The sequence below is a fragment of the Zootermopsis nevadensis genome, unplaced genomic scaffold (genome assembly GCF_977971745.1).
Source record: "Zootermopsis nevadensis isolate Lab colony 2312 unplaced genomic scaffold, Znev_1.0 Znev_ptg000010l, whole genome shotgun sequence".
NCBI lineage: Eukaryota > Metazoa > Arthropoda > Insecta > Blattodea > Termopsidae > Zootermopsis > Zootermopsis nevadensis.
In genome coordinates this window covers 15,450,772-15,739,129 of record NW_028259142.1, presented here as the reverse complement: position 1 = coordinate 15,739,129, position 288,358 = coordinate 15,450,772, and the positions used below count along the sequence as shown (strand labels likewise).

The 288,358-nt window shown below is 38.2% G+C and overlaps 9 protein-coding genes and 3 long non-coding RNA genes across 24 annotated transcripts; 6 read left to right on the top strand and 6 right to left on the bottom strand.

Annotated features, from left to right (window-relative positions):
- The first annotated feature begins 19,941 nt into the window (after positions 1-19,941).
- LOC110828988 (kelch domain-containing protein 4) lies at positions 19,942-32,961 on the top strand. Its single transcript, XM_087346077.1, has 11 exons — positions 19,942-19,991; positions 24,626-24,645; positions 24,924-25,048; positions 25,748-25,918; positions 26,816-27,051; positions 27,704-27,870; positions 28,200-28,349; positions 29,689-29,907; positions 30,611-30,775; positions 31,644-31,892; positions 32,582-32,961. The coding sequence occupies exons 1-11, from the start codon at positions 19,942-19,944 to the stop codon at positions 32,752-32,754; spliced, it is 1,725 nt and encodes a 574-aa protein (XP_087202203.1). The 3' UTR covers positions 32,755-32,961.
- On the bottom strand, positions 32,580-37,172 carry LOC110828987 (uncharacterized). Its single transcript, XM_022062247.2, has 3 exons — positions 37,027-37,172; positions 35,048-36,669; positions 32,580-34,523 (listed from the first exon to the last, which is right to left on the bottom strand). The coding sequence occupies exons 2-3, from the start codon at positions 36,539-36,541 to the stop codon at positions 32,886-32,888; spliced, it is 3,132 nt and encodes a 1,043-aa protein (XP_021917939.2). The 5' UTR covers positions 36,542-36,669; positions 37,027-37,172; the 3' UTR covers positions 32,580-32,885.
- A 78-nt stretch (positions 37,173-37,250) lies between these two features.
- On the top strand, positions 37,251-39,726 carry LOC110828989 (selenoprotein K). Its single transcript, XM_022062254.2, has 4 exons — positions 37,251-37,419; positions 37,724-37,808; positions 38,511-38,585; positions 38,767-39,726. The coding sequence occupies exons 1-4, from the start codon at positions 37,401-37,403 to the stop codon at positions 38,846-38,848; spliced, it is 261 nt and encodes an 86-aa protein (XP_021917946.1). The 5' UTR covers positions 37,251-37,400; the 3' UTR covers positions 38,849-39,726.
- Positions 39,727-40,489: 763 nt separating this feature from the next.
- Positions 40,490-58,449, bottom strand: t (C45 family peptidase tan). Of its 3 annotated transcripts, XM_087346622.1 has the most exons (9): positions 57,885-58,449; positions 54,362-54,433; positions 47,563-47,662; positions 46,761-46,958; positions 46,003-46,110; positions 45,161-45,395; positions 44,112-44,352; positions 43,618-43,814; positions 40,490-41,885 (listed from the first exon to the last, which is right to left on the bottom strand). In XM_087346622.1, exons 3-9 carry the CDS (start codon positions 47,647-47,649, stop codon positions 41,779-41,781), a joined length of 1,173 nt encoding a protein of 390 aa, XP_087202748.1. In that variant the 5' UTR covers positions 47,650-47,662; positions 54,362-54,433; positions 57,885-58,449; the 3' UTR covers positions 40,490-41,778. The 3 variants fall into 3 exon arrangements, with proteins under 3 accessions (XP_087202748.1, XP_087202746.1, XP_087202747.1); XM_087346620.1 differs by lacking the exons at positions 54,362-54,433; positions 57,885-58,449 and adding an exon at positions 50,699-50,786; XM_087346621.1 differs by lacking the exons at positions 54,362-54,433; positions 57,885-58,449 and adding an exon at positions 48,871-50,658.
- Positions 50,755-54,573, top strand: LOC147874266 (uncharacterized). 2 transcript variants are annotated; one of them, XR_015534576.1, is made up of 2 exons: positions 50,755-50,834; positions 51,503-54,573. It is a non-coding gene; the product is annotated as an uncharacterized LOC147874266 (long non-coding RNA). The 2 variants fall into 2 exon arrangements; XR_015534577.1 differs by having other exon boundaries at positions 50,760-50,823.
- Positions 58,450-62,789: 4,340 nt separating the features above from the next.
- LOC110828995 (DDB1- and CUL4-associated factor 11) lies at positions 62,790-79,270 on the bottom strand. Of its 4 annotated transcripts, none has more exons than XM_087346615.1 (11): positions 79,014-79,270; positions 75,214-75,325; positions 74,626-74,727; positions 73,208-73,367; positions 72,148-72,294; positions 71,437-71,618; positions 71,101-71,193; positions 69,997-70,243; positions 67,201-67,332; positions 66,379-66,485; positions 62,790-66,041 (listed from the first exon to the last, which is right to left on the bottom strand). In XM_087346615.1, the coding sequence occupies exons 1-11, from the start codon at positions 79,124-79,126 to the stop codon at positions 65,847-65,849; spliced, it is 1,590 nt and encodes a 529-aa protein (XP_087202741.1). In that variant the 5' UTR covers positions 79,127-79,270; the 3' UTR covers positions 62,790-65,846. The 4 variants fall into 4 exon arrangements, with proteins under 4 accessions (XP_087202741.1, XP_021917949.2, XP_087202743.1 ...); XM_022062257.2 differs by having other exon boundaries at positions 67,177-67,332; positions 79,014-79,269; XM_087346617.1 differs by lacking the exon at positions 79,014-79,270 and adding an exon at positions 78,876-79,003 and having other exon boundaries at positions 67,177-67,332.
- Positions 79,271-79,901: 631 nt separating this feature from the next.
- Positions 79,902-100,498, bottom strand: LOC110828996 (F-box/LRR-repeat protein 18). 2 transcript variants are annotated; one of them, XM_022062259.2, is made up of 11 exons: positions 100,195-100,498; positions 97,693-97,927; positions 97,088-97,282; positions 95,373-95,580; positions 93,357-93,571; positions 91,598-91,733; positions 90,003-90,114; positions 89,021-89,153; positions 87,240-87,364; positions 86,391-86,618; positions 79,902-80,274 (listed from the first exon to the last, which is right to left on the bottom strand). In XM_022062259.2, the coding sequence occupies exons 2-11, from the start codon at positions 97,879-97,881 to the stop codon at positions 80,097-80,099; spliced, it is 1,719 nt and encodes a 572-aa protein (XP_021917951.1). In that variant the 5' UTR covers positions 97,882-97,927; positions 100,195-100,498; the 3' UTR covers positions 79,902-80,096. The 2 variants fall into 2 exon arrangements, with proteins under 2 accessions (XP_021917951.1, XP_021917950.1); XM_022062258.2 differs by having other exon boundaries at positions 100,233-100,498.
- A 1,140-nt stretch (positions 100,499-101,638) lies between these two features.
- On the top strand, positions 101,639-117,386 carry LOC110828992 (protein GPR107). The gene is made up of 13 exons (XM_087346607.1): positions 101,639-101,818; positions 101,981-102,091; positions 102,901-103,046; positions 103,436-103,605; positions 104,091-104,209; positions 104,391-104,495; positions 104,793-104,926; positions 106,230-106,379; positions 106,982-107,099; positions 107,869-107,999; positions 109,059-109,200; positions 110,091-110,248; positions 110,424-117,386. The coding sequence occupies exons 1-13, from the start codon at positions 101,738-101,740 to the stop codon at positions 110,554-110,556; spliced, it is 1,698 nt and encodes a 565-aa protein (XP_087202733.1). The 5' UTR covers positions 101,639-101,737; the 3' UTR covers positions 110,557-117,386.
- Positions 107,076-118,344, bottom strand: LOC110828993 (uncharacterized). 2 transcript variants are annotated; one of them, XR_015534571.1, is made up of 4 exons: positions 118,145-118,330; positions 114,531-114,580; positions 110,045-113,039; positions 107,076-107,499 (listed from the first exon to the last, which is right to left on the bottom strand). It is a non-coding gene; the product is annotated as an uncharacterized LOC110828993 (long non-coding RNA). The 2 variants fall into 2 exon arrangements; XR_002542821.2 differs by lacking the exon at positions 107,076-107,499 and having other exon boundaries at positions 109,058-113,039; positions 118,145-118,344.
- A 5,406-nt stretch (positions 118,345-123,750) lies between these two features.
- On the top strand, positions 123,751-132,057 carry LOC110828997 (U-scoloptoxin(19)-Sm1a). The gene is made up of 3 exons (XM_022062260.2): positions 123,751-123,881; positions 130,962-131,120; positions 131,506-132,057. The coding sequence occupies exons 1-3, from the start codon at positions 123,815-123,817 to the stop codon at positions 131,637-131,639; spliced, it is 360 nt and encodes a 119-aa protein (XP_021917952.1). The 5' UTR covers positions 123,751-123,814; the 3' UTR covers positions 131,640-132,057.
- A 3,639-nt stretch (positions 132,058-135,696) lies between these two features.
- Positions 135,697-277,196, top strand: twz (BTB/POZ domain-containing protein twz). 5 transcript variants are annotated; one of them, XM_087346605.1, is made up of 5 exons: positions 135,697-135,905; positions 260,026-260,121; positions 261,535-261,711; positions 273,243-273,448; positions 274,451-277,196. In XM_087346605.1, the coding sequence occupies exons 2-5, from the start codon at positions 260,093-260,095 to the stop codon at positions 274,921-274,923; spliced, it is 885 nt and encodes a 294-aa protein (XP_087202731.1). In that variant the 5' UTR covers positions 135,697-135,905; positions 260,026-260,092; the 3' UTR covers positions 274,924-277,196. The 5 variants fall into 5 exon arrangements, with proteins under 5 accessions (XP_087202731.1, XP_087202729.1, XP_087202732.1 ...); XM_087346603.1 differs by having other exon boundaries at positions 261,517-261,711; XM_087346606.1 differs by lacking the exon at positions 135,697-135,905 and adding an exon at positions 166,047-166,179.
- On the bottom strand, positions 203,909-208,532 carry LOC110828999 (uncharacterized). Its single transcript, XR_002542825.2, has 4 exons — positions 208,488-208,532; positions 205,776-205,916; positions 205,018-205,144; positions 203,909-204,131 (listed from the first exon to the last, which is right to left on the bottom strand). It is a non-coding gene; the product is annotated as an uncharacterized LOC110828999 (long non-coding RNA).
- Positions 277,197-288,358: the final 11,162 nt, after the last annotated feature.

Genomic DNA, 288,358 nt, shown 5'->3' with positions numbered 1-288,358 from the left:
CTTCTACGTAATAAGCAATGTTGATTGGTTGGTCGGTCATAATTTGTTAATGTTAAGGGATTTAGTTCATGAATGTGTGTGTTGGTTTTTCAATTGAGTGGCAAGAGTTCTTTCGAAAAGCTGCACAACGCCAGGCAGTTTTGTGACCCCTGTACGTTTTATTAAATTGTCTTGTTCAAAGCAAGAGTTTTTTTTTAAAATACACTGTGGCACAGAAAACCTAATTCCGGTTCACGTTGCTGATATAAAACAGCAGCGGACATAAATCAGTGCGATGTAAAGTCCGAAAATTCTGTAACAAGAACAACGTACATTTTCAAAGCAATGGCCCTCTGAAGCGTGAAAGTGTATCAGAAATATCTTGTGCAATCTGAATTTTAAAAACCCATTACTTGAAATTTAGCGTATGAATAGCCCTTACTTTATAACGACAGACAAGTACAAGCAACCGAATTTCTCGTTATTAATCGTGCTTTGTATTCAGGAGGAGCCGGATGCGAATCTCGCATCACAGACAGGGTATCCTCGCTGGCTAAAGTGATGATGTCCTTCTGGGATTTGGCGCCGTGCAGACTCGTCGGCTTCAGCCCAGAAAATAATAGAGGCAGTGTTTTTCTCCAAAACGTTGACATCTATCGACAAATCTACACGGTGCCAAAACTCATGAAAGGGCATCATCAACATCCTCACCGCCGTGATAACCTCAAATCTCACATAAAGGAGGTCACGAGTACCTCCTTCCACATCTCTCCCAACTTATCACTCATAATTATCCCGGCTTCTTACACTGATATCCTGTACCTTCTATTAAATATATTTTTAAAGATAAAATGTTCTTAAAACATTCTGTGGCACATAAAGACTTATTTATATAGCTGCATAAAGGCATCATTGTAAATAACATAACAATCGATTAATCCTACGGCAAAACGTCTATTTATGTGAGACTCAGTTTGTCCCAGCCTAATAAGTTTTGTACATATCTATGGATTTTCCTTAAACTTGGTATGAAATTCCCCAAGCTTCAGGCCCACTATTAGTCTAAATTCCTTCTTCCTTTAATTCGTATGTGACATCAATACGATTTTCTAACGTGGTGGCAACAGCAGAAATGCTCAGTGTTGGACTCTTAGGCTACAAACATAATTTATTCGTAAGATAGTATAATTTCGTCATATTGTGAATCAAATATTAAATTAATTATTCGGTTTTGTCCGTCTAATCACAATTATATTTAAAATTTAAAATTTACAAATAAGATAATTAAATTATCATTTTATGTTCCACATCGAATAATCGATTTACATTTGGAACATTTTTTACAATATGTTTCGGTTTCATCGAACCATCTTCAGGTGTAAAATTATATCAATAAACTTAAAACTCAACTACAATTTCTGTTGTGTAGTTTTTTGGTGATGCTCATATCCATATTATTTTCACATATTGGAGCGAATGTATTGTTTGGAGTGAATGCTTTTGATGTTCTACATCGGTCTGCAAAGCAAATGATTCAAAGAAACACTTATGAATATGAATGGATATAGAAAACAAAATGAAATAATAATAATTAAAAAATTGGAAAGTAAAATTAAACATACCAAAGATGGGAGAGTAGACACGTTGATGTGTCTGGAGTTGTCTAGAAGTACTAACGTATCCGAACAGTCATGGTTCAATACTGATTGTGGTTGCTTGTAGGGAGAGTAAGTGAAAGGTGGTTGTCGGGGTTGGGGTCAAGGATCTGAAGGGCATTAAAGATGGGGTTATTAAGGTAAATATTATTATCGTTTAGGCAAATGTTTTGTTTAAATGTTTGCTGTATATGATATTTTTCTATTGTATCTCTATGTCTCTTATTTTGTACTATTTTTAGAACGTCCATTGTTTTTGTTATTGTATTGTATGCGTGTCCGGTATTCAGAATATGTTTGGCGTATGCAGAATTATCTTTGTTGTGTTTTAAAGCTGCAATATGTTCTTTATATCTGTGTGTGAATGTGCGGCCGGTTTTACCTATATATGTTAACGGGCAATCTTTACATTTTAATTTGTATATACCTGGTAAGTTGTATTGATTATATATATCTATTGGTGGTTTTTGTTTGAGGATGTTTTTTATTGTGTTTTTTGTTTTGAAAGCTACTTTTATTTTGTTTTCTTTAAATAGTTTTGTTTAATTTAATAATTTATTCGATTTTAATACAGTTATTCACTGCCTATCTAAAAATAAATTATCATGGACTTCTGAGTTATTGATTTAAAGTAAAGGTTTGGATGGTATGGTGTTCCTTTCTACGATAAAAAATAAAACATAATACAAAGTATTAAAAAAGTGGTCTGTATAATGAAGTCATATTTAACGGCAGTGCGTCTAATGCTAGATGATGTAGCATAATGACCATGAATATTATCTATATAATGTTGGTTATTACTGAAACCAAAACTTTCTTGTTTCCTGACAACGCAAACCAGACAATAGTATGTCCGGAATCGCCTTACCTGCATGGCTGCTAGGCAAGGCATTCCTCATTCCTTTGTCGCAGTTTTAAGAAAACCTTAATCAAAGGAGTTATCTGAAACAGGGGCTGACCGTCGTCATGAAACAACTCTGCTTAGTTCAAATTGTGTGCAAAATTACGAAGCTTCCGTCCGGTTTTTTTTAAAAAAAGTTTAAAGCCCATGCAGGCAGTGCGCAGACATTCCTACCATTCTAATGCACGTGATAAATAGGTTACACTTAGGGACTGCCACTGTGCAACGCGAAACAAAATGTACTGCATGTTCACAGTTGCATAGTTTGTAGCGGGAAACATCAACACTTCGGCTGTAAGGAAGAGCCATTAGGCCGTGTGTCCTCAGACAGAAACAGCGAAACAAAGAAGGAAAGAAAGATGGATAGACAAAATGAAAGAATAAAAGAAGGAAATAAATAAATTATGAAATGTAAGCATATTCACAATTCTGGCGGGTCAGAGTTGTCTGAGGTAAATGAGTGGATTGCGTGACGCCTCTCCGTCTGTGTTATGGTGTCACTACGGAGGATTCCCCAAGTGATAGCGCGGCTAGCTGGGGATTTCGCACCCAGCCACAAATTTTAGTGCAACTACCCAGTATCAAATGTTACGAAAATCCATGCAACCATTTTCTCGTTGTCACATGTGGACAGGCGGACAAACAGGCAGACAGACATGGCGAAGTTAATAAGCGCTCTTTTGCAACTTTTAAATGCGAATTCTAAATAGAATAATAATTTGCATAACTGCTGTTGAAACTAGAGCTTTTAGCTTGAAAAGGACTTATGAAATTAAACTATCTTACTTTAAAAGAAACTAAAATATGCCATATTTACAAATGATCAAATCAGCAATAGAGATTTAATAACTTACCTAAGTCTTTACGGTAAATGTATATTCTTCCATCTAATGCCGAGATATAGGATGCGTGTAGCTTAACATCTGAGACCTTCATTTATCCACATGTTTTATCTTCAATTAATAAAATTCTATGTTCAGATCTTTGGTATATCTTAACGAGCACATTCCTACAGCTACAAGCTCTTCACTAGGTCTGAATCTTAGGAGGTACCAGCTATCCTGATAGAATTATTTTGTTTGTTCAGTCTCTTCAGGTGAATGCCGGGACAGCGACTTAAAATAAGCCACAGCCGCCTTTTCATGATCACATTCCAACTTCTTTCTTTGGTGTTCGGTAGGAGGGGCTTGAATCAAACGTAATTTGTACTGACTCCAGTCCTTCTCCCTAACATCAAAGATATGAGTCTGAAACTGAAGAATTTTCATTAAATAAGATAACTGATCGATCAACCATTTTTCTAGGAGTTAAGGCTACTTTTCATACGGTCTATAGTAGACTTATACCGGACCGTCAATAATCCAAATTGCATTTGTCCGATATTGTTTTATGTAGATCCTCAATACCAAATTTAACGTAAATCTTTACAATACTTTCGGAGATGAAATATATGAAGGGACAGACACAACTTCCCCACTAGCTTTTAGTTTATGCGCTTCATGCAAACAACACATAAAAATCCAGATGGTTCTGAACTGTACTAGAATTCCAAATAAAAGGGTTAAACGATCAGAATTTCTCTAAAGAATTCTGATTTGCAAAATATGCCCGTTTCTGAGAAAATACCGAGTCTTGGTACAAACAGCCTTCATAAAATCTATTACAAAACACAATTCAATCATCATTAAAAAGACAAATAAACTTTTCAGAGCCTTCCGCTCGCTACACACAGCATTTTATGAAAACGTCAATCACAATAAAAAATAATAATAAAAGCTCCTATGTTATTACGATATGTCATGTAACTCAATACCAAAATTACTTCTATCTTAATATCTGGTTATGTAAACTTCTATGTTGTGTCACATTATTGTTTAAAGTAGATAATCACTTTCACATTAAATTTTCAATTCAATGTTCCTTGTCATAATTCATTAGCTTATAATAACTGCAGGTGATAGATTCGGCCAGGATCTAGTGTCTGTCACACGATTCGATTAAAGACGAGATGACATTTCAGCTATTGACGTAGGAAAGCATATTTCTGGCACACGAAACAAATAAAATAAACTTTATTTTGCAATATTTAACTACATCTACAAAGTCCTTCTTGACAAGCTAACGGTATGCTCACATATTCAATATATTTCCAGTCTTTCCCTGAACCTGAAGTTTCATTGCCGTGTTCACAAGGCATGTAGTCGGTACAGCAAACACTTGATCTGATACCATACTTCATCCATCACAACATAACTCAACACAACTTAAGGCAACCAAACAATGTTACGTAACATAACCTACCCTAACAACCCACTCTAACCTAACCTAAAATAACCCACATAAATTAACCTAAATTTACATTACTAGCCCTTTGGTCTATATAGGTTCTTTAGCTATTTTAGGACCTATGAGACATTTTGATCTCTGACGCGATGGGAGAAGTGTGCTGGAGCTCCGTCGTGCATAAACCAAATTTGTCTTCTTGTATTCAGTGGTACATCTTCATGGAGACGTGGCAAGTATCTTCTTAAGAATCCCTGATATGAAAGTCCTCTTAGACGTGATGGAAGCATGTGTGGACCAGTAAGCATGTCGCCAACAGTTCCTGCCCAAACGTTCATTGAAAATCTTTGCTGGAAGCTGGATTCACTTTGACATAAAGTCATTCACTGAAAATTATTTTTGGCTATTATTTTGAAAATGAATGATTTGCGACCCCATGTTCAAATGAACTTTTTTTTTCTAATTTTTGATCCTGGAACACGCACACAAAGTTTGTAAACATACTTTTGACTCATCCTGTATATGTTCAGTACTCCATAACCAAACTTCTCGAAAAAAGAAACACTACGAAAACTGTTATCTAATTCACAAGAATGTGTAATCAGAAAAGGTTTCGAAATTTCTGGTCATATGTTAGAAGGCGGTTTGACCTGTTAAGCCGTAACTTCTGTTTGAAAAGTATATTTTATGAGACGCCTACTCCAAACCACTTCACCTTTCCGGATCTTAAAGGCTTTGTATCTCCGATTCCCCACACCTACATTACTGGGCCCGTACTAAACAACAAAAAACATCATGCAGACCGAAATTCCATTAGAATTTCATTTATTATTTATAAGTTTTTTTTCTTTTTTGTTGTTGCTGCCGAGTGGTTAGCGATTTTACTTCGTATTCGGGAGGTCCTAGTTTCAAGTAGGCCAGGGTTTTCGTGGATTTTCTCGATACCACCAGGCAAATGTTGGATAGTACCTCAAATCAGGCCACAGCCACTTCCCTTCAATTTCCTTTCCAATTTATTAATCATTATCACCCAATCATTTGACGCGTTTTAGTCCCATTCGGTATTTTTCTACATCCTTGGCATAGCGGACCCCTTCCCAAAAATATCTAGTATATTTTGATCAAATACAGATAAACAAAATTCACTAAAAGAAATAAACTAAATCAACTAAAACAGGGATATAAATATTAGAAGGTAAAGTTTTTTCGCCTTGTATTTTACTCCAATTCAAAGTAAAAATGTGATGTAAAATGCTTAAACTTAGAGCAATACAGCATAAAAATGAAAGAGTGTATAATCTATTCAACATGCGGACCCTTTGGCATATCTTGCAGACCTCCGGTTGAGAAATACTGGTCTAAGCTATTGACAGCATCGTTAAGTAAACCACAAATAAAATTAAATCTGTCGTTTCCCCACCCTTTGGTTCAAACATTCTCAAACACCCTCAATTCTGTGTTCTTCCTTTTGAATGCCAGACCAAGATTCACAAGCACACTTAGCAATTGCCAAAACTAATTTGCAGGAACAAATTCTCATATCAGTCTGAAGAAACACTGCTGCTTTCAACATAACAAATCAATGCCATCTACTACTGTGTTGTTTGGACACATGTTTAGGAGAAACCCCTGTTCAGCTACACCAGCGATCACGTCACTGGACGTAATGAGTGTTGGTAGCTAATAAGGCGTATATCTGCTGGCTTAGGTTAGGTTAGGTGAGTGGCACAGTACTTGCAGATAATTAAGGTACATCGAGGAGAGAGTGTTGTAATAGTATACGGGGAGAGAATAATGGCCCATAGTTCAGTTCAAAGCAGTTTCCTAGAACATTCTTTGTGATTACGAAGCAGTATTTTAAAATATGTAAATAAAGGATATGGACTCGGAAACGTTACTTAAAACTCTCTTTGTAATCTACGACCTGGACGATCACGGTTCGATTTTTGGACGAGGCGGAAATTTTTCTCAACGACTTCACGTCTAGAACAGCTTTGGGCTAATGAAGCCTGGTATCAAATAGGTATCCGGGCCTTTTTCCCGGGGGGTAAAGCGACCAAAAAATGAACTTGGCCACATACCTCACTCTAGCGCCAAAGTTGAGAATGCAAGGAGTTATACCTCCAATCATCCTAAATCCTTACATGGTGCGTTGTTCAGATACACACATAAATTTACGCTTTCTTCGCCTTATAGATTGCATACACCTTTCATACGTGAGAAAGAAAAATTAAAGATAGGCAGAAAGAAAAAGAAACAACAATTCACAAATGAACAAAAAAAACCGAAGCATCACTTGTGATAATATGGAGACTAAAAACAAGTTTGAGCATAGAAACAACGGCTGGGCACTAAGCACACAACGAAATCCCATTCTTGTGCACCCTTTGATTGCTTCACCATAAATGAGAGAGTTTTGCATACAAGGGGTTGGTATAAGTCTAAGCTTAAAAATTATTGCGTTGTATATACGAGCTGAAAGAGCCTGGTATTGCCAGTAAAGTAAGCTTGGTTAACCAACCTGACAATCTTGCAGTGCAGAGTGACGTACTGCATCTGCGGAGTGCTTTCCGCGTAATTTGTCAGCTAAAGAGCGCTCTGGCCGATTCAATCCGACCGTGAAATTATTGGGAGATTAGAAAAGACATGGCCGTCCATGGTAAACAACTTCGAGATGAGAAACTTGTGGTTCTTAACACGTACAGCTGATATGCGGTGTCCAAATAATTATCTCGTTCATTTTATTCTCTTTTTGTGCAAGCGAGACGGTGTAAGATACACCTTCCATTATTTTATTTCTACATACAAAATGGTAATAAATACACTCGCCTTTAGAGTTGCGAATTTTAAAGTTCCAAAACATCACAAGTTATAGGCTGAAATAAGGTCTCTCTTAATTAATCCTTTGAAGCCGAAGAAACAAAACAACACTCCTCCATTACATAGATACACTGGTAATTCTGTTTAAGTAAATAATCGCTGTTTATTCTGAGAATCATACGAAACCAAAAAAATAGAAGTTATAGTTAGCACTGGCCTTTAAATGGTTAAGCCCTTTATCTAGCCACCACGCCATGAAGGCGAAAATTACGTATTAAGATAAAGCTCTGGCCGCTTTAGCCTCCACACTAATTGGATAAAAGGACGAACGGACCCCAGAGACGGATAACATTAAAATGGATCTAAATTAAGTAAGGTGTGGATTGCATTTATGTTGCTCAGTGTACGAGCAGTTTCGGACTCTTCTGAACACGGTAATGAAGATTTGGGCTCCATACAAAGTGGAGAATTTGTTGACTATTCGAGTGCTTATTAATTTCTAAAGAAGGATCTTTCTACATGAAGTTACTTAATATGTACTCAACAAAGAAGAAAATACCTATATGTACGTGACCGAACGCAGCAGTAGGATATTAATACCGGTTAACTGTCGTTTCAGTCTACGCTGCGCAACAGCATCAGTTGTACAAGGTATTAAGTACATGCGATACAGGCTAACATATAGCCTATATAAAAATGTCAACTGCATTATTTGAAATCGAAAAACCATCTTATTCGGAGGCGCACCTAATTCGGGAAAAGGGAGCCTGGATAGTTCGGTCAATACGGTGACTAAGCCTTATGCTGGATGACCGGTATTCGATTCCCGAAAAAGCAAGACATATTTCTTCGCCACAACGTCCAGACCCAGTGTGAACCAGTAATCTTTCCTCGGAGTTAAAGTAGTAAGGACGTTGAAGCTGATCACTCACCTCTATCTAGCGCAGAAGTTAAGAATACGTGGAACTATACGTCCATTCTCCCACACGTCCCCATGGCAAGGTGTTGACAATTTACCTTTACCTTACAACAAATTACTAGCCTGCCGCTACAACCGTTCCTTAGTCTCAGATCACAGCTGACATTCTTCGTTTCAGGGACAAAAACATCGTACCATATGGCCATAATAGTCCAATTCATTAATACCGTATTAGCAAGTCAGTTTCAAAAATTACAAAAAGAGGAAAGTGTGACATCTGGTGCATTCCATCATCACCCGAAACAGAATCAAGTATTGAGGGTAACATAACGTATGGGGAGGAAACAAATCCCCTCTGTCCGTGCGCATGCCTGTCCAGTGACAGACATCGTATTGAAGTAATGGTAATAAGGAACAAGAGACAGAAAAAATCCTCAGCGCATATATCTGCATATATAAAAACCAACTGAAACTTTCTAACTAGATCAAGATGAACCAAAACAGATTATAACCGTTACAAAAATTAAAATTATCCAGATGAAAATAATGAAATCTAATTAATCACTATCGGATATTAAACTTTCTGTCGTTTGTGTAATATTATCATTATTTTATTTTCTATATTCCCGTCTATCGCACGTATTCGCTAACCAAATTCTTATTCTAACTCGGGACGTCGCCATTTATGCTGTTCGCCATCAGATTCTTCGTAAGCGAAGGAAGGGGTTCACTCATCTGCTGCTGCCAATGCGTAAACATCACTTCAAGGTTCCTCCTTGAGCATAATGTCTGCTTGCTTATTAAGTTAATTAATGTCCTATTTTGCTGTCATTCTGTAACACTAATTTTGAAATCTGAGGTTTCCACGTCTATCCTGAAGACAGGGCTCCTCCGAAACGTTGATAACCACCAACAAAGAAACTATTACGGGTGTGAATCATGTATCAGGCCTACCTAATAACAGACTGTGTTCTTAAATATAAAAAGCTGGTTCCTAAAAAGAAAAGATTATATTTTAAAACAGTGAAAGTAATTGTTACCATAATTGCACTTTCTGGACAAAGTGCAGAGTTACTGATAATTAGATAAGGTGGTATATATAGTTACCACTGTGCTTTAAAATGTTAAGCTAAAAATTATTTAAGTCAAGTTGTAAGTGGAAAGACGTATTGACTGAGTACTTTTTACCGAACACGAGTCAACAACATGGCTTCCGGTTTTCACCACAGTAAATTTGCTGTTCGTGTTGGAAGGCGACGGGCTTCTTGTCGCCTGGCAAACGTAAAGCGGCGTAGGTTGCGAGAAAAGTTAAAAGATGTAATTTAAAAGTCGCTCGAGTCGTTCTAGTATTGAAGTAGTAGTAGTTAAGATCTAAGAGGATCTGAAAACGGGTACATCTATATAATATTCCCTTCGAATTAAACCAAAATGTGATTCCGTGCTTCTTACAAAGTATGCACATGTGTTACTCATGCACATAATGTGTGTAGTAAAATGCTTTCATACTGAATCCCGCTGAGTCCCTTGTTCTCATGGATTTCCTGTTGTTTCCCCACTCACTTCTCCTCTTCAAAAATATTTTTTATTATTGCTTTACACTATTACAGAGCGTTCAGCTATACACAACACGAAGTAACGCCCCCTGCTGATCCTACACTCAAGTTAACTACAGACATAAACCACCATCATTGTCAAAAATGTGCTATTATATTGACTCCATTTTGTGCCTCAGCTCAGTAATGTTCTATTTTATGGGTATCTGCAGTTAGTGCGGTATATGCGCCAGTTCGACTTTCACGAAGTACATTAAGTGTAAGACTATGCAGCAAAGCCACCATCAGCTAGGTGGTTGATTACTGCCACTGAACACAGAACTCTTCACCAGTTCCCTGGTATTAAAACCGAACTTTAACATCACTAACGACAAACCTCGCCACTGCAAAATATTCTGATCAGGTTCGATCTAATCAACATTATAAAAATCAGAAACTTCACTGTACACTAACAACGAAGAGGAGAAACAGAGTAAAGTAGAGACTACAGGGAAGTCTAGTCCGGGAGTAAGCAAGGCGTTAAGGCGAAATCTGAAGTTGTGGATGCCAGTGTTAAAAGAACACAACTTGTTATTCACTCTATGATTATTAGGCTATTTAACGACGCTATTTCATCGGCATACGTTATACAACGTTCAATCATAGCGCTACCTAATAAATATTAAATGTTAGGAAACCACAACGGAAACGTAAAACGAATAGTGATTTAAAGTTTAAATGTGTTCCTCACTGAGACATCAATGTCAAGGTAGTCTGTAAATGAGATTCCATAGGCTGAATACAGAGGTGTAAACGCAAAAAGTTTGGAGAAAAAGGGGGATATCTCACTTTCGAATTTATATCGCCTTAATTATGGTCTAAATGGGAAAACTTCGATTAACAGCTCACCTTGAGTCAATGTTTGGAAGGTCCCAAATTCAGTTCTTGAACATAAGAACGGGAGTCCTGACTGAGGTCTCTTGTGATTTTCTTGAATACCTCCAGGCAAGTGCTGTGACGCTGTTTTAACCCTTCAAAGGGCCAATGGTAAATACATACAATGGCTACTTTAACAATCAGTAACTCTGCAATTTGTCTACATAGTGTATTTATGGGTTTCGTATAATTCTCAGAGTAGTGATTATTTCTCTAAACTGGTTTAACCAGATGATCTTTGTTGTAGAGAAGTGTTGCGTTTCCTTTGAAGTAAGAAGTATTATTTCGATGAATTTTTGGCTTCAAAGTATTAACACAGCTAACGAGGTCTCCCTTCTACGTCATTCCCAATTTACCATTCCTAACCATTTTCCCACTTTACCTTATATGCAACTGAGATAGCGTAGTTAAATAAACTAAGGAACTGCATGCAGCTTTCTGTGTTCAATAAATATCAACTTCATTTATAATGCCAATAACATATATCGTTGCCTTTAGTGCAAGAAATTTTCTTCGTTGCATGTTGCCTCTTTCGAAATTTAGAGTGTCAAGTACAAAACGGCTGACTGTGTGTGTAAAATGTAGACCTAATATTTTTGGCGACTACTTCTTTGATTAATAACTATTGTAAGTAACAACGTGATACAGTATATTACATATCCTACACGTACTGTGCACAAAAATGTTGTCTGAAACAAGGTTTGTGCGGTAATAATCACGAACACAACAACAACAAAAATCTTTGAGGATATTTATATTTGTACTGAGGTACAGTATGAGCCGGGATAGCTCAGTCAGTATAGTGACTAGCTACGGGCTGGACGGCCGGGGTTCGATCCCCGACGGGGGCAGAGGATTTTTCCTCTAGCCTCTGCGTCCAGACCGGCTCTGGGGCCCACCCAGCCTCCTCTACAATGGGTACCGGGGTCCTTTCCCGGGGGTAAAGCCGGCCGGGGCGTGATGCTGACCACTCACCCCCATCTAGTGCCGAGGTCAAGGAAGAGAGGAGCTATACCTCCTCTCACCCCAAACGCCTACATGGCGTATAGTGGGACAAACTTTACTTTACTTTACTGAGGTACAGTAGGTAGACATACTAACAGAAATTATGCACAAAGGTAGGTTAACAAATGTTACAAGTATGTCTACAGCTTCTGACAGTGGTGTGTCAAAATTCTTATGATATTTTTTAGCCATTATCTATTTAATGCCTATTATTTGAAAATTAAATTTTTAAAATTTACAGCGTTTCGGAGACTAGCTCTGTTTCCATCTAAAGGCAAGATGGTACCTGCTCTGAGGATTCCGTCAAATGTAGCTTTCTTGCCTGGAGACGGAAATACAGACAGCCTTCGAAATGTAATAAATGTTACTGTTGTAATTCTTTGATTTCAAAGAAGAAAACAAAAATGTAATAAATGTCGTAAATATTGATGTGGAACGCTCTTTAGCCTAATACCTAAGGCGAAGCAGGTTCCACAGTTATCTTCTCGAAACGTCTTGTTCGACAAGAGTAACAAAACAGTTGGTTTTATTTATACCAGACGAAATGTCGACATAAAGAAACAACACGTGAGGATGGAATGTCGCTTGGACCTATCTTCTCCACAGACCCAGACATCGGCTATTGGTTGTACATCTTTGCATTACGGCGCAAACTCCTTGCATTTGTACGTAGTCGCGCGCAACCACCGCCTCAATTCCCGAGCAGAACAGGGATGAAGAAGATACTGAAACAGCGAATTTCCAAATACGAACTCACATGGTGCCTTGCACCGAACAGTCCTGGCTTCGATATCCACGGAATGTCTTACAGCCTGAAACCTTCTCGTACATTGTAGGATAAATTTGAATAATGAGTTCCGGAAGGAACCTATATAAATCACAGAGTTCCCTGTAATTTTTTGTAAGGTTTCATATCCCGGACTGCTCCATTTCATTCTCTTACGTCCAAATAGTTTCCAAAACAATGTGATTCTTATACTTACAGTTAATACCCATCCCATATTTAATTCGTCCAATGCCTCAATTCCTTTTATAGTCTATTACAACTCACAATGTAACTCACAGGCACTACGTAAAAACTATATAAACTAATTTAAAATGCTAAATTTTTATACAATAGTTACAATTTTATTTCATAGTACAGGACGCCAATTTACGTCATCGGCGTATAAATTTCAACGCCTCCTGGTCTGAAAAACCTACTTAGTGATTACGGAAATCATGAAGGCAAGTGGATGTTTCGTCTATTAACGAAGCAAATCTTCGCATAATGATTAACAATGTCAAGATGTAGACTCACAAATGTAACAGGCCACAGAATAATTGTTTGAACAAAAGGCAAACCAACGTCACTTCTCGTGCTCGCTATTGGCTGCGCGATGACGCAGACTCCATGTAACAATACACATTGGTTGAGGCGCTGTGGATCGATAGACGTGCCATCTGACAACACATCATGACATCATCTCTCTATGAACTGACGCATTATGACGTACGTACAAATGTCTGAATATTGTTGTAAAGTATGGGTTATGATCCAACAGCACAACAGGTGTTAAGAGTAATTGAGTACTGTTTTCTGGTTGTTTAACCACTGACTGACACATACAGGCAATTCCTGTCATTGTGGTAGCAAATCTGCTAAATGTTCCTTCCTTCGCTTCACATTTCATTATCAAAGTTATGCTCGAGGGTTCTTTTTTAAGTAGCAGAAATTAGAATCCCTAAAATATTTACATTATATGGCAAGTATCTTCAGTTCTCTATTGTAAATACGTCTATTGTAGTCGATAATGAATCATTTTCATGCCTTCTTTAATTTAAATAAACGTTCCGTTAGTATGTGAGGTGATCGCCCTGATGATGGAGGCAGCAAGCACCTCTGAATCGCCGGTAAACTTGTACCAGACTACACGGAGCTACAACCAGACTACTGCCATCTTCAAACTACCAACCGTAATAATCTAAAAGCTCACTTGATATTAGTACGAACTTCACACCTCCAGCTGAAGCTTCTATCCTGGCATTCGCCCGGAGATGCTGAAGAAGATATCGTGCCATGTATTCCTATTTTTGTTTCCTGTAACATTTGTTTCCCATTTATTTCGTTATGAGATTGTAATTTTATTTTGATGTCCTTTCTGTTTTCGAAGCGAAGGTATCCTAAATAGGATTCTGATACTTTCTCTTTAAATATTATTGGTGCACGTTTCATAAATTTAGTTTCGTACAAACAGAAACAAAGAGTTCAAGAGTTCGTGCGCTAGATCGAAGGCAAACTGACAAACTGTAGCAGTTGCAGAGAACTACAGTAAGTATTATATCAGGTCGCGAACAATATGGTAGACTTCTCATCTTTTCCATAATTCTCCCTCGACACAGCTTTTAAAAGAAGACCGGGAGGAAAAGTTCTGATGTGCATCAGCCCCACAGATTAGCCCCAAGTCCAGAACCATAAATCAAAGGCTACAGAATAAGGATTTTTGTCGTTCTGCCATAAAGTTCAGATGCCTATATGTTCTCAGCCCCTACTTTAACATTATCACCCTCCCACAAACACACACACACACTCACATATTCGATTGCACCACTGGTGGTCAACGACCAGTGTTAACACGATGTTTACAGAGCGCGTTATTTTCCTTCTTTTACATAACAGCGCCTTCTCGATTGCTAGGTGAACCTAGACGTAGACGATAGGATAAAAATTAAAACGGATCCAAAATTAATAGGGTGTAATGGCGTGGATTCCATTTAATTGATTCTGGATGGAGTCCAAGGTGGGCTCTTGGAATCACGACAATAAGACCTTCAGGTTCCCATACAAGATTATATTTATTGGAAAAATAAAGTTCAAATTTGATATCTTTATATTCTCAAATATTATGATTGCAATGTACATGCTCTAATAAAGAAAAGCTTGCTGTTACACTATCCAGAAAGCTGCTTTAATCGAAAACGTATGTATTACGACATTGTTAAAACCAGACTTTCAAACGTTTAAAATTACGAAAACTGTTTTACCGTAACCCTCGATCCATAAACTTCATGTCTGACGTGCATAGTTCATTATCAGCAAGAAACGTGTAACTCCGCAGACTGAGTACGATGTGATGAGGATGAATGATTGGGTGAGGGATCCATCTCGGCCATTACGTAGTTTGGGAACAATGCAGCCATCTAACATCAGGGACCGGAACCCGGAAGAACAGGCAGCCGCCAGGGAAATTGTTGGACACAATTTAACGAGCTGCGGCTGCTGTTTCGAGGGAGAGGCTGGCACACACAATAATAGCACTTTCTCCCTCACATTCCCTTTAGCTCGAGGCCACATAGTTGAAAGTAATGCAAATCGAAACATATCGTATTCGTTGTGCCCTCTCATACCTCTAGACACAGAGGAACATGGTTCAATAGAATAACGTACGTACAAATTCACAAGAAACACGTCCCGTCTTAGTTGACATACTGTTACATCGTAACAAATTCAGAATAATTCTGAGCAGTTTATATAACTTCTCTTGTTCAATGTAAGCTCGTCATCTTCTTGCTGTTGATACAGTTAAGAGGAATCGCAAATTAAAGCTTAACGCAATAATATTATTCACGTAGGCCTAATTAATTTAAAACAAAGTGGTAAATAGATAATTCATGTTTCTAAAATTAATTTCCCGACATGTGTTTATGATATGAGGTGATTAGACAAACAGCAAAACGGACACACAAGAAAGAAACCATTTTTGAATTGAAGAGACTAAACTAATCACGCTGGAAGAAAGAGATACGAAAAATTAGTAAAACAGATAACTCATTAGAATACAGGCCACAATGAATCATCATCATTTCCAAAAAAATCTGCAACTGGAACACGTCAAGAAACACAATCCTGAATAAGAAAAAAAACTGATGAAAATCAGCTAACAAAGTTTCAAATCTTGTTATTTAACGAAGCTGTCAGTACCTCAGTTAAACAGCACGAACTGGTGAACGATGAACTAGAAAGGATGTCGAAGGAAGCAACTGTGGGTTTTTAACTGGCAACTCTATGGAAGGACTGAGGAAAACCACGAAAACCTGAGTCAGGATAGTCGGTCTCCAAACCGAAATCTTAACCCAGGTACTTTCTAACTCAAAGCAAAGATCCTAATTATTCGACTGCGACCCTACATTATGAACTAATCCGGTAAATGACATATAAATGTTCGTGTCATAATATTTCCTCCAACAACCACACCTGAAAATTATTTTTCTATCAGACTTCGTTCTGTGTAGCCCCACGTTACGCAGGACTCCAGTGAAGTTGCTTCATGTGGAACGAAGTCGCTTTCGATGTTGGTTCGATTCAACAGAACTAACAGTTAAACGGTTTCGTGCCGAGTTTAACTGATAAAACAAATGCCATTTCTTTTTCTGTAATTTCATGGTACCGGTAACTTACAATTTCTATTGATTAAAACTGACACATTATATGCTTCAAGGCTATAAGGAACGGGAAAATATATCATTTTCACATAAACATCACATTCTGAAGTTGCTCAGAACGAAAATGGACGATGTTTCTTAATAAAACATTTCCGTCGAAGTACGGAAAACACAAAAAGAATAAAATTCTTACGGCCAAAAAAAATATATCTTTTATTTAGTGTTCTGTCTGACGACAGGTCCATACGAACAGGATCCTTCCATCCTTTTCTCGGACTGGGACCTGTTCATATACGTTCTTGGCAGATGATCCAGAAGTGGTTTGCCATTGCCTTCTTCTGTGTGTGAATGGAGTAATTGTTGGGATGCCACGGAGGAAAACTCCGTGTTGCCTAGACCACGGCCCTACCCAACACAAGTTATACATTCATGCACCGCCCGAGACCCCGGGATTACAAGACCAGAGTTCTAACCGCTAGACCACCGTGGCGGAAAAAACACACAAAAAAATATTTAAACAATCACGTCATATAACGAAATGTTATAATTTTGATAACACACTACCGATATTATATTATATTATATTATATATACAAACAGGGAACCGGGGGTTAACCTAGTACATTGTAAACCATCTTGTTAACACAACACACACACCCTAAGGTCGTTACCAGGGCACTTTTCGCTTAGCAAGAGTCACAGCCATTCATTCTCTGCGGTTGTTCGCTAATAAACCAAATTGCAGACATTTCCTGCCACTTCCAACCCTCGTCATTGACGAAAAACAGACGGGAAATGGAGATTGCTCATCCGGCAAACAGCAGCCACTAATTCAATCAAGAAGTGATTCGGATTTCTCCCTTGGATCCCTTTTCAGTCTAGCAGGTCATGGTTCTTATTCACTCTTGTCTCTGGCAAAAGTTACGCTAATGCATTAGCAAGTTTCTCTACCCATAAGATACTTCTGTGCTTTGTCCACGTCAATTTGACCTCAAATTCAGGTAAAAAAAATTCCGTTATTAGAAAAGTAAAGTGCGGCACTGCAAAATGTTCATGGTTCTTTAATTTATTTTCAGCAATAATGATACCATTATAGTTTCCATTTCCTTACTTAATCTCAATATAAAAGGAAGGTATGTTTACGATTTGCCTTCACATTAATTCCCTCGTAGCAGCGCCTTGCATAACACAAAACTAAGACAATTCTAACTATGTATCTCCCATTCTCATAATCTTTTCAAGTCCATCGTAATTTTATGCTCCATACCCATACTTGTCCTCTAAATGAACGGTTTCCAAGAAGTTTACCTTGTCTCCAACATAATATTAATAGATTTCCGTCTTCTGGGTTGTTGCGCTGTGTAGTCTGGTCGATGTTAACCAACGTTTCAGAGGTCATACTCCCTCCGTCATCAGGGCGATGAATGTTGGTAAACATCGACCAGACTACACAGCGCAACAACCCAGAAGACAGAAATCTTCATACTCATCGCCCTGATGACAGAAGCAGTATAACCTCTGAAACGTTGGTAAACATCGACCAGACTACACAGCGCAACAACCCAGAAGACAGAAATCTTCATACTCATCGCCCTGATGACGGAGGCAGTATGACCTCTTAAACGTTGGTTAACATCGATCGACCAGACTACACAGCGCAACAACCCAGAAGACGGAAATCTTCATACTCACCGCTGTGAGAACCTCAAGTCTTACATAATATTAATAACTTAATTTCTTCATTTGTTAATTATATGAATCCAAGGTTTCGCTCTACCAACATCTTGCTACTTCACAGTCTACTAAGAGTACCTAAACAAAAATTTCAAATTGTTAAGACAGCTACACAAAATGTCTGAGTCACCTCCACGCAAAACGTTCGTACATCCGCCATTCCGGTATCATCAATAGTAGGGAATTAAATGTTATGAACAGTGTCTGACTTCAAATCAAATAATGTTCATAGGACACTTAATAAAAATTGGTGCGTTTAAAAGTTATCTGATACAGGCCAATGTCCGTCTTTCGTTGCAGAATACCGTTGTATTACAACATAGGTCTGCTACTTGATTGAACTGAATGTTTCTGTTGCAAAAGCATCTTCTTTCTTTGAGACTCTTTTATGTCTTTATCCACTCCACTGCTCTGTAATGGTAATCTCATTTGTGCAAAAACAAGTCATAAACTAAACTTTATATATTCAAATGGTAAACTCCCGTTTCCAACAGTTTTGGTTGGCGTAATGTTCAGGCCAGAAGTAGCTCCATTACAGCTAAATCTCTGGATAGGGGAAAACCCCGGCTACATGGGTTATATGCTAGTGAACAACTAGGTTTACAACCGGGAACAAATTTTCCGCTCGGCTTCCAATTAAGTTGGTTATCCTGTCGCAGTGCATTGAAACAAGGTCTCCATCACTGGACAGCCACGGAGGATCCCTCAGGATGGGAAGCCTCGTGTTTCAGAGTGAAGCTCTTGCAAGCACAAATTTATTGAAAAATGCATATGGTACAGAGAAGCTGACAGTCACTCGGACGACCAATAAATTCCCCGCTTATATGAAAATAAATTTCATTACCCTATTCACAAAAGCATGCCACTGCACCGTACTAGAGTCAGGAATTATGACATCAACTGCAGGCTTACATCACTTCCGGTATGGAGATTAGAAAATTTGTGAGGAGTGCACAAAGCTGCACACGTATTTTGTTAAATAATCACCACATCAAAAAGTTTGCTAGTTTTTGAGATGTAAATATTGAGATCATACATTGAGATAAATATTTTATATTATGGACTAATTTGTTTGTACGATCCTCAGATTTTAAAAAAAATTATAAACTTACACTTCCGTGGCGGCAAAAGGTCAACTAGACAGACACAAATCAAAATTAAATTTCCTCGACAACATTTGCTGTAAATACTCACTACCGAACTTAATCGAAAATATAATTTCGGAGACGCCCCTTCATTTCATACACGTAGCAAAAACTACGAATGCTGACAGTCAAAATTTTGAAGCTGAACAGTCATTAATTATTTCCACGCAGATTTCATTTAAGCTTGCACCTTCTTCTGTTAGTATATTTCCCATTTAAACATAAAGCTATAAGGGCAGGATTGGTAAGTTCGCTTCAACCGTTGACAGATGGCGGGACATTTTCCTTTCACTGCTTTCAAAACACCAAAAAGACGGACTAGAAGTAGTGCTTCTAAGCAAGGTATATCGTGAATAGCATGGAAAGGGTTAACCGCTACGCCTCTCTGCAGTGTCACTCCAAATCCTTCAGGAATATAACATACAAGAGCAGGATATCGAACAGATAAACGGCTCTCCTCCCTCTGGTACTGAAGACCCCCTGAACTGGAAAACTCGGGGATCAGTCCCTCGGATACAGTCCCAGGAATCTGACTTCAGCAAAATGTTCTCAAATCTCACGAGAAATCGATGGAACTTGGAAAGACAAGCCATCCAGTACGGTTTAGAACATGGCTTACTCGATGTTTTATGTGCAGCCATATACAGAGATACAGAAAACGTAAGATAATCAAGTTATGCAACATAAAGATTGTCCCCAACCATCACTCAAATACCTGAATATAGCAGAGTTTCTCAACCGGTGTACCGCGACATCTGAATTTGAACGCGTTTCTAAACACTGAGCTATTGTTACTGTGAGATCTTCGCTACTGTTTTCTTATCTCATCGGGCTGTATTGCTGTTTCTTTCTTAAATTGTTGTTGTTATTTATCAGGTTATGAAATTTGGTGATAATTATGTATCGGGCATTTTTGTCATTGGTGATGAGAAATAGCTTCATCAACTTCATCTATACTTGTACCCCTCTTCCGTGTTTTAACTAAACAACGCGACAAAGTCAACATTACGTCTTGGATAGAAAGAGCAGAGGAAATTTGAAAGAGAGGATTAATGTCCCAAGAAAACACTTTAATAATATCAACACACCTGATACAAATGACACGGTGGTGTTTACTTTTATGTAAGCTGAACCTGACTCCCGGAATTACTTAGTAGTGGCTTTAGAAGCGCTTGGCTCTTTCCTCCCGTCCCGGAAGTAGTTCAGCCCCTAAAATTGGCGTAAAGATTCGAACCCCAGACACTTGAAAACAATGTACCTAAGCTTTGAGCAACAAAACTGCTTTGCATTTCACGTGCACAAGTTTTCATTTCCATTTCGAATTCTGCCCTGTAGTCAAACCCTGCATTTCTCTTTCCTGTACCTTCACGAGAAAAAAAAATCACGTCGATCTAGTAAACCCATACAAAAGACGTGCCCCTTTGAACGTGCGAGTGTGATGTCTGTCTTCCACCAAAATGTAAACAGCAGACTCACACGCACGCACACACACACACTTGTTTGTAAAAGCAAATTTGTGTTTTCGATTACTAGACGTCGCTCGGGAAAACAAAGCCGATTGAAGTGGTGGAGACGAAAGAACTGATGAACATCGGGAGAAAGGGAATTACAGATCAGGAAGCAGGGGCTTCCTAACGAAACGACGCCAGTAGCGACACGTACTCTACTCTTTGTGCCTCCCCACCCTCTGCGCGGGTCTTAAAAAACAGTAATATTGAAGTCACTCTAAATTGCAGATAGCGACACGGCGTCCATTTGATTTGATTTGTTTTTTCGCTACTTTCTGACTGCACTGTGTCGCTGTGGATCCAATAACGCCTTTTTTCCCTATTCATGACCGTGGTATTGTCAAAGTTTCTTAAACGAGCGTAGTTTTCCTAAAATGCCATACAATAGGCAACTGTTAGTTTATGGCTTGGTTGGCAATCACAAGCTGTTAAGGGATGTTGGACCTTACGGGTTAATATTTATGAATTCGTGTTCTTATAACCATAGCCATGATAATGCTGTTAAGGGATTTTGGGCCTTACGGGTTAATATTTATGAATTCGTGTTGTTATAACCATAGCCATAATAATGCTGTTAAGGGATGTTGGACCTTACGGGTTAATATTTATGAATTCGTGTTGTTATAACCATAGCCATGATAATGCTGTTAAGGGATTTTGGGCCTTACGGGTTAATATTTATGAATTCGTGTTGTTATAACCATAGCCATGATAATGCTGTTAAGGGATGTTAGACCTTACGGGTTAATATTTATGAATTCGTGTTGTTATAACCATAGCCATGATAATGCTGTTAAGGGATTTTGGGCCTTACGGGTTAATATTTATGAATTCGTGTTGTTATAACCATAGCTATGATAATGCTGTAAAGGGATTTTGGGCCTTATAAGACAACATTTGTCACTACGTTAAATACCTTGGATTTCCCCATCATTATTGACGAAAAATTTACTAGCATTATTTATAAAACACAATGTCTTTATTCGTAGCTTTACAGTAAAATAAGTAACAGACAGTAAAAGTACCAATGCATTTATTGTGAATTATATTTTAAATTATTGTTGTGTTTTGCTTATAATTTTGTAACGTTATAACCAGACATGAGATATACTGCGCATTTGTTGACAGAATTGATTAATTGCCGAATTCTTATTGGTTTGGTCGTAATAATGTGACCACAAACGTCGGACGAACTACTTTGACCATATTCGGATTTCGTCTGCAGTAGCCTAAACTAATCACCCGTGACAGGAATCCAACCGTTACGTTAACATGTCCATAGCTCTGCCTTAAACGTCGTAATGCTGTTTTATTCCTAAAGAACCCTTCTCCTGCTTCAGCCGAATAAAACAAAACAATTTGATTTTCTCCGTTCAAATCCGTGTTTGGTAGAATGAGACGGATTCGATGTGACCACTGCAACTCTATAATTTGTTTACATTCCGGGTAGAGACGTGTACTGCAGAACGCTAATTTAACCGTTTACAGAGCAGCCTGCCCAAACAGAACAAACACATTAAATAGCACCGACAAGAAATCAGGCAAATATGTCCTTGACATGCATTTCTTTTAATTAAGACGTCTGCATTGACACCCACTAATGGTACTATATGCGATTTTCTTCGAAATAAAAGTTTTATGCAAATATTACAAGTTGTGCTGTGTAGTCTAGAAGTACTGACCGACGTTTCAGAGGTGCCTACTGCCTTCATCAATGTGAAGCCATGATGATGGAGGCAGCAAGCACCTCCGAAATATCTACCAAACATCTTCAAATTGTTGTAACTTACACGTTTGGCAAAATTATCTATAAAGGTGATTTCTATATACTAAAACGTAACAGTTTAAGGTTATAATTATCTCTGAAGGTCGCCTGTAAAACATTGCTTAAGCTTAATAAAATCTTCTCGGGCAATTGCTCTGAGATTTTATTGAGTTTAATAACCGCAAAAGCTCCAAATCATATATTCATTAAGCTGATCAAACGATGGATAATTCCCAAGTTAAATTTCACTGCTTTAGGTCAGACTAAAGACTTAACGTAATATACCACTTATACCATTTTTGGGTAGAAGGCCACTGTTTAACAGCATTCTACTACATGTCGCAGCGTTATAACTACGTTTATGCCGCACTCTGAAATTGTTTCCTAACTTCCCCAAAAGTCGCAATCCTTTCTGCAATTACCTCCCAACTTGTCAACATCATTAGCTTGCGTGCATGAAATAAACTAACGAGGAAAATATGCATACTTACCACAGGAAAACCGTCCGTGGGCATTCAGCAAGTTCTAAGGAAATGCACAACTGGGGACACTATTAATTGTTTTCCACACACGAAATCGATAACTTCATCACTCGCACTTCTTTCAAATTCACTCAACAAATTAACATTATAATAAAACCGTAAAAATGCCACATAACCGTGCATGCACACATCAAATTTCCAGCCTGAGTAGATGGCAGCAAGGGTCACATACATCGCCATCACCATCTACTGTTAAATTAGTCAAACTACTACAGACGTGTTATAGAAGTCATTTTTCTTTCAGGAACTACCAACATTAATTCAACATTATGGAATATTTCGAAACCTTAATATTCCTTAAACATATATTCCGAGCAATACTGCGATGAATAGTAAACGTACCAAATCACTGACCTGTGCAAGAGAACTAATGCCAACTGCACGCTTATTATTACATGTCGAAACAGCTGATAATCCACACACACTGAAACTAGAGTAAACGTAATATTACGATTCATTACTTCCAAGTGTGTTTCATGCATTACACGAATATACCGTACATTTACATTTTTCACGCAGAGGGGTTGATTGTAAAATGGGAAAAAAGACAGAAGCAAAAAGATACGAAAAGGAGCTGAGAAAACGGCATCAAGAAGAACCTGCTGCTATAGGAGAGGCACTCTCATAATTTAGAACGAATATTTTAAACATTCTAAGTGGCAGGTTGAGCAGTTTAGTCAGAATACGATGTGGGTGTTCTTTTTGCAATTATCTCCCTACCTGTCAACATCATTAGCTTGCGTGCATAAAATAAACTAAACAGGAAATAATAATTACTATAGGAGAAGCGTTCGCGGGCATTTAGCAGGTTCTAAGGAAATGTACAACTGGGGCACTATCAATTGTTTTCAACACACGAAATCAATTTATTCATCACTAGTAGTTCTTTCAAATTCACTCAACAAATTAAGAACATAAAAAACCCATAAATATGTCACATAACCATGCACGCACACATCAAATTTCCAGCCTGGAGTAGATGGCACCAAGGGTCACATACATCGCCATCGCCATCACCATCTACTGTTACATTAGTCAAACTACTACAGACGTGATATAGACGTCATTTTTCTTTCCCGAAATACCAACATTAATTCAACATTATGGAATACTTCGAAACCTTAATGTTACTTAACTCCATATTTCGAACAATACTGCGATGTATAGCAAACGTACCAAATCACTGACTTTTGCAACAGAACTAATGCACACTGAACGATTATTATTACAATTCGAAACAGATCTGAGGACCCACACACACATACACACACACACACCAACTAGAGTCAACGTAATGTTGGTATTCATGATTTCGAAGTACGCGTTTCATGTTACACTAATATACCGTGTATTTACATTTTACACGCATAGGAGTTGATTGTAAAATGGGAAAAAAGGACAGATGCAAAAAGAAAGGGAAAGGAGCTGAGAAAACGGCATCGAAAACTGACAAGAAACTTAAACAAAAAAATAAAAAAGAACTTGCTGCTATAGGAGAGGTACTGTCATTTAGAACGAATATTTCAAACATTCTAAGTGGCAGGTTGAGTATTTTAGTCTCTCAGGATGAGATGTTGGTGTTCTTTAAAATATTATGACCAAAAGTCTTTTTCACGTTGATTTGCGTGTGTTTGGGTTAGTAACTTGAAATCCAGATTTAAAGATAATTTAGGTTAGCACAGATTTGGTTAGTTAACTTTGAATCAAACTGATTCACGTGTTGTAAGTGGCCACTATTGCAAAGCTGTTCTAATTCTTATTTTTTTAAAAAACCTAGATTTTGCGGGTTCAAATGAAGGTGATGAATTGGAAAGTATTGGAAAGTACACTTGCAGAACATCAACAGTAAATAACTATGATGGACAGCCATTCCAACATACCAACCAGTATAAGAAACCAAAGGTGGTAAATCTTTATAAAACATGATGACAATACAAGATTTAAAAGTCACATAACCATAATCTACAAGTCCTATGAACCCCACAGAGAGAAGGAACAATACCAGTTTTTGTCATACTTTGATTGTGTTTAAGTGTAGCCTATTGTTACCACCTGTAAAACTTTTAATGGATTATACATACGAATTCTACTGAGGATGATGAGAGATCTTAAATGAAACATGGTGGACAATTTAATTTGTAAAATGTAGCATTAGATGGTGTCTGAATTAAATTAATTGTAACTCATCGATACAATGTTAAAAATGATTACTTTGAAATTGAGTTGTTGTACAACCTGTTTTAAGATAACATCCTACATTTGCCTCAAAGGATGAGAAAAACCATGAAAAAACCTCAGGATAGTTTGTCTCTGAGTTTGGAATCAAAACTAGAAGCTCCCAAACATTAGTAAACCATGACATTTGGTTTAATGCTAGTTAAGCTTATGATCTGTGTATTATGATTCTATACTTTTATATATTCATATTTAAATTTCTCCCGCAACCACATTTATATTTGTTGTTCATGAAAGACTTTGGTTCACACTCATAAAATGTATTCTAAATCTACAATGAAGGAAAATTCAGCAACACTATTTTATGCTTTATTCTTTATAGAACTTTGGAGACAACAGAGTTCTAGTGTATGCTTTTGTTTTCAGGATGATATTGAAAATATTGTAGCACAAATAGAACTTGAAGAGAAGAAACAACAAGAAGTGGTAGAAATTATTGTTTCCCCTCCTTCAAGTAGAGCAAACTTTTCGTTAACAGCACATCCAGATAAAGAAGAACTAATCCTTCTTGGAGGGGAATATTTCAATGGACAAAAGGTGCAATACCTGTAACAGTTTTACAAAACTGCTCTACCAAAATAACCTTGCCAGACCAGTCACTTTACTGAACTCCCATAGTATATACATTTATCAAAAAGGGGATGTGATGGATTTTTTTTTATTTTAACTTGACAGTGCATTTTATTGCCAGCATTTCAAACATTTATTATATCTTTACTAAATGTAGGACAAAGATGTGCCAGTACATTACCTGCCTCTACGGAGACCAAAGGTTCACCATATGCTTATAAAAGCTTGCCACTGACAATGTTCTGAGCCATTTTGAATTCAGTCCACATCTTCATACCCTACCTCCTTCAGTTCCATTTTAATATTATCATCCCAGCTATGTCTAAGTCTCCCAACTTTCATTCCTTGAAGTATTCATAATTCTCTGTATGCACTGAGATATTTTATGCATGCTACATGTCCTGCCCACAGCATCATCCAGTCACTCCAAAATTATTGGGCAAAGAACACAAATTATCAAGCTCTCATTATGGAATTTTCTCCAGTGTGATAAAAAAAATATCACTAGAGCAGGTTTTCCCCAATTTCTTCAGTTTTCCACTGTCACCACCCCATGAGGTGTGCAGTAGTCACAAGTTAGAGCCTTCGTTTCTGATGTGGCACTTGGCTAGTGACAGAATAAAGGTAGTTCAGTTTCTTTCTTTAGTCTAAATATTCTCCTCAGCACTTCTGTTCTCAATCACCCCTCAGTCTGTGTTCTTTCCTTAAAATGAAAGACAAAAGTTACACACTCATATCAAATAAAAGGTGGAATTATACGTTTTTGGTCCCTTGCATGAGCATCTGAGTTTTATAATTTTTATGGAACATTAAATGGTCATAGCACTGCATACTTTAATAATCATCATTTTGAAATGGTTACAGACCTTTTTATATAGTGACTTATACTTCTACAACATCCCTCGGAATGAGTGGATACGAATGAAGGCTCCTGGCGGGCCCCCTCCAAGATGTAGTCATCAAACAGTTGCATTATCTGCAGGCAAAGGCCAGTTATGGGTGTTTGGAGGAGAGTATGCAAGTCCAACACAGTCACAGTTCTACCATTATAATGATCTCTGGGTATATCATGTGTCAATGAAAAAATGGGAAAAAATAAGGTAATTCAATGTCATGGCCATATTTATGTTCAAGACATAAATTTCTTATGTCTGTTTTACTTGATTCTCTACAGCAGGTCTTTTCAAGTATTACAGGAAGATTAGTCAGTCTTCAGTAATTCAATAAATTAGACTCAATGTTGTTTTCTGTATGAAGCACTTGAAACGGATGCATAGTGCAGAGATTGTCTGTCCACATTTCATCTCTGAACTACTGAATGAACTTCAACGTAAATTTGACATCTGGATTGTACGTCAAAACTGTTAGGCTGGTTTAATATTGTATGATTTGAAGTTTTCACAGCGGTGAGTATGAAGATTTCTGTCTTCTGGGTTGTTGCGCTGTGTAGTCCGGTTGATGTTTACCAACGTTTCAGAGGTCATACTGCCTCCGTCATCAGGGCGATCAATATGCCAATAGGGTGTGTGGGGCTAGATTTATAGGTGCCGGAATGTGAATGGAGTAGCCTGCCCCGAGCCAATGGGAGCATGGTTTAATATTGGTATTTTGGTTCATGCTGGACCAAAGTATTACTCGATGTTAATTTCATCCAATTTCTCGGAAAAAAAACAGTATGAAAGCTTGACATCATCTGCATCCTTCCTCATCATTAATCACTTCCTTAATTCACATATGTAAATATCTGCGCAGTGCTTCTGGAGGACCGTCGTCAAGAAGTGGGCATAGAATGGTGTATATTAAGAAGCAGCTGATTGTGTTTGGAGGCTTCCATGATAATTTGCGTGACTATAAGTACTTCAATGACGTGTATGCCTTTAATCTGGAGAACTACACGTGGAAACGAATAGAACCTACAGGTACTGAACTAGGGATGTTTATGTTTATTTAAATGTGGTTTAAACTTAAAGTGAATGAATTATGGTCAAATGCATGTGAAAGGTTGAACCACAATTTAATCTACTTCAGGAGAGGTAAATTTCCAATGTGAAATCAATTAAACACACAAATGTTGTTCCACCCCACTCATGATCAGTAGGGACCAAAAATGTAGACAGGCTAAAGTCATGTAGATGACTAGTTGAGAAATATTGTAGCACTTACCATGAAAAAACTGATGAGAGTTCTTTCATGAAACTGGTAAGACGCACTTAGAAAACTGTAGCTGATGCATTGGCTTCTTTCACAGGAACCCCACCTGCTCCTCGATCAGGTTGTGTAATGGTGGCTTTACCCAATGGAAAAGTGCTCATCTATGGGGGATACAGTAAAGAAAAAATCAAACGTGATGTTGATAAAGGTGTAATACATACAGATATGTTCCTATTAACACCAGAAAGTAAGTACTTGTGCCCCAGCTGATACCATCCTTCCAGTTATAATACACTGGTCCATGAAGGAAACAACCGTGTTCCTTTCCTACCCACTGATGGCGCCGTAGGGGTCCGCGCAGTATGAGGCGTGGGCCTTGTGCCGCTTGGACCGTGGGTTCAAGTCCCACTCAAGCCATGGATGTTTGTCCGCGTTTTTCTGTGTTGTGCTGTCCTGTGTACAGGTAGAGGCCTTGCGACGGGCCGATCCCTCTTCCAAGGAGTCCTACCGAATGTCTATAGATCAAGCCAACGAAAAGTTGGGACCAGCAGTGCTCAGGCACTTGAAGAATGGGTCGTTCCCAGTATTCCAGATAGTGCCATATACATAATGATATTAGCAAGTTATAAAGTAAAGCTGTCCCACTATATGCCATGCAGGCACTTGGGGGAGAGGAGGTATAGCTCCAACTCATTCTTAACCTCAGTACTAGATGGAGGTGAGTTGTCAGCGTCACACAGCAGGATTAACAAGTCACATGTGTATCAACTTCCCTTCAGCAATCAATAAGTGTGTCATTGTGTTTTTCGTATTCCATAATATGTACAAAGATATTCTATACAAAACTTCAAAAGAACTGATTAAAGTTTATATAGCAAAGAACATTTATCATACTAAATTTAGTTTTTGTACAAAATATTGTTTGATTTGTGAATATTTAGCAGCTATATTATTGACTGAAAATGTATGATTTTAAATAAAATTAAAAATTATACACAATCAAAAACAAATACTACAGGAAAACAAAATAAAACAAAGTATAATCATTTTATAGCATCATAAATATAGAAAATATTAACTAATAAGGGCAAAGAAGCCAAAATTGGGAATATACATAAGTGATCAATATGACTAATTATTCTATTGCTAACTACAGCAACAAATTTTGATTTTTAAACTATGCCATAGTCTATATTCTACTTTTACCAAGACTTGGAAACATTTTCCATACCATTCATGGAAGCCTACATATTAAATGGTGTTCCTGGTATGTTGAAAGTGTTGGCTCATTTGTTTTTATTTCAACAGAATTTTTGATATGAAATTTTTAGATATTACTGAAAAAACCAGGTGTTAAATGATGTTTTCTCTCACAATAACTTGTAAAGACTCAAATAGGTTGAATTGATATGAAATTTTATCAAAACTTGTTCATGGTGTGTACCACTGATACAAAATTACAGGCAGACTTATGTATACACAAAAAGGAAGGAGAAATTAATTTTAATTACATAGTTTTGTCTGTATTTATTAAAAAGTTCTTCAGGGTGAGTACATGTTTGATTCTTGTTTCTCTCATTATGCAGAGAATGACATATCAGGACTGAAATGGAAATGGGTGGCAGTGAAACAATCTGGAGCTCGTATCTCAGCACGCTGTGGCATGTCTGTAGCCGTTGCACCTGGCAACAAAGCCTATGCATTTGGTGGAGTATGGGACATTGAAGACAGTGAAAATGATCTAGCAGGGACATTCTACAATGACCTTCTTACTTTGGATTTTGATAAAACACTTTGGAGGACAGGTATTTCTGTCCAGTAATTAACACATGCAGTGTTGCCTAGAATGGAGAACTTAATGATTTATGTAATTTTTCTTGAGAAGGCACACAGGCAATGTATCACTTTTTATGGAAACCAAAGGTCCATTACTGTATTTACAAGAGCCTATAAATGAACCACATCATGAGCCAGTTAAATCCAGTCCACATTCTCATGCCACATTTGTTTAGTATTAATTTTAATATCCTCCCAGCAACATATAGGTATCCCAAGTGGCCTGTTCCTCTGAGGTGTTACAAGTAGGTATTTCTCATCTCTCCTAAGCAAGGAGGTTAATAGGGTATTACATAATCAGTCCCCAATAGATGTCAGAAGCTTACAGTCCTCTGTGAAGCAAAGATTTGCCAAACATGCACCCTCTACAGGACAAAAGCGGTGGAAAATATATGGGTATTCACACTCCAAGCAGCACCCTAATGTTGAACATACTGTTATATTCATACTTCAGGGTTGAGTCCCAGTATTTACCTTCAGGAACTGAGGAAAACATGTAAACATCAGTCAAGATAACCAGTCTCCATGTTTAAAATAGTACCCAGGATTTCCAAACTATAAAGCTGAGGTGTTACCCAACACACATCATGATGTCAGATGTTTTAGGACCACAGAAAACATTGAGTAATCATGAGAGTGAAGTAATCTGGATACCACTGTATCTATTTCCAGTCACACTGTCAGGTAAGAAGGATTCTGGGAAGCAGAGAAGACGGCGCAAGGAGAAAAATGAATTACCCAATGATGTTGAAAATGATGATTCTGATAACATATTAAATGAAATGGATACACTTGAATTGCAAGATGCTGTGAGTGATAATGGAACAGAAGAGGTAGGTGGTCATTTTCATATTCTAACATGAAGGTTCCTTTGACCTCTAAACTCTACTTAATTTTGCATACATTATGTTTTATTAAACATTTGGGCTGATACATTCTGAGCTCAGAGACTCTGCCCTCCATAAAACTCTGTAATGATGTAACTGACTGTGAGACTTATGAACAAATGTTTTCATATTAGATAATATACAATTAGATATTGTAACCATTTTGGTTTACAAGGTGAATATTTTGAAGAGAAGAAAGTACATTTTATAACAGCAAGTTGTTTATCTTACCTCAGTTCTATTTCATCCCATGAGCCAAGATAGCCTTCATTGATAGAGACTGAATATGAATTTTTGTTTCCCAGCACCATATCCACCCACGAACCACCTCTTAGTGAGTGTTAGAAACTGGTATGCACAGGCTTAGAATGCATGGAACTTCACCTGTGCACTACCTATATGCATATATGGTGTGCACTTAGACAAAGGATTAACTTTACCTATTTATTTTCAGTCATTCACAGTGTGGTAGAATTACACCAGAGAATGTCAATTTTTTGGTTGGGTAGGTTCACAGTGATCTAAAACAGTGGTATTCAACCGGGGGTACGCGAAGACATCTTAGGGAGTACGTGAAATTTAAAAAAATATATATATTATTTTATGATAATCACTGAATAATCAGTAATGTAATTTATTTAATTTATTTTAGATGTAATTATATACTATGTATAACTTGAATTATACACCAACAACTTTGGGGGTACAAAGTTGAAGAGAAATTATATCTGGGGGTACGCGAACAAAAAAGGTTGAATACCACTGATCTAAAATACTATTTATTCTCTCACGGAATATTTTATTTAACTTACAGGTAGCAGCTGTACCTTCTGCATCTAATGCTGTGGTATCAGATGATGGTATTTTCAAAGTAACAGTGAGTTCTGTTACATCAGTGTCAACATCTCAACAAAATGTGGAAGGTAGCTCAGAAGCAAGGCAGGCATTCTCTCCGTCACCTAGAATGAACTGTGGCCTGGTTGTGAAGCATAGTATCCTTTACTTGTATGGAGGACTGATTGAGGAAGGGGATAAGCAGTTTACCCTATCAGACTTTTATTCTTTAGGTAAAAAACAGTGCTTGCATTACTTGATCAACTTAGACCATGCCTTAGTTCAATCAGTTTGTTGCAGGCTTCTCGTTTGCTCCGAGGTCAGTCCACGTGATAAATTTAAAATATTTTCAACAGCAGAAGCAAATCAAATTTATATTCACAAAGTTCTTAAGCAGCAGCAGAATAAATCTACTTATACTTCTATCTAAACTACTCTCTTGTTTTATATGGGTGTGAAACAAGGTCTGTCACCCTAAGCGAAGGACACAGATGGAGGTGTTCAGTCTTAAGACAGCGAAAGTAACAGGAGGATTCAAAAATTACATAAGGAGGAGCTTCATAATTTGTACTCTTCAACAAAAATATTATTATGAGTAGACGAGATAGATAGGACATGTAACATGGGGAAGATGTCAAATTTTACTTGAAAATTTGTAATGAAATGTTAAGAGATCAAGGAATAGATGGGTGGAAATATTAAAATGGACACTAAAGAGAGAGGATGTGGGTGTGCGTACTAGATTCAGCTACCTCACAGTATTGTTCATTGGGCTGTTTTGAACACAGTAATGAGCCTGCAGATTCATAATATGTGGGGAACTTTTTAACCAGCTGAGGGACTGTATCCCAAGAAGGAATCTGCCCCACAGAGTTAGTAATCAATAGCTTTGATGCATTAAACAAAATGCTTTCTATTCCAGATCTACACAAACTGGATGAATGGAAGACACTTATCCCAAATGATCTAACAAGCCAAGAATGGTTAGAATCAGACAGTAGCTCAGATGCCAATGAAGAAGACTCAGGATCAGATGGTGACAGTGAAAGTGATGAAGAACAAACTCAGATGGTAGTTGATGAAATTCAGCAATAAATTAAGTGTATAACTGTCATTAATCATGTTATTGATATGTCAAAATATATAAATACATATTATCATCATGTACTTTTCAGTAAAAAAGGAGTGGTATATAAAATGTAAAGACTCTTTTTCAAACTGTAAACCTATGTTTTTCTGTGCTTACTTTTTACATGTTTGTTCAAGGTACTTTTGACAGTAAAGGCCATACCACATTCTGAACACGTGTAAGGTTTGTGACCTGAATGGGTCCTCATGTGGACCTGTAAGCCATGGTTAAATGATTTTCCACATATGGTACAAGTGTAGCGCTTGATTGTACCTGCATGCCATTTACGGTGGGCATATAAGTTTCGTTTTGTCATAAATGTTTTGTCGCACTGATCACAACTAAATGGACGAGCACCAGTGTGCTGATTCATGTGGCTGGCAAGAGTACTGCGACGCAAGAAACCTTGGCCACATATCAAACACTTGAAAGGCCGCTCTCCATCATGCTGCTTTGCATGCTGATTCAGATTTCCAGTACTACTGTAGCATTTACCACAGGTAACACATTTAAAAGGCCTTTCTCCTGAATGGGACCGCTCGTGAATTTTTCGATCTGAATCCTTTGTGAAACCTTTGCCACATACTGCACACTTAAATCGGTACTGCCCCTCATGCCGTGACAAAACATGAGCCCTGAGTTGTGTCATAAGAGCAAACTTCTTTTCGCATTGGTTGCAGTGGAATGGTAGATCCCCGGAACACAGGCGGATGTGAGCCACGAGGTTTGAACTGGAACTGAATCGTTTACCGCAGTGCTGACACACAAAGGGGCGTTCTCCTGTGTGAATTCGTGTATGGATATGCAGGGAGTTACGGCACATAAAACCTTTCCCACACTGTTGGCAAGCAAGACGAAATTGACCCTCGTGCTTACGCAGGTGATCATTCAAAGAATAATGCTGAATGAAAAGTTTCCCACAAACTTCACACTGGTAACGGAACTCCCCAGTATGCAGCAACAGGTGGTTTTCCAGTGCACGCTTAAGAGTGAATCCCTTACCACACTGATCACAATAGAAACTGAACTGTTTGGTATGTTGCTGCTGATGGTGATTGTTTAAATACTCCTTGCTTGAAAAAGACTTATTACAGACATCACACTGATACTTTGTATCATAAGACACTTCTACTTCACATACTCTTTGTTTATTAAACACATCACTACTCCCATATTCTGTTAATACATTTTTATCAGATTCTTGGGACATTATTTTATTTTCACCATCCTTATTTTTCATTTCTTCATTTTCACAAGGTTTTTCAGTACAACAAGCTATCTGATCTGTATGCATGTTTTCTTTAGTATTCTCTGGAGCTTCTTTACACAAAGATACATCCCCACTGTTCTTTGATTCCTCTGCAATGCTTTCTGCATTATCATCACTTACTTTCCAGTTTTCAAGAGCTTTTAAGGACATTAGCCGGGTTTCAAATAGTTGGATTAGATCTTGTTTTACAGCAGCTAATTTTGTCTCTAAACAGTCGACTGTGTCAATCAAATTGAGACATCGCCTGCATATAAACTCATTATGGAGTTTACGAATCTGCGTGTGTATATCTAGCACTACTTGTGCTAATTTAGTTACTACAGGAATATGAGATGTTGATGTCACAGGTGAGTCACACCGCATGTGGATGAACTGATTGTTGGCATTTGCTGATAAGCTGCATACCAGACACTTGGCAGGTTTATCCTCTCTGAATACAGTGTCCTTCATTTCTTCTATAGAAATCTGTAAATAAATCAACAACGCAATACTGTGTAAGATATAATGCACCAGATAGTAATTATATTATTATTTTTTTAAAGCATGTATCAATTGCACTGATAAATGGCAGTTCATAATCCATGCTGCTCAACATATGTACATCATTGACTTAAAATGGTTTAAAATCAAACTACTTGTGATATCTGACTGATGAAAAAAATGTTTTTCTTCCTGACAACTTTTAGTAAGAGATCACCAATACCACACTGGATCAAAATCCATTTAGTATTTTCAGAAATAATACATGTAAATAGTTAAATTTCCTCATTATGGTTTAATTTTTATCACACTGAGATAAAAATAAAATCAAAAGAGAAATAATTCAACCTCACAGCAATAAATTACTCATGAGTATCTTCGTATCAAATCTAAAACAATATAGCATCAAATGTCATATAAAACAACATTATCTCCAAGTAAAAATAGCACCATTATGTAACTTGCAATAACTAACATCATAGATCAATGTTAACCAATCCAAAATGTACCTCGCTCTCTGTCATCTCTTCTTCAGTCTCTTCTACAATGATGTCACTTTCACAAGTGACACTGGAAGACTCCTGGTTGCTGTTTTCCTTGCCATCCACCTCATTGCATTCTATCTGCAACTGCTGAGTGTTTAAACATGACTGCATTCTGTCACTGACAGCAGCATTACAGTTTAGCAGGCAGTGGACAGCTGACTTCTGCATACCAAACACAGGCCGGCTGCTGACTGGCTCCATCGATAGTTCACAACAGCTGTTATTGGATGACACATTCACAGAACTGTCATTCACAGTTTTTATGTCTGTCTGAAGACAGCTATCCATCATCTCACAGGTTATTCCAGCATCCAGGCCACATCGGGTATGCTCCTGAAAGGTCTGCAGAACTGGTGACATCGTGTAAGACTTACTGTTATCTGCCATATTGTTCTCATGTTTTGAAGAAACAAAGTGGGTCTGGAAATGACCAGTGTTATGAGAACCATCATTACCCATGTGCAGGATAAGGGATGCCTGAGAATACAGTGTATCCTCATGTAGCTCGACTGATGAACCATACAGTGAAGAGTGACCCACATAACAATTTTGCTCTTGCTGTTTTTGCTGTAGAGGCTGTTGAAAATGTTCAACTGATTGTCCATTTTGTTGAACTTTCTGAAGATTACAGTATTTGACTCTTTGTTCTTTATTTGGTTCTACACAAACAGACTTTACTGATCCACTGTCAGAACACTGATTAGTTTGTTTATTTGAACTATGATTTTGCGAATGATCAAAACAAGAATCAGATGAATGCTTGAGATCAGGCTGCTCTTGAAGTAACATGTTTATCTGGGAAACAGAACATGATGGAAATTGTTCATTGCACTTGTAATTGCCTTGCTGGGTGTTTTGATTCTGTTGGTTTCCATACCCTATCATCCCTTGGTTGCAGAGCCAGCCTTGAGAGTCTAGACTGTTATTATTCTTAGACTGCATGCTTACTAATTCCTTGCTTACTGCTCTGTAAGCTTCTGCAGACATTGGAGAACACATGCCAATATTCTCTGCAATTCCTATTCTATTACCACAACATGTATGAGATAAACCATGGCTATTACATGATACAGTTTTGTCGCTATGCTGAGCTCGACTACCCCTGTCTCTTTCTATCTGCTGCGAAGTATTGTTCACTGCAGCTGTAACTCGGGTTTCTGATATCCAAGGGGGAGGTTCTACATGACCGTAACTGTTGACATTTGTTGTGGAGAAAGAATTTTGTGATGTATATCCCGTCTGTGTACTGAATACTCCATTATACAAGGACTGTCCTTGGTTAGAAAGCAAAGGATTGAATACTGGTGACTGTTGCAGCCCTCTGTGGAAAAAGTGTCCTCCAGAACTTGCACTGTTATTAGGCAGCGAGACTGAAGTCTGTCCAACACTTGAGGACATTGCTGCTGCTGAATCTGACCCCACACCATATGGTGAAGAATACATTTGAGGTATTTCCATTACTTCAGTCTGTCAAAATCCCGCACGTTTGACAACTGAGTTCAGGTAGACTGTATAAAAGATCTTCCATAATTACCAGCCACAACACAGCTTGAACAAGAATCCTTATGTGACATAACATTTGGTACCTGAAAAATTATGTAAATACAAAATTACTAGGCACTGTAAAACTGGGGAAACCTGTTACCTATAAGATTTAATTTCTGCGTGATTTGCTTTCCAATTTTGCTTTCACATTTACAAACTTGGCGAAATGATATACCGTACCTCACTTACCCACTGCCACAGGACTGACAATTATTGTGTGCTGTAGCACATACACAAGTACTATAGCCAAAAAGTCTCTCTCGGTAAAAGCAGAAACCTTTTATTTTGGCTGAATGTTGCTGAAATTTTGTAAATTTGTTTGGAGATTATCTAAATTTGGCATTTTAAACCCCGCTCAAATCTGAAGCCAAGAAACTTATTAAATACAGTATTCGTACCTTACATATCGTCAAGTTCTGAGTAATAATTCAATAAAACTACATTTCAGACAATCATAAGGAATACAAAACGTACAGCAGTGTAAGACAGCAATTTGTAGTAAAGGCACAACAAATAAACCTGACGGCTTCGTCAAGGCGTTTGTTATTTAACAAGTGACTGTAGAATTTCGAAGACGTCATATGCGTGGTCGCGTTAATGGTGTCATTGGTAGAACAGATGATGATTGTTAGTGTGTCGGGCTGTGAGAAGGAAGACGTGGTGTTCTTGGATTGGGGTGTTCGAATAAAATTAGAAATGGTTGTATGAAATGTTCCTGTTAGTATACTTATCTTTTACAGGGAACTAGTAGCTGTAAAGTGTTCTACACACAATGGTATACGTATCTTCAAGTAAGTATTGCTTGCGTGTAAGGTTAATGGGAGAAAATGTTATAGTGTTATAAAATAGACAGTGCTTCATTTATTCTTTGTTCTCATCTGATACACAACACAACAATTAATATCATCATGCAATTATATCCCAAGCATCATGTTGCAACTTTCATCGTAACAAATGGTGAAAGTCAGTTTTAGTTTCTAGAGATAACTTCTACCTCTCTGAACCCTTACTTGTAGCATTTAAGATTGATAATAAAAATCACACACGCATATATATCTGCAAACTTCATAACATTGTGATTATACACATTTTCAGGTGGAACAATTCAAGACAAATCTCCATGGAGTATCTCAAGGTTAATTGCATTATTATGGGGTTTCCTGAATTTCATAGTTATGTTGTAAGTATTAAGTTGTCTTCATAAAAATAGGAATTTTAGTCCAGTTATTTAGGTGTATCTTATGAATTAAAATTCAATGCCATGATGATCTGATATTATTTTAGATTAGAGTAGTTTTTGTGCATTCCATGAATCCTAGATCAGGATAAGTAACAAGTCAGTGTACAAAAAAAACACCACAATACAATAAACTAATGATTCACTAGAGGTTTGTGACTGGTTGATTAATTATAGGAACACTGTGTTGGACATTTGCATAACAATATTAGTTTTACATAATATAAATTCTGTATATTTATTGAGCAAGTCTGCTATTAATGTGAGATTTATAAATTCACTGTCAGGATCCTATCTTGTATTACTGTATCAATAATAATGAATGGTCCATTCTGTATATATATTAGAGACCCCTTTCAAATGTCTTCTCACCAGTTTAAATATTTACAGCACTACAAATCTCAATACATCTAGAAAAATTTCCTAGTGTGTGACCTGTTCCATCCTGCAAACAGCATTATAAGTTGGCATCACATGTCTGCTTAGTATTATGCCATTAGTTTTAATTTATAATGAAGTTTTACATAGTCCCAGAATTCTATAATGCCTCCACATTAATGATACATCATCTTTCCTCACATTGTCAGTAATTTATATATATTATCCATTTAAAATAGAGTTGTACTAATTAGCACTTTTTTGCAGCTTCAAGACTTTGATCAACCCTGATATGAACAGACATGGAGACAGATACACAAGAGATTACAGACCTGGACCTGGGTAAGAAGCAGTTCACATCAGATTTTGCGTGTGTCACTTTCTTCTAGTAAGTTTTGAACTGTGATAATGGGTTTGTATCTGCAATATGAAAATCAAGGACAGAGAAGTATTCAGAGTAGCAAAGAACACATTTTTGTAATGATGTTGATTTTCAAACCGATTATTCTGTGTTGTTCCTCAGGCCTCCACGACCACCCCAGAGGAGAATGGGTGGATTTGGGAGTGGCAGCATCAACAGTTGTGCCTCATGTTCCTCAGGATGAGGCTAAGAACTGTTCTCACAGACAGTGTGCCTTTTGTGTTTAGTAGCTTCTTTGTCAACATCTTGAAGGACATAATATAGTGACATTGATGCTCATAATACAGATACTAGAAACAGGCACCTTGCTGAGAGGACAAAACCCATTCCATGTATATGAATCCACTAGGAACCTTTTAGTGACAGTTGGAAGAAGCCACACAGCACTGTTTTTGCCTTAAAATACTGCCATAAGAATTAACATAAAGTGGGATAAGTGACTTGGTATTTGATGTTACGTATTTCAGTGTGTACCACTTGCAACCAGAAACATATTATATGTAGTCAAAATTAAGTTTAAATTCAGCAGTCAGTAAAGATCATTTCTCTTCAATGTTGAACTTGATTTGTGTTTAGAATTTGTTTTCTTGGCAGGGTACCCAGCACTGCTTTATTAATCTCAATCTTTCAATAAAAATTCACAGTATTTAAAACAGTCGCAGTTCATTATGCAGTAATGCTGGTTGGCTGCTTGCAGCTCTTGACATTCTGGTGACCTACATATGATGTCAAAACTAATAAACCTGAATGAGCAGGAGTAGTATTGACAGATGATGGACATATACTGGATACTGCAATGTGTTTACATTCATTGCTTGAATGCTTTTATTTAACATTGTGCACATAAGCATATGACCACCTCCTATGTATTTCTTTGCATTTTCCATTTCATGTTTATATACTTATATTCAAGGTATGAGTAAACTGTAGAAAAATATTACTTTCTTGGTCAGTATTTTTCTTTCCTTTTCTTATATGTGTGTGTGTAAGATATGATTGAACACCCCTGTGGTGAAATATATGTAAATTGTAAAACAATTAAAGCTTTGTCTTTGTACAGTTTGACATATTTCATTTGGATGCACTGGATTTCACTGTGAAGCTGATCCTAGAGTCCTTACTTAACATTACCAGTCATATTTGTATGTTAATTCATAATCTCAAACAGGACAAGGTCAATCGAAGAGCTAGTTTTCAAGTGGCATGCTTCACAAAAAAATTATTCGTTCTACATTTAAACCTGTCATTTTGTTTGTATTTGGCTATGGGATACTTAGTCAACACATCTGGATAGAATTCAGTTTACAAAATAATGTTTTAAATCTCAGCCCCTGATTATAAATGACCAACAATAGGGTTACAAGATTGGGTAATGGCAAACCCTGACTGGAAAAGTCTTGGCATTCTGTTCTTTAGATGACACCACAAGCAACTTTGGAAAATAAATACTTTTACTTTTATAAAGCCACACCGTAGTGCCACCTGTAACAGGTATCAAAGTAGAATAACAGAACTGAGTGCACAAGCTGCCACTACTGTCTGGAGGACAGTATATCTCCGAAGTACTGGCCTTTGTGATCTAGATTTATTTGGTAGAGAAGATAAGTAAAATAAATATATCCTGCCACCACTCAACTATTAAAGCTAACAATTATGGCTTTTCAACAATATAAAATAAATTTAATATGTTTTCATTAATTTAGTGGACTAAAAATATTAAAATGTCATAAAAATACAAATTGTTTACTACACAACCACCTAGGGATGGTGCCAGGTTCACATTAACAAAGAGGAAAGATACTGACTGGATTAGCAATACAGTGAATTAACAAATTACTATTTTTATACTTTAATCAGATTTAACAATTAATCCTATTAATTTACATATAATATTCATTTTACTGTATCTTAATCAGTTACATACAAACCAATAAAAATAAAAAATTATCCAACAAAATAGTTCTTAGAAACAATTTATCATCCAATATACTATCATATTGGCTGCAATTCAGTAACAAGACCATACATGGTATCTTCAAAACTTCCACCCCACCCCCTCTACAAATATACATTCACATAGTTTTAGAAGTGTCTGACACAGGCTGTAATCACAAACAAGGCAAACATTGTATGTTATTCATTTAATGTATTTTCAAAATTAGGTCATAAAATTAGCTTAAACACATACCTATTTCTAAGGAGCTGTCTCCCTTGTAAACAATAATACGTACCTTCACTGTATAATCAAAACAGATTTTACCCCACATTAAATGAGAACCTTGCTACCATAACATAACCTGAGGTACCTATGGAGGTGGTCTACAGAAATGAGAGTAGCAGCTGAATAAGCAGTAGTTATGCAGAACCAAAAATGGGTGATCTTCCATTTGGATGTGGGATAACAATTCATCATCATAAAAAATGTGTTATAAACTGTGAAGAAAGGTCACAGACAGCTCAGGATAATGTCTCCTGGTAGCCTTTTGTAAGGATGTGTCAATGAAGTTTCAGTTCCAATAAAAACAGAAATTATGTACTAGGTAAGTAACAACCAACTCCATAAGGAGTATCATGTTCCATAAAATTAGTTAATATTAATAAATGATACTTTTTATATCACCTATCTCATGAAAATACAATTTCATGTTGGTGACATAATGTTTGTATGCCACAGTACAGTGTAAGAAATCTCCTATTTAAGTATTTCCAATTTGCATTGTTTTACAGTGATGTCTTACCTAAAAAATTTAATTCATTTACCAATTAATTGACTGATTGAGTATGTTTGTTTAAGTATGATTCTGTGAATGAAAATCTGTTAAAGTTGTGGAAAGAAGCAGCCACAACCCCCCCCCCCCCCCCCCCAAATAAGATTAGCTGCCTCCAGTGTGATCTGAACCTCAGACCTGAATATGAAGCAGGAGTACTAACCACTGAACAGTGCTATCTTGTCACTTGAGGACTGATGATTTCCTATTATGTCAGATACTATCTATGGTGTTGATATAGTTTTGTGATGCCCTCAACTGTGACCTAATTTCAATTCCCGCTTCTGGTTCTGAAAACAGCTTATAGGATAGGTTCTATATTATATTGCACATGTCACAAATGTCTTTACTTGACTGATGGCTTAAACTGAAGAGGCAGAACTACAACTGGTTCATTTGTCTTTGGATTATCTGTATAGATACTCCATGTTCGTCCAACACAGTCAAATATTCCTGTAATTGAGATGCAGATTAAGTTACAAAATGCACACAACTTACGTTAAGTTCTACTTACTACACCGCATGTGACCTGTGTCTGACTTGGATGCAGACCCCAGCACAACAGTTTTACTATCAATCTGCAGTGCAAATAAAGTGCTTTAAACTGTAGGTAGAATTGTTTTCAGCGTGGAGATGAAAACTTAGTTGCCAGATGCATGTTACAAAGTTTTTATTCACTTTTAAATTACTGGCCTTTCAGTGTATCAAAACTATTTTAGTTGCAAGCTGTACAACCAGCCTTCATCCAGTATTAAATATCTGTCCACTGATAAAGGACAATTTAATGTAGCATTAAAAGAATTCCTTTCCTTCTGTTATACTGGAGAACATGAGGTGTGTAAATTTGGTTTTGTTTCTTTTTAAGCTTTACTTTACTCCCCCTTTTTAGGTGTTGAAGCAGGTACACAACAATAACCTCAGTTCATACTGGTGCAATCATGACCTGAGGCACAACAATGACCTTGGGTCACCATGCAATAATTGCCTAAAGTACAGTAGTGATCTCAGATCACAATGCAACAATAGCCTAAGTGGTATGGTGTGAAGAATGTCGGTGTACTCCACAGAGAGCACACTTTTCCAGTCTTGTTTAAGTGTAGTATTGTTTATTGTAATTTAATTGTTCCTAACTTCTGTTTCATGTTGGCTGTGTTGATCGTACCTTGACTTCCTAGTGAATTGGATCTGTGGAATGCATATAATCCAACAATGCATAATATTTACATTAATATTGGCAGGAACAGGATTTTTTCCATTAATCACCAATGTGTCCATACTGAGTCTGGGACCCATTTAGCCACCTATATAAAGGATACCAGGGGATATTTCCCAATGGATAAAGTACCCAGAGAATGAAACCAATTATTTGCCTTCATCTAGTGATATGTACCACAGTGGAGCATATATCCACAATACCCACATGCCTACATGCTGTGCTGGTTAACTGCATGTACCTTATCATCTTTCCATCTGTTATAAAGTCCTTCTGTCTTTCCACTTTTTTCCATTTCTCCACCCCTGATTTGGTTGCTACATGATCATAACCATTTTCTTTTTATAGACAATATAGTGATCTATAACTAGCACTATTTCATAGCTTAGCAATCATTTAATGTATAAAGAATCACCCTAGTGCACCACACCAGTAACTAATAGAAAAGAGATGATGTTTCACACTTTTGTTTTCGAAATATGAATTAATGGTAAGTATAAAACCAATATGGAAAAGAAACAAAGGACGCCCTTTAAAAAAGATTCCTGGATGACTGAGGCTGGAATGGGTCACAAGGCTCAAAATCCTTGACAGCTAGATGATGAAGATGATGATGATGATGATTAATTCGTGTTTACTGCAGCTTACTAGCTTTCATGTGACATTGACTGGCTAAAGCATGAACACCTGTTATCTAAAGATGAAGATATAGTTATAGAAGTAAATAAGTAGAAAACAGTGATGACAATGATTATATAGGTCAACTAGATGTGTTTTGAGTTGTCAAATGATGATGCATTTTCACAAAATTAATTGTGACCAGGCTAATAAAATTTACAAGAAATGGATTGGAAACAGTTAAGGAAATGTGGATAAAGAACAGGTTCTTTCACTAATATATAAATTATTATAAAAATGTTTAACACATGAAGATATGAAATACAAGACCTGAAGATTTGATAGCCATCTTACCTACAGCCACAGTCTTAACATAATCATCATCCCCAGATTCACGGAAGATGGAGTACTCTTTATCAGACTGATCACCCAATATATTGATAACATCTCCTCTGGAATAAGGGCAAGGTAAACTGCTCATGGTGGCATGACGATGGTCGCTACTCGTCGTTATTTCATCACCTGCTTCATGACTCTGCAGTCTCAAATACCTGCAAAAATACAATAAATCAAATATAAATTTTATACCATCAATCCTCCCTACCCATCCCTGAGATGTGTGATATTAGCAACAAACCAGCATATTACCTCAGCCTTCAGTTATGGCTACAAAATAGTGAAGATTTTGTCCATGGTGGTCTTCTAGTATGTGATACCATGTGGATTTCTTGGTATGTATCAATGTACAAGTCCACAAGGTGTCAACCCAGAAGACCACCATGGACATCTTCACCATCATGGGAACCTCAAATCTCAAATAATGAAGCTTTTATAAGTGTCTTACTTACTTGTTACAATGAAAGATGTGTTCTCCAGGACTAGCAGTAAAAATATTAAGAGCTGATTCATTAGCTCCACCCACTGCTGGTCCTACCTCTGCATTATGGAACAGTCGGTCCCCCTCTTGGTTTAGGAATGTCATATTGATACTGACTGCATCTCCAGCTCCACAACCAGAGTCCCGCAGAATCTCTTGTGCCTGGCTAAAGTTCTCAGCTGCTAGCAGAGCTCTTGTCAAAAAGTGTCGAGCTGTAAGTAAAATGCCAGGACTGTTCAGATTGCAAACACTTTGCTTTCAAACGTGTTTTCAGATTCGGGTCAGGTCTTACCTTCAATTTCAAAGGCTTGTGTCTCTTGTCTGCATCCCTTTCTACACATAAAAACAATTTCTTAATGTATAGACTTTCACTAACTGTAGGACTGGTGGCCTTACTAAGCTTTCTTCTTCTTCTTGTATGGCTCTCCAGTCTGTATTCGGTCCATGGCCTCCTCAATTTTCCTCTTCCATTCGGTCCTCTGTTAGGTCTGTGTCCGAGGCTTTGATTAAGGTTTCGAAACATCTTCCTTTTTATCGTGCAAGGTTGTTAGCCAACCTGGAGGACCAGGGTATCGCCAGCATAGCTCTTCGGTTCACTGAGGTACTCAAGCCCCACCAAGGTGCAGGTACCATTAAGTGGGGCCTTACTAAGCTTTACTGATGCAAAATAATGTGGATTCATACTGTATAATTTGAACTACTGTCTTCCAGTAAATTATTGAGTCTTGGGTTATTAAACTATTTCTTAATTGAAACAGGACATACAGGATTAAATGGTACAATTATAAATGAAGACTTGAAGAAAATATGAAAGGAAACCTTCATGCTGTCTTTTGTCTTTTTTTTCTTTCAATTTTATATCCATATTTTCCTGGAGAGCCTGAGGAAAACCATAAAACACCTCAGTCAGGTAACCAGCCACCAGACTGAAATTAAAATCCAGGAACTCCAAAATATAAAGCAGGAGTGCTAACAAAACCACGTTTGGTCTAGTTAAGCAAATATGCTAGGTATACTTACGAGTCTTTCCAGATACCAGAGTCTTGGAACTGATAACATTGACAGAATAAACAAACCCATGATGATTATAGCTCATGGTGTATCCTGGCAGATGGCCTGCATAGCACAGGGATGTGAACCGCTCCTCAGTTACTTTCCAACGACCTTGTGGCAAGTCAGAGATGATATGAGCTGACACAAAGTAGATATGATTCAACACTTCAGACAAAGCATCTTCAGTATGACCCAGAATCTCCTGGAATCAGAACAAAGATACTTCTTTCAGTTTATGGAAATTTGGGCTGAGGAACAACTTTTCTATATCTCCCTAGCATTTATAAAAGTTCTGGGAACACATTATGACATCTACTTTCCTTCAATTGCTATATGCTGTGAGTTCAACATTCCAATGTGTTTTATAAAGAAAATATTCAATTACCTATTCTCTTCTACCTTTAGAAATCCATGTTAAAATGACAACTATTTTGAAGAATTTCTATGCAAACACATCCAATGAAATCATACACATGTTCCTGATCAAGTAATAATAGCCATACATAATCACAATAGCCACCTTGGGCTCTCACTGACTTCCTATTGACAAATGGGACTGGATTCACAAATGAATCTAAACATGAATAGGTCAATTACATTAAATTATGCAGAACAATATGTTTACAAAATGTAATGGAAATGTACAAAATCACAATCAATTAAGATAATTTTTTCTTATTTTGCAGGTTCTAATTTGGGAAATGGTTTTTTTTCAAATTTGATGTTACATATTTAGATGGTATTTGGCGAACAGGTAAAATGGATGGACACACAAGTACAAAGACACTAACATCTGGTTCAAACTTTACCTCTCCAGGATTGTTGCAGCAAACAGTGGAACATCCTGTACCATGGGTTTTGGTTGGCTGCTCCCGCAAGACATTGGGCAGAATTTCATCCATATGAAGCAGAAACAACTGTAGCAAGAAACAACAGCAAATCAATCTGTATTCAATTTAGAATTATGTCTTGTGAGATATAACACTATAAGTTTAGAAAGCAACAAATTTAAGAGGAATGTTCTGCCAAAAATTAATGCAATTCTCCATATACATGCTAATACAATCCAAAATTCCCAATTATTCCCAATCACAATACAAGTCTCACACCTGTTAAACCAGTCTGGACACAATGGTGATGAGAAAAATCCTCGTCAGTGACCAGCCCATATCTCATTAAGTGGTACAAGGATAACAAAGGTGAGCAAAGAAATGGTTACTTCTCTTTATTAGCCACAGTAACACTAGAAAATTGTCAGAAACACATTCAAAACTGAACACATTATGGACCTTATAATACAGTTCATATGCTCAGAGTCAAATTCTGGTATTTTGTTCTGGATAAACAAAGTCAGGATACAAAATTTGGTAAAACCTAATGAACCAAACAGGTTGTGTAAAAACTCAAGTGTAGTTTTAAATTCTTTAAATACAGTTTTTGTATACATTTTTCAAGTGCCTTAGTTAAAAGCAAATAACAATGGAGGTTCTCCACCTCCTATAAACTGCCACTGCAACACAAAACACAAGGTTTATTATGAAGTTCAGAAAAATGACAAAAACATCACCTTATAGAAGGGCACTTGAGCTCCATCAGCTGTTCCTTCCATCTCCTTCAAATACTGTGGGAAGTTCTGGCGGACAGATGATAGAGTCTCATGGTACACCTTCTGCCCAGCCTCTGTCTCAAACAGTGGCAGAAACACCTTGTTCAGTTGTTGTGAAGCAGCCAATAAACTATGAATGAAGCCTCTGAAAGTGCATCCCTAGTGAAATAACACACCAATATTAGCATCAGACATTAGTGCAGCTGTCCTGCTACATGCTATGGAGGCACATGGGGAAGGAGGTACAGCTCCTACCCATTCATGATTTCTGGCACCAGATGGGGGTCAGTGGTCGGCATCAAACCCCAGCCATGCTTTTATCCCGTGACTGAAACCCTGGTGCCCACTGTTTAGGAGACTGGCAATGAACTTTCAAATTTCAAAAAAGGTATGTAATATTCTGACTAGCTCAGCAAGTACAGTCTTCTAAGTAAGGATTCTGTAATATGGAGTTAGTAGGTTAAATTATTTTATTTATGCATTCACTTTCACCATTTCAGTATTTTAAACTTAAACATAACTTTTTAAATTAAACATATTTCCATTAAAGATGTATGTATTAAACAATATTGCTATAATTCTGTATCTCCTGTGGAGACCACAGATGCATATGAGCTGCATGGCTGATGTTAAAGTTTTGTATTTATTCAAGACTTTTTTCAAACCCTTCTCCACAACACCAAAACAAAATCCTAAACTTCTGCCTCTTAACTGTACTCCTTATTACCCCCAAAATTTAACATAAGTCAACACTGTGACTTACCACGTCAAATCCAACTTCATAGTGAGTCCCACGTGTGTATAAAATGGGGATGCTGTTGCGGCGACCAATCTTCTCCACTACTGGCATTCTGTAACAGTGCCTGAAAGCAAGTACACAGATTGTATACTGAACAGCAAGTATGCAGAGTGAGTGACCTTGGTTATGAAACCAACACCTGATACTACTATGGCTTTATAGCCACATGTTATCTTATTAGCTGGTCTCACAGTCAGCTACTGATATAATAAAGGGATTCTCAACTTACTTCTTCCCCCCCACCAACTCCACACTGGCACTGAGACAATAAACAGCTTTGTACTTCAAATATATATTTATTATTCAAGTCTATACACAAACTGACATTCACCTGATCAGACGGAGACACACTGCACATCAAACTCTTGAATAATGAACAACTAACATAATATGCAACATAATATGCAAAATAATAAGAAGATCAAAGGAACACCCACAACAGTAATCTACATCTACAATCAATGAAAAGCTTGCATTAATAAATATAGAATAGTTTTAAAGATAAAAAACCTGAAGATGATGCTATGACATTGAAACATGTAGTAGTATAAAGCGCAATATTGTAACATCGAGATAACGATGAATGGCGCAGAATATTAATATTAATTTTAAATTTTAACATCAACAATTTAAAAGTTTGTGTATAGACTTGAATAATAAATATATATTTGAATTTTAAACACAAACATGACACATCTAAACTATAAAGCTTTGTACTGTTTACTGGTGCTAGATCCACACTTATTCAAATAGGACAGAGGAACATACTGACAGTCTGCCTAATTATGAGAATATGTAATCACTTTTAGATGTTATCATTATTTAATATTTGAAAGAATCTCAATCTTGAAGACTAGCAATATCAAATTCTGTTTTCAGACTTATTTGTGGTTAACATGATTTACACTGCTCTGGTAATATGGCATCACTACAGTTCCATTTTGTCTAAATCATGTCATGATAGAATTAATATCCCATTTGATGTAACTTGTTCTTAACAGGATAATGTCTCTTGAGGACATCCACATTTGTGTTCTTTGTTTCACTCTGTATCAAAAGTACTGCAGTATTGGGTTTCCATCATGAAGCTAATTTATTTTAATAGTGGAGTAAAATGTTGTACAACACACTTCTTACAGAAACTGTAATGACATAATCAAAAAGGTTGAAACTAGGTCTATGCAAACAATAAAATATGTTAAATACACGTAAAATTTGGCAATTAAATAACAGAAATGATTCAATAAAAGATAAATATATAGTGACACTAACCTTTAGTAAGTATGGCCACATTCAAAGCACTTGCCTTCTGACTTCATACAGGACTGGAAACATTGATGGAAGTAACTTCCTTAAAGTGATATGAATATTGTCAACACATTCTTATAAATGTCTTCAACTGCTTCAAAATGAGGCCATTTCAATGAGATTTTCATTTTCAGTTCTATGATAAAGTCACATAGGGCTAAGTCAGGAAATATAGTAGATATTCCAACACTGGCAGGTGCCTTTTTGCTAAAACTGCTGAACTAAAGTGCTGTAAAAATGCAAAATCCACCTATCTAACCAATAACTTTGTCTTTCCTGATGAACATACTGCAATAAGTCCCCAACCTTAACAGAGAATGTCTGACAGACCACAATCTAATGTTTCATTCTGTTATGTTTGTTCCTTCATATCTAACTACTGTGTGTGGTTCACTGATAATCAGTGTCCTAGATTTGTGAATCTACTATCCAGTGTTCACTACCAGAAAGTGATAACTGAGAAAGTATGTCGCTTGTTTTGTATGAGAGATGTCTCTCATATTCAAGGAGGGTCATAAACAGCAAGTGCCTATAAACTAAATGCTCATGCAAATATTTGAATCTAAAGATAAAGTTGACAATTTACAATATTACACAACAATTTCACAGGTCACCTACTTTGTTAGAGGAGTTAAATAATCAACCTTATATTCCTTACCCATTCTAATTACCCTCAGCTTTTAATACAGTATTTCTAAATAACCTAAAACATTAACAAATTAACTTGCACCTCCTGCTGCAGTCTTATGGTCCTTGAGAGTAATTTAATAGGATACTCCCAATATATAATATAAACTGTGACATTGCAGAAAATATCATTGGGCTTATTTCCGTGTTAGATAGTAAGATTTTCACACTTTAGGTGGAACAGGCATTCACCTATTGTTATGGACCAATCTGATTTCTAGATAATAATTTAACCTTCTGACACATTCAAGAGCCAGTTTGATATTGACCTTGATTATACTATTCCATTCTATAACATAATTAGACAAAAGAAATGGACCCTACCCATTAACCTTCTGTGGTTCCACTTCCTTTACCTACACCCACAACACAGAAAACAGGTGTGTATGAAATACTGATAAATCTATATGCTATGGTGAAACTAATACTGTAAACTGAAAGTAAAATTCTGTTGGGCCTTCTCAGTTGAAAGTACAGAATTCACCTTACCAAGGTGACTGATTGCCAGATACAATGTGAGAAGAAACATGAGATCATATGTTTTCAATACAGGGTGAACAAAGTTATTTTGTTACCCTAAGCTGAATCCAATATTCACAATGAATTTCAAACGTAGTTTTAGCACATTATTTTCGAGGAAGAATACACAAGTTAAAAAATTGTCAGTGGAACCTCAGTTCCAGAGAATTTGACATAAATACGGCACACCTGCTTTACAATTGAGTAAAGTTTGATTAAGACATTGCTTATTTAACTTGAATTAGTTACGCTTAAGATGGGTCTGTGGTTGATGAATGTAATGTAAAGTAATGTAAAGTAATGTAAGGTAAGGTAAGGTAATGTACGGTAAGGCAAGGTAATGTAAGTTAAGGTAACTATGTAGGTAACCATTGTTGTTTATTTGTTGATAAACAGATGACGTTTCCTAGGCAACATAACAATGAAGTTACACTTTTTCGTTTCCCAGGTAACATAACAATGAAGTTTGACGTTTCCTAGGTAACATAACAATGAAGTTACACTTTTTCATAACACATTTTTGCCGAATGACACTGACACTAAAATATAGACGTATTTACGTCAAAAAAAGAGTTTGATATTTTACTGCAATTGGTGAACCATGCCTCCCCTCTCGACGTTCTTTGGAGTCGCTGGCTTCGAGGCCCTGATGAGACGGCAGGGCAGACGGTCTGTGTGTGTCCGTCGGGAGTGAAAGTCTCCAGGAGAAAGGTTAAAGGCAGGTCTGTTTTGGGGGTCTAGTCTGACGTGTCTAGTCGTATAACCAACCGGAGACTGAGCCCTGGAAGGGTTGACCGATTTGTGTCTCTTTGTTCTCTTTATTTCAATGTTTATATAAATTTTATTAAATATACTTTTCGATTAATCGGGGGGTTCTTTTATTTTGTTTTTTGGCTTAACCGCTTTTCTTATCCTATGACCTCCCGGCCTCTGGGATTGTTTTAATCTTTTCGGCCGCCAGTAGGGCGCAAATTGGTAGAAGAGCGTGGTTGCGGAAGTTTTGTTTTTTGGGGGGGCTTGTGACCGCTCCTGATTTGTCTTTTGGTATTCCAATCTTTTTGACGATTGTTAAGAGTGTTGTGGTGGGCGTGCTGTTGGGGCACCGTGTGGCACAGACAGGTCCTCTTGTGGCCTGCCGACCTTGCCTGCGTTAGCTCTTGTTTATTCTTGACCGAACTAGGGGAGAAGTTGGTTAGGTGGGACGTTGGATGCGTCCCGACAGTAGGACCCCGGGGGTTTGGTTTGGGAGGATTGTTTTGTATTTTTAAGCAGGTGATTTGTTTAATTGTGTATTTTATTTTATTTTGGTTTTCACTTGGTGTTCCTTTATTTAATTACTTGGTCTTCTTTTCTTTGGTGTTCCCTTTCCTTCTCTCATGGCTCCCGACAGTTGGTTGGGTCTCCGACCTGTGCAAGGACATTGTGAAGCTGTGCGAGAAGTATCGGGTACATGCTACGAGTCCGCTGGCCGAGCTTCGTCCCCGCTTCGTGGCCTTTTTGAGAACGCAGGAGGAACAGGAAATTTCGGCGATTCATGTGGAGGTAATGGGACGTGGATTTCCGGTTGACGTTAAATTGGCTGAGGTTCAAACCGGTGATCTCCCTTCGGCTAATGAGCTAATACCCATAGATAATCCGACTCGTCCTGACAACATGGGTAAGGGGGTTCCCATGAATCCTCCTGGAACGTCCTCCATTCACAGTCCGCATATGCACGTGGTGTTAGGATTGGTTAAGTCCATGGATGCGGTGGGCGGCAGATCTCCGAAATCATTATTGACCTTTTTGATGAAGGCCAATTCGTTGGTTAAATTGGGCCTGGTCAGGGAGGACGAAATCCTTTCGGCTCTCCTTCCTAAAACAGTAGGGCGGGTAATGCAAACGATGGGCGACTGTTTGAGGTTTAATCTCGCGTGGGGTCAAACCCGACAGAGGCTCGTGGAGGAGTTTCTGCCATCTCGTTTGCTAGATGCCTTAAGGTAGAATTCGTCAGTCGTCGATTTCAGTCCGTGGTTAATGCCGCTGAGGTTTTGCCAGGTTTTTCTCAGGAGGTTGAGATTGTGGATCTTATTCTACAGAATATGGATCCGGGGCAGAGAACCCACTTTGTTTTTCCTAAAAGGCCGAGGGTAGTGTTGGATCTATATGCGTTGGGTCGTGAATTATCTGTCTGGTTGCCGGTAGGCAAAGGTTGGACGCCCTTGGCGCCGCGTCTTCCTAAGCAAGGGATAACAAGCGAGCTGCATAAGCAGCATGGGGTGTCATATGAAGCTGGGAATCGCTTGTTGTGACCTACGTGTGAGACCGCAATAGAAGCACACGGTCTTCCTGCGCATGCACATTCCGTGTACTGCATGGTCCGAGCTTTCTTGCGCATGCGCATTACTGGCCAGCACAGCGACTCATGCGAAAATATCAAAATATTTGATCTCCGACTTTGACCGCTGACCGCTTCGCTGTAACCTAGGACAGCGCCACACAAACAGCCAGTTTGATATTTCCGCTTCACCCACGCAATTCGCACCGCTCAGATTTAATCGCTCACGTAGGACACCGGGTAAGAGGGGGACTCGTGGTCGTGGGCAGGGAAACGACCCAGCCGCCCACCCGTAAGTAGGAGTGGCCCGAGCGCGAGATTTAGAGCAAGACCATTCCGATCGTTGTGCCCATGGGTTACTGTCTCTTGTAAAAGTCTCCACCAGCCATCTTTGGTAGATACGGGCTCTGTGTTTTCTCTGGTCGCTATGGATTTTGTTGAGGATTTGCGGAAGTCTGGCGTGCCATTTAAGGAAATGCCGTCTGGCGTCAGTTTGGTTACTGCTGCTTCACAAGAGATTCGAGTATCCTGGAGAATCAGACTGCATTTTAAAATCCACGACTTCTCGTGGCGAGACGCTTACCGGTGGGAGTAATTCTGGGAGCGGATTTTGTCTGCCATAGTGGTATGGTTCTGAATCCTTTTCGGGGGATATGCCACTTCCAGTTCAGACCTCAACAGAAGTGTGAATTTCTCTCTACTCCCACAGGCGCGCCCAGAAAAAAAGCGATGCCCGTAAGTGAGAAGTCGGTTTGTAGTATTTCCACTTTCATCAAAGAGTTTCCCGCGCTGTTCTCCGATAGACCGGGCACTGTGAGGGGACGCACTTGCGGCATCGAACTATCTGACGATGTGCCAGTGAGATCGCCACCAAGACTGATCGCCCTCCGGTAGCATGTGAACGACTTGCTGAAAAATGGTGTCATTAAGCCTAGCACTTCTAATTACGCGAGTCCGGCCTTCCTCGTCGCCAAAAAGGAAGGAAAATTTCGATTGGTGATCGATTATCGGAAGTTTAATCAGAAAGTGATATACGACTCCTTTCCGTTACCCACTATTGAAAGCGCATTTCAACATTTCCCCGGAGCTAAGTATTTCAGTGTTTTATACAAGAAATAGTGCCTATTACCAGATACCTCTCGATCAGAAGAGTCGGAAATATACCGCTTTTATCACTCCGTGGAGATTTGTGTAGGCGGGTAGATTTTAAGCCGCGAGGTTGATCGAATATTTGGAGACATCAAATTTAAATTTCTGTTTAATTATCTCGACGATCTGTTGGTTTATTCCAGCACTTGGGATGAACATATCAGACACCTAAGGGAGGTCGTTTCTAGACTACAAAATGCCGGTTTCACTCTAAACCCAGCCAAGGTCGTGTTAGGGGTTCAAGAGATCAGCTTCCTTGGTCATTTATTGTCGGCTGCAGGCGTCCGCGTTAACCCCGAAAGGATAAGCGTGATAAAAGAGTTTCCGCCACCGAGAAACTTGAAACAAGTTCGGCTTTTCTTATCCTACGACCTTACCACCTCCCAGCCTCTGGGATTGTTTTAATCTTTTCGGCCGCCAGTAGGGCGCATTGGTTACTGGTCCCATGCTCACCCCCTCTAGTACCACTTTTGTTGGTAATCGGTGACCACAAAGGCAAAATATTCACAGCCATTCTCCATACCTGGAGGCTCTCTCCTCCATCCACAACTGGAGGGTATGCCATGGCATGGATAAATTGGTAAAAAACAATGAATTGATGTCATATATTGTTAGAAAAATACTTCACTATCATTCTGTTTGTCTTGTCTATGTTCTACAATGTCACTTATCCCATTCAGAGCTGAGCAATTCTGTTCCATTATGTACACTGCACGTTATGTTGGTGAACATGATGCATGTTAATAAAAGGATGAGCCCAAAAGTGGCATATAGTTCATGTACCTGTAACTGATTTGAAATTAGTACCAGCCTGGCTCTCTAGCCTCTGACAACTTGTTTCCTACACTTCTTATCCTGGAAAAAGAAAGAAATTGAAAATTAATATTCTCCTGTTGTGATAAAATAAATATAAGATTACATTATTCATGCTACTTTATTATTATTGCATTCGATATTATGTATGGAACCAGATAAATACAACTTCTCAAAATTTACATTTTGTGTTATTTTTTATTATATCCTACATGTTCAAAATGAATGTTTAGTCATCTTCATGGGTAAACACAACATAGTCTGACCTAAGGCACATTAATGGTTAATTAGGAGACAGGCATGAAGCAGAGAATAACAATTAGAGCAACATAACATCAAAAGGACACAATGCACCAACAGAAAACAGTCTGACAATAAATCTCAAAATATATATGACAGCAATGCAAAATACAATGGTCTCCTGACAAGGAAAAAACAAAAGTAATTTAAAGTACATAAAATAAGCTATCAGCACCACAAGAACACACAATGTCAACAAACACAAATCAGAATAAGACTACACATAACATGACAGAAGCTGGAACTACAACTTCACTAAATTCTTAAAATTTGTGCATACTGCTATTTTAATCAATAATGCAGTATGAAAAATGACACTTTTGAGGAAGGTAGGAGGAGATTAAATTCTGGAAATGCTTGCTACTTCTCAGTTCAAAATATTTTGTCTTTTGTCTGATATCTAAGAACCCGAAAATTAAAGTATACAAAACAATAATCTTGCCTGTTGTTTTGTATGGGTGTGAAACATCGTCTCTCACTCAGAGGGAGGAACACAGATTGCAGGTGTTTGAGAATAGGGTGTTGAGGAGGATATTTGGGCCTAAGAGGGAAGACGATGGGGCGTGGAGAAAACTGCATAATGATGAGCTTAAAAATCTGTACTCCTCCCCAAATATTGTCAAGGTGATTAAGTCGGGAAGAATGAGATGGGCGGGGCTTGTTGCGCGCATGGATGGGACAAGAAGTGTGCACCGGGTACTGGTTGGGAAACCTGAAGGGAAGAGACCGCTGGGGAGACCTAGACATAGATGGGAGGATAATCTCAGGCGGGATCTATCGGAGATAGGAGTTGAAGGAAACTGGATTTTGTTGGCCCAGGACAGGGTCCGGTGGAGGGCTTTGGTTAATTCGGTGATGAACCTTCAGGTTCGGTAAGCCATCTAGTTAGTTAGTTAGTTAATGCAGTATGAAAAAATATGGAATTTACAAATATCTTCATGTAATTTTAGGTTGTGGTCATATAAGTTGTGACATGCATTCATGTAGGTGGTTACAAACATTTTTGAGGAATGTGCTGCCTCCATCTTCAAGATACATTTTCAATGCAGTGAAAATCTCATATTTACATGTGATGTTTCAAGACAATAAACAATTAAGTACATCTGACCAAAAGCTTTTATATACCCTTGAAAATTACTGTAAAAACTCAGTCCCAGTATGTGAGATATAAAGATTGCTGTCTTTTGAGTGGTAGCAAAAAAGTCTGGTAGAAGTTTACCAACATTTCAAAGGTACCTGCTGTCTCCATCATCAGCGGAACGATGACTGCTATCTTCATACTTTGTGTCCTGTATTCTTGTGATGAGACATGAACATGTACTTAGATTCTCTGCACATACATCTAGACTAACTTCCTTACTTACATCTAATATTTTTATGTGATTTGCTTCACAGCACTTACCGATTTCTCATAACAAGATAGTGTAGTTGCGTCATATTGTGACTTATGAAATTAAAATTAAATTATTTGGTTATTCCGTCAAATCACAATGTATTTAAAATAAGATAATTAAAATAATTAACAACTGTGTTGTCTACTATTTCATCTCTGGTATGTTTATTTTACTTTCCTTATAATATTATTTATTTATTTAATTGTTTTCTATATTCATCCATATTCATTAATGTTTCTTTGAATCATTTACTTCACAGACCGATGTAAACATCAAAAGCATCACTTCAAACAATAAAGTTGATCCATTATATGAAAATATCTGGACACGACCTCCAAAAAACTACACTACGAAAAATTGTAAAAAATTGTAATTAAAATTGTAATGGAGTTTTAAATTTAATAAAATTTTACACCTGATGATGGTTTAATAAAACCGAAACATGTTGTAACTGTTCCAATTGTAAATCGATTATTCGATATGGAACACAGAATGATATTTTAATTATCTTATTTTAAATACATTGTGATTTGAAGGAATAACCAAATAATTTAATTTTAATTCTCATAACAAACCAATATAATCACCATAAATGAGAAACTAATGCATCCATTCAATTCCAGTCCCTTCTGATTTTGTTACCTTCCTTATGGCACATTAAAAAATGTTGAGAAACAATAACAATAAAGCATCTCCTTGTTTCAAACCACTGTTAGTAGGAAATCCCATCAAAAGTTTACCTATACAAACTTTACTACAGATTTCATTCAAACACATTTTAATTAACCCAACTAGTGTCACTCCCACGCCGTAGCCACGCGGTCTGAGGCATCATGCTTCGGACCAGCGATACGGAATGCGTGCTGGTTCGAGTCTCGGGGAAAGAAATTTTCTCATGAGCTTTCGACCAGTGTATGGGACCGGTGCCAACCCAGCATCATGAGGAAATTGGGGAGCTACAATGAGTAGCGTAATCCGGTCAGGAAAGCTAGCAATGGCTAGGGGTTCGTCGTGCTGACCACACGCCACCCTGTATCTGGTTGGATGATCGTTCACCTCTGCTTAGGCATGTGAACGTGAGGCCAGCAGTCAAGCTAGTCGGCGTAGGCTCTCTGGAGCTGTTAAGCCACGGATTTAACTTTATTTTTAACTAGTGTCACTGGTACACCACATTCAATGGTAGCTTTACAAGACTTCTCCCTAAGTCATAGAAATTTTGAAGCTGGTGTACTGTCTTACTGTACTCCATTTTTATTCCAGCATTTGATGAATGCAGAATATTTGATATGTCACCCTCGGTGGACTAGTGGTTAGCGTGCTTGCCACTGGACCCAAGGTTCACGGGTTCAAACCCGGCCAAGGTCAATGGATTTTTAAGGTTGACAAAAATCCATAGCACAACTTCCTTCAGAGGGGAAGTAAAGCCGGCGGTACCATGTCATAGTTTTACAGTATGTAAAAGAACCTTACAAGCATGAATAAGATGTTTCATAAGCAAAATTCAGTGGCCATTTCTCACCCAAGTCTCTCCTGATTCACTACTAGATGGCTGTAGTTGACAAATCAGTATTGAGTAGAAATTGTGGACAGGCAGTGGGCTTGCCACTCACTACTCATAAATGCACACTTAAAAAGACAAAGAAGCCTCCCACATGGGAGGAGGTCAAGTCTCGACTTCAGGCTGTGCCATAGGAGAAGAAGAAAGAATATTTGACAGACTGACAAAATGTAAAGCATATTTGTATTATTTCATATACAATATTAAATAAATAAATAAAAAGTCATCAAAGAAAAGATACCTGATTAGTCCATTTGGAATTTGTTGGAGAGACAGCAACACAAGTATGTTTTCTCAGGGCTCTCCCACTTCCATCAATATTCACTACTCCATTCCTTCCAGAGCTGAGCCATCATCCAGTGCCACTTCACAGTTGATGAAATAACAAACTGGCCATGGAAGACATCTTGAGCTACAGAACTTATTTACAACAAACTGTTAATGTAGTGCAAGAGAAACAGTAGCCCTGATATTGAAGACTTAGACTGTTCATCATATTACTTTACCAATGGGGTCAAAACAAGCACACTAGATAGAGATTTTACTGTCTTACCTGATAAAAACAATGGGAGGTCAGAGAACTGAGAGAACATAATGTGATAAACTAGCAGCATAAAATATACAAATGTAAACACAGTATAAGCATTACATGTCACTGGAGCCAAAATATAAAGGCCTACTTACATTGTTTTCTAATGAGCAAATGTTATGCAACCTGTACATGTGTGTTTAAACACATTACACATTTTTAAAGTTGTTTATGGTAAAGCAAAGGATGCATCAAACAAACTATATTCTGTATAAGACTTGAGGTTCTCACAGCGGTGAGTATGAAGATTTCCGTCTTCTGGGTTGTTGCGCTGTGTAGTCTGGTCGATGTTAACCAACGTTTCAGAGGTCATACTGCCTCCGTCATCAGGGACCTCTGAAACGTTGGTTAACATCGACCAGACTACACAGCGCAACAACCCAGAAGACGGAAATCTTCAAACTATATTCTAATTTTACTAGAACAAAATACTGTGTAAACACATGCAGGCCTAAAATAACACAGGTATCTAAAGGATACAAATACTGACAATACAAAGGAACTCGCACTTCACAGACTTCCTCATAAAGTAGAAGAGTACAGTATTTGTAAAAAATATGTGAATAGTATGCCTATTCATGTTTTCAGAAAATACAGAAAATAATAATACTTACATATTTCATTATCCCAATTTTCATTTACCAACATTTATGTGAATTGTGTTAAATTTCAAGTGGTTAATACCATTAAGAAACACCAATGTTTCTTTTATGTTTTATCAAATTCCTCCTGAAATTCTGCCACTTCTTGGCTAGTTACTGAAACTTAAGAAACTGTTTACTTCTGCTTCAGAATCTGAATGCCACTCCTCTGAACACTTTGCCTGACAGCTGCAGACCTCTCACAGTTTCTGAAGGGTCATTATCAAACCTAAATGGCTCTTTAAAAAAATAAATAAATAAAAATATATATACGCACGCACACACAAACACATTAATATCTCCACAACTATTGAAACATTTCGTAAAAACAGAACGATTCAAGAGAAGTACGCCAAAACTTTGAGTGTCCAGTAATCTAATGATTTTGGATAAAAAAAGGTCATATTAACTCCTTATTTATGAACATGTATGTAAAATAAGCAGAAGAATGCAATACACATAACTAGTGGTAGTGATACAAACTTTTAGTTGCCTCGAAACAGTCTCTAACAGCTGACTTCTGTAATACAGCAACAAATTCCCAACATTTTGTACCACGAACTTCCTCCTATTGTCAAAGAAAGCTACACAGATAAAGGTGTGGACTGCTGGAGAAGAAATACAATACAGAAAGGCAAAAATACACAGTTAGTTGGAATGATCTGAATGCCACAGTTAAGGAAATGATTTAATATTAAATACTTGCAAATCTTTGATCTAAGATTGTAACAGGAGGAATGAAAAAAATTGCATAATGAGGAATTTACTTTGTAATCTTCAGCAAATATTTTTATGGTGCTCAAATTAAGGAGGATGACATGGGCAGGCATGTAGCAAACGAGACATAAGAAATGCATGCAAAATATAGTCAGCAAACCTGATGGAAGAAATCACTTGGAAGACCTAGGCATGGGCAAGGGAATAATACTAGATTGCATCTCTAAGAAACACGGTGTCAGCTTACCATCTGGAATCATCTGGTTCAGGGCTAAAACCAGTGGCAGGCTCTTGTGAACCCAGTAATGAACATTCCATAAAGATGGGGAATTTCTTGACCCACTGAACAACTTTTAGCTTCCAAAGGTCTTTGCCCCATATAATTAGTTAGTAACAGACCTCTGAAGAATAAAAACAGTCCTACTAAGACATTATTTTTATTAAGCAGTACAAATATAATTGTTTAACGTTTAAATTTTTAAGACATTTTCTTCTTTGACACATGCAAAGTAGTACTATAAACATCGATTATAATAAAAGAGTGCTCTGGTATGGGTGATGACATAAGGTAATAAAACAGGTTTCCCTAATAACTACAGTATGTTAAAAAATACATGCAATAATTATACAGCAAGGTCTCCAGATACAGAGATAAAACTAGTCATAAAAATCATCCTTTTAAACCTAATTTCCTTGACAGCCTTGTTATATCAAATCGGTGCCTCCCCCCCACCAATAAGTTCCGAAGAAACTGAAACTCAGTATAAATATCATGTCACTGCAGGCTACCCAATATTAACATACAATTTTGAAATTTTGTGACATAAAAGATATTAAAAATGTGTGTATGAGAATGCAAAAAAGCATGGCTGTTATGCAAAACCTACATAAAACTTGTTTAATGGTGATAAATAATAGACCACTAGAATTAAGTGTGTCAAAGTTTGTATGTGGGTAGATTATAAAGACACCAACTAATTTTGTATTAAAAATTTGTTCACATGTTGACAGTTATAAATATAGTGGGGTGTGAATTTCTGAGAATATATTCAACAAATTTAACCAACAAAATCTGAAGCAGTGAAGATTATACAGAGGAATGAAAAATAAATCATGCAATTAATAATTTATAGCTTCATTATATAGACTGAAGCATTTGAAGGAACACAGATGTAAGTTCTACCCAGAAAATAAAAGACATGCATATTAAAGCCAAATGTGCAAGTTTAAAAAAGGAAGTAACAAAAATCAAGTTTTCAAGACAAAAATCTTTACACACTTACTATTAAGAATTTACACAGTCCTGTCAGTGCAGAGGGTAAGAAATTGCAAGACCATTAAGAACAGAGAGCACATTAGAATTTAGGAGGCAGTCGTAGCCTACTTAAAGGTACTATCCCAGTATTAACCTCAGAAGACTGAAGAAAACCATGAACCTCAGGCAGAGCAGCCAAATAATTCCTGGGCTCAAGTCCACAGTGACTGCTACACAAAACTGGTTAACTGAAAGAAATTACACAAATCATAAAAACAGCCTTCTGAGGTGAGAGCACAGATCTAATCCATATTTCAAGGCATTGTTTTATTATCCTGCCATGCCAGGCAACCTCCTATGAATAAATAAATAGAAATATAAACAACAAAGCCTGTATTTGAATTATTCAGTCTCTAGCTCATGTCTTATTCAGGTGTTTCACAACACTCTAATGAGACGACTTTCAATCTTCAGACAAGGTCAGACTGAAAGTTATCTGGGTCAGAACATCAACAGAATCAATTAAATGTCTGTCCCATCCAGTATCACAGACATGCAACAGATAGCATCTGTCTAAGACTATACCATAATTACATAACACTGTGTCCAACTTCTAACATGAAAATAACATTCTGAAGGCAAACCAAACCTGAAATACACATAACCATTGCCACTAACAAAATGACAGAAAAACAACGTTCAAACAGTGCACTCACATTTGTATTACCATGTAGAAAAAATCTGCATTATTTGTAAATAAAGTACATACACAAAAAAGGCAGTCCAAATTATACAGCAGGGGTTCTCAACCATTTCCAAAGACAGGGCACAGACTCTTGGGCTGCTGCAATGTTACAAATGAGGGCAAATTACTGAAACCTCATGGAAATTTATAAAAAAATGGTACTAACATAGGCTACTATTTCAAACAGGCTCACACATTACTCAATAACTATCTGAAGAAATCAGTTACTATTTGGCAATTTAATTCAATGTTCTTGCTTGAGCAGCCTTTCAATATGAGGTTTAATTTTTGTTGCAAGCATCCCTCCAAGTGTTCATCAGTGAGACATGTCCTAGATCTTCACTGACATTCTGAACAGATGCTCACAGTGACAGGCACTGCTAAATAAATATATCAGAAACAAATTATGCAGTTTCATCACACAGTGTCGCAGTCTGACAATAAATATAATAGCCTAAAGGCAGAATGCACAAAACTCATCAGTGGACCACAAGTTGAGAAACCCCATTACAGAGGATATGAATTAGTAAGGTTTTATGGTACTTTCAGATAGAAGTCAGCTGTATTACTGCTTAAGCTAACCTGATTTATAACTTAATCATGCTTTTATGACATGAAACACAATTCACAAATTAAATAACAAACATGAGAAAGTGAGTAGGATTTGAGGTTCTCATGGCAGTGAGTACAGAGATGGCTGTCATTTGGTATGTAGCACCACAAAGTCTTGAGTAGAGTACCAGACTACATCATGCTACCACCTAGTAGACAGCCATCTATGAATAAGTGAAATCCATGCAACAAAGTTTGCAATAGATGTTTTTTTATTGTGTCAAGCAGAGGATAATAGGAATAAAAATGAGGAAAAGCATAACCTGAAATTCTAACCAGCAGCAGACTATGGCATAAACAATGTCTCTTTTTGGTCCTTTGAAATCATGCCACTGAAACAATACACTAAATTTCAACCGATATCAGAATGTCCTGCTCTGAATTCAAACAGCAGTGGAACATCAAATACAAAATTATACTGAGATGTCAGAAGATGAATGGAATATCAAGTGTCTTATGTATTAAAATATTACAACTACTTGGAACCAGTTATTCTATATTTCAGTTTTCCTCTGTGTTATCATGTTTGTAGTGCTTATAGCTAAAATATTTTAAATGTGGTCAAAGTTCAAGAAATATTATGTCGGTAATATTCATTACAATTTTATTCCATGTAATATCCAAAACAATTATTACAAATTCTGCCCTCTGTAAGTCCCTTGTATTTCACAGCAACAAGTCATTCTCCAATTATATCAAAACAAAGAATGCTGATTCATATGTACAGAAAGAAACAGGAGAGAAGAGAGAGAGAGGACATTTTAAAGAACTCTGACCTCTTTCACATAAAATAACAGAAAATGACTTTAATGGATGTGATGCAATTCCTTCCAAGAAATCATGAAGTATTTTCCTATGACACCTGATAAATCACACAATTTTCCAGCTTTAGTGATATTTGGATACAGCTAACTTTTTAACAAATTATTTCAACAAAGAGTATTAACAAGCATGTTGAGATGCTAACTCCAGTCAAATTAAACTTTAACATAACATTATATGTCACCTTGGGTATAAAGCTGCAGAGGTGCTGAAACCAAACAATTACACAAAGGCCTTTCCTTTGCCAAGTCATGTAATCATTGTGCAATTTAAACCTAACATTTTTGTACCAATAATTCTTTACTGAACATACACTATCCAAGAATTCAAAGCAACTAACTCCTCAGCACAGTAATCAAAAGATGGTCTGATTTTGACCTTACACTTAAGTAACTCTTACCCAGGAGGAAAAGCACAATATTCTAAATTCATAGCATATAAAAATAAACACACTTCTGAAGGTCATGAGACAAAAAAAAATTGACAGCCATGGCAGTCAGTTTTTTCTCATCCCCTCCAATGTTTCCAAGATTTTTTAGGTATGTCTTTGGGCCCTTTTACCAGTACATTAAGTTTCAGTTTCCTGTAAAAGGATCACTGTATTCCAAACACCTGAATGTAAGGCAAAATTTTAAAATCATAGTTTTAGTCAAAAAACATGAGGGTGCAACCTACATTCAGCAAATACTGTTCTCATTCATGACACATTAAATGTAACATTCAAAAGCATATTTTACATGATATTATGATCATAAAAAATAGTAAATAACTGGGAGGTCTTGTGAAAATAAAACAAAAAATTCTTCTTTTCAAGTCATATTTCACCTTAAAACAAAATTTATTTTACAAAATGACATGTAACTTTTATGCAAACTGGATCATTCCACAATATTTTAGGGTGCCATGACAAATACAACCTACAAGCAAGTATATATGGCATTTCATAGTTTTTCCAACTTCTGCATACCTGGTAGGAAGGAATCCATTTGTAAAGGAAAAGCACCCAAAAGGATGCATTCAATTTACTCCTGAAATAAGGGTGATGATCAGGGCTCAACAAATCCATCCATGACGTATGAAAAATGAAGGTCAACAAATGCATAAGTTTTGATTTTCACATTAATAGTTTCTCCCACTCTTTTTTGATTTCTCCATATATATCGAAGTCAGTTTGAAACTGGCATGGAATAAAGGTCTCTGTCAACATGACAATGACATGTTCAAAAATCGGGATGTAGAAAACAAATTACAGCACCACACACTGTCTGAATGATCCGTACCTGTATCTGGAAGATACGTCTTACGATTATAACTTTTGTCTCACTGGTAAAATGAGACATTTGTTGACCACTGGTAATGATGAATGTGATGGCTGCCAGACAACTTACAGCTTAATAAGGACTGTAAACTGTGGTACATCTCATTCTGTCAAAGGTAAGAAATGGGGAAACCATGCAAAAACTTTGACACCAATCCCAAGATGAGGCTAGCATGTTTCCCTGAACCACAGAACTAAACAAATTCAAAGTGTTTTTATTTCATCCTAACACCTCCATTTACAGTATTTATGGTCTTTCTGACCTTTGTCCGCATGGTGAGAGTGAAGGAATCCAATTCTGAAGTGGGAGTGCCTAAAGAATAGGATTCATTATGACTGTAACAAAGATCATGGTCAACAAAGAGAACCAGCAGCTTGGATTCCTTACTATGGAGGTAAACTGGTATTCCACACCTTTACTATATTTACAAAGGATAGAAAAGGCATGAGTAAAATCTGCAACAGATGCACAGTCGCAAAATGGCACTCTAGACCAGCATGCCCTCCACATTTCGGTAACAAATCAATGTATTAATCTGAAATTCTTTTCATATTAAAATAAATTATGTAATGTGTTAATCTAGAGAGTATAAACAATTCTCCCCTGAAATGTCAATTTTTTGCAACAACCTGAAGGAAATCACATAAATATTCTTTGCAAGAAATAACATAAACCATTTCTTTTAAACATTTGAAGGAGAAATGTATTCTGCAATCCAATAATGGAGAATATAACTTGTCACAGCACAACACTAATTAAAAAGTAGTAGTAATATACGCCTAAATTAGGGGAAATGAGTGGTCAGGATGACTTTTCTCTGAAAATAACTGAACACGACAACTATGTTGTCAACCAAATCCTGTAAAGAAAATTATATCTGTATTAACAGAATTATTATGGATGATGCTTTCATGAACAAACTGTGGCTTCCCTTTCAAACATGATGCTACCTCATAGTCAGCTGAAGTCAAAAGTACAAAACAAAAACTGTGTCCATGTCAGCAAGTCAGTGCAGACAATTTATTGAACTAGTAGCCACATACTATACTTTACTGAAGTCAATTTATGCCTTTATAATTTTTTGTTGATTTAATATGCCTTCCACAAAAAAACAAATCACAAATAAATAAATACAGCACTTATGAGTGGTGACTGGAGTTAGTCATCACTACACACTCCCAACATATTCTGTAATCTCATACAAATTATTATCACAAATATATTTCCAACAACCTGTAACTTGAACACAAACAAGCTTTTGCATTGTTACAAAAATTAACTTGTGCAGTTTTTATGATAGGTAACTATTTGGAGTTACACAGTACAGACTAGTAAATGGGTAAGTCACTCTCGACAAGCAGCAGTAGCTATACAGCCACTCTTACATCCATGGAAACACCATCTGTTCAATACTGCATCATCCTGCTTATGAGCAAATGTTTGGATGTTTCACAGATACCAGATTGCTTCAGTCATTCTAACCTGGTTCACTGGTCACATGAGTCAAAAGCTTGTCGTATGTTTCTGTTCAGGGGCATCTTGTAGCTTTTGCTGTCTTTCCCGCTGTTGGGCAATACGACGGCTACGGCGCAGACCTCTTGAACCTTGGTCTGATGGGTATAAGGTATCTACATCTTCATCCTCCAAGTCCAATTTTGTCTTCCCTGAGTAGGTCCATTTCCCCAGTGTTCCATCCCACTGTCAAACAAAAAATGATGTTTTTTAACAGTATTCTACATGCATACATTCTCTATACCAGTGTTTCTCAACTGGCAAATTGTTGCTGGCTCTTAAATTGTTGGTCTGCCTCCTTATCCAAAGAAATGTCTGTTATGCCCTGCTTTAATTGCTCGGCCTGGTACCTACAGAAGCAAAGGTTATCTTCTCACATTGATAATACATACCCACCTCAGTATGGAAACAGCAAGGAACTCTATAAAAAGTGAATGGAAATTACCTTCAAAAGTGAATTAGTATTTGCATAATACAAGATCAATTTTCTGATATTACTTTTATACAACAGAGCAAAACTTACCGATGTACTTATGAGTTCCTGTCTGTGCGGATGCCACGATACATCTCGAACACAAGCCCTATGTCCAGACAACACACTGTGCACTTTACCCGTAAGGACATCATAAACTGAAAGAAGAAAAAAGTAGTCACTGTTACATATATAAAACAACATGGTAACACCAACATACAAATGATACATAAATTGAGAGGCATCTGGAATAAGAACAGCTATGATATGGTCAAATTTAAATCAGGCAAAGCCAGATATGATAAGAACTATGAGGTTGGCATGTGTATCGTGAGTGTTATATTGCAGACAAATATTATTATTCATTAATTTGGTAACAAATTTCAATTAAAACCTTGAATACACATTACATCCCCATATCAGCTGATGTCTTAGTTATCCAATCACCAGTGAAAACACAGCCCACCTCCTTCATAGCTGAACCATCACTAAAATGGACTGTTTTACTATTACCAAGGTGGGCTGAGGGCTGGGAGGTCAAATATGGTATAAGTTGTGTCATTAACCACAATAAAATCATTTCAGCTCTACAGTGCATTTGGAAAGTCACTGTGCAGTTGTGGTTACATAGTAATGCACAACCTGGCAACACTGGCACTGGCAATATTGGCAGATCATGGTTAACTGCAAACAATAACTTTCAAACACTCTATATCACTGAAAAAAGTCAAGATTCTGTTAATTCACCTTTACTATCATTGAGGCCTTAATTTAAATGTCATAATATTATATTATGTCAGTTTTTTTAATCATAATCAAGTAAAGTGATACAACCAGTAACATACTTACTGACTACTCTCCCAGCTGCACAACCTGTATAAATGTAACGCTGTCCTGTGGTGAACTCTGGTGAGAAGTGACATCTCACAAGAGTCTGAAGTACACAGTGACCTCGGTATGTCATCACAGATGTGTCTCCCTCCAGGTTTTTCTTTGGGTTGCTCACTGCCAAAATATTTATTACACAAATCAACATTAACAAATTTTTTTACAACTTACCTAACAAACAAGTCTTCAATTAAAGGAGACAATCATTTTCAACTCTTTGCCACAATGATAAAATGATGAAGTTCCAAATCTAATTTACTTGACAACATTTATTGCAGGTTAAACAGACAAAATTTCCTCAGAACAAAACAAGATTAGTTCAACAACTAAAAGAGAGCTCGGGTATTTAAATTCCGCAGTGCTTGGCGAGCAGCGGTAATTGCGTCTGAATGGCCATTTAAATTTTGCTCTAAAACACTTTATTTATCATAACGTTTGAACTATATAACATATAATTATCAATTGTTCACTGAAACCCTGTTAAAAGATGGTTTTATAATCTCACATTATAATATGAACATCCTGTGTGTGAGCAATGGAAGCAGTCGATTAGACGTTGAGTTTCGTATGACAGTTCTTGAAACGTCATCAAAACACAACACTACACCAATAAATAGATTCTATCGTTTTCTAGCGTTTCCAGCACACTACGCAATGTATTTGAGGCTCTAGCATTCTTCCCTGTGTCATAAGTACGAGTCAGAAAATGTCGGCACTGCAGATTATCATCTGACATTGAACTGAAGGCCACATATATGCATCATACTTAGCAGTTATAACCGTCTCTTTCTAAGAACTCTTCTGAGTATAGGGATGCTAAAATTTTGTTATTTGGGACACACCGATACATGACCACGGCATATGTATAGATATACGAGGTGCGATCTGAAAGTTTCAAGACTGTGTCAATAGCGGGCGAACCGGATGTAGTATGAGCTTCTTCCGCTAGGGGGTGCGGCCTACATTCATAGTGAATCAGTGTGCCAGCCGGCATCATCAAATTAGCATTTGTTTCTTAGTTACGGGCGTTTTGGTAGTGCATTACACCGACCCTCCTGCGATTTCGGAATGGCGTGTGCATCAAATTTTGCCAAAGACTCGCCAAAACGGCTACGGAAACCTATGAAATGCTAAAGCAAGCATTTGGGGAGTCCGCAATGGGTCGTGCACAAACTTTTGTGTGGCATTCACGTTTTAAAAATGGCTGAACCTCTGTCGATGATGACGAGCGTTCTGGACGACCATCATCGAGCACAACGCCCGAAAATGTTACGAAGATTCGGCAGGCCATTCACGAAGATCGACGTCGTACCATCAACGACTTGTGCGACATTGTTGGGATAGGCTATGGGACCTGTCAGCTGATTCTAAAGGAAGAACTCCACATGCGACGCATCGCAGCCAAGTTTGTGCCAAGGCTCCTGTCTGAGGACCAGAAGCAGATTCGACTTCTCGTTTGTCAGGAGCTCAAAGATCTTGCAAGAACCGACCCCAACTTCCTTTCTAAGGTTATCACAGGTGATGAAAGCTGGGTTTACGGGTACGATCCGGAAACGAAGCAGCAATCTTCACAATGGAAGAGCCCATCGTCACCATGACCGAAGAAGGCAAGACAGGTCAAGAGCAATGTGAAGTCAATGCTGATCTGTTTTTTCGACCAGGAGGGGATCGTACATAGGGAGTTTCTTCCTGCAGGTCAGACGGTCAATGCTGAATTTTACTGTGGGGTCCTGAGGCGGTTGCGTGAAGATGTGAGACGGAAGCGGCCGGCAAAATGGCGCAACCACAACTGGCTGCTGCATCATGACAACGCGCCAGCGCACACCGCCCTCAAAGTTCGGCAGTTTTTGGCCTCAAACACCATGGCCGTCATCCCGCACCCTCCTTATTCGCCGGATTTAGCTCCGTGTGACTTCTTCCACTTCCCAAAGATGAAAATTCAGCTAAAGGGAAGGAGATTTGAGACGATAGAAGAGATTCAGGCAGAATCGCAGATGGTGCTTGACAGGCTGACAAAGAAAGATTTCCAGGGATGCTTCCAGGCTTGGCAGCGGCGCTGGGATCGTTGTGTTCACTCCCAGGGGAACTACTTCAAAGGGTGATGGATGAATTTAATACCTGAGATAATTGTACTTTTTTTTATTATTATTATAGGCGCAGTCCGGAAACTTTGCGATCGCACCTCGTATTATGGAGCCCCTTGACCGTTTCAGATAATTTTTTTTTCCTCTCTCCTTCGCTGCAGTAGTTATCGCTGTCATTTGAGACTTGCCAGCATGATTATCTTCCCTCCACAAACAAACACCACAGTGTTGAGTGGAAGATTGTGTAACCTCTTAGGTCACGCATTCATACACAGACTAGCCATCACAGATCCAAGAATGCGACATTGCCACTACATGATCAGAAAGAGCATTTTTTCCACACCAGATCAACTACATACATCATATATCAGTCATTATTCTTTCCATACTTATGGGCTTTTGAAATTAGGCTTACAGCCGAACATCAATGAATGCCGATCAGTAGACCTCGATTTAAATGCCAGAACGTCCCGAGACGTCGACCCAATACGTAGAGTTAACAAAGAACAATTTCATCAAAAAATTAAAATAATTTAGAAGTTGGACTAATTGAATTTTCATCTCCTCTGCACAAAAATAGAAATGATGCAAACATTTTAAAAAATATTATATGGATTCCAAAATTCATTGAAGTTCCTGTTTTTGTTTCTAAGGAGAACACCAATTTATTACAATATCTTAAAATAATTCAACTCACACTTCTTAGGTACTTTTTGCCACCGATAATCCCACGTCTGATCAGCAACAGCCTTGCGGGTGTTTTTTTGACCACTTGTCCCAGAAAACACTCGCACATCCCACAGTTTTATACTCTGGTCTTTACAATTGGAAATTAGGTGACGGCCATCTCCACGAGGATCAATATATGTTACACCATCCATGTGGCCAGCAAGGACACCCACAGGCTTTGGGTTTAACTCACTCAGAGTCCGCCTGTCCCACACCTGAAATTATTCAATAGAAATAACAATATTATGACAGTTCATGTTACAGAGTATTGTTTACAGTATTTATAGTAATTGTGATGGAGAAAATCTAATCTGCAGTCTTGGTTTCTGACACTGAACAGTCTTGTATGTGGATACCAACATTTCAGACTACAAGACTGCACAGTGTGAAAACAAAGAAGACAACATCTAAAATGAGTATGCATAATTTGTTTATTGTGCTACCTGATACCATTTTAGTACAGTATATACATTTTTAATAATAATTATTTTACATGGACCAAGAAATTAGGTAAAACTCTGCTTACACCCTTCACTTAAACACTGTACAGTATCATGATTCACATTACAATCATTTGTCAAACACTATGGAAGCTTTTACACAGAAGAAGGAATGTATCTACTTCTTCAAAAATGAAATATCTTACACAGTGACTTGCACTTTCTTCAATGACATGGCAGTTTCTATCCATCACATTCACATACAACACTGATACCTAAATAACAAGTTTCACAGATGCAAGGATAATATCAAAATGTACTCATAACAAAATGCTGTGTGAAGGTGGAGGCTAGACTGAACAGGACAGGGATCAATGACTGTCTTCTATGAACACAGTAACAGAACTTCAGGTTCCTTAAATGCAGAAAATTAATTTCTTCTCACCAGCTGAGTAACTATCTACTTTTCTAACAAGACAACGCATCATGACACTAGCACAAACTATTCTGTAAAATGTATTGATTCCATATGTTATGTCAAATAAAACCATCTGCCCTCATACTTGGTGAGGATTTTTTTTGGGGTGGGGGGAAAGGAGGAGGAAAAATTGAAACACAACAATCACATGTACCTTGCATAAGCCATCATCTCCACCGCTGTACAAAATCTGTGACGTGCTGTCAGCAAATGCAACTGTGTTTACATCATCATCATGTCCCTCTATCTGTGAGAGAACAAAACAACAATATAGGTCTACTGGTAAGAAATATTTGCATTTCAATTCAAGAGTGCCCTCAAAAATGTTACTAGATGGCCACCTTCTAGGTTGTGGTGCCATATAGTATGAGATGCTTCCATCATCAGGCTGATGACAGACAGACCTCTGAAACATTAGTCGACCTCTACCAGACAACATGGTGCTACAACCCAGAAGATCAAACATGATATTATATCAATGCGCACTTACTCTTAAAGCTCTTTGGTTGCATTCTCTATCATACACATAGAGAAAACCATCATTGGCTCCCCCCAAAATTTCTCGCCCATCTGATGAAAACACTAATGAAAAGATACAAAAGCGTCGTTCCTCAGGACATAGTGGAAGAGCATCCTGATTTTCTGAGTCTCCATACAGTCGACAGAGGTGAACTGCAAAATACATAAGGCAAAATACAGGCTATCCTTAATCTTCACACAGATTTTATGAAATATATGTATCTGGTTTGGCACTAATATGTCTCAGTCACAATCTGGAGTACCCAACTTGTATTCATATCTCAACCACTGCATCAGCTATTTCAGCCGAAAGTTTCACAGTTATCCTCATTCAATCCAGGTGGTTGCTGGGAAGGTACCTTCAAAAAGACTTTGGCCAGGTCCCAATTGAGTCTAGTTTATTTCATATGATCATATATGGTAAGTAGATAAAGAATTGTAAGAAGATAGTTGTGGATTATTTGAAGATGCTATCCTCAAATTTTCATGGGGAGGCTGAGGGAAAATATGATAAACTATGGTAGGTTGTTAGCTAGTACCTGAGATTGAGATGGGACACCTTTTGAATATACCAATACACTGACCTACTTGGTCAAATCACTTCCTGCTTCATTCTTTCTCTGTAACAATGAAAACAGCAAAACTCACTGGAAGTTAATCATTCAAGATAGACAAAACTTACGGCATTCGGACCAGCTGGAGTAAACAATGTAGTTTCCATCTGGACTAAACGCTGTATCCAGGACACTCCAACCCACATCTTGAGCTTGAATTGTTCTGAACAGTTCAAACTTGCCTTCAGTAGTATGATACAATCTCAGGTTACGATCTACAGAAAAACAGCATACAGTATGTTAGATTTAAAACTGGTAGTATTATAATTATGGCTCAACCATAATGTCATCAGAGAATAAAGTTTAATACTCAGTAACAGAAGCTCATTTTTCTTTCAACTTGTTTTAGGTTCCTAAGAGTAGAGCACAAGATAAAAATCTTAAGCAACTGATGCTGACATAATTCTGAAAATTAATTAATTAATAAATTTACATGTACATATCAGTGTGAAGAAATGTCTGATTACTTCATCATGTAACCAAGTAACCAACATACTGAACACAGCACTCAACTATACTCAAAGTGTGGATGTGAGACCCATGGTTAACTTGTTTGAAGAATGAGGACAGTATAGTTAAGGTTTCTAAAATATGTCAATAATTAGTAGGAGACACACACACACACACAATGTATTTCTCAGCATCTTCCAATTAGGGGCTTGGTCAGTTACAATTTTAATCCTGGTACTTCACAAGTATGGGTAAACTTCGATTTGCGCCGATTCAGAATAACGCCACTCTTGAAACCAGTAAGTCAAAAAGTTTAAAAAACTATTATTTATAACGTTTTACAATGTTTCTCATACTGATTTTTATACTAAATCGTAATTCTTACATCACTGATTTTGAATAAAAATTATAAATTTACCTCTGTACTCATTGCTAAGTAGTTGCGAGATAATTTCCTAAAAGCCCACTAACATTGCGCGACAGTCACGTGAGCATTGGTCACTCTTCACAGTGAGTCATTAGCACGTAATGGCAGTGAAGAAAATAATTCCCTAAAAACTGTTGACAAAGCACAATAAGATACTGAGTTTGTTAACAGAACTAAACAGAGCAATGCAACCCATCCATAATCAAAACTGGTTATTGAAGTTGATGGCTTTACAAAATTACTTTATTCACCTTGACAAGCGCTCAGAAAGTAGTTGCCATCTTTTGAATATGTCCCACAAAAAGCTTTACTGTGATATGTAGCTACAGTCTTCATCTTGTTAGGGATGTAATTGTTGGTGATCTTACAGCAATCTCCTCGGGTGAAGGAACTTCGGCCAAACATCCCTATCTAAAACACGGAACACAGGCCTTTCTCTACAACCTCCTTATATTTATGCTTGCCCACTTTCACATTTTATGACTGGCATACGAACAAGGTACTGTACTTTGTTCATTATGAGTATCTAGTGAACGTAAACACGTCAGGCAAACACAGCAGACAGTTAGCAAGGAAGTCACCCTAGGCAGAGACACTAACATACATTGTAGGCTACACATTCCATTTATTAATTAATTATAATATGTGTAGAGACAAAATCAAGGCCCAGTATTTGGAACTATATTTTTCTGTCAACAATCAGTTTCTGATCAACAAACAAATCAGAAAATAAGAAAGAAAATGTTTAAAACATATGATCATGCATCTGAGTTATAATAATATTTATAATTGTGGAAAGTAACCTTCTTAAAATGGACTGCAATTTGCTCCATTTTCATATAAGAATTAAGATAAGTAAGTTCTACATCATCCATGATTGATTGCTATACTTGTGAGGATGATACTTATCATAATGCCTGCACAGTATGTGTGATAGGGTGCATTTCTGTATGCTGGCAAAGAGCATTCAGAATCAAAAGGAGCAAAGAAAGCATGTGGAAACTTTGTGCATTCTGGTACAGATAACACATTACTAGTACTGTTTGGAAGCTTAAGAAATGAGGACTGAAAAGATGCTCTTTACATTTGCTGGGCCTAGCAGGAGATCACAAAACACAGGTGCAATCAAGTGTTTACAGACATACACATTCATTTCTGAAACTGTACAGCAAAATGGTTATCATAATGAACAATATTCCACTACAGACAAATATCCATGTCTTGGTGCCTTTATATGCACACAGAGTTGTACCATTAAGTGATTACAACAGTATTTGTGCAGAATTTAAATAGGGACTCATTTCATGCACCGCTCTGTTTGATAGTCAAGGCAGAAATACACATTATTTATTTCTTCAGGAATATTAAAAACCTAGGGCTAATATTATAATCATCATTAAGAATAGGGATGTCCATAGCCTAATCCAGTACACAAAATACAAGGTTTGTGTCAAGAAAATCTGAAAAGCCTTTGAATCCAAACACACACTGATAACGAGAAACTATCCCACTGTACTGCTCCTTGATTTCAATTATTTTCACTGTCTTTACTCACAGACTCTTGGAGGACATATTGACCCAATGGCCATTCCTTGACCCTCTTAGTTTAAACTGTCAAATTACATGTTTTTTTTTATCTTCCTGAAATTTCTTTTATGCTAAGTCATACCTCCCTGGCATTAATCATTGCTGCAATGGAGTTTGGACGTTCATGTCCACTGGAATGTACAAGGCCACATGCTTGCTGAGTGACCAAGCTAACCTCACTTTTCTGTAAGAAAAAAAAATTATTACAACAAAAAAGCACAATCTCTGTAAATCTTCATTAGTTGTTGCAAATCTTCAAAGCCCATTGTCAAATCTCACTTACTACAATGAACTTTCATATTAATAGAATCTTTTGCTGGAAGACTAGTGAAGATGCTGAGATAAAACTGTAATTTTTAAGTCTGATAAACTGTCACTCATACCCTGTAAAGAATTACAGAAAGGTAGGCAGAAAGACATATTATATGCATTACATACACCTTATCACTATGATGTGGTATATAATGTTTAGTACACAAGACTACTAGAGAAAATTGTTAACCGACCATAAGTCAGTGAGCAATAAGACTCCAAAAAACTTTCTTTTTAAGAAACTTGATGCTTATTTACTCATCACTTTTTATACACAGCTATTTAGTCGTGGGCAGAACATCATAACAATAGCAGAAGTATGTAAGTAATGATATCACATAAAAATATGTATACTTACATCAAGTTCTTTTGTATTAGGCCGCAAATCCATCATCCTGGGTGGACTTGCAGCAGCCACAAATTCATCTTCACTGTCATCTCGATCAGATGAAATAATGTGGACTTGACCACTGAAAATATTGAGATAAAAAATTCTCACCATTCATTAACCCTTTGTAATATTTAAAAATGTTGCCCATACTACAAAGAAAATACAGCACTACTCCATTACAAAGATCAGTTGGTTATTGCTGTTTAAGAAAATAATCACTATTATATGAAACCCACAAATACTCTCTGTGGGCAAAATGCAGTTATAAAGCATGTAGCTACCATTGGTCCTTAATGAGTTAATTTACTCATTCAAAATATAATTACATGACACACAAATTTATTATACTTTTACATGCCACAATAATAAAATTCACCACAAGATTTGTAAAACGAAACTCTACCACGAACCAGGACCCGAATGTGTGTGTGAACTATATGATCAACGATGCGACAGATACCACATAACAAAATGTAAAAACAGAACCAAATCCATTAATGAATATAGCAAGGATTAGGATGAACTAGATACAGGAAAACTTTCTTATGCACACCTGTGTGCTTTTCCTATATTATAATAAAATTCAGCACAGAGACGCACTGCACTTCACCTGTTACTGTTTAAGCGTATGAAATCCATTACTTCACAGAATACCTAGATATTTAATACATTAACTGAACATGATAGTTCATGAAATCGACCACATTTATATACTTTAAATAGATAATCCATGACTAATCAAGAGCAGATTATGTGTAGAATGAAGTTATTGTTTCTACATTTTAGTCAGGGAAAGTGTGAAAATATACTGACTACAATGCCCACATTAGATTAAATTAGATTAGATCAGGTTATGTTAGCTCACAAAATCTTAGCTTATTACTTTAACTTTGCTTGTTCTGTAATATTTCCTGTGAGTTTTAATTACTCTAATCTTACCTAACCTCAGTTAATATATAAAATACATACTGAAAACCTCATTACTTTACATTTAAACTGTCCTCAAATAGTTACTTCATGAAATAACTAGGTATTCTATGAAGAAACTAGCTGGAAGAGTAAATTATTTTTCCCAACACATACTTTAATAAATCATACAGTTAACTCACATAATACCTAGATGCTCTACAAAAATAGCAGTATTAGATGTTGTAACAGTGATATATATCTGAAATGGACAATTTAGAAATGAACCATTATAAAAAGGCAAAGGCAAAGGCAATGATACCAGCTCACTTATTAAGCAAACTACAATTTATGGTGCAGCATAACTAAGTGGTCGACTGCTGCCAGTCTGCAGACCACTGGTTGGAAAATACTAATTCAGTGTACCTTATTCATTTGTTCAAATAACAACACTGTGTTAACTACAGAAGTTGCATGAGGTACATATAACAGACAATTAGAAACTGCGTTCAGAATTTTCAGATTGCCACAAATTAAGCTGCAGAATGGCAGTAGTCTGTGGACCACTAGCTAAGAAATACAGCTCTGACTGACCAGAGAGATGAACAAGAATACTATTATTAGTGTAGTGAATATGCTGATACCAAAATTCAAAGTCATATATCAAAGACCCCTAAATATGAAGAAGGATATTTAACCAGTATACTGAAATGCTATGAGTTTAATTTCAAACACTGATACTACACATATATTTTTATATATATCAGCAAACTACATGGTACATGAGTGAACATTATAAATGGCTTGTAACGAATGTGGTAGAAATCTTGGCCATGCCATGTTGAAAAAATTTATCTCTGGTCAACTTGTGCAGTCGAGCCCATAGTGTCAGTTACATGAATGTCCTGTTGACAAAGAATATTATATTTTTTATTCAAGCAATTAACTTCTAGAGATAAAATGTGTTTTGAATCACTAGTAGAATTGCTACCAATTTCTAGAAGTGTGATGTCACCCACATACAAAGTTGTTTGCACATATCTATACCTACATCTTTACTTCAAACTCTAAACTGCTATTCTTGGTTTTATGGAGTTTTGAAATCTACAGTCATTTCAAAGATGGTTTTGTAACTTTTTATAGTTAAAATGTTTGCATGATTTCCATCTCAATCAGGTTTAAATTTATTTTCATAACATGGAACAGATGTAGCAGTGAACGTGACAAGTGTTTTTAACTGCAATACACAGTAACTTTTAAATTAAAGTAAAATGACAGAGCAGATGTGGACAAGCTTAAATTATAGTGTCCATGTACTAGATTTTCTAGCAAGCACATTCAAGATCAACTACCAACAAACTTAACATAAATAGTTGTTTCATATTTATGCTTCTCAACCAAACCCACTGTAGAAATACAAAAGATTGTTCAAATGCAAGTACAAATACATATATGGGCTGGTATATGCTGAAAAGATATCACATCTTGTAAAAAGAGATATACCTCTAACTCAGCAATGCAACATAAAGATATACCAACAGGTATTTTGGATTCAATACTGTAAATATTACCAGATAATAAAACACCAGCATTATCCATAATAACCTAAACTAACCAACCTATTATATAGGTTTGTGAGAGTGCTTGTAACACATACTGCTTATTAATATTTTCAAGTTCCTATTTTTATCATTTTGTGGTTATGGAACCATTAAACAGACGTTCAGACATGTGTAAAAACTCATATCATTTACTCAGCCAGATCATCAATTTTAGGATAATTTAAACTTTAAATTCCAACAGGAATATGTGATAAATGTAAATATCCTGAAAATAAACCCAAACACTTTCTTATTACTTAGTAATACTATACATTTCTAGTACTGGCATCATGAGAGTTAACAGTCACTTACAAATTTCTATTCCCCTGAAATAAAAATCATGGGAAAAAACATGTGGATAGGCTATGGAAGAAAAGAATACATATTAAAATAACTAAAACAGAACGTTTGCTAAACAATTTGGTTACATATAAAAGCAATTGAATTCAACATGCTCACAGAATGCAAAAATAGAGACTTCCCAATTATTGCAAAATTACAAACTACATGTGCTATTGATGAACAGTGTTACATTTACCAACAGTTTTTACTTAAAAACTACCATGTAAAGTTCCCAAATATTAACCTCGTCTGGCTCAAACTTGATACTGTTCTCAAGCATTGCATACAGACATCCAAGCCCTTTTCAAACTAAATCTATTACACTGAGACTACAACCAACCATTAAAATTTCAATGTATTACCTTCCTCCTGTAGTTACACATTTTCCAAATAGGTTTCTACTCAGTAGCAACAATTATTTACTTAACCAAGCTTATGTACCTGCTATTTTTTAGATTTATTGAAAAAAGAACTGTTAAAAGAATTTTAAATTGCTTCTACACAGCAAATAATTTCAAAAATGGTGATATAGTTGAATATGGTGTGGATTTACTTTTTAAAACTTTTTTGTGGGAGATGAGAAATCCTCCCAAAGGCCCATGTTGGCCCTCTACATCACTATTTAGCGCCGGAAGTGTTGTTTGTAAATATGAAACAATAACTACACGACTACACATAAAATATAACTGCTATATTTCAAGTTATGTACTTTTATGCTTTATAGATGGTGACTGACACAGCATTGCCACTGATCTTTCCCATTTTATTAATGAAACGTACACATTTGCCATTTACCGATTAAACAGGCTCATATATAACATAGCGAGGTGGCAACAGTTTCTACACTGCTGTACTTCGAACTTTAATAAACCTACATGTACACGTCAAGGAATGAAACGCCATTCCCCAACGACCAACCTTCGTATAAGATATTGCAAGATGGTAGCTAAGTCAGAATCTTGATCAGAACTATCATCCGATCGTGATCGAGAATCACTATCGTCCATTCTTCTGGAAGTAGAGGTTCCCATACAGATGAAAATATTCAACACTTCATATAATGTAAAAGCACTTATGGAATACACACTACAATAATTACGCCGAACAAATCACTTTTCAGAGCAAAGTAAGAACTCACACAAGCCTCACGAGCACAGATTAAAACACACGCGTAACTCCAATGCTATTAGTAGGCGACATAGCTCCGTGTCTATTATGCTGCGCCCTGTGAGCGATTCACAAGTAAATACAACGGCGTGACATTAGCCTAGCTGGTAAGAAGGTCAACTACGCTTCAGCCTTCAAAATTCCCCACCCACCCTTAGATTATTGACATACGCTTAATTTTGAAACCATCATATAATGAGTACTCAATGTCTCTGACAAACTTGATCCATCTTTGGGATACAAATGAAAATGTGTATTATAATTTTCACATAACTTTCATCAATCAGTTTAAGGCATCCAAGAAACATGAGAGTTCCTTAAAAATTGATACTGTTTAGGAAATGTTATTCATGTCTAAATCTCTTTGTAATATCTCCAGTCATGTCCATCTTAACTTTCTGGTCTCTACTCACCTGTCAGGGCCATAGTGGTAGCCCCCAAAGAGAGATATTAGTCCTCCCAATGGTGTGATGGTTAGCTGAGGGGTACCACATAATAATGAACACTCCAACCACACTGGAAGTCTCATATTTCCTATGTTCATAAAGTTTTTACTATGAAAAAAGTTGGAAAGAAGGTAAAGGTATGCTGGTAAATCCTTACTGGGTTAGCAGGTTTGAGTTTTCATTACAATGGCCATAATTCTTAAAATTTTATTCTGGATGCAAAACTGCATACATGTATTTCTCAGTTGAGACACCACAGAATATCATTCTTACAAGATACATTTCTATACAAGACTCAAATCCACATTAGTACGTGCTTCATGTGTGGGACACAACCATATTCACTTTAATTAGACAATGAAATGCAACAGCATCAGACACCTGTTTTCTAGTCACTGGATAGGTACCAATTTCCATTACCAACTTGTGTACCAATGCGTGACACATCTTTCACCATCTGAAAGTAGTGGATTCCTGGAACCTTTGTAATATCGTGATGTATTCCATGTGGCGACGTCTCACCTAGTACTGTCACATGTAAGGCAGGATTCACGTTCTTCGTAATCCTGAAAGAGAAAGGACATGGTAATGCCATAATCTGAAAGACACAGTAGGCAAAATAAAACAGAAGCTCATTAAGTGAATGGCTTGATGGCTGTGAAATAACACTGGATTAAAGTCAAAATAACGTACTTACTGGATAATGTTATATCCCTATACACAAGTTTTGTGACAATTTTCTCAGGCATTTATATCAAAATATTTTTATTAATGTTATGTTTTACATTCACCATAACACTGTATTTCTAGTACATACCATAATTTAATCTGCTAAACAGAATATTTTGTTTTATTTTCATGATATGTTTCACCTACAATATTTTGACATCATGTCTTTTTACCCAATATTATAATTAAAATACATTGTTGTACGTCTTCAAAAACATATTAAAATATTTGTTCACATGAAAATAAAGTCAAACATTATTTTAATTAGTGCCATGAACATTGATTTGGTTTTATTTCCCTCCTGTTACTTCTTCCAAATTCCCCTATGTTGTGTTTGTAAGCAACCCTCCTTGATAAATACTATCATATCTTCTTTATACTTTAGATAATGAGTGACACTAAGCAAAGAAGAATATCTTTAAATTAAGCTATTATTTAATTATAATGAGACTCACAAAATGTGGAAGTGAAGTAAAATTAAAATCTTAGGTTAGAAAACACAACAGTAAATACTTGTGATGTAAAAAATACTGTAAATAAAAGAAGTCTGGCAAATATAACAAAACATTGCATCTGACAGTCTGAGTTATAGTAAAAAAATTTATATCAGCACAGTATGCAGACAACTATGTACTCTTCATCAAAATATGTACAACTGCACAACAAATGGAGAATGCATGAGTTCACACTAAACACTCCAACAAATTTTAGCCTAATTTTGTTAATCTATACAGAAAGAAGGTTTATAAAATAGTCCTATTCATACATTTGTCTGTTACAATAACTTTTAATGTAGGAACTGATTAACCCCATACCACACATCAAGAGAAGAATTTTACAATAAAGTTGTCAAACATCTGATTATCTACTTGTCTTCCTCTGTATATACTAAATAAATTATAAAGTGAAGACAGTTCTAGACAATTAATAAAAACGCTGCAAGAGACTGGTGGCAATTGGATTTTGCTGGCCCAGGACAGGGACAGATGGAGGGCTTTGATTAATCCAGTAATGAACTTTCAGCCATCTAGTTAGTTAGTTTAGTCAGCAAGAAACTGGTAAAATAATGTTGTCTCTGTGCCCAAGCACCTTACCACAAATGTGTACAAAAAGTGAGGTAAAGATTAATACATTATTAGCCCCAGTGCTATATAGAAATGAGCAGCCAGCCTCACTCTCCAGTTGCTTTACTCCATTACAAATTGAAAAGAAGGATACATGGGCCCCAAATCTGGTCTGGATGTGGTGGGAAAGAGAAATATTCTACCACTGATAATTGCTGTCTTATGGGTTGTTGCATTATGTAGTCTGGTAGAAGTTTACCAATGTTTCAGAGGTTCTGGTTGGATGGTAATCTTCAACCAGATTACATAATGCAACAACCCATAAAACAGCAATCTTCATGAGAACCTGAAATCTCATATTCTCTGACTGGACCCTAGTTGTTCATATAACCAGTCCTGCTACTGACTGAGCTATCCAAGTTTACCGGTTTACAGACTGACCAAACCAAAAAGGGGCAAGAGCACTTCTCTTCAGTGAAGAGAAAAAAATTGATAGGCAGTGTCGGACACTGCGGCAGTTATTTTCGTGAAAACGTCAATCGTGTATAGTATATTGAAATTAAACAAAATTTTTGTTTTGAATCGTTTAATTAATTTGCAACTTACATTTATTGAATACAGGGTAGTGGTATGAGAAGTAGGATACATATGGCTTTGAAATTATTTGAATACCTCTTGCAAATGTCAAATCTATACAAGTTTTCCCTTGCGTGGTTGGTTTGTCCAAATCATTCACTAGTTCAAGTTCAAAGAATTTCTGAAGGTATGCACGTAAGAGTTCTAAATTGTTGTCACTAGTGTTAAAATCGCCCATCAATACGAGTGGTATGTCACTATTATATTCTAGTTCGAATGTCTCTGCGTATTCACTGTATTGTATCAATTGGCTTATGATGAGCAGCTTGATGTCATTATAACAGAGTTCAAAATTTCATCTATCGAACTATACCTTTCTATTACATATGAAGAAAAAATTCATAAATGTTCTTTTATATTATTTTTTCTTAACGAAAATATTAGTTAATAATTAATAGTTTAACTTAGGTAGATTGTAAATATAATCATTTTTATAAACTAGAGCAGGGCGCTCCTTTGGTCAAGTTTGTAAAACGCAACCAACCTTGGTTAGTCCCGAAGGGGAGTTAGTTTAGTGTCTTATTCAAATGTTTTAACCCCTGAGTAAGAAACTAAACTAACCTCCCCGAATGGGGGGTTTAAACAATTGACCAACCCCCCGAAGGGGGTTGGTTGCGTTTTAAAATCTTGAGTAAGACGCTAAACTAACCCCCGTGTATAAACATATATAAGGTTATATTGTTGATGACGTCATTTTTTGACGACAACGATGGCTAATCCTTTCGGAGCGCTTCCTGTATTCTGATATTTTACTTCTTTACGTCGCTGATCAGAGGCCAACAGTTCTTGGTTAGTCAACTATCTACGTCCAACCCACCCTTGCAAATCTTTTTTTTTCTCTTCTGTTTTTTGTTGAATAGTTCTGATGTTTTAGTTCTTTACGTCGCTATTCAGAGGCCATCTGTTCTTGATCAGTCAACTTTCTACGTCCAGCAACACCATTGCTAATCTTCGTCTGTTTTTTTCTCTTTTTTCTCTTCTGTTCTTGTTGTATACGTTTTTCTATGTTTATCAATGTAAGTCTCCCTTCGTTTTTCTTTATTTGTTAAATAGGTCTGATGGATTAGTTCTTTACGTCGCTTTTCAGAGGACAACTGTTCTTGGTTAGTCAACTATCTACTTCCAACCCCACCCTTGCAAATCTTCGTCTGTTTTTCTACGTGTGTTGCTAATATGGTCTCGTTTAACAATGTTAGTCTTCTTTCGCTTATCCTTATTTGTTAAATAGATCTGATGTCTTAGTTCTTTACATCGATATTCAGAGGCCAACTGTTTTTGGTCAGACAACTTTTTACGTCCAACCCCACCCTTGCAAGTCTTCGTTTGTTTTCTTCTGCTCTTGTTCAATAAGTTTTTCGCTTTTCTTCATTTGTTAAGTATGTCTGATGTTTTAGTTCTTTACGTCGCTGTTCAGAGGCCAACTGTTTTTGGTCAGACAACTTTCTACGTCCAATCCCACCCTTTCAAGTCTTTGTTTGTTTTATTCTGATCTTCTGTTCTTGTTGAATAAGTTTTTCTGCGTTTATCAAAGTAAGTCTTCTTTCGCTTATCCTTATTTGTTAAATAGGTCTGATGTTTTAATTCTTTACGTCGCTGTTCAGAGGACAACTGTTCTTGGTTAGTCAACTTTCTACGTCCAACAACACCCTAGCAAATCTTCGTCTGTTTTATTTTGCTCTTCCGTTCTTGTTTAATACGTTTTTCTACGTTTATCAATGTAAGTCTCCCTTCGCTTTTCTTTATTTGTTAAATATGTCTGATGTATGAGTTTTTACGTCGTTATTCAGAGGCCAATTGTTCTTGGTCACTCAACTTTCTACGTCCAACCCCACCCTTACAAATCTTCGTCTGCTTTTTTTCCCTTCTGTTCTTATTGAATACGTTTTTCTACGTTTATCAATGTGTCTTCCTTCGCTTTTCTTTATTTGTTAAATATGTCTGATGTTTTAGTTCTTTACGTCTCTGTTCAGAGGCCAACTGTTCTTGGTCAGTCAACTATCTACTTGCAACCCCACCCTTGCAAATCTTCGTCTGTTTTTCTACGTGTGTCGTTAATATGGTCTCGTTTATCAATGTAAGTCTTCTTTCGCTTTTCTTTATTTCTTAAATATGTCTGATGTTTTAGTTCTTTACGTCTCTGTTCAGAGGCCAATTGTTCTTGGTCACTCAACTTTCTACGTCCAACCCCACCCTTACAAATCTTCGTCTGCTTTTTTCCCTTCTGTTCTTATTGAATACGTTTTTCTACGTTTATCAATGTAAGTCTTCCTTCGCTTTTCTTTATTTGTTACATAGGTCTGATGTTTTAGTTCTTTACTTCGCTGTTCAGAGGTCAACAGTTATGGTTCAGTCAACTTTTTTTACGTCCAGCCCCACCCCTGCAAATCTTCGTCTTAAAATCGATCATAAAGTCAGTTTTCATAATAGTTTTCGTAATCGTAATATATCGAATGAGTATCAGTTTACCTTGTTGGAGTTGGTACTTCAAATACTTGATAACGTCTTCTTTCACTTTTCTGATGTTTTAGGCCAACTGTCAGTAAATATTCAAGAATGTGATGTGCTGCTTCTGGAGCAGTGATCATGCGACTGGCTTGATATTCTTTGATTTCTTTTGTTGTGAAGCGTTATTTGTTTACTCGGCATTGTTGTGTCAACTTCAACAATGCCAACAGATATTTGTTTACACGGCATTGTTGTGTTCCACAACAATGCCGAGTAAACAAATATCTGTTGGCATTGTTGATGACGTCATTTTTTGATGACAAATTGGTTGAAGACAACGACTAATCACAAATTTTTATAGTAAAAATAGTAAGATGATTATTTCTTAATTGGTACACATCCATACTTGACCCAGGCTCGTCAGATGCCGCCTGAGTTGTCCGAGCGCGCTTACGTTGCCTATATCCGCGGCAGTAATGCGCGTTGGTTTTGGGTCCGGGTCCGGCGTTTTCGGTGTCATTCTCTTTGGAATTTTGTGCTCTACGCATTCGTGCCCGATTTTTGTAATTCTGGTTTTACTTTGCCCTCATATATCGCGACATTTTAAGAAAATCGGGAAATTTTCAAACTTTTTCAAATTCACAGCCTCATATCTTCTTGAGTTTTTGAGATACACACTTGGTGGCCAGGATGAGTTGTAACATATACACTCCTCTTCAAAACAACACTTGGTTCACTCGGATCGGATAATTAGTCTCTGAGATATGATCCCGTTTATGGACACGTGTCGAACCCGGAAAGTCGAAAAACGTGGGTTCGCTTTGCGCGTGCGCAGTTCGCGACGTCCGGCCGCCACGAATGTCGGAGCGGTACTGGCACAAACTTTCAACCTTCCTCTTTAAAACGAGACTAAGATGGCGGCGCTATGTCTATTTTTAGCCGAGTTATTGAAGTTTGAAATTACTTCGACAGAAACTGTCGCTCATTTGGGCGCAATTGCCTCCCCACACACGGCATCGATTTTAGATACGTTTTCACGTCAAAATATTAGAAACAGAACACATTAGTAGTGTATTTGTATAGAAAAAGTCAGAGAGATTAAATTGAGTTCATCTTGAACAGTGTCTCAGTAAAAAAGTAAATAAAGAAAGGAAATTTTATTCTGATGAGAAATGTTCTGCAAAAAGTAATGCAGATAAAACCTGAGGCACAATGTCGGAAAGAATGTGAGGAGAGGGAGTAAAGAAGGTTAGAAGAGTTACATTTCTATGAGCAAGAACATTAAACAAAAGCTGAGAAGATCTTTTACTGTGGGGCCATGTTACGTGGGTCCCTTGTCACACAGTATGGCATGTCCTCATGACGCAGATCGAGCAGACTGCCTACCCATATGGAGGGTAGCTGCAAATACATTGAATAAGCAGTTGCAGACAGTGGTCCACCAGCTAGTGACTGGGCATAAGGAAAAAACCTCTCACTATAAAAAAATATTACATTATGAAATGTTACATGGAACCTCAAAATTGGCAGGCTCTTGTATACAAAGTAATATAACTTTGGGTTTCATGAAAGGCAGGGAAACTCTAGACCAGCAGAGTGGCTTTTAGTCTGTCAAGGATTCTGCTTCATATTTAAATGTGGGGCCAAATAACGTATCATGTTGCTGGTATAATGCAAGGCAACGTGGACAAAACACAATTCTTATGGCAATTATGGAGTATGAACCATACACAGTAATGGTCATCTGAGTCACATAACCCAAAACCAAAGTTGCTCCAAAACACTATGTATAATTCCCATTTACATACCTTCCAAAGATTTCATTTTTAATTCGCCTGCATTCTGCCTCAGTCAATGTATCCAGGAATACATACAGGAAGACAAGTTTTGGTGCACCTGACACAAACTCTGCCAACAATGATTCTGATGATAGGTTACTCCTGTTGATGCTAATTACACAAACTCTTTGTATCAGAGGACAAGTTTGTAATGCCCTGAACAGTCTATCTGCTGATGAAATAGCGGCCTGCTCAATTCTATAAATAAACAAGAAGTTATATGAGCAATATATCAATTTTTGTGCATCATTTCTACTGCTACAGATTTGAATTATAATATATTATATTTGTCAGACATAACTTCAAACTTACGCACTGCCACCATGGTTGTAATTGGTAACATGTAAACAATGTTCTATACACAATTTGTAGTTATCTTCACGATCTACTGCCATGAATTTCACATACTAAATTCCAATGGTTCATTAGTTAACACTGTCGAGACTGTTAAGTAGATCTTCGGTGGCCACAAAATCCTACTTTAGAATGTATGAACACTTACATGAACAAAGTTGGACATTTTTTCAAAGATCTACTGTCACACATTTCAGAAGCCTACATTAAGTGGTACTAGTGTCACTCCTACATCACAAGTTTGCAATGGTAAGGGGACTCAAGAACTGAATGACGTGGGAAGACATATTTATGCATGCTTACCTTGTATGTCAATGAGGAAAAGTTTTGGTATTGCTGATTGCTACTACCACCAAGATCTACACCGGCGGCAGCTCGAGGCGGGCTCGCGCCCTCCTACATACACAAATAAATACTGATTCTTTTATTAAGAGTTAAAAATATTTTTATAGATAATGCACTTACCTAAAATCTCTTAAATTCTTGCAAAATTTCAGAGCTCTGCAGAGTTCATATAAGTAGTTACAATGTCCAGAGAGACCCAGATTCTTCAGTGAAATACTTTCCAGTTTCTCACATGACTTAAAAATCTGAAATAAATGTTCAAAAAATGAAGATACACGTATGTATGCACATCAAATATGTGAGCAGCTTAATTCCTCAAAATTTTAGCTAATAAGAAAAATCCATTTTGTGACAACCCACGCAGCAACCCAAAAGCCAATTTTTTTGTTTCTTGCCTATGGTGTTTCTCTCAGATGATTCATACGCTGTCAATTAGTCATATTTCTCCTTGACTTAACCATAAACAAACTCATTATAGCAATATTTTTGTGTCTGTAGTCTGCACAGCAACATAACAATGACAAACTGGGACTGAAGGCAGTTCTAGATTATAGTGTTGTCATGCCAAAGAAAGAGAAAACAAACCTCATCTGATGATAACTTGTTTAAATGATAAGCACAGGCTGGTGTCTGAACCCAAGATAATGAAAGTCAAAACAGAGCAGGTATACACCAACAATACAACTTGCTGACACTCCACCTTTTAATGCACATCATGACAAACATGTCTGAAAATATTTGCTTGTTTCACTATGTGACACTTGGCTAATGAATGGAAGTTATATTATAATTTATTTATTTATTTTGCTTCAAATGTTGAGAAGTGTTTGCCAATTATGGCAATGGAACAAAAATGTGACTTGAATATGACGGCTTATGTAATACGTCTATGTAAAGCTGACAGCTCGTCATTACATTATTTACCATTGTGAAGAAAAATATGCCAACTGTTCTGTATGACTGATGTCAAGTTATTCCAATCATGGCACTCAGAACTTCCTGCACTGGTTCAGCTTTAATTCATGTCTGTCAAGCCAACACATTTATTCCCATATATGTACGCATACACAGCAAATTGGGTATAATGTGGTTAGGTTCTGCAGATACATAGCAAATAAAAAGCAGGATTTTTGCTTTGCTTACAAAGTATGGATTTTAAATTGTAGACAGGAATATGTAAAAAGAAGTAACTTATCAGTTCAGATAATGCTAAAGACATCAAGAATATCATTCTGTATGACTGCCTGGCTGGATGGTTACAGGCTGCACATCTTATTCAACAAACACTGTAACCATCTGAATCAAGGATGTCTCTTCAGTTGGTTATTTCTCATATGCTAGTACATTGCTCCGACAGTTCATTTCAGCTAATGATGGAGCAATAAAATATTAGATATTCCATAACAATGGAATATCTAATATTTTATTGACCCAGTAATTTATAAACTCCTTGTGAAATAATTTAAAGGCAAGCTCACATTCTAATAAACTGAATAACTGTAATGAATTGTTATAGAAACAAGCAAACCCCTGATTTAACGGATTTCGGATTCAATAGACACTGTCTGGTTTTACCAATTTTTTTCTGGACAAAAGGCATTAGTGAATATTTTCAGTTTAATGAACTTTGTCCATTTACATCAAAAGTGTCCACCAATTCACACTGAATTTTCTGCACTTATTTATCTCTTTACAATGTACTGTTTATATATATGTAAACTCTATCATCATACTGTTTATATTTCAAATCTGGTGTTCCTAATGGAAATTATGGTCTAAGAATGCATTATAAAAACAACTGTGTAATTTAATAGACAACTGACATTACCAGATACCCCTTCCCCCCTATTAGTCCATTAAATCAAGGGTTTGCTGTATGTGAGTGTATCTAAAACGTTCACCTGTGTAAAGAAACTTCCTGACCGAATGAAATCCAGTTTCTCCAATTTGAACCGACGGAGGTTCTGCCATTTTGCAAATAACACAAATGATGATTCCTGCCATACGCGAGGCTGCTGACAAACGTGAGATGAGCTGAAAACACAGTTACATAACAATCACATTCAGACAAGAATTGGAAACTGCAAAACCAGCTGTGGTGTTCTTCATATTTCATAAGGTGGAATTTTGGTTATACCATTTCATGCATAAATATATTAAGAATCACAAAATAAAATGGAATCCTGAGCTTCAACCAAAGCTGAATGTGGATGCATTAAATATTTAAATGAAAAAAAAAAATGTGTAAGATGGCAAACAAGTACTGAACAAAGGTTTCCAGGTTTCCTAGTACATACAAAACAAAAAAATGTTAGCACTTCAAAAGTAACAGCACTGTAGTTTGGGGCACTAACAATGATGAGATCAATTCTGACAGCATTGAAGCATACCAGTAATTGCAAGTATGGTGTTGCATATTCTATACATTTTCTCACTACTGAAGTTTTATCACTTATCCTGCACGCTTGTGTAGTTACCTAGTGGGATAAACCCACATTAATATATTTGTTTTTGATCTTTAGAAGTACTTTCATTAAAAAAACTGTCTCCTGAAAACACTACAAAAACCTGGAATACATGTCTTATTCAGTAGTCTTTGTATACTTTGCAATGCTGTGCAATTACAGAAGCCACAAAAGAGTAGCATCAACTGAAAAATGACAGTTGTTTGAAATGACAGAGAAGGAAGTAAGTAATATTCTACAAATTACAGGGCTGAAATGAGGAAATCACAGAAACCTTAGAACTGTCACAGTCCCAGGTCAAAATAGGAACTGAGCAGCTTTGAATATGAACTAGAGTACTTAACACTTGATACTGCATACTAGAAGGCTTATGTGTCACTAACAAAAGAAACATGTTTTAAACAAGTATGATGGTTACCAATGAAGACACGGCAATAACTCGAATTCCTCAATGTCAGGGCATGTCTCAATAATTACTTCCATTGCACTGTTCGATCTTGATGTCTGCTGGTTGCTCTGTGAGCATCCATCTACAACAATTATGGAAACAAAACATTAATCCATACCACAAAATAAAAAAAATTGTTTTCAAAATTAACTTAAAAGGTACATTGCAATGAAAACAAATATTAAAGGCATGGTGCTGTGCATTTCAGTGCTCCAAAGGGGAAAAAGTAACATTTAATACTATTCATACTACTAAATGACATGTCAATAAGCCATTACCAAACAATGAAATCCACTACTGTTGTACATACTACAAATTCAAATGGCCACAATACTGGTGTTACTTTAGAGTTAAAAAGAATGAAGATGGGGAGGACACAAAAGGCTGAAAGACAAAGTTTCAGTTGATGTCTATAACAGAGATTGACAATCTTTTTCTTGTTAAATTTTAGAAGTGTAATATTTCATGTGTGCCAAAAATGGTTTCCTAAATTTATACTCTGCAATATCAAATAATATATATACTTATAAAGTGGTACAGATTTTTATAAAAAAACAGCATTTTTGACTTGATTTGATGTCAATACTGGATTTAATTGGTGTTTTATTTATAAAAATACTTCAACAACATAACTTTTCCACACAGCATAGTAATATCACAAACATTTTACTACAATAATTTGTCAGTCTCCCTCAATCTTGATAAATGGAATCAAAACTACTAAAAGCATCTTAACAAACCTGTATTGAAGATCTCAATTTGATATTTGCAAACAAAATTTTATCATCATAATTAATGTGGACAAAAAAATTTGTGGCATCTCAACTGTGGGTTCAGGTGAAAGATATATATTAGATTTCATTGCCACATATTTGTTCTTGGGCAAGAAGATAATCCCTTGTAATTCAGTTTAATGCTAATATCTCATGTAAAAACAAGTAAAAATTAATTAACCTTCTACCACAGTTCAAGTTTTCATTTGGTATCTGTATATTTTATTTTAATTTACATTAAACTTATGTTTTCCTTTCATTCAACTTTTTATAATATTGATTTCTGTTTACTTTCAAGAAACGTTTGGTATGTATAACTTTTTATTCACTAACAAAAACAAAAAATAAATAAAAATTGTTGGTATGATTCATAACAATTTTGCTTAAAAGTCTGCAAAATTAGGTTAAATAAAAACTGTACAACAAATAGGGGTGAAAAAGAGTAATAAATACTGTAAATACCAATTTTAGTATAAGATTTCACTAACAATTGCAATAATTTCTAGTTCTTACTAGGGAATACTAGTTTTGTCTACTATACTTAAAAGATTTAAACTTTTTAATAATAGGAATTGACAGTAATTGGTTTTGGAATTTCAGTGTAACATATAATTTGGATTAAAGTATCATCTAAAATTGCTTCACATGCCGTAGGTCACCAACCATTGATCTAAAACACTGATGTCTGTAGCTAAATCATGGGACATGAAACAAACAGGATTCCAAAGAAACTTCTGTTTTTAAGAACCCAAAATACATATACACACACATAAACAATTATTAACAAAATACCTAAAATAATACATGAAGGCAATGCCAATTTACGGAGGTTGTCCTTCCTGTGCATTTTCTCTACTTTCTTGACACAAGTTGCTATATTCAGCTCCTCCAAGTTCCTACTGGAATTCCACAATAAATTCCAATCCACCTAGGCACATAAAGTATACATTAAAAAGTTAGAAATATTGGCATACAACATGTCAGTTAATGTAACTGGGAAGCGGTGGGGAGCCCTGTAAGCCCGGGATAAAAGCAAGTTCCACTGAACCAAACAAATCAATGAAGCAAAGTCTTCTATAGAAGCTAACAGTCACTCAGTCAGTAAAGCAATCTCCCACCTTTTATGTAAACCAAAGGTACACTATCATGTTCACAAAAGCCAAACATGGGACCCAATCAAAGTGAAAGTAACTCAGAAGTTACTTCCAGTTCAAGTGCCAAGTTTTTATTCATATGTATCTTTATCATATGAATGTATAAGTTGAACAACTATTCTTAATGGAGCAAGAAAATAAAACTCCATGGAGATCATAAATGACACATACACATTTATGCTTAAATCTGCAAATGATACTGGATGAAGTACTCAAACACAACACTTTCTTACAAATAAAATGTGCCACTCTCCTAAAAAAAAGTCTAGTTTATATAATTAGGGCATCTTTTCATGTTTAATTAATAAATCACAAACTTTAAAGCAACTTTTAATAACTCAGAGTACATTTTACATTACAAATACAGAATGGTCCAGCATCCAGAATCACAGGAAATTAATACACATACTGATACTTAAGTACATTCAGAAACAAAGGGTTACCTAAAACATAAAGATCAGCAATAGTGGATAAGACACAAGTTCTGGACCACTCTGTACAAATTCGAACACACAGCAATTCACATTTTTTAATAAAATCTTATTTGCCACTGACCATGAGTTTGACATACCTCATTTAGGTTTATGTAGATGCACAGGAAACAACTGCTGGCAACACATAAAGCTATGAATTTAACCCTTCAAAGCCCAATGGTAACTATATGTACCACCTAATTTAGCAATCAATAACTCTGCATTTTGTACTTACAGGTTATAAGATTGTCACTGTTAACAGGGATTATTTCCTTAAACAAGGAGATCTTTGTAATGGTGAAGTGATATGTTTTCATTTAAGTATAGAATAAATTCTTAAATATTATTTAGATGAGCTTCACCTACAAAGGGTTACTGTTACACGATATTTTGTCTGCTATGGCAGTGACATGTAAACACTCTGTTGCTCATTCCCTCCAACGCTCTGATAAATTCTGTATAACACTGACCGCAACATTCATTTCCTGTATTATGATGTTACCTCCTTGCAGCAGCACATGCCATCTTTGTATAAAATGAGAATTTATTGTGATAAGTAGTTCATCCCCATTTTAGTAATGCTGTGCTGTCTGCAGACCCAGCATATAATTATGTTTGTACTAGTGAGTATAATAATTCTGCAGTACACAGGACAGCAAAATACTGCCATCTTAAGGTTCAGAATAATGAGTTCAATGTTGCAACTCTGTTTTAAACTCAAAATTCTTTTGCTTTCTTATCAGCAAAATTGTGGGGGAAATTCACAGCAAGCTAATAAACTGAACAATGTCTTAGCTTCTGATATGAGTCTCAATTCCATTTGTAATACAGCATACTGGCAAATCAAACTTTCTAAATAAGTTAATCAATTAATGTTTTAAGTATCTTCTGTACAAAAAGCATTACAAGGTATAAGATGCTTACTGGAATTCTTCTTGACTTCCAACACAACTTTTTCAGCGATTCATAGTCCTTCTGATAAAAATATTCCGTGACATCCAAATCTGAAGTAATTAAGGAGAGATGCTGGAGTTCATAACAGTTATCAAGAATACTTCTTGCATCTTTCCATGACAGCATGAGTGTTGCTGTTTTATCATTAAAACCGTCTGTTATACATGGCCATCTTGATGGAAATTCTATACAAGAAAGCAAATATGAAGTTATTTTGGGCTGACCTGAATAATCCATGGATCATTTAATAATGAAATAGACCCTATCAAAGTTTTATATTCAGGACCACATTTGCTGAATGTAAATCCAAAGCAACATATCCTTTCTTCTTCTTCTTCTTCTTCTTCTTTTTTTGTGAATGTAACACTATGAAAAAAATTCTGAGAATACTGCCAAAATAATTATACACTTTGTAGTTAAAGGCAATTATGTTATCTTAGTTTAAAAAAAGGCATTATAAAAATTATTAAACACTAAATTCAGGGTTACTGGCCAGATAAATACCCTACTAAAAAATTAAAATGTAATACACCAGTCATTAATTACTGGACTTGCAAAATTGCCTGATGCTGACAAAATTCCTTTTATAGAAAAGTAGAATCGATTGGTGGGCTTATGATTCCCATTACTATAAACAAACAAGTCAGAATATATATATGTTGTTTACAGTCACAAGGGTGTACTAATTGACAATATATCTGAGTGAAAACATTTCTGAATTTATAAATTGTTCTATAAAGTGATCTGTTTCAACAGTAATTTTCTGAATAAAGTCAGAATTAGAAAAACATAATAAGACATCTACAATGTCAACTATGTTTCTGGCACCATTTGTGAATTATCACTGTCTGAAAAACCTTACTCTGCCCTATGTAAATGTCCATACCTCCCCAGTCAAAGCTAATACTGTCAATACTTAGCCCAGGTTGCTACTGACATACATCTTTATTTTCCAATTCTTCATCCATTTCTACAGAACCGACAGCATCACCAAGAGTACAATCATAATTATCATAATTATCACTGGTGCTCAAATCATCTATAACACTGTCATCAGATATCAAATCTAAAACTTCTTGACGATGGTGAAGAGTCAATTGAATAAAAATTTCCTTGGATATTATTTTTATTCAATTGACTGTCATCAGAATCAAACAAAAAAGAATAAATGTTATCATTCTAATGTTTACTGTCACTAGAGAATGCCATAACTGATATTGATGGTGTAAAACCTATCAGAAAATGGGTAGGAGGGCAGAAACTTAAAATTTCAACTAGACGAAAATGCAATAAAAAATGTAATTCCAGCTGTCAATACAACTCATTCTTTGTTGTATTATAAATGTAAACACAATGGTGGCACAAAACAAGCTATTACTACACTCACTCATTCCGTCACTCTATGGTACAGGATATTCTCTGAAAAGTCGACTGTTACTCAGCTTATCAAAGAATAGCCTACCTTGTTAATGGAACCTGAAGGTTCATCACGTGTTCATAAAAGCCCGCCACTGCTACCACAACACTTAAAATAGAAAAATGAGAAATGTAAACATTCACATAAAAAGACCCACAATACAATGTCAAATCATAATTCATATACCAAACAGAACTTTGTATAAAAAGACACACACATTTAATTTTAAAAAACGACAAGAAACACTTTAAAATTTGAAGCAAATCAGAAACACTGTGCTAAGATACAAATTGACACAGTTCTATTTTTGTCAATATTTTTTGTGTACTTCTTATGAAGATGGTCATAACACAAGGCAAAATTAAAAGAGAAGAACAAAACAAAACATGAGAAAGGGAAAACTTCCATCTTAAAAGACATCAAATTATATTTGAAATACCTTTATAAATATAGAAGAGGAAGCAATATAAAACAGACACTGAATGTGTAAGTGCAGTGCACCATTGTCTGTAACATACAATGAGGAGTACAGAGGTGCAGGGCACCAAACGGCTAATCAAGATGCTTACCACCTGAAGTCCAGAAGCATTGCCAATTCTTGGGACAAGATCTGCAGCCTTCCATGATCACAGAGTAGAGTCCCGTAAGGTAACCTCTTGTGCTAGGATAATTGAATGACGACACTACTAGTGTATGCAGATATCTAAATTGTAATTCCAAACTGTAAGAGTACCAACTGTGAGAAATGCTATCACTCTCTTGTTCAGGCAAAATAATCTGCAAAAGAAAGCAAACACCTTATATTTGCAAGAAATTATAGAGAAAACTTGTTTATACCACAACAAAAGTATTCAAAATATCTAACACTGTACAGTTGTCCTTGATAAGTTGGTCAAGAAATTCTCCACCTTTCATGGAATATAAAGGCTCATTACCATGTTCACAAAAGCCTGTCACTGGTCCCTATACTGTGTCAGATGAATGCAGTCTACACCCTCATACCCCATTTCTTTGAAGATACATTTTTAGCTTAACCTTCCATCCACTCTTAGGTCTCCCAAGTGGTGGTCTCTTCACTTCCAATCTTCAAACTAAATTGTTGTATTCATTTATCTCCATCATACATACTACATTCCCTGCACATTTCATCCTTGATCTGATCACCCTAGTAATACAGAGTGTACCATTTCAAATACATGCTATTGTATAAAAATTAAACCAGAATATAGTAAGTATCTGTCAACACCTGAGTCAAGGTCAACCTGTTTGCTAGGATGATGCTCATGCTAGCTTAACAAAAGCTGTGCAGGTGCAAACATGGCTTATTCACCAGCTAAACATATGTTCATTCTTGAACATGACAGTACATAAAAATCATTTACCACTGTTTGTGAAGCATTTAGCAGTGTGTATCCTGACTAGGAAGCATCAAATAAGACAACTGCACACTCAATGATAATAGAATTTTAAGACAAAAAAAGAATTTACCCATGAAAGTCCTCATGAGTGACAAAACAGCTGAAATTATAGCCATATTGATTTCATGCAGAGTATCAGCTGTTACAATGGGGTATGTTTGCAAGAATTCAATACAGCCATTGGTTTTGCCATTCTTTGCAGAATGGGGTTCATGTGTAGTATTAGGCTTGCACTCTGAACAAAACAGCCTGTAGTTGGTAAAGAACGCAAACTATAAAGCTTCTTAATATGTAACTCTCTCTAGCCATGTCCTCTTACTAACATCCAAATATCTTTCTCAGTACTCTGAAGCAAGCAGTATGCTTCAGCCTAGAACCGGCCACTTCGTCAGTTATGAAACTGTCATATAAAATATTCAAATCAAATATATTACTGTTATTTTATGTTATAAAATCATCAAGTTTCAATAAGCAATAAAACACCTTTTCTTTCATACATAACACAATATAATGGAAGGTAGTACATACAATTACACCTGTGCTTTAAGGGTTAAAATAGGTTGCACCATAAGAAGCCAAGGCTGGGGTTGGATAGAAGAGTTTACTGGAGATGCTTCACTGCCCCTTGTAACTACCATTTTACATCAAATCAGAAAATGTAAAGATCAGATAAATAGCTATTAAATTTTCAGCAACAACCAGTCATCTAATTCTAACACAATGGATCTCACTCCTTGAAAATCTGATAATCGTAAAGGTGTTCAAGAAATTCCTAACTGTTTGTGGAACCTTAAGTTTCATTGTAATGTTCACAAGAGCCTGCCATATCAACTTTTCAATGAATTTCAAATCTTGCAATTCCTTACCCATAATTCCCTGAGATCAATGCACATTGAAAGCCAGGCGCCAATTTCAGACCGATCACGATCACTGATGAGTCCAGTTTTTATATACAAAAACAGGAACTCCAAGGAACTCGGAGATGAAATTGAACTTATACTTGGAAGTGATGAACGTCTGACAGGAAATACAGGATTCCATGACCAAGAAAGTTGCTTTATCTGAAATCAAAGAAATATGACATTAAAACTAATGAAAATATTAAAACATAAAAAAATGTATAACATGACAACTTAATCTAGCATGCTGACATTATATTGAGCCAAGCCACAGATCGGTAACCATTACACCTGACCCCACATCACCGTCCTTTCCTTTCCCTAATCACTCTCTGCTGACACTACAAGCATAAAAGGGACTGGAGACTCATTCAACTACAAAGCAGCTGCATGAGATCAGCAAAGGGAAACCAGGCTAAACAGCACTTAGATTTGTATAATCTGGAAGATGGGTGTTGAGTCTAAATTGTACTTCTGTCCAGCATTTTTAATTCCTTTCTGGCCCATGTTTAACCCACCCCTGTGAAAACCATTGCTTTATATATATGTTCAGTTGAAATAACAGTAAATACCTTACAACATGAACACAAAACCTTCATGAGATCACCCGTTGTTAGAGATGTGTCTGCTACATGGAAAGCTTCAAGGTTTGGCAGCTTCAATGCACATTTTTGAATATCTACAGACTTCAGCCAATAGCAGCTTGTTAGGTCAAGTTCTTTGATATTTTCATTAACTATCTTTGGCTTCAGGTAACACATTATATGAGAGATGTTGGCAGTATAACATCCTGCAAAGTCTATCTTCCTGCAAGAGAAAAGTCATGTTAACTTCTTAAAAAAATTAATGTTCTATGCCAATTACCTATTAAATATTCTTCACAGAATAATCTGTGTATAACATGTAAGCTATTCTTTTCTGTAAAATTTCAGTTTCACCAGGGTCATAAAATTCCAGAGACCTATTCATTTAGAACAGTAAAAATTTAATGCTAGTACAGTAACTGGCTTGACCTGGGTCAAGCCTATACTCTCCAAGATGAAAATATTGTGCCTGTCCCCAGGCACCAGCAACCAATTATATTGCTTTAACTTTAATAAACCTATTAATTTCTCTTAATACTAACATCCTCAAATTAAAAAAAATGATTAAGACTCATACCTGACTGACTGGTTTGTTTCCACAAAGTAGCACAATCTCCCTTTATCACCTACCAACCCATGCCTGACCATTCAAGGACAAGCTTACAGATTCATGATGGTATCTATTCCTAAAATATTAAATCCATGTGGCAGAATTTAACACTACTATTTTATTCAACAAATTTGTCAAGGGTGAGATTTCAAGTTCTCACAGTGACAATTATGAAGATGGCTGTCTTCTGGGACAGTGCAACACCCCAGATGACAGTCATCTTTACAAAAGGCACAGAAAGTATACTTGGAAAATAAATAATATTTAAATATCTATTTTTGTTCATTTAACACCAAAACAAAGATTGAAACGTGGGAACATTCATCTCATAAATAAATCAGGTTAGCCAAGTCAGTAAAGTCGCTGGCTTTAAACTTAATGATCAGACTTCCATTCCTGACAAGGAGAAGTACATTTCTCTTCGCCATCAATGCATCCAAAATTATTCTGGGGCCTACCTAGCCTTCTATCCAAGAGGTCTTTCCCTGGGCGTAAAGTGGTCACAATGTGAAGCTGGCCAAACACAACCATCTAGTGCTAAGATCCAGAATGCATGGAATATTACCTTCACTCCACCATATGTCTCCATAACATTATCTTTAATCACTCAGACAAGTTAACCTTTATCTGTAATATGTCACTTAAAATCAATAAACACTGTAGAATTTTCTCACCACCAAAATTCACATTCTTTGTTCAAGCATAATACACAATATGTAGCTGATATGCAGATTCCACCTACACACAAAGAACAATAACTTTTCCATGTTAATGTATTTTCATAAATGCTGCCATGACAGTGATCATGAAATCAGTATGAAGCAGAGAATACACATGCTCCAACTAATGCTAAGTATACAGGTACCAATCATTACATGTACTTTCATATTCCAAATAACACACAACAGTCCAAATGTCAAAACATTGATATATACACACAATCTTAATAAAATCTGAATTGGGAATAATTCCTCAACCTGCAATAAATTTCAGCTGAAATACATATTTAACAAAATTTGTTTTAATTAAATACAGATTAAAATATAAGATTAAAAAAACAGTACATAATTTCTATTCATACACTACAAAACACTATGTAAAAATTGACCTAGTTATACTCTACTCTACTCTACTCTAGAACAGAATTTCTCAGCTTATTAGACCTGAGTTTTTATATCCCTACAAAAGTTACTATATGACCTAAATTTAAGATAAAAATGTTGGCACATCACACTAACTAAACTGACCTGATGATAATATTCTCAATAACATGCTAGTAATGTCTCATAATACTGTTGCAATTCATTTTCACACAACAGTTTTGAGATGAATTACAGTATCTGCAGTCCATTCCTCAATACTGCTTTAAAAGGTTACCCACATGTGTGCAAGCACAAGAAGTTTTAAGTGTCATCTACTTGCAAGTAATATGTTTTGTATCTCACTAGTGACTGCTTAAATGTCATACACTTCTATGAAAAATTTGTTCCAAAAATTGCAAAATAAATTAAAAGTATGTGTAGTATGGTAGATGTAAACATCTACCATACTACATGGTGCAACAACCCAGAAGACAGTAACCCTCATACTCACCGCTGTGAAAACCTCAAATCTTACTAATTAAAAGTAATGACAATAGTGCACTGTGATGGGAACTAGCACTCTGGGTCAATTTTTCTACTTAACAAGTCAATGAATTCAGACCACTGTTTACTACACCTGATAAAAATAATTTTATACTAATTGTTACCTAGTAATATGTGGTGTTTGTTAAATATTTTACATTAAAATGTAATTAGACCAAAGCATACGGACTTCCGAAATATCCACTTTAGGAACTAAATGCAAGTCGTGTATTAAAAAATTGTATAACATCTCACCTACTGCGTTAAACTGCCATTAACGCACAACACTTTACCTTGTCATTTTTTTGTCCTTCAGAATTTCGTTAAATCTCCGACATGTTATATTCAGATTCACTTTATCTCCCCCACTTGTGTATTCGAATATATGGATCAACAGTTCACATGGTAAATGCAGAAGACTCATTTTTATTAGCAGTAGAGTAAAGTTCCTTTTACTCTCAAATGACGTCCAATAAAACTACAGTCAAAACTGCAATAAGCATGACCCCACTTTTTATGACCATGTGTGATAGTTTTCGCCATAGAAAACAAATACCATGTAAGTATTGTGCTACCACCTACACATCATAGTCAAGCAAACAGTATGGTATGTAATGTAAGCAGTAGCACAATCGGTAAAAATGTTCACTACTCTTCAGCCTTCTTATTTCATCTGAGATGAACTCAGCCTCATGTAAAACGTACCCTTTAATATTACTTTCTTTCCACATAATAAAGAGCTTTATAATTTGTACTCTTCACTAGCATCAAAGTTATAAAATCATAGACAATGAGAAGGGTGATGCATGTAACATGCGTGGAAAAGATAAATGCATACAAAGTTTCAGTCAGAGAATGTAATGGAGTGTCTGCTTGGGAGACCTGGACATAGATAGAAGAATGGATTGGATTTCAAAGAATTTAGATATGAGGGTGTGGACTAGATTCATCTGGCTCAGGAAAGTCAGTTGTGAACATATTAATAAATATTTAAATTCTGTAAATAGCTTGCAATCAAATTACCTGAGTGACTTAGTTTCTTAAGGACTCTGCTCCATGAAGTCAGTTCTATTTACCATTGAGAGTCCTATTCATTTATGGTCTCAGCTACAGCCAACAAGAAATATTTAAGAATATAAGTGTAGTGGGGAGATTTGAGGTTTTCAGAGCAGTGAGAATGAAGACGGCTGTCTTCTGGGTTGTAAGTGCTGTGTAGTCTGGTAAAGTCTACTACATGGCACTACAACCCAGACGACAGCCTTCTTATTAAGCTCCAGTGTTTAGAGGCATAGGAAAGGTTCAGACAACATAGCTACAGACATACTCGGAAATATTACTGCAATGATAATGATGTAGTATCAAGTAGGATGTTTGCTGGTGCACTTATGAGTGGCTAATGCCTCTTTTACTGAGTTGAGCAAAATTGTGTTTTATAGTTTACTTAATATTGATACAAAAGGATGTTTTCATATGCATCAATATTACCACAATTAAACCTCTCTTGTATGCAGCTATCAACATAAGCTTGTGAGTCCATTCAACCAAGTAATGTAATGTAATGAATTGTAATGCCAACAACATATCATCTTACTGCCATCTATACGCGGTACAGTTCGAAAGAAAGATGATCTAGAGAGGGCAATGCACATTTGCGACATCTATCCGTAGCATAGTAGAATTACTTAAACAAATAAACGAGTTGCGTATATGATTCTGCGATCATTACTTATACGTCAGATGAAATTGTGTAATTATGAATGTTTCTGATAAGGTTATTCGACGTAATAGTCATTAAAAGATGGAACTGAAATGCATACACATTGTGTTTTTTATGATTCTGCAGAATTGTTGTGCTAGGATTCATAAACTGGAAATAAAAGTATGTTATTCCCAGTTTACACATAGTAAGATTTTAAATGTGTAGTGTTATGTACGTAAACCAGTCCTTACCCGAAATCCGTACATTGTACATTTAAATTTAGTTAATACGAATGTTATTTTATTAACAAACCATATAATTCAGTTTTGGTTATGATTACAGAATGATGACCGTAAATATATCGCACTGAGTACGTTTGGTTTCTACAAAGATGGTTTGCTTAAAGTGAATCTTACTAATTTTCATGCGAATCCATTCCGTGAAAATTATGTTGTAAGTCATATAATTTACTCTATATACACATAAAGAATTTAATGACTTCTGGCCCAGGAGTTCATATATAGAACCTGACGAAAGAACAATATAGTAACAGAAGCTCCATTCACTCCTGTTGATGTATTACAAAGGACTTGATTTACCGTAACTAGTATTGTTCTTTACACAGCTTCATTATTAGTCTTCACTCATTAATTGTTTAACTGATAGGTTCATAATGATTACTTGCATTGAATGTAATACTGCATGTATGTATGTTATGTGAACAGTAGCTAGAGCTGCTGGTTAAATCATCCAATAGTTTGTAGAAACGTGTTTATTTCTTGTAGAAAGTATAACAAGTATGATAAAAGTGTAAATAAAGATAACTGAGATCAACAGCAGTTGGTAAGAATAAAAAAAGGTATCTTAGGAATGGTAGAGTTATTAACATAATTTGCAGCATTTCAATCATGTTGTGATCATTTCATTATGTTTTAGCATGCTGCTAGCTTAGGGACTTAGATTGGTAGTTAGCTGTATGACTTAAATGCTATAAATGTTTTCTCTTCTTTTTTGTTATCATCCTTTTACAAAATTGTCTTCAATTTAAAATGTGTATCGTGACTACTGTGCTCCTGAAGATGATAACCCTTAAATGTAGATAATGTAGAATACTTCTGTATTGTGTTAAATATTAAAATTCAAGGGACACAGTTAGTATAAAATTAAAGGATATAATATAATTTTGTCATCAGATAATATATAAATTTATAATGTTGTTTACATTTTGGAATTTGGATGTGACAGTGTTTTATTTTATACAGTTTGGGTTTAGCCTGGACCGCACAAGGAATGACGCTGTGAATCCGTACTTGGACAGCCACCAAGATGTGTGTCTGCTTCAAGATCTGATTCATTCAGAGCCCAGTAGTGAAATAATATATTTCACACTTGATCTGAAGAAGAAGCTGTGAGTAACATATTGCAGAAATGCAAACTCATCCTCAGAGATAACATTTTCTTTGAAGGTACATGAATAAATTTGAAAGGTTTCTGCCAGAAGCTGCAATGTTCATAGGTTTATTTGTTAAATAATTGTGTTACTCACAGTGACTTTATCATCTGACAGATTGTCATTGTCAGATTGCTTTCTGAGCACTCTTCTTCCTAAGCCTTGATTAACAGCAGAACATTCAAGATTTTATTCCATTGGGTGATGGAAAGCAGCTTGTTAATAACATGTAGAGGTGATATGTAATAGCCATAATACAAATTTCTTTCTGTTCAAAGAATCTAGTGACTGAATGAAGGTTAATGAGAATTATCCCAGTAAATATGCAATCTATTTTTCCTTTAAAGGTTACAAATAAATTGCAGTCATGATTTTCAATCAATTCAAATATCTAAGGATATTGAAGAGCTTACAGGAGTACGATCAAAAAGGGGTTACACAGCATCCCATTTCAGTGACACATTTCTTGTACATCAACATCGACGGAAGAGAAATACTGAAGGGACAGGAGACCAAGGTAAACACATGATATGTTTTATGTGTTAATGAGCATGTTTTGCTGTTCTGTGAAGCAGAATTCTGTACCAACTATCAAGATGAATCTGATGTAGGATTATGTCCAATGACAGGCTTTCTGACTATCTATGTCGAATCTTTGGATTCTGCTATCATAATATTAGTTAGTTAAACAAAAGTACTTGTTGGTTGTATTCCTCTGGGTTATGATGCCATGTAGTCTTGTATATATTATTACCAGTGTTCTGTAAAAATATGTCATCTTCACTTCTACCTTGAATATGGAGGCAATACATTGCTTCAGAACATTTATAACTATTTGTAAGAGTATACAGCATCACAGTCCAGATGAGGCAATTAAACATTTTTACTTTTATAAGAACTTTAAATTCTATAAAGATGACTTCATTTTTCTTTTTCATCACCATTAACAATTCAACAGATCTTGAAAATTTTAACGTTGTGTTGTATGGATTTGTGATGCAGGGAGTACAAGTGTCAGCAGACTGGCTCATGTTCCAGGAAAAGGATGTCCAAAATTAGAGAAACTGCAGTTACCCATTGGCAATAGGACTGTTAATGGAGTTACCTATTTTAATACCACTGTAAGTCAGTCAGCTTTATTTTACATGTGACTGTTGTTTGAAATGTAATCATATCATTTCTGATGGATATAAATATTTGAATCAGTTGGTGGCCAGTAATATGCTGGACTAATTGTTAATGTTTACAGAGTGATTAGGTTTCTCGTATTTTCCGTGTTTAAATCATTAATATTTTTTACAGTTTGTGGTGTCTGTAGAATCTGAAATTGAAGAAGGGCTGTACAACTTGTACTTCCACAATTGTCCAAATTATAGAGATGGTTCTCCAGTGGCACTTGATTTTATGGTAAGTTTACTTTGAATTCTATAAATTATAGAACATTATGAATCAGTGTAGAGCATGGTAAGGCATGGTGAAGTATGTTTTTCAGAATTAAATATATTACCAAATTTTGCATTGTTTTGTTAGCATTTGTGCCTCATGCTCAGAAGAGCACTGGTTTGAATCTCAGTTGGTTTCATCCTTCAAACGCATTGTTCATAAACTTGCTGTTGTTTTTAAAGATAAGCTGTACAGCATGGTTAATAGAGTAATGAAGGACATGTGTTTATCCCATACTATATGTATTTATTTCTTTTGCAGCTGGCCATTGAAGAAAAGAACAGAGAAAATTACTTGTCAGCTGGTGAGATGCCTCTCCCAGCTCTCTACTTCATGATGTCTCTCCTATTTTTTCTTTCTGGTTGTTTCTGGCTTTTCATTTTGCGCAAAAGCAAGTAAGTTCAACCTTTTCTTACAACTTGTATACTTAGTACAGTGCATTCAGTGATCACATCATATCTCTGGCAGGAAATGGTTCTCGTCATGCTCTAAACTTTTGATGTAGGTAGTACGTGGTGCGATCGGAAAGTTTCCAGACTGCGCCTATAAAAACCCGTACACTTATCTCAGGTATTAAATTCATCCATCACCCTCGAAGTAGTTCCCCTGGGAGTGAACACAACGATCCCAGCGCCGCTGCCAAGCCTGGAAGCATCCCTGGAAATCTTTCTTTGTCAGCCTGTCAAGCACCATCTGCGATTCTGCCTGAATCTGTCCTATTGTCTCAAATCTCCTTCCCTTTAGCTGAATTTTCATCTTTGGGAAGAGGAAGAAGTCACACGGCGAATAAGGAGGATGCGGGATGACGGCCATGGTGTTTGAGGCCAAAAACTGCCGAACTTTGAGGGCGGTGTGCGCTTGCGCGTTGTCATGATGCGTCGCATGTGGAGTTCTTCCTTTAGAATCAGCTGACAGGTCCCATAGCCTATCCCAACAATGTCGCACAAGTTGTTGATGGTACGACGTCGATCTTCGTGAATGGCCTGCCGAATCTTTGTAACATTTTCGGGCGTTGTGCTCGAAGATGGTCGTCCAGAACGCTCGTCATCATCGACAGAGGTTCGGCCATTTTTAAAACGTGAATGCCACACAAAGGTTTGTGCACGACCCATTGCGGACTCCCCAAATGCTTGCTTCAGCATTTCATAGGTTTCTGTAGCCGTTTTGGCGAGTCTTTGGCAAAATTTGATGCACACTCTTTGTTCATGAAAATCCGCCATTCCGAAATCGCAGGAGGGTCGGTGTAATGCACTACCAAAACGCCCGTAACTAAGAAACAAATGCTAATTCGATGATACCGGCTGGCACACTGATTCACTATGAATGTAGGCCGCACCCCCTAGCGGCAGAAGCTCGTACTACATCCGGTTCGCCCTCTATTGACACAGTCTTGAAACTTACCGATCGCATTTCGTATATGGCCTAATCATTTCATCCTTACTGATTGATCATCATGATAATATTTGGTGAAGAGAATAAATTATGAAGCTCCTCATTTTGTAAATACTCTGCTCAACATTTTTTTTTGTTCTTTACTCAGGATGAGGGACCTAGTTTCTCATTCATACAAAACAAACGGTAAAACATTTGGACAGTGGATGGAAAGCGAAAGAAATTATGAACTGAGTGATAGCAATCATTCTTTCATTTATAGTTGTTTTGGCTTAAAAGTGACTAATTACATTTTATTGTTTGCAGACATCCTGTGTTCAAAATCCATTACTTCATGGCAGTACTCGTTTATCTGAAGTCATTATCACTAATGTTCCATGGAATTAACTACCACTTTATTCAGACCAAGGGAGAACACATAGCAGCTTGGGCCATCCTATACTACGTTGCACACCTGTGAGTTATCAGTATTAAATTGCTTATTGTTTGCATCAACATCAGTACAAATCTAATATGCCATCAAGGTTTCCCATGCTTGTGTGGTAATATCCTGGTGGCTAAAGTCTTCTAGGGCTTTAATCATTGCACGGAGAAGCTGAGTGTGATTGTCTGAGCAAGAGGTCTTATCCCTAGATCATCAGGCACATGTGTAAGCTTTGGTCAGAAGTTCTGTAGACATTTTGTATGACTTTGTTTTATTCTTGCATCTAGTACAGCTTAATTCTCTGCATTGAATTGAATATAATACGTTGTTCTCCCTAGTCTCATCATATAAAATACTTATTTCTTATTGAGGTCTTTGTGTTACTGCAGTTTGTTCTGTATAGTGCTCTTATGTAAAACTTCCTAATTGCAGATTTCTGTCTTCTGGGTTGTTGTGCTGTGTAGTCTGGTCGATGTTAACCAACGTTTCAGAGGTCATACTGCCTGATGACGGAGGCAGTATGACCTCTGAAACGTTGGTTAACATCGACCAGACTACACAACGCAACAACCCAGAAGACAAATCTTCATACTCATCGCTGTGAAAACCTCAAATCTTACATTCCTAATTGCAGATTGAAAGGTGCAGTGTTGTTCATCACTATTGTTCTTGTTGGTACTGGATGGACTTTTATTAAACACATCTTGTCTGAGAAGGATAAGAAGATATTCATGATAGTTATACCATTGCAGGTTTGTATTTTTTAAGGATATACATTACATTTAGAATCTGTAATTCCTTGATTTCCTGATATATACTTATTTTAGCTGAGTTTTGTAAACTAATATTACATAAATAAATTTCATCATATAGTCCCTCTGTTTATTCCATAACACTGGTCCTTTCTTGAAAAGCCTACAATACTTGGATGAGAAATTACCAGTCTTATATGCAGTCCAAAGATCATTACTGTGCTTACTGCACTGGACCGTAGCCTGAGTCAGAAGTAACCATTCCACATCCTCACATGTTATTACTGTAAGGTCCCTGTTGGTATTATTCTTCCAGCTGTCCCCCAAGTAGTCTTGCCCCTTGTCGTTTTCTGATTGAAGCTCACACGCCTCTCAATTTTTCCTCATGCATGCTACATGTCTGAAAAATAAAAATTGTGAAGCCTCTCATTATATGAATTTTTGTATCCTCCTATATTTCCTTTGTTATATCTCCAAGTATTGTCCTCATCTTTAATTCTGAATCTCCTATCAGTAGGTTAACACATTATGGTTTCCAAGCTGTTGGGTTTTCTCTGAAGGGAAGGACACTGAACAAAAACCAAGAGTTGTAAATAATTAATCTTTTGACATATTTTATTCTGAGCATTGAAATATAAATCAGTAGTAAAGTATTTTTATTTGTATTTGTATTATTATTTCAAATTCATGTTTACAAATTTGATTTTGGTATGAACTCAATTTGCTGGTGCTGCTCTTGGATTGTTATGATATGCACTGAATGTTCCAGGTATTGGCTAATGTGGCTGACATAATCATTGAAGAATCAGAAGAGGGCGCAGTTGAACATCGCACTTGGCGCAATGTATTTATACTGGTGGATTTCTTGTGCTGTGGAGCCATCCTGTTCCCCATTGTTTGGTGAGCTTACAACTTATTAGAAGGACATACGCTAACTTCACCTCACGTCATAAAAATGAGGACGTTCATTAGTCAGACAGTTTTTGGTTTGCAGGGATTCACTCCACAGTTTAGATATTAATAGTTCTCATAAAAATATAATGTCTTGGCTGTTTATTATGCAGATGAAAAATCAAGTGATTTAATTAAGTGGAAATTTTTACCACTGAAGCTAATAGTCCAGTTTCAGCACCTAACTCAGTGTAAAAACAATAACACTTATTTTTAGTTAAATTTTTGGCTTCAGTATCTAAACAAACATTCATAAAGTAGTAACACAAAAAGTGACAGAAAAATAGATGTGATATATACTGAGGATATTAGTGAAATTATATCAGTTGATTGTTATTTACAGTTTACATTCGTATATTTATATTGGTCAAGTGTGTATATTCATGAATTGCTTCTAGCTGTTCATTCATGGACTTTTAATAGCTAACAGTTTGCCAAAATACAAAAGTAATGTAATTATTTTTGCAGATTAGTAATATGTATAGGCCCTCCAGACAAATTCTGCAGGTTCTGAAACTGAAAAATTTCAGCTGTAATTTGTAGCTTTTAGCTGTCTTCAGCTTGGAAGTCTCCACTCTCCATGACAAATGTGATTGGACATGTCTAATATTATCTTCTGTTGGCTTCATATTCCACTTAGCAAGAAAATATAATTCAAACCAGGGATATGTCTGGTTATATTGACTATACATCTGTTTAGGCCTTCAGAACAAGTAAATATGCTGCCGGTCTGATCCAATGTCGAAATTGGAAAATGGCCGCAAATAATAGATCTTCATGGAGGCAGAAAATTGAGGAGGCCAAGGCCCGATATGGGCTGTAGAGCCATTGGATGATGATGATGATGAACAAGTAAATTGGTATTGGTAGTGCATTGCAAGTAAAAGCCCATAAAACAGCATCTTCAGTTCTTTGTTATAGGGCATGACAAAAGTAAGACTCTGTATTTTAAAATGTTTTAGAAATTTGACTCATATCATAAGGTGTGTCTCCACTTCTGTTCCGTAGGTCAATCAGGCATCTTCAGGAAGCCTCACATACAGATAGTAAAGCGGCCATCATCATGCGGAAATTGAAGCTCTTCCGACATTTCTACATCATGATCATTTGTTACATCTATTTCACTAGGATCATTGTGTACTTGCTCAAGGTAGAGTACTTTACTCATTGTATTTAAGGTTACAGTTAGTTTATGTGTTAAATAAAGTTTTCGGGATTAAATAGACCACACGTAAATTTGAAAATTATGTGCCAACCTTTCAGAAACATGGGAAAGTTAAAATATTTGTCAGCAATAGTTAATAAATCAAAATTACATTGACGAAGAAGTTTAATAGATTAAATTCATAGAATACATCCGTCTGTTCAGTTCAGAATTTTTTACCTTTAAAAGCCAAAAGATTAAAATCTGCAAAACTCTCACTTGTTGCTTTATGTGGATGTAAAACTTAGGAAGGAACATTGATTGAAAATGCTTGTAAACAAACTGCTGAAGATAATATTTGGATGTAAGGGAGAGGAAGCAACAGGAGGATGGAGAAAATTACACAGTGAAAAGTTTCATAATTGGTACTCCTTACATGATGATATTATTAAGATTAATGATGAGATGGATAAAACTTGTAGCACACATGGGGACCATGAGAAATTAATTGAAATGCTTATTTTAAAAACCTGAGAAGTGACAACTTGGAAGATCAGTGCATAGATGAAATGTCTCTTGAAATAATAGGGTGAGGGTGTCATCTGGCTCCGTTTAAGGTCCTGCTGTAAACATGGAACTGAACCTTATGATTTTCTAAAGATTGGGGGAATTTTTTGAAAGATGAATTGCTGTCAACTTTTCAGGAAGGGCTGTACTCAATTGGGTTAGTTAATTACCATTCATCAACACTACCAATGAGGCACTCACACTATCTTCTGAAATGGGGGCAGCACTTGTGAAATTGTGTAATGTTACATAAGTTATTGGTTCCATTGCATGTAAGGCCTACTAGTCTTTGTAATGTGAAGCCTGAGGGAAAATTGTCCCTGTTGCAGATCACGGTTCCGTTCCAGTATGAATGGCTGGATGAGATGTTCCATGAGATGGCCACATATGTTTTCTTCGTCCTCACAGGCTACAAGTTCCGGCCTGCATCGGCCAATCCTTACTTTCAGCTCAGCGTCAGCGATGAAGAAGAGGAAATGGATGTGGTGTAAGTGACTTTAGTAATATTGTCCTTAGTTGCAGGGCATGTATGGTACAGTGTAATAATTTGTGTGGATATCTCATTTGTCCATTTGTGCTGTGTTATGCTGATCTCATCCTCCTTAATGTAATAATGTGATAAGTAACAGTTCCCATTCTGAATTGTAAACTGTATATTACAGGGTCAGTCAGTCTGGGTTGACGGAATGTCTGAGCAAGATCTCTCACACAACCAAGGCGATGGTTGATGAGATGTCTGATGAGGAAAAAGACAACTTGTTGGCGAAGAGGGAAAGCAGCCATGAGTATGATTGATGACAAATCCCAGATGTACATGTGATTATTCTTGCATTGATTGTTGGTGTGTTTAAAAATCAGGTATTAAATGTGTGGAACATTTGCCAAATACCTTTCACTGGGACTGGTCACTCACTGAAAAGGAAAGTATTTGAATTATGTGCAGTGTTTAATAGTCATTCAGCTGCTTGCATCTTCCCCATCACTGTTTCTGCTTCAGAATTCCATTTTCTCTCAAAATTTGGGTTATTACCATTTATAAATCTTTAAATAATTAAGCTGTGAATCAAAGCATGGCATTTAAGCAAAGATTATAAGAGCAAAATTAAAAAAACATTGAGTGATAATTTGACTTGGAAGGTATGGAAGTTGGTATTAGCAGATGTCATGGCATTGATTACAAATGTAATGGGTGTTCACGCAAGTCTTAGATCGTCTTTTTCTGTGTTTGAAAACAAATATAGTTGATTATCGTATTATACTGAGAAGAACTAGAGCCTTTGCCTGCCCTTGAGTACACTTGAAAGGTCACATTGCAGATCTCTTTGTCTGAATATGGTGTTTGTTTAATGTTAAAGTGGTTGTTGATCTGAATGATTTTAACATTTCCTACACATTTTCTGTGGGAAATAATTAAGGAAATTTAAGGGAATCAAATGAAACCTATGAATCCACTTTGTAAACAAAGTATCAAGATTAAACCAAGTGGCACACATAGTTAACAGTCTCATGTAAAGAGTTGCATATTAATATGTGTAGGGGATGAAATGGTGTGTTGTGGAAATAATTATTTTTCAGGTGGATGCAAATGGTTTATTGTGATGTTCTGTTTGTGCAACACCGTGCATGGACCCATAGATGTCAGTCTCTTCCCTGACATAATTAAATATCTTAAGAACTAAGTATCTACCTTGTCTATGGAAAAACTGAGACGTGTTCTTGGTTTCAATTTTTAAAAATCACAGGATAGTGCTTGTAAAACAGTCATCCAAATGACATTTTTTCACAAGATGATTATATTAAATTGTAAAACCTTTAATATAAAGAATTTAATAATTTCCTATCAAAGACTGGCTTGTGCTGCTGGCCAACCATAATACTTTTTTTTTCAGTCACATGCTAATACCTTAAATTGTTTTTCTTGATTTGTAATTTTTTATGATTACAGTACTTTTGGAAGAGTATGTGTAGAGGGTGAATACATATGTTGGGGATGGATGGGGAAAATAAAAAATTTCCCAGTTAGCATGTTTTGAGTAATACCTCGTCAAAAATTTCTGAACAAAGAAAGTGTCTTAGTATAAATATAATAACTCTGTAGGTAGATTTTAAATCCTGCATAACTTCTTGAATCATCTTGTTCCAATAATAATGTACCAACCAGAAAATATAGTGATGCTGGTACTTGGCAAATGTTGGTAAATAATGGCTTAAATTTTTTTTAGCAGTTATATATCTATTATAGAATGGATTGAAATGTCTTTAAGTTTGTTTTTAACTTTGTGCCAGTCTTTTTATTTTTTTTTATATGAGTTCTGGCAATTAAATAACCAGATTGATATTTTTGTACAGCAGTTGGTGACACTGGCGATTTGGCTCTTGTCGGTTTACGTGACTCATCAATTTTGAAACAATCATTTGGATTTAGTTTTTTGTATGATTTAAGTTTGTGTTTTATTAATATATTGTTTTCATTTTTTTCCCGTGTGTGATCAATAAATTGTTAGAACAGGATTTTCTTGGCAAGATTGTGGGAGGAACCTGACTTTTAGGAAAAATAAGTGACTAGTGATGAGAAATGGGTCCTTTAGTATGATCCAGAAATAGAATTTATGTTGGAAGAGTCCCCAAAATTAAAGAAAGTACAAATATCAGAAAGGTCATAATCTTTTGAACACTTCCATATGTCAAAAGACAGTCAACAGACTTCTGCCATGAAGTTTTGGAATATTTATAGCAGTACATTAGAATAGAAATACAAAGTTTTTGACCACTCAGGTGGATTTTCCATTATGACATTGCTCCTTCCCATGTAGCATTTATATAAAACAATTCTTGGCCAAAAATCAAATACCAGTATTCATACGTAATGGCACTTGCCTTATTTGGCCTCTTGTGACTTTTTTAATGTGCCTGATACTAAAGACCTTTGTAAGGGTCTTGTTTTGAATCACTCTGAATTATTCAGAGTAATTAGGCAGCAGAGGTTAAGGATTATGGGTAAAAAAATTCCAGAAATGTTTCCAGGCTTGGCAGTGATGTTGGAAAGTGTATAAGAAGTCAGAAACTGAGTACTTTGAAGGTAATAAGTCTGGTTATTTAGTTGTCTCACTGTGCATTTTACATTGTATGTTGAATGACTGCTTGATAGTGTCAGTTGCTTTCCATGTGCATGCTTGTCATTTTTACTGACTTATATTTATTTTATTTTAAGTATAAAAGGAGAAATAAATAATTGTCTTCTATTGTGTTCTTGATTTGTGGTTGGCAAAATGTGATTACTGAAAAAGAGGAAGAATGCTGAAGTTAAACTCACAGATAAAACAATTTGATGCTGTAGTTGCAACATTATTGTACTTAACTTAAAACAGACTGGTTATATTTTAATTAAATTTTAGTTTCCATTTCTTCTGGTGAAGACCTTACATGAAGGAGAACTTTTTGTATCCTCCTTTGCTAAGATCTTATTATAAAATATAAGTCCTTAAGGTAGAACCAATGTTTTTTAACACCGCAACAATAAAAATAAAATAAACAGGTTGTAAATTTGAAAGATTAAGATTATCAGTTGGGGAGTATTTATACCTAAAAGAGAAAACTATGAGGATCTTTATGGTTTGATAATCTAGAGATTAAGTGCTGAATTCCTATGCCAGAGGCCTGGAATTTTTAACCTAATTGGTTGTAGTCCTCTTTCTTCAATCCTGATAAATTCAATCCCTTGTGACTGCGTGGCACCCCCACTGTGGTTTGTATACACTAAAGTGCAGGTTCCTTCTGCTGGCCATCATCCTATCATCAGTGGTAGCAGAGTCCACCCACCTCAGAAATGTACTCCTCTAATATGATTGAAGTTGGAACATAGGAAGGCCAAGTGGACCTAACTGGGAATGTTAGCTACATCTCTTTAATTGGTATTGTTAGGGTCATTAAATAAAAGAGGTTGAGATGGTCCATACATGTAAGACAAACAGCAGGTTGTCATGGTGTCACTGCTGAATTTCATGTACAGTTGAATGAATACTGAATGTTTATTGAAGACCCTCTATCATAAAAAATGAATTTAATACAAGCACACCCTTTTAATTCACATTTATAACTTTTCCAAAATGATTGAACCAAGTGCAATATCATAAACTGTAAATTATGTATCTACTTGTGTTTTATTTTTCTCTCCCCCCCCCCCCCCAAAAAAAAAAAAACCAGGTTGGTGCTGTGAAGTACCCAGAAGGTACTCTGTTGAATCTTGCTTGTGTCTGGCCTCATGATAAATTTCACAGTAGTGTCCTTATATGAGCCATGACTGTATTGTTTCAAATCTTTACCCACTCAAAGTTCATCTCATTTCATGCTTATATACTACTACAGTTGAAACAGTATTGTTATAAATTCTAAAAATCCAATTAATTTGTGTTCTTTATGTAAAGTAGTAAGTAAACATGCCAAAGGCTGCATAATTTAAGCCTGTGCTGCATATTAAAAACATAATGTGTAAGAGACATTTAAATTAACTGGCCTGATAGTGTCTAGAGAAGCTGATGCTTACTTAGGTAGTCAAGAAATTCCCTGCCTTGTATGGAATCAAAGGTTTCAGTACTTGGTTCACAAAAGTCCACCACTGGACTGTATCATGAACCAGATTAGTGTACCCCACATCTTCATGTCACAAAAAATTTAAATGGTATATCAAAGAAACAGTTACAGGCTGAGAAAATACTGTAGTCATGGGTTCAAATGTAACCAAAAGCAGGGATATCTCTAAGCATATTTACCTCTGCCTGTCATTGTAACTCTGGAGATTCCATTCAGTGTTGAGTGAACTCTGAAAATTCAAGGGGAAAATGGTAAATGCAAGAAATAATTGTGTCCTTTATTATCTTAGGCCCTTGTTTGACTTAATTTTGTGTAATGTTGATGTGTGATTGATGTTCTGTAGGTTGTATGTAAATAAATAAATGTGTAGACTTTTATTTCTATAGTTGATATTGTAATGTGAATTCATCAGTTAGTTGTAAGCAAATAAAAATTGGTAATATCCTCCTTCAACAGGAGGCTCCTTTAGTGGCTTCCCCTCATCCTCGGTGACTGTGCTGCCCTCTGTGCCAGGCACGCATCCTGTTTGGGTAACTGTCAAACTGAGAACATTGTATACAAAACACTGGAAGTTCTGTAGTAGCAGTTTTCAATATGAGATTGCTGTCTGTGCACAACCTGTTGTGACTTAACATTTGGAGGTACCCTCGTTAAATATCAGTCAGGGGCCAAAGAGTCAGCTTGTAAATTGTATGAATACAAAGTATCTCATTCTTAAGATTTTTTTACAGTGGTGTATTAGTAATATGGTATTTATCTAAATGTTAAGTATTTGGCTGTGGTGTGCAAAGTTAAATCTTTCCTCTGTTTTCCTAAGTGACATGGTAATTCTTCTAAAAGATGGTAATGAAAACAATAATTTTTGTTTGATTTAAATCTTTGTATTTCCTTTAACCTCTATCATACAGGAACAGGGGATTTAAGCACATGACCTACAGGGCTGCCAGCCAGAATATCTCCAGGATTAACAGTTTAGCAACGTACTACTGCAATGCACATCCAGTTTGACCACACACAAGCTGTTATGCATATCTGACAAAGTTTATTCTTTCAATTATCAGAGTTTTGCTCGTTAAATATAACAGCTTCGCTGTTGTTGCCATTTGCAATCTAAATTTCCTCCAAACTTCAGTTACATTACAGTTCAAGATGCCGTTATATGAATACAGAGCTGTTTGTGTCTTGTCCAGATGTCTTGATACAGTCTTCTCAGTTTATTATAGTTATGCATTTTGAAGAATTACTTGCAATCATGATTATAGTCTGTGTACAGAAATTAAATATTGTTCTGTGCATGGCATAGAAATAAACTTGCATTAGCAAGGTTAGTATAGATTATACTTAAATATTGTTCCGTAATGTTAATAAAATATTTCCACAGAAAGTGATAAACGTAGTACAGTAAAGTGAATACAGTATAAAAATAACGTAGGTCATGCTGTTGTCCCAGCTTATGTTTCAGGGGTTCATAAACTACAGGCTGCAAGCCACACAACACATAGCAGTAAGTTACTGACCTGAAAGTTCTGTTTCACATTAATATTTTTTTTTAAAAAATGTAATTTAGTATGTATGCTTGATTCAGACTATTCTCACATATTTCAAGGATCAGACCCTTAAAACTTATAGCAATGGGGAGATTTGCGTAAGGGAATATGGTACTTCAATATAGGAGTGTGAATGCTACACTCATGGGCCGGTTATCTCTTAAGTCACTTGCAACCAGCTTCTTCCAAATTCTTACTTTCTCACAATTCATGACCATCTTATCCTCCCAATTGACTTTTTAAAACTGTGTAGTGAAAAGTGTCATTAAGGGACCTAAGAATCAACATTTCTCCTACCCAAATATCTTTTGTCTTATAAAGTGTAGCTCATTGATTTAAGGTTTCACAATAAAGGGACCAATATTTATAATAGCAATGCATTAGAAATGTGGATCTGTGTGATAAATTGTATTTCAATGGATTCTGGTTAATTGGGACACATCAGGACTAGAAGACTATGGCTCAATTAATCTGCTGCCCCAAATGTGCTTAGTCCCACGTAGAGTTAAAAATGTTTGTTCTTTAAGATTTGTCCCAAATAAATGGCTGCTCTGATTAACCGATGTCCCAATTAACCTGAATATGCTGTATTAATTTAGTGTTGGATGTCACTTCTACCACCCCACTGCACAAATGAAGTATTGGATAAGTTACTGGCATCATCATAAGCCTTGATAAAATTAAATTAACATATAACAAAACGTTTAAACTGCAATTAATTAAACATTTTGTACATTTAATTATGTTATTGCAGTAGACATGTTTCAGTTCTGTGGAGCCAGCCACCTTCAGTGTACTTACCATTACACTTCACATATTACTTTTATATCTGTCACTGTTTTTCAGTATTGTTTTTCATGCACTTAATAATTATTTAACAATGCCTTAAAAAGTATTTTGAAAAACCTGTATTCAGTGAATTATGTCACCTTGTTATAATCATTAACATTCTATGATCTGACAATGAAGAAATGTGTTTTTATTCAACTTTTAAACATAGAAGTACTTTTAAACTGAGAACTAAAGTCATTGAGCATGGGTTCTAAAATTATTTGACAAAACATTACTGTATAAAAATATTAAGTGCATAAGAAGTATTACTTTAAGGTTATGATATGACAGCTATGACTGATAAAAGAATAATAAATTTCACAGATAGCACACTGAAAGTGGCTTCCCCGAGTCAAAATGAATCTGCTATAATAATTAAGTAAATTGTAGCATTGAAGAAAATAACTGTAACACTGTGTACATTACCTGATGTTACAAATTTATCCCCATTTGAAGATTTCTTTCACATCTTATGTGCCTATACATGTTTCTTGTATTGTCATGTCACTGAAAGTGTCCCAGACCATTACTGAACACAATTTCTCAGCATTTAGAAATGTTTGAGACAATGTCAGATAGGTTAGAAAATGTATGAAAATGTAGCACATACAAAATATTAACCTGCATTAAAATCAGACTTCCAGTGGTGTACACATATTTTATAATGCATTCTCTTTTTATTTTGCCTTCCACCTGTCTTGTATTACAGATTTAAATATATTTGTGTGAAGTAAAATAATACTTGAGTAATAAAATATAACAGTAAGTCATGAACAAGGGGTAAAGGATGAGACAGGTTCTCGAGGCGGTGTAGCCTTGTGGGTGGCTGGGTAAGAGGGCTGAAAGAAGAATTAGGATAAGAGAGCACTTAGGCCCTTACTGAGTTGGATTACAGCTAGGACACTAAAATACAGGAGAGACTAGATCAAAAACAACTGAAGAGAAAATAGATCAGATGGGAAAACCAAGGAAATAATGGAGGGAAGATTTTGAGGCAATGAAGTAGTTTAACTGGCAATCTCTAGTGAATATACATATCCCAGATATTTTACATTAATTATTTCTTCTTCACCTTATTCTGCTTCAAGCAAAGCATAGAAATCACATTCCTCGTTAGCATGGCTCATAGAAATGTATACACATCATATTCCTACTGGTACTTTCTTGAGAAATACATTGATATTGTTCCCCCACCAGTAATGTTTTGAGAAGTGGATAGTGGCGAATTTCTATTGAAAGTTTATTTAAAAATTTATGGACACCACAATCCTATGTGTAGAAACATAGCGTATCATTTTATGCTGGTTGTTTCTGAAGGAATCTGTAAATAAAGCATTCTTATTGGCAAGAACAAGTAATTCACACATTACAAATGCCTAAAACAGAGAGAAACCAATAAATAAATATACACTCACTGTAAGTTATTCCGCCTATTAACAGGGCGCAGTAGCTTCGCAGTCTACCTTAATCTACATCGTTACACACTCTCAAATGGTGTATATCCTGCATGCGGATAGTAGTATAACAGGAGAGGTACAAACAACATTATTGTAGCTTTTCAAAAAGTATACATATCATGGTGGCATGAACAGTATAGTACTGCAACCTGTTGGCAATGCAATGAACTACTAACTGTGTTTTGTGTTGTTATGCAGTTTGGTGTGCACTCTGATGACAATTTCTTTAACTTTATTATAACAATTGAATACATTCGTACATTACTAAACTTTTACAACAATTATAGTTCGTGAAAAGCATCAGAAGGTATAAAAATTCCTTCACAGTGTACACCAAAGCATATGTAACAATTGAAATATATTCAGTAATTGTACTTGTAATATCTTGGGACAGCGCTTTTCTGGATTCGAGCCCCAGCGAGCTGCTAAGGTGTGAAAAAAACTGTATGGTTTTGCACAGGACTAGCTGTTTGTGAAAGTCTTCAGCCGGAAGTACTGTCGCTAGGGTACCAGCAGCAAACTTCGTGTGGCCCGCATGCAAGTCGTAAAGTAATTTGAAACAAGTGCCGTAGTCGCCATGGCAGTGAGCGCCAGTGGGTTAGAAGTGAATATTCTGGAAAGTCCGAAGTCCACGTGGAGTGAGGGCTAGTGTGACCAATCAGAGCACTTGTTCAAAATTTAAAAGAAACGACCTCCAAATTTAGGAAAAAAGAAAAGGATACAGAGGGCACTCTGGTCCTGGACTCCGGCAAGGGTACACAGTCTGATTCTTGTCCTACGATTAGGCGGAGAGCGGTCGTTACCTGCAGAAATAAACGACTGTGTTAGTCGTTAGAGCGAAGTGTTTTATTTCTGCACTGCAACGATGAGACTTTTTACCGGAAGCTACTATCCGAACCACTTTGCTGGCCTTAGCTTATACTCCTACCCGTAATATTCTCTGACGAAAATCCTCATGTTCATCTGAGCTAGGCTCCAGAACTAACCCATAAACCCCGTCGCGGTCAGTATTTTATTTATTCAGTGTTCTGTCTGACGACAGGTCCATATGAACAGGATCCTTCCATCCTTTTCTCGGACTGGGACCTGTTCATATACGTTCTTGGCAGATGATCCAGAAGTGGTTTGCCATTGCCTTCTTCTGTGTGTGAATGGAGTAATTGTTGGGATGCTACGGAGAAACCGGGGAAGCCCCCGGAGGAAAACTTCGTGTTGCCTAGACCACGGCCTTGCCCAACACAAGTTATAAATTCGGGCACCGCCGGGAATCGAACCCGAGACCCCAGGATTACAAGGCCAGCGTTCTAACCGCTAGACCACCGTGGCTCGTGTGTTATGTATTGCATTATTATGACTTATTCCATTAGTCCTATTACCATATGAATAACTTACAGATCCATGGAATGCAATAAAAAGACGTGTGAAAGGACAAAACTGCAGAGTACAGTAAAAAGTTAGTGACTTTGTGCAGAAACCTCTTCCACTGTCCTATTACCCTGGTAGGGGATCGCCAATTTGTGTCCATCGCGCATGTGCAGGTAGGTAGTAGTAGATGTTCGTAGTGTGTGAACGTGTCAACAATATGAAGTGAAGCTTTCGCGGCGACTGAAGTTGATGAAACTAATCTCGGGCTACAAGCCGCGCCAGATCTCCGAACGGCGAACAAACCACATCTTCTGCCAACGTTTCGAGGAGAGCCCTGAGGATGAAAACAGAGATTGTTCTCGAAACATTGGCAGAAGATGTGGTTTGTTCACCTTTCAGAGATCTGACGAGGTTTTTAGCCCGAGAATCTTTCATCAATGTGTCAATATCCTTGTCTCGACTAACACGAACTGGAATGTAGTATTATGTGTGTTTCTTGAGTCATTCTCATTTGAAGTGCGTTGTCTGATATTTCCGCGGCGCAATCACTATGATTGAGGTATTTAGTTCCCTAGACATTCTCGTTAGGAATGAAGTGTCTATGTATTTCTAAAGTAAATCTCACCATAGAATACTGCGCTTATGTGTAAATTGCGTTTGTAGATTTTTCGTCATAACTTCTAGGCTTTGAAAATTTGAAGAACGTCATTATCCCGTGGAACAGAATCGAGTGACGCAGGTCGATTCTTGGTCAATACACTAAACTTCTAATTTCATTGAATTCCTATCAGCTTTGAAAGTCTTTCTAGTATGCGATGTATGTGGAATTGTGTCCCATCCCAAACATGAAATGCAGTTTTCCTACGCCGACCTCCTCGCTGAGCGAGGTGGTGAACCATTTTGATGAGGCGGAGGACCTGCATGAGTAACCCACCCTCCGCTGCTACTTCATTCTGCGAGTGAACGACCAGACGAGGTTGTGACCTTATTGTGGGTCACCGAAGTTCTGCAACTTTAGTGACGGGGTTTCCCCGCAGTTCTGTTACAGCTAAATTCGAAGTTTAAAACATGACAGTTTTTCAGTCTCTTCCCTTTATCGGACTGCTCACAATCGCATTTTTTTATTATGTTACAACGTGGTGGAACTGTCTGTGCAACTGCGGACACACCCATTCCACACCCTCACACTATTTCCCTAAGATTAATTTTAATATTATCCTCCAACCCAAAGCCTAAGTCTTCCAATTGGTCTCTTCAAGTTTTCGAACAGAAATTTTTTTATGCGTTTTCCATTTCCCCGATACAGTAGGTTCGGTCCATGCAGTCAACCTTTACGTGATCACCCTAGTAATATTTAAAAAATAATACAAATCGTGAAGCTGTTCATATTTAAATTGTTTCCAATGCCACTTACCGTGTTCTGAATAGCAAATACCATTTTCATGTTCAGGGCTTACTTTCTGCCCCAAATGCAACAAAAAAGCCTAGCATATGTTATCACTGAACCTGATGCACCCCAGAAAGAATTTACTCTGTATATTAAGTCGTGGCTGGGTAATAATCACATCTGATGTGGCTGAAATAACAAAAACATTAACAGTGGAACAACGATTCCCTACTTAACGTTAAATAACGTTTAACTGTAAAAGTATATTTGTACTGAAATAAATTTTTATTTACACATTAATGTATACCTTTACATCTTATCTATACGTGACGTCATCCGTCGACAGCTTATCTATGTGTTGCGTCATGTACTCAACACACTCACTGTAGAACGTTCTTTGCTACCAAATAAATGGCAAGAACTCATAAACCGTAAGAGTTAGCTGAAATCTGTTTGCAAATTTGAAAAGCTCGTGTTTATTTACGTATTTCACTCCAAATATGTCCGATCTAACTCTTACGCTTTAGACGTGGCAAGCGGTTTAATTTATGGAACGAGGGTATAGTAATTACATGTTTTAGGTAATTATTTCAACAATGTATAAAATATACATTATAAAATAAAGCAAACATCATGTAGAAAAAGCCCTTTATTTACTCTTTAATTTACATATGGGTTTATATTCTCTATCTTACATAGGTCTCGAGTTATTGGCGTTTGAAGAAGTTACACACCAGCGTTACCTTACATCTTACAGTTTCCGTCGAGTGTACCGTGATTTTGTAAACGTTATTCAATGTCAAAAATGAAGTTTGTAATTATTAAAGTATGCAGTGGACGCAAAATAACTCCGAACTTGGACAACGTAGGATTAAGAGGGGAAAGAAAGATGGAAAGTGATTTCGACAAAATCAGTGGCAGCCTGATATTACTTTTTACTATTACTTATTACTACTGACTTTTACGGTAAACTGTATTTTCGGAACTAAAAAAACTGTTAATTACGAGGTTCACGCACATGCCGAAACCACACAACCTACTTTACAGCCTAAAAGTAATAACTTTCACATCCGATAGTACAAGAAAGGACCCGCTTATCTATTCGTGTGTGTTATCGCTCCGCTGTTTTCCTCTCCCCTGCACGCGTGTATTTGTAATGGTCATCCGAGCTTGGAGTTATTTTGCGCCCGCTGTACTACCTAAATTTAAATTTTTAATCTGGTTTGTTTTGTGCTGTTTTCATTATTCGTATAACCATTGCAAGTGAGTCAATTGTAAATCCATTAATTACCAGCGGTGCAGTAAGATATTCTTCTACTGAAAATAAGTTACCTCGATCATTTACCTCGTTCCTCATAAAAGTATGTCTCAGCCGTCATCCACGTCTTGTTTGTTTATCTACGGTCTGTTTAACAACTACTTCAATAGTTCATATTATATAGCGTTGGAACAACCGTGTCTTATTACGTGAGGTCATCCTAGCCAAAATGCTGTATAACTTTCTTGTTTCTTCATACCACATAACTCCTAAGCCCATATGTTTATAGATGAAGTTGGCCTCTTAAATTTAATGATGCGCTTGGCAGATAACAAGAGAAACATTATCATTTTAAAAGAATGACTTGAACAAGTGATCTTGGGAGCCTGCCAAAGTGAGAGCATTTATCATGGACCAGTTCTTATTGCCAAGCTTTTGCAGTTGCTCTAATGATTTACTTCGAACTTCAACAAATAATTGCAATCGTCGGTTTTTATTACTTCAACGACAAACGTTTGAAGATTCAAATTCAAAGCAGGTTATTGTAGCCGTAATACTCGGGTATTGTATTCGGGAAGTACGTGGTTCAGTACTTCTGCTGGGTTACCAGCTGTTATGAGTTTTTTGGAACTTTCCTCAAACTTTTCAGTTGATATAGTCATGATCAACTTCACATTTCATTCTATGCCCTATAACCTTTGAAATGTAAAAAGCGCTGATAAAAAATATAAGAATCAAGAAAAATATAAATGTATTTATTTAAACTCGGAAGGACATAGACACTAACCGATTAACGTAAATCTTTATTCAATTAATTCTTGATTATTTATATCTTACGTCATTAATTTTATAATTTTTGTTCAACATTCGAATTAAAAATATGTATTATAATTTTATCTCTCGTTGTTATACATTAAATCAAGAAAGAATAGATTTGAGAAACACACAGCACGCAAGGGTAATCTGAAATCAAGACTTACTAAATTTAAATCTTATAATATTAATACAGCAGACAATTTAAGGGGTCTACGCGTAGATAGGAAGATAATATTAAAACGTATATTAAAAATATGACATGGACTGGATAAATCTGATTTAGGATAGGTTCCAATGAGTAGATCTTGGGGCTCCATAAAGACGGGTTAATTTTTGGGGTAGCTGAGACGACCCTCGGCTTGTCGAGAATGACTTTGATTCAAGGAATTAATAATGTGTTGGGCTAAGTAAATATTTGTAACATGAAAGTCAATGAAAAACAATTTTTTGTAATTGAATTTTCAAGCCTCTCGCCACTGTTTCTGGTTCCTGGATGTTATTTAGTCCCCGGCAGTGCCCACCAGGCGTTAAATAGCAAACGCAGAAGAGCCAAAGATCTCCGCCCTTCGTCAGGCAGTTCAAATCTAACGTCAGTACCACTTTCTCCCGCTGACATACGGGTCGGTAAGGCAGATATCAGACAGAAGCTTCTAGTGGTTTATCAACATGATTTCCCAACTCTACGTTTCCTTCAGAAGGAGGGCATTTGACGTCATTGTCGTACTTCCCTCTTATAAGAAGGTTGTGGCAGGCGTGACAGGCAGTTAGTTGTGCTAGAGAGAAGCCGAGAGAGTCCGACGTCATGTCCCTGGCAACTTGTTACGTGGTTTTCGTCATTATTGCAGCCGCAGCTGTAGCAGCTCCACCAGGTGGGAAATTGTTTTAAAAGTCTGGAGAATTTTGTTATAAAATTATATTTAACATTTTGGATACAAGCCTCTCCACACACATTCCATATTACGCTATAAGGAAGTGGCTGCAGTTTTTTAAGCTAAATTACGCTGACAGTGTTTTTGAAACACGGTACTAGTAAACAAAACAATAAACATGCTCCTTATTATTTTTAATAATTATATAAAATATTAAGATATTATTTTTACTGTTGTCACTATTACTACTGCTACATTCCACGAACTTGATGACTGGGGTTAGATAGACTACCCGGAAAGCGCATTAAGATCTTAGCCATTTCGGTTCATAGAACGTATCTGGGACTCATCGAGCCTCATACCAATTTGTGTTTGATTCATCACCTCCATTGATTTGTTTCATGTAATGCCAGTATCTAACGCCTGTGCGATTGAGTTGACAACAAATCCATTAACCAGTTAATATACATTTTAATATTATCCTTCAAACTATGTTACATCTCCAAAGTTGTTTCTCTCATGGGTATTCAAAACAAAATGTTATCTTACTTGGAAAAGTACAGTACTTCATTTATTACTTTGGAAATATAATAAAATTTCGAAGGAAGCAATCGTGATATTTCCAGCATGTCCTTGAAGAGATAGAAGAAAACCACGGAAAACCTTAATCAAGATGTAATGCAACCGAGGTTCGAACCGGGTACCTTTAGAATTCAAATGACACAAATGTGCTTCGTAGTTCGTTGGTTTGTTTACTAATTATTTATTCAGTTACTTATTCAGCCAGTGCGTCAGTACATTAGGCTACTTAATTTGTTAGATAGTTCATCAATCAGTCTTTTAATTGTTGGATAATCGGTCAGTCAGTCACTTACATGTTTATCCACTCAGATAGACGGCCAAACATAAAGTTGATACCTACCAGCAAACTAAAGAAAGAATAGTCAGTTATTTCGTTGAAATTGCCAAATAAATGCAAAACCGATAACTGAAGGATTCCATGGTGCTATCCATGCATTTTGAAATGTATATACCATGGCCTTATTCAAGCACGTAAGAACTCGTGTGGTTCTGTGTACAAGAGGTCGGCTAATCAGTCTTGACTGAACTGTCGTGGTTTTTCTCGGTTCATTCACAACAACGAAGGAAATTAAGAAACAGCTGATAATAGCTCCCTTCGTTATAACTCGGCGGGGTCTCGCCGTAGCAACAGTTTTCTTCGCTTTTGGGGCGTTTTAGAACCAGGCCCACCTGTGCAGATCAAGTGCTATCGTGGTTTTCTTCAGTCTCTTCGTTAGAATGCTACAGTAATACCTACATAGGCTACAACAGTTTCATCCACGTTCTTTCCAATTCATCGTTTATATCCGGCCTAATTCACAGGTAAAAAGGAAACAGAAATTTGTCAAAATGCAATAACTGATGTGTACTGTCAACGTATAGTACAAGAAAAGTGAGTGGTGAACACAAAATCATACCGACACAGTCGAGTTCCAAAATTTGCACCAGATTAGATGCATCGCGAGCAACGCTGTTCTGCAAACTTTGTTAGCTTAACTGTTACTTCGCTCTGCAGGACAGGGCCCAGAGTGTGCTTGCTTCATGCGTAAACTCTGCTCCACCCTGAGGCCCGGAATCGCCTAGAGCGTTACCAGCACACCAAGTTACGCAGTAAGATAATTAATTAATTGACTTCCGGCTTATAGTTCCTCGGGCAGCGAATCTACATTAACTGAAAACATGAAGGAACAAGAAAAAGGGAAGAAGAAAGAAACGAAGAGAGGAAGATAGAAAGAATTGAAAAGAAGAAGCAATGACGTGGAAAACAATGCGAGTTATGTGGTAAATTTATCCATTTTCAAGTTTTCTGTCATCCTGAGGCGATTTATATTAAAATGCACGTTAGAAATTCAGAGAATCTGCAGTTGGATGATCAAGTAAGGTAAATTCTTTGCCCAGTAAATATAAAGAGGTAAGTAGACACCAAACTACAAAGATACCAAAAGTTAAGACTTTATCAGCACAATTGTCAAATCATCAAAAGTCCAGAAATACACTAACACAAATATGTATACCTTTGTGTCTTTATCGACGCTTTTATGGGAGACTTAAATGAAGCAAGAGACAAGACCAGGATTACATTCGCTGAAATTAAATTCATGAGAATAAAAGCAGAATGCACTTGGATAGGCTATGAAAGAAACGAAGATATGAAATAAATAATCATTTGGGTTCAAATTATTGACAGAAAGCGGAGACGTACTTCCCGAACTATTAAAGGATTATAAATTCTATGGATTAAGAAGCTGGAGAACTTTTGGATGAGGGAGGCCTGAACCGGTCAACAAGTGCTATTGCTAGATGATGACAAATCTGAAATACCGAAACTTATTCGATGGTAATAGAATGCGCACAAACCTTGCAAATCTCGGAGCACAGAAAGCTTCCTGCAGAGATCCTTACATACAAAATTTTTAGACCATCACCTGAAAACTCGTATCTTTTAGAGGCAGGGACCTAATTTTTAAGTACCGTTTAGATGGGCTACCCGCTTATTCGAGAAATCAAAGCAAAATAATCAAAATCATCGAACACATTGGAAATAATACACACACCAAACTCCAAGCACGAAGGACGAAAGCATAGGATAATAAATGGAGATTTTATTGAAGTTCTTAGAAGATCCCGGAAAGTGGGGGATGTAGTGGGACACAGTAATGAGGGGTGGAGTTTCGTGCGGCCCCAACACTCCGGGGGCCAATGGGCATAATCAGACAGAAGAGCAAGGGCCCCCGAGAGATATCGGGAGACATGACGCCGTAGGTTACTGACACTTCGCTCCAAAGAAAATATTGCGGGTAATTAGAACCAAACATAGCGGATGTTAATCATTATCATCATGTCTGTTACGTAATTTGAAACATAAGAGAATCGTGTCAGCGCGTTCAAAAGGTTGCACATCAACTATGCTGGCTCTAAAAGTACGGTGCCCTAATGCTGTTAGCACTGAATTCCTATCTAACAGCTAAAACTTTAAAGAACAAAAAATTGAGGGACAGAGAAAAGTTGAAGGGGCGATGTGAGACTGAATTTGTTACGGTAGGGTGGAGGGCGGTGGATGATACATAATTTTCTATCTCTAAATTCTCCCAGGCAGTGTTCGTCCTAAAGGCCGATTGTAATGTATGTAAAGCAACCGGAAGTTAAATTTCTGGTTCTCACGACGACGAGCATAAAATATGGCTGTCTCCTAGGATGTTACACCGTGTAGTCTGGTAAATATTGGCGATATTTCAGAGGTATTTCCTGCTTTCATCATCAGGGCGATTGTATTATATGTGTACTTTGTTTCTTTGTTCTGTTCTTTTAAGGCACTAAATTTCGTGTTTTTCTCTGAAATGATTGCATCCTCATCTGGTATGTAATTCTACCAGGTTTGCGCTGCTTTAGACTTTGTGGTAATGTAGACTGACAACCGCTTACGGGGGTTAAATTGTTCCACTTGGTCATTTGTTCTGGGCACCATTCCACCATATTCAAGTGAATTATTTCAGATAGATTTATCCAGATTGTATGATTTCTACGAGGACCTTTTGTGGCAGTTATCTCTAACCTCATTTTATGTCATTAATTCGGATATTGTTATTGAGGACGTGAGTAATATTCATTCAGTCTTTGCTATTTTCAGAATTGTACACTGATTTTGTATTTCTGTCTTGTTGCTTTAACAGTTACTTTTGGTGTCTTATTGATTTGATTTGTTATTTTGGCATGAGCAAGTCACCTCCTTCTGACATTCAAGTTTATTGTAAACACGTTTTGCTATATTCTGCATTTGTGTCCATGCAGTAAACAAATACAAACACACGGTCAGTAGAACATTAGCGGATAGAGAGTATTCCTATCATGATATTAAGGTAAATATTAGGCCAAATTAAAGTATAAATTTGTAGTTAATAATACTGGGTAAAATTTCCACAGATCTATTACCCGAGATTCGGTAAAAACTCTCACAATAATTGCCGTCTCTCGTCACTTGGACCAAATCGCAGAGACTCAGCATGCAGCAGAAATATCCGCAGTTCCAAGTGAGCTAAAGATGCAAAATCTGTACATCTCTTGGGGCAATAATGGTTACTAGAAGGCCCTTACGTTTACAGTTTTCATATTATCCAGTCTTTGAAGAAGGCGTCCGTGGTACGTCCATTCCAGTTGGACGCCAATGTGCAAGCTCTTGGTCTTACCAGAACATTACGAACGATGTGTAGGCAAAGATATAAGAGACCTCTTTGAGGTAAAATAGCACTAGTCTGGAGCGACTGAGGAAGACCGCAAAGACACCAAGCTGCTAGTTTCTAAAAACTTCCAATCACTGATCATAACAGACCTGCTGTATGTCTCCGGAGGTATCCAGCGGTAATGAAAGTTCCAAATAAAGATTTTCGTGGTTTTATTCAGTCCATCCTGGCTACTGATTTATTAGAACATTGGAATAGACAACAAATTCATCCGTAATGAGTGATATACGTACTGGTAGTGGTACCAGACTATACGGCGCTATAGGCAGAATGCAGAAAACAGCTATCTTCAGTGGTATCAGTCTCCTTATAAGTATAAAATATTGATACGTAGCCACGTCTGATAAATCTTTAGCAGTGATAACCATGTGTACCGCCTACTTTAAAGTTCGGTGATTTCATATTTCGCCCAGTGAATGTACTTACGTGTTTCGTTTGGTTCTCACAGTAAACATCTTTGTAAATGAAAGGTGTGTTTTCTGAAAACTAGAAACCTATAATTTAAATATTATTTAGATAAACTTTACCCCTATATTATGAAAGTGCACTACCTTTACTTTTATCGTCTATGTCTTTTAGATAGTTTCTTTGTTATTTCCACGATGTTTGTTTCTGATATCTGTAAAGGGTCATTAAAACTTTTCCTGTGAGAATTGTCCATACCATCAAAGTGCGTGTGAGTTGAAGGAAAAATTCTTTAATAAATGTCCTAATTGAATTGGTAATATTTCTACCCTGAAGGGTAGTTCCAGAAGCCTGCGATAGTGCTCAGGCCCCTGTGGCATAAATCTCGTTGATATATGAGGAAAGCCGGTAGCTACTGCAACATTGAGCTCCAGGGGTCACAACAAACCTTCCGGCAAATGCCGTTGTGGAAAATAACCGAAGTAGGATTAGTAGTATCAGCAAACAGAAACGTGAACATGGGGATTAAATAAACTGTCATAAAATAAAATATACAAATCCGACTCCATTCGTAATAAACATTTCAGAATTTATCTGTAACGGAGATGCGGAGTGTTTTGTGGCAGGTACGAAATTAATCTTTTGAAAATGGATGTCTTCTGGGTTGTTGCACCGTGTAGTCTGGTAGAAGTTTACCGACGTTTCAGAGGTCCTAGCTGCCTCCATCATCAGGGCAATGACTCATAGCCCTAATGACGCAATTTCAGACTTGTGTATATTGACAGATCACTTGAAATTCAACGGAAAATGGTTTTTATTGTTTTCATCCTTTGTCTTTCCTTAACCCTTTCCCTCCGTTGTCTCTTAGAAGTACTTCTAAAAGCTGTCTAAAGGAAACAGCATTTGTTAAATAGAATATTTTGTTATACGGAGTCATTACTGAAGACTTGGTTCGTCACGTACAGCAAACACATTCGCCATAAAGAATATTCTATAATTACACAGCAAAAGGGTCTACATAATAAATTTGTCGAAAGTCATTCAGTCGTTCTAAAATTGTTACGTGCGTACGGACGGAAGGACAGAGCGAATTTAACAGGCACGCTTGCAAAGGGGCCTGAAATTGAAATATGAAGTTTTAAGGCAAATTCTCTTATCGTTACTCATTAACCACTGTGCCTAGTGATTAGTGGCTGCATATATCTGACGGAAGCAGGAAGTTGGTATCCTTTACTTTTCAGAAGAGCTAGTTCCAGCCTTCGAAACATCTCACTACGTATTTAGCCAGACATGAAACAACGTTGGAAAACAAATCTCCGATGAGAACACTTCAAAAAAGTTGCAAGTGGGGAAGAATTTGCGACCCCTGGTACATATTCAGTTTATAGGAAAGAATGCTATTAAAAAACTATTTTCACATTAAAAAGATTGGGGTGCGTGTCTGGGTTCTGAGCAAAGCGTTTCGTGCATCTTGGAAGGCTACTGGTCATGAAATACCCTTGTGATCGCTACTGCATTACGTTTGGCCGGCCTCCGGGAGCGAACAAGCTTGTAAATGATTACCGTGGAAAGAATCTCGGATATGTAGCCCCACGTTCCCACATGCGGCCAGCATGTACTTCAGCAGCGGCTAGTAAAATTCTCAAACGCGGCCAGCAATTACATCAGCAGTAGATCCTCCCGATGTTCACAGATGCGACCACCAATTACTTTATCTACTCGTGATGATCTAAAATGCTATTGCTTTAGCTGAATCACATGGTATTTCCACATGCGACCAATACGTATTATATCAGCAGTGGCCCTTGTTGTTCCCGCATTCAGTCAGTAATTAGTCAGCAGCGGCTGGGGAAGAAATGTACATATCTCTTTGTGATTTTTACATAATGACCGCAATAGAGACACTAGATATGACTTAAACCATCGTGGTCAAACTGGTGGCCCATGGGCCACGTCCGGCCTGAGACCAATTGTAACCAGGCCTGCGATATTATTTGTTAATTTGTTACTAATTACTACAAAGTCATGCAATTTGTCGTCATATTTCTTTCTCAGATCACTTGTGAAATGCAATCGCCTTGATGAAAAATCTCTTTACACTTTTAATTTAACGAATAATGCCACAAACAATGCAAATTATTTGTATTGATATGTTATGCTATTCACTTTGAACCTCTGAAAGCAAAATTTTGCTTTGTCTTCCGTCAGTTGATGAGTCGAGACAGGCTCGCCCAGTAAAGTGGTTGGGACCGGTCTGGATGATACCGGTAGAGGAACACTGATCTACACAAAAAATGTGCGACGGAACTGAATAAAATTCCCTGTAACGACCATAATTATAGATAAGCCTATCAAGTGGTTTATTTTTTGTTCACAGGAGAAGGAACGGACTTGCCAGAGATCAAACCGGAGGAACCATGTTCTCGTGCCGGCGGGATCTGTCTTCCGGAGAAGGAGTGCCCCGTTGACCATCTCAGCCCCAAAAGAGGGCTTTGTCCTGAACAGCAGAAGGAGGGAGTTGAGTGTTGTCATGGCCGTACGTTGAGATACTACTTATGTAACAAGTTCTCATGAAGAATCCATAAGTTTTAAAAATTTTACGACCAGATTTACTGCAAATCGTATAATTAAACAGTGACAGGAAGGAAAATAAATGACTGCGGGCTGGACAGTCTGGTTTCGAGGTAGTAAACATTTGAATACAGGCTTGCATTTACGCTGGGGATACTCAAATGGCAACCCATTGTCTGAATACGGTCAGCAAAATGGGATTTCAGGACCACATAGAGCTATATAAAGGGTTTTCGAAGGTGGAAGCTACAGTTGTGAAAGAGAGGGGGTTAGAAGAAAACACTGAAGATATTGGGTTGATGGTTTTCTTGAAGCGCCGTGTTGAACACGTCAATTGTTTTGTGTTTCAGTTTCTGTCTTGGAGAGGCGCTGCAGTAAGCGAGGTGGACAATGCACTTCCAAAGCACGATGCGGGCGCCAACTGTGGGACAATTATGCGCAGGACTGCAGTCAGAACGAAGCGTGCTGCATTCTGGTGAAATAATATCGAATTATAGAACATTACGACCGTCATCCTCCGTCATGTCAGTCGTGGGGATCGGGAAAGCAGGACACTCCGAGAATGGAAACATCACCCTTCCACAGTTGCGTTATCTAATGTTTCCCATGCAATCATTAATTTGTAAGTCAATGAAAAACTTCATACCTCATCACAACCTACATCTATCATTTTCCGCTTACAGCGGACCGGGAGAGCCCACGCGAAAAGGCGGCGACTGGAAATGCGTTGAATGACCGACAGACACAAAACACTTACCCACAGTTTTCGATTTGTGATTTAATACCAAAAAGTTCCAAAATGTTCACATATTTGTGTGTGTGTGTGTGTGTGTGACTGTAATGATGATGTTTCACCATCATGTAATTACAATTACAATTTTATGAACTACACTCTGTCCTTACTTATGTATTTAGCTCTGTTTCTATTTCAGATGCCCAGCCTGTGTCCATGTTAATTTCAGTAAACGCTCAAATAACATGTATAATACTATAATATAATCTTACACGTGTTAAAAAGCAAAATAAATCTTGATAGTTATTACGTCAACCAAAATGTTTTGTTGAAAAAGTCTCTGTATCATTTTAAACACATTTTGGTTTTTCAGGTTTAGAGCATTAAGGTTCTCTGTTTTGCTAAACTTACTAAAAATTAAGCTACGCTCTGCGGTTTGGCATATGAAACATACGGGCCTACAGAGGAGCACTGTCTCCCTCTTATAAATCTTTTCTTTTGCATTTTGTCCAAATAACGCATAAAACAAAAGTATAGTTTTATGTGGGAGATGGGTCATCGGCTATCTAATTCAAATCAAAACCATTCACAAGAATAACAGAATTAAAAAGTGATATGACGATGTATTTGTTTGTAGCCTGTGGAAGTTTATTAACAGGCAAGGAACCGAATTCATTTAATTTCATTTTACTTATAACAGCGGCGGAAGAGACCGCCACTTATTCGTTTCGCATTCAATTAAATTGTTTCCTTGTTCATAGAAAAGTTTGGAATAGTTATGATAATGAGAGCGATTAGCAGCGCCCGAAGATTTGTCCTGGGGGCGGAGGATTAAATAAAGACCGGGATAATTACGCTTGCATAAACAGAACGAGACAAACGCCCTGCACATCGTATGCGATTTCTGCTTGTCATCTATCTGACTACACGTTCGCCATCTGTAGTGCTGTAGACAAACTATTTGCAACAGGGTGGTCAAGCGTTTAAGTCACCAAAGAGTTGCTAGGGGACTGCAGCGTCCGTATTTCCAGCTCAATAGTAATCGAGCAGCTATTGTTGCAGGTCTGTTCTCTTCAGACAAGAGGTCCAGATAAACCTAAGATATCATGTCCTTCTACGTGCCCCGTTTAATAACGTTGCATCTTCGTACGAACACCAGATCAATAATAACCTTTTCATCTTTATATGTTCTGATACATCGCCATCAATAACACTAATATGGCTGTCGAATGAATTTATGTGATATAAACAACACTGACAATACTTCATGTAGATTCTTGAAACGCTGTGTTGTAACAAATCTTATGTTGGACAGATTTTAGTTAGCCAGTCTTTGTAGAATGTAAAATAAAAATTAGGTAGCCCCTCGAAAACTACATTTAGCTCTCATTTTGCTGAAGATAACTAATTTACCATTGAACCTACACTTGTGGGATTTTGATTACAGATAGATCTAAACTTACCTACGAATTTTGTGTGAAACGTTTTCGTAATTTAACGATTATACGAGGCTCGTCCACAAAGTAAGTTTCCCTGGGGCCGTTTACAGAAACAAAACACAATTTCATGGAAATATTTATTGCAACAGATAGAGCAAGTGTCCAGCTATTTTTCAACATATTCGCCACCGGAATTGAGACATTTGTCATACCGTGGGACCAACTTTTGAACACCTGTGTCGTAGAAGTCTGCCGCCTGGGATTGGAACCACTGTGTGACAACCATCTCCGCCTCTCTGTCATTCTCAAAACGCTGACGCTGACCGGACAGGAATTTCTTGAGGTGTAGGAAAAGATGGAAATCACTGGGAGCGAGGTCCGGGCTGTAGGGTGAATGATTAAACACCTCCCAGCTGAACTCCTGCAGGAGATTTGCTGTCCGTCGAGCCGTGTGCGGCCTAGCGTTATCACTGACCGCACTTCACAGTCGGCGGGAGCTGGAATAAGAACCTCCATCTTCAACAGCTGCAACGATGCTACTGTGAGAACGCGGGAAGTACCGTTAGTGCATGCGCCATGCTACGTCATTGCTCTATCACGTACGCACAGTCGCTTCGCGCAATATAAGGTTTGCTAGCTGTGGGACGAGTGGGAAACTTACTTTGTGGACGCGCCTCGTACATGTGGAGACTGTACACAACTTTGATGTTATATCCGACGAATTTAACGTTTTCGGAATTTGTGTTAGTTTAAATCATATTCATAAATTTATAAGTAAGTAGAATTTGTTTAAGTTATCGTGCTTGATATTCTGTTACATACACCGAAGCATTAGAGGACAATTATACGTTAAAAGTTCTTTCAAGAATTTATTATTTATACCAGTTTGGTGAGCGAATACTGATCTCTTATGTGGGACTACAACTAACACCCCTACTTAGTAGCCCAAACAAAGTACTTTAATAGAACATTGAAGTTTATTTATTAATTAATCTTGATATTTATTTAGAAGGTATGGCTATAACGTGTAGGCCAATGAATATATTTTTCCTTTTTTTATATATACTGGCAACATTGACTCCACGTGGAGATAACATAGTATTCTTATTTAAAGAAGTGTTGAAAAGAAAATTTGCAATGCGGAAGATTTGTTCACAACGAATCAGGGTTAAAAACAATAAAAACTGGCTATTTGTACGAAGACGATGTAGTTTATTCTAGAGTTTAGCCAAAATAAATGGTGATATAGGAAAAAATATAGAATGTTTAATAATGGCACTTCGCAAATAAATGTGAGAATTAAACTTTCGCGTCATTATTAAGCTAAGGCCTTTATTTTATATTTATTCATTTTTGTTTTATAATTTTTGTACTGACTAACAACGTCTTCAGTAACGGGCATGAAACAAACATTTCCGTTTGAATCTGCTTATTTGGAGTGACCAGTATACGAAACTGTAAACAAATTGAGCGCTAGGGGAAGGGCTAATTCAGGACATCCAAATTGCCTTCAGACCAAATATTTTAAGTGTAACAAAACCTAGTAAAAAATTTAAGGTTTTTCCTATGTGTAAACACGAAGTTTCTCTTTACGCAATATTCTGAATGTTTAATTTTCTTCAGCTTTCTTTGTCTAAATGTCTTTTTTAACACTTTGATTTCATTCTCTTTCTCCATGCCATATATATATACACACGTATATGGCATTTTAATTCCGTGAAGTATTTATGCATTTCCACTTAGTTTAATCTTTAATTACTCTTAGATGAATTTCTTTGTTAACTTGTAAAATAATTCATACTTTTCTTTGATAGTACCTACGGTTTAATCTTGCCTTCTTTCAGAGTTAGTAAACAAATAAACAGAAAAATTATTTATTTAATATACTTATTTATGGTATAGTTAATAATGGTGGCAGCAGCTCAAATTAAATAGCGCCAAATTACAGGATCGAGGAGGCTAGGGTTCGATTTTGGCCTGTTACGCCATAGTAGTAGTAGTAAATTGCAGGATGATTAATGAGCAATAAAGTGGAAAGTATAAAGCAGAAAACAGTCGTGACTTAATTTCAGGTAGTATCCCGGCATATGACTGGAAGGACTAAGAAAAACCACGAAACCCTTAATAAGAACAGCCTGTCTCCTGGCCGAGATTTGAACCAGGGATCTCCCAAGTACGAAGTAGGAGTGAGTACTACTCTACTGTGACGTTCGGTACAAATAAATGTTAGTTACATTGACAGAATCACAACTAAAATATCATAGCAAAAAATTCGAGAAAGTATTTAATACTCGCCCTATACTATACGGAAATTGCCGAACTATCATTCGGTACCCTAGGCAGGCGGAGACAATGCGGCGGAAAGTGGTACTATAGTAGTTGATGTAATGCTTTTAACCTCTATTTAATTGTTTTGTGAAGTGGTTAATATTTAAACTTAATAGTGTGTGCAATACATGTTTTTGTGCTGTGACTTATTAGTAGGAATACATGATTTGTTGTGCTACAAACTAATAACAGTGTATTAATCTACACTATTGGACGGATGATGATCTAGCAAGACGGAAAATGCAGTTAGGTGAGTAAAGTTATGGCAACTACTTTGCAACAAATTGTATCTTGTTTTGACCAGGCTTATAAGACTATAACAGGGTGAAACGATTTGTCGGATTCTTAGGAATAACTAACTATTTATAATGGTACGCTAAGCAGAATGGTGTTCTGCTAACGCTATTGGTGTTTGAAGTTTGTTTACAACAAACCGGAATGGGTGTTTCGTTTGGAAGACGAACTGTAATGGCTGCGAGTTAGATGCATCAGACTGATGGATTCCAGTACTACGATAGTAACATTAAGTAGAATTTAACATTAATGAGGGGCTAAATGTAATACATGCGTGCTTAGTGTCTAATCCATAACCCTTTATCCGAAGACGAAATAATGTTCATATACAAATTGATGTATAACCACTTACAGATTCTAGAATATTCAGTTTCATAATGTGGTACGTATAAGTTCATCAAGCTTTGTCATTCATCTTCTTATCACTATTATATATACGTATGTCTAATTTCGGATACCGGTTATAAGAGCATTTTTGTGTAGAAACATAACACTACCAAATACAGTTTATTACTGTCAATATTTATAGACTAATTCAGTTTTGTTTAGCATACTGGTATTCGTTTAAGCTTAAAAACCACAGTCATTGCTTTCCCTGGGAAGAGTGGGGGGTTGTTACTAAAAGACTACAAGATGTCACAAACCAAAAGGCCACATTTCCACAGTTCACTGCCATGAAAACCTGAAATCTACAGTGTACAGTTTTGTACCTTTATATTGTGTTGTCTTCCTTTGTAAAGTCAGTGTATAAAATACTTTATGTAACAGGCCTAGGCAGAGGAATGAAATATATTTTTTGGCACAAGAATTTAAATTGTCTAATAATAATAACAACAACAACAAATTTTATTTTAAAATTTTGTAACATTCCGTAACCTTGTTTCCCGTTATAAACCATATATAATAGTTAATTTTTGTTACAGTTATTTCTATTATCCCACCGACATCTATTATTTGTTAACAGGATTAATTAAGTACGTTATTTTGAATTATTTCTTTTTACAGTTCCTAATAATGATGCTCCTACATTAATAATTCATTCACTTGTATCATCTACTGCAGGGGTTCTCAATCTTTTTCGCCGGCGTACCACTAATTCTAATTTAACTCATTAAATGTACCACTAACCAAATGCGTTCAGGGAAACCAGTTATTTATGTTAATATTAACGTTTGATTTTCTTACTTAGTTCGCGTACCACTAAACATTTTCTCGCGTACCATAGGTTGAGAAACGTTGGTCTAGTGGCATTTTTTATTGAAAGTCGTTTTACTAGTTTTGATTTTCTTCCTCTGTGTAAACTGGAGATGGACGTTTATAAAAAAAATATATGATCTTTTTACAAAATGCAGGCAATTTCATTAACCATTTAAGTAGCTGTCAGTTTTCAACAAAGACCCCTCACGATTGAGATGTTATGCCTTCTTTGCACGAAAAGAATGCCAATAGGACTGGCTATGTCTGTCTGTCCGTCCGTCCGGTTTTCAACAGTCAGTAATACCAACATAGCAGACGAAGGAACTTGTGACATGGTAGCGACACTATCACTAATAGGGTCATACGTAGTATTACATAACTTCGAGAAGGACACGGTATTGATACAAAAATTTCTTATACGCTGCAAAACAACATGAAACAGAAACAAAAATAAATTGACTCCGCCATGATTCGATTCTATGACGAGTCCAAATCAATTTCAGATAACAAATAAATAAGGAGAGAAAAAATATATAACATTCAAAACGAATTTTTATGCATTTTAGAATTCCGGTTTAAAGTACTAACTAATTAGATGGCTTACGAAACCCGAAAAAGTTCATCACCGAATTAGCCAAAGCCCTCCATCGGTCCCTGTCCTATGCAGTTTAAAGTACGGAAATTGGATTTAGATTCGGTGTGGTTACTTTTGTGAACAAGATAATTAAACAAGAATTCACGAATCCTTCCTATTTTGAAAACACACCTATGCAGTATATTGTTACGCATATGTGGACGATACTTATGGTATCGTTTGCGTGATATAGTATATTTGTTATGTCAGCTAGGAATGTGGAAACTGTTTAATCCGTCAAGGATTGCATCTTTCCAGTCTCGTTTAGGCATTGGTTTAGGGATTATGTTTTTAAATCGTAGCCAAGTGTATTATACATAACGGATGGGTTTAAATCCTGATCTAATTAGTTTATATTATATATTTTCAGTCTCATTCATCGCAGAACTAAGAGCTCCGTGATGTGTACGCATTATTTCGTAATATTGTTAAGTAGTTAATTACAGAAGACTGCGGTCGGTCATATGGAATGATATTAAATATGCGGAGAGGAATTTTTATCTGTTGGAACTGCACAACTTGTAAAATAGAGATGATAATGTGAAAATAGTATATTATCTTGGGGAAATAGTTATGAAGATTAATTTTCAGGTTCCTTACATATGCTACTTCAACTGCAGTGGCAATAGACAATAGTGTTGAATGAGAGGGAGAGGTAAACCACAAATGGTGAATAGGTGAGGTTCTGAAACAATATGGTTGTGACCTCTTTCAACGTACCGCAGTCTGCTTTGCTGCAACTCTCTTGGTGAGATTGAGGAAAACTATAGAAAACCACAGTCAAGCTAATCGGCAATCGATCGAAATTCGATAAAAGAGTCTTGAACAGCGGTTCTCAACATCTTACATACCTCGGGCCACATATTCCCTTTATTATCAGCTCGCCAACTAAAAGGCTAGTTTATTGAAAGGCCATAACAGTTTAGAAATGCTACTAAATCAGGCCTACTATTGCATTGTCACATGGACCTGTTGCTAAGAAACTGTCTGTAACAGAATCAGTCGCTGGCCTAATGAGATATTTGACACTTCTTTTGCTTATTTGCGTTTCAAATATCAGATTTGGTTTCTTTTGTTGTGATGTGTTCTCATCCCTCCAAGCACCCATCAGTAAGAAGTGCCCTAGTTCTTCATTAAGCAGAACTCTTACTCACAGCTGCAGATGCTGACAAATACTGACGGCATTTAACGAAACGTGTTTTCTAAAATCAGGTATAATATTTTGCATCGTAGAGGGTGACACAGTGCTTCAAGAAATGTGCTCAGGCCACACGAAACACGTCGAAGGGCTACCAATTGATAACCCCTGGTCTAGAGCATGGGCGCTTCATTACCATCTTATGTAAAATTCTCTGAAATTAAGCATTCGTAACAGACAGAGAGTGAAGTATATTATCTTGTGAGTTTCTTGCGAGAGTGTTCAGCGCATTTGACTGTTTCGGGACAGATTCCTGTTGTGGGTTTTTGATTTTGCGTTATTTGCAGGAGAAAACAGAACAGTGAGCCTTAATAAAACGTAAAAGTAATTTGTCTCTTAGTCATTTCAGGAACACATAGAAAAAAGAAATAAGTCAGTTGCTTGTTGTTGCTTATTCTTTTTGTTTGCATTTGGTCATGGACATCTGTCTATGAATGTTAATTAAACGAGAGTGATTACACCACCATAAAATACTGTTAGGACCCTTGAAGCAGATTCCTGCACGCCTGTAGCAGAAAAGCTCTGCACAATGTTATTTCAGTTTCTGTGTTTCCTGACACCGATAAATGAGGTTGTAATATCGACCATTCGGCTTATAGATAATAATAACTGATGATTTGTAGGTGCTGAAAGTCGTTATGTGAATCATTAAATCTATGCATAGCTGAATAATAGAAGTTGGTGATTGATTTGTAACGTAACGATGTATGATTTGAAGTTTTCACGGTAACTGAATATAATGAATTCTTCTCGGGCTAGCAGCCGTGTCAGGTGGTTGAAAGGTAGAAACACTAACGTTTTGAGAAACATCGGCCTCGTCCTCAGGGTACTTCAGTAGCCCGAGAAGAATTCATTTTAACGTAACGACTTTGAATCAACTTTTGAATTTGCGTTTGTTGTTTGTTTAGTTTAGTTAATGAATATTTTTAGCTTTATTGGTTTTGTAGCGTAAAATAGCAAGAGGAACATGAAGTATATCATGGTCGGTGCACATCTCACCCTAAACAAGAAATCCCACCATTCAGTTCCGGGACTTCCCGAATAATAAGTGGGTGTGCTAATTATACTGACGTATAATGCATGAAGATCGTGGTGTAAACTAATCGGAAGGAGGCAGTCATGGAGAATCTGAGAAAAACATGAACACTTTTAGATCCCCTACATATACAGCAGAAGAGACACAGGAAGCCGGGAACACCGTTGAATTATTTGAGAAAGTCAACGTGTGAATGGATGCTATCAAAGTTTGTCACCCCAGTCACACTTCTCACACTCCTGTACTAATGAGTACTAAAATATTTCGTTTCCTGTAGCGGTACAGATAAGTAGATAAATTCGTCTGTTGTACACACATCACACCGCCTTCCTCTCACGAGTTTCACGAGTGAACTAGTATTTTTGTGCACCCAGTCGTACCCAATCGAGCAAATTAACTTTTGACCACATTTGCTGACTAGTGGAAAGATATACGAGACTTCAAGTACTACGGACGCAGACTCGGAGACTTACGCGCGTTGTCACATGGTCTCTAGCAGCAACACAAAAGAACAATTAATTTCGGTCACCGCTCTTCAATTTTCTCTTCCATCTCCGACCTCTTTTGTGTCAAAACTCATTCTCCATTTTTTATTCCTATGTTTGTTTTTACCTGTCTTTGTCTTACCAAAGCTTGAAGCTTCGCAGAGCCCGGGCATGCAATCAGCCGCTACGCCCCAGGGCACAACTCTGCGAGCTCTGGAATTGGACGAGCGGGTGTGGGGTTGGAAATTGCTCCAGGAGCACCTGAATATTCCGCTGACGTTGAAGGCGCCTCAAGATACACCAATGACGTCCACCCCGAAGGAGCAAAATGGCGGACTCTGAATAAAATTTAAACAATTTTTGCAGTAATCATCAATTCTCACCAAAAAGTATAGTACAGGGAAGTGATGTCTTATATACAGGACTAGCACGCATAAAACCTGAATTTAAGGGAGGTAGTAATTAGGTGATTTAGGCTAAAAAGGAAGGATCATATTAAAATGGATAAGAAATACAGTGTAAAAGTTGGACGGGTTTAAATTGGCTCTGGATAGATACCAATGGTGAACTTTTGAAAATATAGTAATGAAACTTCAGGGTCCATAAAAATCGTAAAATGTTTGATAGACTGATAAACATTAACATTTTATGGAAGAGCCATAAATCATGCAGTTAAGTGGAGATATATTAGATTAAATTAATAATATCAGCACTAACAGGAGATGTGAAGTTTGTAGATCAGTTACTAGTAGTCGTAGCGACAGTAGAAATATTAGTTCTAGAATGTGATGGTAGTACTAGAAGTAGTGGTATCAGTATTAGTAATATGCTCCACGTCTCCAGTTTATGTTGGTCGTTGAATAAAATAAAATTATTTGTCTCTGTTGTGTTTTTAAAATAAAAAAAACATTACCTTGCCTTAGATAGTTTACATACAAAATTCATTTGCACAGTGTTTTCTGTTTCTCTCCGCTTGTTAGGCATTAATAATCATGATGTAAGTTCACCATTGGTTCGTTGCTTGGAAACTGTTTAATTCATAAAGCGATAGCTATGGGGCGCCGCGGTGATAAGTAAAAGAAAACTTTTCAAAAGGAACATTGGCCCATATTCGTAAGATTTAAATAATATGTAACTAATTTCATTATCTAATTACAGTGGCCAATAGATCGTTTTAATAAAAATCGGGCAGAAACTGTCGCTTTCTGTAGTTCACAAGATTACACATTTTAGGGTGAATAAAAATATCCAGACACTGATGATACCCGTCGTCTCCATATAGGCTTTTTCTACTCAGTACACAAGAAATTTTACTAATTTCACTGACTAACATACTAACCGCATTCAAGTGGAAATACTCTCACGTTTTTTTACGTTATTAATTATAGAATAAAACCCTATTCATTCGAAAATAAAGCTTACGTAAGTTTACCCTCTTTCTCATATACGGTAACTGTATTCATTTTAAGTCGCTTTGTAATTTCGGTGTGAAACGTGATCTCTAGCCATGAGTGAAAAATATAAATTTAATTTCATAAAGTGCATTAGACGGACGTATAATTGGGGGTCGTGAGTTTGTTTGTATGCTTACGTACAAAATTACTAAAACAATTCCCATAAAATTTGGTGTTGTGGGTCTACACTAAAGTCCGTCGAACAAATTTGCTTTTGACGACGGTGAACATATTCTGCTGTGTACACTACAACCAGTGAAAGTACACCATACACATGTCTAGCTACGTGGCATGACAGAGGGTTTTCTTAATGTTTGTGGTCCTTTTGAGCGAGTTGCTTTGACAGTGTCTTACCGTAGGTCAAGACTTCAGACTCACATACAATTACTTCACTGTATCCCTCCCTATTCATGATTACTTTTCTACTCCAGTCGACGTTATATAGCCAGTCAATGTAAATCCCAAGTTTTTAAAAAAATCTTTGTGTGGACTTAGAACATGCTTTTTAACTTAGTTAAATGACAGGTAATATGAAATATAAGCTCTAAATCAGTACACATATATCAGTTGCTATTTTTTGTACCGGTGATGTCATCTCTGCAGCTGAAACATGGTCATTAAATAATGTAAGAAACAACGTAACGTATCTAACGCTAAAGTAGCTGATAACATGTCTAAAAAATACAGGATTAAGCCAAGTTTGTGTAGTTTCTGGAGTAAGTGAAAAGTGTAATTGTCTGCTTAATCACACGAGTGTGGGGCGTGGAGGTAAACCGCCACGCATTCTTAGCTTCGGCAGTAAGGGAGGTAAGTGGTAAATTTCACGCCCCGAACCCTTTATCCTCGGGGAAATAACCCTTGTCATTCATTCGGCAGGAGGCTGGGTGAATCCCATTACTCGTTAGGACACAGTGATGGCGAAGAGAGAAAGTGCCCCTGCCGGGAATTAACCGCAGTCATCCATCCAGTATCAAGTCACTGAACAAGGAGGGTGGTGAAGAAGACAAAAACACGGCAAGAATGTTGTTGATAATGAATGAAAAGGAAAATAGGAACAAGAATGAGGGAAAGAAACAAAGGAAGGACTAGAAGATGAATTACGAAATAGAAAAAGACGATGGAAGTATGCAATGAAGAGTGAGGAGAAAATATGTTGGAGAACAGACAGAAGGAGAAGAGAATGAACAGGCTTCGGAACACTAACCCCGGTTTTGCAATTTCTGCAGACTGCAGCCGCGGGCGACCAAGTTTCTACCACGGTTCCTGCTGCCAGTTGGTCCACGGAACTCAGGCCCCTCCGGGCGATCCACACCCCCAGGAAATGCACAAAGTTTCATGGGTGAACGGACTGCTTGCAGGCTTCATATGCAGTGCTGGGTTCTCGGTGGTTCAGAGAGCTTTCAGGAGATTTACCCACAATCGTCTCTCCGTACTGTTCGTCCATGCCGGATAAAGCAATGGCTGCAAAACGATGCTTCAAAAACCTGTCATGAATTTTTGCGAACAAAATAAAGAGCGACTTTATATTCTTAACAGCTCTTCTTCTTCAGTTTTGCTTCGTGTTAGTGATACTCAAGCCTGTTCCGACCTCACATACTCATACCATCTTTCTGCAAGGTCTGCCGCGATCTCGGCGTTCTTTTGATGTACACTGTATAATCGCTTCTGTCTTCTATCGACTGTCATTCTATTCAAGTGGTTTATCCAACTCTGTGTCCGTCTATTACATTTTATACGGAGTGTATTATTAGTTATGTTCCGATATTTTTAGATATGGTCTAGTGATCCACAACCTATAACCGTTCTTATGTAGCTGATGTCTGCTGATGATAGTTTTGGTATTTTATTTGTGTCTCTTCTTTTAATTGTCCAAGTTTCACTTCCCTATGACATACTCGGTAGTTTTATCACTTTATATACGTTCTCAGCAATTACAATACCAAGTATTTCTACAAGTCAACTGGACAGAATTGATGGATGCAAGAATCTGTGACATAATGTGGAGGCTTGCTTAGTTTAAATACCGGCAGTCGTGATAGGATTTCTATGTCTTCGTCAATAACAATACGAACCCCTCCAGCGTAGGATGAAGTTAAGAACGCAAGGAGTTGTACCTCCCATTCTCTAAAATTTCTATGTAACAGGATGCTTAAAATGGCACAAGGGACATCTTTACCTTTCTCAACTAGTTCGCCTCACCTTTCTATCTGACGTCCTCAGTTCAGTAGTAGGAGAACCAAGAGATAAACAGTCCTGCTTCATATTCATATCATAATCATCGGCATAAAACTTCGTGTAAAGTATTTTATAAACAATAAAATTGTTTTGCATTCATATTGCGTAAGATTTAACGGTCATGTACCCCAAGTTTGGTGGTTGGTGTTAGAGGGTGGGTGCAGCAAGCAGCTGTTTGGATCTGAGAGCTAGCGCCTTTGAGGGCTTTTGATTTTCATCCTCGACGCATATTCGCTTCTCTCTCTTTTATTTTCTTTTGAGACTTCACAAGTTTGCCTGCGGCGCTCACATAACTCGTGGAAGCTCTGGACCTGTTCGTGGACTGGCCACATGTAGAGACTGGTTGACTTCAAGTGATTCTCACCATGTCCTTAAGAACAAGACTGGAAAGATGCAGCTAATTCATGCCGGAATATATATATATTGTTCTCACGTGCGTCTCTTGCAAATTAAGTCTGAATGCACCTAGCTGAAATAAAAAAATATAGCATCATTCATATACTTTGCAAGTGTTACTATTAGCAGGCCAAGGGTCCACATAAACGTGTAGGCTTAAGCGTGTCTTTTCAGCATTGAGATTTATCTTCTTATTTACGAAAGAAACGAACAAATTTTAAAGTAATGTGTATACTTTCCACAGCTTTAACCGAATTACATTTTGTTTTCTTTCTTCTGTATTGGCCCAGTTGTTTGTCAGTATCTGATTGTTTACAAAACATTTATAGTACCTTGAACTTGTATTACAAACTGAGCAGGAAATGCAATGCGTATACGATATATCTTCAAATGTATCTTAATAAAATTTAATGTTAAACAGTAACACAAATTAGGCGTTCTTAATGTCTGCCTTGGGTATTATAATATTATAAATCAGTAACAGTACAGCACAATGCGAGTTAGCTCTGTGGTAGTATAGTGGATTCATATGCATGTAGCCATGAGATCGAATCGTGGTGAAAAGTCAGACTCCTTTTTTGTTTCACGCAGCCGTCATGTCGTTTTAAATTGTACAAAATGTACCAAAGTTTTATATACACCAGACTTCTTTCAAAGTATCTTGTTATATCTGTTAAGTTATGTGATAACTCAGTCGTGTGCTAACTACAGGAGTTCGATTTCCGGGAAGGCTGGATTTTTATCTTCGTCAAAGCGTCCAGACCAACTGTGGGGTCTACCGAGCCTCTTATCCAGTTGATACCGGGTTTATTTACTGGGGTAAAGTGGTCGAGGCTTGCCGCTAACCACTCACCTCCATATAGTGCCCGATTTTAAGAATGCGTAGAGTTACAATTCCATTCTTTCATACATCTGCATGTCGTGGTGCTTCGTTAAATACCAGTAACAACGATTATCAATGTTGGAAGTGTACGCATAGCATAAGGATTCTGGCACTTTTGTCATACCTTTTTACCATTATCTTTGCTAATTTATATTGCCTACAGGCCCTTTCAAATAAACGAATGCTGTACGAAAGAAAGGGAGGACAAGAGAGGTGAAATTCGTGATAATGTGAATTAGAAAAAAAGGGTAAATTTTCGATAAAATTAATATGAGGAAGTCACCGAGAACAGGATGAACGTACAGACCGTGTCGTATGCTATGCCGGTAAGGTAATGTTACCGACTTGGACGACACGCAGTTTAGTTAATTTCTGTCACGAGTCTGACCGCAGTGACCTGCTGACCAATCCGCGTCATAGTGGGTTATGTAGTTCGTAGCCTAGGTTACAGTAGCACGAGACTGCTTGTTCATTCCGTTGAGACAAAGTTAAGATATTACAAGAATCAGATGTAATCACCACTGCCCAGACACATTACTAATTGTAATGCTAATTGGTATTTGCTAGGAGATGTGTTTGTAACAGGCCCGTAAACTCGTAGGCTTATGTTCTTCCTGTGTAGTTTCATAATGTTGATCTGTCCCGGGCTGTATCATCGGAGGAAGGTAAGTGGTTTGGTAGAGTATTCCGAAAATTTAATTTTACAACACAAGTAATTGTGACTGTTATAGTTCCTTTATGTTGGTGATATTCTTTATATTAATTACAGAAAGTGACGTATCTTTCGTACAGATTAGCTGTATTAGCAATGAACAATTATGTTTCACGAAACTTTAATCTTTCCGTAACAAGACTTAAGCCGAAGGTGGATAAGAGGAGAGAAATTGAGGAAATATATTTATTTCGTTTTACAGTAAATAACAATCGATGACACTCGTGGAATACAAATTTGCACAGAATTCTTACAGAAAACATGTATTCTCCATCGGAGTGCATTCTTGTTCGTTCCGTAGCTTCTACTTCATAAACACAACCTCGTTGCAGAGCGGCCGGTGTAATCCGTGACGAGAATGCTGTGTGCCTTATTATAATGCTGAAATGGCGGTGACGAAAAAACAAATGCATTCCTCCTTAACTCAAGGTCGTGCGACAGTTGTCCGAGAAAGGACCCTGGGGCTGTCCTCCTGGTCAGCCCCTCCCTGGAAACTGGTCAACTAGTGATCAGAACGGAGGATTAAATGTTTATCTGGTAGCAGTGCCGCCTTGCAAATTGGAAAGGATATTTGGCAGAGACTTTGTAGCAATTAACTACTCTTAACCTTGTAATTTCAGTAGGCTTGTAGTTTGTATAGCTTTTAGCTTAATTTGTTATTTTTGTGACAACAAAAAGATACGCCATATTGCAGGTAATCTACCTGGGGCTCAGGTACAGTAGTCGCAAGAAGTAAAGAAAGCGGGCAGTGCATAACACCGTGAACACAGAAGAGCTAGACACGGCTCATTTGTTTATAGACTTTGGTTGATGAGGGACTAGCCACGTGCGTTGTGCTGCTTTACGTAAAAATGCCACATGTCGGCACGCGTGGTAGACCTCTCGATGAGAGCACGGACATGTCTGATGTGAGAGCCAGCTTTTGTTTTTTTGTGAGAACAGTTGATGATACCTTTTCTGTCAAGAAGAATTGCTTGATTTTGTACCACTCCATACTACTGCCAAAGGTTCAAATATTTACCAGGCTTTATTATCAGCTGTAAATAAATTCGGTGGATTCGAAAAATGTTCATGCATAGTTACTGATGGTGCAAAATGTATGACAGGCAGAAATACTGATTTAGTAGGTTTGCTGAAAAAAATTGTATCGAAGTTCCAGTGCTGCATTGTATTGTCCATCAAGAAGCGTTATGTGGTAAATTAATGAAGTTCAATGAGGTTATGGGAAATGATGTAACAATAATAAATCTCATCAGAGGTGGAAATTGAGCGCAGAGCCATAGGAAATTAGTATCTTTCCTGGAATAAATGTCTGCAGAATATAAGGGTATTTCGTTTTATTCTGAAATTCGTTGGCTTAGTGCAGGAAAGACTTTTATTTAATTTTTCTACATAAGAAAGGAAATTTTACAGTTTATGCAAGAAAGTGTCAAACGCGTACACTCTCGCTTGAAGAAAAACTGAAAAATCATAACTGACTTTGCACTTTGACTTTCTTGGCACCTTGGCTTTCAGAAAGTCTGAATTATCTCAATTTGAAACTTCAAGGCAAAAACAACAAACACAACTCTCTAGTAGTTTGTGCAAATTTAAATAAAATTTGTATTTCAATATATGCAATGGTAATTTATCATTTCAGAATAAGTATCATTAAAGATAACGACAATGCAAAAATAGGGACAATAGGGGTTTCATAGCCCTTGGATCCACCAGGAAAACTATTCTGGCCCGAGCGAGGAAAATTTGGACCACCCTGACTTAACCCATTTAAGATTTTATTTAGATTATGGTCTTGATTTCAATGTTACTATTACAATAACTAAAATTGAATGTTCTTAGAAATACGTTCTGTTCATAGCAAGAGCTTTGATGAATGCTGTTTATCTACAAACAAGCGTAAGCTATATTATGCTGACCTATGTAGTTACAAGCAGCAAGTGGTAAAATGATTTATACGCGACACAACAAGATTTATAACCTCTGTGGCAGAAAAGATGTTTCTGCACAACACGATGCATCGAACTGGAAATATTATTGCAATGAAGTATTTTATATCTCGCCTAATTTATTCAAGAAATGATCTACAAATTTTAACAAGAAACAAATGGAAAGATTCATCTTAAAATATTGTAACATCTAACATTACAGTGATAACATATATCTACCACCTGTTCAGTAACTCATTTTCGTTCACAGTGTAGGCTCTATACGTCTGGTTCTCTGTATAGACAGCTACAGATTTCACATTTCAGATTTCAGATTTTTAAAACGGAAATGCGGTGTTTTTCTTGGAACAAGTATCCGTATGTCGAAGCCTTATTCTATAATTAAAGATAGGCTTACGATATCGCCGACTTCATGTGTCAGTCCCTCAGTAATATATTCTGAACAGATTGATGAATTTGAATGAACCTTGATATGAATGCCATGTCACTGGAAAGCACTTCAGTGTCGTACGTTATAGCTTTCGATCACCACTGATATCGAATAGGCAGACGTGATAACTTCAGATATGGAAACCACACTAGCGCCACTTAATATGGGATTCTGTTGTTCTGTCTGATATAGATCTTCAAAAAATGTGCAGCTTTTGTTGTTGTTGTCTGATTGTTTATAGAATGTAAGACAACGGCATGGCAGTCGCTCGAAATTTTTATTTAGCCCTCGGTATGATGGTGATAGTGAAAGAATCATTGGAGATTGGAACACGAAATTTTGTATGAAGATAGATTATATAAGCCTACATACATTGTGTGAAACATTTGTTTGGATGAAGATTTCTGTCTTCTGAGTTGTTGCGCTGTGTAGTGTGGTCGATGAATCGCCCTCATGACGGAGACAGTGTGACCTCAGAAACGTTGGTAAACATCGACCACACTACACAGCGCAACAACCCAGAAGACAGAGAAATATTCATACTCACCGCTGTGAAAACCTCAAATTTTACATTTGTTTGGATATTAACAATTACGATAATATAATGTTTTGCTGTTTAACTACAGCCTGCATAAACATCGAGGCAAATGACGTTAACCTTTATAAAACCGCTGTAACTCCATGGTTCAGGCTAGTTATTCGACGGCTTATGAAGGTTCAGATACTTTAGAGATTTCCTGTTTTTATTCATTCAACTCGCCCAACCTCCTAAGTCCAAATATTCTCCTCGCCACTTTTGGTTCTCAAAATCTGACAATGAATGCTCTTCCCTTAGAATGAGAGACGAAGTTTTATTTTCAAATAAAACAGCAGGCTCTTTATAATCATTTTCTAAAGGTTTATGACAATGGTTGATTAATTATGGTCCCAACTTACAAATAACCTATGTAGGGCATTGCCCATTGTCTGAGGTATAGTTGATATAGTTAAACTGCATTAAAGGTAATGATATAGGTTTGTGTTTTTCAGTTCTTGGCTTGTACACGGGAGCGTAAAGGATTCAGAATTAATCGTAAAGAATGCATTTGGAAAATTTGATTAGGTACTTCTCTTGACTATTGTTTTCTAAGTGCATGATCATCATTCATCGTGCTACTTTAGCAGATAATAATTGGAATACCACTGCTGTAATAGATACCGTTTTGATATCTAATCAGAAATATCTCGTTCGTGAACACAGAAAAAAGAAAGAAAATTCTGTGAGAAGAATGAGCACGAGTTGTGATGGGAAGCAGGCAGGCTAGTTGTTGTCAGCCTCTAGCGAAGAGAAGCTGAACGCTGGCTGTGGCCCGCAACAGATAAAGATTAATGTTGTGTATAACGTCGAAGAAAAATACTGCACATAGCCAGAGATTCAGATACGCATACATTACATCATCATGTAACAGATCTGTGGTTCTCCAGTCGATTGGTTATTTTAGCATACGTTGCCTTTGGCATTTCATCTACCTTCTTGATGTCCTTGAGAACTGAACTCAATTACTAAACTGCTTTCGGTCAATTTGTTAATCTATTTTCCTTCTGGTGCCTCCTTTGCTACTTTTATTACGTTTTATATGTTTGTTATAGCGCAGTAGGATCCATAGAAGTATTTTCATATAGGATTGGATACTTTATTCAGATATGACGGTGGAAATAATACTATAGTATGACAATGTGATTGAAACTAGTTTTGAAGATGACTGTCTTCTGGGTTGTTGCGCCGTGTAGTCTGTAGATGTTTACCAGCTCATCGCCTTGATAATGAAGGCAGCAAGGACCTCTGAAAAGTTGGTAAACTTCTACCGGACTGCACGGCGCACAGTGGAAAAACTCAAATCCTATTGAAACTAACCTTGTTCATCCGGCTATCCAATATAGTCACAATACCAAATTCACCAAATTTCCACCGAACTCGGTACAATAGCCTTACAGTAAATTTTGTCTAGCCGTTTTAGTGTTAAGAACTGTATTACTTAGAGACATGAATTAACTTGTGAATGAACCCTGTGCTTTGATTCCCTTGACAGAAATGAATTTCATTATGGAACTTCTACCACACAAGTGTCACGTCTACTTGTCCATAGGTTTACGCAGCTGGAGTTCAATTCACAACTTCGGCTTTCGGGTGTATACTCGCCCTGAAGATGGCAAGTCAGTTAGACGTACTGTTTGTGAGTTTCGTGGTGACTGAGGAGAAAGTTTGATCTTAAGAGGGAGGAAATAACAGCAAGAGTAGAGCTGTGTTACGTCTGGTAAGGATCGTGGTGACGTATTGCAACCACAAAACTTAACCTCGTTCACAGCACTTGCTCGATTAACCATTATTAATTATAATCTGAGTGGATTCGGCAATACGCACTGCGTGTTCTGTGGGTACCGGCCACATGTAACAAAATAATACTGCACTTCATTCCGTCTTCTCGTGATTCCACTTCCGTCTCGTTTACCTTTTTCTTCTTCTCCTACGTATTTAAAAAGTGATCTGAAGTTCATAGACAAATTTAGAAATGAAATACAAAGAGAGACGCTGAAGGCAAGCAACCACACTGAGTGAGTGGGCGTTCAGGCTGGAACGTCGGACCCTAGGGTCACACTATAGCCCCTAATTACAGCAGTCGTGATGGCCGTATCTACCCTCACACTAACTCACTCACAGTCACGAGAACTCACCATGACGCGCCATGATGGTCCTAACTCTGCCCCCCGAGGCACCCCGAAATATTGCCAAATCAATCCTGTTTATAGATACGCTTCACTGATAATGTAATTATCATGCCAGCAGACGTAAACATAACTGTATGTGTTCTTTCCAAACCATAATGAGCATCCAGATATATGTGAGATTCCACGTTCTCACGGTGGCGAGCATAAAGATGAATGTCTTCTGGAATGTTGCGCCTTGTAGTCTCGCAGAATTTCACCAACGTGAGTGATCACTCAATGCCCTGATAGTGGAGGCCATGAGCACTTCTGAAACGTCGATCAACTTCTACTAGTCTACACGGCGCAACATTTAATAAGGCAGTCATCTTAACGCAGATATATGATTATGTACAGTAGATTTATCTTATTCAATATATATTCCAAAGCTAATTTTACTGACACTGTAAAAATTCATAAATTAGTATTTCTTGTATTTCGTGAAGTGTTAGGCACGTCGGAAAATGTTTCGCTTTGAAGTTGTAGATCGTAATGAGATCTGTAGTTTCACTAATATATCATTTATCTGTGTGAGGAGCCATTTCTTAGAAAATGGATAAGGTTTGACTTTATCTTCGTGTAAAGCAGGTGTAATACTGGACAAGTGTGCTCAATAATTGAATGTACCGAACAGATGTTAGTGTTGCCAACCACTAGTAATTGATGTAAGTGATTACCAACGTCCACCTGAGACACTGGTAACCACTTAGAAGATTACATGGCGCCACAAACCAGAGAAACACAATCGACATCTTCAACACAGTGAGAACCTCAAATTCCATCTGTTTGGAAGATGATAAACATGCGGACGGACAAAAATACTGGGGCACTACCAGTGCCTAGGTATTAATAAGTAAATAATGAATCTGCTAGTTGTTGCATATTGGGTCTGTTTTGTTAGAATCGGTTTAGAAGCACCAGGTATAAGATCTCCTGGCTACACCACATGGGGTTAGGTATGCTGCTCGTAAAGTCAGGTAGACCCACTGTCTTCTTGGTGACACTTACTCTGTTGCCTTCTGTAGTCTCAGATTTGCCAAGACATACCAGAAATAATTCATTAGTGTGACAAGTACTGTTAAGCCGTGCCTGATATTGTACGAAAACAAAGGGGAGCAGAGAGAAAGTCTGGAATGACACGTAGGGTGGTATTCATACGGGAGTTCTTAAAGAATGGTCGTTTGTGAACTTTTCAGGAACGCCAGCCTAATAGAAACATGTTTTCATTTTTTGTTATGCTCTTACTTGGTAAAGGATAAAGGTATGAATACAAAGATAGAATAAGGTAATGATAGTCTTACGATTTTTTTATAATTTATGAATAAAGAACATATGGGAGAGTCTTTGGGCTGTTTCTTTGATACTAGATCCTCAGTATATAGACAGTTCTGATTATTAATAGAATAGATTAATTTTTTCATTAATGAAATTAACTTTCGGGAATATTGGTGGGCTGCCGGTTGAAACACTGATATACTAAACAGACGTACTTATAATAAATCTGCCCTCAATAGATAGTTCTTCCAACCACATTAAAAAATGCTTAACACCTCTGCGACTTATGGCAGTGACCCGAGTTCAACCAGTCGTAGGCGAAGACATTTCTGAAGGTGGGTTAGGTATGCCGTACGGATAGAAACAACTTGGTCGTAATGGGTGTGGGATACCCAGAAGAACATCATCAAAATATTAAGTGGATCTAAGAGGAGTTTGAAGCATATTGTATATGGATACTAAACGTATTTAGGATAGACGGCATTGGAGGAAGAAAAATGACAAAGGAAGAAGGAATGGATAAAAGAAGGAAGTGCGAGAGAAGGAAAGAATACGTATAAAGTATTACAAGAAAAATTGAACGACTTACGAGCTAAGAAAGAAAACTTCCAGGTGTCAGTATGTTTACTGCCACTTCTCGCTCTTTGAAGTTTATAAAATGACATAGAGAAGAGCTGTCCATGTAGTCAGTGAGTTCCATTTATAGTATAATATTCTTGAAGCAGAAATTGAACTTTAAGAATTATGAGTTAATAATTTAACACGCCTGTACTTCATAAACAGTTATATCTGTCCTTTCTACCCTCGAACGCACATATTTTGTCTTGCCAAAGCGAGTTTCTGAATGGGTAAGATTCCAGCCATGCGACAGGGAGAGGCAGACGAATGCCCTCAAGGGCACGCAGTCCTCATACACAATGGGTACCGGTGCTGTTCAGTCTGTGGGCGCAGTTACAGGGCTCCACTGCAGAGTGGTCCTTGAGCACTTGAGTCATCATTTTCTTAACGTGTTGATCTCATGCAATAATGTTGCAATATGTGTAAGACTTATCACAACGAATTTAAACCAAGCATGCAATGCTACTACCATCCCTTAAATTTTTATTTTTATGAGAAAGCTTTAAATTGTAGTACTACCTATTCATGTTTTTCCAAAGTAATGTGGATTATCATCAATCTGAAGTACCTGGCAACTTTAACTTCACCTTACCATTGCTTACGTGTTACACGTTGTGCCCATCCTTGTTCTTCAAGTCAAGAAAGTCGGATGCAGTTAGGAGCGAAGTTTTACAACATTGTTAATGAATTCGATATACCAGTGATACTAAATAAAATGTAAACTGCTGAGTTTTGGACCTTGTTCATCGCCTAATGCTATAAAATACACAACGCTTGAGGACTGGATCCGTTCCGCGACTTCAGGTGTAATGAGGGGGTGGGGCACATATTCTTTGGGGTCCGTTAGAATGAACTGATCTGAATCACTGGTTTAGAGGATGAAAATTTCCTAAAACTATCAACTCACATTGCATTACACCACCGTCAGAGCTCTTCAAAACAGATAAAATGTGTTGAAATAAATCCTAGAATGAAGATCACGTATATAAATATGTGTGGCACATTTTCGTTTTAGGATGGTCTAAAACAAGATACTTTATCACCTTTGCTTTAGAATACGTCACCAGGGACGTCCGAAAAAACAAAAAGTGACTGGAATTTAATAAGACACATCAGCTTTTTGTTTGGGCTAATGATATTATATTATTGGGCGGAAACAAACACGGCTGTGTGTACTTTTTTTGACCCTAGTAAGAGGACTTGGAGAAAAGTAAATAGTCTCTATGTCCATATCTTAGTCTCAACAGAACACGTAACTACTGAATGTTCAGAAAATGTAGCAAAATTCAGTTATATGCAAACAATTACAAATGATAATTGTACTCAAGAAGAAATTAAGAGCAGATTAAATTCGGGAATGGATGTTACAGTTCAATTGAAAATAGTTTGTTTTCTCATGGCCTATCCAAAATTTTACAATCAGTTTCTCAGATCGAAAATTTTACCTGTTTTATGTGAACATGAAATTTGGTCTCTTGCACTTTGCGAAGAATACAGATTAAGACTATTGAGGAGAACATTTGGGTCCTTGAGAGGAGAGACCGCTGGGGTAACCGAGTGGTAAAGGAGACGATATGAGAACAGATCTTTAAACAAAAGTACACAGTGTGACAGTGTGGATACGCACTGATGCCTGTGTCTCTTGTAAAAATACGTAGGCAATGAACTGTCGGGTTCTATAAAGGATTAAACGTTTCTTGGCTAGCTGAGCTAATGCTAGCTTCTCAAGGCGGGTCTCGTGAATTTAGGATTGTGGACTCGTTACTAACGTTTCGGAGGTTTCCTATCGCCTCTATATTCAGGACTGAGAACAAAGATCATAGGTTCACATATAATTTCCACAGCGTAAAACCCCCAAATCTAATTGGAGTAGTGGTATTCTGGAGTATGGCGCCGTGTAGTTACATATTGAAGTGTCTTTTTGATATTAATGAATTTTGATCCTGGTCGTGCCCACGAACCGAACGACCCCACGCTCTCCGGGGGGGCTGGGTCGGGTTATTGCCTCAAGCGAACCGTCCGCACCCCCTTTCCTGCAGGCACTGTCTTAGAATCTCTTGGAAAATGAAGGAGTGAGCCAGCGAGGGAAAAGAGACCTCAAAATGTGGTCGACCGCCTTGAGGGTTTTTGGGCCCTCTCAGCCAAGGCCAGTTTCCTCCCTCCTAAACGACCTCCTGCTGATGGGTTCCCCTCTAGGCAACGTTGGTTTATTTCTGGATGGTGACGAATTTCTCTTTCTCACGGGAGACGTACCCCCTAAGGGAGTATTCTAGTTGTCCAAATATGAGGGTTATAATGGGGGAGGAAAATGTTATGACTTAGGGAAAATTTCTCAGTTCGTCTGGAGAGACTTCATCAGAGAGCTATTTCCAAGGGTATTACAGCAACACTGCGTTGCTTGTATTGATTAAACTGGCCACACTAGTAGTATTTCTTACCACAATTCAAATTAGGAGCATTTATACTGCCGTGAGAAAATAGGCCTGCGTCATTCGCGATATGTGAACAGATGTTCAACAGGAAGCGATAAAACGTAAAACAATAGCAGTGAAAATAAAGGCCTCTATTTTGCACGCCGTAAATAAGAATAGGTGGCGTGATGGTAAGGATCTGCGCATTCTTAACCTTTGGTCGAAATGGAGACGAGTGCTCACCCATATGCCTCGGCCGACTTCGTCAGGAAGGACACTTGAGCCGGTGTAACGGTGAAGAGACCCTCAGACATTAGAAGACTGTCCTTAGTAGAATTTATTTCGGAAAACGAATACTACATTCGTTTAATAAAGACAAAATTTAATAAAAACCTGTTTATCTGAAGTCGTTTTAATTTTCCTTTCCATTTACCAAAATAGGGGTCCGCACGGTCTGAAGCGTGGGCCTTGTGCCGCTTGGTCGCTGGGACCGTGGGTTCGAATCCCACTCAAGCCATGGATGTTTGTCCGCGTTTTTCTGTGTTGTGCTGTCCTGTGTACAGGTAGAGGCCTTGCGACGGACCTACCCCTCGTCCAAGGAGTCCTACCGAATGTCTATAGATGAAGCCAACGAAAAGTTGGGACCCGCAGTGCTCAGGCACTTGAAGAACAGGTCGTTTCCAGTATCCCCAGTATTTACCAAAATAATATTTCCTCGGCCATGTCTGACCTGCAGGATGTAGTGCGTGTAACCTCAGCATAACAATCCCAGGTATTGAAATGTTTTGCTATGGTTTCAAATGGCATTTATGGTGAACTAACGATAGCTTGTGCACTTCGGAATTAGTTTGTGCTCTATTTTCGATGGGTGCTTTTGTTTACCTACCATGCCCAGGGTGGCTGTTGGAACCACCTAGCTGAAGAGTACCGGAGAAAAACAGCTGTAGTGTGAAGATGATATTCATCATCACTAACGAAATTTAAAATGTGTAGACTCGACCTGCACCGCTCTATATGACTTATTTCCGTTTTTCTTTATTTCTCTTTTATCATTCATGTGTTCTTTCCTTTATTCGTTTCTTTTCTCCTTCTTTCGTAAAAAATTCTTTCTTAACGACACGTAACCGGAATTGAAAACATCTATATTGGTATAGGATGGGCCGTTAGTATTTATAAGGTTAAATAATATTACGTGTCATAACCTTTATGGAACTTATAGTTGCGTATCTGCTAAATATTTAACAGTGTAAACATTTCCCTGAAACTCACGAGCTTGTATTTATAAATTAACTAATTCAAGTTTTAGTATTAGTGCCTACTAATTACAACCATAATTTAAAGGTTTGGTTGTCCAAGTGATAAATATGAGGGCGTAGATAGAATGGTTGGTGTAAAATGTATATCCCCACAAAAGGGAGTATCTCGATCCTTCTGTGTGCCTCCTGCCGCTGTGTAAACAGGTTGTCCAACACAACTCGTGCGTGATACTGTGATAAAAGTTATGAATGAGATACACAGCTACACGCTATTATGTCGTCATGATGTATGTTTTTATTAGGAATTTGTCCTTTTATTCCGATGTTCACCTATAGGTAGTAAAGTTGCCATCAAAAATAAATACGATTGTCAAACCTGCAAGTCTGTACAAAAAGGGAAATAATTCTATTAGAGCAACTGACATTTAAAAAGAAACAAGTTAAACACTTATATGAAAATAATTCATGTATTAATAAAACAAAAAAGCAAAGAATATCAGCTTTTATGCGTGAAACATTTTCTACAGAAAATAAAATGCGGAAAGAAATATTAAAAAATATTATTACATAATTTACTTACTGAAGTTAGCCTGAATATATTTTTGTTGCTTTTGTTATATTATTGTTGTGAATTGAGACAGTCTAATCAGCAGAGTGACAGGCTGACTGGTTGACCTCCGCTAACCGATCTGGCGATTATAAGCATTTTCTTCTTCGTCACCATTGTGTCCATTCTGGTTGTAAGGCCGACCAATCTCCTATTCAAGGCGTACTCAAAGCTCTTCATCTTGGGATAAAGTCGCCGGAGCGTGATATTGGCCCTTACCTCCATCAGGCTTGGGTCAATTACGATGTCGTTTGTAGTCATCCTTTTTGTTTTGGGTTCAGTTAAGATGGCAGGGATCAGTTATCACACTTCCTGAATCAGTCGTAGCCCAATGTCAATTTCAAGTACTAACTAAAGTATTTTGTTGTCGAGGTGACGGATATTTTTGATTAACTTGAACACCGGAAGTTCGATGCTACTTAGCTATTTCGCATGGAAGAATTATAATCTTCAAAGACTGACAGGAAAGGCTGATAGATTTTTCGGAGCCACATGAAGGCTGTGTAAGTGTAGCGTCTGTTTGTTTTATTTCTTGATGCAACAAGGAGTCACTTTTGACAACATTTCCCTCAAAATGTTAACGTAATGTTTTCTGCTCCGACAAATTGCCTGTCTTTCTCAGTACAAATATAAAATCACGCAACGATTTCCCACGTTATTCATTCGAACTGTGTGGAAAACGAGCATTATCTTTATTCTGAACACAGTGATTTGACAAACTAAAACATATTCACGTTTGTGCTCGAAACCGGTTGTCTTTGAATCTTTCGAGCAGTTGTAATAAAACACGGTGAGATTTATGATTGCATTTATTGCTTATGTAGACAACAGAGAGATCGGTCATCAATCAGGTATAGATTGAAGTCACGGTTGCCATGTACTGTAAGCGTTCTAAATCGTACCATATATTCGTACACGTAAAATTACTCTGTGCCTTGAAGACGCATAGAGTGAGTAGGTTTACGCTCTACGCGTTCGATATATGAGCTTAATTGAAGCTAATGGCGTGTGGGTGTGGATAGAATTTGTTACTTTGTTACTGCTACTAAAGCTTCTTTTATGGCATTCACAACTTAATAAATCTTTGTTGTAAACGCAGCATTGTAGGTGGTTGTTTTTTATTTGGATTGGATTTGTGTAAAATCTGGGTGGAGTTCAGACCACTTTCGGACATAGTTCCAGCTTTTAGACAAAAGAAGGAAACTCGGTAAATAAATGAACTAATCTTGTAACGGGTGCAGTATGAAAATACAAATTTAACAATGAAGAACAGGTTTTTGGGATGAAACAGACAACATTTCGAAGTAGTCCCGGTCTATTTGGATTTACTATACCGAATTTTGTCTGGAGAAACTGATGGAAATAAGACAATCGGTGTCATGGGTGAGACTCATAGTAGTAAAATAGGTTAAAAGAGGGATTAATACAAAGATACAGGACCTCTGCTACAGTTTAGACGTCAATAAAGACGACAAGAAAGAACAATTAATTACCTTCAGTCGGAAATTAGGCTGTTGGATGTATCACTTCACGATGCTTCTCAGTTCCCTGGGATGTTGTCGCTTCAGGTCAGATAAATTGTGATGCCAGTGTATGAGGTAGCCATCCCCCCTACCAAATTATATCCCCGTGGGCGCATGTTGTAATGTTACCGGAAAGACTGATGCCTCGGAGGCGTTGCTTGCTGGCATGGAACCAGAGAATTTGGATCCGGCCTGCTTGATTACAGGATTGTGCCGTTATTGTGTTATTCTACAAACTGCTAGAGAGACGATTCAATCCGGTAATTCTTTTCTTTTCTTCCTTCTCCTTATTCCACCCTTCTATCTTCTTCTCTTCTTCCTCATTTTCTCCTTCTGCTTGTTCTTAATTTTTCTCCAGGTTTTTCGGAATTCATATATTTCGAAATATCCCGCGACTAAGCCCTTGTTTTCAGAACTTTGTAGAGATATCGATATGCAGATTATGTCTTCCTAAACAGTACTTTAAAGAATCAGTATCCTCTCTTCGACACAACATAAAAATAAATGTATTTAAAATTCAATGTTTGCTGAAGATTTTGCGAGAAAGAAACCAGCACAGTGTTATTAGTAACTTCTTATGATCTATTTCTTATTCTTCAGTTTTTTACGGATTTAGCCGTTTGGCCTCTTCCAGGTCTGAATTAACATCTTAACTACGAATGCTTCAGACATATGGAAGTGTTTTCAGGATGGAGGATGCGACCATCGCAAGGTCCGTACCTGCACAGTGTAGAACGACACAGGAACAAACAAACATGATTTAAGCAGGTCACCTAGTATTATCAGGATAGTGAAGTCAAGGTGACCATAATGAGTTGGAGATGTAGCTCAGAGGGCGGAAATACACATTTTTGTCGGACAGCATGAATCAGTGAAACCGCTTAAGAGATCTAGATGTGGGATCAAACTATTTAAATGGACTTTAGAGAAATGAGATGTAAGATTGTTGATTATTGAAATGTCTTAGGATAGGGTTTTAACACTGCGATGGACCATCAGATAACATAAAATCTGGGACTTTCTTCAGCTGTTGATGCTCCATAATAACACGCAACACTATTAATGTGTATGTCGCTGTTGTTGTTTAGTAGGTTCGGCTATATTTATGTTAGGCGATATGCATGCGGGTTGCCACACTTCTTGGCGCTTGGAAAGCACAGTGCTTCTCTGTACGTCAGAACACTCCGCCGCAGAGCTGATGCGTCTACTCATGCAGGCCGCATTAGGGCTTGGGTGTTTGAAAGCCTGGAGGGGTAAAGTCTGGAATTGTGTTAGAGCGGAGGGGCAAAAGGAAAAAAAGATATATGTGTGCATAGGCCTAAATAGAAGGTTCAGGCCCTACCCGGTGGCTATTCCGCTGATACTGTCGAAAGGACAACGGCAAGCTCCCTGTCCTCTCGATCCGCGTAACTGGTCGTGCTGGAGGCCATTGGTTCCAACCCTACTGGACTGCAAGACGTAAAAAAAGTGGCTGTAGGACAGAGCGAGTGGGATACTGAAAGGAAGCCAACTTTGTCTCACTTTAAGAAGCTGTGTGAAGGAGCCAGTGCCCTAAATACACGAGGAGTTTCAAAATTTACAAAAGGGAATACTTGTTACTTTATATTGTTAGGTTAATCAAAGTAGCGATGATCATCATTATTCATAACCCTGATGATGGAGGCATCAAGGACCTCTGAAACGTTGGTAAACGTATACGAGACTATACGGCGCAACAACCCAGAAGACAGCCATTTCAGACTCACCGCCGTTAAAACCTCAAATCCTATAAAGTGTAATAACTTTAGAAATTAATAGGCCTACCCCAAATTTTGACACTCTTATTGACCTTCAAAAAAGTGCTGTTACTATGGTCCGTGATGAGTCTTTATTTTTTACACAAGCGACTTGTATTGAGTCTGTTGAATCCAGTTCACGACCTGTGGCCCAAACAGCGACTTTGCTATAGCGACGTATCCACTAGCTCCGTCTTGCTTTGCCTGTCATCTTCTGGTGATACAACACATTTTCACAAATGAGTCTGCGGAGCTTAACAATCAGATCAGTCAAGAATTAGACCAAGATACAGCTTTTTTCTTCTGATTGTCGCGAAAAATCAGTACAGTCCAGTCACCATTTAAACCCTCAAACAATTCACGATACATTTTAATATTATTATGCAACAATTGCTTTTGTGTCAGTTATACTTTCCCCCCATTTAGAAGATCAACAGAAATTTTGGTTGTATCACTTGCTTCCACATTGATTGTTGCATATCTGACCGATTTTACTTTCGTCTAGCTGTTGTTTTCAAATCGCCTATGGGGCTCATCCACCCTCTTGTTCATTGGATATCGTGGTCCTTTCCCGGGAGCAAAGCGCGGCCGAGGCGTGATGCTGACCACTCACCCCCAACTAGTGCCGACATTCAGAATGAGTAGGAGCTTTTCCTCCTCTCCCCTGAGAACTTGCATGACTCGTAACAGGATGGCTTTGCCTCTTTTTTACGTTTTCATTCCCTTATAACAAAGTTAGGTAGCAGAATTACGGGATAGCTTAGACAGTAGAGTGATCGGATAGGGACTAGGAGATCGGTGTCGAATCCAGGAAGGGACAGGTGTTTTGTAATCCCAGCAACGACCTGGAAGTAAAGAGGTCAGCACGTGAAGCTTACTGGTTTCATCTAACATTGAGTGAAACTTTACCTTTGTGCCTCTAACATACATTCATGACGTGGAGGAGGGACAGAGGATACTTTTATTCAGATCCTAATATTTCTGATTAAAATTAAAATTATGTAATTGTCTTAAATTTCTTATCACATTATGTCAGGCCAAAAGGCAGCCAGGAATAATTTTCCAATACAGATAAACAAGGATAGCAATTTAATTAAATGTGTCAACTTGGAATCGTCTCTATTCAGCTTGAATCTGAACACGATATGTTCTGCTAGCTCACAGCTCTTGCCCAGAATGGCAACAAGAAAATCGTCCCCCACGTATGATAATTAATGTAAACAGTCAGCTTGTATGCTATGTGATTTATTTGGGTCAATATGAAACGAATCGCCCAGACGAATGGTTAGGCAGGCATACATGCATACATATATGCGCACGCACGCACACGCACACACACACACACGCATACGTTCATACATACTGACAGACAAGCGTATATTGTAAATACAATAGGTTCTCAACTGCAGTTTAAAAATCATAGCTTTTCACAGGGAGCCACGAAAATAAAATGAGATCAAACTTAAAATCCACTGGAACGAAAACAAAAGCAAACTGGAAACGTTTATCGTGTCGATCGGTTTGGTGTTTACTCAATAGGCTGTCGCGGTTCGCGGATCGAGAGAATAATAACTGAGCTGGTGGAAGAGAAAACTGGTAATCGCAGTAAATACAAATTTCACGGCGAGGAATCTCCACTTATTGCAGATATCACATACCGCACTCTTGCTCTGATCTCCATCGACTTACAAGAACTTTCCTTGGAGACTTTATTTCTATTCGGTTAGAATACCCATAATTACAGACTGATAACTATACTATTTACGTGCAAGATTTACAACAGAACAGAATTTTACTACAATAATTTGACACATACAATCTCTGTTGTTCTTGCAGTCAATATACAGATAAGTTAAAAGAACAACGAAGCCCCATATGAATCTAGCAGGGATGTTAACCTGGTGCACATTGATGAGTTGTAGTACCCGTCTGCTGTTATTATTAAGGTAACCGTGTTATTGAAAATGCGACGGACGGAATAACATGATCTGTGTATACTAGAAATTCATTTTGGATTTCTTCGGAAAACCTGAAAGAAATAGATTGCTTGGGAGACCTCGACATAGATGGGAGAATATTAAGATATACAGATATCCTAAATAAACCGTATGTGAGGATCGGAACAAGACGGGGAACAGTTGCGAGCTCACAAGAGCCTAGGGTATCCGGGCATCCAAAGTGTTGGATAAATAACCTGTAATGCGGACATAATGGACTAAAATGTGTGTAACCCGGTAACTTATTTAGAAACAATATACACCAGTCAGTTTGATATGAAGTGTGAATTCTTGTGTTGACATTTTTTCTAGCCAAGTGTCAAACTGTTAATGTTGGTAATCAATGGACGGACATTGGAACACTGCAAGGAGCGCTCGGGCGTGCATATGAAATGCTTCGTAATTTAATTGGATTCAGAAAATACTTTGGCCTTAGATTAACAAATTTTAGCCACGAATATAAAGGAAAGAAAGACGGCTCTGTCATAGTGTCGTCCTTCCTTGACAGGACATGTTAACAGGTCCACCATTTTTTTAATGAATAAAAGTAACAAAACATTGAGAGTGTCAATACGAGACGTTACTTGCTGTAAAATTATAATTATAAAATTTCTTACATATTATTTGTTTCCTTGTTGTAGATTATATTGCACATCTTTTATGATTTCACTGTTCTGTGATGTTACACCGTAATCTGGTGTACCTCGATGATGGTGGTAGTTAAGTCCCTCTGAAACGTGGACCAATATCTACCATATTTCACAGTGCAACATCTTATAAGACAGCCATCTTCATACTTGTCGCCGTGCGAACAAGCAACTTTTTTGTCCTTCATTTTTTCTTTAACATTTTTCGGTTTGGTAAATATATGGTTACAGGCACAAAATACTAGATGGAAATTAATTCTCTGACGTGTAATATGGTAAGATAAAGAAAGTTGGTCCGATTATGAACCCACTAACCAATCGAAGAATCGGCAAAAATTAGGTTTTTTTACACACAATGCATTTTTAGGAATTTCGCTTTCTTTTACCATGTTACAAGACAGGACAGTTTTTATCAAAATGTTGGCCGGTATTACAGCAGGTTGCTGTGACGACTCGGGCGGTGCCACAGTGATGAAAGATTTTCTCTTGAGAGTTGGAATATTGCCGAAGGAGTACCAAGGTGCGGGTGAGAGATGCGTCCTCCACTCCCTCGGGCGGCGGGGTTGGCGTATAGCACAGAGCCTCTTCACAAACAAGAGAATCAAACCTTCAGACCTCATTATGCAAATTGAGTTACCCATCAGGCAAGCAAGGCGCGGCCCATCGAATTAACACGCCAAAACTCGAACGTCAAAAGCTTAATATCAGCGTCCCCCTCCCCATTTTGCGCCATCATCTAGCTCTTTTTACACCTCGCTTCTTCAGGGTTCATATTTCGGTGGTGTGAGTATTTTGCTTTTTGTTAGACCTTTTTTTATCACCCGTAACAATTCGCCTCTGCTATGTATTTTTAGTAGGCTGGGAGTAAATTTAGTGTAGGACAGGGGTGAACATTTGAGAAGTGGAATAGGGCTACAGTAAAGTTTGTGTTTCGCTGTGAAACAGCTACGTACGGTGAAAAGCATTAACAGAATTTCGCCATTAGGATTGTGCATTTTAGGCTTTGCAAGGGTTGAGTTTGATTTTATTGATTAACAAAGACAACATGAATGGGAAAGTTTACTAAAATGGAGTACGCTTACGTTTATTGCTATTCTGCATGCTTCATTGGTCTTAATGTTCATTTACTGCAGATACAAACGTATTGCTCCACTATCAGAAATTATGTTTCTTATAAATAGCGAAGTATTCACCATATGGAGATATGTTTCAAATAAACTTGTAACAATTAAGGATATATACATTTGATTTATGTTAACATATGCATCAATATCTTTTATAAGGAGCCTTTTTTGAGAAAATATAAAATTTAATTTTTTCTTCATGTAAGCATGAAGTACACACCAAAAATTAAGTTCCCTGAACGGCTTTTATTATTCGCTCATAGTATGGTCCTTGAGAAGCTAGTCAAAATCCCCGCCTTCTGTGGATCCCGATAGCTCGTTATCAGGTTCACAAGAGTCCGTCATTAGCCCCTCCTGAGTCAGACGAATCCAGTCTACATTCTCCAGCCCTGTTTCATTACGATCAATTTTAATATGTTATCCTTCCACCTATGCGTAGATCTTCTGAGTCATCTTTTCCGTTTAGTCTTTTCAACCAAAATTTTGAACTGATTTATCATCTCCCCCATGCATGCAACATGACCCGCCCTTGATTTGCTCGTACTAATGATATTTGGTGACAGTAAAAATTACATTGTGCAATTCTGTCCAGCCTCGTGTCATTTCTTCCCCGTTGGGTCCAAATATTTTACTAAGCGTCCTGTTTTAAAACACTCCCAGTCCGCGTGCTTCCCTTAAGGCGAGAAAATAATAAAATATTAATAATAACAACAACGAAACATCATTGTGTGCGCTTTTACGACGCTTTGTTAGGAAGGTATTACATTTTGCCCCACATAAGAGAGTGCCATTGAAATTCCAACGTACATACACACATGTCGCTTAGACGTGGCTGCTGCTGATACAAAATTCGAAGCGAGCATTTTTTTTAACTTTGTTTCAATTGAAACTAGGCAGAGCGGACACAGGCTCTAGGAGCTAAGGTGTACCTTACCGGTTGGTGGATTGGGGGGAGACGATGAATACTGGTCCAGGGATGCTGGATAAAGCGGTTTGGTGGGTGGGTGGGTGGGGGGCTGCGTAATGCCTGAGGACTTGTGCTGTGTTGGCTGGATAGTGAGAGAGGGGAGAGGAACTTAATGCTTGTAGATCTGAATGCGAGAGAGGAGATTGAAGTGAGTGCCTTTGGTAACATGGCTTGCTTACTTGGGTTGGGCCTTTGGTAGTGTTCGGGGAGATGAGACAGAAAGGACAGAAAACCTTACGGCTACAGAAAATAAGGCCATTTAGTTTTCGAAGCGAACTTCAATAAGCCGAATATGATACGGAATAGACCGAGATAGCCCGAAATGTAAGGGTAGGTGAGGGGAGGATCAGAACCATGGTCCCCGAGGCCATTATTAACCCAACTACGCCTGTAACGGAACGTGTTGAGTGAGGTAGAGGGAGCAGAGTGGGTCTGCTGGTTCAGTGATAGACCGACCGTCGTGGTGGAAGGAGTGCTGTGTGTATTCTCTCTCCACGCGACGTTCGCGACGTGCTTCGTATCTTCTTCATATTAGTAGTCTGAGTTTTATTCTCATATTTTTCACACCTGTTGGTCAAGGAAAAGCCGCCAAAATTTTCCCTCACGACCTCATCCGCATTCCATCTGTTGCCGTGGAGAACAGAGGCGCCACCGTCACGCTGGAGTCCACGTGCCATAAACGGTGAGTACTTCGCCCTTCTGGTAACAGAACACGCCGATCGAAAACTTCCGATACATTGGCACTGGAAAATATTTAATTTCTTGCAGGAATCATACTGGTTTCAGATACATCTATGTAGCATGAAATACTGTGACTAATTTCGAATCAACACATTCTTCTTTCTGCCTACAGCGATATCCGAAAAAATAAATTATTTGATCGGACCACAATTTGCTGAGAGAATTATAGGGCGCGGAATTTTATGATTAGTTTTGGAACAAAAGTGTATTCTGTTGATAGTGTTTTATACAGGTGTATCCAGACCAGTCACGACTGCGTTTTATGTGAGAGGTCTACATAATGCGGGATATTTTGGTTAATTTTTGCCACACGTTTCTACATATGTTACTTATTTCGAAAGTAAAAATGCGTTTGTGTTTGGTTGGATATGTTCGGATTACATTGTTTCCTTTATGTCTAGTAAATTCTGAAATGTTAAGGGATTTGTTAGGTTAGAATCTTGTGTTTTTGGTGAAATTTAGCTGTAGGCCAGAAAAATATTTGATTTTCTTATAACACAGATTTTGTACCAGTGTTTGGCGATTCTTATCTGGAATCGACACGTTCAAACAGTTTCTTCTTTGGAATACCACGTTTAATTTTACTTAAAGCGTCACGTGGAAAGATTTTCAGTAGTTTAAAAATATAATGACACAAGGATTATAATAATTCTGTTGTCGCACATTTCGTAGAAGGTGTCGTATTTATTTTACCGAGCGGGACATCCAGTGTAGGTTATTAGTACTGACAGAAATTAGCCTACAAGCGGCGACTAAATTTCATATCAGAGGGTTAAATAAAGACAGAGAGAGTGATTATTTAAAACAAGACTGTTGTATACTGTATTGAATATCTTACGTGAGTGATGGTCACTCCTTGACTTCGCAAGGATGCAAAGTAATTAGAAATATCTTTATGCTGAGCTTTATTTGGTAAGGAACATATCTGTTTGCAGCAAATTTGTTAACACAATTTAGCTGTCTTATGGGTCGTAGCGCCGTGTAGTTTGGTAGATGTTTGCCAAAGTTTGAGAGGTCCGAAGTGAAAACCTCAAACCCTACTTTGTTAACAAAAGGTACATGTTGCCTTGAAGCAACTTATGTCCGGTAATGCCTTTCGGACAATGCAATAACGACTGGAGGAGGTCACATGATGCACTGTTCAGTGGGGATGATAAGATAAGGATTACGGAAAATGTGTTTTAGGTGATGTTTATTCGCTAGACTTGTACCAGCAGCTGGTCTAAGAAAGTAGTTTACCTATGCAGATTCAGCTTAATTCTTAGGATATTGCTCCAAAATTAATTATAAATAATGAGTATAGTTGTGGATTGATTCATTTGCACAGGATTTGGACTAGTAGCTGGTATTTTGAATACGATAATGAATTTTACTTGAGTGAATATTAGCTTCTAAATAAGAACTCTGCTCCATGTAATTGATGTTGTTTGTATGCCTCTCTCTATGTATCTATAAGGTATGTTCGGTCAGTGTGAGTAATTTACAGCTGCTTAGAACTGTTAAGGTTAATCTCGCAAGAATATGTGGCCGCGGGTACTTCAAAAGACACGCCATGTGGTATCTTTTTGAATTACAATTTCAATTTTGTATTAATTTTTCGTTTACCATGCGTGATCCATGTGCCCATCCAATCCTCCTTGGCTTGATTGCCTTGTTGAAGAGAGCAAAATTATGATACTCGTTATTGTTACTGTTTTTGGGCCCACATATTCTTCTATTTATTTTCATATATTAATAATGGAATTAATTTTTGAAGTCATTTCTATGGTGGCTTACAGTATGCATAGACAGCGCTAATTATTCATAGCTATTTAACAGTTTATTAATCTCCCGTATCACTGTTAGGACAGTAAAATCTAGGAGACTGTTACGGATAGGAATTCTGTCTGGTTGGGAAACAGCTAACATGCGTACAGATATTTCCTGAGGGAAGTTATTGAAAAGGAGAAACTTGTTGGAAAATGGAAACCCAAAGAGATTTGACTGGCTCAGGTTCGTATCCAGTGGAAGGAATTTGTATTAGCGGTTCTGAACCTTTGGATTCTGCGGTCAGATTTAGGTAAGTATAACTTATCTGACAAGTCTATTTGAAATGTCATTATTTACCCCTCAGGAAAATGCAATACCCATACCAGTCTTCCAAATTTGGTGGGTCTGACTGATGATTGTTATGTGATATTTCTTGTCACATTCTGGAAAACAGTAATTTTGTTTGGTTTTATTTGTGTACCATAACTTAACAGCAAAGATCTTTGTCTTTAGTAACGAGCTTCGCTTCGTAAACATTTCGTTGTTTAGCACTTCACATCTGTATTTTTACAGTTTATGGATTTTTATAAATATATAAACAGAAGATACATGCTAAGCCATTAAAAAGCTGTTTATATTATAAAAAGTTAATAACACATCATATGTTTTGTTAAAAAATTATTAAACAAATGTATATTGACTTCAATCGGAAATTGTATGTTTTCAGTGTTTTTAAATCAGAATATCCAGAATAGCTTAGGTAAAGTTACTAGGTGTTTTCTGGACGACTGGTTTTCAATTTATTTTATGGTCGGGTATTATTTTCTTCTCCTTCCGTTCTGGTACCCATCCAGTCCGATTGCAAGTCGATGCAAGTGAAGCAGAATCTTTAAAACTCTTTAGATTTCATAACTTCACTGTGATCATTGCATTGTTTTAAAGTGTGATGAAATGTAAAAAGGCTGTGTCTACTGTAAAGAAACCACATACGATGTTTAGCAGTGAATCGATACAATATGCACTTGAATATGGAGTAATAGGAAGCTAGTTTACTTATTTTGTTTTGAAATAAACGTGATTACGTAAAGAAAGTCAAAATCCGGAACAAAGATAAAATTGCATATAAAACCCCCATTAAACCCGTTCCGAGGTTACACAAATTGTTCAAATTATTTTATTTGTGGTCTTCTCAAATCTCGCTTTCCTCGTCTGCAGTTGGGAACCACCAATATTCTGATATCTGCTGAACATGACTTCTCCACTCCTGGTATTCCGTTGATGGGGAGAATTAATTACTCCTATAGCTTCATAAACAAAGGATAGTATGTAAGATTTGAGGTTTTCACAGCGGTGAGTATGAAGATTTCTGTCTTCTGGGTTGTTGCACTGTGTAGTCTGGTCGATGTTTACCAACGTTTCAGAGGTCATACTGCCTCCGTCACCAGGGCGATGAATATTCATTGACTACACAGCACAACAACCCAGAAGACGGAAATCTTCAATGGATAATAGTGTGTACAGTGTATCAAAATACCATATTATCTACAACTGTATCGTGGCAGCTACAAATTATAATTAGATCTATGAAGAAAGAAGGATAAATGGAGGAAAACTGTGAAAACCTTGTCAGGATAGCTGTCTTTCAGGCAGAGAAAGAGTCCTCGATCTCCCATGTGTGTGGTAAACGTGCAGATAACTGCAATGTTACTTTGAATCGGATATGCGTATTGTCATTCTGTTGGATTACCATTCGTCTGCTGCATATGAAGGACACAAATTGCAAATTAATATGCTATAGAATACGACTGGGCCTAGAGAAGAATTATACTAAATTCGTATAGGAGGTTAACGTATTATGTAAATTTTTTTTCGTGATTTATACAGATAGGGTTAAACAATTAGGGCAGTCGACTCAATGAATTATACGTTGCACGTTTAACAAGCTTTGGAGGAGTCAAGAAATTGATGCAAAATGTTTATAGGGGAACTGGTAAAGCAGCCGATTGGACGACAGTGAAGGAGAGGGGAAGATAAATATAATGTTAGGATGGATCCTAGGATGGGTTGTGGGGTTTTGTGGGCCAGGATCGTGTTCACTGCCAGTCTGTGGTATTAATGACATTGACCCTTTCATTTAAACTGCCAAGCACGTAATGTTATTTAAGAATGTGAAATTCCCGACTAGCCACAACTTGACCGCATTATTACTGTTATTTTTATTAGAATTGTCATAAAACAGTTATGAGTAATGAAAACTCAGTAAAGTTACAGTTTGGTCCAGCCACACTGTTCATTGGCCTTCTGGGTTGTAACGTTGTGTGGACTTGTATGTAGATACAAGAGTTTCGGAGAACCTTACTGGTTCCATCTATACCGCCGTGAGCAACTCATATATCTTTAATATTCCGAGTCCTATTCAGTGTATGTTTTAAGGGGACTATTTTCCCGAGGTGAAATGGTCGAAATGTGAGGCTGATCGGTTACCGTCAAATAATACCGACTCTAATGCGTAAAACTTTATACCTTCACTCTTACATGTTTCCACAGCGTGGTGTTCAGGCACATTTGCAGATTTACCATTCTGAGATTACTTTTTCTGCCATTATATTCATTACAATGGTTCCATTTATGGAATGCGGCGCAAGTCCAGCTGCCGGACAAAACAAATCAACGGCAATGGGCATCCCTCCGAGCCTGAAGCAGATTATTCTAGGAAAGCCACAATGCCAGGTATTCGTCTAAACACATGACCGTCCCGACTGTGTGGTAATGTTGGTAGGGGAACCTTGCACCTGATGTGCTTAACTGGTGGGTGGATTTTTTATTTTTTGGGGGGGGGGGTTAGCAGTGCTTTATTTCTGTGACGATTAGTGAGCACCTTCTGATGTGGGATCAGAATCCGATGGTTCAACATTAATAGTACTGTATTAAACATGATAATGGGCCTGTTACACTATGTTATCCATTTTAAATTTTCATGAACTGTTTCTTTGACTATGTGGATTGGTTTTGTCTGATCCAGGTTAGAAGTGACGGGCTCTTGTGAACACGGCAGTGAACCTTCTGGTTTTATAAAGATAGAAAAGCGGAGTTTGACGAACTAAGCCACTATTAGCTTCTCAAGAAGGACTGCTGATCTAAGTTAATCTGTTATGGTAGGCTACACGTTTAACAGTAGTTCCCAGGTATGGTAGCTGATAGTAGTGACACCTTATTCGGCTGTGTTTTATCTCATTCGCCCCTTCTGATATGTTAAGTGGTTTAAGAGACTTCGATATGTTAATTACAAAGTTAAGTGAACCGTTATAATGCATTTTATTGCATGGATATTTAATTATGTCTGCAAATAATACAGCTGCAATTGATACCAACTGGATAGCAAAGTTTCAAATTGAACCGCAACGAACTTTGTGTTATTCAATTTGGCCATCGTTTTGAAAAGGTTGTTCACTCCTAGACCCAGTGGTCACAAGAGCAGTTTGTGACGATAGTTCTGGAGCCTTAGCTTGCCCACGCGTAATAGAAATTTCCCTGTGGTTTAGCAGCAGCCTGTTACTGGCACCTGAATACCTGTTGGGCATTTGAAGAGTCTGCTGCAGATGTTTTCTGATAAATATCAGACCATAGTTCCGTCCAACCGCCTGCTTTTGTTTGGTTTAATGCAAGGTTGCTTCTTAGCAGTGTGTTTTGTACGCAGTAGAAACACTAAACCAGTGTTTCTTAACATTTTCCATGTGACCACACTATATATAAAAATGGTTTTCTGGATTTTTGCGCAGAAAACCAGAAGATTTTGTTAGTATGATAGAAGTTTAACAGTACTTCAGAGATGTTTGCTGCTTCCATCATCAGGGTGATGAGTGAGCTATGATGATGGAGGCTGCAAGCACTCTGGAACTTCGGTAAACTTCTACCAGGTTATATGGGAAAGCAATCTAAAAGATAGTCTTATTCATATTTGCCGCCGTGAGAACCTGAAAACTCAATAAGTTATACTTTAATATCAATGAGAACAACAGATCATGAAATTGGGTCATGGCTGATTACGTGTATGTGTTTGTATGTATGTGGTATGTTATTCACATACGTCATTCTTTAACGAGTTTCTTAGCGAGCGCTTGCTAAGACTGAACAGCGGAATGCTCCTCCCGCTAAGTTGTTGCGACCCATTAGGTAGGTCCAAGTCTGTTTCACGGCTGCGCTGTGCAATAGAAACTCGCGGAATAAAGGAAAACGAGAAATTCTTAGACACCAGAAATTTACCGAGGAAACAGCAGAGTAGCCCAATGAATATATTCTCACTGTTACTACACCTGACCTGCTGTTAAATGTGTATAAATCAGAGGCACTTGGAAGACGGATATGTTTTGACGGCTTAAATTATTTCATGCCTTCGTGCATAATTTTAATGACGAATGTTTAGTGTGGCCGATTCTGACGCTTCGATGTTAATACCGTGCAAAGGCATTAATTATTGTGTTATAAATAGACATTTACGAGTTTCTTTGTGCTAATTATAACTATATTTCTAGGCTAATATTTGTACTGCACAACGCAAGAATTGTATGGTGCTATATAGGATCTAAGGTTTTCACGGCGGTGAGGTTGAAGATGGCTTTCAGTCTTCTGGGTTGTTGCGTCACGGCGAAACAACCCAGAAGGCAGCCATCTTCATGGTATGGTACTGTTTAACCGGTCCGCGGGTAAGAATAGGCTGAGAAATGCCGATTTTACGTACTGAACTGTCCGTCTCACCGGAAGATGTCAGTAAGAACGGGATTTTTTTTTCGCAGTGTGTAATGGCAGCACCCTGCAGTCATATCACAGTCATTCAGCTGTCAGCTAGCGACTGATTCAGGAATGTTTTTGTTTTAAATTCCCAATTCTTTCGTATCGTGTTTATTAATTCCGACACGAAGTGTAATCTACATGTGTTGAGTAACCAGGCACGCGTCCTTAATGATGCAACCAGTTCTGCTGTTCCTAACAGCCTACTGAATGTTCAAGATTATGAACAGGGGCAGGTGGAGAATATTGCTAGGTTACATTGTATTAACATAGAACGTAAGTGTCTGGTAACGCAGGCAGAAAGTTCAACGGCGCTATTGTCTAGTATTGATGCCTTAAAAAGAAACAAATTGTTCGTGGCCAGGTGTAGAAAGTCACTGAGAGAAGAAATTGAATATAGGAATTTTCCAAGAATGTCGGCATTGGATGAAGAATTTGGGTTCATTTTTATTTTTTCATACATTCATGCGTGGACATTGTTAGCTATTCTTTTGGCAAAAAACATGAAATACGTGCCTGTTTGACACAGCATATTGGAGACATACGTTATATAGCCTTACAGTTTATTTGTATGTGCCATACGCCGTTTCTTATACTTCGTTGTGAATAAGCAAGAGAATTTATCGAGTTTAGAGGGAGTATGTGACTTTGTGTACGTGATTTATTGTTGTGGATCTGAATCTTCCTTTTGGCGCCCATGTTTTTGCCCATTCCATTTCCCTCCTCCCCCCACGCAGATACACAGACACATTGGCTTGTACAAACATTTGGATGCTACGGGACAATATTATTAAGTTCCACACGCAGCAGAGGCATTAATAATGCATTGCGACCCCACAGAACGAGTTATCGATTTAATTTGTTATCGATTCTTTCAATTTTGCATAAAACTATGGTTTAGATAAGTGTGGAACGGTGATGATAGCGTTCCAGGTCTATGTTGATACTAACATAGAGGCGATTTACTGTTACTGAAGCTATTTACTCTCCCAGCTTGAAATTGCAAACTATATTAAATGTATGCTAAAATAATTGGTAAGGGCATGATGTTAACAAGACTTCACCGAAAATGTCCAGTGTTAAAAATTATATAATTGCGAATGAAACTGGTTCGCACAGTTTTACATTCTACTCCCAGAATTGTGACTTCTTTTAAATAGAAGGCGTTCAGTATTTATTTACGCATCGATTTATCTTGTGTTCATAATTTAGTAGGTTTAGCGAACAGTTTGCTGTCTTGAATGTAGGTGTCATAGAACCGTTTGGTTAATTATTTGGGTAGTTGATATTTTTAAGAAGTTTAAAATACTGAAAACTTTAAATCGGAAATAATTTTAAGTCTGACTCGACAAAACCTTTGTCATCGTGTGCATTACATTTGAAATGTTTGTTCACTTTGCGTTGGTTTATGTACATAATGATTGTCTCCTTCAGTTGGGAGTTGTTAAAATTCACAAGCTGGCCGTGTGCCTAGGTTGGGAACGCTGGCAATTTTAAGAGTGATGATGCGTGTTTCTCTTCAGGCTATGTATGCAAAATCTGCTACAAATATATTAATATTTATGGAAGTTTTCGCCACACACGACACACTGATATGCAACTATTTAGTTCTGGCACAGAACAGATATTTCCTGAATCGTAACACAGATTTGCCTTAAGGGCGTGAACATATTTTTAAACATAGACAAAAATGATGATACAGTCACGGGTGTCCGTGGTCCACTCACCTCCATTTAGTACTAAGGTGGCACGGTGTTTTGGCATTTGGGTGTTGACGTACAGGTGATGGTACATTTAGCACAGACAGTTTGAGACTGATATGAGAAGACAATAATGTATTAAAATACAGAGACAGCTTGTAAGACCTGGATGTATTTGGGAAGAAAATATCAAGAAATAGGGCGAGGGTGTGAGTTGGTGTCATCTGACTCAGTATTGGGTGCACTGGCTGGCCTTTGTGAACACGGTAAAGAACCTTTAGTTTCATAAAATATGGTAAATTTGACTACTTCTCAAGAATGACCTCGTCCCCTGGATTTAGTTACATTTTACTTTTTCTGAACTTGTAGATTCTGGAAGGCAATGATGGAAGTTTTGCAAGCTTACAGCTTATTCTATAACAGGCACCGCGTTTAGTATTTTTTTCACTATAGGAAACCTGATTTTCCTTGAATCAGCTCGAGCGTTAGTGTTCATTTATTTTGACACGTACTGGTATATACGAACTGAGTATGGCCTGAAAACGTTATTCACTCTTCTGCAGGTTCTAGGCGTCAGGTTTGTTCTGGCAAATCTCCTTCCTCGGCCAGGAGGTGAACGTGCTTAATATTTTGTAAGATCGTCCATTTATATAACGTCTATGCATGTGATAATAACTGTTTGAGTCTGTGTTTAACCTTTTCATTCAAGTTGTTTAAAATTTAGTTTCTCTCTAATTTATTAACCCATCCCATTAATGACATAAGCAGTAAAATATTATTTGCTGAGTAGGCAAATTATTGCTTAGCCAATGTCGTGTTCATATGAGATTTTCCAGTAATATTTTATGCATATTTCTTGTTTGTCCTGTGCACGTTTCGTATCCCAACCCTTACACTATTATTGGTTTAATTGGCCTAATAATGGCAGCAAAGAATATGCCTGATTCTGAAGCTCACGTTATGTTAATTCTGTGCATTTTCGTCGTTGTTAAAATATTGTAGGTCCAAAATGGCGTGCCTTATCTTATCAGCACTTTGTTCTGAAAACATCCAAAATCTCAGTTATTTTTTCAAAGCGAGGGGTGAAACTTCGCATCCATATAAGACAAAGGTAAATTCGTAGTTCCACGTTCCTCAATCGCTTGTGTTGCATGTAAAAATATTAAAATTATTTCGTGTAAAAGTATAATTTTACGTATGCATGTCAAACTAGGTCTCTCCCACTGATGAGAATGTTACAAGATCATATTGCTGAGGATATTATTTGGGTTCAAGATGATGCAATATAGGAGAGGGGAAAATTGCATAATTAAACCCTTCTTCATTCTGTACCTTTCACCTAAGATCTTTAGATTCGTGAAGGATAACCTGCTGAGGACAGGAACCTGTTGCGGAATGTCGCGTTCCGCAAAAGCAAGGAAGGAATTCTTTGATCAGCTGAATGCTGTAAACTGATCAGGGAGACCCTGTTCCATTGGGCAGTCCGTGCTGTGGGACAGGGTGCAGCTGTGGGGGGTTGCGTGCGACTGGGTGATTGACTGGCTAGCTGATGATCGTAATCACCGCGACTCTGTGCGGCGACATGTCGTCCTATTGATTGGCCGCAAGATACTGGCCGCGTGTGTGCGCCAGCAGCCAACTTCAATGTTTCGTAAAGAACTGGAACAACGGAGGGATAAGCAGCGGCCGTAGTCTATTTTCAGGGGGCCCTGGCTTGTCAGATTGAAAATTTTAAGATGTAAAACGGCACTGGATAATACTGAAGTGTTGTCACACACATTTGCAGCCACATTTATCTTGTAGTGCGATGCACTGTGTCACTCAGGCGCTACACAATCTCGACGCTGGAGTGTCGAGGGATCAAAGTCACATATAGGCCACTTTACCACTGAGTACAGAGCCCCCGCTTCACATTTTGCAGGGAGTTGGATAAACCAGAGAGCATATTTTGACGTGGTGACGTAGTCCTGTCCCTGCCCAGTTATTACGTTTGTAAACGCTAAATAACTTTAAATGAATAATGTGACGGGAGACACGAGATGCATACCGCATCTAGTCGTAAAACCTGAAGGGAAGAGAGTTTGATATTGATATGAACAGAGTGTGATGACTAGGTTGGGTTTATGTGTCTCATGATAAGGACCAGTAGCGGGATGAGACTTCAGGTTGTCACGGTGGCAGGTGTGAAGATGACTGTCTTGCGGAATATTCTGTCGTGTGGTCTGGTACAAATTGACCGACATTTCAGATATGATTATTGCCCTCGTCTTCAAAGCTATCGTTCTCTGGAGAGTCGGCAAATTTCTACCAAATTTCACGGCGCACCATCTCGGAAGATAGCTACTTCCAATGGCGGGATCTTTTGCATATGTTAAAGGACTATGTTCCATAAAAGATGGTGAATATTTTGACCAGCTGAGCTTCTCAAGAACTCTGCCCCACAGAGTTGGTCAGTAACTTGGTTACAGAAATGCCATGAACTTTCTTACAGAAGAGTTCTGCTGTGTCCTGTATTGGAGTTGGGGTAGCTCGGTTACCAAGGTGACTGGGTGTCCGGGTTCCGATTCATAAGAATTTCTCTTCGCCACCATTGTGTCCAGACCAACTTTGATACCCACCCGGCCTCCTGTTAAAAGTATACCTAGAGTTATTTTCTCTCGGAAAAATAGGCCGAAGAATAAAGCTTACTACTCACCTTTATCTACTGCACATGTATATATACATCTATGAGCGGTATTTAAAAAGTACCGGACAGTTTTTCTGTCCCAGGTCATCTGTGCGCAGGACAGAGGACAGGAAAGTCCCTGTGGCCATGGAAGTACAAATAGGATTCTCCCCAAGGTTCTAGTGTTCGCTACCTGCTTCTTGGCATACGACACTGCCTAAGCTGCGAGAGTGGAAAGATACACTAAGTCGAGTTATTTTAGTTAGTACCGGAAGAATAAGATTGGACTCCTTTGTGATACACGGTGACCCAGTTATCCTGCCACTCAACTGATGCTACTAAGCTGGTCAGTAATTCCATGTCGAAGTCTCAAAGTTTATGAGGATGGTGCCTTATAGTTTGTTAAATTGTTTGTTTGGACTGGTCAGTTGTCAAAATTATAAAACTACAATGTTTCTGAAGTTGGATTCTGCTTTCGTATTCAGGTAGAAAATAGAGAAGTGGACAGAAAGTATATCTGTTGAGTCCCGTGGTTGAGCTCTTCAGGTCTGAGGCTATCTCAACCAGGGGGCCTAACATATAGGCGTTCTGCCCCCTTCTTCCTCTTCTACCTAAAAATAGGAGCAAAATCCTGTTTCCGAACGTTGTAGTTCTATAATTTTATAATTTAGACGATGAGCAAAGTCTAAAATGACAATTTTACGTAAGAAATCTCTTACTTTAACAGAACACCTAAGTTCACGGCCATCATTTTAGAAGTTTGCTATTGAGGCAACATCCTGGCTCAGCTAAATCGAGTTACTTCTTCTGTTCATGCAATATTCCTTTCAATATTAACCTCCCGTTGACGCCTATGTCTCCTTAGAGTTAACGAAGAAAATGCGGAAATATGGAGCTCTTGTTGACATTTACAATGTCAGGTTCACGTTCTCTAGACAAAGTAATGGTGACAATAGCAGAAGGTAGCCCCACTTAATAGTACCTGCACCTTGTCGTGGTGGTGGGGCTTGAGTACCTCAGTGACCCCAAGAGCTATGCTGGCGGTAGCGTAGCTACTGGTAGGGCCTCCCTAGCCAGATTGGTCGAGGGGGAGAGGTCAGACTAAGACAGGTACCCTGGTCCTCCAGGTTGGGGGTTGGTCGCAAGGCTAACAACCTTGCACCGTAAAAAGGAAGATGTTTCGAAACCTCGATCAAAGCCTCGGACAGACCGACCTAACAGAGGACCGAATGGAAGAGGAGAATTGAGGAGGCCATGGACCGAATACGGACCGGAGAGCCATAGAAGAAGCAGCAGAAGGTTGTAAAATGAAGTACTATATGCAGATGGCTGTCTTTGGGTTGTAGCGCTCTCATGACGGAGGCAGCAAAAACCTTTGAAACATTGGTAAACGTCTGCCAGACTATACGGTGCTACAACCCACAAGACAGCCTTCTTCGTACTCACCGCCGCAAGAACCTCAAATCATAGAAAGTAACATATTATTTACGCAGGGCTGTAAACTGTGAATTAGGCTTCTCTTGTGAATATTTATTTGGGATGGCGGAGGCAGATACATGTATACAGAATTTTGTTTTCAGACCTCTTAGAAGAAGACCACTCGGAAGACCGAGAAGGAGATGAGAGTTAAGATGAAACTTGATAAATGCCCGTGTGTATAAAGAGGAATGCAAGTGGCTGAGGGTTGTATGAGTTGACAGGTTTTGGTGTTAGGCCTATTGGTGTTTAACACTCAGGCTGTCACATTGCTAGTTATTTAATTGGATGGAAGATCCGGTAGGCTGGGGTATACTAGGGATTTTATAAAAAGCAGTGAAATACTCAGCAAGTCAATTGAATTAATCTTTAAGTATGTTATGGTAACGATTAGGCAGTGTAGAAGCTCCGGTTACCTCGGGGGCGTGAGACGCTCGTTCGGATGTATTGTTCGAGGGACAATGCTTGTGCTACTGTTGCTAATCCTCCCAGTGGAAACAGACAGTTGCAGGATAATGGAATCTTGCTAGCCCTCATAAATTTCTGTTCTTAATCACGTTAGGCAGGTTTCATGGTTTATAATTATCCATTTCAAACATAAGGTATTTTTCTAAATTATGATGCAACTTCCTATGTTTACTTTATCAAAATGTGTACTTATTGTTCCGCGGTCGATTGCTGGTTTAATGCATATCACGTGGGAATGGGCGACCACAATTCGAAATAAACTTAGTCTCATAAGTTCTTTGGCGTTAGAAAAACAATTATTTTTCTATAACACTGGTACTTAAAGAGTCCTGCTTCAAGGATATATATATTTTTCTTATGGAAACCATTTGCAAGCCCCTGATTTTAATTGCACCCCTTGGCGATATGCTATTAGCCCTGGCTCTTACGGAATTATGACTTCAACTGTGTGAATGGGCCCTATTAGTACTAGTCAGACAGGCAGCGAGTGCAGATGTCATGTCAGTATAGGGGAATGTTTCTCTTTTTTCTTTAAGAGCTATCTGAAGGAAAACATGAATGTAATGATTACAGATCTTTACGTTTTGCTAATAACATCTAGATACTTACAGTAGTGTGTATTCTAATTGTACAGTGTTTGGACTTTTTTCATTAAAAAGAAATACTTCCCAAATCTTAGGAAGTAAACGTAAAGTCTTGTGGTGTGAAGATGCTAATAAACAGTCAATTTGTTTACTGTTACAGAATTGTAGTTGGAACATCTCTATCACATATATAAATGAATGAAAATTGAACGTATAATTTGCTCCATTGCTGTAAAGGTAAACGCTTTATAAGCTAGGAAGTCAACGGCTGTAACGCTATTGCAGGTGCAAGTTAAGGTTTACCATCGGCAATCCTGCGAACCCCTTTTTTATGCTCAGAAGGGTTTTGGGGTGCCGGCGAGAATTCTAGAATATTCGTAAGAAGTATTAAACGTCTGTCTTCTTAAATGTCCGATTGTGTGTCACACATTCGCTATATTTCCTTTTGAGCCAGTTAGTATAACATGTGAGAGCTCAATCATAATCTATGTGAATTAACATATTTTTCTGGTGGATATATGCGGTGCCCGCTATAAAATATAAACTCTTCCTAGTTGCCCGTCACCTAGAAAAGGTTGGCGACCTTGTTCTGATTGAGTAATGTGTAAATTTCGACTTAAGGGGATCACAAACATATTTTCCATAACCTAAGATGGCGGCATGACAGGTTAATGAGGCATATGCAGGCCACGGGCCCAGCCCCTCTAGTGTTTTGCAGTGGGGTCTGAATCACGTGGTGACGTGATAACTGAGAGAATGGGCTTGTATAATGATGAACTCGTACATATATATTTATATGTATATGTGTGTGTGTGTGTGTGTGTGAGGGTCATTAAACCAGCGAGGTTAATCCTGGGAGAACGGTTGTAGTGTAATCCAACTGTTTTGCACGCGGAATAAACGGTGAATAAACATGGAGAGGTAGCTTTCCGTTTGTTTAGAAAAAATGCTTACTTTGATATTTTTTGTATCTTACTGTTCTTTTATTGAAATCGCAAACCTATTGATGTAAAGCTATTCATATTGCTTCAGCTTATATAAGAACCAAACTTGTAATTCAGTCAATCACAGCCCTGTTTGTGAAGCTCTTAGTAGCTCATACAGCAGAGAAATTCTTGTTTTTCTTTTATGGTAACATTTTAATATTATCCCCATATCTACGTTATTCTCTAAAGCGGTTTATTCTCTTCTTGCTTTTCGACCAAAATTTTGCATTAATTTGTCATCTCTCAGTGAGCCGCTCATTATATCTTCCTTGATTTGATCACCATAATAATATTAGGCGAAGGGTACAAATTACGAAGCTCTTCGTTATGCATTTTTCTCCAGTCTTCTATTGCTGCACCCTTTTTCTCAAAACACACTCAGTTTGTATTGTTCCCTTAGTGTTGGAATTGAATGCCATTATGTATCATTCATAATTTATCTATAAGACGCGGTCAGTCTGATTTTGTCTTTTCATTAGGAGAAATCCAAAAACATTTATAGATGTTGCGATGGGAATTTCCGTTCACTCGACGTCTCTTGCTTCTCTGTCTTATTTCCATACTTAGTTTTTGTAAACTCTGGTTTCGTATTATCTGTTTTAAACATCTTTTGATCTTGTTTTAGCTGTAGTTGATCTTAAAAGATATTCTTTATATTCCATTATTCCTTCCTCAATTGTGACGCACGTTCGAAACAGTGTAACATCACACCAACTACATCTAAGTATGTAATATGACATCCTGCTATTAACAAACAACTGAATTGATTTCGATGTATACCAGCAAACCTGTCGCCAAATGTTGGTAATAATTTTATTTTTCACAGAAAGACGTCTGCTACTTCAGTGAAATCCTTCTCCCATATGGTTTCTTGTACTCTCATTAAATAATGTTTAAAATTCCTTAATTCTAATGCTACTGCTTTCATTGCACGTAACCTAAAGAGTCGATCTTGCAGTATTGAACATATTAATTGATGATCTGCAACAGAATTATCATATACTGAATGCGGTTTCAGTACATTTTATATCTCTGTTTAACAGTAAATTGATGCAAATCGAGGAACTGGGCGGGCAGGGCTGCCCAGTACGTCATGAATCAGGTAATATTTAATGCGGGTGGAGGTCGATCCAGCTTGAGGGTGTAATTGTGGATCGTTTTGGGAGCCCCACCCTTATCCTGTCTTCATAAACTTCCCTTTAGCCTACGTAAGTAGGACACTGACGTATTTTCGAGACACGTAGCCTGTCCCTTTCGTAGGTCAGGCTGCGTTACCTCCTCTAGATATTAGGATGGGTGGTGTAATTACGCGGGGGGACATTTTTGGAAAATTGTGTGTGACGAGACCTTGGGCTAGGCATAAGGAGGACAATATTACTTGATTTGCACTTATTTAACGACTCTGTAGGTTTTGAGGCTCTCACGGCGGTGAGTAGGAAGATGGCTGTCTTCTGGGTTATAGGGTCATGTTCTGGCAGGAGGTTGCCACCTTTTCAGAGGTCGTTGCTGCTCACCTATCGCCCTGATGATGGAGGCGCCAACAACCCCCGAAACGCTGGTAAACTTCTGCCAGTCTACACTGCGCTACAACCCATAAGACAGCCACTTTTATTTAACGACTATTTAAATTACAGCGGTTACACAGCATCTAGTGAAATGGTAGATGATCATTAATTCTGAGTTGACAAGGACTTGGAAGGAGATCGTTGTGCCCAGATAGTTAGTACAATCGCGGACGTTGCGTGTAGAAACCAATGAGTACTGAAACGTTTTCAGGCGATAGGTAACCCAATCGGATTTCAACACTGTTACTTCCGGAATACAAGTCTACAGCGTTTTTGCCTCTATAATCAATTTACCCCATGGAGTAAAGTCGTAGACAACCTTATAGTCGCTGATCTATTCAAGAAATTATCTTTCTTATATGACCCAATTGTTCATTATCTTGTTTGCAAGAGGCCGCCATTGGGCCCTATCCTGTGGTAGCTGAATCAAGTCCTCTCCGAAATCCTATTTGTATCCATTTTAAAGTTATCCTCAGTTCTACGCCTCCATTATCTCGTATCCTGTGGAGGTACAGTTGAAGTTTCGTGCCAGTTGCTATGTTAGCAGCTTTTAACACGCGTTCATTTGTTGCTCCGCGAGTATTTGTTGAGGTTGGTGCCTGCCACTCTGGCGATATCCGAGCCGTCGTCTCATTAACTGGACACAGCTCTAGGCTGCGGCCAGCAGCAGCAGCTGTTGTCTTGGCATGTGTCCAATGCTCGCTGACCACTTCTGAAAAACAAGGTTACTTGGCACAGAGCCTTTCTTACTATCACTCTGATACCAACGCCTGTCAGATACAGTTTCTGCTATTGAGCAGTACACTCTTGGAGAGACATGGCGTCTGTCAGAAGCCATTTTTGCCTGAGAGAGTTTCTGTAGCCGAGAATTAACCTTGAGTTTCTATCACTGAACATTATTCTGAGACTTTTGTCATTCAGATGATTTTCTCTACAGGGAAATAGTCTCAGGACGTTTGTCACCGAACGCTAGTCTCAGATTGTTTCAGTCAGAGATCTTGCTTTGAGACAGAAAGCTCCATCGCTTAGCATTACTCTTAGCAACTCTCACGGAACATTTAGTCTGTGATAATTTCTTACTGAGCTTCAGTCAGTTACTGTCATCGGCCTTTAGTTCCGGACAGTTTTGTTGCTAATCGGACAATTTATCCGATCATTAGTATCACTCTCAGACATCCTCATATACGAGGCGCGTCCTCAAAGTAAGTTTCCCTGGGGCCGTTTACAGAAACAAAACACAACTTCATGGAAATATTTATTGCAACAGATACAGCAAGTGTCCAGCTATTTTTCAACATATTCGCCACCGGAATTGAGACATTTGTCATACCGTGGGACCAACTTTTGAATACCTGTGTCGTAGAAGTCTACCGCCTGGGATTAGAACCACTGTGTGACAACCATCTCCGCCTCTCTGTCATTCTCAAAACGCTGACGCTGACCGGACAGGAATTTCTTGAGGTGTAGGAAAAGATGGAAATCACTGGGAGCGAGGTCCGGGCTGTAGGGTGGATGATTAAACACCTCCCAGCTGAACTCCTGCAGGAGACTTGCTGTCCGTAGAGCCGTGTGCGGCCTAGCGTTATCACTGACAGCACTTCACAGTCGGCGGGAGCTGGAATAAGAACCTCCATCTTCAACAGCTGCAACGATGCTAATGTGAGAACGCGGGAAGTACCGTTAGTGCATGCGCCATGCTACGTCATTGCTCTATCACGTACGCACAGTCGCTTCGCGCAATATAAGGTTTGCTAGCTGTGGGACGAGTGGGAAACTTACTTTGTGGACGCGCCTCGTATAAATCCGGCAACTTAAGCTGAAAGAAGCCATTGATCACATTCCAGAACGTTGGTCACCACGGCACTGTGTTTTGGAGCTAATGATTTTTACAAACTTGATCTTCGTGCAGAGTTAAAGTTAGATCGGCCATTGCTATATTATGGCATATACAGTCACATAAGGTTATTTGACCTTTCGGAAGCCACAAAATATTTCTTCTGAATCACCTTCCGTATGAAAACCTTCATTCAGAATTACAAAATAAAATAGTGTTCTCTTTTATCCCCTAAACATCAACAAACTAAGGGACAATCCAACATGCAGCTCAGTAACTCACCTTGAGCTGGTCAGTAAATTATCTGCTTTTAGAGAATATGACGGCTCTGCTCATCGCTGTGTTTACAATTGGACCCTGTCCTGAGGAGGTTCAATCAGTTTACAACTTCATGCAATGCCCATATTATTGTTCTCTTCTTATCTACGCCCAAGTCTCCTGAAACCATCATACCCCGAATTACTGCATTTTGAGCTAGATGAATCCAATTAGTCATTTCTTTAAGATAAGTTCTAATATGATACTAAGCGTAATATTCTGGACAGGTAACACTTTCTTTTCTGAGGATAGTTAAGCTTATGTTAAAATGTCACGGTGTTTATCTCGTAGCAACTGTTAATTCAAATTCCAACATGGCACCCGATTTTTAGGGATGGAAGTGACGCTTGTAACGTAAGGGTTTTCTTTGATGAAGCATATAAACTAATGTGTTTTTTTGCTCTGGTAATTTCATTTTTGTGCGACACAATAACATGGCAGCCGCAGGTCCGTGGAACAAGAAGATATTTGGAACTGTTAGCATTTCGTGACGTAACTGCGTGACGACAAACCACAGGTCTAAAAATTCTCTTCTTCACCCAGAAAAGAAAGGAGATAACATCGTTCTCACCTGCTGAACAATATGTTCCTGATATTTAGACGTTTCTCATTCCAGCGCATTAAATTTAAAAACAAGCTGACTTCTACAGCGACATCAAAAGGCAAAGTAACGCTTAGAAATTGTACGTGTCTGCATTCCAACAAACTAGACAGCTCTATAATTTAAATAATGCTACTATAGATATAATTATGTTGCTGATTTATTGAATACCAGGTAGAATTCGCTGAAGAGCACTGGCAGTAGCAGAAAGCTTAAATGAATTGATGTCATTAACACACCAATTTGGAACTGAGTTTATCTTTTCGGCCGTCAGTTGTTTTTGTTATGGACTGCTTGCCAGTTCCAACTCGCAATTTAACTTTCAGGGGTGTTCATACACCTTAGTTCTTGTGCTGTATTTCCGATATAGAAGCAGAAATTAATCGTAATGACCTTGTAAATTGACTGTGGCTGAACCCCTCTGACTTTTTTTTCCATTCACCGCCTAAACTGAGTGATAAATAACTGGTTGATCGATTGAGGTGCTGGTTAAATAAATAAGGAAATTTATTTGTTTAAATCTTGTCAGTCTAATCACAATAAAATTCTATTAATATTAAAATAGTACCATAATTAACATTTAAATATTTAAAATATATTAAATGATGTTCTCTATCGAAATGTTCGATTTACATTAGAATATCACTTTTTACACGACATGTTTCAGTTCTAAAAGAACCATCTTCAGGTGTATAAAATTATATAAACTTAAATATAATTTCTTAAATGCAACTTTTAGTCAGATGTTTATCAGATTTCAAATGATGTTTTCTTCCAGATTTTATTGTATTTTTTAATATCGTATTCGAAGTTGTTCTGTATGTACGTCGTGCTTAACATGATTTTGTGTGGGTGAACGTTTTGTTGTTGTTTTTTGTGTCATCCTGTAAAGTAGATAATATAATATAAAGACTAAATGAATATTAATAAATTATAAATAGAAAATAAAATAATATATTGATAAATTTATTTATTTATCATGTTAAGCACGACGTACATACAGAACAACTTCGAATACGATATTAAAAAATACAATAAAATCTGGAAGAAAACATCATTTGAAATCTGATAAACATCTGACTAAAAGTTGCATTTAAGAAATTATATTTAAGTTTATATAATTTTATACACCAGAAGATGGTTCTTTTAAAACTGAAACATGTCGTGTAAAAAGTGATGTTCTAATGTAAATCGAACATTTCGATAGAGAACATCATTTAATATATTTTAAATATTTAAATGTTAATTATGGTAATATTTTAATATTAATAGAATTTTATTGTGATTAGACTGACAAGATTTAAACAAATATATATTTATCACAATATGACGCAACTTTATCATCTCATAAATAAGGAAATGACTAAATATCTAAATACATTTAGCCTTAACAAGATAGGAAAGATGTACTCTTCGGAGTATACTGACATTCCAAAGGAGTAAAATACCCTTAGTCACGTAAGTCATTGTTGCACAAATGTAAACCGAGGTAAGTAGTAGCATCGCAAGCATTTCTTGCACTAATTCGATTCGAGGTCATTATTGCGCAACAATGTCTTCCAACAACATGGCCCGAGGGTTTCCTTTGCCCAACATTTCCTCCCGGCCATGCAGGTTGCTTACCGCGTAGGAAAAAAACGCGATACATTTGAACAAGCCCACGTTAGACAGTGAAGAACACCGAATAATGAATATCATTTTCTGACCGTTTCACTTACGGAACCTTGTACTGCCCAAAGAATCTTTCGGTACAGTGAATAATACTCAGAGAAGTGTTTTGAGACAAGTATAACAGATATTAAAACAATTTTCAGCTCATGTTATCATACCTTCAAGAAAGTAGTAATTGTGTCATTGTCTAACGGGTTACGTCTGTAAATTTCTATAAGACTACGTCCCAGAATACAGTCGTCTTCATACTCCTCGCTATGAGAACCTGAAATCTCACTTAGTTTACCGAATTTTTGAAAACGGAAGATTAAGATCCCATCAGTTAAAGTTTGCACAAACAAGCTACAGGTTAAGTTCTTAAGCGTTTGATTATTTTAAGGGAGAAGCGGACAATAATGGGCCCGTTTACGGTGTTTCCAAACCGCAGAAACGCATTTCGGATGGATGTGATGGTGGGTGTAGGACAGTCACGTTGAAGTGACGTTTGGCGACATCGCCACACTAGCTCTGATTTCTCTCGTCACGACAAGTCATTCACCCGCCGTCTTATTTGAGGACCCAACAGCTAGCAGCTACGAAATGTAACACTGCGTCATAATTCCATTTTTGTGAACTTTTAATGAAATTGAAAATACGAGTTATGTACACGTACTTGTTATAACCTTTTTGATGCTAGGCGAAGCTTTCCATTAAAGAATAATGCAATTTAATGCAGGGCCACTGGCTGTAATCACGAACTGCTGGATTTAACACGTGCTTGGATTACTTGGGATTAGCTTGCTCTGTGGTATAAATGTTGCTCTTAAAATGAGATTATTTAGTTTATTCTCATTTTCCGTACGAAATATTTGGAATTGCAGTTGGTTCCGGGAACACTCCAACTTTTTTTTATTTTGCGTTACAATTTTTAACATTTTAAATCTTGTATATTTCAGCCTACCCTTTCAACATGAACAATATGTACAACAGAAATTTGACTCATTGCATTGGTGTTGTTAATATTAGTGTTATTAACATAACAACATAAATATATTATGATAAAACATTGAGAACAATAAGTTGAATACAAGTTCACTCTTTGGTTAAGAACTACGATCATTACGCATATTTTTCTAACACTGAAAGTAATAAATATAAAAATTATAATCTTGCCAGTTTTTTTACATGTTTGCGAAACGTGATTTCTTTCTTTAACGGGAGACCATACGTTACAGAAAAGGCATTCCTCAGGAAACTATGTGTAAAATTAAGATCACATAACATGGCGATTTATGAAGAGTCTGCAGGTCACATTAGGGTAACGAAATGTAGGAGATGCTTCATGAAACCAATTTATCAATTTATTTCCAATCCCTGTTTTATTACAGAACAAAGAAAAACCAATGATGTCAAATTTTTGTTATGATGATTATTTTCACTAAAGGAACAAAAAACTGGCCCTTCTTATATTTGTGTTCTCTGGATAACAAAAGAAATTCCAAACTTCTCTTTGATTCTCAGACAATTAAGGAGAAAGTGTTTATTGGTTATGTCTGCAGGGGGAAGTAAATTCTGGTGTTAAAATGTGTGAACGTAAGAGGGGTGGAGTAACAGAGGCTGTAATTGTGTATTGGTGTACTGCAGAGTTTGTACTATTCACTAAAAATTATTGGGATTGTTAAATGAAGGAGGATGAAATAGTTGAGACATGTATTATACAGGGGGAAGATCAGAATTGCGTACGAAATTTTGATTGCAGGTTCTGAAGGAAAGATAGCCCTAGGAATATTTAGACAGTATATGGGTGGATAATAATAAAACGGAAGGAATTAGAATGGGATGTTGTGCACTTGATTGATCTGACTGAGAATAGAAGCTGTTGGAGGCTCTTGTGGTCTCATAATATCTCAAGGTCTTTGGTTCATAGCATGACGAATTAAAGAAAAGAAAATATTCTTTCATCATCAGATGCTGTCTTTATTTCTCTGGAGAAAAATGTGTCATTGCTAGTTATTCCCCTGTGCCGTTTTACCATGAAAATGCACAGCCAGAACGTCATCGTTATTCCCGTAGAGAGGTTCGATCCCATTGCTGGTAGACCTAATTTGCGAACTGTATACCTACACGCGACTACAGAAAGCGGAACACACATAGGCAGGCAGGCAGGGGACTGTACTGCGCCTTAGGAGTGTCTGGGACTAAGGAGTCTTTTGTAATTGCAGGGCGATGCACGCTCACTGTTAGCGGTGAGTGATCCGTTGTAAATGAAATTCTCCCCTCCTCGACAAGCAGATTTTCTCAATCACAGCAGTTGTTATCACTTGCCCCAATTCACCATTGGTTTTGAGGCTTACCAACCCCCAGTGCACATTCCGGATGACTGATGAAGTCGTTTGCATCGTAATTGGTTTTTAATGATGCGCGCCTCTGAGTATATCATTAAGCCTGCTGATACGCGCGCACAAAGTGCTTTTAACGTCGCTACTTTCCTCTGCACAACATATTACGAGGTAAATGAAGTTGAAAAATAATTTTCTGACTTCCGAATTACATCAAATGCTATGAACGGAGAGTGTCTTCGCCACATAAATAATGCCTGAATAATTCTTATCGTTTTAATTTAATGGCGAAGATAAAAAGTTGAAACTTGTTAATGTTGAGGGTGGTCGAAGAAGAGAAGGGACAGTCCATATGAGCATATTCTTCGTTATAAACCCTTCATTTTGAGTTTTTAAGAAAACTTCCTTCGTTTTTCATCTCTAAATTTTCATGGTATGTGTGGAACTTAGCTGATGGGGCGATGTTAGTTTCACTGAGCTCAAACACAAATTAATTCGGACCACAAGAGCTAGTTTATTTAAACGAGATATCTCCTGCGCAGTATTGAAATGATTTGTAGTTTAATATGACTTTAAATTAGAAACGCGTGTTTCACGGCCTGCCTGATTTTATAATTTGTTTATTTGTAAGTGGACTACTGAAAACTGCAAGTACAGTGGAGGTTTAAAAATTCAACCGAGATTAATCTGTTTAAATTAATGAGTCAATGTGTAGTCTCACGTGAAAACGTCTTGGTTCTTACTGTTTAGGAGACAGAAATCTTCGTACTCACCGCCGTGCTAACCTCAAGCCCTGAGATTTATCTCGTCTATTTTATTATGCTGTATTGCAGGATTATTAAGAATGTTGACTTAGGACTGAAGGTGGAGTCGTGATGTGTTTTAGGTTGCTAATCTAGTTGGTCAACAAAGTGACACGCTTCGAGTTTGGCTTTTGGGATTCGGTTCTTTGTAAGTGAAGGAATTTTTATCTTCGTCACTAGACCTACTGTTGGGCCCACCCAGCCTCCTGTGCAATGGGTCTGGAGCGCGACTGACTACACATCTACATCGGTACATCAGGGCCTAATTAAGTCTTTAAGGAATGGTTCTTAGTCACAGGGACATCTTCACCCGTTGACCCGATCTCTTTTGTGCCTGTGGGAAACCCCAGTAAACATAGCCGATCTCCGGCCGGGATTCGAAGCGGCTAATAATACTAAAATATGTGTTAGATTGCGTGTGATACCCCTGGCTTAGATTTTAATCTATAACTGCATATTGTATGTGCACAGCTTTACGTCAAGAGTCCGACTTAGCACTCCCCTTTCGCGGCCAGAAGAAGAATTGTTTCCTGATGTGACCTTTCGCTCTGAGTTTGCCGTCACGATGCCACATGCCGTTTTGGCCCGCGGTCCCTAAGAATCCAATAAGTAAGATAGCCTTGCAGGGATTCGTGCGCGAACTACGGCCTGGGAATAAGCACCTTGAGAATGTAAATTGTCTGGAACGGACGGTTTTATAAGGCTACATGGTTCCGTTCACACCATTTATGAGAATCTGGGATGACTGGCATGTGAAAATTTGCAACTGTAATAAATATCTCAGACCTTGTAGTTTATTTCATAGTTCGAAAGTTTAATAATCCTAGAGAACACGTATTTTCGAAATACGTTCTTACTATTACGTACATTATTAGCGTCATTATTCATGCACATATGTTATAGAAATACGATGTTGGCATTGCCCACTTGTCTGAGGTAGACTTGAAATACGGAACGTTTCGAGTTGGATTTACTTGTTCCAAGGCAACCTAGCTTGATCAGGGTCTCAGCATAGTTGGGTTTTCTTAGTCCATCTGAAAGCGGAAGTAGAACCAAGTTTCGAAACGTTGTGATTTAAAAAATCTCTTAGGCGGTGCAAGAATTCGCAATCTCGTCGTAAATCTGTAAAGAGAGCCGTGAGTGGTGCTTTAGGGCAGTAAGTACTACGCAACGGTGTACCGCGAATATTTGTGCACGAGCTTCGTAGCTTCGTGCCCCGTTTTCGTGAGGTGACATTTTGTAGTGTGCCGTCATGTCTGTGTCTTTGACAAATCGGTGTGCCGACTGTCCAAAAAAATAAAGTTGCGAAATACTGATTCAGAAAATTACGTTAAACTGCATTTGTTACTTCTGGCTCTTTCGGTTTGTTCCAATTGAAAATTGCTTCCGAAACATGTTATAAGACTTCTTCGGGATTATACACATTACAAGCAAGGATTATGTATACGCAAGACAACACATACTGATGCGGTAATACATCAAACCATGCATGTATCTCTGTGTTTCAGCGGTCCAAGACCGGCCACTCTTATCGGCTAGACAGTTACCGTATTCGTAAATGCGCTCAACAGAGGCCAGCTGTGTCACTGACCACGTTCATACTTTCGAACACACCCATACAGCCAAAGGGATTTAAATGACTCTGAATAAAAGTTCGATAATTTTTTTTTTAACTGAACAAGATAATTTAGTTGAAATCGTTGGGTTTTCCCCTCTACAAGTGACACGTATATCACACGGTTTGGCTTCTCTGCTTGCTTCACGCAACATTTGGTTCGAGCTGGAAGGTCGCTCCGAGAGGGCACACAGCGCCTGAGGTGTAGCACAGACCAAACCGGGTGGCGTGCACTGCAGCACGCGCCCGCCCTGGGGCGGCTGCCCGCAGCACACAGGGATTTTTACTTGTCCAAACAGCACAAACACAGCACAATGCTGGCGAATCCTCGACAGATAATCTCACCGCTGTGTTGTGGGTGAATGACAGACAAGCCGGAATTAGAAGTTTCCACAAAAATGAATGAGACCATTGTATCTGTACCAGAGAGGTAAACATGTAACTCCAGTTTATACCGTTTTCTAGTAATTTTCATAACAAAATCGTGATACAGAATCTTCCTTGAATTGCTAGTCGCTCACCTTGTCAAGAATTTTTTTTGCATTAATGATATCAAAGCATCATTACTGTGTTCATAAAAGCTTGCCATTGCATCCCATCCTGAGCCAGTACACCCAGAACCACAATAGGATAAATCATAAAGTAAAAACAGAGTATTTAATAAGTCGTTTTACGAGTAATGTACCTACCACGTAAACGAAATATTTATTAACGTCAAACTAGTAATACAACTAAATAAAACAAATTATCAGAAAAAATATATAATTTTGTTGAGACTGTTGTTTTTGTAGGATGTAAAGCAACATTGCGGCTGTAAGAACATTTTTATAAAGTTTACAGTGCAGTTTGTCAGCGATAACTAATGGACCATTGGAACTGGGAATATGATATTTCTACAAATTATGTACGAAACATAGCTGTAGAATCAGCAATTACAAACATGACGACGATGCGTATCAGAGTCAAAATCTGTGCTTAAGCAAATATGTCCCGAAACACAAACGTTACTGTTTATTATTTTCGGACTCGTAGGATTCGAACCTGTGTCCATCTACGCACGAACCCATCTGGGTAACACCGCATTTTGTTACTGGATTAAAATCTCATTACATAAAAATAACGTTTCGAACTTGAGACTTTTAGGACTGAACGTCTGAACAATAGTAAGGCAGGCAGGCTTCTCGAGTACATCCCGGAACCCAGAAGTTGAAGAGGCAATCTAGAATTATTCAAGCGTAGGTCAGATAAAATTCTTCTTACCTTTGTATTTCTTTTCTAGTCCAAAAACTTGTTCAGTGCGCGGTGGGTTATAGTAATGCACAAAAAGAATACATTGTTTCACGGGCCAATGATTTTGTTGCCCCAGTTTCAATCTGACGCGTGATTTCTTGGAGCTTCATTTATTCGATCCTCACCAAGCGTGGAGGCATAGTGGTTAGCCCTGCTACTTCATATTCGGGAGGTTCAGGGCTGAAATCTCGACTGAGGTCTTTCGTGTTTCCATCAGTAACTCGAGGCAAATGTCGAAATGGTAACTTAACGCTTCTTCCACATTCTTTTAATCTTCTTTATTCATTAATCATCCGGCGCTATATAGTCTGACGTGAGCTACTGAGAGCACCATTGAGTGAACCAGAGGTAAAGAACTCACCGATCCGAAACTCGACTCATGCTCAAGAAGTTTTAATCAGAACTCACGTTGACGTCTTTATTGATGTCTGTTGTAAAGTTAAAGTTTCACGCATTTAAAACCTCTTTACTAAATTGAGATGAGTGATCTGGGAAGCTTAAAGCTTCGACTGCTTTATCCTCAAAGGGAAATCAGTCCCGTCCTTCGGTAACCATTGGATGGATTGAACGTAAATATATGCTTAGCTGATAACGACAAAATGATACTGGCTCCGTAGTGGCTGCCAGCCTAAACCCATCACGTCAATGTGATTCAGAGTACGTTAGTCGAACAAGAAGCCAGAAAATCATGATAGCTGCACAGCAGGGTTCAATACAGATCTTCTACTTTATGGTGGCCCCTGGGTTTCGGCTGCGCTGTAAACTGGGTCGAGTCTACCCATAGAAATACACTGTTTAAGGGGTGTGTGGGTCATTTTTATGATAGCTGCTAGCGAAATAGGTCACGTTTCGAGATTTTAGTGAGGTAATATTACAAACATAAAAAGGCCGGTTCTTATTTTGCATTTTTTACAAAGTATAACTTCGGCTTTCGAATGAGAGCCGCGTTGAAAGTTTCGTGTATGCTCAGTAATTTTGAAATAGAAATAATTCAGTTACGTTCAGAAGTCTAATGAAGTAGTGGCAAGCATGCTGCATAACAGTGTCGTGTGTTACGGTAAAGAAAGATTAATATTTTCCATCACGTTTGTTGCAACTTTGCCACTGCGTGATCAAGGGCCATCCTAAAGTAACGGATTAGGTTGAAGTGTTTTATTGCAATTAGGGCAGTGATTGGTTGCTAGTTGCGATATTGCAGAACTCCTTTCTTACATCAGTCTACTTCGTATGAAGTAGGCTTTCCACACATCTCACCCTGCAGTCTGAGCACGAAGTCTATTTATTATACGAACACATTGTTATATCATGGCACTCCGTTTATCCGTACGTCCTCATATTTAATCTCCAAAATAATCCAGTGGTTTTTAATGGAATTTTGGTATGCGGGGGGGGGGGGGGGGCTGCTCTAAAAATAGTCGACAGAATTCTACTACGGTTGTTATCAATCCAGTATAACATAGACTTTGTATAAAGCTCAACACAAAATTTATTTTACAATTTTCTCTCAATTAATTCACAGCACAAAGAATTGTCATAAAAACATAAAATTTGGAGTTGAAAAGTGCATCTTATAGACGGACAAGACTTTCCCATAAAATATTCGTTACTTATCCTTGGTATAAAAGAAAGCGTAACAAATGTTAACTGTTTTAAGTACATTGAAATGGGACAAAACAAAAAGTTGTATGCCTTGGGTCACCATTCACTTGTCCTGTGGTTGCAAGCCAGCCAGCAGTACACGTAGCTGCTTCATCAAAATGCTAATGTCTTCTGCATTGTCGTTCTGACCTTTCATTTTAAGAATAAAACGTTTTATTTTGTTGTAGCGGGTCTAACGATTTCGTGAACTCGCTGAAACCTGTACAAATTTCTCTTTGGATATGTTATTTATTTAAATCACATGCATACACCACATTAATACTACGACGGGCGTGTGTGTCAGAAATATCTGACTGGTTAATATTTTATAGGAGAGTCATAGAGTAACTAATAGTTCATTATAAAACCGGAAGGTTCATTATTGAATTCACAAGACCTCACCCTTGAAACCTATATTGAGCCATATGAATCCAGCCCACATTCTCATGTGGTACTTCTTTAAGATCCATTTTAATATTATTCTCACTACGCCTAGACTTCCCTTGTGGTATCTTCCGAGTTTTTTGATTAAAACTGAAAATAAATTTCGATTTGTTACCATGGTTGTAATTATTATTGAACAAAAAGCTTTGACATTGAATATGTACGTATATTTATGATCTTTCATACAGACATTTCCATTCTGTCCGCATGTTAACAATTCTTTGTGATTAGTTACTGACATCAGTTTTAAAATTGAGTTTAGGTTCGAATAGTCTCTATATTATTTTACCGTTTGCAAAAAGTGGTGTAAAAATGTTACACTTTATATATCCTGTTGGCACATCATATATCACGCTAGGTTTAGCGTAAATTTCCTCCTCCAAAATTAGCATGTCTGGTATGTTGACATTATTGACCCAGCCCACATCTTCATATCTTGTGTCTTTTTACATCTCTTTTAATATCATCCTTCAATCTTTGCCTTCGACTGTGGCAGTTTTCAGTCTGTGATCATGAAGTCGTGTTGTGATGAACTAGTTTTCCGACGTTTCAGGTGCTTGTCTCTGAATTAAGTTCCGACTGATGAAACTACTGTCTACCGTATATTTCTACGTTTATAAAGTTTTTGCAGCCCTTACACATGCCGATGCGTGATTCCAGTTCTGGCATAAGGATGCTAGACTGTATGGTTGTTGTTCGCGTGTCACTCTGTATACTAGATGAAATTCATTTAATTTAAAATTCATTTCCTAACTGTCGAGCATGGGAACCAAGTTCATCAGCTACGGAGGTGCATATCGTCATGTGTTAGGTGGGCTAACCCATTTGCACCGCGGAGCGTTAGTAATACTCTCTACTTCATTACTCACATATAATTATGTCGCCGTAAACTGCGTCAGATTGGAAATAAACCAAATTTTCACATCAAACGACCATGTATTTTGTAGCGAAGTGAATAATTCGTGAACAGCAGCAGTCAGGCGAATTATGTTCATGTCGTGACAGTCACGTCATGATAAAGTACCCTGCTGGACACGAATCGATGCTAGCTCCAGACTGTTTTTAATGTTCAGTGCTTTTTTTCTTATGATATACTTGCTGGGTTAGATAACATGTCTGGGTTAAGTTCCCATAACTGAATAATAGAGTCTATATGACTTGCGTATTTCATATAAACAGTGGGCTAAAAGTGAGGAAAGTTTTATGCCAGTTGATATTAAACAAGGGTGATTAAAATTATGAAGGGCGGATTTGGCACTTGAGAGAATTTTGACCGCCGTATTAAACATTGCCGAACATTTAAATGTGCAAGTACTGATATGTTATCGACATTCTGATATTGCCATCTTATGACACTCACGAAAGAAGTGAGAAATACACAAAAAAAATTGCAGTTGAAATATCGTTGGGCAAGGTACGACTTGAGATCTGTGTGTAGACTGGCGAGATTTCAGGTTTCCACGGCAGCGAGTATTATAATGACTACTTAGTGTAGATTGGAGGGTAATAATAATAAATGGCCCTGATGTGATGATGTTGATTTGATTCAATCTGCAGATGATAGGGTGTAGTGGTCGGCTTTGCTAAACAGGTTGCTGAAAGTTCAGGCTCCACAAATGTAGGAACATTTCTTGATTTGCTGAATGACTGTCAGCTTTACAAGCGGGTCTCTGTGCCATGGAGTTCCGGGAAGTGTTTTGAATATATTCTGTATCCAGAGCTACGTTTTGAGGAAAACAAGGATAGATCTTATTACATTCAGTGACCCAATGCATCAGTTAATAATGTATTGATAACTAGAAGGAAATACTACTTGGCTTCGTCCTGCGCGAGCGCCCGCACATTGCGTTTCATCCGACTTTATTTTCTCTTTCCCATACTATTAATATTCTCCTCCTTAAGATTGCCTTTTCATAATTTTTATTGCTATTGCCCAAAATTTATCACGTCATATTTGGCGCATTTTAACGAATTTTTTCCTGCAACTCAAATGTAATGTATTCAGTGCGAAACTGCGCATCGATCTCGTTTAAATAAATAAATAATTTGGGTCAATCCTCCGATAAATATTACTTCTAGCAAAGCCCCTAAGAAAGTGTTCAGTGGAAAGGGGGAACGCTAACATTTTATAAGAGGGGGTGTGTGGTCTGGCAGAAATATTACGAAACACTAGTAGAAAGGAAATAAACAAAGAGATGTAGATATTTTACAACCACCGCGTTAAAAATCGTTACCGTGTCTGTCACTCGACGTTATATGCCTATAAATTCTGAATTTTGAACCGCCTTGTTAAATAACCGGAACATAATTAATTTTTATTGATGCAGTGATCTTGATTATCTGGTCTCTATTTTTGTACATTCACGCCATTCTTACCTAGGTCAGCCCCCCTCACGTTGGTTGCGTGTTGTCTGCTCATGCACATGATTCAAACCGCTTTGTCAGATCAGATTGTATATTACATACACAGAGATCGTGAATGAATTGTCGGCCATGATCACGAATGACCTCTCAGTCGTCATGATGCGAGCCACTGGGCATGCTGATGACGATAATAATCATACGTCACAGTAACGATCCCATAGCTTCAAGAATGAGAACTGGTGAAAATGTTTCCTGACGTGCGAACGCCGTTTTACTGGAGACACGCAGTACCATGAGACGATTTTTAAACCTGCAAACGAACTAATAGTTGCAAAGAATTCTTCATTAAATTCGAACACATGTCCCCGTGGAACGTAGCATAACAATATGTTGTAGCTAGGTTGGCATGGTCTGGGCAAAATCGAGCACACGGAAATTCAAGACGTGGGCACAAAATGCTTCACACCTAACGTCGTGGTCCTGCTTCATATTTGGGATGTCCGAGCTCAGATCTTGGTCCGGAGACCGGCTATCCAATTTCAACTTTCAGGGATGAACTGCGTTCAGTGTTCAAATTAACTAGCGTTTCGACAAACGTCGCATTTGCTATCTTCAACCCCACTGGCATTTTTTGTGAATGTCCTAATTTTATCCAGGCAAATGCCTGATAGTACCTTAAATTAAGCCATGACCGCTTCCTGCCATACTCTGTAATTTATCATTCATTAATCCCATTGTTCGACGCAGCGTCGTTAAAGAAACTGCAAGTGAGTGTGTGTAAATAAAATACTGGTAGCGAAAAATCATTCAGTAAGGCTGGAATATGAGAAAATATCATAACACCATAAACAAATTCAATCTACAACTGAAAGAAAGATTATCTGATCTTAATGCCACTGTTGGGGGACTTAGTAATATCGAATTTCTGCAGGACCTGACTTCTAACTCAGGATTTGCAACTGATTAAGAGAGAAAATACCGCTAGACCTTCCCTGTATATGAAGTTTTATACATCCGATTCCAAACCGTTTCCGACCCGCCGCGCCTTCTGTTTGAAGCTGTCGGTCGACACGTGCATGCAACATTTCAAATTTGTATAACAACTGAATAAGGCTGTTACAAGAATTTGTTGCTGTAGATGTACGCTAATGTAAATGTACGAGGTGTGTTGACGTAAAGTAACATAACGTCATTAGTGCTTGCAGTCTGTTACAAGTTACTTGTATCTGGACACAGAATCTCGTACGTTTTATGGCGACAAGATTCTGAGATTTCTGTCTCAGTTTTATACATAAGTCTTAAAACAAGGAAGATATTCTACTGCGTGTGAGAAAATCTTACACTATAAGCCAGGCTCCAGGCCACAGAAATATTTCAGGCTGTAGGATTTACAATTGTCCAGTTCTGTAACCAGCATATAGCACTGTCAATGGGTCTGAGACCCTCGGAAAATATGTATTCTGAAACTATTGTTATAGCCCTTATGATAGAGGCAGTAAAGTCCTCTAAAACGTAGGTCAGTTTCTGTCAGACTACTCGGCGCAACAACATAAATGACAGCCATTTTCTGGGATTCATCGCCCTGATGACGTAGACAGTATGACCTCCGAAACCATACTACACGGCGCAGCAACCCAGAAGGCAGCAATCTTCAGACTCGCCTCCGTGAAAACTTAAAATCCTACATCTTCTGAGAGGTTTATTAGCGGCTAGCAATAATTAGTAGGGATATTAATCCACTCTTGCAGACGTTACATAATCAAAATTACCATATTCGCATTCTGTAGATTTTTATGAGACACGAACGAAGTATGCTAACTTGAATATCTTTCCTCGCCTTTCTTTCGACTACAGCTCTTATCGCACACGAGTTTAGGGCCTGCTTCCGTGCCACAGACAGCGTTAAGCCGAGCTATAAAATGCTTGTCCTCTTGCCCTCAGGGTTTGTTTGGTATGTGGCCGGAACTGGCGACATTCGTCACTCGCTCAGTCAGGGGTAGCTATGTAGCATTTGCGGGATATGCTGTAAGCCGAACGAAGTGACACTTAATGTGTACAGAAAGAATACTTGGGCAAAATGCATTTCAAAACAATAATAAGGTTCATTACAGTGTTCGCAAGGAGTCCAACACCGGTCCTTATTCTGAGCGAGATGAATACTTTCTACATCATCCAACCCATTTCCCTTATCAATCAAATCTACACCCAGGTCTTCCGAGTGGTCTCTTACCTTCAGACTTTGCAATCAAAATATTATACGAGGTATGCATTCATCATCCCCCCCATGCGCGCTACATGCCCTGCTCATCTCACCCTAACTGATTGGTTCACTCTAATAACGCACACATCGAATAATATTTCCTGAGTATTAGTGGAATCCCCTCTTAAATTTGTGCTAATTACAAAAAGTGATTTAGAAGAAAGCATTTGCACTCGTTTTCACCGCTGTAAAATATGCCCAAAACATTTTACTGTTTGTTTCTGCACGTAAAATATTTTTGTGCATCCACTGTAAGAACTGTAAATCTGTACAAAAGGAAGCAATTATTTCAGATTGAGCTTTACAGGATCCTATGAACGTAAAAATGTAATGTAATATATTTTGGAGTTATCCTATGTTAAGGGTATTAAATATAATATTCTTTTCTGGAATCACATCTGAAAATAAACGAATCTGTCATGTATTGTTTTTAAAAACTCGCAGTTTAGAAGGCATACTTGTGAATATATTCAGTATCTGATGGTATACACAGGAAAAGTAATCTGCTAGCCATAATATTGTTATCTGCATAAATATTTCCCCGACGTGTAAAGTTTATTGTACACATTTTAAGCATAATATAGTTAAATGCTACAACTACAATAGTTATGTTATATATTTTATAGAACAGCCTATAGAAGAAATACATTCCTGTTTTTATCTGTGTCACCACTTTATTTGCTACTCTTCGGAAGTCGGCAGTTCTGAGACCACTCGATTTTACCAACATCTGTTGTATATTTTCTCTTGGAATTTGCCAGTTAGGAACTCCGAAATGCTTAACGATGTTTAAAAATGAATACAATACCTTTTATTTTTATTTGTAATGTTCCAGGTATCCTATGCATGACATTTTACACGGTTATAGACATACCATGTCTGATAGTTTTCAGAGGCGGGACTGACGGGACATTTATTGTTGTTATTATTATCATCATCCTGGTCTCGGTCACTTACGCTGTTCTCTGGGGATTGGACGACCTCCGTTCGATACCCTTCAAGGGCAGTGATGTCTCTCTTCGCTGACAAGTCCGAACTGGGAGTCCAACCCAGCCTCCTTTCCGAAGGACATCATTGGCTTTCCCCTTCGATGTTGGGGCAAAGAGGAAGGAACGCTTTTCTCATTGTACAAAAGTTGTAGAATGCATGGAGCTTTACCTCTCCGTTTTCTATATATCTTGTTTAGGCAGAATGGTCTCCATAACATTACCGGGTAGTTTGCGACCCCTGGGAGTGTCTTGTCAGTAGGTGGTGTCTACCTGCGAGTAGCAGAAGATAGGACACATAAAAGTTCGTCCCCTCAAACTTTACAAATACATGAGGGCTAAAGTGATATGTCTGAAGGTGTAATATTCACCATTTGCAACTTGTATCACCCGAAACAGGTAGCAGAGAACATATTTCAAGTATCAGTTCTCTGTTCCTGGCTTTATTACATTTAATTTTTGAAAATTTCTGTGATATCCAGACCCGTAAAATCAACGGAAACTTTTAATCGAAGTATGACATAGGCCAGAACTGAAGAACGTAACGCTTTGAGAAACTGATAGTTTTATTAAGTTATTTCTAAATTTGAGTTTCAGTAATTTTCATAGTGAAATCCCTTTTCAGCACAGCATGACATTTTCTTAGGATGATGTTAGAGGTCTCCACTTAAGGAGGATAGCTGTAGCTGCAGATATAGTGAATACGTAGTCCCGGACATCCTACAAGGGGCTGTCCTCACGCTTGGAGATTGGGCAGGGTAGTAAATATTCCCACCGTGAGAAGTTCAGCATTTTGTGGACTGAACCAGTGTTCACATATCGGGAAGAGCATGGAGTTTTCTCTTCGCCATTGTTTCCCACATTCTCGAAACATTCTATCCAAGGAACATCTGAACACGAAGCCGACCACTCAGCTACGTCTGAAGTCGAAGTTCATGGAGCTGTACCACACTCCTCCAATACTCTACCGTGACAGGTGCAATATTACTTTTATTTACAGTAATATTGATAACAGTACATCCGTTTCAGCCGAGATTTGAAGTTGAGTGACCAGATTTTAACTTAAAAAGGAAGGTCAACTTTTTGTGGTAATAGCTGGATTGCGTTATTACCTGTAGATGTAGAGGGGGAGGGGGGCAGCGGGAGACCATTTCTGATTAATTTTCTGATGAACCTTAGGGCAGAAGTAAATTTCCTTGCCTGAGGATACGTATGACTCATCCCTTGTCACAGTCCTCATACTTATCCAGTAATCAAGGCTGAAACAGCAGGTTTAAGTAATCTAAACTCCTGTTGTAACCCCCAGGACCGTATGTAGCGTAACACTTAATCGCCACGACTTTTTAAATTGAATTTAGTCTCCACCCATTTAACAATACGTAGTTTACAAAGTGTGATAATAGGGAGATATTGTTCAGCACTGTTTTTGTTACGTCATAAGCTGGTGTTCGTTTTTCTTTAATCGGACGCTGCCTCGATTTATGATGGTTTAATCGCAGTATTTTAACAATATCAACAATAAGAAATGTTCTCAATATCTTAAACATTTGCGGCATGAAAAGTGCAAAGTGTAGTTGAGCACGTTTGTGATCCGCTTAAAATCTCATCTCTGTGTAGTTGAACATACCTAGTTCCAGAGGAAATTTATGCCGTCGAAACCGGAAGCTTTATATGAATATTTACAATCGATATAATACCGCACCAACAGAAGCAACATTTTTCCTGAAGATGTCACCATACAAAATTACAGGACTCTACATGAGCGGCATTAGTTTCGTTCCAAAACCAGTTTTATGAACTGCCGCCATATTGGCATTGTTGATGTCAGAAAGTTAAAGTGTTCAAAGGTTGGGCGATCTCTGGCACCATGTTCGTATCAGATTTTATGGAATTCCGTCACTTGGTGCTAAAGCTACCGGAGCGACGAACACACTGACATCATGATTCTTAGATTGCCTTTCCTTGTAAAGAAAGGAAAAGACTATATACAAATCACTATTGGTCCGACTGTAGGCAATTAAATCTCCAAGCCACTGGTATTTTGACAACTCCTAGGCCCGTTAATAAGGTAGTGGCGTTTAAATTCAATTTCCAACTACCTTTGCCGAAGGTAGCTGTAGAACTGTTCATTGTTAAAACAAAGCAAAATATGTAACCAGTGGAACGTGAGCACAAGCCAGTAACACTGCCAGGCACGAAGACGGGTTTAGTTTGCCAACTAGATTGCTTTCATATCTCTTGCGGCGGCAGCCATCTTGTATCCACGTGCCCACGTTCTGATACTCGTTTGTTGTCAGCGCAATAAAGCGTTTCATAGACCTAGTTGTCGTGTGCTTTACACGCCGCCACTCCCCTGGAACTCAACTCCACCCATGAGGCGATTGACAACAAACAGTTGACAACTGGAATCTCATTTAGTTTTCTTTTCTTACTAATCTTTGTCCGCCATTCTGTCCATTGTTTTAAAGATTTCAAGTTTCTTTCCCATGCTGAACGTCTAGTTTTCAGCGTTGCCAATTTCTGACCAGGTGCTTTGTCTACATTAAGGATTTCAGGACAAATTTAATTCCTGGAACAACCAGAAAGATGGTACGGAAACTGAGAATCTGCAACCACGCGAAGCCCACGTAACTCTCTTAGGTAACATTTAATTAAATTGATTAGTAAGTGAATATACAGCTCAGTAGAAAATTTTGTTACACTAATTTCCTTTTCGAGATAGTCAGACTTACGACATCCGGTCCTAATTTGTGCGTGTCTTTCCTCACTAATATTTTTGTGATGTATTTTCATGAAATTTTGTTTTGTGTCATACAAATGGTTTACCTTTCTTCCATACTTCTTACTACTATTAATGCTGACATAACAGCTGACGTTAACAACACCATCACAATTTAATACAAGCCAAGTATCTTCAAATATAAGATTAGTTCACCAGGAAAAAGGAATTAAAATATACGAGCTTCTTCTGTGTGAGTAGTGGCTCACATGGCGTGTATTGGGGCAGCTTTACTTTTATATAGGCCTGTGTTGTACATCTGTACTATACTTATGCCACACCGGAGTACTGGAGTGTTTATTTTACGTGATTACAGATCTTCAGATGTGACTAAATTACCCACCGCTCTATAATGTCCATTTGTTTCCTATATACAGACTGACTTTTGGACTATTGAAGCCTGAACGGGTCTACAAGTGGCTATACCTCTCAGTTGCTATAAGAACGTAGGCTGTGAAACAATGAGGTTATCTGATGTGGAATTAGAGTAATTGCTGGTATGAAAACCGAAATTACAACAGATTGTGTAATTTAGACGTTGCTTGTGCTTCGTGGACCTGCGGTCACCCAGCTGGCAAAGCAAGATAGTTATGTTTATTAATTTTATCAGATTAAATATTGGAGCTCCTTATAGCGCATCAGTAGTAATGTTTTGACTTTTTCTCTCCTATCTAAAACCCAAGATTAACACAATAGACTACATGTTATGCATTCTCTGAAGGAACAGAACAAAATGAACGCGTTGTGTCGTGTCTGCCTGTCCGCATGGTTCATCTCAGAAACTAGTCGATGGAGGTTTCTGTTACCTTTTTATTGTGGATTTACAGTGTACTTTGTCGAGCGAATTCAATATCAGTTCGAATCTGTAGACTATAGTGAAAACCTGCCTTATATGAATTTGAAATGGTATTGTGTCGGTTTCTTCAAAAACACTTCATCTTCCAGAAACTTAGTACATGATGTAAAATACAGATGTCGTGTAGAACTGCATCTGGAATAATTGTTTACATGCAGAATAACAGAATAAAAGGAAATCTAATTTTTCACCCTATGCAGCGTGCACATGCAGTAATAAATAAGCCGTAACATAACGACATTATCTGTTTTGATAATGGATCCAAGATTTTGGGATCGATATTGTAAGACGTATGAGTAGAAAATGAACCCCATTAATATTGATAATTGAAGCAGATTTTGAAATGGTACTGGAATTAATGTTGTTTAATAAATATATAATGCTCATTTGTTTTGTGTAGCTATATTTATAGTTTAGCATCATAAACTATGTATCAATCCGTGTATCTAATTTAAAATAAAAATGCAATTCAGTCGTAGAAAGATCTTTACGAGAGAATATCATGTTTGGAATACGAAATTAGACGAAATGGTCGATGTATAGAAATGGGATTTTCCAACATATGTCAGACCCTGACATTTCCTCTTAAGTTTAAATTAATGAAATATGGCGAAAACTAGAACATTGCTCGTCAAGAGTGACGGAAAAAACCGAAATAGTACCTGAAAACACATTTGTTAAAAGTATAACATAAAAAGTAACAAAACCTCAACAGGTAAACATCTGTTTTGCTGCGTTGTACAGAAATACATGGGAATATCAGGACATGGATGACCTAACAATATTGTACTGTTGCATTGTTTCCACAAATTAGCATATAAAAATTATACTTCCGTTAACATCATTACCATGGCAACGGTTATAATATTATCCATGAATCTCAAAATATCTTAACAGCAAATACCAACATACAATGGCAACTGTTGTAACAACACATATTCATCAGTATTTCCGCATAAGAGCCAAACTCCTTTAGTAGTAGCAAATTATTATTATACAGACAGCCGTACAGAGAACTCACGAAGTGTCGTGGCTGTCATGATTGTAACAGAGGCGACATTTTCTACGACATCGTTACGGGTATTTAGTTAGTCGGATTGATTCCTCTCTCGTTTCTCATAGTCTGTTATTCGCTAGCACCAAGCGACCTGGGAGTACATCAACAAAACACGTAAGATAATGACGATAACAATATATATATATATATTGGTCTTGAAGTCATATAACCTGTAATCTTATATTACCTCATTGCTAACTATGACCTGTTGATTGTCGTAATAGTAAATGCTAATTGTATAAGAGAGTGTCCTTAAACGATTTCTTTATTATGAAATGTGCTGAACGACTTTTGTGTTTGCCTTTATCAATAAGTCAAGTCGTTATTTCTTACGTATCATACTTCTGTAATTAAGATCTGTAAAAACTACAATTCAAGTAAGTTGGGCATAGTGTGAATCTTTTAAGAAAACTGCGTATCTTATTAAAATTGACTATCAGTAATATATATTTCAGTATTGGTTCGGAACTGGGGAAGTTATTTTAAGTATACAGAAAAATTATTAAGACTGGGGTACAGAATACAATTGAGAAAGACATAGTTATTTGAAGAAATTAGTTAGCAAAGCTATTTTAATAAAACGTTTTTAGTCATCTGTTTCTTTTTGGAGAATTGAATGTGGATTTATGTGTTCAATTAATTGGACTTCCAAAATTTTAGTAATTCTTATCAAGTCGTTATATCCATCCATTTTACAAATAATATTCTTCCTCACTACATACAGTTCGAAGAGGAATCTTTCCATTGGCGGGCGACTTCTTTCACAGCTGGATGAGTGTAATAAACAGTGGAACATCGGTCGGGTATACTCATTTATCCCGTGACATCAGTTCCGTTAGAAGCAATAATGCACCTAAGAGTACCTAAGAATAAAAACATTTCCTTCGCAAGAATATATTAAACTGATATGTTGAGACAAAACATTTGAATGTCTGGCACGAGCAGTAGTAACGCAGATCCCTTGGGGGGTCAAACAGAGAGTTTTTAATAAATAAAAAATCGGGGGGGGGGGGGGGGGGGCAAATCTCGAGGGTGGAGCTATGTAAGTGCAAGTTTTGCGTGCTACCCTGGATTCTCCTCAGGGCACAGGAATGAATTCAGACTTTCGTAATTAACTGCCCCCTGTAATTTTGTTTGATTTACGTAGCACAGAGAGCATAGAAATTAATAACCTAGGGTTTGTTGCGCGCGCCCCCACTCAGTCTAGCACTGAATTTAATACGAAACTCCTTATTTGACTTTGACTCTTGCTTCTCTTTTTTTACTATTTTATTTTATTATTTTACCTTTTCGCCTCCATCTATCCCCCACCCCACATACGCCGCGTACGCCGTGTCGAAACAATGGCACTGTGTACAGGAGCCATTCATTCTACGTCGCTTCGTGTGCCCTAAGCAAAATAGATTTTTCAATTACGACAATAGGCGTAGTTCACTCTCGGCTCTTTCTCCTTCTCGTATATTTTGCGATTGTCGTTGTACGACTTGAAATTCGTACATTGTATTTTTATTGCCGTATCCCAAATAAGTGTTACGTATGGAGTGTCGCATTGTATGGAGCAGAGACTTGGACAATCAGGAAGAAGGAACAAAAATACCTGGAGTTTTGAAATGTGGTGTTGGAGAAGAATAGAGAAGATCAGGTGGACGGATCGAGTGACCAACGAAGAAGTATTGAGGAGAGTCAACGGGCAAAGAAACATTCTGCAGGAAAGCTAACTGGCTGGGGCATATTATGCGAAGGAATGGGTTACTGAGTGATATCATCGAAGGCCAGGTTGAGGGAAAGCGATGACTGGGAAGAAGACTGATACAGATAACTGACGATCTTAAACAAGGAAAGAAGATGACGTTCCAGGAATTAAAACGAGAAGCTGTGAATAGGGAAAACTGGAGAGCTCTTTTTGGGCAGAGCAATGGACCTGTCGTAAGACAGAACACTGAATAATAATAATAATAATAATAATAATAATAATATCCCAAATAAGCAAAACTTTGTTTCTGAAAGTTCCAATTACATCGATAATTCACCGTATCCTGCTCCAACATATCTTTATCTCGTGGACATGTTGTTCAATTTTAGATACAAAAACACACAGCAAGATCTGCGTTCCGCTGTAGTCGTCACGGCTATTTACGCTCGGTAAAAAATAGAAACAACCTGATGAGTTTTCCGTGGCGTGTTTTGTTCTGCGGTCGACTGACTTAGAAGTACGAGTCAGGTCATTCTGGAGGAAATGGGAATCAACTGCGTTCAGTGACTTCTAAAGAAGTATGTCACCGCTTATGTAACCCTCAAACCTGAAGGCGGGGGCACGTAGTCCCCGCATAAGAAACAAGATATATTTATTTCTGAAATAACGTTGAAGATGTTAAAGGTGTGACGTAACAGGTTAAATAACGCCCTCCCCAGATTACAAATGGAGTCACATACGATTTCCTTCTTTTATAATAAGCAAATCATTTAATACTAGCTTTTTCTGCAAAACGAGTTCACTGTCTCCATAAGCGCGATGTTACTGGTAATTTAGCCGTCATACCCCAAGACGCCAAGTACTGGATCTTATTCTGAAATAAGTGTTTACCAAAATCTTAAGTTCGATGTCATTTAACCCTTTAGTCAAAGATGGAACATACGGCCCCATAAGACAAACATGACACTGCATAGTGAAAAAGCTCTTACTGCCTTCTCAAATACGATGTTGCAGGTTAGTCAACACCCACACCATAAGTTACAACCCGTTTCCTGTTTTGTATATTACTGTTTCTATTGTTATTACAGTTAAATGACGTTAGTGTAGGTAACTAACTGATGTTTCACAAAGAGATTGATGTTTTTATAATTAGTAGTAACATTACTATCACTGGGTATATACGGCCACGTGTCTTTGTGGAGGGCATTAGGCGTCGTTAAGATTTTAAATCTCAGACGTTCTGGGACAAAGGTCTTTGTTAAAAACGTAACTCAGCTGGTCAAGAAATTAAGTATTTTATGGAACTCTAAGGTTAATTGTCATATATCTCCCGCCATCTTATAGCATTCTGACTCAGTTGAATCTAGTCACTCCTCTCAGACCGTATACGTCTAAAATCTGTTTTAATATTATCCTTATATCTATGCCTGTGTCTATGTCTAGAAAGTAATGTTTTATCCGTAGATTTTCCGATTAAAATTTCCGCTATGCGTACGTCACGTTCTGCTCATACAGCGGTATCGTAATTGATTTCGAATTAATGTCACTGAAGAAAGAACATTACGTCTTGCGTATTGAAAACACGATAACTTAACTAAAACAGAGGACTTCATGATTAAGTGAAATGAAGAATTTACATGTAATAGCTTTTGTTTTAGTCTTCACTTTAAAACATTTCGCTCTGAAGGCAAACACTTGGAGCAGAAAGAGACGCGCGTAACAGTCATGTAGTTTCGCTTACGTGGGACGTGGCACGTCGAAAGACAAGGAGAAGCGTACACAGATGATGGGCTACTGTCTATTGTTTATGGCTGTCATCCTTTGTTGTTTTTGTTTCTGCAGTTTGTTTGTCTGTAGTCCTGATTCGGTACACTGTTCTGTTTCCATAGAGACTGTTCTTTTCACTGTTTGTTTCCTTCAGGGCTGTCTTTCGCCTCTTCTAAGGAGAAAACGTGAAATACACGAAGACCTGATTTTCCATCCGTTTTGACTCCTGTTTTAAAGCCCATGTTTCGAATCCTGATAGGTGCTTATCGACTCTGCCAAACTGTTCTTCAGTATGAATATCGTATCTTCCCGATTATGTAATGCGTGGAACTTTCCCTCCAAATACCTCCTGAAAAACTGACTTCTCCGTGCAGTATTTTACTGTGTGCTTCAACTGAAATGTAATTTATTAGAGACGTCAGTTGATGCAGATAAATAGCTACGATATATCGGTCTAGATTCAGCATACTAATATTTCGCGTTATTTCTTGGTAGCATAAATTTTCTGTATCCGATAGTATACCTGTTGAAAAACATGAGTTCGGTGCATTCAGGAGTTTTGGAGAAACGTTCATTTGGTTATTGGAAAGAAATGAATGCACGAACCTTCTTGAGATATGTGTAATGCAAGTAAATTATAGTACTCAGCGCAGAATTCGCTTATTTAAACCACGCATGGGGCAGCCTTAGAGTAGCCTAGGGCCTGATCTAGTTTTTTTATAATTACCGCGGGCCATGGTATTACACACCAGTCAGTGAACTATAAATAAATTAGTCAGTTAAGTAATCGGAGAAACTAACAATAGATCAGTCCGCGAGTAAGTCAGAGAGCCATCAATCACTGGTCACTGAGTGAGTGTGTCAGATCCAATCAATCAAGCAGTGAGTTGGAGGCAATCTTTCCACATTGAGCCAGTCACTAGTCAGTAGTCAATCTGTCGGTATCGGCCATTTATATATATATATATATATTTATTTATTTATTAAGTTAATCTGTGGTCGTTAAATGCCATTCCGTTTGTGACTGGGTGGGTGAGCGATTGAGCTAGCCAGTCAGTCAGGCACCAAGTGACGGAGTGTGCCATCCAGCCATTTGCTTTCGAGGTGAGGAGCCAACTTCTTCCAGATCCGGGAGGCCAGAGCGGTTTTCTTATGAATCAAGGCGCTGTACCGTAGGAAACGACTCAACTGGTTTCACTGGTTATTTTCATCGTTGGACAAAGTCGAGATGATTAATTCTTGTATATTCCGGATGCCACAGAATGGAACCTGCAGCTATGTTTTTTATTTGACCATAAGAAAAAGAATTCGGAACCTGTTTTATACGTGATGTATACAAAGGACCTGACGTTGCGCATGTGCGGGTCTGTTTTATGAAATAATGTCCACTGTAATAAAATATTTTGTCTCCGTTTTATTTATATTCAGCTCACCATCACAAGGTACCATAAAACAGTGTATTTTAGGTTGTGCTACTGGTTATTACTGCTGTCATTAATTTCTCGCACACCACATTCTTGCTTCATTTCATTTTCTTGTTTATATGTCGACAGTGAAGTTCCTAAAATGCATTTTTTCAACTTATTTATATACTTATTGTACAAACTTGACAGAACAGGAAATACACTGGTGACTGGAATCGAATGGTGTACAGAAGAGGTTATAGCTGTGAAATTCATCGTAGGATCTTGTGTGTTGCTCACCTGTTAAAATTATTGAACTTCCGTCGGAATATTTTTTCAGGACGTCAAAGACATAACATGGCCACCGCTTGAAATATTTTGGTTGGACGAATCATTGTAATTTTAAACGGGAAATCTGTTGGTCGATATGTTATAAAACACGTTTACAAATTTTGTATGAAACACTGCATCTTGTTTCGCTGTGCTCTGACGATTGTAAAGTTAACGGATTCGGGTGTACCGCAAGGGGTTACCGAAGAGTATAGGAGGTGTAATGCATAATTCCATGTCTACTAACCTCAGAACTACATGGAAGTACTAAACAATTTGCTCTACGCTCCAATAGCTTAATTATCTTCGAAAGAATATTCAGTGCCCATCAAATACGTGGCTTAGTACGTGACGTATTAAAGTGAAAAAGCTGTCCCATTATACACCACGTAGGCGCTTGTTGGAGAGGAGTATAGCTCCTAATCATTAACCTCAGCACTAGATGTGGGTGAGTGGTCAGCGCCACGCCTCGGCCTCGCTTTAACCCCGAGAAAGGACCTCGGTACCCACTGGATAGGAGGCTTGGTGGACCCTAGAGGTTAAAAAAAAAATCCACTGCCCCTTCGGTGATCGAGCCCTGGTCGTCCAGTCTAAGCCAGTCACTATACCAACTGAGCCACCCCGGCTAGTAAGTGACGTGATGATAAAGAGAACTGCTGCCTCTTCTGGGAATCGATTTCGGTATACAAAACACGACACTGTGAAAGAAAGTAATGCTTCAAATATGTCAGGACTGTGGTAGTTACATCAAGAACCCCAATCCATCTAATTCTAGTACTCAACAGGTGAAGAATGACGACTAGTTGAGATCCCAAGATTTCGCGTCATAGACGAGTTGTTTCGTCTGAACTGGATCTGCAACAGGATTGTTTTAAGACCGTGACACGTAACTGCAAGGGTTATGTGAAGCGTGGGATAGGGTTATGCCGGAGAACTTACAATGCATTTGCCATCAGGATATTGTTGCATGAGAAATGGTATCGCACGCATCTGTCTGTAGGCCCCTATCAGTAAAATACGCGGAATCAACTTACGCTTCTAATCATAACCGACATTTTCACGAGGAATAACCTGATTGGTTGACTGACTTATTAACAAGCGTGATTTTTTCAAAATTTTTAGCCAAATACTGTACCACGCAAGTAAGACTGATTATTTTTCCCTTTTTCGAAGTGTTGGCAGCCTAACACAGCTAACATGAACGCCCGCCTCTGATAGCAGCCTGATTTTCTGACGTTACTGAAGCTCTAATTGAACGCCTACTTTGTTATGTTAAATACTCAGAAAATCTAAACCGTTTGAAGCACAGAGTGACGGTTGATGTTAGCATTGCTTGTTTTTAGGAGGGGTTTTGTTTGTCCGCAGTTCGGCTATCCTGACCCAGGATTTTCGTGTTTTTCTCTCTCATCCCGTTAGTCATATCGCAGGATAGGACTTTGAAACAGACTGTCGCATTTTGCGTGGTCTGCCTCATGCATTTATTTCTGTCTTTGTCTCGTTCTTCGTTTACTGACCCTTGCGCCATAATGTATTGGCCACATCACTCCTTAGTAAGATTTGTGACCTAGAAGTTTGTGGTGTGGCGCGCCATTATGCGGTCTGTGCACGGGGTCGTGACCTCCGTGATGGACTGCAGCAGTTTACCTTAATGTCGTACAAGACAGCTGCAGCTGTTTCTGAGCTTAACTTTATTCGAACATGTTTCATAAGAACAATACGCTGTGTTAAAACTAGTGTTTAACTGCCGAGAACTTAGGCACCATTATCAGTTAAGTCCTTCCGACCATAAAGCTGGGCCGTGTTTTCAATTTTTAACATTCAAAATTATGTTCACACTACGTTTGTACTTATGTTATGATGTATAATCATCCATGTTCCCAATGGTTCCAACATAAAACTAAATACAAGTTTTATAGGACCGACATGTTTTTATTTAACATTTTACATGGCATCTCTAAGAAACTTTGAATATTATTTCGAAGACCTATTACCACACACAACTGGAGGATTCTTTAAGTCAGCGTTTATCAACCGGGTGGTCTGCAGCTCGAATAGATACTCACTTTTGTTAGTTTTCCCCCTTTTTGGCGCTGTATTACTGTTCAGCTTTAAGAGTTTTTCATAACTTTTCTTTCTTCCACATTGGAGTCAAAGAACGACGATAAAACTATAGCTTCTGTCTGTATTTTAGTTGGTCTACATTTTAATCAGTATGTATAAGATAATTTTGAGGAGGGGTTAGCGATACCAGAAATATTGAGAAATACTAATATGACCCTATCTCTTACCTTGAAAGTTCGCATGGCCGCCATTTTCATATTATTTATATTTGGAATTTTACAAGGTACGAATGTGTAATGACCTCAGGTTGCTTGATGTGCATATCTCGTTTAAAAAACATTAATTGACTCACTAATTATTACTGAAGATTCACGTGGACGTGACCACATATACGCCTATCATTTCTTAATAAGTAAGGATGCTAAGCTAAAAGCAGTTTATTGCACAACAGTAGTACCTGTAAGCACGTGACCTGTCAACTTTTTAGACAACTTCATACCAGGTTACGCCAGGTTTTATGCAGTATATACTGAAGCTGGCGAACGTTTTGCAATATCTACACACAGTAACAAGGAAATTCCAGCAGTGTGGCGAAACTGTCATCCACATAAAGACGGTGTATTCTCTTTTCATAGTGGATAGTATTTCACCCCACTAAGCAGTTACATCATCGTCTTAGCATTACCTAAATTAATTCGGAAATGTTTTGTAACAATTTTTACAAACAGGCCTTTTAAGAACAGGAAATATCTTTTGTTGTGGAACTGATTGATTAATTAATGCGAATGTAATTCCCGCAAGTGTTTTTGTTTTAACACTTTACATACTACTGGTGACTATATATATGTAACATTTGCTTTATTGGCCCCAGAATAAATAGAGGTTATTTCCGTAAAGAAACTTTAACAAGCTGATTTTGATTGCGATGTGTTGTGTTTCCTTGGAGAAAGGAACTACATTTTTAAATATTCTTTGGACAAGCTTCGGTTTCGAAGTTTTGATAGGACAAACTGTCCATTAAACATTTATGAAATGTCTTTGTTTCTGAAGACAGTTATAATGCTCCTAAATATCTTTAAGGTTTATAGTGTGTGATACGTGAGTAGTCTGTGGAGGTACGTAAGCCTGGCAGCTGTGATATATTTCGGATGTAGCATGGCTATTATTTATTTTCTGTTTTAAATTCTGTGATATTTCTTGCTGTCTTTCATCCTTTTTTAGCGAATTTTTAATTACGAGGTTCTGAAGATGGCTGTCTTCTAGGATGTTGAGATCGCCCAGATGAGGAGGTAATAAGCTCCTTAACTCATTCGCACAGCCTCAAGAGAATTGTAGGGCCGCTTCCAGGTATCGATTCTTGACTGTCCGGAGCCGTCACGGCCGCCTTAGCAACGAATTCCTTGAAGACATTTTATACCGTGGCCTCCACGACAGAAGGCCAGTCGAATTGTAGTGACCGGATCCTGGAGACAGCCTGTGGCTGGTAAGCTAACTTACTGATACCCTCAAGTAGCCGGCCAGCCACATGTTGAGGATGTAAAGTAAAATAATGACCGCTGTTTCGTGCTAGAAGGAGCCTCAAGCAGTACAATGCATTACGAAGTCGGGGCGGGCGAACAAAGCCCGTCTAACAAACGATACCTCAGGGGCGCAAAGACGTAAATTGAGCCCAGGAATGAAAACGAACCATATTTTAAATCATCGAAAAATAGTTTATTTTTTTATTATTGTGAATGCTGGTATCTGCGTCTCTTTTTTCCCCCCTCCCCCCTCCTTTACCACGGTGACACCTCTGGCCTTGGAAAGTAGAAAAGGAGTTATTCGGTGAACCCCCCCAGGGGATACAACAAGTAACAAACCAATCACGTGGCCTTTGGGACCGCCTTCTGTTTTAACATTACCACCTGCTTCACAAAGAAATTATCCAGCACCTCTTTGGGGCTTAACATAAAGGACGAGGATTTTTCCCCGCCCCCAGAGATGAAACATGCCACCCACCCGTAGTTCCCTCCTATTTTTGAAAGGCCGAGAAGTATATTTTTGCAAAAAAGTTCGGTTTTTATTTTATATTTCTGCTATCGTACCAGGGCGAGGATTGAGTCTCACCTCAGTTTCATTTGAGACCTACCAAGTGACGGCAGGCTCTTCTCAGATAGGAGAAGTGGGGTCAATGTTGAAAGCATAAGGAAAAGTCCAGTTGTCTTGCTTCGGGAACATTGTTACAAAAACTTGAACTCTGAATTTTTCAAAACTCTTTATCGCCAAGATAAGATCTAGAGCGTTTTTCGTGTCTATAAAGTTATAAAGACGATGTTATCCCAGAATATGAATTAAACTCCTATCCAGCTTCTAATGACAGCAAATAAATGGACAAGTCTGCAGGGCAAACCTGGGAATTGCATTAATTCCTATCTTTAATAGAATATGGATTAAATGGGAAAGGTTCCGTAAATATTGCAGGCTTACATATGTTACTGCAAAACTCACGTGAACAGAAGGAGAACTTAACATGGAAGCGTAAAAGAAACACAAGAATTTAACGGAAAATGGTCTGCTTAGATATCCATTATTTTCTGTTTCTGTGATATTGTACCACGTGGTTGGTAGTCTACAGTGCTTCCTGGAATTTATCGAAGGAACATTCCAGCTACAAATGGGAAAGAATTAAATGCCCGTCAGTCGAAGAGAAGTCTGTGCAGAACACCAACGGATAACCAAACAAGGAAATAAACGAAACTAAAAATGAAGAAAGGAAGACTAAGAGAAAAATAAACTTATGATTCGAACAGCGAGTACATAAATAAACTACGTGGCGCAGTATGAATGACGTAAGAAGCTAAGTTGTTAAAAGGAAACGGGGGAAACGTTCATGCCCTTTGGGTCTTCGTTACACGCCTGCTCTGCTAGTATTCGTTATAGGGATGATCAGTAGATTTCAACGTTCTGATTAAATATTAGTTTCCGTCCAGAATAACCTATCCTGTATCATAGGCCTGCCTGCTTTCTTAACCAGTGTGTTTCACCTGTAAATCGGCTTACCTCTAATTATTGCCAGGGAATAAAATGTGTGGAATCTTACCTCCATATCTTCATGCTCCCTCATGATGTTTGATTTAGGCAGAGGTAACTTTACGTTTTCACTTTACGTCCAAGAACGCTCATAGATCTTCAAGCGTAAGAGAACTGTAGTAACAGCGGGGCGCCGTTATGACGTGAAACAATAGTTTAAATTTATTACAGCGTGCTAAACTACAGTTCATGAAGAACTATTGTTCTTGTGTGAAATACGTATTCACTGAAACTATGCTTCCGTGAAATTGAACGCCTTGTTTTTTTAGAAGCATTTATTCATCTACTTTGAGCTTAATGTTGTGGCTCACAATCAGACTTCAGAAGCGACCCCCCCCCCCTGTGTACCGCCATAAACTTTCTCCATTATGTAGTCACACGCTTGACCTCCACAGGCCTCTCTTGTGCTCACGAGCTCATGTTAGCACGTGATACAGCGACATTTGATGATCAGAGCTCTTCTTTTGTTTTCCCAGACTTTTTTTGCTATAGCGAATACAAAGCAGGTCCCGGCAGATAAGTGACGGCTCCTGTGGTGTGCTACTGCCTATGGAAGAAAGTACAAACCCTGCAGAAGTGTTCATGAAATTGTGAGTCTCTGCTAAGTCTGTTGTAGAATAACCCGAAGGTTCAACAGCGCTGATTAAAAAATTTGGCTTTCTACACAATCAAGAGCTAGTTCTATCCACCTCCCATCTTCACAGCCTGTGAACCTAAAATTTATCTTAATGTTTTAAGACTTCAGGTTCTCACAGCGGTGAGTATGAAGATTTCCGTCTTCTGGGCTGTTGCGCTGTGTAGTATGGTAGATGTTTACCAACGTTTCAGAGGTCATACTGCCTCCGTTATCAGGGCGATTAAAAATTTGAAGATTTCTGTATTCTGGGTTGTTGCGCTGTGTAGTCTGGTCGACGATTACCAACGTTTCGGAGGTCATACTGCCTCCATCATCAGGGCGATGAGTCTGAAGATTTCTGTCTTCTGGGTTGTTGCGCTGTGTAGTCTGGTCGATGTTTACCAACGTTTCAGAGGTCATACTGCCTCCGTCATCAGGGCGATGAGTATGAAGATTTCTGTCTTCTGGGTTGTTGCGCTGTGTAGTCTGGTCGATGTTAACCAACGTTTCAGAGGTCATACTGCCTCCGTCATCAGGGCGATGAGTATGAAGATTTCTGTCTTCTGGGTTGTTGCGCTGTGTCGTCTGGTCGATGTTTACCAACGTTTCAGAGGTCATACTGCCTCCGTCATCAGGGACGGAGGCAGTATGACCTCTGAAACGTTGGTTAACATCGACCAGACTAAACAGCGCAACTACCCAGAAGACGGAAATCTTTATCTTAATGTTATTTTCACATTTGTTTCGTCTTCTGGATAGCTGATTTTCATGGCGTTTCTAACCGGAAATTTACATCAATTCCGTTCCCCCTCCCATCCCGGCTGTGTGCTTACAATCGTCACCACATTGATTTCACTGTCCTGAAAATATTAGGTTCCCTGTATAAACAATACAGTTTCTCGTTTGGCTGGTTGTGAACTAGGCTTCACACTTGTAGAGCACCAAGCCCAGTGCTATAGCCGCTGCGTGCACATAGTGATTAGGCAGTGTGGTAGTACAGCACCAGTGGGCGGGATGATCCCTCCTACTGTTGCTACCTGTTTTATGTTGTCGGACTTCCATCCAGTAGCGGCTTCGCTTTGTAGCTAAGTTCATCACTGTGGCTACCAAACGATGTTCCGCAGCATGCATTTAAGTTGTGCATTGCGTCTTGGCGTAGGTGGGAAGTTAATATTAAACGGGTCGTACTGAAACAAGGTGTAAGGATGTGGGCTGGAGTCAGCTGGCTTGGACCGAGGCGTGATGCTGGGCTTTCTTTTAGCATGGTAAATAAACCTTATGGTTCCATACAAGGCGAGGACTTCCTTTGCCAGCTAAGCAACTGCCAGTTTCTCAATAAATATGTACTCTTTGACATGAAATTTGTTACGTTTAATCGACAAGGTTGTGACGTGTGGACTCATGGGTAGATACAAACGTTTAAAGGAATATACTATCTCTATTATCAGGGATTTTTGCAAGATACATGGTGGATGATGGACGGGGCCTACTTTATTTCGAGTTTGAATGCATCGCAATAAGACTAACTAACGTCATGTAACCTACGTGTCTTGTGATGAGGATTCATGGTGACATTTTCTTTCCAAGACATTACAGAAAAAAACAAAACTGTGTTAAATACATGCCCTGGCCATGATTTTGATGCCATTCTAAGTTCTAGTCTATATGCACTCTCTTATATATGATCTTACTTTCGTAATATCATCGGGATCAAAAAAGAGATTGCATCATGTCGGTGCGTCTATCCAAATTGCTGATTTCGCTGCAACTTTCAGAACGTAAACGTTTTTCATAGGCAGAGGACATTCTTGGAGACGTAAGTTACAGCATAAGCTAGCCACTGTTTTATAGAACGTAGCGTTCCAGAAATAAGTAACGTAGACTGATAATATTGGTATAAAGCTAATATTCCTAATTTCAAAACGTAAAGATACCAATGCCACGCCCAGAAGACATGCAAGTGAATAAAGTTAAGTCTGCCCGTAGCTACGCAACTTTCTTAAACTCGGCATCATATGGTCAGCGGCCAGCTTCATGCCCCGGAAAGGTCCGTTCCGGCCCACAGTCATTTTAAAAGAGGTTCAAGGAAGATGCCATTTACGTAATAGATTTTCGTCTTAACACTGTAAAGCTCAGTGGTATATGCACCACCTGCTTTACGGATCAGTATCGCGCGTTTTGTATATGTTTCTCAGCGTAAATAGACGTTATTTTGTAAGACTTGAGGTTCTCACAGCGGTGAGTATGAAAATTTCTGTCTTCTGGGTTATTGCCTGCTCCCATTGGCTCGGGGCAGGCTAAACCTTTCACTTCCCTGCCTATAAATCCAACTCCTCACACCCTATTGGCATATTCATCGCCCTGATGACGGAGGCAGTATGACCTCTGAAACGTTGGTAAACATCGACCAGACTACACAGCGCAACAACCCAGAAGACAGAAATCTTCAGACGTTATTTTCTTAGAGAGCATTAACTAGTCGACTTTTGTAACGGAGATAGTGTTGTGTTTTCTTTGAGGCACGGGCTGTTTTATTAAATTATTTAGACGAGCTTCGGTTTCAAAGGGTAAAGATAATATTGTGTTATCTTATTCGCCAGTGACTGTGTTGTATTAGAACACGTGTCCTTCAGTACTTTCTTGGTCTTTGCTTCTGAGTTGTGACAACTAGCCGCCGCTGATAACGGCATGCATCAACACGATCCTCGTCTATCATTATTCGTGGCACGGGACCCATAATAAAGCAACGCCACGTTTTAGTTCCACTTTGCCGTGTCAGTCACTCTTCTCACAGCAGACTAACTCATTTCGCTACTTGAATCACTGGGTTATTTTTCATTCAGCGAAACAAAATGCCCTGCTGTGTGGCTTGGCACTTTCAATGAGCGACCGGAACTGAAGAACTGGTAGCAAATTGCTAATCCCAATAATGTCCGAGCTGCTTTTGTATTTTTGGCCTGGTTTCTTTAGCAACGAGGCTGTGAAGCGGTCAGCTGTGTTTGCAAGTAAACCGGATCGCTAGAAGGAAAAAAAAAGATTGTTTCGTAGTTCACAGAGTAACATCTATGGGATATTGAAAGCGTTTTTATTTGGAGAAGATAATTCCGGAGGATTAATTCTTAAACTTAAAGAGGTCAGGTTTATCGAATTCTTAACCTTTGTACTGGATTTAGGCGAATAGACAGATTCAAGCTCCGACAGGTTTTCCCCCCCAGTACCCTTGGATAGGAGCCTGGGTGGAACTCAGAAGCCAGTCCGGACAGTGGTGTAAAGCAGAAAAATCCCCGTCCCTGAAGTGTCCTCGGCTATGCGGCCCGTAGAGAAACACTTTACCGATGCCGACTGACAGGCCAAAGAATATAAAATGTTTTGCTGTTTAATACCAAAATGTTCGAATTATTATCGGAAATGTTTTTTCCTAGACGAAAGGCAAACAATTTGGAATCGACTCACATTTTCAGTACCATAATTTTTCCATTTATGACAGAAGCACTTTGGCACAAAAAATGGTGTTTATATAACATGGCACTGCATTGAATAAATTTACTTCTTAAAACGCTACCCATGTTACTATTACCCCCCCCCCCCCCCACTCGATTTTCCTCCCACGTAGCATATGTACAGTACAACTTAATTTTGAAACTGGCAACTTTCACAAGGAGTAAGCACTACTACCGATGCGGTGTATAGACTTGGCAGTTGTAATGTTGTATATGCGAGGTCCCGTGTTTAAAACCCATCCATGGTTTTTGTGCAGGTTTTTAAAGGCTAACAGAGAAACTGATCATGAACTGCATATCTTTATCGTCTAACACGTCTAGTTGTAGTTTTGTCATTTTACTCCATAATTCGAGATTTTTTGCTACAGATCGGTAAATATATAATAATTATTCCCTTTCTTTTCAGGTGAGTGCTAAAACCAGAGTCTTGTGTCGCAGATATCGTAAGTAATAATTCGATATATTATCAGGACATTTATCTGCTCTGATACTTCTGGATCAGGATTCTAAAAATTGTCATGTTGTTTAGACAGATTATGTAATTTTGACTGCATAAAGTCATATATAGACAATCGCTTCTCAAACTGAATTGTTACGAGGAAAAGTAAAAACAAAGGTTAGAGGGAATATTAGTTTCTCTGAAAAGTTGCGGTGGCAGCATTTATATAATCAGCGTGAATCTTCCATGATTTACAATCAGCTGGTCATCATTGGCATTTGAGAAATGACAGACATGTAATAGCCAATGCCTGGTTGATTGATAAAATTCAGCAAAGGAATCAGACAATATATGATCAGTTTTCTTTTTGTGGCGAAAAGATTTATGTTTTATCCAAGGAACATTAATCTTTGGGTAAGTGGCTGGATGGGCCCCAGAGCCTCTACAAAGATTCGAACTCCGGCCATCCAGATTGTGCCCAGTCACCTTCATTTATTTTGCCGATTGTTTCTAACGTTGTTTGATATATTTCGTACTTTCATGTATGAACGCTATATTTACATCCGGTGTTTAAGCACTAAATTAAGATTATGAACTAACTTCAAAAACTTGGTTCTTTTCAACTCTGATTCGTCAGTTTTTTTTCTTTTCTTTTCGCTAAGGTGTGTGGCTTTAGGCATAACTACAGGTGTTGGTATTTGAGGCATGGCATGCTGTATGTGGGACACGGCAGTGTAACCGCCGGATTCTTCACAACACTTCGCGCTGTTTACGGCACACTAAACACGTAAACATCTCATTCTGCCCTGATAGCGTTAATTGGGCCTCACACTGCTTGAGAATTTACAACCTGCATTGCGTTTTTATAGCCAGAAAATCCACTTAAATCGTTTTAGTCACCGTTAAGACACTGGGTATCTTTGTTTTTATCACTTTTTAAGATTTTTCGTGACCTTTGTATCCATTACGTAATAATTGCTTGTTGAATTCTGAATGCTCTGTTTGTTTGCTGTCCATCTATATGTATCTAACCTATCTGTCCGTCTATCTTGGGCCCCTAGTTGGAAGGCAGTCATCTTTTGTCGAGACGGTTTACCTTTAGAGACACCCGTTTAGTAGAGCCAGTTCGGAAATAGTGGTGACGAAAACAAAGTTTTCTTTCTAGAAATCGAATCCCGGATATCTAGTCTAGTTCCGTAGTTGAGGTATCCCACTTTATAGCTAACAAGATTAACCAAGTGAGTGTTGATTGATTTTATGGTATTTGAACACAGAATCTTGCGCTGTGGTGTATTTGAACTGCAATTTGGCCTTCGGTCACATATTTGCCTGATTACCTGTGCTACCGGTTCAGTTTCTATTTTGAACTCGAGGGAGTGGGTGTGGTAATACCACGGCCCACGTATTTTCCCTTTCCGCTCGTTTCTGTCAATCTTTTATAATTTGTTATGTCATTGGATACTAAATAGTATATACCTACATCTCATTAAGTAATCTGCAACTCGAGTCATTTGTTTCTCTTCGCGCTTCAAAGAACGTGAGAATTGTCATAAACGAGTTTACAAGAATCCGCCACCGAAACCTGTACTGAGATGAGGCGGATTTAATGCAGCCCACGCCCCAAATTCGCATTTCTTTAAAATTCATATCAGTGTTGTCCACTTATCTACAGATAGGTCTCGCGAAAAGACTCTTACCTTCAGGTTATCCAACAATAATTTCGTATGAATTTCTCGTCTCTCTCACGCATTTAATTTTATCTTTGATTTGATCAGTCTAAAGACACTGACGAAGTGTAAGAATTATGTCTTAGATCCAGATATTCTTCTCTCCACTCTGTTGAAAAGGATCCGTATTCTGTTTCCTATCTTAGTTGTTTTATTCTGTTAAGTTATTCGTGCTTCGTGGAGGGGCGTGCATTAACTGATAAAGACTGCAGTGCTGCTCGTTACGTGATTGTAGTAATTGGCTTCCTTATGACAGGGATTTGAAGACAAATTACATTAAATCATGTTCTTGATTTCAAATACGACATTCCGTAATAATCGATTACTTCTTATACCAAAAGTATCTTTCTATCTTGAAGTGCATTTTACGATCGTGGTGGCAAGTGGCGTGTAGTTATTAAGTTAGGTGTCTGGACGAGGCTCCTCAACTGCATGGTTCCCGTGCAGCTAGGAGTTAAGAAATTACATTGCGAGTTTAACGATTTACACGCTGATTTTTATTTAAATAATGCTTGTTCCATGGCAGTACAGAGTTTATGTTACTGAAAGGGTACGTGTAGTTAGTTTTAACTGCCGACAGACTGTGGAAATAGTTTTTTTACCGGTCTCAAAAATACGAAATAGATTCAGACCAAATCCCAGTAATGTCATGTAATTATGTAATGGATTATGTTAAAGAGACTCCTCTGTGGACCTAAACATGGAAAAGTCTTGATTGAAAGAAATCTCATGGTCTTGAGGAAAATTTTCAAAATTTTGAAAGCCGCTAACCCAACAAACCACCAATCACTTTCCTAATGACTAGAAAATACTGAACTTGTATAATATCAGATTGTGATATTCTAGGGTTTAACATCATGTGATTTTGTAGTAGAATACCAACGTGTCGTATCTTCACCCTGAAGATTGAGGCGATGACGTTGGTAGGCAAACCATCTACAAGACAGCAGAATGTCACACTTCAGAAGATCATGATCTACATTTTCACAGCCGTAAGAAGCTCGATATATCGGAAAGTGCGACATTGTACACGTATGCTTTACTTTGCTGATTTTGTTGCAACAAAGAGATCGCGTGAACTGTACTTTCTGAAGCTACTCTTCTTGTGACAAATAAGACAACAGCATACCTTTCTGACATGAGACGCATAAATCATGTGTCTCGCAATATTGATCTTGAGTAGCCTCTCTTGATTTACAGCCCTGTCCATACTTACTCTCGGAAGTCGACTCATGGTAATCGATAGATAACAATATCGTAACAGTGGACTCCATCCACCCTAAGGCTCTATCATGACGTCATACGTCACCGTGCTTACCCGTGTAATCCTACAACAGCTCATAAAAAATTCAAGTCTTGTTGAAATTTTGAAGAGACACACGGGTTCCTGCTGTTTCAGTACGTTCCACATATTTCAGGTTAGTTAGGAAACAAACGCAGAGGAAACCAAGTTTGTCTTCAGTCGGCTAAAGCTAATATAATATGGAAACGTAACATAGATAAAATATTTTGAAATTATCCTAAGAAATTAAACGTATATTCACGATAAAGTTAAAAAAGGGCTGAGAGAAGATTAATTCCAGGTTATGCTTGCTGCTCTTCGGGTTAAAATTATTCCCGTCTCATATCTGAAGAAGCATTTTTGCTATTGCCCATATACTTCTTAAATATGATTTCTCACTCCACGGGAAGATCGTAGAACGGACCTAAGGGGGAGGAAGGAACGGGTGGCTGGAGAAATGTACACTCAACTTTCGACTCTTCACGAAATAGTATTAGACAATTAAAGCGACTAGGATAGGATGGGCGGTTCAAGTAACACGCGGGGGAGGATGAGACATTTATACAAAGTTGTGGCCAAGAAAACTGAAGGGACACTATCACTTGGAAGAATAAATATTGAAATCTGAAAAGAATAGTTTGTGTAACAGCTTCTTGAACAGCCCCACATTGCTGCAAGTCGTATCAGTTGTTAAGGAGCTGTTTCGAAAATATGAATTTACAGGTTCCGCATCAGTGATCCTGTTTCAAAAAACTGGGTGTGTCCACCTGGCGATTGAGTGCATTTCACCGACAGTTGTCACAGCATTATGTATCTCCTCGTCGCTCGCCCACGGTCGACAACTCGACGCCCCTTAGTAATATCAATGCATGCCCGCAATATTGCCGCTACCAATAAGTTGCAGGTATTCTAGGCGTTTCTTTCCAGTCTTCTGTTGTCCTCTTAGTTGTTTCAGTAGTTCATTACCACTCCATTTCATTTTGAGACCTTTATTTTTTAATCTGATGAAAGGTAAGTTCGTGTGTGTGTGTGCGCGTTCGTACCTGACCATGTCATGGCTTGTGAAGCAGTAACGGATTCATACGAAAATCTGTAGATCTGCAAACGTCGTATCTTTGCAGAATACGCCACTTTTGAATTCCCTGCTGTCGATGAAACCTGCATATGAAAACACTGACCAAGACATGCGAAAAACGAGTTTTTTTTAAATGCAGAACTCTCTTTATCTACAATAAGAATTACTTTTGTAATCAAATTATCGCTTCTGTGTATTGAATTTTAAGTTTAATTCAATTTATCATGTTCCATGACACAAATGTTGATTCAGAATATATTTATTATTTAATATTTGTGTCATATAATTAATTTATGCAACAAGTTACTGATACACTAATTGTGGGCGTTAATATAAAAATGTCCAGTTGGAAATTAAATTTTAAAAGAGTTCACAGATTTTAAATCATAAATTTGTCAGCTGGCAATATTTAACCGATGTTGTGAAAAGGGGTTTGATTTTATGGTGAAGTTAGTCACCATGGCTAATGCCATCACTTTACATCTTTGATTCTCTGCCATTTACATACAATTAATTCTACTTTAATGTCGTTGTAACATCATTATTTGTGTATGATTAGCTACGTATTTCATTTGTGAAATCCGGATCGACATAAAGGAACAGATAATGACAGTTATTTAAAAATATCTTTGATTCAGTTTGTACATAGTATATGGTATCGTTTTGGTGCAGATACCATTGTGTATTGCACACATACGGGAAGTTTAGTTGTCGAATTTAACTCACATTGTTATCAGTCTCTTGCAGCTCTTATACAAATGCGTGGGTCTTTCAGCAGATTTTGCAGGAAAGTGATAGGACAATGGGAGATAATCAACCCGAAGATGGAAATATCAAGCATCGTTGAAACGTCGGTTAACTTCTGCAAGATTACACGGTGTAGATCCCACAAGTCATCTTCATACTCGCCTCTGTCAGAACCTGAAATCTCGCCTAAAAGAGATTCTAGTTTTATCCATTCTTTCCCAGGCGACGTGGCTACGCCACTGATGCTAAGAAAACGCAACGGAGATGAATTGCAGGGTATCTGATAACAAGGGGCATCTTGATTTATGCGCCTCTTCAAATGTAGAATAGTGAAATCTGGAAGGCTATGTTGATACTGGACATGCACAGAGGGTGGGGTAGAAGAGGATTAGAAATTTGGCGAGAAAGTCTCTCGAAGATCTGTCAATTGGGAGAGAGGTGGTTTGGTTGAAACTAGTAACCCTTTCTGCGATCATGCTTTCATCATTTAAAGTATTGCGCCGCAGCTGTTTTTCAGATGCAGACAAAAGTGCCCTTCACTATATTTTAGACCATATTCTTTACTTTATAACGAAGTTCTTTTGTATTATATTTCTATGATCGTATTTGAACGCGTCAGTCTGCCTCTCTAATAAAGTTTAAATTGATTATCATGGTAGTTCAGTATTATTTGGAGTCATCTCATCCTTATCAATAGTGGAACGCGCGAAGTTCTGAGGCGGATGGAACACTAGTGTATTTAACACAGGCCCTTGGAGTTTTGTATGCCAGTGCGTCTTCATAAAATCACTAGCCTTGTTCAGGTCACGTTTTAAGTAGAGTGCCATGTGGCATGGGTGTAGTGTGGAATCTGTAACTATTCTCGTCTAAGAACCGTTTAATGATGGATCGTTGTTTCGAGGCGTGTGAATTGAACATGTTCAGTTTTGCGTACAAAACACGGCAACAGAACGAAACTCCGTTGTTGATTGATGTTTTTGTCGCTTTTCTACTATACTTGTTATGTAACGTCTAAAAGAGCGTGATTGTGGTTGAACGTGAATTCGAAAGTATCGGTTGAGGTATATTTAAAGGCATCATCCCAGCATTTGCCTAGAAGGACCGAGGGGAAGAAACGTGAAGAACCGCTACGTTTTGTGAAGCTAAATACCACGTTTGATAAATTTTTGGTTTGTAAAATTCAGTACTGGCGGAAATGTTGCACAAATTCCACTAGTTTATGAACACGGAAGCTTTAATATGTGCTAACTTTTTTGCGGAACTATGTTAAATCGTTTGTATAGCGCGGAACGGACAGGCAGACAGCATCTCGCTATTAGATTTATAAGAGAACTCCCCAAAAATGCCTAATTAGACACATGGACCGCACCCGACAGTTCGGAAGAGCAGGCTATGATGGCACAGATGACAGGGTCAGATTTGTCCCACGTGGGACTTTTGAATCGCGTTGATTCCTGGGAGCGGTGAAAGCTCGAATTACGTGGGAGGATGACAGATGCGTGATTATTTCATTTGTTTGTGCTACGAATACCATTATTTTTAGCGTAATACATCTGGTGTGTTGTTCGTGTTTACCACGTGTCATTAAGCTTAAGCAGTAAAGGCCAACATTAAATTGAGGGACTTCGTAAACGTGTTTCAGCAGTATTGATACTTCTGCTTCTCTAAATAATTACCAGAAAATTCCTTTAATTTTTTACTACATCGTAAAGCAGCTGTATATTCTGTTCTACACATGTTTTTTCAGAGAAAATAATAGACTGTGCCTTATTATGAACTATTTTCGGCATAAAATAATCCAGTTTATTTTCTCACACCGGGTTCTAATATAATTACATATCTGCTACAGATGGTAAATGAGCCGGGATAGCTCAGTCAGCATAGTGACTAGCTACGGGCCGGGTCGATCCCCGACGGGGGCAGAGGATTTTTCCTCTAGCCTCTGCGTCCAGACCGGCTCTGGGGCCCACCCAGCCTTCTCTACAATGGGTACCGGGGGTCCTTTCCCGGGGGTAAAGCCGGCCGGGGCGTGATGCTGACCACTCACCCCCATCTAGTGCCGAGGTCAAGGAAGAGAGGAGCTATACCTCCTCTCACCCCAAGCGCCTACATGGCGTATAGTGGGACAAACTTTACTTTACTTTACTTTACTACAGATGGTAAGGAAAACATTCTATATGGCTCAATTGCTTGGATGAAAGTCGTATTTTTTGTATTTAACTATGTTTCTTTCAATATCTCAGATAATACACCTTAGAATACTAGGATGATTAGTGATTCATGAAATGAGTCGCTTATGGAAAGAAGCTAGGTAATCGTGTTAGCGGCTAGCATGATTAGCATGAACGCTCCTCTCCCGTGGTTGTAGTCCCACAGTCCAGATATTCTCCTCGGCTCGTTCCTTTAATGTTAAACGCGAGTCACATTTTCCCACAATATGAACGAATGTTGAGTACCTTTGATAAATCTCATTCAGTCATAAGCATGTCGGAGCCGCAGTGGACATCTGCATGTGCGCTGCTGCTGTTTCTGACATTCATCGGGCAAGAGCCGAAGGCAAATTTAAAAACTGCAATTAACATTCGTAGGTTAAAATAAATTAAATTTCTTTACACTGCTTCCTGCCTGAAATGAAGGCTTGGCTAAGGTCCGAGTTTCAGTCTGGCCTATAGCATTCGCCAAAAAATGAAATATACAGAGTGCCCCATCAGTGCAAGGCCATAGGAAAACTCTTTATTAGGTAAAATACGGACAGATGCAAAGAAAAAATGTTCCTGTAAATGAAGTGTTTCAAATCGCAGTTGTTTTTTTCTTTTATCTAGGACTAGCCGTTACTGCGCTAATCTCTTTACATTATTAGTATTAAGTAGTCACGGTGATGTTACCACGTTGTCATGACAACGAAAGTGAAGGGGACATATTTTGTTGCATATCTAATGCCACTCCCGGTTCGTTATCAAGAAGTCAGATGTTAAAATCTCAATCGGAAAGTAGGAAGAAGACTTCCCCGACCTTTCATTTATACTGACTGAATATATATGCATTGTTCCACAACTATAACACCTTAAAAACTTTAAAACGTATGGCGACCGTTTCCTTCCATTTCTTTCCAGACTACACCTTCAGTGACCCCTTGGTGGTGTATAACCTCTGTAACATTTAAAAAAATTCAGGGCAGCATTTAAACTGATGTACGTCCTCATATAATTTGGATTTATCTTAATCTTATCAGTGATATTGAAGCTTCTCCTCGTAGATAGCCACAATAACGTAACCAGCAATTCTTCTATCTAAAAACTACGAATAGTTAGCACAGTTGCCGACACTAAGGCGAGATATATCCAGAGCAGCAGAGAAAGTGTTAATTCGAATACCACATACATTGGACCCCTTCAGTGTTTGATCTTATTTTTAAAGAATTGTATTAGGATATTTACTTTTCAGGACATTTGATATCAGGATAGCAGGTGCTGTATTATACACTTCAATTAATATGATTTTTCGTAACTCAAGTAGGCTACTTCTGCTTGCTTAATCGTCCACAGACTGGTCCACAGGTGGCCTCTTCGAACTAATTCTAAGATTATGAATTTTTTATACGTTTAGAAGGACTCCTTGGACGAAGATTCAGACCATCATAAATCCTCTGTTTAATTGTGATATCACAACATAGATACATCCGTGCACGAGCGGCGTCCGAACACAGGATTCTAGAGTTCAAGTCCTCTAGTGTAGCACACGCGCTGTCACTTTATTGAAAGCAAAGAGCTTTCTTAACTCATTGGTTCAAAAATCGAAGTATAATAGTGTAGAGCGTCCAATATTCTGAAACCCGCTGCCATCGTAAAGTAACTTGTTAATCACCCTATCGCGCCTGTCGGTTTCAGTCGATACTGAACCTGCTAAGAAAGTAGTCCCCCTGCCTGTAACATTATAATGGATTAAAACGAAGGCAGGGCATTTCTTTTTTTTTAGTATAGCAATTAAGTTCGTTGGATGTATGTGTAATTCATTGTTAACGGATCGTAATTGGTGGTTTGACTAATTCAGAGTATTAATTAATATAAACTATGATACGGGTTGATACCAGATGCTGGCACAGCTGTTAGTCCAAGCTAGGCAGCTGTGACGCCTGCGTTAGCGACTGGACGCTTCGATGTCGCCTGTTGGACGGCTTTCCGAGATCACGTAAATAAGTGATGACTTTATGTAGCCCTTGATGTGGCTATGACACATTTATATCACGTCTGACGCCACTTTATTAGGAAATTTAAATGCCAAATTTATTCCGCCCATAGCTCTGATGTCACACAGACGACACCTTCATGTCGCCTGTTATACGGCTGACTGACGTAACTTAAACAGTGCGTTTATAAATTTGTTACTTATGCCCATTTCGCTACTCCTGAAGGAATGTAAATAAGTGACATTTGTATTGTCCTGTAAGTGACCTGTTAGGTATTTAAAAGCGTTGATGGCTGACTGGGTTCAATCACGTGGCAGTCCATGTGTGATTTGTAGCAGATGAAGTGGCATTGAACGTCTTTCCCCTGGATTTTTCAGTTCCTCCGGCCAGTCGTCGTTACACCAATGCCCCATTTTCGCACGTCACCCGTAATGTCCGCAACAAGTCTGACTACCCAGCACGTTAATATGTACAACGTTGAGCGTTGCGTGTGTTTTCTCTTGGATACCGCACTGAGGGCGCCAGTTGCATAAGATGAAAGTCGATAGAACTTCTAATATGTTTTCATAAACAACTCAGTGTCCAGAAAATGTATATATATAGATCTTAAGATCTGCAGCTATTACAGTATGTATTTTTTGTTGTTGATAAGGTGAATGTTTAACGAAGTGCAAAGGAATGCGTTCTCTGGCTTTACACGAAGTAGCTGTATTTTCGATCAGCTTTGTAATAACGATTAAATGAACATCAAAATGTGGAGTCGTAGACTGCGCATGCGTAAAGTATATATAATCTTATTGTCGTACATCTTTCTACCAGTTGTGTTTATTTATTTTCTGTTTAGTTTGCCCAGTCCTACAAACAAAGTTGTCTTCATAACTTATCGTTCACTAATTTTTCTCTCCTTCAGGGCTAATACTTTTCGTCCTGTTCTTTCTTGTTCGGAGCTTGTCGCTAGACTTAACTTTCCTCTCCTCTTTACCTAGCTGCCATCACTATTAGGCTACCCACACACCAAAGCGGACCATCAAAAGTAACCAGGGGATAGACACAGAAGCGATTCGTGGAACACGACCGCACAGCGCCATCTCTCCTGGGTCCTTCCCACGGACACAAATCAGACGGAGCGTTGTGCTCGCTGTACCACATATCTCGAGCCAGTTGAATCCAGTCCCCACCGCCACAACCACTTAATACACATTAAATATCATCCATCTACATGTAGGTATCCCTTTTTGTTTCATGATGTGTGTATGCATTTGCCATTTAGGCTCGCAGATATTTTGCGTCACTATTCTGTGTCATTCTTGAAGGTCCACAACCACATGTCCTTCAATCAGATGGAGAGAGTGATGCGCAATTTGTGTCTTCACCTTTAGGTATTTTTATAATTGTGGAAGTTAAAATTATTCTAAACTGAATTGTAGCAGGCATTTATTTTTGTTTAATCCCAGATAATTACATTGGACATAACTGAAGAAGCAAAATTCTTAGTCTGTAGCAGTTTTTGAATTCTGGCTGTGCTTCGAGGAAGAGAGACAGGGCTAAAGGTCCAACTGACTGATTGAGGCAAACATCCTGAAGGCTGACGCCAGACAGACTGGCTACTTGGTGACATCTCTTGACTTGTTGATTGGGTCCTGTTGCGCGCTGCGTGGCATTCGAAGTTTTAAAATCTCCTGGGGGCAATATTGCATATTCATGCATTCATGCATGCTCCCAAATTAAGATTTACGAGGAAGGATTAGATACATCATCGTGAAACTCAAAACGGGCTTCAAAGCAGGACTACCAAATGCTTTTGGGAGGAACAATGTAAGAAGATAAAGAAATGAAGTAAAGGAGAAGGGAGGGAGAGACGGAAAAGACGAAAGAACGGCGATAATTTAATTCTTTTCAGTATGGTGGGTGTGCCAACACCTTGAAGATGTGGGCAGTAAGCACCTCTGAAACGTCGGGCTGTTCATGCGAGACTACATGGCTGAGTATCCCAGATGACTGCTATCTTCATACTCGTAGCTCTGAGAATCGAAATCTCACTTTTGTGTTATTGTTTGTGGATCATTTCACACTCATATTAGTTTCTTGGACAATGCGCTTACTGTAGAATACCACCCGTAATTGCGATTATATTATGTCTTATGTCCTTTTCTGGCGTTGGATTTTCCAAGTAATCAGCCGTAATTCCTTTATGTAAGGGACCCAAGTTTTGCATCCACACAGAACAACACAGTTTTCTTTGTTCTAATTTTTCGACGTTTTGTCACGTGTTATACAAAATCATTTCGTCGCCACCGTGGATAGGACGTTTATTCTTTCACTCTAGATATCAACAGACATTAGGCTAGCGATACATTAAATTAATTCATATTGATTTACGTTAGTTAATATTCAAATATTCAATTTTTATTCCTGTCGTATTTTTTGACGTGGCAATTATACTGGCCACTGCTCCCGCCCGCCCATTTTCTTATCGAGCAGGATGAAAAGGTACGAGCCAGTAGCCAGTGAGGCCAGTGCTATATTTTTCATAAGACGGCATTTTTTGCGTGACAAGAAAGGGCGGGGCTGCCAACGTGTAATGGTGAAATATCGCGGTGTCCGATGCAATGATAAGCTTCCGAGAGCGCAGACAGCAGGGTAGCCAACTGCTGCAGAGCTCTGAAAATCTCCACACCAAGAAATATAAAGTTTTGTCGTCAGTCAGTATGTGTATATTTAGAGTAGCATTTTTAAATTTTTTGTCACGTTTTATGATGTTTATTGGCAGCCCTATTTACTGTCAGCAGTTAATGTCACGAAATTTGTCATACATTTATAAGGTTCTTAGCTCAGTTTGTGATTAGCATTTTGGCATTGTTAATCATCTTTTTAACTAAACAATTTGCAGTCGTCAAGGAAAATATTCCTGAGTTGTTCCATGTAGAAATTTTAAAATACCCATTTTAATATTATCCTTTCATCCGTGTTTAGGTTTCTCAAATACTCTTTTTAGTTATTCTTATCATTTCGCCCCCACGTGCTACTTGTTCTGGCCATCCCATCCTCTTTTATTTAATAAACCTTTTAATGTTATGATATGTTCCGATCCTTTTGTCTAAACCCACTTAAATTCATGTGTATTGCTCATCTCTGTTCTCAAACATCTCTCACATATGTTTTTTCTTAAGAGTTAAATACCAAGTTTCACAACCACTTAAGACACGTATAATTGTAACCGCGTAGATGTTATTGTACCATTAGTGACAACTGTAATGAATCTGTGGTTTGTATGAAAGCATAGGATTTCTTGACGAGCCGAATATGTAGGAACACATCGCACAGTAGAATTCGCAGAGAATCCTGATGACATTAAAATAAGAATTGTGGAATCTCTGGGTAAGCCTTCGTTATGTTGGCAAGATGAATGTGGAGTCTGGGGCGGAAGGTTTTCTGAGTAAAACTGCTTTAAGAATACGTTATTTGGCTGCCCGTGATGCAATTAACAGCGGTGGAGCGGTTTTCAGGGCTTCTGCTCGCAGAATCGCGGCATCTCGCTGTGGATGGAAGAGTGAACATGCCCGACGTCACACTTCAGCGTGACACACGTAATTTCGTTATCTGTAGCTAGACAATAGCAGAATGCTGTGACCATATGGCTGCAGTCTCCGGGGATGGTGACCGCGACGCGCCCCGGGGCAGGGCGACTCTGGTCTTGCCCATAAGTGGAATGGGCCCAGTCTGCCTGGCTGGAGGTCAAACCGCCTAGTATTTCTATCTCGCTCGCCGCGTTGGCCCTGCAGGCACGTGGACCCCCTTCCCTTCCAACATCAACCCATGTCTGCCCATCCCATTTGAAGCATCCCCTGAGGGGCAAAGGAGAGATGTTTTAAAAAAGGAGGAGTGGAGATAGGATCTGTAGAGCCAAGCCCAACCCAACCCAGGTAGGGCCAGTCAACCAGCCGCCTCGGGCCGTAGCGACAACTTGGGCCCAGTGTTGCCGGTAAGGACCCACATGAACACTACTCTTGTTCATCAGTTCGCCCACTCGCCCCACTGGAGGGCGGGTGTCCTGTCCGCCTACGGATAGCAGCTGGAGTCGCTCCGTTGCGGGGGTGTGAGCCTCTTCTGACCACATTCCACTGCCAGATCCGCGGGGCTGGCAACGCCGTCTCTGGCGACTGTCCACTTGTCTCCACTACGCGCATCAGTGTTGTCCAAAGTCTTTTGTTGTCTCACATAATTTCATTTATTAAGGAAAGAATCGATTCTAATCCCTAGTGTCGGACAGCCATTTTACCCGTGTCTGCTCTTTGGAATGTTGCTTTGGTATCATACGTCACTGTTGTCAGCACTCCTGCGTTGTTTTTGGGGGAGGTGCTGGGTATTATTCTCTGCGAGGGGCGGCTTTCTTGGTTAAAATGTTTGTCGTTTTTCGGCAGTCTGTCCAAGCAAATTCTCGAATAGTGCTGTGAAATTGACATCCGCTTTCTTCAAAATTCGTAATCTCGTCAATTTGACGTCATACAAACCGTCTAATTGAGAAACTGTCACAAACGAAACTGAGGAGCATGCCGGGTTACTAACGATAACAGCGCTCACAGTAAATACGCGTTTTATATAAAAGTGCAGAAAGCTGTGTAGGTTTAATGAATGTAGGTCTAAGACGTAGTGACGCAATTCACATGGCCAGACAAATACAGAGAGGAGTAAATTTTATGCAAAGTATTCTGTGCATTCATCTATGTAATTCTAAAATCTGATAAACACACTATAGACAATGCCTTTTCCCCTTTGTATAATTACTTGCCAAGGAAGTTAATTATATCTTCCATAAAAGGAGACTAACGTTCCTATAAGACTCCCCGGAAGATACTACTAATGGCCCGTTGCTAATTGTATAATTCGGTCATTGAAGAGAGGAAATGAGGAGACTCCTCATTCATCACCATTTACTGCTGAATACCAAGAGCGTAATAAAGTTTGAAACGATGTGTATAGAGAGAGAGAGAGATACGACGCACTAAATACCTAATAAAGTATGCACTTGTAATCGTTATAAAGCTATAAATGATATAAGTTTAATTCAGGTGATTTTCCCTGGGCCATCTGCCAGATCCAGAGTCATACAGCAATTTAGGTGATACGGTAAACATAGCGTCTCTGGTTCCAGTCTTCTATGGCACCCAACACTTTCGAAAATAACCTAGTGCGTCGTATTTGCTTAAAAAAACAAACTTACTAAATAACTGTTCAAGTGGCTAAGGAGTTACAGTGTATAATTAACTGCCTAATGTATAAACAACTCTATCTGGATTGCTAATTGGCTAACCTTATAAGTAACGAAGGATGTACAAATATTCAGTTTGTCACAAATATGTTACCGGTAAGGTACTCGAAGGTTCATCATCGCTATTATAGAAACCTGCCTTCGGAATTCATCGGCAGTTGGTTCATTTTAACTTCAAGTATTCACAACTTACTTCCAGTTTAATATTGTCCTCCCTCTTATGACCAACTCTCGAAATTTGTGAAGGTGCTACGATAAGAATTTGTGCTTTTTATATTTCCCACGTGTTCATCTATTTCCCATGCATCTGTGCCGCAGGAATTAACTATTGTAACTATCATGAGTGTTAAATAGTGTATTTTGTTAATTACCTCCATAATATACACGTCTATTTTATAATATCCATTTTAATGTTATTTCCTGGTCGCAACGGCTATTATATAAGGGGTTTTCCTGCCAATATTTTATACTTATTCCTTGTCTCCTATGTTTTGGCTGTATATGTCATCATTGTCTCATAAATTTTGCTGTCGGTGTAAAGATCAAATCAAGAAGTTACGCGTCATACCATATCGTAAACTACCCACCTACTTCAGTACTTCATTAAACAAACAGAATATAGTCATTGTCAAAGTCTGACGGTCATGGATTGTCTCTGCGGTTAAACACCGCTCCACTAATGCCTCCAGGAGCGTGGAGGTAAAGCTCCACGTATTCTTAGACAACCGAACAAGTGAAAAATACACATTCTCACAAATTAAATACCTGACTTGTTTTAGTCTTACTGAAGATACGCGCCTACGTATGTATTCTGTAACCGAAGGCAGAATATAGCCAAAAATGCATATTTAATGTGGGAAGATGGTCCTAAAGCGTGTATTCGAATAACCAAGTCGTGAAAAGTGCCCGTAATATCTTGAAGCCAGAAGTCACGACCTCGGTCATGCCTCCGTTTCGTATGCCACTCATGCAGTGCACAGTAGCGAGAATTTTAGTTAAATGAGATGTCGAAAATTCACACTAAACACGAAAGAGAATAATTTCTCAGCAAGGAACAGTTAAAGACCACTTTTGATTGGAGGTTACAGTTTGATCTCGGAATGGATCAAATGGGCCAAAACCTTGCAAAAAAGAATTAATCACGGAATACTAGCGAATTTCCTAAACGGTATAGGAAAGTTATTTCGTGCTGTGATGTAGAGGGCCCATCTGTAGGGGCCGATTGGTGCACGTGCAGGCTATGGGGGAAAACAAGTATCAGAACAGCGGATACAGGGGCAGATACCCCCGGGGAGGAGTAGGCGGTTTTATACATGCATGAGACACACTACCTGGCGCCTTGAGAGTCCCCAGGCTGCAATCAGGCATGCTGAATCATCCTTCCGCGATACGATGATGCTTTCGTAGTTCGAGATTAAACGTTACAAGCAGAGCGCACACGACGATCCCTTTTCTTAGAAGTGGTGTTGGCATAGCTAACGAACTAGTATCTTCTTGAAGATGGCGACTCGTTGCCCTGTCGATAGAGGCAGTAAGTTCTTCTGAGGTGTCGGTCAGTATTCACAAGATTACACGGTGCAGCGTCCCAAAAGACAGCCAGTTTCTTACTCGGCACCGCGAGAACCTGGATTTTCGTCTGGTTTATTCATAATTAATTTGGTAATAGTAGGTCTCCGGCCTGTTCGGCTCCATTATGTCTTCTTTGGTCTTCTGCTTCTCCTGTGTTCAGATGGCAGATATTTTCTGGGAATCCTGCGATTTTACAGTTTTTTAGAATGTTGTAGCCAGCTTTCTCGATATACGCTGTTTCACACATCCACAAACTTAAATTGCTCTTAGGGAACAAGGGCTTGCAAGTGTGGACTGAATTCAGCTGGCTCAAGATGGGGTCTAGTGACGGGGGTTTTGTGAACGCATCCCGTTAAAAGAGAGGAGTCTCTTCACCAGCTAAGTGATTGCCAACCTTGAAGAATGGTTCTATAGACGCGTGATTTTTTCCTTCACGCCCGGTTACGTTTCGTATTTAAGTAACTACGTTTGTAGCTACAGTCGTATGACAGTTTATAGATAGTTTCGTAACTTGTACTGAACCTTTATGCAGCTATTTCTCCTTTTTGCTGAAGGTAAAACAAGTCTGTCTTAGTTGTATAGGTGCCTGAAGATGGCATTACATAGCTAAAGGCTGGGCTCCAAGATATTTAAAAACAAACCTCAATTAAATTTTTACTCTCGTAATCTTTATTTTGTTGTAGTATACTCGAGTTATCGACCTTCTAGTCCGCCTGCCTTTCTGTCCATTGAGCACATTTAGGTAGAAACTGACTTGCTAAAGGTAGATAATAAATACCTTTTGAAGAATTTTAGTTCCCCTCAGACGTTGCATGTTGCATTCTTTCTTGGAGGGCGGAATGTCTATCTTATTGGATCTGCTACCGGCACACCCAACAGATAGTGAATTTAAAACTCCTTAAGCCAATTTTAATTAATGCTAGTTAAATTACCGGCCAACCCGATTGTGGTCTTTCATGGCTCTCCTTCTGTAATTAAAGCTGTTTGTCTGTGACAGTAAAGGTGTTGTTTAGAAACATGTTCCTCTAAAACCAGGAAGTTAAGCGAAATCTCGCCATATACTGTACAGTGGCAACAGAGTCCAATTGGGATACTTCGGCGTAGACCAGTGTTTTGCAATCGATGTGCCGCGAATTTGTATAAGAAATTTTATATGCACGTTATAGTTCGAAAAAGACTGTCTTGCCTTTTGTAATTAGAATTTGTAATACACAGATTGTTTCATCATCGACAGTTTTATCCAACATGAGTGATGGTTTGTTTTCATGTGCCTGCATTCTTGTAAATGAAGGATTTGTAAGCAGAAACATATTTATGGCCATGCATAGTTTTGTACCGCCGTTTCGTGACGAAACTTCGTGGTCTGCCGTCATGTGTCTTTAATAAATTAGGGTGTGTCTCAGATGAAAACAGTTTTCTGAATACTGGCATAAGCGGAGGAGAAACTTAGAAATGGATCTTAGATTAATACTTTGTGAGGATGTGACGTGAATTTGTCTGATTTAGGATAGGGCCCAATGAAGCGCTGATTTGGACACTATAATTAAATCTTTGTGTGCCATAAAATACAGAGAGAAGAGAGATTTGCTCTAAAAATAGCCTTTGGAGACAATCCTGAGCTAAAGATGGCTGCTGTCTTCCGGGCTGTTCCGCTGTGTAATTTGGTAGAAGTTTAACGGCGTTTAAGAGGTCCTTGTTGCCTCCATCATGAGGCCCTGAAAACGTCCTTGACTACCTAAACGATTTCGTATTAGCTTCTCAAGGACTCTGCTGCATATGGCAAGGCACGGCTATACTGTTGTGCTGAATAGTCATAACATTAAGCATTAGTTTAATATTTTATTCTTTTAACATGGTCATGAATATCGTTTCTATTTGTTACTTGTTTCCAATCAAACACACAAAAGGAACCTGATATACCCACGCTCTGTCCTGCTTTTCAGTCAGTTCCAAAATACATTGAACCCTCAGGCTGTTTTACTCCAGTGCTTGGGTCACCGACGGGTTGTAATGATCAAGAATAACGAAAAGGTCGGGGGGGGGGGGGGGGCTATACGTTTGACCTGTAACACCGTGAGAAACCCAGCCCCGCCTCTGACCCAGACTTGGTTCACAAAGCGTATCGTCATTACTGTATTTTGTAGAATCTCTTGCTATTTCAGTACTGAAATTGTGCCGCTGTTCAGTCTTAGGGAACTCTGTTGAGTCTTGGAGAAGGAAAGCAGCACATTGAACTTATCGCGGTGCCAGATGAGACTATTTTTTAAGCGTTTCTGCGCCGGAGAGCCACAAGAAGAAAAGTTTGTAGTTCGAAAGTTGTTAAATGTAAAAGTGCTGAACGAAGCACCACTCTATGAATGTATAGCTCCACGCATTTTGAACCTCGATATTAGATGCCGTATCCCGAGAAAATAAATACGGTACCAATTGGAGAGGAGTTTATTCGGATCTAAGAGCCAGTTTGGACGCCGTGGTGAATAGAAAAATTCTGCCCTGCCAAGAGTCGATAACCCGTCCTAAATTCCTGCTCCTGAACGAAAATTGTTAAACAACTATTACTTATTCCTAGGAGTTGAATAAATGTATATACCGAAACATTCAAAATTAAATATGTTGGTTACTAAGTTGGGAACGATGTCTGCAAATCGCGTTGTCGTTCCCAAAGCTTTAAGCTGTGCCGGGCCCCACATGGCCTCCTCAATATCTTGATTTCACGGATACAAGCGGCCCCATAATCTGGAATGCAGTGCATTAATTTGGAACTAAGCAATTGAGCAGATGTTCCGGAAATATACAGACAGTGCTAAGTGACAGGGAATCTGAGGTTCTTACGGGGTCGAGTGTGAATATGACGGTCTTCTGGTGTGTTTCACCGTGTAGTCTTATCGCCCTGATGATGGAGGCAGTAAGCACATCTGAAATTTCAATGAGTTTCTACGAGCCCTCAAGGCGCAATATCTGAGAAAACAGTCAAGCAACAAAAATAATGAGAAAATTACATATGAGAATTAACCTTTACTAAATATTACACTGGATGTACGTGTAGCATGCATGGTAGAGACTAGAAATGGGCACGAAATTGTATTCTAGAAAACGATGGAAAAGCTTAGATAACTTTGGATATTAAAGAGAGAGTGGATTCAACTAACGTAAGACAGATTCGACCAGGATCTCTTCAGAATACGGTAACGAACTTCTGCGTTTCTTTTAAAGAGTTGTTTTGCTAATGTGGCGATTATCAGCATCTTACGAAGAACTCTGCAACATACAGTGAAGAAATAAAACTGATCCCTGAAAGGTTCTCGCAGATTCTTAATGTGTTTTCACCTGTATCCGCTACATATGCTCCTATAAAGAACGCAGTCATCAGTATCCTACCAAGTGCGAACGGTTAATTTGTTGACTTCTTAATTTGCCTAGAAATCATTTGTATATTCTTTGTTCAGGTTTCATCGCTGCGTGAACTCTTCGTAAAGATTCTTTTTGTTCGCTGCAGTGTTAATAAATAAGATTACGCTAGAAGTACGGAGTTAAGAAATAAATGCATACAATACCGTTTATCAGAATTATAAGTTTTCCGTGTAGTGCCTTGTAAATTGTAAAATGTTACCGATAAAATCAGCAAGTAATGTTTTCTGTATAAAATTCACCACGCAGTGATTTATATTTTCGCTTCGGACAGATAATATTGTTTTATTGCGCCTTGTAACAAGTCAGTTCATCCGATATTTCCCATGAACACTCGGGTGAAGTATAACAAACAGAGAAAATAAATACTTCTGCGTACTTCTTGTCTGATTTGTTCCGTTAAAACGGTGATCAATGGACAGTGTTCAGATCTGTCCTGCTTTTTTTTAATCCTTTCGAGATGCACACGCAAGCTTGTGTTCACAGCACTCTGGGTATACATATCAGGCATATGTGCAGCAGCATACAAGAGCCATCCAGGAATGGATTAAATAAATGAGCAATTAGGATATTTCGTAACGCGGACCTTGATTTGTACATATCGCTTAATATTTTTAGGTTTGCTAGCAGAGTGCATGCTGCCTCTGTCATCACATCGGCCTGATGACGGAGGCAGTAACCACCTCTGAAACGTCAATAAACTTCTACCAGACTACGTCACAACATCGCAGAAGACAGGCATCTTTACGCTTAAAATTACGGGTATACAGATACAATTCTCGCATTTATTTCATTACGGTTTATCTTCTTGGAGAAGTTGTAGAATTAGGCAGACGTGCTTATCAATGGTATTGCAGCCATAATGCATACTTACTAAGTTTACAGAAACGATTCCAGAGAACGGGCGGGTGGTCCTCGAGGTGCGGACCCTGGTTAGGCTGCTTTGTTTGCAGACAGACATGATGTTATTGCACGGTAACAAGACTGCAAATAGTGATACTGTGCTAATGGACGGGTGAAACGTCTGTCTCTTGATCTTCTTTACAAAACCAGGGAGCATTGAAATATACGCGTCTACATGTTTTATTTATGATGTAAATAAATAGCATTTATATGTGTATGCAAAATATTGTTTTGTTCCCAATTATCGCCTTCTAGAAGCAAGTGTGTATGCATGTGTGTCTGTCTTTCTGTCTGTGTACATACTTTTCAGCGTCATCGTTCATTAACACTTGACGCTACTGACTGGCATCTTTGGTTATATTTTCCTTGATGAAAACTTAGCGGTAGGTATATCTCAGTAAAACAGAATTTTGATATATCGGTAACAAACTATTTTAAACTGCTGCATCCAGAAAATGTTGTTTATATATCTGGAATGGTCTTCAAGAGTTGATACACGTATCAGGATACAGCTTCATGATACTTGAAACACAGCAGAAGATAGGCTGATACCATACACTGAAGCAGACAGAGTTAAGTAGTAGAAATTCTGTACTTACTTGTGTTAACATGCCTGCAGTTTGTTCAAAGCTTATATTGATTTTATCTTGATGTTGTTGATTTTCTTGTCCATAAAATCTTTATCAGCACCAGGAAATCGTTCTTAACATTGACATTTATACCTGAATACTCTTGACGTTTTGTTTTCCACACACAAGGACACAAACATTAGATGTTAAAAATGTTCCTCAAGAAATCCCAGTCGCTGGCTGATGCTGTCCAGCGACGACGGACACAGACCGGCAGGACGTGACATATCGCAAGAGTAGTTCGTATGGCAAGACATGGTCCAGTTGCAGCTTCCCGGCATCAGAGTATTCCGGTAGACGGGACGCTGCGACGTGACACTGATGCATTCCTACACACGTTGAAACTTTTAATGTTACGTTTCATGAAAACTGTCGTAAAGTTTTTAATTCTGGGATGAATCCTTATTTACGTACATAACATTAAGGTAATGTTGTCCCGTGTGCACATGTGATCGTCACGGCAAGGCAGACGTGCGAATAAGTGGAGATACAGCTCCACGCATTCATAACATCGGTGTTAGATGGGAGTATTTAACTTCACATCCCGGTTGCTTTATCCTAGATGAATTCTGGATAGGAGGGTGAATGCGCCAAGATCCTATCTGAAATTACATTGTAGTTCTTGGTTAAGAAGGTAGGCTTACGTGCGTCATAATTTCAATGTTTGAACCAGTTTGCCGATTTTAACGAAACTTTAAACGTTTTGCCACTGGGGGGCCAATGCAATCGCGTAATAGTTATAGTAATAACAACATGGAGGGCGAGCGAACTTGTCAGTGACAATGTATAGGATTATTAAATGGTAAATGGTAATAGATACTTGACAAACATGCAACTTTATTTTCTTGTGAAATATGAAATAAACCGTGTATTAAATATTGTCTGTACTTAAAATTTGTAGGATTCGTTCCTGGAAAGCTAACAGTAGCTAAATTAGTCAGCAGCTCCTCGCCTTTTAAGGGTCCTTAAGGTTTAATACTGTATTCATAAGAGACCGCCACTGTACCACATCCTGAGCCAGATGAATTTAAGCTACATACTTATTTATTTAATATCCTTATAAATAATATTCCCCCACATAACCATACGTCTTTGAAATGGTTTCCCAAATAATTCTGTGTGCGGTTCAAATCAACCTCATGAGTGCTACATGTTCTTCCCATCTTATCTATTATGGTTTTATGGAACTCTTAAAATGGCTTTGATACAGTTTAATCAGTATATTCTGTCGCGTCTGAAAATTATTGTTAGTATCTTAGATTACAAGCGGGGGGAAAACACTCAAGATTATAGATATCATAATTAGTTACATATTATATTTATCTCTTTTGTTGTAAGCATGTTAAAACCGACATGTATTTAAATCATGTGTGATATTTATATCTAAAGAAACAAACATATCCTTTGTAATATTGGCTATCATCTGTATCAGACATCTAGTCCAACATACGGCCTGTCGTGTAGATACTAATGAAGGTGGCTTTCCCTTATTCGGTATCAATATTTTGTCCCATGTTACAGGATCACATTATTTATATGTTGTGTTAACGCTATTATATTTGTGGTGTAATTTGACAGTAAGTAGCAAGTCCTATATAACTGACAGTCCTAACATGAACAACGACACCTACGTTATATTTTATAATTAAAAACATGTTTCTAGTTGGAGAAAACGTATGCGTTTTTCATTTTCCTGTTTTAGAGAATTATATAGACAAATATTTGTATCACGAGCAGTTGCACTGTTAGTTTAAGGCGTGGCATGGACACAACAAATGTGGTTCCTTGACGGCGAAGACAGGTTATCGCACTGCAACTAATTCGCTAATGAAATTTAACGCCGCCGATGTGTGATGGATCTTAATGACATTCAAGCAGCACCAATTCCATAGCAATAGATGATTAAGTGATTCGACGCGTTTTATCTCCATATCTAGAAATATTATTATGCAACAATACAGATAACACTCACTATTTGTCATTACCGTTATAATTATTTTCCCCTCTTTATTTTTTCATTCTGATTTTTTTCCTTTTCTACTGTCCTTTCTTTATCGGTTTCTTATACCTTTATGATTAAGGGTACGCACTGAAGTACGTGTGTGTCCTTCTTAAATATTAAGACCAGAGGTTCTGAAGTGCGGTCGTCAGACGTTTCCGTGAATAAACCTACAATAGGGACAGTCTTTAACAAGATTTTTTAGGTTACCAAGCTTGGGTCTTGACTGCCTTCACGAAACAGATGTAAGCATTCCAAACTTAAATGGGATTATAGTTCATCTGGAATCAGCAGTTCTCTATGAGACTGCGGCCGACATCTCAGTCTGATTACTGTAACAGCACGGTTTCAATTCTCTGTTTGCGTCACGATTCTCGATTCGCTGTCTCTCTGGGGTCAATTCAATAGTTCATCTTCGGGAACTGCACGAAACCCGTGAAGTCAGTGATCTCAGAGCCGGTATAATTCTGTCGGCTGGCACCAGCAGCAGCACAATGCGCTGCTTATGAAGGCAACAAACAGTCTGTAGCATCCTGCCCATAGGTGAGATTTCAGGTTCTTACGGCCACTAGTGTGAGGATGGCTGTCTGCTGGGATGTTGATGGGTGGGGGAGGAGGTTGTTCTACGCTACGTTTGTAGATTTGAAAACCTCATAAGGAAGTCAAGCAACTCTGATCCCCGTCATTTCTTACGCGGCTCAGCATCCCAGACAACAGCCCTATTTATCCTGACCATAGTTGTGCATCTCAGAACCATCAGAACTAGTGAGCCTGTATGAAGCACCGAGAGCGAACTGTTTCTTGCATGTCATCGGTATTCAGATTTGGTTAATTTTTATGTGAAGGATTGTAAATACATAAACCTAACGTATGTGTACATGTTTATTGAAAAGTCATTATCCTTTCTATACACACCGTGTCTGAGTCAACAAATTAATTTATTGTCAGCATTCTGTCGTAACGTTCTTGACTTTTTACCATTCCAACAAGATTTAATTCACTAATCAATATACCAAGAGAAGCGAATAAAATCTAATCGAATCATCATAATACATTTTAACATACGTTGCACAAGAACCGGACCGAATCGGTTTTGTGCTTTCCTAAATTCAATGAACAAGCTGTTTGTACAAATGTCTTTCTAAGAATTGTTGTACTACTAATGATCAGTGGCAGGCCTACCTCAGGTGAAATTAGTCTCGCAGCACAAAGTTTAGCGCATGCTCCAATCAAGAATACTTGAGTTCCCAGAAGTATGACGTCATCATTTATACTGTCTGAATAATGTCTATCGCCCAGCGTTTTTCATTTGCCGTATGAAACGGACCGAGAGAGTCCCCTCTTGTTACGGAACTCGAAAGTCCATCATTGCCATAATATAAACCCGCCATTCCACCCTTTTCGACCTTACCAATATTCACCTCACATTTACGATTATGTCTACTAAGTTACTTCTTCCTGTGAAACATTCAAAGCAAGATATCTTATACATTTCTTGTTTCTGCCTGTTTACTGCAGATGCTGTGACTTTATAGACACGTGTTAATTACAGTATTAGGATGAATAAAATGTGGATTAAACTTTTGGATTCTGCTACCAGAGAGCTTGCTAGTCGGTTGACAGTTACGGTGGTTCACGGTTGTGATTAATTTGATATGCAGGCAGTGTGTTCACCGAAGTTGCTTTGAATGACTGAAGAGCATTTAGATCGGCCTCGGGAACAAAACTTTGGACATTCCGCTCATAAAGTAAGTGCCATAGCAATTACTTCATATCATAAGCTGGATTTACCGACTTTTTTATATGGCTCGTAAATGCAATTATGTCAGGCATATCAGCACTGGAAGATAGGCAGTAGCTATTTTTCGAAAATCTTGTTTATGGTGCACTAGCCATGTCAACGTACAGGTAAAATTGTGTCTGGAATTAAGAACCACGAAAGTGCATAGGGAGAGTTGAGGTAAAGCTCAACGCATTCTTAACCTCGGTACTTGGTGATCGATTGACTTGAAGTGCCTGTCGTCTTCCTTTCCGGGAACCCAAGGCACCCATTTATCAGGAGGCTGGATGGGCCCCAGAATCAGTCAGAAGGCAGTGATGGCCAATAGAACATAACTGAAACGGCGTACTCTTGTAGAGAACATTGAACTTCCAAACGTGTTCTTTATGCTGCATTACGCTCAGTGACGTCAGATAGCAACCAAGGGAATATAAAATGCAGTGATGGTATCAAAGGGCATTGTTGTAACAGTGTGACGACACACAGGTAGACAGACAGACATGGACGGGCCCGTGGTGTTTTACTTTGTCAACGTGATTATGACCAAGTGTGCACTTGAGCATTGAACCTGGGCTGCAGGTACAGTGTATGTACTGCATCGCTGTTTGTCTCAGAAAAGTATTCCAATCTCATTATTTTTAGATTCATTATGTTAGTGATTAATTCTGTTTTCAAAAAATGTGCTATAACCTTTATAACCTGTCTGTAAGTATTCACTTTCAACGACGCATGTGAACAGGGTCGCTGGACCGCCCCAGTATCGATACCAGACATAACTACTCAACCATACGAGTGTTCCTCGTATCAGCACCCACTCTGCAAAGCTTGCATCCTCGTCTCTCTTCAGATTGCTGCTTCTGAAGCTTTCAACTTCTGAAAGGCCGAGAGAGGCCACCAGAACACATCCGACACGAAACGTGACAACGATTGGAATATAAAAGTAGATTGTTAGTATATATTGTCGAAGGTCTGACGAAGTAAATGGCAAAATGATGTATAGTGCCTTTTAGTAACACAAAACCGAGGTTAGCGGTAGTGATAAAAAGGAGTGGAGACGTACGATAAAGGGGAATAGAATGATCACGCTAGCTTTCAAAGTAATGCACGGATAATCTTACCAGGGGGCGAGAATCGTGACGTTTGTTACACGACGTGAAGGAACTAAGCTTGTTATGGTGAGGTATTGCTAACGACTTCTGTAGAAGCTGATCAAGAGCATACACGCTCCTCTTCTCGCGAAGAACAGATAACGATATAACTTAACTACACCAGCTGTAACATTCAGTAACTCCGTATTTCTCCCACAGAGTTGTGTCTTTCTTTTTACCTGAAGACGGAAGCAAAATCAAACTTCCGAAAAGTTGTGTTTTTAATTATAATTTAGACGATGGACAAAGTCCAAGAAAACAGTTGTACAAATGTTACGCATCACTGCCAGAACCTTCAGATTCATCCAATTTTATGTTATTAAAATAATTTTTGTACGTCAAGAACAAGGCCGGTGAGCATGCTTAAGACCTGAACAATATTAATTTTTGAAGCAAGCTCGGTAAGCCTCTTGGCCACTGTCAGGTGCCTCTCAGCCTGTAGTTCGAATACATGAGGATTGAAAGATGCAGACCGAAGTGTCAAGTATTTCCTGCCTCCTCCAAGTCTATCCTGAAACTCAAACATGTCGTAATCGGACTTCTTAAGGAAGAAGATTTCATAATCCAAGCAGGCTGCCTAAGCTATAACGCTCGCCAGGAAGTGATTCAAACTTCAATTTAAAGGATACGAACGATCAGAATATTTTGCGATATAAGCCCAGAAATGTATTATGGGCATGAAGTGGCCGTTCAAAATTAATTTAGAGGACAAAATTTACGTATGTTAATATTCGAATAATGCAGTGAATGCCATTCTGGACACTTCACCCTACCGGGAATCGAACCCTGATCAACCAGTTCGTAGTCAGCCGCTTTACTCACTGAGACAGATGAAACCATAAATCCTTCCCCTTCCTAGTACAAAATTTCATCGAAATTAAATATTTGCACGCAAACAATTTTGGAAAAGGTGGACGAACAGATTATCTTTTCATTTTCGTAAGAACAAATAAAATGTATTGGAAGCGGAGAATACGTCTCAAGACATATTTTGCCTAGGTTCGAGTTTAGACTTAGTATGCGTTTATTTCGAAACACCATGTCAGCCCTTGACATAATATCATCGCAGCTCATTCTGCTACTCCTAAATACAACTCACTCTTCATCGGACCGCAAAACGTTTCTGGGCTGTCATCATTTATTTGAAGGGTTGGGATATTGGGCAGCCGGTTAGCAACGGCACTTAACGTAAAGTAAACTTTTGTACGTAAGTGTAATACCTCGTGTTTACTGTCGACGAAGAACATATAGGCTGTTAAAACGTGTCAAAACAAAGTGCTCGGGGAAGTATGTGTGTACCTGAAAAGAATGAATTACATGACTGAAAGCGTTCTAATTTATGCAGGTCTCAAAGAATTGGAAGGATAGGAAAATTACGAGGAAATGTGGCTCAGATGGGGGAGACATGATATGCGTGCTCAGTTTTTTGTATGTGACGGAGGGGGGGGGGGGGGGCATGTCTTTGAAACGGCTACCCGGAAGACTGAGAAATTGAGCGTGGTCAGGTTGTTAGCAATCGTGCTTCGTATTCAGAAGGTCCCAGGTTAAATTCTTGACTGGATATTGCCTATTCTGAGAACTGTTGTGGTTTTCCTCAGTCCAAGAGATATTCAGTCCTTCCAGGCAAATGCCGGGATGTTACCATAAATTAGGCCGGGACTATTTCTTTCCATATATCCTTCCCAGTTCAGTGTTCATTATATATGATCTTCTATTCTACATATGCAGAGCTACTAACAGCTTAAATGACAAATAAATACTTACTAAGTAAATAAAACTCAGGAGAAATTGGGGGAAAACATAAAAATGGAGTTTGAGGAAATGTGTTGTAAGGATGAAAGGTGGATGAAACCGACTCTTGATTGTGTCCTTAGAAGAGCTTCTGTATTACTGATGCTGAGTCTTCGGGATCTGTGATAAAAGACTGTTAGAAATTGCTCCATGTTTTGTAATTCTTAATTAAGTAAATAGATTAACTGAGCACTAACCAGTTATTCATTAGCTACTCGACGGCAAAAAATACTTCTTGTTGATATGGAACTCAAAATGTTATTATCCCCTACAGGAATAGTTTGATTATATTCAGTTTGAGGGCGTATCTCTCGTTAAAATTTTCCGGGCAAAAACGTGTATGATTTTTTTTAGATTCTTCTGTTCGAACAGCTTACACTCATTGATTTATTAACCACGGTATTATTAGTTGGAAGGATTATTAAGCTCCTTATTGTATAATTTTTCTTCACTCCTTTTGTTACTTTCCATCTCTCAAGTTTAATAACTTCCTCAGAAGTTTGTTATCAGAAGCTTTTAGTCTTATGTTCACTTTACGGTTGGGAAAACCAAGTTTCACATCCACATAAGGCAAAAGGTGAGGATATATTTTCGTGTATTTTCACGTTGAAGGTTATAGATGAGACACTAGTAGATTAAAAAAAGAGCCGATGAGTTTACGTGGCCCGCGCTAAGTGCAGATGTGGACTGCTCTAGCAGGGAGCTACTAGTTCGGGAGCTTGCGTGCGTGTCTGCTCTGGTGATGGAGTGTTAATTTAGGGCACAAAAACATGGCAATACTAGTAGCCACTAACGCACCTATAATAATGTTTGGGGCGTGCTCTCAGTTTATGCGCTCAGCATCCCTCTACGTAATTGGACCAGTGGCGGCTCCTGCAGTTAGTTACATTCCCTTTCCTACCTTTCGATTAAGAAATTTTTTTTAGAACTTTTATTTGTCACATAATATTCTTAAAAGAATTTCGTACTTTAGCAGTTACAGGTACGTGATGTAACAAAATAGTGTTAACACCCTGTTCTGCATTTTTGTTAGTTCATATAATGAACGAGTAATGTATAGAATGTGCGTTTGTCTGTGTGCTGAAGATGGAGGAACAATGTTCCTCCAAAATTCTAGCACACAGTCGGAATGTTATTCTACGCAGAAACCCAGAAGACCATAATCTATATCTGCGTTTCGCAACCTATGGTACGCGAGCCAATGTTGAGTGGTACGCGAACTAAGTAAGAAAACCCCAGACAAGTTTGACGTCAACGGCGCTGTTCGAAAAGACGATGCATATATTGCAACGGGACACGACAAGTAGCCCCCCACAACAATTTGTAACAGCTGTGTTTAGGAGAACATTCACATATTGGAGCGCCATATTATTACGCTATTCTCACATTCCTTAACTTTTTTTTTGTCACAACTTCAGGTCGGTTTCGGTCCAAAAAGCCTTCAGTCCAATGTGTTAAAGGCATTTAAGAATGCGTGGAGCTTCACTTCTGCGCCTTCTTGGCGTAGTACTTGGTCGCAGGAACAACTTTTCCTCAAAGTACAATTCTAGAACCATAGCGGAAACGGAATGTTTGGCATCTAGTTGATATATGTGGGATGTTTTGAAGTAACGTCAGTGAATAAGAAGTTCATTAACAAAAAAAGGAGGAAATGAAAATTATATTATCACAACTGATTTCGGGTATGTTTTAAATTATAATTCATAGGTTAAGGAATTTGAATATCATAACATTTATAAATAAATGGAAGTTAATTTTATCTCTGCGCCACTGTTCAAGTTTAACACATTAATTTTCTGTTCCGAATTCACTGTGTACAGTGCTGTTATAATGTGAGTTATGGTTTCGAAACATGAAATCTTAAATGGGCCTGAGGGAGGTAGATTTATGTTACAGAAATGACTAATTCATGTGTGCTTTCGTATCGGAACCTGGTTGCTTCTTTGCCTTAGTTGAAATAACTGGCTAGCTCAAATTGATGAGACTCTTAAAATACCATATTAAGCCGGTTCGGCTGTTGTTTGGTTCTGGCGTGTCGGTAGGTGGTCTTGTTACACGTACATTCCTTTCTGGTTCCCGCTGTAGCCAAGATTCACGTATTGTTTAGGAAACTTGTGTCGTCCTCAACTGCGCTACACACACTTCATCATCAACAGCTTTATTTATTAGTTTTATTAGACTGTTACGACTCCAATTTCTTTTTCTCCACGTTCGTTGACATTTAAAATTCTCTTTTCCTTCCTAATCCGTTAATTACATGTGCTCTCAGTATTTGTTTTAAAATTGTAGGCCATTCTAGTATTCATTACAGCGTTCAGAAACAAAATATATGTAGTGCGTTTCGAGGCCAATTTTTGCCAGAATTATTTTTAGATTTTAACCTACGTATTGATGATTCGAACTCATGGTGACTCGTAGGCTTGATTGATCCCGATAACCGGAACATAACATTCATATGGGAATGCGATAATTGTAAAGGTGAAGTGATGACGCAGTGTTAAATTTTATAACGTTCCTGGAATAGCAGAGAATATATTGTCGCGTGGCTCGCTGTATTAGTCTGGGTACTTTAAATGTAATTTAGCAACTATTTAAATATAAAAGCTCCAGTGTCTTTGACGGAGCTCTAACCCACGGTCATGTGGTTATCGTGCTCTCATAAATATCCTAACCATTTTAAATAAACTTAAAATGGTGGTGCAAGAATGCGTTTATTTATCCAGCTTTCTGAATTAATGGCGCTATATATTTAATGTTTGTTGTCGTTCGATACACCCTATTTGTGAGAATAAACTTGATTCATAAATAGGCCTGCACTGCGTGGGGGTGAAATGCTGAGTTATTGATCTTCCGGTACTTAGAACGCGCGTGGACCGCGAACGCTGCCCGTTGGGCATATGACCACAGGGCCCCCTTTCCCTTCGATAAAACAATACAATAACATGTAAGTATAAAAATTTAAGCCACCATAGGAAACAACGTTTACATAACTTTATTCCGCTTATGAAAGAAGTATTAGAAAACCTTTAAACATATTTTAATAACAATAATAATGACGAGAACTTGGGAAGCCATTGCCTTCTTGTTAACAAATTCTTTGCCATTGTGTGGGAATTTGTTCGTCGTGCTGTAAGCAGTTCTGAAGCCTGTGTTCCCGATCTCGCTAGACGATCGTGACGCACTGGATCGCCCAGCTTTATTTTCTCAGTGCTTCTGCGACGTTGGCCGGTATTGCACACAAAACTCTCACCCTGATGCAGACATCGGGGAATAAAATGTCCAGTTCTATCTCTTAAAGGGAGCCCAGCAGTTACTGTGTAATACATTCAAACACCCCCCCCCCCCCCGTCCTGTGCCAGCCTTCTCAAATGAGAGTTGTGGTTGTTTACCTAAATATTAATCAACCATTATTTGTAACGTATAGACGACATGTTTTCTGATAGGTAGGAACAGAACATTTTCGCGTTAAATGTTTCACTTATAGTACGTGTGTAACTCGCAGCATTCGGTCCATATACGCATCTCGGTGTGGTCTTCCACATATAGTGCAAGGTAGCCCAAACGTCAGAAAACCAATTTTCGAACCACAAAGCGTCCGAGAACAAATTGCACATGCCCCTAGTTTATATGCAGATTGTTTTGTGTGTTCTCGCTGCGCTGTCCTGGAACACTTCGTACACCACACCGCAGCGCCGTCAAGCTCAGCGGTGTCGTGTTCTGGATGCACAGGCTTCAGTCTCACTTGGATAACTGCAGTGATGTCTTGACACCAGTTTTTACGAACACCGCGATATTTCCTTTGAAATAGGCCACGACACCGTCCCAACGTACCACGTCTCAAAGTGCAGTTCGTATTATGTGGTGTGTAAAGACTGTAATTGAAAAGAGTGATTTTAAATAGACTACGAAACAATCACTGTCACTGATTGCTGTGAAAACCTCATCCTACAATCACTGTCACGTTCAGAGATATTTGGAGTCCACTCAACCTCAAGGCCGATGGCTGCCGACCCGGGAGCTTAACAGATGTTCAAGGGGCTTGTACTTAGGGCAACCATATCATTTGCTAAAAGATCAAAGTAATTCCGTTGTTGTGTAGAAAGTAAGGGACGAGAAAAGAAAAGAGAAAAGTAAGGAAGTGAGAAAATCTTGACCGTGTGTAATGTCACTGCTTAATAGCAGTACAATGCATAAGGTTTTGATGCATGATTTTAGTCACAAATCTACGAGATTTGTAGCATGTAAATGCTTTTAAGAATGATTTGAGATTTTCACGGCAGTGAGTTCGTAAATGGCTGTCTCCTGCGTTGCTGTGCCGTATAGTCTGGTAGAAGTTTACCGACATTTTATCGCCCTGATGATGGAGGCACGAAGGTCCTCTGACATGCTGGTGAATTTCTGCCAGACTACTCGGTGCAACAACCCAGAAGACGGCCATCTTTGTAAATGTTTTTATTTAAAAATTCTCGAATAGAAACGTGTCCGAGACGGAAGAAATATTCTGCATTATTCAAATTCCTACATTTCTTTTTGTTTGTATGCACATAAAAACTTTTCTGGACTTAGGATACTTATTTCGTCAAAGAAGGTTAGTGCAGACAGAAGACGATAGCCTCGGGGTCATGCCCCAAGCGCCGGTATGCTACGATTCTAAAATCTGGTTTAGCCGTATAAATGTATGCAGCAGCAGTGCGGGATTAGGCAACTTGGTGCGCCAAGAATTGGGCCCAGGATGGGGTTTGGAACAATAATTGGCCTATAGTGCCCGGGGGGGTGCTGCTTTGTGCAGTAAGAGAGCAACGTGAGAGATCGAGCGGGTGGGGACCCCTACAGATAATAAGCAAAGTATGTGAAAGGCTTCGAACATGCTCTACACGCACAATCAAACATTAAATAATAAACTGGACAGGTCATATGGTGTAACAGCCGCCTTGATTTTGAACTAGATGAGCCGGGATTGTTTGACAGTAAAACGATTGGTTACGGGCTGGGCGACCGGTATTAAAATCCCGACAGAGATTATTAGTCCAGAATAGCTTCAGCTGCTGCTTCCAATGCTGTAAAGCTGCTGGAGCGTGAATCTTACCACACGTCTATCTAGCATCGAAGTTAAGAATGCGCAGAGTATGGTAAGTATTCATGGCGTGGTGCTATTTTACTAAGGGTTTATACCACTGAAATATTAAATTTTAGTGCACCCCTGTTTTTGTGGCCCCTCTTTGCATCTGGTTCTTTTAGATCTGGCCATTTCTCATCTCCATGGATGTTGCAGGAAAGTTGTGAATGGTAAATTAGGACGAAAGATGGTTCCATTGTAGAACTGGACGCGGCGAAGAGGTAAAATATTTTTGCCCCTGCTGGAAATTGAACCCCCGTAGTCATCACTGTACTCATTAAGCCCTTCAAGGTTAATCTAACTACGAGGTGCGATCGGAAAGTTTCAAGACTGCGCCTATAAAAACCCGTACACTTATCTCAGGTATTAAATTCATCCATCACCCTCGAAGTAGTTCCCCTGGGAGTGAACACAACGATCCCAGCGCCGCTGCCAAGCCTGGAAGCATCCCTGGAAATCTTTCTTTGTCAGCCTGTCAAGCACCATCTGCGATTCTGCCTGAATCTCTTCTGTCGTCTCAAATCTCCTTCCCTTTAGCTGAATTTTCATCTTTGGGAAGAGGAAGAAGTCACACGGCGAATAAGGAAGGTGCGGGATGACGGCCATGGTGTTTGAGGCCAAAAAACTGCCGAACTTTGAGGGCGGTGTGCGCTGGCGCGTTGTCATGATGCGTCGCATGTGGAGTTCTTCATTTAGAATCAACTGACAGGTCCCATAGTCTATCCCAACAATGTCGCACAAGTCGTTGATGGTACGACGTCGATCTTCGTGAATGGCCTGCCGAATCTTCGTAACATTTTGGGGCGTTGTGCTCGAAGATGGTCGTCCAGAACGCTCGTCATCATCGACAGAGGTTCGGCCATTTTTAAAACGTGAATGCCACACGACCCATTGCGGACTCCCCAAATGCTTGCTTTAGTACTCGATAGTGACGACCGATAATCCTTCACCAAGAAGCCGTGTTCTAAGGGCAGGTATGCACCACGTCTCTAGAGAACGTTGTACGTATGTTTGTTAAAGCCACTTTTCTCAAAAAACAGTAACCACTCTCAAGCAAATGATTGTTTCAGGGTACTGATTTTGGTTGGGATGTTCTAGGTTCCGTCAGCTGTACGTACGCGATGTCCCTAAGAGTATACGTTTGTCGGAGGGGGGGGGGAGGTGATGTGTTGCTAAAAAGCAAATGGAGATTCTGAACGGGCGATGCCACAGTAACTAGAGAGAATTCGAAGGCTCTAGACTCGAAGTAAAGAGAGGGAAGGTGCATTCAATTCCGGAGTACTGATGGTTCCCAAACGTGTTCTTTGCGGTTTTGCATGTCACATTGATCATGTGTATTTGCTACAAATATAAATCAATAATCGCATACTTAATCATCACACTCCTGATATTACTGTGCATAAAACATTAATTACGCGTCACTTTATTTATTTAAATTTTGGGCATATTAAAAAGGTGTTTTGGATAGAAGCTGTAGATTGCAGTGACCCATTAACCGAAGAGACTCACGTTCGACGCTGTATAGCATATTCACGGTAGTGTTGTCTGTCTGTATACACAAGTACCACGCCATGAAGACGTCCTGGAGCGAATTGATATTAGATGGTGGCGAGTAGTCAGCGTCACGTTCCGGCCTTTTAAACGCTGGAAACGGAAGTCGCAACACATTCTGAATCAATCCCGACCCGAATCCCATATCCCACCTACACAGAATGATATTGAAGAAAAATTCATTGCCCTTACCAGGAGTCGACTCCGGTTAGTGTGCTGAGCAATTTCGGGTTATCTTTCATAATATGCGCCTCGAAAATTGGAGGCTTACGTGCACAGAACAACAAGATGTGTCTTAAATAGGGTGTAAGGGTGAGGATCGCTTTCATGAGCCACAGGAAAGAGTCCAGTGGCTGGCTGCTGCGAACATCACAATGGACCCCCAAGTTTCACAGAAGACGAAGGATTTATTGTCCAGTTGATCGTGTATCAGCTTCGGAAAATAGACTCTGCATTTTTCACTTAGCGTTTTTGCGATTCTCAGTGTAAGAAGGGTATATTTCCTTAAACCGTTTTTACCAGCTGATCTTTGAAATGGTAGAGTGTTGTTTCCTTTGCGGTACGGACCGAATTCTTAAATATTATTTAGATTGGCGTCGCCGTAAAAGAATTAAATAACTTGAGACCCAGTCATAAGGATGGAGAAGAAAATTCAAAATAAATTTAGTACGTTTTCACTACGTGTGTGGTCTAATATTTGCTTAACCTCTTGCACTTGATGTTCCTGAATTTCGTGTATAAACTGCTGCCTGGAGACGTGCGTCACGCGACATTATTATGAGAAATTTAATAGCCAATTGTGACTCTGAATGGTTTACAACAGTGTACTGCGGTGTATAGTGTTAAAATTTAAAACACCGTGTGAGCATTTAAAAAATTTGTGATACGTAATCTGAAAGATTTGGTCGTGCGATGGTCGCATCGTTAGCTGACTACCTGGCATTCGGACAGCCTCAGGTCTAGTCACGTGTTGCACATCACAGGGCGAACCCACATTCACAATTAATTGGCAGTTCTTCACATTGCTAGTTCCAGTATTCATCATCACCATTTCTGAACATTATTTCTTAAACTTCTTTCTTTTTAACGTCGACATCAAAAGACACTCCAGCACATACAGGGAACTGAATTTGCAGTCTTCGTCGCCGTAACACCTGTCTACTAATTGTTTATTGTCAGGAATGTTCCAGGTATAATGGAACGCAGAAGATCACCGTTTAAAAATAAACGCTCCGTTATAGCGTATCTTGAGTCATTTGTATTTGTGAAGATAGGCTATGTCTCCTTTTAATTGTAGTAGACCTTACCACTCTTCTACTCAATTCTATTAGACTCTGTATGTATCGAGGTAAATGTTAAAACTATTAGTGCATATAGGAAATGCGGAGGTAAATTTTGCGTGCATTATTAACCTCGGGTCTGGACAGAGCGATATGAAATGCATTTACACGCCCAATTAAAGTGAGTCTTCCAACAAGCAATATTAAGTATGCCAGATAATGTTTAACTGTTTGGACAGGGTTAATGTAGTTTGTGTGGGATTTCATACTCTCACGGCGACGAGTATGAGGATGACAGCCTTGTGGGATTCTGCTCCTTGTAGTCTCGTAGAAGTTAACCGACGTTTCTGAGCGCTCAGAAGGCGGTCTTTCTCATAGTGTAGTTCACGTTCAGCAGCAATTGTCTGGAATTTGTAAACCGGAATTCAGGATTTATTTCTTATTTCCTCCGTAATTTTTGTAGATTTCCTGCGCTAAATTTAATCAGAATTCATGGGTTGGTTGAACGTGCAGACTGATGACCACAATTCTCAGCACATAAACAGGATATGCTGACTGTTTTCGTAATTTCTCTCAATCCATCGTGGGAAGTGCCGGATAATATCTCACTCTTATTGAGCAATGACCAATTTTCTCAATATGCTTTACAATTAATGAATGTACTAATAATCCTATTAGTTGACTGTGTATGGTCTGAGGTATTGGCTACATCGTTAAATAAACCACAAACGAACAAATAAATAGGAACACTTTATGAGAATTGTGTAATCTGTAAACATGCAAATGGATTTGCACGAAATCGGATTAATACTATATATAATTATATCTATACGACATCCGCGTAACAATGACATATGCTCAGTGAGGAATAGAGGATACAAAGTAGGCTACATGCGATGCACACACACTTCGCCAGGGTTTTTAAAATTAACTGTAGCTATTGAAATAATGAATTTTTTTTATTATTACAACAGTGTTATGAATACATATTCCTGCTGACTGAGTTTCTATTCAGTGATTTATCTCCGCTTAGAGGTTGCTTTGTGCATTTAATGTTTTCCAAGCAACGATACAGTGGCGTACGTCATCGTCTAACAACAGCCAGAGACGGAGAGAAATCCAGAAAGGAGCAATACTCTGCAAAAGAAATAAATGCATTATATATCTTACAGGTCCTGCTTCACTGTAGAAAAGTATGACACGAGGTTCAACGCAGAAAAATGAAAGTAGGGGTACAAATTATGCGAAGAATTAGCTAATGGCTGTACCAGGTAGATATTGGATTGAAAATTCACCTCTTATTTAGTATAAGAAATGACTTAAATGTACACAGATTAGAAGCACATACGCTTGTAGCATCTGCAATGCCGGAATTAATTCCATGAGATAATGTCCTTTTTAGGAAATGATAATTGCTCAGAAGGTAAGGAATTTGCTCATCATTTACGGAGTCCTAAGGTCTATGAACCTATTTAAAAGAAGCCCATATCATAATTGTTTCCAAGCCAGATTAATCTATTACACACCCACACGGATTCTTCCATTAAAGGTTTTTGGTCTAGGAAGTTTTGTATGCATTGCTCAGCTTTCCCGTGCGTGCTACATGCCATGCCTACACCATCCGTTCTCCCAAGGAAGGTTTCTGGGAGTTCGAAAGGAAATTCTGTTGTCTCACAGAGGGCATCGCTTGCTAATTATATGTGTGTTTTGTGTACACCATAGCTCTCATAATTATATGAGAGTTTTGTTATATTTTTGTATTTATTCCCTCGAAAATGCTCGCGTCTACAAGAGGGGATTATCGTGTTTCTTCTGTTACCATGTGCGGTCAGCAACCAGCTGCCTGAACACAGCCACGGGACTCGGTTCCATTTAATTAAAGGTCAGAATTGCTGAACGATTTTAATGTAGGCCATAGGCTCTGTTACCCTGTTTGAGAATTATTCTGGAAATCTCCTAAAAGCGTTTTTTTTAAATAATCGGTTATTGACTTCTAAACCGCGCCACAGGTTACAGAATGTCACTTGTTTATTGTTTAGGGAAAGTGTCATTGTTTATTCTGAGAACAACATGAGACATGGGCAGAGTGCCGAGTTTCCGACTTGAGGCAGTTGGGCCTTATATTAGTACTTATGTCGAGTGGTGAATAACAGACGAGCTTAACCGTGCCGTAGCTCAGGCGGTTAGCTGCCGGCTTCTTACCGTGGAAGCCCGACTTTTGTCCCGGAAATCCACATGGGATTAATACTGAACAAATGGTACAAAGACAGGTTTTTCTCTGAGTTCTTCGGTTCGCGCCTGTCAGTATCATCCACCTCTGCGTCCTGTTTAATTTTACTGTAATACAGCAGCAAATATGATGGCCGATTGTCAGTGCCACGAAGCTAAAAGTGGTCATTTTTGAACTCCTATATTTAATTCACTACGTATGTAATGATTTAGTTTATTAAAAAGTATTTATTTCAGTCTCTCAAACAGTAGATTTATAGCGTATAAAGTGGTCTGCGTCCATTGCTGTTTTGTTTCTTTGAAGTATTTTAAAATGCATAAACCGATCACTACATAGAAAATTATTATTATTTATTATTAACTGCAAATGGGTTTTTACCCGGTGGCAGTGGTCCTACAATAAGACACAAAACAATGAGACACAACAAATGCCCTTTTAATGCCTTTTTATTGATAGCAATATATGTAAGGTTATCATAATAAAAGTCGTTACATTATACCATTATAGTTTGTTTAAAAAATTGAAGAATAAACCGTTTTAAACTCCGAAACAGACGCTTAAAAAATAATGTGTTTGGAGCAATTCTATACCAAACAGCACTGTAGCTAGTTACATTCAAAACAAGTACTCTCCTTAATTGAAATTCACAAATATTTTAATGCATGTTAAACGATCCTGGATATTTCTGGATCCTTTCCAAACAATTCTCTTGACTTGCAAGCCATCAATTACATCGTCTGCAGGGGTTCCAGGACAGAAAGAGAGCGATGGCTGGTTACTGGCAGAAGCGCAACTTCCAAAAAGCAAACACAACTCCATTAATTGAGATACGAAACTCAGCAGTGTGGTGGCTAAATTACACACATACACACACGGACGCTAGATACCTCCTACCTTTTATGCGTGTTGTAGAGAAACTGCGGTCCATAGTACAACTAGAAATAAAAAAAGAAGACAAGAGCGTTTGACTGTTATGCCTTGCCTTACCGCCCGGTCTTTTCCATCATCATAGAACCCCCAAATTATCTTCTCTCATTTTTAACCCACTCTCCTGTGTAAACTCCTCGTTCCTTATACACACATACGTTACGACTATATTTGACTGGCGATAGCTAAAACGGCATTTTATATGTAAAGCGGGGGAGATCGTTTATGTATCCTGGTATATAACATTACAAGACAACTTCTAACAGTGAAACGAAATTGTTGAAACAGCGTCCCTGTAACACAGAGCATTCTAGAGTGGGCCGTAAGTACAACATTGTTATTATCTGAAAGTACCTCGCATCTCGTTCCTATGATGTTGACTTATATACAGGCGAGTGAGGGCGGAGGTGAGGCTATAGAAAGCTCTTGAAACAGCCATTCGTACTGTGCCAGAGGATTGTAGATCGTAGAAAGAGGGGAGAGAGATTATAAATGACGTAGAAAAATGACCCGCTTATTGTCAGCTTAAGTTTTAATGTTTGTTTCCCAGAAACGTTATTTTGTGTGTGTGTGTCAAAGATTAATAACACGTGTTCTTATTTCACAAACAGAATTCTGGAAGAATACGTGTGAAGCTTATAAATGCAGAATGTCCAAAAAATTTATACGCATTATAATACAGAATATTAAACTTGTGTATACGCATTTCTGTGACGATGTATATGGCTTAATGATCATTTTTCCCTTTCAAGTGATGGGCATATAATGGTACATATATACGTATATATGAACATATATATATATATATATATATATATATATATATATATATATATAAAACACCAATATCCTACTCGCTATGGGTGTGGACAGAAGTGGCCCGGACATAAACCCCTAACGTTACAGTAAAGAAAAACTGGTTAAGAAAAAGCCTCAGTAATACAACTCATGGTTTTGATTGTTTAAGTGCGAGGTGAAATTATGGAGGATACGTGCCGTCGAGTGATCACGAACGTAGCCGTTCGTGTTTCGGAAGCTGCACGTCAGAACGGATGTCATATTGAGCATATCATCCATTAAATGTTCTTTGTGTTCATAGGTACGGATGTAGAATTATATGAATATTAAGCTTTTATTTAAACTTTCAACAATCGGGTATGATTTCGTGCGCGGCGGGGTTGTTGCGGTAAGTGGTCTGATAGTAGTTTACCAACGATTCAAGGGCGGTCGCCCTGATGATGGAGGTAGCAAGCACCTCTGAAACGCCAGCAAACGTCTATTAGACAACACAACGCAACAGCCCAGAAGATGACGATCTTCAGTCCTACTATCTTAAGTTACGTCTCTGCATAAATGTTATAGCATAGATAAAGGCCGAATCATAGTTAATGGAATTCTACTTCAAGATCGTTTTGTGATTACAGTCTTGGCATGTGTGACAACAATAAGCATTCATTTTTGTTTATTTCTTTCGCAGGAGAAAATGTGAAATTCGTGGCGACGCAGATGGCAAAGAGCCTAAAGATCTGACATCATCAAGGACCATGTTTCCCAGTGCTCAGATCAAAATGAGGTAAGATCGACCAGTCGTTGAGGTTGAAGTGTTAAAGATTGTTAACACATGCGTATACATACCTTACGCATTCTTTGCAAAAAATATAAAATTTTAATGCACATTGGGGAGAGTCATATCGTTTGGTCTCCAGATTTCAGTTCCGAAATTGGTCATTGGGTAATTGGTAGCTATTAGAGGCCTATAGGACAAGTTAGCGAGTGAGTAAACTTGCTTTGTTTATGCCTTGAATAATTAATTTTGCTTCATTTGAAGTTCAGATTAATATTCTTAACAAACTCGACTAATATTGCACAATGTTTGTGCATAACAAATTTCTCATTAATGTCTCTTTTATCCAAAATATGTTCAATATGGGGTACTCACTGTTTAGCGAAGTTCAGGGAAGATTAATTTATGTTTCTTTACACTTGGTATATATAGTTGGACGTACTATAGAGCTGAAGATTTTATTCTGAAATAAATTAACTACACCTCCAGTGGAGTATGCAAATTAGCAAAAATAAAGCATTGTAAAATATGGACAGTCCAGAAGCCAAAGAGTGTAAGCCATTGAAGATATTAAAAAAGATTTATTAATTTAACTGTATCAGAATATCATTAAATGTAAGCACAGGAAGTGTTTTGTGAAAAATGTTGCTGAGTAGCTTGTTTTATTGGCATAACATATTTTTAAAAATATAGCAGATATGGTACATTCCACAAACTGAAAATGTCGGTGTTCCTCATTTAATATCATGGTTTCGAAACAGTCAATGTGTGTGGGATAATTCAGATTTCAATTACGTTTCCTTGTCTGTTTGATGACTACACCGTGTTGTTGTGGCTTGTCAGCTCTTCATAGAATCTAACAACCTTCAGGACGATGGAATTGACAACAGACGAGGTTGTAATATTAACTCTGAACTAGGTACTGTGAAGATGGCTGTCGTTTGGTATATGCCCTTATAGTCCTTTGGTTGTTTACAGTTTGTCAAGCATAAAATAAGAAGATTTCAGTCTTCTGGGTTGTTGCGCTGTGTAGTCTGGTCGATGTTAACCAACGTTTCAGAGGTCATACTGCCTCCGTCATCGCCCTGATGACGGAGGCAGTATGACCTCTGAAACGTTGGTTAACATCGACCAGACTACACAGCGCAACAACCCAGAAGACGGAAATCTTCATAATCACCGCTGTGAGAACCTCAAGTCTTACATAAAATAAGAAATCTTTAAAATCCGTCTTTCAACTGCCTGTTTAATTCTTTTTATCTTTTTTATATCGCAGTTTTCCTGCAGTGTGTTTGGTAGACATCCCCCCCCCCCCCCCAAACCAATTCGAAAAAAAAACAAGAATTTGTAAGCTGCTAAGCAGCGCTCGCCATTTGCCCCGACTGGTTGCTAATCTAATTCCAGGTTGCTCTCACCGAGCAGTTCGCCCGCCACATCGCCCACCATGTCCAACTCTTCGTCTCCCACGCCTCCCGCCCTCAACTACAACCACAAAATCACGGGGATCCCCTGCGTCGCTGCTGCATCTCGTTACACGGCGCCGGTCCACATCGACGTTGGGGGCACCATCTACACGTCATCGCTCGAGACGCTAACAAAGTGAGTAAATACATCAGTCTAACATTTGTAGGCTCAGTGTCGGATTGCTGATATTCTTTCCCGGAAGCAAAGTTTTCCTTAGTCATTGTCGCAGCCCGCTTTCCAGACGCCAGACTTGCAACGTTGAAGGAAGAAGACAGAATCAGCAAGTGCTTTACACATAATTTCATGCCTATTTTGCACTCGAAGTTTTGAACGTAATAGAATCAAATAGTAAATAGGTTAACTAGAATAATCCTATACCCACGAGTTAATGTTATCAATGGATCTGCTACTCAGTTCGTATCTCTCCCGTGCGTGTTATTTTCCCTGTCCATCACATTCTTTAAGTATGCATTGGGAGAAGCGCAACACTTATGAAGTGTCTCATTTTGTAATTCTCTGTGGTCCTTTGTTGCCACACCTTTCTTAGATGCAATTATCTTCAACAGCGCCTTGTTTTCAAACACCCCTGTTCTTTTAGGACGAGAGAAAAGCTTCATAGTCGTATGAAATAAGGTAAGAAGTACAGTGTTACGCGTTTTAATGTTGAGTGATATTAGGTTCGTAAACCTCACCTATTTCGAATGTACATCCATTTACTTATTTGTTGTTTCTAGACCAACACCCTTAACTGGCGTGTAAATGTGTGTCCTCTTTGTGGCATCTATGTTTTTGCCGTCATCAGCGCCCAATACGAGCGTCTTAAACTCCAACCAGTGTTTGCATAAAGGCAGTGAAGTAGGAGATAGCAGCTGGGCTGAGAACGTTTATTGCTAGAAATATTATAACCGTTGTGGCTTCGTAACTAAATTATTCCAGAATTGTTTCTAGTCGCAAGTATTTCAGTATGGCTAGTATATCACTTTGGATCTATGAAACCCTTTGCGCTGGTTGGAGGGCGTAGACCCTCCTTATGAAGATGACGTGTATAACAAAACTTCGAAATAAATTAGTTTAGCTATGTTCCGCGCTTTATTCCATATTTCTCAACATCATGAATATTGTAATATCTGAATAGGTTCCTGCTTTGAAATACATGGATTATATTATAAATGGCCTACGTCATGACTAGAACTAATAGTTCCTTTGAGCAAGGTCCTTCTTGAGATACTAGCATCTATCTAGTCTAGAAATTAACCGCCTTTTATAGAACCTGAAATTGTAATATCATATTCACAAAATCCAGATATTGGAGCCAGCACTTAGCTGGTTGAATCTAATCAGCACACCCAAAGTATCCTCCCATCTACTCTTGATTCTCTGAAATATTCTCTTTCCTTTGAGTTTTCCGACTACGTTTTTGCGTGTATTTTCCATCTCTTCTACATGCCCTGCGCATTTAATTGTCCGAGGATTAATTTCCATAACATCTTATCGAAAGCAGACGTTATAAAGCTGCTCGCTATGCAGTTTTGTTCATTCGCCCGATAAATACAATAGGTAAAATTATGATTTTCTTCATCTATAGACTTTTGGAAAATAAAGACGCGAAGATGTAAATAAAAACGAATAAAGATGTCTAAAACTAAGATGGCTGTCTTCCGGGTTGTAGCGCCGTGAGGACCTCAAATCCTACGACTTCTAAAGATTTTATAAGTTTAAAGTTACACATGAAAGTTCAGACAGCAAATTTTGAACACAACATTTTGAAATGGAACAGGTTAAGAAAATTATTAAATTAATTACACATACAAATTACGAACATATTTGGTTCTGAATGCACCCGTCACCTGTTGGTTGGCTGGTTGGCCCTGTTGATGAAGAGACAAGTTTGTTCACTGACGCTCCTATCATTCAGAGTTACCCGCCTTCCCGTTCCATTTCCCTCAAAACTGCCCCTCAAGTAACATGTAATTAAAGTTTCAGTATCCTATCTGTTCAATGTTTCATGGAAAATGACACCATATTTGAAAGCCAGTACTTCAGTTCCTCATAATGTCGCCACAATATTAATAAGTCACTCTTTACGTAACAATGTGATTGATAGACGACTTCATCAAACCATGTGTTTGAGGAAGCGATGAAATGTAAGCCACGCACCCACAATAACATGAAGTTCTGAAGCGAAAATTAAAGAAACCTTGGCTCGTGTTTCCCAGGCCAGACAGACACATAGTTATATAGTTGGTGTTCCGTGGGTATCCCCCCCAGACATCACGGTGGTGAGATGGGAACCCACCCACACGACAGGCATACGACAGGGGTGCCCAGCATTCGTCAAAGCGTTGTATATATTCTTCGTATCTCAGATCCGACTTTTAGCCCAAAGACCAGCCAGCCTACGTCACTAGGATGTGAGGTTCTCATGGCGGTAAGTGTGAAGATGTCTGTCTTCTGGCTTGTAGCGCCGCGTAATCTGGTTGAAGTTTACCAACGCTTCAGAGGTCCTTTGTTTCTCATCACCCTGATGATGAAGACAGCAAGGAACTCTGAAATATTGGTAAACTTGTACCAGACTACACGCCGCTACAAGCCAGAAGACAACCATATTCCAGATTAATTCAGTTCACACCCTCCCGCCATATTGCTTTAAAATTCATTTACTCCTAGGTTTCTAAGGTTTTCCTATTAAAATTTTTGTATGTGCAAATTTCTACACAGCCGCATAATTACTGCTCGCGTTGTTCGTCACATCCTTGATCAAATAATTTTGATAATATTTTGTAGAGAGAACGGTTATGAAAATCCTTGTTAAAGTTTTCCCCATACACGAGAAACGGTAATATAATTGGAAATATAGTCATCAGCGTAAAGGTTTGATGGTTTTGTTGACTTCACTAAATTTCACAAATACTGGGAAGTTCCTTAAAGTATACCACGACCCCGTCTTCGCATGATCTTCCCAGATTCATTCTTCCACTCCAGCTGATAAAGCGTCACGAAACAATATCAGTAAAATAAATTTTAGTATCGAAGGCTAATGCAACTTCAGTTATTTGGGTAAATTTTTTTATTGAGCTTGGACACCCCTGGTAGTGTGTGCTGACCCCTGTTATAAGGCTGCATATCATACCCTAGCGGTAGAAACGAAGGAAGGAATTCCAATCGTATGGTTCGCGCCAGGATTTAAGGCTGTTGCTACGAAGCATAAAAGTGTGAGGGCATTATAAATGGGCCCACCCCCACAGAAGAGAGAGTTCCCACAGCAACACTAGGCACAGTGGGTGCAGGAAGAGACACGACGTGCCGCGTCATCTGTGATGTTCTCCGCATGGAATGCGTAATGAGAAGGGGATGTCCTCTCTGTCCACAGGCTTCATCTTATCATATTTCGATAAAACAACATTTTTGTCCGGGAACCTAAACCGAAAGAGACCATTTGAAAGACCTAAGCATAGATATGAGGGTTAATAATAGGATGGATCAAAACGATATACGTATAAAATAGTGTGTTGACTATTTATCCGGCCCAGGATAGGATCAGTGGTTGGCTCTTGTGGTTCCATAAATGGCTCCTTAATTGGTGAGAAACGGATAAGGCAATGTGAGTTCTTGCGTTATAGGCTTATTTCAGAACACGGGGACTGAATGGGCACTGCGTCCAGCTAAAGCACTGGTTTGACTCGAGTTACACGTTGTATTTTAAGATTATTCACAACAAGCGTACTTTTATGACATTTGCCTATTTGCAAGGCGACTATGCCAGCATTATGTACAGGCTTAATATGTTAACAGTTTCTTAAGTTAACAGCACTTACTGACGACAGTTTAGCAGGAGACACTGGTCCAGCTTACGGTGTAAGACACGTACAGATGTTTTCCTTTCAAGGAGAATGAACTTGGTGGCATTTAGCACGCATTGAGAAATGAGAACAGTATATACAATTTTGGTCGAAGACCTGAAGGCTGTTCCTGATAACTAGACAGAAACCTTATTCGGTTGGATAATTTAGGACGTGGATCGAATTTGTCTGATTACGAACAGGGCAAGTGGCGGGCTGTTGAAAACGCGATACTAAACGAAAATTACTGCCCGCGATGTTGCGCCATATAGTCTGATAGACGTTTACCGAAGTTTCAGAGGTGTTTTCTGCCTCCACCATCAGAGCACTGAGTACACATTTTCATACTAACAGCCATGAGAATCTGAAATCTCACGATAATAAACCTTTTGGGTCCAAAAAAACCAGGGAATATCTTGATGAACAGAGCGACTCTTAGTTTCTCAAGAAAGTCTCTGCATATGACTGATATTCGTAACAAAACTGATATAAAAGTCACTTGAAGTGTTTTGAGATTTTGTTGTATGTAAACTCACGAGCTCAGGTTATCCTTGCTTGCTCTGTGCTGTTTATTTTCGTGTCAAATAATATAAAGTTTAGTGGCTTGTCCCCCTTCCCTCTTGTGACCTGAGCAAACATTTTATCCCTGGACCATTTTACCGTTGTACATCCACTGTAGCGCGTGTTCATTCTTATAAATTAGTTGTTCTAAACTTGAACAATACAACACTAGCACAAGCTTTTTGATTCCGTAAAGCACGGAACTATCCATGTACAGCACGTGAATTATGTTAAAACAACACGCTTTACAGAATGTACTCCAGGCACACACAGCAACAATCAGAACACAACAAACAGGGCGACACACCTAAGGCTCACACGAGCCCCTGGCGAGGTGCCTTGTAGCTAGGCAACCGACATTGCACTACACACACACACACACACACACACACACACACAACGCTTCCTGAGGGTGAATTTGTTTATTTATGCTACGACGCCGCGCGTCCTACAAAACATAGTTTGTTCAGCGGAAAAGTGACATATGTCCTGTACAGTTTTGTGTCGTTTCATGTGTTCAACTATGACTGTGTTTAAAGAAACGTTTATGCTGTCGGTAGTTACGGTTTGGAATTCTGAGGCAAATTACGTTGTTGGTCCATTGTACGTAGTACGAGCATCGTATTACTGGCTTGCAAATAAAGAGACGGAATAATGGTAATTATGTTATTTTGAGGAAAGATGTCTAATTTCAACATTTCAGCTAGCTCTAAAGTTAATACAGATACACATGCTTCATAATTGGCTTGGTCATGTTATAAATGCGTAGCTCTTATAATTGTTCTTAACGGACTAATTATCCAGGGGGAGAAGTGTGCTTATTAAGAAGCTCACGCATATTTTTATTCTGTCTGTCGACTCGATTGACCTAGAATTTGATAAATTCGGTCCCTATAAAGGATTGCTTGGAGTTTCAACGTGATGGTTTAAGTTATGAAGATAAAGTTTGTTGGTTTTTCAATCCTTACAATTAAAATCCCAAACCTCTTTGACAATTCAGAGAGCATAGAAAGTATTAGCGGAAAGAAAATGTGTTTAAGGCATTCCATTAAATACTTTACATGTTCAGAGATTGGGAGTACCAACGACAGGACACTAAGCAGGTTGGGATTTTCTTTACAAAAAATTTTTCCAGAGGAATTCTTAGTTGTATGAATGGCCATACCAAAAAATTTTCAGTTGTGGACAGTCACAAAAGACATCTTGGCCTTAAATTGTTCCGGCCATAGCATGTATGGGTCTTGTGGAATCGTGTAATGAAGTTCCTAGATTGCTTTGTGCTCAGTTTGTTTTCATTTTGTTTTCGAACTGAGGTTTAATAGCCCTGGATTCAAACAGTTAACAACTTGTTATGACAGTCTTCAAAAAATAAATACGCAAGTAAATAAACCGCCAGCAACGACTCCATTTTGTTTTCTGTTTCCAACCCTTATTTTATATACAGTGTTGCCACTCAAAGTTATGTTTTTCTCGAAGGAAATTTTGCTTTAATACGATATGACAAGAAGCAATCGAAATGTTAAGTTAAATTTGCATAACATTTTGAAAAGAGGAGGGATTTTGAGAGGTTTATTTGTGTAAGGCTTCCGTTATTTGGCTGGTTCGTTATTTCCTTGTTTCTGGATTGCATGCAGTTTGCTATGCCACAAAAATGTGTGTGTGTGTCTATGCTCATGAGCGTATATCCTTTCATTATTGTTAATTCACTACCACCAAATACATTAACATTCCAACTGCGACAACACTGCAGGCTTTCAATGTCAGATCCTTTTGTGTGGTGACAGGACTTCGAAAATTAATGCATCTTGTTTGACTTTTTCAAGAATGAAGACACTGGGATGGCAGCCTAGCAGAAAAACTACAAACTTTTCGGTTTGATGACAGCTATTTATGTACTGTTGTTGGAAGCCATATTTTGACGCTTCATATAAAGCCTGCATAGTAAGAACGAGCAAATGCACCATTGCTGTTGGTCTTAGAAGACGGGTTTATTTCCGCGTGACTTGATTTGTGTCCAATGTATTTGCAATGCGTTGCAAATACATTGGACATCAACCAGGTTTTGGGGTGATCGCAGGAACTTCTGTAACATTTTCCATGTCACACACTTGATGTTGTTAATGTAATATATTTATGATTCTCTAGTTGTATTCAGATATTGCATGGGACATGTGTTTCATAAATACACAAAACATTTGTTCGCGAGAGTTTTTCCTCAAGTGAATACTTAGCATTTAGGCTCGTAATATAGGCCTTGAAACGTGTTAGGGTAAATGAAATTTACACATTCCAGTACTTATCGTGTGCCATGTGCAAAGTTCTGTCAAATCTCTCAACAAACTCAGATATGCGTAAAATTTCTTAAAGGCTTTTCAAGTTCGCAGTCTTTATAATGAACAAGAATGATAAGAAAGAAAAAGAATTGCCTGGGACACTAATTAATACAGGTCTGCCATAACGAATTCAATCCAAAATGGACTACGTGTACAAAGATTTTCGCTGATAAATTTCAGTGTACAACTTCGGCTTTCGGGGATAAGCCGTTCCGAGTGCTGAGAATTATCGAACTTTTCGGCACACACTACAGTTGCTATTTGTAGGGTGAATATTCGCCGTGAAGATAGTTCATCCTTGAAGGTCGAAGTTGTACAAATCGGACTAGTATTATAGTTTTGGCGGTGTCACGTGCGATGAAAAACATGGCGAAGTGCCTTTCTATCTTTTTATCGAGTCACCTAAAATGCTGTTAAAGTTGAGGCTCAGTCGGGCCGAGTGATGTAACGTTGTGTGGAAGCTGTATTGTGTCTGCCTACAAGTAAGGAACAAGCTACAGAAACAATATGATGTACGTACAACAAGCAGGAAACCAAATTACACGAGATCAGGGCTCTTTTATTATAAATGGGGAGGAGCTGAGAATTAAATGGTGGAGTCTATGTACTTGTCCCGTGTCAGTGTCAGAGGTTCAAACGTTACGGATATTTCAAATAGTTTTAGCCACTGATTAAAGCTTTTTCCTGTATTGCAGCTTGTCCTATTTCGCTTTATGGGGAAAGTTGAATCTACGTCATCAAAGTGTCTGTGTGTTTTGTCCGTAATAGCTTTTGGTTCAGTTGCCAGTGTTTATTAAACTTGGTTCTTGTAATTGTGTACTATAAATAATGCCGACAACTGTGGTTATGCGATCATCTGGTGCAGGAGTGGCACTTAATATAAGTGCCCTCAAATGTTGGTGTCGTAACAGATCGAAAAACAAACCACTGTTATAGTAATTACTTTTTGTTGCGGTCGAGGGAGATATATATTTACATTAGTCTTAAAGAAAATATTAAATTCCAACGCATTAAATTCTGTTTATTAACGATTTGCATCCACTCCTCAGTCTTGCAACCTATTTCTCTAGGGTTTTGTAATTGTCATGTTCCGTCTTCTAGGCTTTCTAAGTGGTCGGTATTCCAAGACGTTTCTTAACACAAGTTATGGTTAAATGCATAGACCATCGTAACTTACAAAGTTCGCTATCGAACATCCAACATTCTACTAGCGACTTCTATAACCTAGAGTTTCTTGTTAGGCTAAGATCCTAAATTGCTTACTTAGTATTTTCGAAGGATAAATATTATCCCGAGTTTCAGACGCCTGTGATTTGTTATTCCTTCAGAGTAAACGATCACGTATCGGCACCAGCCAGAATATCTCCTATAATTTATCTCCCAACAAATTAGCATCAACATAATTATGTCGTTCTGTTCCCTTCATTTTTCGTAATTGAGCCACTGCTGTTTATTTATGGTTTACCAGGCTCGAATCTTGCTTTCTACCAATTGTCCTGATGTTGTTTCGGTTTCCTCCAGTTTCTCCAATTTACGTTAGAGTGTCTCGGTCCACCATTAAAGCCATTTGTAACCATCATCCCAGAGTTATGTAACTGGATAATCAGGACATATTGGTCGGAGCTGGATTAATAAAAGGTAATGTGTGTGCGCGCGCGTGTATTTAGCGCAGCTGACAGGTGGGGTGCCTCTCACATTAAACAGATGAATACATGAAAAGATCACATATGCTCATAATTGGAAATTGAATAGTATTTGTCCTTGTATTGGGCAGAATGCACGATCATGTTTCGCCTTCGCTCCTCCATGTCTTCACATACAGTTCTGGAAAAAAGACAGTAATGACAACCCTTCTGTGACATGTATCTCCCATGACCTGCAAGCAAAAACGATCTGACTCGGTGGCACTGCATCTTTTTAAGCAGTGAAGAGGTTCCACTCTTCTGGGCCTGTTTGTCGTGCCATCGTAACTTGTTTTCTGAGTCTTACACTGTCATCTGCATGTCCACCTACTGTTAAAAATTTTCACTTGATGCCTTTGCCAGTATCGCCATACTAAGCTTGTTACCTCAGAGACGAATGGGCAGATAGGTACACGGATAAGAACCGTGGGAGACAGATAGACAGATATCTAGATATTCGCAATTTCGAAGAGATAATTAGCTCTGAGATTTACTGACTGAAAGTTATGATTAAAAACACTAAAAACGACGGAGGGCGATACTTTTGCGACCCATAGTGAGTTGAAGGATGTAGGATACATAGACAGACGACTGACAAGGGGCAGTGCCGTTTATAATTTCATAATACCGTCATGACTTTATTTCTAGCGAAGCGTGTGGTTTCTTTTGTATGTCTTCATGTTTGCCTTGTCCAGGGACTGCTTGTTTCGTTGCCCTCTTTAGTGTTTGATGGTTATTATTAACGAAAGTGGTTTGTTTTGTGAAGAAAATGCAGCGAACAGAATGTTAAATAGCTACAGCTTTTCCCTGAGTCATGTTTCGAATTATTCGATATGGGGAGGCCTGGGCACGTTGAAACAAATTTTAGAATTTTATTTCTCATTAGTAGTACATTAGAATAGGATTAATCTGTAAAAATGATATTTTTGACTTGTCCATTGTCTGCATGTCAATAGTTACATTTTGGAGGTCCAACAGATAGGTTTTATGTCCTTTCCCTTTTTACCTGAAGATGAGAGAAGATCCAGCTTCCTAAACATAGTAATTTCATTGAAATATAGACGAACCATTCTTGCTTTGTCGATAGGATTAATGTTATAACATTATAAAAGCATAATCCTAACTGCTGCTGCTGTGCTGGTAGTGAGACATGTTACAACACTTACCATGTAGCTTTCAGAAAAGAATATTTAGTGTTATGTTGAGTGGAATATGCTGAAACTAAACATCCACGTTTTTCCTGAATGTATTTATTAAAAACGATTTATTTAACTGCAAATGGAGATGTAATGTGTCCCTGGTGCAATATACCTCCTTTCTTCTACTTATTGAAACACGAGTGAAAATATATTCATATATTCACAGTGGCCGCGCGTTCTGAAGCGTAGACCTTGTGAGCTTGGACACTGGGACCGCGGGTTCGAATCCCATTCAAGGCATTGATGTTTGTCCGCGTCTTTCTGTGCTGTCCTGTGTGCAGGTAGGGGCCTTGCGACGGACTGATACCCGTACAAGGAGTCCTGCCGAAATGCCAAACTGATTACTGAAACCTTTTTTTAAAAAAAAGAGGCCCTGTGCTTCTCTGTCAAGTATCACGTCACCAGAATCTGTCCACTTCGAGCACAGTTACTGGTTGGTTGGTTGGTTGGTTAGGAAATCAGGTACTAGTTAGTTTGCTAGTGGTGCAGTTATTTACTTAGCCGCTTGCCCCCACCCCATTTACCAGTTAACACATTCTGTGTGTCTCCGGCGAGTTGAATGTGTGCAGGGGTGCATAAAATGTGCATGTATTGTGCCCGATATTATCCGTCACGGTCATGGCAGGTGTGGTGTATTGCCCCCGCAGCGAGGTGATGTGGTCTTTACACTCCTACTACGGGCAGGTGGTGGTCATAACAGGGTGCTGCAGCCAACATTAGGATCGCGTGGCTAACCACAGGGTGGCTATGCATAGTCAGAGAGGTTTCATTTCTCCAGGGCATCTATACAATATGGTAGTGTTACTCTCCAAATATCTAGTCCTTTGTGTGTTGGATTAGTTTTACCCGTACATTAAAATACCCCATAAAACGAATAAATTGATTTGAATGGGGAACTAATGGTTCTTGTCTGAAACTACTGTATACTAATATCTAACCTGCTGATTTAATCTTGATAGGTGTTAGTGTAATAAGTATTTTGCTCATACTTTGCATGAAAATCAGATGGAACTTGATCATTATTATTCGTAATCATCTCATCGTTACACTTGGAACATGACAAAATGTAAACTTCACTTAGATCTGCAATACATTTTAACGTAATGCAAGGAAAAATATCTGACGCTGCAGTGATAAGCCTGCATCTTCAATGCTACTAACTAGAAGACAATACGTTTTCATCAGCAGTACAGGAAGATGGAAACTATTGAGATGTTCAAAATAGTAAACAAAGCTTCTGTACAATTTCCACACCAAACTTTTCCATTCTTGGTATTATGGTAGCGGTAATGTCCCTGTATCCGTCCAAGTATCGCGCCATGAAATTTAAAGGTAGGAGACCCCGACGCGCGGCTTTCGGTTAGCTTCAAGTTGCGGCCGATCTACCCCTGGTATTCGTTGGATAGGATGCTGAATGTAACCCACTGATACAAGCGACATATATATTGGCTGTCAAACGTTATTTTCCTTTCCCAATATCGGATCAATCTGAAATTCCTTGAGCTGTTTCAGAGATAAAACGCGTAGTTAGAGACACGTCTTCACAATATGCGTTAATTTACCCACGTCAACAGAGCGGCCTAACGCATCGTATAAACTTAACATTGAATGAGATGGACGACTGTGTTCAGTGGCTGATGTACCAGTTTCAGTGGCTGTACGAGTTGTTGACAAGAGGCATGTATGTCGGGTAGAATAGTCGTACAGGATATCACGACGGGTAGTATGGAGTTGGCAGCGGTAGGATGGGGTAAGATACAGATAGGAGATGTTAGCAGAGTGGATGATTGCAGTAGGATACAGCATGTCAGGGTGAGGAGAAAATAGGACACAGTGAGCCTAAATACTGTGGATTATAATAGGTTAATGGACCATGGGAGTTAATGCGATTAGGGTAAGGTATTACAGACCTATTGTAGGGTAGAATGTAGAATAGTGTTGTTTCGGATGGAGTATTTTGTAGGGTATGACGGTAGTCAGTGGTGGTATGACAGAATATGACGTCGTAGGGTAGAGTAGGACTGTGAAGGTAAGTGTGTCGTATCTGTGCAGGTACCCGGAGTCTCGACTGGCGAAGCTGTTCAACGGGAGCATCCCCATTGTGTTAGACTCCCTGAAGCAGCATTACTTCATCGACAGGGACGGGGGTATGTTTCGCCACATCCTGAATTTCATGCGCAACTCCAGGCTTCTCATACCCGAAAATTTCTCGGACCTGGACCTTCTGCTGGAAGAGGCGCGCTACTTCGACATTGCCCGTGAGTAAAACCGAGACTTACAGAGCATTACAAACTTAACTGGATACCCCTGTGTTTTTTTACTGAGCAAACTATTTACGGTTCTGTGCAGTATGGTATCTGAATATCTCAATAAATAAACACCGAGACCATTACGTTGTACACATTACAAAAGAAAACACTTATAACGTTTAATCGTTGTTGTTTTTTCATGTATGTTTTTGAAGAGTTAGTCAAGAATGTGAATAATAACGAAAATTAAATTCTAGGTGATGGGTGTGGAAACTACTACGTTTCATATTACTCTGTGATGTGGCAACCACCATTTAAATGGATGTTTCTAACATGAATATAATTTAAATTCTGTCTCTTGATGTATGGATCATGGCCTATTTAATGACATTGTCAATTCATGACATTGTATACCTCGTATTGGCGAGGAAAGCACTACTAGGTGGCCACCGGGCTGGATTCAAGCTAGGTACCTTTCGAATGAGATTTAGAATCTTTACCTCTACAATATCGTTCTAAATATTTTGTACGGTGGTGTATTACCAAAATTGTGATGTTTCTTGGCATTATTTATTGTTATTTAAAATGACACCAATGTAAACAGTTAAAAACACAAAATTAAGAACTCTAAAATACACCACGTTTCGGACACATCTGCCCCCCCCCCCAAAAAAAAAGTAGTGAATTTTTGAATTTTTTCAACTCTCGGGCCGGCCGTGTGCCAAGGTTAATGTCCCAGTCCGCTGGTATGCTTTTGCTTGCACAAACACTTGAAGTGTAGTGTAATAAGAGTTTACGCACATCGCGTCAATAAAGCAACTGGGCTATTTTGCCGTCAGGGACAGTGACCCCGGCATCCTTTGATGGGTTTCAAGGTGGTTCTAGACGTGTGATAAAGATAATTTTTGTTCTTCAAGTTCTTGTTACAGAAGCGACTGTGTATGCGGAGAGAGATCTGTGCAGAGCGCTGGCCAGTTACCATGAAACTGTTTCATCCTTAAATTGTTGCAGCCATGTGCCGGCAACTGGAACAGATGAAGAAAGAACGCCTTAAAAACTCCGGGTCATCGATCAACACGAAGATCGCGGCAGCGGGACGGGGCACCGGCGACTCCGAGAATCATCAGCAGCACCAGCAGCAGTCATACCACCAGCAGCGCGAGGGTTACGAGTGCGCGGCACTGCATATCAGCCCCGACCTGGGGGAGCGCATTATGCTGTCCGCTGAGAGAGCCCTGCTCGAAAAAGTGTTCCCAGAGACGAACGAGGCCCTTCTGGATCCCCGTTCTGGCGTCCCCTGGAATCAACACGACGACGGACACGTGATCAGGTTTCCTTTGAACGGCTACTGTAAACTGAACAGCGTACAGGCCATCACGAGGCTGCTGAACGCTGGATTCCGGGTGGCTGCCAGTAATGGCGGGGGCGTTGAAGGCCAGCAATTCTCGGAGTATCTGTTTGTGCGCAGAGTGTTTCCCGTGTGACCGCTACAACTTCTCACCTTGAACGACAATCGTAAAGGATGGAGCATCTCATCTTCCAGTTTGTGCCATATGATCATAATTGCGTATTTTGGTTATACCGAATATGCGTTCTCATGCTAGTGATGCAAAGGGGAAGTAATGTTTTGATCTTTTGGATTGAAATCATGTTTCTGAAAAGTATGAAAGAAAGTCTTGTAAATTTTGAGAAGTCTGTTAAAGTATTTATGTTCTGTTGCTACGAGTTTAACAAACCCATGTTAGAGGAATGACGTTCTGGTCATCTTTTTCTGACAGTAAATTGAATCGACAAAGGCTAGTTCACAGTGTATCTTAAACAGTGTCTCTGCATTTTATATTCATGTGATGCAACTTATAGTTTCTAAATCTGATGGAGGCATACTTGGATTTCTAAGTGCATGATTAAGGTAAGACGATGCTTTTCGTCGTATCGAATTGAAGTTATCAGTGGTAAGGATCTGTAATCCGGGTTTGTTCTTAGATGCCAGTTGTCTCTTACTCAAAATCTGAGACTATCGATCTATGCCATCCATTTTTTTTAATTTTTGTGTAAATCAGGCCTCTTCAATTGTGCCTTATTTTTAAATAACATATTAATTGTGCAGCAACTCAGTCTTCTTGATGATTCTAATTGTCTGACTTGTTATTGTGTGACATGCTTGTGCACACAAAGTTCAATATTGTTTCCCTCCATGAAAATTAACCTTTCACATGTATGCTGAGGTTATATCTTAAATCAGATTACAGCTTCTTCCTTCCACATCATTTGAAAATTTGCTATTCATTAATCATCTTATCATTTAAGATGGTATAATTGTAGGAACAGAAAGTATTAAATAAACCAAGAAAAACATGTTTAAATGATCCTAGCGAGCGTACAAGAACTTGTGAGACAACTTTCTATCAAATGCTGCAGTTTGTATCATGATTCTAGTAGGAACTATAAATTAATAATTACACAATTTACGTATCTGTTTCTGTGTATACTTTCCAATTGTAACCTGAAAATCCGATCCCTCCATGTTTGTAACTTTGAAGAGATAAAAATGGTTCATAAATTATTTTTTACATTTATGATCTATCACCACAGAATTTCAGTGGTCTGATAATTATGGTCAATGCTAATTAATTACACGTGGCTGCCACATAGTTACTTGTTTTAATTCCCATATATAAAATCGTTGTTTCTTTGTTCCTTGAGACCATCTGCCACTGCTTGAAGTGCAGTGTGAACCAGCCACAATCAAAATTCAATATTCAGACAGTATTTTTGGTTTGTCTTGTGGATCCAAATAAAATTATATTTATCAGATTACATTACGACTGGGGCTGTAAAGAATGATGTAAAAATGTTTGTCATATTTGTTTTATGTATGACAGATACAATATCACCCCCTTACATCGAAGTATGGAAGGAAAGGACAATTTCATCCTGAATGTGGTTGATAATGTTTCAATTTATAATTTAAATGGCCACGAAAGAAGTTCCAATAACTAACATATATTTGTACATATAAAAAGACTAAATTTTTACTTCTTTTTAATCATAGAATTTTTCTAGATCGTAAGTTTTCTTCTTTTCTCCCTCCATAGTTACATTCTCCAGGATTTCACAGTGTCATCATACAATGATTCTCATAACATCATTGTAGGTAGTTTGTCAGATATAACTACAGTCTTAATACGCACCTCTCAAAAAATTTACAAAGACTCAGATTGTACTTAATGTGATTTATATTGCACCTTAAATTCGATTAATATTGATGATGGCACGGTGGATACAAATAAAAGAAATGTGCTGGAGTGACCTTTAAAGTTATTACCCAACTTTGGGGGTGTGCACTCAGTCCATAAAAAATATATGTAAATCATAAAATGGACAATTTTACAAAATTCTGATCTCATATGCTGGGTTTACCCGAAATGGGCTGTGAACTCTTAAATTTATGGACTGAGTTAAACATGCTGAAAATACAAGCTAATTTTTTTGGATGCGTAAGAGCGGAGTTTGTTGAACTGGTGGCGTGTATAATCGGACCGACCGAGAATAAATGGATTAATAGACTGTTCTAAGTGGAATTTGACAAATCCTAATCTTTTCATTGTTCAAATATCATATTTGTGTAAAATATTTAGAATTACAAGATCAACCTATATGATTTGTTTTAATTAAATATTATAAATATATAAAAGAATAAAAAGTGCCAACCTGTACTGGACTTGTACTATTAAACCTTTGAAAAGATATTAACCAACTTCTATGTTTATATCTCATTTCATAATGATTAATCTAGTCCATATCCTCCTGAAGTTTTCAAAACTCGTTATGCAATATTGAATAGTTAATAAGCATGAAATGGTGGTAACAAACTGAAATTTGGAGATTTCTGTCTTCTGGGTTGTTGCGCTGTGTAGTCTGGTCGATGTTTACCAAAGTTTCAGAGGTCATACTGCCTCCGTCATCGGGGCGATGAAGATTTCTGTCTTCTGGGTTGTTGCGCTGTGTAGTCTGGTAGATGTTTACCAACATTTCAGAGGTCATACTGCTTCCGTCATCAGGGCAATGGTTGACATCTACCAGACTACACAGCAAAACAACCCAGAAGACAGAAATCTTTGTACTCACCGCTGTGAAAACCTCAAATCCTACATAAACTGAAATTTACATTATTCCATTGAAACTTGATGCATACTGTGGAGAACATTATTATGTGTTATGTTGTACAGTATCAGTTACAATTTCCATAGAAGAAACCACAGAGAAAATTGATTTGGAAAGGTTATAACAATTGTACTTTACTCATTTCCTATACTCTGATCTCCTTCCATCTCCAGGTAAAGTAAATGTTAGAAAACATTTTCCATCTGGAATACTAGACAAAGGGTAAGTCCAGGAACCCTAATGCAAAAGGAGAAAATTGTTTAGTACGTACTACAGAAGATTCTGGAATGAAATATCATCAAGCATATAGACCAGCAGCAGAGAACTTGCTTTCCATTCAGGGGGCATGTGATTTGAAACTTGGCTAGTCTTACTGGGAAATAGGAAGTACCTGATTTTGCCTTCAGAATTTAAATAAACAACCCAGGAAGTGAACAGCCATTTCACAATAAAAAACCTTTTCTAATTTTAATTTTTATTCGTTAAGAATCTTTTATGCTAAGGATGAATAAATGCATATTCAAAGCTGGTCTGGTATCATGCCCATGAGTTAGCATAGTTGCATTTTATATCAACTATCAGACAGCTGAATTATTCACATGTTCAAAAAATTCCCATCTTTTATGGTATCACAAGTTTCATTACTTATCCTTGTACTGATTAAGTTAAGTTATTCATACTTTGTTTATCCAAGATCTATTTTAATATTATCCTCCAAAGCAGTCTTTTCCCTTAAGATTTTCTGACCAAAATTTTGTATGGTTGGATTGCTTATTCTTGGGTTATCCAATGATGTGTATTGACCTGCAGAAATTATTTAGCAGTGAATGAAGTGTGAGAAGGTAAGGTGATTTGTAAGGAGGCCTTTGTGGCCTGTTTCAATGTTACAATCTGGGAATCATTATAAAGACTTCAGAAAATCATGAAAATAGTATAATAGCTGGTAAACTCACCTAGATCCTAACTTAGTATCTCCCAAGCACAAGTCTAGAAAAGCGTCATAACACCAACCACCGTGAAGTAAGTTCTGCATACATATATAGTTTGCCCATGTGTGCTACATGTCAATCCCATCTCATTTTGTTACGTTAACAGTGCTTTATCATGCCTGGGAAGTTAATCAGATAAAGAGAGTAATTTGATGAAACTCATTGGGTGACCCCAAAGAAGATGGATTAGCATGGAGGGAAGTGCTGGCAATTAACAACAAAGTAAAAACCAAAGTTTTTTTGGCCATCAACGTATATAAAATGGAAACAATGGTTGAAGAAAAATATATGAAGTTTTTAACATCTTAAATTAATCAGTTGGTAGAGTGCGGAGATTGGCGTGGGGAAGTTAATTTTTATCTTTGATCGACGATGTTTAAGATTATCGATATAAAGCTAACTTCCGGCTCTTATGATCGATGATGTGCAGTAAAATAGTTACTTTGCTAGGAAGTGCTTGTGCGTGCTGGAGTTCGGGTGTTCCAAGGGTTAATTTATAATTATTTTATCTATAGGTTATGAAACAGATCGAATTCAACTTTAGTTTAACCTTAAATTTTGTTTTAGAGGACTGAAATTATAAATTACTCTCTTTTACAACCATTTTCTTATTACAGCGTGTATCATTGAAGTATGACTTTCACATAGAAAAATTTGCTTTAATCTAGTGTTAATATCCGTGAATTACGCAAGTCTGAATATTAAATTATAAACCTTGCAATTGCTATTATGTTCTTAATTTGTGACAATGGAAGTTCTGTGTCTGTTGCTGACAATGGTGAGTTAACCTCACTTTAGCTGTGTAATGGCTGTACAGGGAAAGCGATCGGTTGACTGTGGTAGTGTAATACTAGTATGTGACATAGACTGACCGTGAAATGTGTGCCAAGTGTTAGTGTACGGACGTTCTGTGTGGTGACGCAGAGCAGCGCAGTCAGCTGAATACCAGGAGACAGCAATGGAAGGTCAGTTGAGCGTTTTTAATTAATGTTGAATTCAGATTAATTAATCATGAAATAGAGTACTAATCTTGTTCTCAAACTTAAAGTAGAATAGAGGATGAGTGCCTAGATTTAATAATATATTACTGGACCTACATATGCAAAGGTTTGAACCCCAATATTCAAGGCCAGAACGGCTGTTTGTGAGGGGCGCTGGTGATGGGGAACAGTTTACAATGTGGCGACTGTGCGTCTGTTATATCATGTAGTTGAACTTCTCCAAAACTCGTGGTCTGTTTATCAGATCTGTCAAGCACACACCTGCTTCTAGGCCACATTTTGAATTTTATATTATCGATCGGGCTTAATTAAGGAAGAAAGAAATGGACAGTATAATGTGAGATTGAAAACTTAATTATGTATTGTTTACTGTAATCGTTTGAATACAATTTTTAAAACCCTTAAAATAGATTAAGCTTAGGAAAAACAAATAGCAGGAGATGGACACTGAAACACCATAAATAATCTTTCGATATGAACTGCAATTTTATTCATGATAATTAGCACATGATACATTCCTGTATTTTCTGCAAATCGTGGTAGAGGATATCACGTTACAGTCACCTAATTGACACATTTTTTTTTAGAAGTTTCGACTTCTGAGCAGCAACGTAATTGCTCTACATACACTTGCTCGCATTTGTCTGAAGTAACCGTCTCTTGAACGAAATCTGCCTCGGGGCCAGGGAAGACATAGATGTATATACACTGTATGTGCTTTGGGAGTGAGGACTCGCTAAGTGGGAACAAAAGAGGGAAGAAAAACACACCCTTTTCTCTGTACTGAATATCGAATATCCTTTTGGAAAAGATAGATCCAACGAACAGTGTATGCAAGCTAGTGGAAAGGGGTACGCACTGAGAAAGGGTGGGAGGCCAGGACAAACTGAGTGTTCCTTGCCTTGAGCTAGTTGCCATGGTTACTGTGAACTCAATATCCCCGACATGGAACCAATTGGGAGTTGGACGCTGGAGGGCATTTGCCGGGAAGTGGATCCAGTAGAGAGACGAGGGGCGGGACGGGAGGGATAGATAGCCGGAGGGTCCTGAGGCTTGGGATGCTGGGAGCCGGAGGGTCCAAAGGCGCATGGTGGGACGTGAGACAGAGAGAGGCAGTGTGTATACGTAAGTATCCTGAGGGAACGATGGAGCGAGAGGGAAAACCGAGAAGGCAAGAGTACGAACTGCAGAAGAGGAATGTGAAAATTGTGTTTCTCTACCATGACGATGATATAGTATATACTCTGCAATATTATCAAAGTTACCTTAATATTAATATCGAAACTTACACACAAAAAGTTTTAAACTCTTACACATTAACTGGAACCTTGACTACAGATTCTGCCTCTTGTAAACTTTTTTTGGCCTTGTTTTGCAATATCCTGTCGCACAAATATTTGCATAAAGTAAGCCTATAATAAATGCAACTCCGTATTGCAGTTCTGCCGTGTTTAACTTTGAAACATGTTTGATGCTGTCTCTTCAATAACATATTGAGTTCCGTCTGTAATGCACAGACCAGTGGTCTTCAAACCACTGAAGAAGCAGAGTCCAGCCTGCAGAAGTACTGCTAAAATTTCATATCTGTTTTCCTGGTTTATCACTGGCTAGAAAATGAATTTTGCACAAAAAAGAGGCTAGACACCTAATTTTGCGCAAAAGGAAAATAAATACTGACATTTTCAGGAAAAGAAAGATAGACTAATTTTTGCACAAAAGAGAAAGGGTAATCACTACATACTGCACAAAAGAAAATGGCAACATATACATAGTTTTCTCCGTTCTAAATGCTATAACGTACATACCGTTAATGGGTTTTTTAGAGTCGAACTTTAGGTGCAGTTGAAACAACGATGATGAATAAAATAGAAAGATGAACATGGACGGTGAGAAGATATGTTTATAAATAGTCTGTCGTAACCAGGTCCAGTGTACCGACCCAACATTCTCCTGCAGAGATTCAAAAATAAAACCTGCGGATATCAGATAACTCCCAAATACAAGCGACTTGCTGAGCCTTTATGCACTAGATGTATAGGGCATGACTATACAACACTGTACATAAAATGAGCACCATAGTAATATGGGGAATTTTCAGATTTGGAGCGACTTCGGTATTTGATTTGCTGTTATCTACCAAGTGATACTATTTTGTGTTCATCTTCAAACCTCGCTGTGTCTCACACCAGAAAACTCGCATGCCGATATTAACTTCCTTTTATCTTCCCCCGTAACACTTCAGAAAAACAGAAGCTCGACTTGAAGCCACGTCTGAATCCAGACCCGACGAAACGTGTTGAGTTGGCTGGCGGCGTTCAAACAGTTTCTTCAGCATTCAGTCCTCAAACATTTTCAATCCTTGCTCTCCCTCGAGGGACATAACACGCGTAATTTTTTAATTCTTTGAGAAGTAACCAAAATTATAACTGTTCTTGGAAGTCAGGAACAAACATTTCCAGAATTGACTCATCTCCCATTCCAAGGCAAGATGTTTTTGCTACAATACATACACTACATTACACTACACTGCACTACACTACAAACACTTGTGAGGAAAGGGTAGTTAATTAGTTAGTCTGGTCATATACAGGAATTTTAAATGTAGATAGAATTAAATACATGTAAATGTTTCCTTCGTTCGTTATTTTCTGTTTCATTCTCTTTCTAAGTTTCGTTACATTTTATATCTATGCATTCAGAATTAACGCAATAACGGGTTTTGCAATTTTCCTTTATCATTTATTGTTTGTGGCTTCTATACACTCGTATTTATACTATTGAGCAACACGAGACGGAATTACACAATGAACGATAGAAGAAGACGGAAGATGTATTGAACCGGAGATAGTGGATTCGAATTATTATCAACTTTATTTCGTTGCTTTTATAAGTTGTCATGAAAATTCAGTCATAGTGCCTTAAAATAGGCCACGGCTACTTCCTCTCCAACTCCATCCTCCGGGACGCACACTGTGCGTCCATGTTTGGAGCAGAATACATTAGAAACTGCGGAGGTAATTTTATTTTAGCCCGCACTGTGAAACAAATTTGAATTAATTAAACTTTTGTAAAAGGGCTCTTCGATAAAATATGTATATATTTGGCACGTGACTTAAAATACAGATATTATTCAGATCTTTGGCTTTAATTAGTAGCATTTCTTTTGATAAGTATTCTTAACTAAATACAATGGAAAATCGTTACACGCTGTGTCAACCAATTTATAAACCTCAAAATCGATTAGAGATACACAAAATATCTAGTGCGTTTGGAAGCTTCGTGTATTCCAAATATGCCTATATGTGTTTTATCAATCAAATTGTTCTGGATATTTTATTCATTCCAAATATAGTATTTACAGCATAATGCAGTATTCTTCTAAATGATGAATTACATAATTAATGAGCGTATTAGTCATCCATTACAGATTTTTTTCTGCAAAGTTAGGGCTTTAATTTTAACATTTATGTAGTAGAGAGGGGGAGGTGTATGCATGCCAGAGACGTCGCTTAGCCCACGTCATATTTTGTCGATATAAACGTGCAATTCTCACCCCTTCCACCATTTTTGTATTCTTATCTTCTAAGCCAGTTGTTTTGAGTACAAAATATCGGCATAAGATGGAGTTCTTCTGGCAAGTGAACAATACAGTCGCGTTGTTCATCAACCCTCACAGTTTCATAAAATGAAAGGTTGGTTGATTTTGTTACAACAAAAAAGGAAGTTAATGAAATCCGATACCCTCTCCACGGTAAGGGAACCCGATATTCCTCCTTGAAGAGATAATTAAAAGTTTATATAAAGAAAGAGACTGTTCCTACACTGTGGTATACGTGCTTACGTCAGTTTTAGGAATAAATGGACAAGATACTACTATTCTAGACTTTCGTTTGTTTTATCCTGTTTCTGAGAAAGAACAAATACAAGCATTATCGTTACACAATTAGTTTAATGCTTAAGAGCGTTTCTCAACAACCCAGGGCGCCTATGAACTTCGTTCTATCCGTCTGTTCTCGCGTAATAATTCCGCGTGATACTAACGTGATTTAACGATATACCAACTTAATGTAGTTGAGTCGTTTTCTTTAAAACAAATCACTTTCTAATGGTGCAGTTACTTCAATCATCATACAAATGCGTCTAAAAAATTGTACATGTTTCCCATTAAAGTACTTGTGTTTTGCTGCCTGCAAATAATTGTTTAGCGATCATTGTAACATTACAGTGTCCGCATGTCTGTCCTCCTTGTCTGAGTCAGGGTCATAGCATGGACGATTTGAACATGTATAACAGAAGAAGATGGTTTTCTTCTGGGTTGTAGCGCCGAGTAGTCTGATAGAAGTTTACCAACGTTTCAGAGGTACTTTCTTCCTCCATCATCAGGGCCTGGTATGCCTACTGCACATGATCATCGTACAGATGTGACTTACATATTCAGTCGCTCAGTTTATTTATGCCACAGCATTTGTGCTCACCTGCAGCTTGTGGTTCTGGACTTGAAAGTTACTCTTTGTAAAGTTTGTTCGCCCGCCGCACAGAATATAGTACGCATGCGGTTGAAGTCTTTCATGCCGAGGGCGAATTCGTACCAACAGCAGTTCGCAGCCTCAAGCTACATATTTCAATTTCTTTTCGAAACACACACTTCCACGTACGTGAGATGATGTACCATATGTGTAAACAGGTCTGTCTTGACGTCACATTTGAACGATAGGCCAGATTAGACTGCTCAGTATCACTGTTGTAAGACTAACATAACTTTCATTATCATGGACTTCGTTCCTTGTTGGCAACACAGAACATACAAATTTGTGTATTTATGGATGATCAATGAAACATTGTTAGCCCTGAAACACCGTCAGGTGTTTTCCATTGTTGGATTGTTTAGCAGATAATTTTATGATGCTACAGAGGTGACCATTAATGAGATCTCGGAATTATCATAAATGGGAAACTAGTAATTACTAACTCTGTGGTACAGGAAACAGGAGCAGATTATGTTTTTATAACTGGTCAAAAATGCCCTTCTATAATGGAACCTAAAATGTGTTTATAAAAAACCGCCAGTGGACCCTGGACCATTCAAATCTTCATAACTTCTGTCTCTAAGATACTTGTTAATAGTGTCCTTCCACCCATCCCTTAATTTCCTCTTAAGGTCTCCACACTAAAATTATACGTGTTTTCTTGTTCTCGCCATGCATTTCTGTGTTTTGCACTCCGGCAGGGGCCTTATTGTGTCCAGATTGGCTGTGACTGACCCACAAAGCTCTTCATCTGATGTACCCCAGGTTTCTTTCCTTGTAGGTAAAGCGGCCGAAACGACAAGCTGACCACTCGCCTCTAATAGTACCGAAGTTAAGAATATTTTGAGTTTTACACCATCATGACGTTGTGGGTAGGCAACCAGCATCATTTCATAAATCTAACTGCTTCGTGGCCAGAATCTTCTGACGCGGCACGTACGTGGCGATAAAAAATAACCGAAATCCAGTATGAGTACTGTTCAGAAGCCAGTGAGTCAAATCTGGAATATGGGTTATTTTTCGGTTTGTAGATCGTATTTATTTTATATTAGCAAAACTACTTAGTGCCAATAAGAATTAAGTTTTTGAGGGTATTTTTATAAAAATGCCTGCATTTTGGTCTATGTTTCTACATTCGGTGTTGATTTTATACAGCTGAATCAATTATAACTTTTATTTCTCCATAGTAAGTTTAATGTAATGACTTTCAGTCGTTGCTTCTGACATTTCGGCCCGCCTACCAGGTCTGAAATGAATGTCCCCTTTCTCCATTAAGCGATATGACAGATCTGCCAGTAGACTGACGACGGCAGGTGGGGACAGGCCAAGTGTCAGCTGCATTTACCACGTCAGCAGCCAAAGTGACTGGACGCGAGCCAGGTCAGTGCCAGGCTTGTCCACAACGGGGACAAGTTTTTACCATGAAGAACATGGAAGATGCAGAGTGTAAATAAACCAACATGCAAGTTGTCGCCCAGGCGACAGACACTCTGCAGGTGGGCAGATTGCTTTGAAACGTGCTGATTCTTCTGCCTAAAACCGCTAGGAATTCTTCGGTTCTCAAAGTTAAATGTAAGAGTCAAAGCTTCCCCTAGTGCTTATATAAGCAGAGCGCCATGCAGACGTATGGGTGTGGAGATATAGCTCCACGCATTCTTAACCTCTGCATTACAAGGAGGTGAGTAGTCACATTTACACCTCGACCGCTTTACCCCCAAGGAAGGGACTAGTCACTATATTAACTGAACAGAGCCCTAAATAAACTTCTGAATTATAACAATTTGTAAATATCAAGTTTAAATGTTCTTCTTCGTGTAGCATGAATTTTATAACCCAAAGATCCCGCTGGAACCATATTTAGAGACAGGAATTACGGGTTCAACTCCCCGCAGTCCAAAATGTCTAGGATGAAGTCTTGTAGCCAGCTTCCTGTCCAGCAGAATCCAGGCTTATGGTATTATCACGTTTACTTACCCCAATACAGGGGGATATATGGAGTGGATATGCATCATTGCGGGATGCCATATTAATTATTGCTTATGGGCTGAGGATCGACTCTCAGAGCAGGCTCACCAAACATTTTCTCCAATTAGTCGGATTTCTCCAAGCTTAAAGCGGCGAGAGCTTGAAGCTGACAAGTCACATTCGTTTAATGCACTATGTTTATTTAGGGTTTATTTTAACAGTATTCTCCCAGGTACCCTTCCTAGGTACCCCAGATAGTCTCTTCAGGTTTTTAAACTAAAATTTTGAATTTTTTATTTTTTCATGCCATCAAATTATCTTGATTTCATGACGCTAATATATTTAGGTGGTAGGTGACGAGTGCAATTTATGAAGATCATCGTTATGCTATTTTCTCCAGCCTCCTGATAAGTAAAAGAATTTTCAGTTGGAAGCCATAGACTTACCTGATAAAGTAAAACAGCATTACAATTACAGACATATATTACTCTCGCTTTAAAACATTACAATTAGAATTGTATGCGACCTTTATTATAAGCTTCGTTGAGATATCAAGTGTTTTGGATACTCACCATTCAATTAGTGTTCTGAATATTTTAATTGAACGATACGTTGTCGGTTGTATTTTTACAAAGAACATTTTTGCCTTAAATATACAACTTTGCGTTTGACTGCCCGGTTATTTGTATTTGTATTTTGTAACAGTGCGAATTGATTCACAATTGTTTTGGCTTGCAAATATCAGAGATTAAGAGGAAAGAGAAATGTGTGGCAAGGAATGGGAATAGAATTCTTGGTAATACTCTCCTGGCGCCTACACGTACATTAGTTCTATTAATGGTTTTGTTCACTTTGGTTGGCTCGGAAGGTGACCCTCGTCTATACCGACGGTCAGTACAAAATTTGTTGCTGCCTGTTACTTTATAACAGGGATGTACAACGTCGGATTTAAGGGTCGCATTTGATCAGGCAGATTCAACCGCTACATGTTCATCCTTCTCATACATTTTTTTTCACTTGAACTGCCAGTATTACGTAACGATTACAAATTTTGCGGCCTCCGATTGTCCAAGAAGAAAGATAGGTTCGAATCCTGCAGTGAGTACAGGTGTATGCCCATGCTTAGCTCTGTTGTGTTATTATACGTATGTAACGGTTTTGTGATAGACTAATCCCCGTCCAGCGGATTCCTATTATACTTTTCTTAAATGTTTAGGAGTTAATTCTTATTTCGAGCATGATAGGTGAATTGCAAATTATGTAATTATGTAATGTAATTTTGCCACTTACTATTTCGGACATATGCGCAACATGGAACTTATAATTATTTATTTTCTAGCCAAGAATTTTCACTTATGGACAAGTAGAGGAGGGATTTTTTTAAACTGCGTGGTGTTCCAGCAGCTTATACTATTTACACGTTTAGTTCTAAGTGGACCGAATTGATTGGCTTTAGTTTGTATTTTATAAACAAAGATACAGTTATTTCCATTACATGGAGTCGCGACTTCAGAGAGACTTTGTTATGGAGAAAAGGTACTGGCTTGATTAACAAATTAATTAGTACGCAACTACATGACGAACAGAAAATTAAAACAGGTAATTAGCTCGAAAAATAAAAATATATTACATGGTTTATGTAAACGAGATTTTATCGATTTACGTAAAGCATAACCTAATAAATATTAGCGGTTTATGAACACTAATTAGTGGTCCATCGAGGTGGTCGGATACGTTGGTTTCCTCGCGAAAGAACAAACAAACACTTGGGGCTATGTTATACATAACTTACGATAAAATTTCGCACAAAATTCAACTGATAAAAATGCAAAGCCGTAGTACTGCATTCACATGTTTGCATGCTTAAAAGCAAAGAGTGACAGTTGAAAAAGTTTCGAGAAAATATAAGCTGCTCTGCTTGCACAGAATCGCCCCGTTTAAAATAAGTTATATGTTTATATTTCCTCATGTATACTGCGTTCCAGCGTGTTTGGCCGCTGAACTTTGTGCATTGGAACCTCGGAGCGTGTCACTTACCAGAAGTTTGCTTGAAGGGACGGCAGCAGGCCGCGTATAGTACACATCAAATAAAATTTCACCACGGTATGTAACACAGGAAAGTCGATTTCACTACACTACACATCACTAGAAAAATAACACTGCAGAGAGTATTAGATAATTTTATCTTCTTCACAACTCTTCTGTCCTTTTCAAATTCTTCCACACTTCACAGAACATCGCCTTCTGACATATCACTCGATTCATCACTAACAC

Excerpts from the sequence above, each read along its gene's own strand:
- LOC110828989 (XM_022062254.2), top strand. Across the intron at positions 37,809-38,510 it reads CTGAATTTCATAGTTATGTT|CTTCAAGACTTTGATCAACC; the intron begins GTAAGTATTAAG and ends ACTTTTTTGCAG. Across the intron at positions 38,586-38,766 it reads GATTACAGACCTGGACCTGG|GCCTCCACGACCACCCCAGA; the intron begins GTAAGAAGCAGT and ends GTTGTTCCTCAG.
- LOC110828997 (XM_022062260.2), top strand. The coding sequence starts at position 123,815 with ATGTCCCTGGCAACTTGTTACGTGGTTTTCGTCATTATTGCAGCCGCA. Across the intron at positions 123,882-130,961 it reads AGCTGTAGCAGCTCCACCAG|GAGAAGGAACGGACTTGCCA; the intron begins GTGGGAAATTGT and ends TTTTGTTCACAG. Across the intron at positions 131,121-131,505 it reads AGTTGAGTGTTGTCATGGCC|TTTCTGTCTTGGAGAGGCGC; the intron begins GTACGTTGAGAT and ends TTTGTGTTTCAG.
- LOC110828988 (XM_087346077.1), top strand. The coding sequence starts at position 19,942 with ATGGCTTACTCGATGTTTTATGTGCAGCCATATACAGAGATACAGAAA. Across the intron at positions 19,992-24,625 it reads TATACAGAGATACAGAAAAC|AACTTGCTGCTATAGGAGAG; the intron begins GTAAGATAATCA and ends AAAATAAAAAAG. Across the intron at positions 27,871-28,199 it reads GAAACGAATAGAACCTACAG|GAACCCCACCTGCTCCTCGA; the intron begins GTACTGAACTAG and ends CTTCTTTCACAG.
- LOC110828987 (XM_022062247.2), bottom strand. The coding sequence starts at position 36,541 with ATGGAAATACCTCAAATGTATTCTTCACCATATGGTGTGGGGTCAGAT. Across the intron at positions 34,524-35,047 it reads AAGAGATGACAGAGAGCGAG|ATTTCTATAGAAGAAATGAA; the intron begins GTACATTTTGGA and ends ATTTATTTACAG.
- t (XM_087346620.1), bottom strand. Across the intron at positions 45,396-46,002 it reads GCTGCAACAATCCTGGAGAG|GAGATTCTGGGTCATACTGA; the intron begins GTAAAGTTTGAA and ends TTCTGATTCCAG. Across the intron at positions 41,886-43,617 it reads TGTTAAGACTGTGGCTGTAG|GAATATTTGACTGTGTTGGA; the intron begins GTAAGATGGCTA and ends TCTCAATTACAG.
- LOC110828996 (XM_022062258.2), bottom strand. The coding sequence starts at position 100,363 with ATGAGTCTTCTGCATTTACCATGTGAACTGTTGATCCATATATTCGAA. Across the intron at positions 93,572-95,372 it reads ATGCTTCTGGACTTCAGGTG|AATTTCCATCAAGATGGCCA; the intron begins GTAAGCATCTTG and ends TTTCTTGTATAG. Across the intron at positions 90,115-91,597 it reads GCCTTCATGTATTATTTTAG|ATGGATGCTCACAGAGCAAC; the intron begins GTATTTTGTTAA and ends TAATTGTTGTAG.
- LOC110828992 (XM_087346607.1), top strand. The coding sequence starts at position 101,738 with ATGGAACTGAAATGCATACACATTGTGTTTTTTATGATTCTGCAGAAT. Across the intron at positions 103,606-104,090 it reads TGAAGGGACAGGAGACCAAG|GGAGTACAAGTGTCAGCAGA; the intron begins GTAAACACATGA and ends TTTGTGATGCAG. Across the intron at positions 109,201-110,090 it reads TCATTGTGTACTTGCTCAAG|ATCACGGTTCCGTTCCAGTA; the intron begins GTAGAGTACTTT and ends TCCCTGTTGCAG.
- twz (XM_087346603.1), top strand. The coding sequence starts at position 260,093 with ATGTTTCCCAGTGCTCAGATCAAAATGAG. Across the intron at positions 261,712-273,242 it reads TCGCTCGAGACGCTAACAAA|GTACCCGGAGTCTCGACTGG; the intron begins GTGAGTAAATAC and ends GTATCTGTGCAG. Across the intron at positions 273,449-274,450 it reads GCGCTACTTCGACATTGCCC|CCATGTGCCGGCAACTGGAA; the intron begins GTGAGTAAAACC and ends AAATTGTTGCAG.
- LOC110828995 (XM_022062257.2), bottom strand. The coding sequence starts at position 79,126 with ATGGGAACCTCTACTTCCAGAAGAATGGACGATAGTGATTCTCGATCA. Across the intron at positions 73,368-74,625 it reads CAATGATTAATGCCAGGGAG|ATAGGGATGTTTGGCCGAAG; the intron begins GTATGACTTAGC and ends TCCGTGTTTTAG. Across the intron at positions 72,295-73,207 it reads CTTTCTGAGCGCTTGTCAAG|ATCGTAACCTGAGATTGTAT; the intron begins GTGAATAAAGTA and ends GTTTTTCTGTAG.